The 252,488-nt window shown below is 39.2% G+C and overlaps 2 protein-coding genes across 2 annotated transcripts; one reads left to right on the top strand and one right to left on the bottom strand.

Annotated features, from left to right (window-relative positions):
• The first annotated feature begins 50,007 nt into the window (after window positions 1-50,007).
• kif19.S (kinesin family member 19 S homeolog) lies at window positions 50,008-145,325 on the top strand. Its single transcript, NM_001085724.1, is given in 20 exon segments — window positions 50,008-50,172; window positions 53,342-53,422; window positions 76,258-76,368; window positions 80,826-80,913; window positions 86,523-86,659; window positions 94,671-94,796; window positions 94,924-95,118; window positions 103,523-103,669; window positions 105,132-105,254; window positions 105,392-105,548; window positions 109,149-109,323; window positions 110,167-110,365; window positions 115,845-116,115; window positions 117,184-117,287; window positions 117,897-118,066; window positions 121,518-121,623; window positions 122,030-122,099; window positions 128,718-129,106; window positions 133,326-133,467; window positions 144,819-145,325. Coding segments are annotated over 20 exon segments (2,994 nt in total). The 5' UTR covers window positions 50,008-50,133; the 3' UTR covers window positions 144,983-145,325.
• A 1,859-nt stretch (window positions 145,326-147,184) lies between these two features.
• On the bottom strand, window positions 147,185-192,450 carry btbd17.S (BTB (POZ) domain containing 17 S homeolog). The gene is made up of 3 exons (XM_018237706.2): window positions 192,242-192,450; window positions 155,092-155,368; window positions 147,185-148,944 (listed from the first exon to the last, which is right to left on the bottom strand). Exons 1-3 carry the CDS (start codon window positions 192,294-192,296, stop codon window positions 147,864-147,866), a joined length of 1,413 nt encoding a protein of 470 aa, XP_018093195.2. The 5' UTR covers window positions 192,297-192,450; the 3' UTR covers window positions 147,185-147,863.
• Between the last annotated feature and the right edge of the window lie 60,038 nt (window positions 192,451-252,488).

The following is a 252,488-nucleotide window of genomic DNA, read 5'->3' as shown; positions in this document are numbered from 1 at the left end:
GGAAAAGGTACTTTATCCCCAGGGCACAAGTGCTTGCAGTACTGCCATTTTTACGGTTTTCAGGGATGTGGAAATTACAGAACTGTGATTAAAATTAAGTCATTTGCACATGTGATAGTTGGCCAGGAACATTCACAGTGCACATGCATCAGAGGCCATTTAAGATGGTATTATATGCAAATTATGCAATTTAAACCTTACCCCCCCCCACATACTTCTTTTCCAGCACTTCACAATCTCTTAGAACACTATAGCCTACTATCTAGTCATAAAGTAAACACTACCAAAACAGAGGTGTTACCTATTCACATGTCAAAAACAATGATTTAAACGTTTCAATTTACTTATAAGTAGAAATTGAAAACTGACTATATTACTTATCTGGGTACAAAAATTACTCCCAAATAGGAAGATCTTTTTAATCAGAATGTTATCCCATTGTTAAAATTGTTAAATCTAGTTTACATAAATGGGTCACAATGGCCAAGTCTTGGTTTGGCAAAATTGCTTCAATCACAATGTTATTCCCCATATCCCCCTATTCTACAAGTCGCTTTTTATGTTTTCATTTCGGGTGGCAAGTTCCATGGACTAAAAAAAATAGTCTTGAGCTACCAACCCAAGGAGGCCTTGGGCTACCTATACTTCAAAAGTATTAAAAGATCACACAAAAAGTACTGGCTTGGTCCGTTGGTTCCCTGATATGGCTTGGGTGAAAACACACAATTTCATCTATACCATCCCAAAATTTGGTTCTGGGCTTATTGAAATTTATCAAAACGTAAGATTCCCATGTTAAAAGACTACAGCATTTTCTATAGCAATCAAAAAGGGCTTCTATCTAGACTATATACCTTGATAAACAACCCATTTGTTAAACAGAGTATACCGGTAAACATTCCTATATGTAATAATGTTACTGTGTTACCCATACCAAGCAAAAAGAGAAAATCTACAAAACTCTCTGGTATCATACCCCTTTGAGATAACATCAGACATTCCCTGAATTTTTGTTGGAGGTGTGTTAAAGCACCAGAGACTAACACACATCTTTTAGTATTGCCCCCACATTCAGTCCTTTAGGGATGAGATACAAAACTTTTTATCAGGCCTTATGCACCAGGATATCCCGAAAGATATACTTAGTTTTCTGCTTACCAGGGTATGACAGAAGTTAAAGAATCATGTTTTAACTATAACATGGATTTCCATTGCAGCAAAATGAAAAACATCAACCTTTACTTTATTAAAGGGAATTTACCAAAAACATGACAGCAACAAGAAATTTGAATACGAGATTGCCCTCCTTCATAATTTGGTTTCTAATATAAGTTTCTAAGTTAATATAAGTTTGGAACTTTCCTTCCCACACACAGGGAAAATCTCTATGCATATCAATATTTTTATGTACTAAGCCCAGCATTCGTGGTTACAATGCTATGTTCATGTTTATGTTTCAATTAATATGTATACGTTTCACAATTCTTTAAATCCATTACTCTTGCCTTTACCTTCATTTTGTATTTGCTGGAATTGTAATGAGATAATTTCTCTCTTAATAATAATCATAAACTCAGGCAGAGCTTAAAACTCAAGGTAGACTTGATATTTCTCAAACAACGATGTTGATTGTATTATTGGGAAATTCAAATTTTGTACTACCTCTTGTTATTGGAATCATCGAAGAATATTTCATTGGTACACTGTTTGAAATGTGAATGATATGTTTTCATTTGATTTTTGTTGTTAAGTCAATTAAAAATATAGGTTACTAAATTGCAAAATATTGGCACCATGTGTATATTGGTAAGGATCTGTAACCTAAAGAAATGTATACCTTTATACCAAACCCACATTTTAACTCTTCCAAGAGTCACTTTGACCTCCACTCTAACCTTCCCTTTTCACTTTTTCCCTACCTTTTTTTTTGTTCTTCTTGTGCCTTCACTTGTCAAATAACATGTCCTTTCACATCAGCAAATAAATAGAAATTGCAGTCCTGTAACACTGCTGTTTACTCTCTACAGCAAAATAGATATAGAAAAGGATTCCAAATGTATCCATTTCATAAATTATTTTATTGTGCTTGACTTATGTGCTGACTTGGTTGCTCATCTTACCAATTAATTCATATTGTTTTCCTAAATCTAAAGTTCGTTGGAATAAACAACATATTTACAGTCTCACTTAAAGCATCCTACTGTCAACATAAAATTTGATACGGCTAGCAGGGTTTACAATCTGTACAGCCTCTTGACCTCATAGCACTGTGGAAAAACCTACAGGCTCTGCCTTTATATCTGTTAGTGGAACATCATCAGTAATGTTACCTATAAAAATGGTCGAAATGTCTAAGTTTAATAGCACTGGCAAAAGATAAAGAGAAAAGGAATAAGGTCTTGGGGAGGAAGATAAACTACTTCAAACCCAGTTTGTGTCAGGGGTATGATATGCGCTAATGAGACATGCTTTAAATGAAAGAACGATGGCACAACCAGAGGTTTACCTCTGGGAGCACCAGCCATCTGGTACATTTCAGTCGTTTATCTGCATCTGTCTACATCACTACAGAGAAACTAGGTTTTACAGTAGGACATCTATGGTCTAAAGCAACATTGATAAGTAAAAGGTGTTGGGGAGCAACACTAGCATGAAAAATGTTCCTGGCGTTCCAAATAAGGGCTGTGATTGGTCATTTAGTAGCCCCTATGTGGATTGTCAACCTACATTGAGGCTCTGTTTGGCAGTACACCTGGTTTTAATGCAAGAAAACTTGCCTCCAAGCCTGGAATTCAAAAATAATCACCTGCTTTGGAGAGGTTGGAGAGCAACATGTTGCTCGCGAGCTACTGGTTGTGGATCACTGGTCTAAAGCCACCATTTTGGATTCTGGTTGTTGCTATCACATTTGACAGTCAGCAAATCCACCAGCCATGATGTGAAATGTCAAATGTTTAATTGATATTGGTTCTCAAGTTTCCTCCATGACCCATCAATATTTTACCAAAAATTTACCTGAAACTATGGTTTCTGTGATACCCGACATAACACTAAGGGGCAGATTTACTAAGCTCGAGTAAAAAGTTAGAATTTCAAAAAGTTTGAATTTTGAAGTAAATTTTTGGGTACTTCGACCATCGAATAGGCTATATTCGACCATTCGACTTTGATATGAACTATTCAAAGTAAAAATCGTTCGACTATTCGATAATCGAAGTACTGTCTCTTCGACTTCATACTGTTAGCCTATGGGGACCTTCCAGAGCATTTTTCTAAGTTTTTTTGGTCGAATAGAAATCCTTAGATCAGTCACTAAAAATCGTTTGATTCTAATGATTTAATCAGTCGATCGAACGATTTTTATTCAACCGCAGGATTGCCAAATTTGTTGAAAAAACTTCGAATTCGATATTCGAATTCGAAGTTTTTGAATTTGATGGTCGAATTTTGACATTTTTTGTACTTCGAAATTCGACCCTTGATAAATCTGTGATAAATAGTGAATAGTGAAAATACAGGTAAATGGAGGGCACACCTAATTCAAACAATAAAGAAGCAAACATGCAGTGAGAGGTGCAACATAACCCATAAGTCGCCCCTACCGAGAAACTAAGTACAACATATACAAGAAAATAGGTCTGCACACTCAAACAGGAATCGTTAGACTCAGGTGGTAAGATTGAAATATACTTTACTAGTTAAAAAAACAGCCAGACAGTAACATAATGTTTACAGAAACAAAAAACATTTCACATGATTATAATATACATACCACCCTTAGGTACAAAAAAAGGCAGACAAGAAACTACAAGCAGCGGATACACCTGCAAAAATGAGAATAGCCCCAACGTTTCGGCAAATAGCCTTTGTCAAGGGGATTCTGATGTGTAAAGGAACTAGCAGTGGAATAAATACCCTCTTCAATTATGCGTTTATTTCTGATTCCGCGCGCTATCCGAACTTCCGGATCTGTGACGTCACACGTGCCTACGTCACTTCCGCCGATAATTTATTCAGCGTAGTGACGCGGCTCCCTCAACAACTATTACCTCGGGTAAAGATAACGCGAGAGCAGAGAGTGGAACGCATGGGTGCTTTAGAGCCTGCGTAGTGAGATATATCTTGGCAATCACGCCGTATCCTAGCAACCCCAGCGTTTTCACTACAAATAGGAAATCGGACATTAAGCCTATTATGGTAATCAAGTGTCAACCCCAATATAATAAGTTTAAAGTGACATTGCGATTAATAATCCAACACAGACAGTGTTTAAGCACTATTATGTATGTATAATTCAATTAAATATCGTGACAATCAATTGGCCATATTGTACCAATAAGACTACATTAAAGTGACAGTGCTAAAAATTCATATAGTGAAATAAAATACCAAATAAAGTGCAAGTTGCATAATACCATATAACAAAATTATAAAAAATTGTTTCATATAGAAAAAGTATATATTGCAGTTCATCCAGTGTTGATCCAGTATAAATATAATGTCCAGTGAAAATTGATCACATGCTCTCCAATTCTCACGGTTAGGGATCTAGTTGTCTCTCCCACATAAATCTTTCCACATGGACATTTTACCATGTAAATAACATGGTCTGTCTGACAATTGATATAGTCCCTCATTTCATAACTTTTACCACTCATTGGATGATAGAATTTGTCAGTACGGACTACAAAATTGCAGTTAACGCACCTCCCACATCAGTTGCGATTCATGGGAATAGAACAGGTCAAGAGACCCCCACGAGGTGGAAATAGGGAACTACTTCTCAAACAGAGGGAGCACACCCTGTGTTATTTAATCCTACCTATGAACGACATGATCGTTTTTTAATTAATATGATTGTCTTCACGTTAGTTTTTACGATGGATTTGATGAAGATATACCACGTTGGTGATCAATTTTCACTGGACATTATATTTATACTGGATCAACACTGGATGAACTGCAATATATACTTTTTCTATATGAAACAATTTTTTATAATTTTGTTATATGGTATTATGCAACTTGCACTTTATTTGGTATTTTATTTCACTATATGAATTTTTAGCACTGTCACTTTAATGTAGTCTTATTGGTACAATATGGCCAATTGATTGTCACGATATTTAATTGAATTATACATACATAATAGTGCTTAAACACTGTCTGTGTTGGATTATTAATCGCAATGTCACTTTAAACTTATTATATTGGGGTTGACACTTGATTACCATAATAGGCTTAATGTCCGATTTCCTATTTGTAGTGAAAACGCTGGGGTTGCTAGGATACGGCGTGATTGCCAAGATATATCTCACTACGCAGGCTCTAAAGCACCCATGCGTTCCACTCTCTGCTCTCGCGTTATCTTTACCCGAGGTAATAGTTGTTGAGGGAGCCGCGTCACTACGCTGAATAAATTATCGGCGGAAGTGACGTAGGCACGTGTGACGTCACAGATCCGGAAGTTCGGATAGCGCGCGGAATCAGAAATAGACGCATAATTGAAGAGGGTATTTATTCCACTGCTAGTTCCTTTACACATCAGAATCCCCTTGACAAAGGCTATTTGCCGAAACGTTGGGGCTATTCTCATTTTTGCAGGTGTATCCGCTGCTTGTAGTTTCTTGTCTGCCTTTTTTTGTACCTAAGGGTGGTATGTATATTATAATCATGTGAAATGTTTTTTGTTTCTGTAAACATTATGTTACAGTCTGGCTGTTTTTTTAACTAGTAAAGTATATTTCAATCTTACCACCTGAGTCTAACGATTCCTGTTTGAGTGTGCAGACCTATTTTCTTGTATAAATAGTGAATAGTGAACAGCCTGTATGACCCACTGGGGTTTGTAGCACCCATCACCATACAAGGTAAATCCTTGCTAAGACAGCTATTAGAGACTGTTAAATACTGGAACACTCCCTTACCAATTGATAAGCAATCAAAATGGGAGTCATGGAAGCATTCTTTAAAGGCCCTGGAAGAGCTTCACATACCTAGGTGCTATACTTCAAATTCTCTTGCTGCCAACCAGGAGAGAGAGAGCCATGTTTTCTCAGATGCATCTACTGAGGCCATAGCGGTTGTGGCCTACCTCAAGGATCACTCAGAATCTACAACTTCTGCAGATATCTTCGGTCTCTTGGATCCAGACAGAGACTTTGAGATTCATCCTGAAGTTTCAACCCTTGTCAAAAAAATTGCTAAGGATGGTGCCACAAAGACTTTCAATGGGCCCATCACTTAACTTGTTTTGATCTTACCCTTTGGGGATTGAACTCTGATTTGCTTCATCAATACTTAAAACAGAGACTCCCACGGATTCTAACAGGAGAACCTACTAAAGACATTGGGTTATTTTACAATGCCATGTTTATTGCATTGCATGCTTGTTTTTCAAATCTCAGGAAAGATCTTCAAGCAAAACTGCTCAATGTTTATTTTGCCTTTTCATACCTGCCGTTATGTTTATTATAATATTGTTTATTATAATATAGTGGTATCTAAAAATACCAGACGGGGAGTATGCTGCCCCAGCAGTTATCAGGGTTAGAATATATATGTTTAATTGCTTATGTTTGTATGCATACCCATTGTTATGCTGCCACCTAGTGACCAAAGCTATTCAGCAGGCTCTGTATTTTCTTGTTTGTAAACCCTCTTCCTATTCCTTCCTTATGTGTGACGTCATTTCCTCCCATCATCCTCTTGTGTTCCTGCATTCTATGAGTGAGGAGCTACTCTAAGGGTTAGGAAGGAAATACTCTTTTTGACCTGCAGCACTTATTCATCCACTGCTAAATTTGTCTATCCACCTCAAATAAAGCAGCTTTGTGGACTACAAGTGTTCAGCTATCTGGCAAAGATTGCCCTCAGTGGTTGTTACAGCTCCATACAGGCCCAGCAGGGAGGTCTCACTGGGATTCAGCCATTATTACAGCAATTGGAGTCAGAATAAAGTGGATGTTCTGTGGTTCAGGCTAGGCAATTCTATCATTTACTGCAGAAAAGAAACCCTTCCCATATTAATGGTGACATCTCCTTCTCTGTAGTACCTGTTAATATATTACTACTGTCAGCTGCAATGTCCCATGTAAGAAAAGGCCATTTATGCTGAAACTGTAAATGTATGTATATATTGTCCTGTGCCTTTTTTCAAAGATAGAGTGTGCATACCTTTAGTTAGTTTAGTGAGCCTTCTGAGTCTCTTTTCTATACATTCAGCATTTCAACATTTTAACATTTTGTTAGCTCCGGCAGCTTCAGACTGGCTCTGAGTGCTGTAAGCAAGTGTGTTAACTACTTTTATTCCCAAAATGTTTCCCAGTACTGATTTGCCTGATAGTGCTACCTTTCAAAATATCGATAGGCTGTATTGACTTTGGTTTACGTGTATGCAGACCAGGATTTGTGGCAAAGCCATAAAGGCCTTGGCCTAGATTGGCAAGATTTTAGGGGCAATGCAATTCCAATTTTGCGCGTACTTTATGGATCAAACCCTTTTTATTGAAATCCCCTAGCCTACATAGACCCCTCCCTACTCCCACCCAGCCTAGGTGCTACACCGGGCAAATGCCCCTAACCTTTTACTTAGCCCACGGTGCAGATTCACGTAATCGAAGTTGACTGCAGCTATCTTCTTTTCTTCGGTAATCTTCGTGAATTAAGTGCTGCATTGGCGCATGTGCAGTTGGAGTAGTCTGCTGGTCTTTTAACCTTGGCCGAAAGTCACGGAAATTGACAAAGTGCAGGAAGAAGACCCAAAGATTACTGTAAAGAAGAAAATGGCGTCCGTAAACTCCAATGCCCTGAATCTGCAACAAGGGGTAAGTAAAGAGTTAGGGGCATTTAACGAGGGTAACACCTAGGCTGGGGGGGAGCAGGGAGGGGGGTCTATGTAAGGTAGGGCAGTAGGGAATTTTAATATAAAGGGTTTTGTTCTCCTTTATAAGCAGCTTTATTTACCGAACCTCCTTACGAATCCTCCTTACGCGTTTTGTGTTTTCCCACACGTACTCATAGCCATGTTCTAGAAGTATTGTTCGGTAAATAAAGCTGCTTTTAAAATTCACTACTGTCTACTGATCTACTGAACCCACGCTGTGGGTTCGTGTCGCTGCACCCGGACCATAGACCTGGAGTGGTGAGTGACCTGTAAACATTGAATGCATTTGAACGCAAACTTCTAAGCGATAGGTCTGGGGCATTTGCACCCCGAGTCAACCCACTCAGTCATAGGGTGAGCTCTGCAGTAAATAAAGGCTGCATATTGAAAATGGGTATATAAAGGTGGCAGGGTTAAGATTTTAGGGGTGTCATGCCGCCCATCTGCATTCTAAGGAGCACTGGGGATGTATACTCCTGTACGCGTAATCCCCTAGTGGTAGCTGGCACTAGGACCCTGCAGTGTATTATTTTTAGATTTATTAACACAGATCCTCAACTCAAGATGAGAATCTAGCCTCAGGTGGTAGTACAGTATGTATATTTTTTATTTCTATAGCTCTGTTTATGTTCGCAGTCCCATACAGTAGAACAGACAATTAATAGAGAAAATGGGAACCATTAGGATAAAAATACAATGTACAATAATAATTACAAATAAATACAAAGTACAGTTACAATAAAGATTAAGAGCTTAGCGTCAGAGACAAGAGGATGCCATGCAGAGCTTAGATTTGACTCATCTAGCTAGGGGACGTCAACTAGAAGTTTCCTGTTTCTTAGCTCTCCTGCATGTATATTTCCATGCCTTATATCATTGTCCTACCTCTTTAAGGAAATTAAAAACACTATAGTTAGAAGCTATAGATTTACTGGGTATTTACTTTTCCCTAGTAAACAGGAAGTGGAAGCACTGGAGGCTGATTTACTAGATGATTATCGATTTGGGAAGCAGCAACTACTGGAGATCCTTGGACATAGCTGTGCAATGGCAGTCACAAAGATAAGATCTTGCTTATAATGCCTACATTATTGATCACATTATGCTACATGATGTCTTCTTACAGCTCTAGTTTTCTTTTTCAGTAAATAGCTCAGCTTGGCTAGCATTGGTATTCTGTGCTACTGCATAATAAGCAATGCATATATAGTACGGTGGTAACATTTTACCATGACGCTAGGCGGAGCGAGCATGTGACCCCTAAAGAATCTGTCTGGAAAATGCATGGTTCTGACTATGTCAAGCGTAAGTGGCTGCACATCTGTTATATCTTTCATTTGACTGTAAACATAGTTATCATCAGTCTGATATGAGCTCAGAAACATGTACATAAATAGATGCGGCACTAGGTAGATGTATAGAAGAAAAGCTTTATAGATAGACATGAGCAGATTCAACAGTCAGTGCCTTGCTTGATCTCTTACAGAGTGATCATTTCCATGCCTTCATGGAAAGGAATGATGCAATGAACACTACTTACAAAAACTTAATGCTTTAATCTTGCGATTCACTTTCATTGCCAGACTTCAGTGGTTATAATCATAGTGCTAATGTCCAGTACTTAGTGCGGGAAGCGAAAAGTCAGAATCCTTATGTAATATTAACACTAATTTCTGGCTGTCCCTTAAACTCTGTTGTCTTGTACAAGTAGATTCCAATACCTGTAAAACTGTTAAATAATAACACACTCTGATCCTTTACTCTCCCCAGAAAAAAAGATAAGCAGTGTAACCTGCCAAGCTCAGGATACTGTTCAAATTGCAGCAACACCTGCAACAATATTATTCTTGTACTTTTTAAAGTGATTTACACTGCATGCACATGTTAAATTACTATACACAACATACATTAGCTTATTTGTAGCCAAGGAAAACACGTTGAACTGTAGGACCATGGGATCCATAGTGATAACAGGTATGGGACCTGTTATCCAGAATGCTTGGGACCTGGGGGGCTCCAGATAAGGGGTCTTTACGTAATTTGGATCACCAATTCACCATACTTTAAATCTACTAAAAAATATAATTTAACCATTAAATAAACCTAATAGGATTCATCCAAATAAATTACTTATTTCTTCTTTTGGCTCAAGTTCAATGTACTGTTTTATTATTACATACATTTTTTGTTACTACACCAATAGTATCAATCTGTATTGATATATATATATATTATATATGGGTGCCTCCATGAATGTTGATCCTTTAATGCTTTACATACCAGAGATACATGTACACTAATCGTAGTGTGTTAGGAGTATCCTTTAGAAGGCTGGGGATTTTTGTGGATAACAGACTGTGCAACTATAGACATGGTCACTCAGTGACTACTAAAGCACCTCCTCTGATGAAGCACCCAATGGTGCAAAGTGCGTCAGGAGAGTGTGGCTTGCATGAGGTATGGAGACAATGATGAGACACTGCCATGTGGTATGTAAGAAACACTGTTTTGTAATGATTTTGGTGAATTTGCACAAATAAATGACTGAAGTGAGTAAACATTAATTTTTGCTCTGAAATAATTGCTTGCTACTAAAGCTACTAATAGTACCATCTTGCATAAAAATGGCATTGACTCAAAAGATGATATACATACATCTCTGGTAAGGCCTGACCTGGAGTATGCAGTGCAATTTTGGGCTCCAGTCCTTAAGATGGATATTAATGAGCTGAAGACTTGCAACTAAATAGTAAATGGAATGGAAATATTAAAATATGGGGTTAGAATGTCACGGTTGGGGTTGTTTTCTCTGGAAAAATGACACTTGATTGAGGACATGATTACCTTTTTCAAGTACATTAGAGGGCATTATAGACAGACAGCAGGGAATCATCTCTCTCTCTGAAGGGATAAAAGATTAAGAGGCCACCCCTTTATACTTGAATTGGTCCTTCATATGCCTCCAATAATGCTGGATTCTGGGGATGGAATTTCTGGAAGAAGCATCATCCAGAAATGACAGACCCTTTGTTTTTATTAATTGGAAAAGCTGTAAAATAATTCTTTCTTTCTTTAAAAATGTGTACAATTTTTAAAAGGAAAGTACATTTATTGCAGTCATTTATATTTATAGTGGAACTTGGTGCACTAAAAGTTGTGTGTTGACATTGCCAGCAACAATAATGTAAATGAGAAAAAGCATACATTCTAATTCTGAATAGGGAACTGATAAAAGCATTTTGTAGAGTTTTGTTGTCTTTTACTAAGGAACATGCCAGAAATGTGTTATTTCTGTAAACAAAGTATACGTAAATCCTCAATAGCTATAAGTAATGGATGCTTTTATGGAAGGCCTCCATAAGATCCTAACGGCTATGGTTTAAGCACATTTAGAAATAGTTATCCTCTCTTACATTTTAAGTATTCTGAACTTGCTGCAATTTCTATGAATATTTAATTTCCATAATTCTAACTGCTAACTATGCATTTGGCTTTATTACATTGATGATGTCTCTGTCTGAATAAATGCGTAAGGGATAGGGATGCACCGGTTCTACTATTTTGGGATTGGGGTGAATCGGAATCTTTCATGAGGGATTTGGCCTAATTCCAAACCAAGTCCAATCATATGCAAATTAGAGTATAAAATGAACCTTACACACATTGTGTGGAAAATAAATTGCTTGTCACATGATTTCAAAAATTTAGATTCAATTAGGCCAAATCAGAAGCAATTGTGCCAAGTTGGGACGTTGCAGTTAGCCAGTTTGCACAAATTTGAACTGATTTACAGGAAAGTCCTTAGGGATCAGATAAAGACAGGGACAATGAGTGCAGGAAAATTCAGAGGTCATTAATGACTACTAGGCAATAGGCACTTAAAGAAGGCATAGGCAGCTGCTACACTCCCATGCCCAACATATTCTGGGCCCTCACCTGAAAAGTAGCAAAGAAATGGAAAATTAACATTTTCCTGTGGGATTCATTGAAGAAAGACAAGCCAATCCCAAGTATGCGCCAAAAGCTGTTAAAAGCTATTATGGGATTTTGGAAGTTGTAGATTAACAGCAGTGGGAGATTTTGTATTGCAAATAAAAAGGACAGGACTGTCCTGGGTACACAATTTCTGTAGTTTTGTGGTTGCATGTAAGCTTGCAAAAGATATAAAGGCAGATTAATGGAACACAGGCTCTTTTCGGACTGTACTTTTCACCTAGCTGGAAAAGTTGGAAATACATTTTCCATAGGCCTGAAAGAAAAATAGCTGAGTGCACTGGTACTTGTACTTTTTAGCATGAAAATTATTTGCAGAGTTTCATGTTAATGGAAGATAGAGTTAAATATTTTGGGTGCTTTTCAATTGACTGGGATACACTAGCTGATAAGTGGATAAGTGCCCTATGCAGCATCGGTCCAGTAATGGTAGAGACAAAACAATACCACAAGAGCCACCGTGGACTAAACTAGGGGCCAGAGTAACCTCCTCCCACCTAAAATAAATAATGTACACAAATACTTTTGGGAAAAGGTGGACTCAGGGCAGCAGGCACAAATTTACATATTGATTAAATTCCAAATTTAAGATGACGAGAGACGAGGAGAGCCAATACTTTGTGCTACTGGTATTGACTCACCAAAGTTTGGCAACACCTATTGAAGCTCTGGCCGACTCTCCAAAAGAATACCAAATAAAACTGTTACATAGGACAAAAGAACAAACTATTATTGGGATACAATTAAAACATGGTATAACAAAGTAAAAACATAATCAATAAGAACATTAGCATAACAAGGGATAACGCCAACCCTATCACTGCCCTTATGCAACCGGCAGAAATTCCTGCTCAGTATCACCCTCTCCTAGGCTCCTTATAATTATCCATAGGAAGCCAATTTCCTCTAGGTTGAAAAAACGATACAGTGCAGTAGTGTAACTAGAAAAGACTAATGTAGCTCATTCTGGCTGGCAGATGCCTAATTTCCAATGCTTTAATACATAAAGGACCATACAATGATCTGGCATGTATAGCATGTCGAAAACCATTTTGGCCTCAACAATTTAAAAAACACACACTTTTCCAAGTTTGGAATGGCATTAGCATCAGCTGGGATGGTACTGTAAGGTCCTTTCAGACCCCATACAAGGTAGGGTCTGTGGGAGCCTTATTTATGCTACTGGTACATGGGACTCCAATTAATTATCCATGGCCTGCACCAGCCAGTGGGGCTTGTTCTCCACACTGCTTCTACTATGCAGCTTTACTTCACCGAGACAATGCCTTGTATGCGCTGTTCTTAAGAGTTTTGGAGTGGAGGAGAAAGCTAGAGTATCCATAGGAACCCCATACGAAGAACTAGGCCTGGATTTCCATGTTGGGTGCCCCTATGCTGTATGGTCTTGGCACCTGCCCAGGGCCGGATTTGAAGTTACGTTTGCCCAAGGCTGCATGTCCCACGCCTGACGATTTGCGAGCACGCGCACCCCACCCCCGTACCTGCATGGTCCTAGCGAAACTTTCCCCCTAAGCGCTCGCCATCTCGAGTAGTGGAGCACTGGGGAGTTTTGAGTTCCCAGTGCTCGTTAGGAATGCAGCTGGACGTTGCCCATTTGTAGCTTTACAGAAAGAGCTTGATGACTATTGGGTTTGAAACCTGAGGGGGAGGGCATAGAGACTTTGCAGTTTAGTACTAATAAAACAGGCCTTTGTGACTGCATTAAAATTTTAGACCACTAAAAAGTACTCAGTCAGTGACTCTCATTTGGTTTTCTACTGATTTTCTCTTCATTCTTTTTGTCATGTTAAAAATTTTTCCCTTTTCTTCTCTTCATCCTATTTTCCAGGGTTTCTTAACCTTTCTACTTGGGGACCCAGAATAAGGTTTTGACTCCCATTAATTTATTTAGAGTTAAAATCGTGCACCACATTTTATAATTTTCTATTGTTGAAGGAATATGAGTTTTTAAAGGGGCTCATGAAGACAGCGTAAAGATCCAATTTTGGATGCAGAATCACTGCCTTCATTATTATATTTTATTTAATTTTAGCTATATTTATACATAATCATAACCACTTTAAGAGTGAAACGTGACTCCATGATAAGAACATTCACCTTACTTCTCATTCCACCTTTTTTGCTGCTATCTAGAGCTAAATACTCTAAAAAATATAAAAAAAAAATGCTTTCCTCAAATCTTTGGGAAACTGGTGATGTTGGTGGAAATAACTTTATTACATTATTTAGTTAAAGGCTAAAAAGAGAGTAAAGACCCCCATACACAGGCCAATAAAAGCTGCCTGTGCTTATTGTCCCTTGTGCAGGGCCATTCGACGAGCTTCCCTGATCGTTATCTGACCAAAAGTCGGCCAGATCTCGATCGTGCAGGTTAAAAAACCCCATTGGATCGTGTACGCATCTGTGTATTTATGTGGTCCCGCGATCCGACCATTTGTATCGGATGCATTATGATCCGATCATTGGGCCCTAGGGCCCATGATCGGATCAGGCCGATAAGACCCACCTCAATGTGGGCATATCAGGGAGAGATCCGCTCGTTTGGTGACATCGCCAAACGAGCGGATCTCTACGTCTATGGCCACCTTAATACTTCTACTCTATCTTGCATCTTATCTGCACTGGTATTTCTCCATATTTCTGTTTCCAAATGAGCACAGCTGGAGCATGTACAGACTTCATAGGAGCTCAGCAGGGCTTACTTGAGGGGTACAATTCCTTGATTGCAATGTCACATATTCTAACCCAGGGCTGCCTAATGTTCATTTCAGAGGTATTGCTTGGAATTGTAGTTTGTAACAGCTGTAGACCCCCATGTACATCCCCCAAGTAACCTTAATAAATATTTTAAATCATAAAATATAAATTACTTTGCTTCTTTCCAAAGCACTTAGTGGGGAGCTGAGAAGAGAATTGTTTTCCTGTATTATGTAAAGGACAGTCTATGAATGCCTTTTTTAATTCACTAAGATGCAGATTTTACTGAACGTTACCTCATTCGCTAGACTTGCCTCAGACCAGGCGAAGTGCAATGGAGTGCATAGGACTTCCTCAATTTTTAGTGCAAAAAGTCCCAAAAACGCTGGTGTCTTTTCCTTTTTTCTGAGTGATAGCCTGCAAAGGTCCGTACATGTTTTTTTGGGTAACCGGGTTCCCCCCTTCATTTTCTAACATATGAAACATAATGCCCTACACATGTTTATAACAACCCTATTTTATTTATTAAGGTTCCCTGGACTTGTGTAATGTAATGCAGGGGTCCCCAACCATTTTTGGACGTGCCGGCGTCTAATTCGGTGCACTTCGTTTTTGTGCGCTGGGCTCGGCGGCCCAGTGCAGGAGTGTCCGCAGCCCGGTGGTTGGGGACCCCTGATGTAATGTATTTCCTGCAACATATACGGCCATGTAACTTTATCATTTTACGCAATATGCAAATTAGGCAACGCTAGCGCATCTTCGGTTTGATTGCTGGAGTAATGCTAGCAAAAATTCGCCCTGGACGCAACTTCGCACTTTAGGGAATTGGCATTGTCCTGCTGAATTTACGCCTGGTGAAGTGTTGCTTGCAAATTTCCGCTGGTTTGTGATTTTGCCCCCTTGACTCTAAGTGTATTACAATAAAAATTTATAACTGTATACTTAAAGGGAAGAGAAGGCTGCTCGTAAGCCACAGGTGGCCTGTTACAGACATATCTGTGTAATGTACTCTGAGGACTAGACTCCTTCAGGTCAGAAATATACCTCAAAATTAGGGATGCACCGAATCCACTTCTTTGGATTCTGCCGAATACCGAACCAAATCGTAACCCTAATTTGCATATGCAAATCAGTGAGGGGGAGGGTAAAATAGAGCCACACACAAAGTGCGCGGCTAAAAAATGTTTTACTTCCTTGTTTTGTGACAAAAAGTTACATGATTTTAAGGATTCGGTTCAGCCAGGCGCAAGGATTCGGCCGAATCCGAATCCTGCTGAAAATGGCCAAATCCTGGCCGAATACCAAACCGATTCCTGGATTTGGTGCATCCCTACTCAAAATTAATCAAATTCTAAGTTTGCAGTGAAAAGTTATAGCTAATTTTATTAGGCTTGTCCAAACAGCACTTAATATGAGCTAGGAGTGATGAAATAAGGTGCCCTTCTGCTGCCAAGCTACTGCTTTTTCCCCTCAATTGTGTCATTGTAATAAAAATATAATTGCCCGGGTCTTGTAACCAATAGCAACAAATTAGATGTTTGTTTTCACAGTTGACCTGTAAATGACTGTCTAGTTGCCATAGGTGACTAGACAGTTCAGCCATCGGTTCAGCCAGGCACAAGGATTCGGCCGAATCCGAATCCTGCTGAAAATGGCCAAATCCTGGCCGAATACCAAACCGATTCCTGGATTCGGTGCATCCCTACTCAAAATTAATCAAATTCTAAGTTTGCAGTGAAAAGTTATAGCTAATTTTATTAGGCTTGTCCAAACAGCACTTAATATGAGCTAGGAGTGATGAAATAAGGTGCCCTTCTGCTGCCAAGCTACTGCTTTTTCCCCTCAATTGTGTCATTGTAATAAAAATATATAAACGCCCGGGTCTTGTAACCAATAGCAACAAATTAGATGTTTGTTTTCACAGTTGACCTGTAAATGACTGTCTAGTTGCCATAGGTGACTAGACCTGTAGCAAACTTACCTTTCTTCTTCTGAATGATGGGTGATGTCGCTTAACATACGATGGAGAGTAATGGGTTTGACATGTGTACTAAAGGGTTGTAAACTCAAAGCTTTATTTTTTCTTACTCTTACAGGATTATGAGCCTACAATATTCTACCCCAAAAGATCCCTGGATGCCATTTACAAAGGCTTAACCAACCAGTGTGAAATGATGGACATCCCTTTTTTATCCTATCTTCCAACAGAAGTAAGATATTGCCTTGGGCCAAAGTCCAACATTATTAGTGTTTCAATAACATTGTAAACTGTTCACAAGCAAGGCAACATCTAAGAGGAAATAAATTATTAAATATTTGGGGTCATAAAATTGCTAGCAAAAAGTCAAATGTTTTCAATCTGGGAACGGCATCATCGCAATAAAATTCAGATACCCAAGTGTGTTAGCAATATTTTCCTTTTGCCCTGCAGGTACAACTAATAAATGATGCATATAATTTGGTGGTGGATGCAGTGCTCGGAATAGAAGCAGAGTTTGGAGCGGTGAAAGAGCCATTTGCTAGTATTCTGGCGACAATGAAACAGATAAACATTCCAATTATCAGTCTAGATATTCCATCTGGTGAGTATCTAAGATGATGTATTGTAATGAAATTGGAGTGGGTTGTCATTATTATTTTATTATTATTATTAACATGTATTTATATAGCGCCAACATATTGCGTAGCACTGTAAAGTAAATGTGATTATACAACTAACTCTTGCTAACAATGCGTTAAAAGCATCCTGTCACCTAATGTAAGGGGCATCCTTTTTAAACAGTAGTTCTATAGTATATTTTGAATTTGGGGTTCAGCAGTAATGGAGGGGTGTCATGTTATCTGTCCAACGCCTTTGTGATATGACCAGGTCAAGTCTAATGTATGGATAAATGTATTGGGTTTATGAAATCAAGATGTAAAAGAGAGGTAGATTGTAACGTTGAGTATTAGAAGAAGGAAGGAATAATAAAATTACATGTAATTGACATTTAACTAAACACGAAAGGACAATACACATAATAAACATAAAAAAACATAATTACTCCTGGCAACAGTTTTATGATTGAATGTAATACAGGTAATAAGAAAATTCATACTGTCACAATTATGATGTAACATAGCTTAGTTATGCATAGTGGTTTTGAAGTGGAGGTCTTTATGCCCCACATTTTAAGCTTTCTAGTAAGTAAAGAAGATTATATACCTGCATAAGAAACAATATTGCCATTTTCTCAATTTTCCTCAAATTCTATTGAGGTACTCTAATATGGATTATTTACCAAGTGAATTTAAATAGAGCCAGCTGTTTATCAATAGCCAAGCATGTTCGGACGCTCTAGGTATGCTAGCATGTAGGCTGCAATGCCTGTAATGTATAGCAGAAAGAAAAAGAAGAAAAATGATGCCTTCATATTAATTTCCCTTACGACCCCCAATCCTGACATAGAAGTAAAAATAGTATGACATCCATACATCTAGCAGGATGCCTTTTTGACTAGTACATCCTTTTTTATACCCATCTACACATCCTTTTCTTTAACAGGGGAAGCAGTTACCTTATACTGAAGAGTATCTACAAGCACTCTCCACTCATACGTGGAGACCTAACATACGAGAAGAATATATTTATAGAATAAATAAAATAAATAAAAAATAAAAGTAAACCGTACAAGTGTAATTAAGAGAAATTGAATACATCAATTGAAACAAATGTAATAAATGATAATAGATAATAATACAGAGCCGCAATTACATCTAAAGGCACTCATGTTAGTTACTGTAAACGAAACTCAGATCATTGTGTTTTCATTCAAATGTGTCAAGTCAAAGAAAGATCAATGCATCAAAACAAGAAGATGTAGCTAATAGAACAAAGGGGAAAAGGAAACGCAAGACACTATGTAGCGCAGTGTATCCATTCAAGAGAAAATACATCCAATCAATTGTACTTAGGAGGGGACTGGATTGAAGGTACGTAAAAAGACAGCGCAGCTGGGACGAAAATAGAAACAGTTCAAAGAGACATAGAGACCTACAAGGAACAGGATGCAGAACAAACAAATGAATTAAATGGTGAAGATTGAAAAGTGAGAAATAAAGAATACCAAATAATCCCAAAAAAAGGATACCAAATAATCCCAAAAAAATAAACTACATGAAAAGTGAAAAATAGGTCAGAGGAAGGCTGAAATTGAAGGAAAAATAAATATAAAAATAATAAATGGAAAATAAATATTATAAAAAATAAAATTGAGTGCAAAAATAAGAATATGTACTTCAACAAAAAGAGGACTTTAATCCTTATAATAATTATCAATAATGGAAAGTTGTCAATAAAGAAAGTTAAACCAAAAACAAAGCAGTAGAAAAATTATGGAACAAGGGCATAAGATTCTTTATAGAGCGGTCCTGGTGTTTAAGTCCCGTACTGTCCACACAAGCGATAGGGTAATCAGTTATTTACTGCTGAAATAACAAACATCACAGTAGGTACAATAGAAAACTGTACTGTAGATCTGTGTCCCGTGCTGTGGAGCTCAGAGTCCACACGGGCGATAGGGTATTCAGTTATTTACTGCTGTAATAACAAACTTCACAGTAGGTACAATAGAGAGGGATGTTCCACATTGACTGTGATTATGTCCCTTAACAGTGGCACCGCACGCAACGTCGTCCAACCCCAACTGTCCACGGAGGCTCATGGGACGCGTCAGTCATCACCACCGGTCAGAGAAGCCCATCACCAGCACGAGCGACATCAAATCCATGCAGGTTCAATAGGAAGCAGATAGCCCACAGACGCCAGGCTGGCGAATGGTGCATCGGGCCGTTGGGTCCATGACGGAGCGCCAAGTCGCAATCAACAGCTTGCACAGCTGAGGGGCAATCATCCACGAACACAATCCGCAGACGTCCATGGTGAGTGCAGTTCTTAGAGTATATGTTACAAGGGTAGTGCGCCCTTTGTTAGAATGAGACATAAAAGGTTAATAATGATCATAGGTGGTGACAGATAGAGGTTTTATTGTGACCACATGTTGTTGCTCAGGTTGTATTAAATGATGGGTCGGTCTTGTCTAGATACGTGGGCTATCAAGGTAAATCGCCACGATACTTGTCAAGACCGATTCACAACCGCTATGGTGTGGGTCGGGTGCCGGCACTGCACGTGTATCGGTATACGGTGCCTGGGTGCAAAGCACAAAGATACAATGGAAGCTCGCACTCACAGGTCTTAAAGTGGAAAAAAAGGATTTTATTTCAACAAAAATATGACTAATGATTCGGCTAGGTCCCTAGCCTTTCTCAAAAGTATTTTTGTTGAACTAAAATCCTTTTTTTCCACTTTAAGACCTGTGAGTGCGAGCTTCCATTGTACCGTTATATATATATATATATATATATATATATATATATATATATATATATATATATATATATATATATATATATATATATATATATATATATATATAAAATCTACAGTCTGGTGATTTCCCTTTGGGACCAGACTGTAAATTATATCCTTATAATCTACAGACCAGCTAATTCCCTATGGGCCAGACTGTAAATTATATCCTTATAAATGGCGCGTTCTTGCGTCAGAACGCGCCGTTTATATCTTAAAGAGACAGCAATCATTACTGGCATGCTGTCCCTGAAGCTTCTCCTCCAGCCTCGCATCACACTCCCCCCCCTTCTTTACTTCAAACAGTCGCTACTCCTTCTTCACTCCGGCTGTAACCTTCCCTCTCACTGCCTCCCAGGTCTTGTGCCCTCTACCGATGCTTCCTCAGAGTCTCTCTTCCGCTCCCCCCTCCATTTCCTGTCACGCTCCCTCTGTGTCTCTCTCCCTCTTCCGCCCCCCCCTTAATCTCCGGCTACACTGGCAGAGTCTCTCTCCGTCTTTCAACCCCACACCTCATCTACGGCATTGAAACTACAGTGCATGTCAAATCTGGAAAACAAATGGTCCGGTTCTAAGGAGAACACAATCCTTGTCTTTAAAAAACGGCTTTATTTAGGCACACACAGTGGTACAATCTTTGTGTGTGTTTGTACTGGACTTTGTATTAGTCTATTCTGAGCTAATTGCTGTGTGGTTGCTATTGTTGGCTATGTTTGCAAATGAGTTTGTGATAGTGCCATCAGCTCTTTTAAAACTACTCATGGCATAAGAATTTGCAAGATTTGATTACATGACAAATGGCATCACAGTTCTCAAATGATGTTTACTTTTCATTGTTACTTTTGCATTGCTACTGCCTTTGGCATACTGTATGTGCTATATTCTCTGCTATATTCTCTTGCAGTCATTTAGCCTGTTGTTTACTTTACAATGGAATCTGCCTGGCTCTCAGCCTAAGACTTAATACATTTCTGCAAATACTATATTCAAGTGGCCCATGAGTGAAAATGATGGTGTTCTAATTGTAGTTTTTTTTTTAGCTCATTATTATGGTTTTTAAAACATTAATGCTCATACCATGCATCTTAAAACATGCACTTGGCTAAATCTCGTCAATTACATTGTTTCATGTTTGACTTCAGCACCATTGATAGTGACTGCAATCCTGTATTACTTACAAATCCCATGGGTGCAGAGAATGCATTAATCACCAAGTGCAAAGTGTTGCACTGCTGTGGCAACATTATAGCAGGTGTTAAGCACAGGGTTCAGCTGCTTCTTGCACCCATTCATGCACCCTGGCTTGCACATGTGAATGCCATTAGTGATGAGTGAATCTTTCACTTAGATGAAAATTTGCAAAGAAACGAAAATTCACCAAAATGCATTGAAGTCTATGGGCGACATTTTTTTTTTGATGCAGGACAAATTGGCAGACAAATTTATTTAACACACTAGAGTATATGGGCATCATTTTTGTGGCGAAAAATGGCATGCAGCTTTGGAAGTGTCTAAGGTGATGCCCACATACAGCTGACAGCCTTACCCCCTTTAATACATCTCTGCAAAAGGCAGTCAGGGCTGTATTTATAGAGAGTTGCAGGTCTTCACACTTTAGACTTACCCCAGTGGGTGTGTAGGACAGTGTAGGAAAGGGTGGAGTGGCTGGTTTGCACCCCTTTCTATGCACCTACTTTAGATAACTGAAGACTGAAGTCTTTAACTGCTGCAGTCCTTATCCTCTGTCCGATATAGGCACATTAATGAGCAAATATTGGTCTAACATGCCTGTTGGACAGCAGATAAACTGGCAACTTGGTCTAGAGGGACAGTGTAGGCAGCTTTCACTGGCCCATGAATGGCCAACTTTTGTCTGTCAGCATTGACATTATCATCATACATCTTGCCAGTAACAAATCATAGTGCAGCCTTGGTCTTAGCTATACCATTACCCACATGTATCTGGCCAGAACCCTGACTATTGCTCTAGTGGAGCTGCTACTATGTCCTGTCAGACAGGGCCATGCTGAATGTCACATGTGGGGTTCCCACTCAAAATAAAGCATAAATAGCAGCTACAGCCCAGTGAAAAATTACCACAGCCTTACATCTTTCAATATGCATAAAATAAAATACCTGAAAGAACATCAGCATTGCGTATTGGCATTCCAGCGCCTGGACACATAACAAAAGAATATTTAAATAGTATGCTTTCTCCCCAAAGTCACAAAGCTGACTCCTTTGTTCTGGCAGTAGGGGTCAGAATGGATAGCACTTTGATTAAAAGCATTTGGCCCACACAGACTGTCACGTAAAAAAAGTTAGATTTGTGTAACTCAGCGGCTGATTTACACACAACCTTCTTGACTGAAAGACGCAAACCAAAAGTAATCCAGGGAAGCTTACAATCCATTATTATTTTGTTCTGTGATGTGTGCAAGCGGCCTCAGAATATTTTCATTGTAAACCTATTGGTGTGAGTTATGTGTACAGTTGGTGGATTATTTAGTCAGTTTATTTTTTTTTGTGAATCAGTCAATTAAAAGTACAATCAAGTACCTTCTTATTAAGCTTCATCCTTCTAGAATATGTCTCAGTTGTAGGATCCACAAAGAAAAACAATGCATGCATGTGGATAATGGGAGAACAATTGAGTAATACCCATATTCTAAAATGTAAAAACAAATGCAGCTGTGTAAGCATCATTATCTGTAAACAGGCCCAGATTTCTGGAAAGGCCACAAAGACCCGGGCCTGGGGTGGTAGAAATTTAGGGGTGCAGCATACCACTCAATCACACTCAAATTGGTTCTGATGCACTGGGGATTTACAATCATTTTTCAAATTTCCTGTGCAGCAATCCTCAGTACTCCAGAGCCAGGGCCCACTGGGTTTTTTTTCTTGGTGTCCCTCCAGCCCAGTCTGACCCTGCCTTCATATCAATGACATCCACACTTCCTATATTTTCTTTAACTAAAATATGTAATCCATATCATAACAATCTGTCCATATTTGCCTGAATTCTAGAGTTTTGGAACTTCCCGATTATCCTCTGCAGCTGTAGACAAGAAATTCTTCAGTCGTAACTTAAGTGCAACCCTCCATGTTTGTACCAGTTCTAATTACACTGGTACAAACGTGGAGGGTTGCACTTAAAGGGATACTGTCATGGGAAAAAAAAAAAATTTTTCAAAATGAATCCGTTAATAGTGCTGCTCCAGCAGAATTCTGCACTGAAATTAATTTCTCAAAAGAGCAAACAGATTTTTTTATATTCAATTTTGAAATCTCACATGGGGCTAGACATTTTGTCAATTTCCCAGCTGCCCCTGGTCATGTGACTTGTGCCAGCACGTTAGGAGAGAAATGCTCTTATGTAAAGACACAGAGGCTTACAGTCGGAATCTTTGGTGTGAACAATGCAGAAGCCAACTAATCTCAGTAATAATACTGTAATAACCTGCCTGGAATTGAACCCAGGACCTGGTGTTCCTTTACTGTCTGCATTAACACAGCTCTAAGTGAACAGACAACTAAGGCCCTGGTTCACTCATATGGCTATGCCCTGTAACTGTAAGTAAGCATGGCTTGTTTCACCTGTTGCCAATCTGGCCACAGGTGACGTGTAACCATTAGGCTGCCTATACAACCCCCTGCTCTGCACTGACTCATTGGCCAACGTTGGTCTATATCCTGATAGTTCCTGGGTGTGATTCTTGTCTGATTATCTGTTCCTGAACTTTGTTCCTAAACTTTGCCTGTAGTGAAGGGCTCCTCCCAAAGCCAAAGGCGGCTGCTATAGGCAGGAACATAAGCTGAGACCAGGACCTTGGAGTTTGTTCTGGGTTTTGGGATACCAAACGTTACAGATTCCTTGTGAGCTTACACAAGGTAAGTAGTCACAGTCACTTTAAAGGGATAATAATAATAATCCTGTCATCGGAAAACATATTTTTTCCAAAACGCATCAGTTAATAGTGCTACTCCAGCAGAATTCTGCACTGAAATCCTTTTGTCAAAAGAGCAAACAGTTTTTTTTATATTCAATTTTGAATCTGACATGGGGCTAGACATTTTGTCAATTTCCCAGCTGCCCCTGGTCATGTGACTTGTGCCTGCACGTTAGGAGAGAAATGCTTTCTGGCAGGTTGCTGTTTTTCCTTCTCAATGTAACTGAATGTGTCTCAGTGGGACATGGGTTTTTACTATTGAGTGTTGTTCTTAGATCTACCAGGCAGCTGTTATCTTGTGTTAGGGAGCTGCTATCTGGTTACCTTCCCATTGTTCTTTTGTTTGGCTGCTGGGGGAGAAAAGGGAGGGGGGTGATATCACTCCAACTTGCAGTACAGCAGTAATGAGTGATTGAAGTTTATCAGAGCACAAGTCACATGACTTGGGGCAGCTGGGAAATTGACAAAATGTCTAGCCCCATGTCAGATTTCAAAATTGAATATAAAAAAATCTGTTTGCTCTTTTGAGAAATGGATTTCAGTGCAGAATTCTGCTGGAGCAACACTATTAACTGATTCATCCAAATGAACGGAGCATGTGTTGCCATAATTAACCATCAATCAACCTCTGTCAAGCAAAAAGCTGCGCTCGCTGATCTCTATATACAGTAATTTAAATGACACTTGCACAGGCCCGTCGATCTGAAACTGTATGGACTGATTATTCCCCAAATAATCCATTCAACCAAGAAGCAATATGATCAGTTGTATCAGTGTCATTCAATTTCATGGGCTTGAAGCCACACCCTGCTAGTGGTCATTTAAATCAGGGGACGATATATTGATAATCCCACAGCTGGCCTATGTGTGCCTTTCCTTTTACTGCACTAGATTGCTGTGATTACAGTCCTGGGGCAAACATGCACCATACTTACTTAATGAGTTCTACTCTAATACAGGTATGGGACCTGTTATCCAGAATGCTTGGGACCTGGGTCTTTCCGATAACGGATCTTTCTGTAATTTGGATCTTCCTACATTATGTCTACTAGAAAATCTTGTAAATATTTAGGGGATTATTTACTAAAATCTTAAAATTTCTCATTATTTTATCAATTGTTCCATTCATCACCACTCTTTGTAATCTATCCTTCAGTTCTCTATCCAAGTACAGGTATGGATCTGTTATCTAGAATGCTCGGGACCTGGGGCTTTCTATAATTTGGATCATAATCTTTCCATAATTTGCATCTTCATACCTTAAGCCTACTAGAAAATCATTTAAATATGAAATAAATCAAATGGACTGTTTTTGCCTGCAATAAAGATTAATTTTAGTTTGGAGGTACTGTTCTATTATTACAGAAAAAAAGGAAATAATTTTTAAAAATTTGGATTATTTGGATAAAAAGGAGTCTATGGGAGACAAACTTTCCGTAATTCAGAGCTTTCTGGATAATGGTTCCCATACCTGTACAAATACTATCTTCCAGACCAATATTAAGCAAACGGCGAAAAACTTTTTCTTGCGCGGCAAAACTTTTTTGATGCACGTCTTTTTATTTTGACACACAAAGCCATACAAGTCTATGGGCGTAATTTTTTCGGTGAAGCAAGGTTGAAAAAATTCACCCATCCCTAAGTAAGAGTGGACTGTTGCTTTACAAGTGAAAGAAGGCTCAAACAATCTGAATATACCTTTGTTAAATTTTATTTTATTTATTTATTTATTTTAAAAAGTGACAATTTGAATGAATTAGATATTTCATGTATATTTTTCATACATTGGAGCCTCAAACTGACTTCCTTTTCTAGACTGTAGGCTTTTTTTTACCAAATGTATTGATTAAGACACACAGCCCAGACACCTACCTCCCAGAAACAAAAGTGAGAAGCCATTTTCAGACCCTGAAGGCAGCAATTGGGTGGTGGCATCTCTACTGGGACTGCACCTTAAGCATTTTAGGGGTTACCAGCATGCCATTCTTCAGATACAGTCAGAATCCCATGCACATGCAGGCACTCTCTTTATTCACGCCATTACTCACTCATGTTCAACATAATGGATCATGTCTTTATCACATCCATATTGAATAGAAACAAAATTACACACTTAGATTTTTATTAGAGTTTATTTTAGATGTTTACATTCTCCTATTGAGCTGGGGTTTCTATTGAGCCCCATAACATTTAGTTCATTCCTCTATGAAGCTCTATCCAATTTCCAGCTGAAAGTTTTCTCTCAGTATTCCGTCTGAAGTGTCCCTGGGAGAATATATTGATTGGCTGGTCATCACCATACATTCCTTATGTTTTCTCTCCTTTTATTATAGCTAATGTTCCGTGGCAAGCTATCTATTTTAGGGAATGCAGTTATTTCTCTCCTCTCAAAACAATGACTGAGGTGTTTTCTCATTTTCTTATTATTGTACTTGCAGGTGGGGTTTCCGTTGGCAAGGAACTCATATGCGTTGGCAATAGCATATACCCCACAGTCATGACCGTTTGGTTGTCGATCAACATCAAGTATTTTTGTCATTTGTACAGGATCACAAAAATGCTCCTCCATAACATTCTCTTATTTGTTTCTTCATTACATCAGTAAGGTAACGTCTTCCTAAACTGTCTGCAATCTCCACGTGGTGTTGTTTCAAGCAGCTTGTCAACCAATGGTTCATGTCGTAATGAATCTCTACCGACGGTCCATAAACAGGATAAAATCGTACTTGGGAAAGTAGGCTGCTTTGAAGTCCCTCACAATTAAACTGTTTTTTTAGCAGGTTCTGAGCTGCATCAATTATTTGATCATCTAGCAACTCAGTACCCTGCAGCTCCTTTTTATGCTGCTGCTTCAGATTGAGTTCAGGGATCCAGTCATCGTTCCTGTTCCAATTCTTTTCTTCCTTATGGTTCCAATTAATGTTGAGCTGGATTGGGATTTTTGTAACCACATAGGAATTTGTGGATATACCGTCCCTTTCCTTCTTGTTAAGCATATGATATAATACAGGGCTTTGTGAATTATCATGATTTTCGTCTATTCGTTTGGGGAATGCAGTAAACCTTCCCTTCTCAAAACAACAAATGAGGTGTCTCCTCATTTTCGTCTGATTGTATTTGCAGCTGGGGTTTCTATTGTTGTTGATCAACATCAAGTATTATTGTCATTTGTACAGGATCAGACATCACTGCTCCTCCATAGCATTCTCTTATTTGTTTCTTCATTGCATCAGTAAGGTAACGTCTTCCTAAACTGTCTGCAATCTCCACGTGATGTTGTTTTAAGCAGCTTGTCAACCAATGGTTCATGTCATAATGAATCTGTACAGACGGTCCATTAACAGGATAAAATTGCATTTGACAAAGTAGGCTGCTTTGAAGTCCGTCACAATTAAACTGCTTTCTTAGCAGGTTCTGAGCTGCATCAATTATTTCATCATCTAGCCATTCAGTACCCTGCAGCACCTTTTTATGCTGCTGCTTCAGATTGAGTTCAGGGATCCTGTCATCGTTCCTGTTCCAATTCTTTTCTTCCTTATGGTTCCAATTAATGTTGAGCTGGATTGGGATTTTTGTAACCACATGGGAACTTGTGGATATACCATCCCTTTCCTTCTTGTTAAGCATATTATCAACAGTGCAGGAAGTGAAGTCAGGTTTAACTTCCTGATCGTTTTTTGTATAAGTGGTGGGGGCAATGCTTTGTTCTGCTTTAAAAGAAGGGGATACCTCATGTGTTTTTTCCTCTATTGTATACTTGATTGAGGCATTGCATCCTTCTTCTTCATTGGTGCAGGGTTTTGACTTTTCTTTGGGTTCCACCTTTTTGGTCTGTTTTTTATTTTCTCTATACTCTTCATCCTTTGAGCAATCGTTTGAGCCGTTGCCTATTTCCTGCTCTGCTTAAAAAGGAATTGAGGTCTCATTTGTAGTGTCCTTGCTAATTTCCTGCTCTGGTATGCAAGTAACAGAGGGTTCATGTCTCTCTTCCTCTTTTATACAGGTGGTTGAGACTTTATTGATCTCTTCTTCTTTGCTGCAAACTTGTACGGTTACTTCAGAATTATCTGTGCTGGTCTGTTTTCTGTTTTTATTATGCTTTGATAAACAATTGAATATTTGTATGATACATGTATTTCTTAAAGGATTAAGAAGTCGCCTTAAAAAAGAAATGTTTCCAGTAGAGGCCATGGTATAACCTAAGCCTAAAGGGGGAAAAATAGATGTTTCAATGAGTTAATTATATTAATTTGAGAAAAAGTCCTACAAACGCTACTGATTCCTTTGCTTGCTAGTGTAATGAAGCATAACAACTACCAACACCTAAAAATATTATTCGAGTATGAATTATAAAGAATTTTGGTTCTTAATAGCAGTATTTCCCACTCTCTCCTTATCTCTGCCAGCCACCAAATCTGAATATAATGTCAAAGTTGGCTGCAAAGTATAAATAAACTGATACAAAAAGAGGTAGCCGGAGAGCACTTGTTTCTTTAGTTAAAAGGTCATTTCTTTATTTGCAGACATTTACTGCGCAACATGTTTCAGCTACACAGGCCTTCATCAGGTGCATAAAATCAACTGACACAGCAAGCTATTTGACCCCTCATCTCACCAACAACTGCCTTCCCGCTCCACAGTGTGGCCAGGTTAATATAGACATATTAGAAATAATAGTACTGCCATCTTGTGGCCTACTAGTAATTAGCACCAACAAAAGTTGCAATTGTTTTTTAGCGATGGTGATACATATTGACACAATATATGCAGAAGTTTGAAACAGTAACAAGGTATTGTCCTACCAGTGTCAAACCATTTTCAGTATTACAGTGTATGTTATTCCAAAGTATATCTGTAAGAAAAAATGGAATTTCAATTATACATAACCATTATAGAAAGCATTTATAGCTCATAGCTTCGTTCATTCCCCTTGGTTCAACTGTATTCATTCTATCTATCCATCTTGCCTCAGTTTGTAGTAGTAAGCGTTTTCTATCTCCCCCTCTTTGCGGTAACTGAACCTTCTCTAAAACCAGCCACCTTAATGTTGCAGGATTGTGCTTATGCAAACATAGACACCAATTTTTAGAGAGAAGAATGTCCCCTCCCTTATCACTCCTCTATGAATGAATGTGACATACAAGTCATAAAATACTTGAAGAAGAATATACGAGTTTTGAAAACTTCCATAGCCTTTACTAGACTGAATTAGTAGGCTGGCTGTGTTTTCATCATGAAACTGTACCAGGCAAAAAAAGCAGAAGTCATAAAGATATATAAGCAAATTTATTGCATTTATCATGTAAGTTTGCTCCTCTTCATAGCAATACGACAATTCATCATTTAGGGTCCACTTAATGTCAGGAGCCCAAGGCATATACCCTTTGGGACCACCTAGGATTGAATATCAGGTCTCTTCAATATTGGTAAGTCAATCGCGCATGATGTTCTTTTTTGACAGTATTAATACAAATGTGATGGAAATCTCAGAATTACATATTACAATGCTCTCAAACACTGCTCATTTTGAAAAACTCTACATTCTGTCTTTCTTGTTCTCATGATTACTACAGAGTTACATATGGCTGTTAGCCAGGGACTTCTCACAAGACAAAACAAAATCCTAAGCTGATCAGTAAGTGTGCCATTTGTTTTTTTATTTTTCCAGTAAAATGAATGGAAATGAACGTTGTTTATGTTTTTCATTAGACAGTTATATAATGAATACTTTCTTTTGAATTAGATAGTGACATATTTAACTGAACTAGACATTAGATTATTAGAATAATGGAACTTTGTAGAGCTTTTAAAACAGACGTTGATACTAAAATAAAGGACATTAGCAAAGAGAGTTTTTTTTAATAATGCCTGTTTTTAAATTTTCCTAATAAAGTTTTAAACATGGATAAGACTCTCTTCCAATTTACACGTCAGACTTTCTGCTGGAAAGTGATTCAGTAGCAGGCCTGTCTGAGCCTAAAAGGCTGATAATAGAGGGTCTGAGTCTATTGTTAAAGGGATACTGTACTATACTTAGAATATTTCGTTTTTACTTTTGCCTCTATTGTAAATATTAGGTCACTTTTAGGGTTGCCACCTGTCCAGTATGACAGCCTGGTTTTTGGAAACTTTTTCAGTTAGTCTTCATTATTTATTTTATATAGTTTTTTTTTATTTTCCTTCTTCTTCTGACTCTTTACAGCTGTTAAATGGGAGTTACTGACCCTATCTAAAAACATGATCTTGAAAAGCTACAAATGTATTGTTATTGCTAATTTTATTACTTTTACTCATCTTTTTTTCCAGGCCCTATCCTAGTTATATTCCAGTATATTTCTGAAATCAATGCAATGTTGCTAGGGTAAATCAAACCATAGCAATCCAGGTTAGCTGTGGATTTAAAAGCTAAATAACTCAAAAAATACAAAGAATAAAAAATGAAAACCAATTGCAAATCAGAATATCACTCTATACATCATACTAAAATTTACTAAAGGGCAAAGTGGCTTACACTGGCGTAATTTTGCCAAGGAGATAGACTCTGACGCAACTTCGCACTCTAACGCCAGGCAAATTTTTGCTCTGGCGAAAGAGCGTTACTATGCAAATTCACAAAGTTTTTGATTTTACTGACCGTTACCTCAATCGCCAGACTTGCCTTCGCCACCTCAGACCAGGCGAAGTTCCTCATTTTTCTAAGTCCCAAAAAATGCTGGCATCTTTTACTTTTTACAGGGTGATGGGCTGAAAAAGATTGAATTTTTTGTTTGGGGTACCCTCCTTCCCCCCTACATTGGATAACATGTGGCACCTAAACTGTGGGCACGTGTGTGGGGCAATATAACACCTCTATATAATTTTATTAAGGTTTTCTGGTCTTGTGTAGTGTAATGTATTTGCTGCAGCATATACGGCCATTGTATTTTAACTGCACGACGTATGCAAATTAGCCAACACTAGCATAACTTCGAACTGCTGAGTGTATTTTGCGCAACTTCGGATCTTCGTGAATTAGCGTTGTCCAGGCGAATTTACACCTGGCGAAGTGTTGCGATGTGCGTGAATTTTCGCCGGCTAGTAAATTTGCCCCTAAAAGTTAATTTAAAGGTGAATAACCTCTTTAAGATAAGACTAAACACCCCAGCTCAAAACCATTTATAAGGATATCATTTACAGGATATTCAAGGCTCATTTTATTGCGTACATTAGTACAAGAATGTTTTGCCTATTGTTTGAAAAAGTTACGGATGAAAGGTATTGACGGATGAATCTATTTCCTGATACTCGTGACAGTTTATATTTTTTTTCTGGCAAACCACAAAAGTCTTGTTTTAGCTATACTTTCCAGATCAGACCTACAAGGGCAAGCTGAATAAATTACCTTTATTTAAAAAGGTTAATTTAGCATGGACTACACTGTTTTCCAACTGTGATAGAAAAAAATAAAGAAGCACAGAATAAACACATGCCCTGAATATTATCATAACCATAAAGAAAAAAAGAATGACATATTTTAAAAGGACAGTAACATCAAAAAAAGGGTGTATGTATGCATTTAATTATAATGTAGTGTTTGCCTGCAATGGTACAGACTGTGTGTTTGCTTCAGAAACACTACTATAGTTTATATACTGCAAATAAAGTGTTGTGTAGCCATGGAGGCAGCCATTCTGCACCATTATCTAACTGTACTGCCAAGGATAATACAATTGGTTTTGCGGGTATCTTACACAGAAGAATAAACAGAAGCCAATGTCACAGATACTGTACAATGAAAACCTTTCTCTAAAAATGTGTGATGACAGTATCATTTAAATAAATTAAAAAACGTACGTATTTTCCACCTGTGTTTTGAGGGAAGCAATTATACAGTAGCGCATGTTTCAGCATGAATTTTTATATTAGATCAGCTTGTCTAGTAGACATTAAATGCAGCGGTGAGGTGTTGCTTAGACGCTGAATATGGAGCAATTCACCCAGACAGCAATTTGGTATGGAATGCAAATGGCTGTTCTTTTTCCAAAATGAGACATAAATTGGGTTATGTAATAAAAGGCACAAAGTTTGCCCAGGTGCAGTAACCCATAGCAACCAATCAGCAGGTAGCATTTACTGGTCACCTGTTTAAAAGCAAACATCTTATTGGTTGTTATGGGTTACTGCTCCTGGGCAATCTTAGTGCCTTGTATTACATATAGGGGAAAGTCTTTTAGCGCTTAATCCATGGAAAAGCAGCAAATGGCCAACATTATTACTGCAAATTAAAGTTATTTTATATAGTACAGGAAGGTTTTATATAACTGGAGAATTAATGATGGAAAAAATGCTTTTTGGGATACAAAAAAAAAAGAATAGTTGCCATGTGTTTAAGTTAATGTAAAATGTAAGTAAAACAGTAGCTCTGTTTCCCTATGATATTGGTCGCACAAGTATTGCCAGATTGAATCTAGTTTGTGTGGATAAATGACCACATATTAAAGGAAAAATGCTTTTTCATCTTAGAGCATAAAGTGAGCTACGATGCATTAGAAGATGGCAGATCAGAGAAAATGATGTGGAGAAAAGGACATGAAAGATATTATAAGGATAGCGAACATAGGGAAAAATGAGTAAAGAGAGAGATAGCAGAGCAAAACCCTTTTGGTAGCTCACAGAGAGCAAGAATATATTATCTACATATTCTTCTTTGTGTTCTTTTACATCTTGAGTTGCATCCAGCTTCTCGCACACCCTCTTGGGCTCCAATTTCATCTACAATCAGACCCCTTGTTTTGGTACTGGAGGAGGCTTTAAATTCAGCATCTCATGGATTTAATCATTACCTAACAGCTCAGCCACATACATAGAGAGACTGAGAGAGAAAGAGGGGGAAACCTGACCCTTGGGCACAGCCAAGCCATCACTCCTGTCTTCTCTTCTAATCTGTGTCTTCATGAAAATATCAGTCACCACTGGTAAGTAAAATCCCTTTTTTATTTCTTGGCTCCTCAGCACCTAACTCCAGGTCTGTTATCACTTCTGATACCAGTGCTCAGCAGCAATATGCTGTCCACTGATGTGAGAGTCTCCAGGGCATCACCTGCTTTGCTTGAGGCCTTTTCATTGATTTTATGGATTTTGCAAAAGAACAGTGCAGCTTGATATACTGGAATTTAAAAAATCCCTGAGATTTTGTTTTTATGGAGTTTTCCTTTATTTGGCACTTTTCCTTTAAAAAGCTATGTACACTGCAGAGAATAGATTACCCTAGGGTAATCAACAATAAGTAGCTAATAAAATATCCATCAGTACATAAAGTTTATTATTATTATAATTAAGGGGTAGTTTACCTTTATATTTGAACTTTTAGTATGCTGAAGACAGTGATAGTCTGAAATAGTGGTCTTCATTCTTTATTTGTTGTGTTTATTTTTTATTTAGCTTTTTGTTCAGCATCATCCCTGTTCAGAATTTCATCAGCAACCTTGTTGCTAAGGTACATTTTACCCCAGCAAACGTGGACAGTTTGAACAAGGTGTCTGGAATAGGAATAGCAATAGGAGAGAATCGAAAGATAAGTAATAAAAAGTTACAATAATAATAAAATGGCAGCAACACAGAGCAATAATTGTTTGGCTATTGGGGTCAGTGACCCCCATTTAAAAGCTAGAGAGAGATGCAGAAGTAGATGTGATTTTAGAGAAATTGAGAAATTACATAGAAAAAGTATTGCTTGGGACTTACATTTAAGGACATGCACATTGCCGAAAAGGAATTAGAGATGCGGAACAATTGCGCTGAGAAGGAGGTTTCCGAGGGACAGCATACCATGCAGGACTCGCTCACCAAGTTCCGTGCGGCACTGGAGGTGCGGAAGCGGGACAAATTCCGACGCGATGCGGAGGATTACAGCGCCGGACTGGTGTACCGATGGCGGAACCCGCAGGAACAGAGGCAGCGCCTGGGCTGGAACTGCGGCCGCATTAATAATAAAAATACTGGAGGAGACAGGCTGGGGGACGAAAACAGAAGGCCAAAGAAATCCATGGCGAATGCCCCTACGGCGGCTTTTTTATCCAGCTCCCAGACATCGCTCACTACAAGCGACACAAGCGGCGAGGAGGCAAGCAGGCACAATACAAAAGACAACAAGCTACGGAAGAAACTTTGCCCACAACGGTGGTAAATACAACTGATGTTATGCTGGACAAAGAGGAGCTAAAAGTACTGAGTAAAGGCTTTTCTTTTGCATTGGTTGCGTGCCCGGACTTTTTTGAACTGGACTTGGCTTTATTTTGGTTCTTTAGGAACCTAAGATTAAAAGCACAATTTGCTAAGAATATTGTGTGTGAGGAGAAAATGGCTATGGGCACTTTTTGTGCCAAAACATTGGGTTTGTCTAATCTTAGTAAGTATATGCCTGATAACAAAAATGCTCCAATTGAAACTTATGTGCACATGGTAACCACTGAGATAAAGGCATTAGAAAATGCATACAGGCATGGTGAGATACATACAGACAACCCCTATTTTAACTAAAGATGAATCTAATGCTTTAAATAAATTGGCAAATCGTAAGGATATAATTTTTAAGGCTGCGGACAAGGGGGGTGCAGTGGTTATCATGTCCAAGGAGTATTATATTGGAGAAATTAAACGGTTATTGTCTGACGACACTACATATATTAAGCTAAGTGGGGACCCGCTGAAGGACATAAAAAGAAAAATTGGGACATTGATACAAGACGCTAGAGATTTACAAGTCATAGATGAGGGGTTGGCGGCGTATTTAACACAGGGGAATCCCATGACCCCTGTTTTTTATATACTGCCTAAAATTCATAAAAATTCATAAAAATGTGAAACAGCCTCCAGGCCAATAGTGGCTGGAATCGATTCGGTCTTTACCCCATTAGCTAGATTTGTGGATACTATCATTAGACCCTTTGTCACTTCTCAGCGTTCTTATGTTCAAGACACAGGTGATTTTCTGAACAAAGTGGCGTCTATTGTCCTACCCAAGAAAGACATCTGGTTGGTTACAATGGATGTGGAGAGCCTCTACACCTCCACCCCACATGATGGGGGTGTAGAGGCAGTCCACCTCTGCCTGGAACAAGATGAAACCCTGGATGGGGCTCAAAAAAGATTTACACTAAGTTGTCTGGAAATGGTGTTAAGATGGAACTACTTTATGTTCAGGGATGAATTCTTTTTGCAATTGAAAGGGACGGCCATGGGATCAAACGTGGCTCCCTCCTATGTGAATATATTTATGGGTAAATTTGAAGAAAAGTTCATCTATGCCAATCAGCTGTTCAAGAAACACTGTATAAAATGGTTACGCTACATAGATGATGTATTCATAATATGGGAGGGGCCACGTTTGTCCTTAGAACAATTTCATAGGGAAATTAACTCAGCATGCTCGCATATCAAGTTTACTGTACATATTGATTCACAGGAGATTGCTTTCCTTGATACCAGAGTATATGTGGTCGATACCAAACTCCATACAGATTTATTCACTAAAGAAACGGATAAAAATACTCTGCTACATTTCTCTTCTTTCCATCCACCACAGATAAAAAGATCATTACCTAAGTCACAGTTTACACTTGTGAAACGGATAGTTTCTGATGACAAGCTATCAAAAGTAAGAATGGATGAAATGTCTGAGAAATTTCTTTCTAGGCATTATCCTAGGACTGTGGTGGATGGACAAAGATGGGAAGTGGAGAAGGTTGATAGGGAGCAGCTTTTAAAGAAAAGAGAGAGAGAAAATAATGCCAGAATACCCTTTATTTCAGTTTATAATACATTAAGTGACAATATTAGTAAAATCATTAGAAAACATTGGGGTATCTTAAAAACAAATTTGGGAGAAATCCCTGCTTTTCAAAATCCACCTGTCATGTCTTATAGAAAGGCCCGCACGATAGGCTCCATGTTGGTTAAGGCGAATATGGGTTCAGGAAAGGAGAGCAGACAGACAGTACTGCGTCTGGTGAAAAAGGGCACTTTTGCCTGTTGCTCATGTAATTGTTGTAGCAACATACAAAAGGGAGAGGTTATTTACCACCCGAGAAGTGGTATCCCTATTCCTATCTCTGGCCAATATTCTTGCACTACCACATTTGTGGTTTATGCTGTAAAATGCCCGTGTGGCTTACTTAATGTGGGACAGACCTCACGTGTGGCCAGAGATAGGATTAGGGAACATAAATCAGCCATAAAATGTAAAAGAATGGACCAGCCGGTAGCTAAACATTTTGTGGAATTAGGACATACTGTAATACAACTAAAATTCCATATTTTGGATGCTGTCCCGAAGTTGAGAAGAGGAGGCAATAGGGTTAAAAAACTACTATATAAAGAGGCATGGTGGATTAGAAAATTGGATATTTTAACACCAAATGTGCTTAATCTGGAATATGATTTATCTCCTGTTTTTAGATAATTTATATATGGTTTAGATTTGGTTTTAATGTTCTCCTTTTTTACAGCCTATCTGAGGATACATTTTGCTACTTTTTCTGAAATGGGACTACTAATTGACATAGTGTCAGATAAGTGAAACAATGTTTTGTATTTGGCTATTTTGTTGCAGCCCCACTAGAGGGTTCTATGATAATAGTGTATAAAAAGGAGAATGTGTATAATGTTATGCTAGCTTGAAAAAGAGCCTTGCGAGGCTCGAAACGTTGCTATGCTGCCCTGCTGTTGGTAAATAAAGGCAATTAACTTTATCCTGGAGTGCTGCCCATTTCGTCTCTGAGATGCAGAAGTTGAAACAGAATCACTAAAAAACTATAACAATGAAGATGAGTTGAAAAGTTGCTAAGAATAGGCCACTTAATAACATACTAAAAGATAACTTTAAGCTGAACTGCAATAGAAGGGTATACTTATAGGGGCTTATTTATCAAAGTGCTATTTTATTTCAACATTTTCTTCTACAAACTCCAATCAAATCCACTCGGGTTTTTTACGCTTATTTATTATTACATTTTCCCGAAAATTAGCTTTGCAGGAAAAAATTTGATTTTTCTTGATTTTTCACCCGAAAACTCAGATTTCTTATGCTTTTTTGCCTGAAAACTCTGAAAACTTTGGGGTATTGCACGAAACCCAGCGCACATCAAAAAAATCATTGGGACTTCTCTCATTCACTTATATGCAACCTCGACAGGTCTGAGATGCCGGATTTTCTAATTCAGACTTTTCCATCCTTTGGGTTTAATAAATTCGAAAAACGTTTGATTTTTTTAAAGTCTGATTTTATTAAATAAAATGACAAATTTTTCTGGATTTTTTCATTCGGAGTTTAGTAAATAACCCCCATCGGTCTTTTAGGTTGTAAATTCTTACGACTATGCTTTTGTCAGTATTTGTGCATAATCTCTATGTTTGATAGATACTTTTGTACTTATAAATTTAAAGTTCTTGGGTGCTTTAGCTAGTGTGTGTGCAAAATTGTATAAATACATTGAAATCTGTGCATAGTACTGTGGATTATGAGAAAAAAACACTTCATTTGTATTGACTTTTAATATAATTTGCATGCAGTAAAGCCATCATTTTTTACATTTACTATTGTCATAGCATGTGTACATGCCCAGCAGTGCACAACTTATAGGGATTTGATGTAAAGTTTGATTTTATGTTTAAAGGAGAACTAAACCCTAAAAATTAATAATTTCTCCCAACCTTTGTGTTTTCCTATTTTATAGGATGAACTTATTGCAGCAGCCTAAAGCTTCAGCTTCTCAATAGCAGCAATGATCCAGGACTTGTCACAGGGGGTCACCAACTTGGAAAGTGCCTGCGACACTCACAGGCTCAGTGGGCTCTGAGCAGCTGTTGAGAAGCTAAGATTAGGGATTGTCGCAAATTATCAAGCAGAAAATGAGGTTTGTCTGTAATATAAGATGACGCTACAGGGCTGATTATTCAATTCTGATGCTAGTTGCACTGATTTCTGTGCTGTCGTGTAGTAATTACCTGTGTATCATACCTGTATATCATACACCTCAGCAACTGCTCCTCCTCTGCCATGCCATTCTGTCAATCCCTGCACTGGCTTCCACTACCTCTCAGAATTAAATTCAAATTAATGACCCTGACATTCAAAGCACTATAACTCTGCCCCACCCTACATCTCTGAACTCATCTCTATATACTCAACCCAACCGCTTACTACGCTCTCTACTGACCTGCTACTCAACTCTTCTCTCATTACCTCCTCACATGCTCACATTCAAGACTTTGCAAGGGCTGCACCCCTCCTCTGGAACTCTCTCCCACGGTCTGTCCGACTTTCTCCCAACCTTTCTGCTTTCAAGAAATCTCTTAAAACGCACCTCTTTCAAGAAGCCTACCCTCACTCTGCTTGATTACCAAACGCAACACCACATACAGTACCACATATCTCACCCACTTAATTCAATCTTGCCCACTCCCACACCTTGTGTATAACTCCCTTCCCTTTAAAGTGTAAGCTCTTTCTGCATAGGGCCTTCCTCACCTTTTGTACCAATATTGATTGTGATGTATGTAACTCCATATGTTCTATGTATATAATTCATGTGATTTAGTTGTATAAATACACTTACTTTACAGTGCTACGCAATATGTTGGCGCTATATAAATACATACATACATAAATACATGTTAATAAATAATAATAATCAGCCTTATATTGTGACATTTATATTCTATATGTACGGTATATTGCATGGGCGGATTTTCATTAAGGCTAGGGGAGGCTTAAAGAAATTGTAAAAAAAAAAAAAAAGTAACTCTGATTGGATAGTTCCTCCTGCATCTTATCCAATCAGAATACAGCTGTCTTTACAGACAGTAAAATGTACCAATCAGGCAGAAACAGACGGGGCTGGGTAAACTGCAGACTGGGGCATCGGCACAAGGAATGCAAGCAAGAAGGAGCTGAAATATTTACTCCAAGCTATCAGAAAGTATTTGCAGCAAAATCCAATGCACTCTGGAGATGTACTACATGCATTCTGAGGTTAACTTACTAGAATACAAATAGTTTTTTTGCCAGTCAGCATTCGTCTCAGACTTTGTCACTACTGCACATTCTTTTCCGGATTTTTATGAATGAATTGTAGTTTTTTTTAACTTGTTAATGTTTTGTGGCAATGTAGGTGGAGCCTCATAAATGTGCATTATCCTGATATATGTGCTGAGAGTTTTATACATGACATTGGTTTTGTGTTTGACCTACCATTTTCCCTGAGGCTATTATATGTCAGATTAGGACTTCATTTATCATATAATGTATGTTCTGCTGGTATTAATAAAATTAGTACTGCATTTATCCTGTCTTTTTAAAGGGGTTATTATAATTGAAATTAGCAATTCAATTGGATACATCAAACCCTCATTTTCCACTGCCTTTTATTTCATATAATGTGCCTGATGTGTTTGTCCACTCTCCCACTATATAAGTTGTGGCACTGGCAATTATTTCATTTAATGGCACAATATGAGAATTTTTCCACCCTGAGCATTTTAAGTATGAAAAAACCACCCCAGCTAAAGTCTGCATGGTACCCAGTGGCGGAACTAACAAGGGTGCAACTAAGAGATGTTTGCACACATCATGCACTCAGAGGAGATTGTGCGCATGGCCCCAGTCAACGCAAGTTACACCATTGGTTATTCCTACTGAAGTCAGTAGGAGGTACAGTAGGCAGTCGGGGTTGTGGTCATTTTTTATACAAGTACCAAATTGTTTATGGCCATCCTTAGCCTCTACAAACACAAAAATTACCCTCCGCCTATGTTTCTATATTACTTGTGTTGCACATAGTATCAAAAATTGAGAATAAGGAAGTAGTAAAAGGCCATTAAGAGCAGCACAATGATACATAGGGGCAGATTTATCAAGGGTAGCATTTCGAGGGTTAAAGAACCCTCGAATTCGACCCTCGAAGTAAAATCCTTCGAATTCGAATATTCGAATATTCATGGCACTGTTACACCTTTATCACATGATATGGGTTTTGATAGGAATAAACACAATTAGGGTTAACACTATGTGGAATATATGTCTTTTTATAGAAACATATTAAGGATATTTTGGGACACCTTAGCGACCCTCAGAGTGGTGATTCACGGGCCAACATAAATATACATCACTTTTTAGTTTAGAACAACTTTTATGGACAGGCTGTGAAGGAGAGTGATAAAACAATCATTAGTAATTTGATTATACGGACCGCTTCTGAACTCTGCACACATATCATGCTCCAACGCAGTATGTATTGTATTTTATTTATCGTTATAGGGGGCGCACAAAGCCAGACCTTTCATCTATACTCATCATAGTTACTTTGTAACATTATCTACACACCTTAATAGAGTGGTGTGAAACATTTAAATAGTTACAAATGTAGGGACCTATAGGATATCCTATCCCTATAGAGTTAATCCCCTAACTTTCTATGTAGTTTCTCTTTTCCCTTGTTATTGGGCCAAGCCCTTCTAACTGGTTAAGTGTAACACCCTCACCTATTGGACAAAGAGTGTAATGACACTCCGCTGCCACACTGCTATATAGTGTTGTGCAGGGAGTGGCCTCTTCCTCTTGGGCTCCTGGTGCTGCTGCTGGGTGATTCCCATTGAGCCTGGGATCACCATAGGCCCCAGTAAGTCATTTACCCCAAAGGGACCTGACACCTTTAGTGCTTAAGTCGGGGACCAGGTAACCCCGTGAACGAGGAACAGCTAACATAGTAAGCTTCTGTAATAGACTCTCTAGGAGAGTAAGACAGAGAGGTGTAGCAGAAAGAGCAGTTGTCGCTCCAACAAGGATTGTAGGAGGAAGTAGCTTCCCACAAGGCATGTTTGCCTTTAGAGCAGGGAACTCAGTTGAAAGGCATCTAGGTTAGTATAGGACTACCTGTACCCTACCTGATCGATCCCGATCCCCTCACTGGCAACGTCGGTTAACTGGGAATTGATATACACCTATCTGCAATATCCTAAGGGAGTCGCTTCTGACTGACTGTGATCCTTACTATGTCCAAAATTATTCCATCTGCTGTATCCTGTATATGCTGTGAGTAAACCTGAGGTCATTTGCATCTGTGCATAATAAATCTGTTCACTTGTTTTACCATCTAAGAACCTCCTGGTGTCCATTTATCTCTTTTTACACTTATATGCCTGTGAGTTGTAGTTCTACAACATTTTAAAGGGGAAGCTTCCATTTGGCGAAGGCTCTGCCCTGGGTGTAGATTTGCAATGTAACCCATGCTCACTACCTAGCTGGACACCCTTAACTCCTAATTGGCAGGATAGCCAAGAATGCGTTACACAAATATGTTTAACAACTGTTACAAAGTTTGTTTTTAAGCATCTCCTTATCTAGCCGAATAGGGGAGTTTTTACATTGATTTTGTTACTTGTGTATCTTGTATCTTTTATTTTTTGGTGCATTAACATATTTTACGTATTTTGAGCTATACAATTGGACGGTTAGCAATTATGAAAATCAGCCATCATAAGTATTTAATGCATTGTCTTTTGTCTGTTAGTACTTTGAGAAAACATTATTTAATTTTAAAGTCCTGAGAGTGCGGACCTTCTTTATGGGATATATATATATATATATATATATATATATATATATATATATATATATATAACAAACAAGGGAAAGTTGTGCTCACCACTATTTTTTAAAAAACATTAGGCGGGGGTGCAATGAGGGTGTGACCACAAAATACATATAGTCAACTACAAAAGGTCCTCTGCACTCAACCCATTATCAATATATTTAAGACAGAGACATTTTGTGCATACTGCTACTTAAAAATGCCTTACCCTCTAAACAACACAGGGATTGTTTGTCCAAATATTGCAATATATTTAAGCTGGCCAACTACGTCCCAGCTATAGTCAGGTGATCCCACTGGTGTCTAATAAAAGGGCAGCCAAGTTTGGGAGTTTTACTTTGAAAGCAGCTAGTAAGTTGCAGGTAAAACTTAGTCCCTTTGTAAAATGTATAATTAAGCAATTGAATTCTTAATGAATCTTAATGTAGCTCCCACCCCTCCCAGCTATAGTCAGGTGATCCCACTGGTGTCTAATAAAAGGGCAGCCAAGTTTGGGAGTTTTACTTTGAAAGCAGCTAGTAAGTTGCAGGTAAAACTTAGTCCAATTGAATTCTTAATGAATCAGATGAAAATTAAGCGTAGGACTGGCCAGATATGGGATGACTTTGACGTAGTTGGCCAGCTTAAATATGTTGCAATATATGGACAAACAATCCCTGTGTTGTTTAGAGGGTAAGGCATTTTTTAGTAGCAGTATGCACAAAATGTCTCTGTCTTAAATATATTGATAATGGGTTGAGTGCAGAGGACCTTTTGTAGTTGACTATATGTATTTTGTGGTCACACCCTCATTGCACCCCCGCCTAATGTTTTTTAAAAAATAGTGGTGAGCACAACTTTCCCTTGTTTGTTATAGTTATACAGGAGCAGTGACCAGCTCCATGTTGTAGCTCCCACCCCTCCCAGCTATAGTCAGGTGATCCCACTGGTGTCTAATAAAAGGGCAGCCAAGTTTGGGAGTTTTACTTTGAAAGCAGCTAGTAAGTTGCAGGTAAAACTTAGTCCCTTTGTAAAATGTATAATTAAGCAATTGAATTCTTAATGAATCAGATGAAAATTAAGCGTAGGACTGGCCAGATATGGGATGACTTTGACGTAGCTGGCCAGCTTAAATATGTTGCAATATATGGACAAACAATCCCTGTGTTGTTTAGAGGGTAAGGCATTTTTTAGTAGCAGTATGCACAAAATATCTCTGTCTTAAATATATTGATAATGGGTTGAGTGCAGAGGACCTTTTGTAGTTGACTATATATATATATATATATATATATATATATATATATATATATATATATATATATATATATATATATATATATATATATAGATATCTCCCGAATGGTACCACCACCAGAGACCTTCTCTGAAGGCTTTCTCTGAAGAGTTACAATGTGCCATTGTGATTGGATTAGTGGAAGAGTTTATATGCCGAGGACTTCCCACACCAGTCAGCTGAGCTGAAGAAGCTGCTCGTTTGAGTAGCGAAACGTCTTCAATGATGACTCTTGTTTTAGAATTAGTTATACTAGATACATCAGAGTCCCTTTTCAAAATTTTACCATAAAGGAAATGGGTTTTGTCCACACATGGATTAAGTGTTAGTAAGTCATCTTTAGGGTTTTTTGTATTCCGCGAGACCTGTTTTTTTGTGCAATCAAGGGTCATATTTTTCATACAAGAGGGACAAAATAATTGATAATATTTGAGAAGACAATGGGTGAAATTACCCAAAGGTTTGCAGTGTTTAGTGTGCAAACAAGGGCCAGAATGGACAATGCTCAGAGATCCAACTCATGCAAATGAACCAAAAAATACATTTTCCCTGGTTGATTACAATACCTGTCACTGTCAGAGTCTTCAAGTGTGACCAAAAAACAAAGTTTTTGTGGACAATAGGACCATTAAATTAAAAATGTAAGTAATATTTCATTTATTTTGTACTCTTGATGGCCCCAGTGTTATTGTGAAAATAAGGTCCAGTCTTTCACAAAGTAGGGACAAAATATTGGCTACTTTATAGGAGAATTCAGTGGGTGAAGCTGACCAAAGGTAAAGCCAAATATTTAGGCTCTTTCTTTCATGGTGGCATCAGAGGGACCCCATTTTATTGTGTAAAGAAGGTTCCGATTTTTCGCAAATTAGGGAAAGAACAATGCCTCGTTTAGCAGAAGACCTGGTGAAATAGACCAAAAGTAATCTTTTAATCATTTATTCTGGTACTAACTTTGAAGTGTATAGGTTCCCCATCATTTCTGCATCAGAAAGATTCGGGGGCCCCAAAAGGGCGTCAGTGAAAACCAGTGCTGGTAAGGGTTTCCCCTGTTTCATGGAAGGGTTGGACCACACCAGCTGTCAATCATAAACAGATTATTTTAGATTTGGAACTCAGTGTTTTATGAGAAGATAAGGCCACAGTTTTCACAAGTCACAGACAAAAAAGGACTAAGACAATGGGTGAAATTTGCCAACAGTAATAATTAGTTTTTAGGCTTTTTTCTTTTTTTTTTACTATGTCCCCAGTGTATTGGTTGTTTTTTTTTGTGCAAACAAGATCTGTATTTGTTGCAAAAAGGGCTAGATTTTGGAAAAGGCCACCAAGGCCCGGACCTAGGGCGGCAAGATGTTTAGGGGTGGCAAGCAGATGCCCCTAACATCTATATGACTGACAGTATAAGCCAAACTCATTGGCATCCCTGCATAGCCACCCTGCCCTGGCCGCCCATAACTTATCTTGTCCGATTTAAGGCAGAGAACTAGTGTATTTTCCAGCTGCTGTCATCACACGACTGTGCAACATTGTGACGCCACTCTGGCACAATTTTTTTGATCAGGTGACATGCTTGCGATTTTGGTGTAAAAAGATGGCAGCCTGAAGCTCAGCACCCTAAGAAACCCATAGGTGCTGGTTTCATTCATTGGCACAATGCCCTTCAAGTATTTTTCCAACACTGTATAATAGCTTGATCTGATTGGTCATGTAACTTGGGGATAAACAGACTGGAACTTGGCACCTTTAAGTACTTATTTTGTTGCATTTGGTGGCACCCCATAAGATGCTGGCATCTGATTGGTCAGAGAGAATAGTCGGCTGTTTTGGGCAGGGGAGGGGGTGAAATTTTGAATTAAGAAAATAGTTGACCTTTATTCAAATAAAGAGGGGGGATCCCTGGAAGGTATGTTGCACTCCTGTCGCAATGCAACTTAATGAGATGGGGCTCCAATACATGAGGGGCCCAACTACCTGCTGACAACAGTTTGGGTAATGTTATGATTCTTATTGTAGAACTGATCTCCAATCCACTTACAAACAATTTGCTGGGGCCAGAAGTGGTTTGACGTACATATGGCCCCCCAACTGCGAATTTTTTTGCTGTAGAAAATTTTTTCTGCAACCAAAAAAACGTTGCGCATCAATATTGTTGCATGTCAAAATTATTCGGACGCCCATTGACTTTAATGTGTAGAAAAAGAGTAGTCAGCACATCGATTCTCAGTATTCTTTGGAGATGGTGCACGTTCTACAATGGCCACTTCCCATTGGCAAACTGTGTAGTAGAAGATTGAACAGCACCGCCAACTCTTCAAGTAATTAAAAAGCCTTTATTTGTGCTTTTGTGGGCATCACCGCAACGTTTCAGGCCATGCGGCCTTTTATCAAGCTTACTGACCAATTATGAGTACAACACTTTATACTCTTTAACACCATCTAGTGGTCAATATTGTGTATAAGTTATTTTTACAAAAAAACAAACAATCTGCAATAAATCATAATATAGTGTCAATTAACAATCAACAATACATCAAACAAGTGATACTTATAGGTTAATGCTTGGCACAATGTAAATCACATATGTGTTTTTCACCCCAGGAAAGGATATCCCATAAGGATTAAAGATCGATATTCCTGCAGTTCAACTTGTGCCATATATATAATTAAATGCCCTTGCGGGCTTGCGTATGTGGGCCAAACCAAGAGAACAGTTTGTGAACGCATGAGAGAGCACAAATCAGCAATTAATACAGGAAAAAGAGACCAAGCAGTAGCAGGCCATTTTATTGAGCATTCACATAGAGTGAACCAATTAAAATTCCAAGTATTAAAGACAGTTGAAATGAAACAACGGGGAGGTAATAGACAGAAGGCTCTACTATACCAAGAAGCATTCTGGATTAGAAAACTGGAAACTCTAGAGCCGTGGGGATTAAATAAAGAGTATGATTTATGTCCCATTAATATTAAATATACAGTTTTTTAATTATGATCCATGTCTTTATCTTTTACAGATGTGAGTTACATCGTGCCAACATTCACCTATAAGTATCACTTGTTTGATGTATTGTTCTAATCTTCTACTGCCCATTGACTTTAATGCATTTGCGAATATATCGGACTTTCACCAATTTTTCGGCGAAGGGAAATGGGACATTCGTCCATCACAAGTGACTAGTTGCCATGTAATTGGTCCATATGTTCTTTCGGACAGCAGTCGGACCATTCGGCAGCACTACACACTGGGTGGGGAGAGAGGGAGAGCTCTGACCCATAGTTTTGCCCAACCTCTGCACTTGTCATGGGTGCTTCCCAATTTACAAGATCAGAACCAGTGAGAGACAAATTGATTTTCAATTTTTTTGTTGTTTGAGGTTTTTTGAGTTATTTAGCTTTTTATTTAGCATCTCTCCAGTTTGCAATTTCAGTTGTCTGGTAGCTATGGTCCAAATTACCCTAGCAACCATGCACTGATTTGAATAGGGTACTGGAATATTAATATGAGAGGCCTGAATAGAAAGATGAGGAATAAAAAGTAGCAATAACAATACATTTGCAGCCTTACAGATCATTTGATTTTTTTAGATGGAAAACATTTGAAACCTGGAAAAAGTCAGACGTAATTAAAAAACTATAAAAAATAAATAAATAAATAAATGAAGGCCAATTGAAAGTTGCAAGGAATTCTAGAACATACTAAAAGTTAACTTAAGGTGAAGCACCCCGTTAAGCTGCACATACATGCTCACATCTGTTTAGACGAGTTTCGAGTTTTTAGTATAAAATCCGAATTAGTGGAAAAGAAAAAAACTCAAATTTTTCAAGATTTATTATACCCAGAGGATGGAAAAAGTCCAAAAACTTCAGACCTGCCAAGATTGTATATAAGTCACTGGGAGAGGTCCCTATCCTACTTGGAAGTTTCTGTGGTCTGCTCTAGAATTAGCCCAAAAATCCGACTATTTGGGACTTTTCGGGCAAAAATCTGAAATTTTTTGTTTGTCCCTGATCCGATTAAATCGTGCTTTTTTTTTATAACAAATAAGGTCCAATCGTGGATTCAGAATAATCATAAAAATTTGGATTTTGCTTAATAAATCCCCTAAATGTCCTGCTAGAACATTTTACACCATAAAAAAACAAAAAACAAACGTAAATTCTTTTTATTCTGCATCAAAATAAGAACGTTTCCTTGAAAATCAATCGCTGTTTATTAAACCATAACGGGTTACCGGGCAGAACTCCTTAACCTCAAACGATATATAGCGAATCCTCGTCTTCTCTGAAGTTCGATCGAATTCTCCTCATTTTAACCCTTTGCGGTCAGTAACGAAAGGGTTTCATACGAACCATTTTCTCCAATTTTATAAAAAAAAAAAAGGCAACACTGCTGAAAAGTGAATGGATGAGAGACGCTATACACTAGTAAAGGAGGAGCCGATTGGGCAATACACAGTGTACAGTGTCATTTTTAAAACAGCAGCAATTGGTGCAGGAATAAAATCAAAGGTGACGCAGGCACAGACATTGTGTCTCCAGTTTATCTGATGGAAAGCGGCTCTCTTAAAAGTGGTGGTTCACAACTCAATAGCCCCAAACCCCTACACAGTACCCTACAGACTCCCCCTCCCTGCCTACCTCATAGGTGATGACATCTATAAGTGCACCTAATCCTTTACTAGCCTATAGGTGCAGAGTAAGTGAAAAGGAGCTCATGGGCGGCATCTTCCAGCTATTCTGATTTCTTCTGAAGTGAGAGCCGTATTGGTGCATGTGCATTTGCAGCAACTGGGCATGCGTCAAAAGTGACAGAAATTGCAGAAGGGAAGGAAGAGGACCGGAAAACAATGTTCCCAATGTCAGAGACTGATATGATTCTTACAACGCTTCATGTGTTTTTGACATGGAAACTGTACCTTTTCTAGCACAGACTCAAACAGACCAATCCAAATATAGCATTGTATTGCATAACAGTTATCCCTTATGAAACAAAGAAGTTGATAAAGGGAACTTATGAACTTAAACTCCTTCAGGCAGAGCATAGACAAATAATGAACTGATCTTCCTGCCTCAACTGAAAATCTGGATTCTGTATTGGCAAGAGTGGGTCAAGCCAAGCAAATGATTGGCTATACCCATACAAAAACCACGGGTCATGTTACCCATAAGATTTCTTGACATGGAAATTGAGTAAGTGACCTCCAATATTGGTCCACAATAAAAACTAGGGACAAGTGAAAAGTCAAATCAATATATGTTATAACAGCAGAACCCCCATTTTATGTTCAGGGTACCTGGAAATACAATATTTACTCTCTGACACTCACGTGCACAACCTAAAGCAATAAGTGATTGGTATATGACTTTATGAGGTGCAGAATCATTGCTCATTGGAATTACTATTTACAGACAGACCATTGTAAAATATGCATCTGGTTAGTATTTTAAATATCTTAATTTAACTAATAATGCCATTCAAAAAGGACAAACGGCGATTTTTGGGACCATTAGGACAACATTTTTATGTAAATTCTGGGAAAACATTATGTAAAATCAGGGAAAAGACTGTACTGAAATACATTATAGAGGATAAATCAGGGTACTTGAATGCTAAAAGACAAGTGTACCAGGCCCAGCGTGACAATATGTATATTCTGCCAAACACCAGAGGGGCTGCTGTAAGATGCCATAAACAGTCACTATTTACTGGCTTGTGGGAGGCTGTTTGGGCCTCTGTGTATGCAAAATGCCAGGGCCTATTTTGATTACCTGTAGGAGTCTTACTTGGATTGAAGCTAAAATGTGCATTCATCTGTCACATGCTGTTGCCATGTGCTGCTGTCTCATGAAGAGGACTTGGAAAGAATATATAAGGAATTTCTCTCACCTGTCTTTTGTTAATGTGGAAAAATGTGAATCCAAGCTGAGAATATAAGGTAGGAACCTATACAGCGCTGATTCAGTTGGCTGCCCTGTTCTGCTAACTGCCCTGCTATGCTGACCCGTGGAGGACTTTGGAGAGTACCACAAGTATTTCCCCTCTTGTAAATGATGCCATCTGTTAACCAGGAAAATACAATTTCGGTAAGTATGAATTAATTTTTTTCTTATATTAAAGGGATACTGTCATGGGAAAACATGTTTTTTTTCAAATGCATCAGCTAATAGTGCTTCTCCAGCATTTTTTCAAAAGAGCAAACAGTTTTTTTTATATTTAATTTGGAAATCTGATATGGAGCTAGATATATTGTCGGTATCCCAGGTGCCCCAGTTATGTGCTTTGTGCTCTGATAAACTTCAGTCTCTCTTTACTGCTGCACTGCAAGTTAGAGTGATATCACACTCCTCTCTCCCTTACCAGCAGCCCATCAGCAGAACAATGGGAAGGTAACTAAATAACAGCTCCCTGGTAGATCAACAACACTCAATAGTGAAAATCCATGTCCCACTGCTTCAGCTACATTTCTAGCCTGCCAGAAAGCAGTTCTGTAGTGTAGTACTGGCTCTTTCTGAAAGCACATGACCAGGCAAAATGACCTGTGATGGAGCCTACACACCAATAAAACAACTCTACAGAAATACACTTGTGGTAGCTTAGGAATTACATTTTACATGGCAGAGTGAAGTGTAATTTAGAAATAAAAACTACACCATAAAAATCTTGAAAGAATCCCTTTAACGTTCCTTTAGCCTCAGCTGCCCTGCCTGACTACAACCTGAGTAAATAAAACAAAATATCTGCTACACCGTTTCTAATTGTGAGTGCCTGGGGTCTCTGATCAGCCACTTTCATGTGGATACTTTTATGCTAATTGCAGCGTAATAGATAAGGCCAGTGGTGACAGAATTGTGTTTCCCTGTTTACCATCTGCCTACACATTGGGTAACAAGCTGGAATGGCATTGAACTAAGTCAATTGATGACTACCACAACTGGCCACACGGGGGAGAGCAAGAGCTCTGGAAGAACCAGGTTGGTTTGTTGTGTTGCACTCACAAGTCTCCAGGGAATCGGAGAGCTTAGATGCAGGCGGGGAGTCTGAGCGGCTGTCTGTGCAACTCGCAGGGACCACTGGCAACCCCGTCACATGAGCCTCACACCTGCACAACCACCCGCCTGTTCCTACACTGCCCTATGATTTTGGATCTCTCTAAATACCGATTAGGACAAGCCAGTATAATGGGACTGTAATCAAGAACCGCGACGGCCGAGATTGCACTGCTCGCCCTTACACAACATCGCAACCTCCTGCCACTTCCGTGGAGCATCCAGTCGCCATGAAGGACGGGGGAGAATCCAAAGAGCAGCAGCTCACGGTTAGTCCCTGAATTTGTCCCTTCTGCCTGTAACCTACCGACTGCCTGTTGCTGCCCTTTTTGTGTCATTAGGCTGCCCCAACTCATTTTCCCATTGAGGCAGGTCCTTGAGCAATATACAAAAAGGGGGGTTGTGGGACCACTCAAAAGGCTAAGATAAAGGGGCAAATTTACTTACCTCCGAAGTTGCGATAGCATTGGCTTCTCCGCACTTCGCGAGGCGTGGACTGCGCAAATTCACGAAGATCCTAAGTTGCGCACAAGTTACCGATCGCTAGCGATATTACGATCAGCGGTTCAAAGTTCTGCTAGCGATGGCAAATTTGCATACGGCGTGCGGTTAAAGTACAATGGCCGTATATGCAGCAGCAAACACAAGACCAGGCAACCTTAATAAATGTATTCTAATGCAGTGCCGGGCCACGCTGGGCAGGCGCCCTAGGCAGGCCCGGCAGTCGCGGTGCCTGTGTAGTGTGCGCGCGCGAATTTGCGTGCACATGCGCACAAAGCGCGAAAAATGCATAGAGTCGGGCAGAGAAGGGAACCGTACTTGGGGTAGGCGAGGTACGTGCGTGGCGCCCTTCCAGCTTTGCGCCCTAGGCACGTGCCTACTCTGCCTACCCCTAGTTCCGGCTCTGTTCTAAAGCCCTACACATGTGCCCACAGTATAGTTTAGGTGCCATATGTTATCAAATGTAGGGGGGAAGGAAGGAACCCTAAAAAAATGTTTTCCATCTTTTTCAGCCTGTCACCCTATAAAAAGTAAAAGACGCCAGCGTTTTTTTGGGTCTTAGAAAAAATGTAAACTTTTTTTGGACCAATCCCTATCTACTCTATTGCACTTCGCCTGGTCTGAGGTGGCGAAGTAAAGTCTGGTGATAGAAGTAACGTTCATGAAAATCCACAACTTAGAGAAGTAGCGTAGTTACGTCCCTTCGCCAGAGCGAAACTTCGACTGGCGTATGGGTGCGAAGTAGCGCTAGAGTAGGTCCACTTCTCTAGCGAATTTATGCCTGCACCCGTTAGTAAATCGGCAAAGTGGCAAAATGACGTCAAGCTGGCGAATTTTCACTAGCGTTAGCCACTTTAGTAAATTTTCTGGCCTCTCCACAAATCCGGGCCTGGCAGGTCCTTGAGCAATCCCTGCGCTCCTTATCAGTGTGTATATACAAGTGGGTGCCTGGAATAATGAATCTCTACACGTCCTTCACTAAAATTATTTTAAAAAAAACTCACAAAAGTAAGCCCAAAAACCTTACAAATACATTTTTAACCTTTGGAAATAGCCCTGATTGTCAACACAGCTTAAACCCACCTTGATTCCCCCGTAAAGAAATGGGCGGAGCTGTTAACTCAAGAATGCTGTGTGTTCTGGCAAATGCCAGAGGGTCTGCTATCAGGTCCCATAGAAAGTCACTATTTAGTGGGCTGCTGGGACCTGTTTGGGCCTCTTTGTACTTGAAATGCTAGGGCGTATTTTGACTCCCAGTCCACACCTGACTGGAAGAGTTAAGGAATAGTTTGGCCGCTGCTTGTGAATTGCGTGTTTCCATATTGTGCTATGCTGTGTACATTGGTATCTCTCTATTGTTAGAGGTGTGTGAGCAATGATTTCTGTTGACGCTGCACTGCACAGTTATTGTCTGCTTGTACATGTTAATCCCTCACTGGTGGTCTGTTGCACAGAATAATAATACTGATAATTATCTTTAATTACACTAGATCACATAAACTGACTTTAAGTCAAACTACTAATACAATGCGGAAGCTGCGGTTTTTAATGTAGATCTACGGAGCTTGGGAAGTGAGCAGAACTGCTTCACTCAGACTGCAAAAGAAAGCAGGCTGAGAGCAGTGGAGTCAATGCTCCATGTGTCATGGCCATTAGAGTTGTATGGACAGAGGTCACAGCGATTTATCAAAATGAAATATTCTGATATTAACACTAAAGGTGGCCATACACGGGCAGATAAAGCTGCCGATATCGGTCGTTTTGACAGCTTATCTGCCCGTGTATGGGGGCTTCCGACGGGTCTTCCCAATCAATATCTGGCCACGATATCGATCGGGAAGGTTGGATTTTTACCCGACCGACCCGTCGGAGCCGCTTGGGGCATCGTAATTCGATCGTTCGGCCATACGGCCAAACGCTCGAATTACCCCCGATATAGCCACGCAGTTTAGTGGCATATCGGGGAAAGATCTGCTCGTTTGGCGATGTTGCCAAACGAGCGGATCTTTGAGTCTATGGCCACCTTTACTCTTTCTGGGGAACATAGGTGGTGGGTGATTTTTAGTGTTTCGGGAGGCTAATGAAAAACATTTTCTTCATAGATTCCTTCATAGTATCCAAAGGTCAATTCTATGTTTAATACCCCAGAACATATGGCAGAATAAATGGCACTGACAAATTCACGTAAAGTGTGATGTGCTGTGCTCTTCTATTACTAGCACTTGATGGCATTACAGAGAATTATGTTTCGCCGATTCTTTTTTTTACATACTGAAAAAAATAAAACCAATATGTACAGTATGATTTTACTCCTGGATCCAAATAATAAATGGGGCAGTTTCCTAAATTAAATGCAGCTTCAGACTGGGGCCTGCACGCCCACTTGGTCCCCCGACCCCCCTCCGCCACCCCTACAGCCCTGCCACTGCCATCCCCACAAGTCCCTTACTGCAAATCCCTCTCTTTCCCCCCCTTCAGCCTCCCTCCCAGTCAGCACGTATCTTCTTCACGCGTGTTATTTTGGAGGGGAAGTCATAATTGCCTGGTTGCCAGGCCTAGCAACTAGATACCTCATGAAATTCAAAATTGGAGAGCTGCTAATCAAAAAACTAAATCATTTAAAAACCAGAGAAAATAAAAAGTGAAGATCAGTATGCAAATTGCAATCTCTACATCATACTAAAATTTAATTTTATGGTGAACTGTTGAAATTGTCTATGGAGTCTCTGGTGGGAATAAAGCAAAAAATGAAATACTTAGTAAAAATTTGAATGATTTGGTTGTAATGGATTTTCCGAAATTTATGCTTTCCATATGACAGGTTTTCGGATAAGGAATCACATACCTGTATCTGTATTATGGCTCTGTGATTCTCCCAGGATCTGCACATAATATTATTGCCTCTAACATTATCCCTTTCTTTTTCCTCAAATACAGGTTGCTCTCCGAATCCGACCTATAAATGAGACAGAGTTGGCTGAAGGAGCCACCATCATTGCCCACAAAGTGGACAAGCAGGTAATGTCATATATAAAGAGCATGGATCATACTAAATTTAAGGTATGCTAATTTGGTGTGCACGAGTTTGTAGCATTAAGTTGCCCATGGTTAAAATGTGTGATTTAGAGTCAAACCAGTACAGGTTGTAAGCTCATCGGATCCCAGCATTCAAAATATAAAATGATAAAATAAATGATAAAAAAATAATTCCTACCCACTAGGCTCTACCTTCACACATTTGATGAGTTCCCCTGTAAAACTGGGCCCCTTGTGCACTACCAGTAAGAAAGCATCCTCAGTCACTTATATTGTCGGTCATTTGAATGCTTCCTATTCTCCTTGTAGTGGCAGACAGCACCCCCAGACCCAACACAGACAAGTACATACCTCCCAACATTTTGGAAATCGAAAGAGGGACAAAACGTTTTGCTGCACATAGTGTGGCAATTCTTTGACCGCACCCATTTTTTGTGGCCACACCCCCTAAGTTTGAAACATTTCTGTGGTTTTTATGTGTTGTTACAGTTTTGCTATTGAAGGTGAATTGTCATTTAAGCTGCAAGACTCAGTTTCCCCAAGAGTCCTGCTTATCTTTAATAGTTAGTGTTTCTTTGCTTATCTTAAATTGTTGCAAAAGTATCTAAGTGCGCCTGTCAATTTTAGAAACTTTGTATCTTTTTCTGGCTGTTTAGTGCAGAAGATCAAAGAGAAAGTTGGGACATTTCAGTAACAATCCGGGACTGCGGGTTGAGCTGCGGGACAGTTGGGAGGTATTCAAGTAGCCTTCCTGATCTGTGTCCTGTTTAATGTGGCTTCATAACCACAACACTACACTTAATTATCTTTCAACAGGATGACGTTGCTGTGGAAAGTGAGCTCCAGTATGCAAGTGTATTATCTGACTTGCCTGTATCTTTCAGGGCCAGCCAGCAAAATCCAGCAGAACTTCACATGCACTCAGTGCCAGCCATTTTTTGAACGTTTTGCACTCTCACATTTTAGGGGCATTTTCTGGGGTGATTTTTAGTTTTTTAGTTTACCTAGGAAAACTTTACATTAGTTTTTTTTTTTTGGGAGAACCTCGGCTTTTCTAAATGCCTGAGTTTTTGTGTATTTCCACTTCTGGAATTATATTTAGAGCTCTAAATGCAATCAAATAAATAAATAAATAAAAATTTCTGTATTTCAGGATATACAGATTTATATCAGAAAAATATTTCATTTTATACGCAAAATTTCAAGTGATTTAGAAAGCATTATGTCTCTCAAATGTGCCAATACCAGATATGTATAATTTTATGGAGACTTCTGACATCTATTGATCAAATACTCAAATTACCAAATTTTAAATCACCACAGCGGAATATGGCATACTTTAGATTCAAAAGCCAAAAAATCCTGGAACAGTAGGTTTACCCTAGGAAACCATATATTTTTGAAGAGTCTACGATCTGTGGCACTTAAAGGGTTCAACAGAGTGCACATTCTCTGTTTAGCAAAAACTCCCTTGAAGCTTACATCTCCCATTATGGAGAACATACAGGGAAAACACATTTTTACACATTTCTTTGATCACTCTACCACACTACTGTTTTTTGTTACTTTTTACACATTTTACCTGCACCCAGGCATGCTGTGTTAAAAAAAACCCTATGGGTGGCTTTGTTTTACTAAACCTCTCAAGGTCATTTATCAGAGGCCCATGGGTTTCAGGGTTCAATGTATTATGTTGGCTCTTCCTAGCAATGCACTCTTCTAGACAGAGTTCTTTAATATTGCTGAAGGTTATAGGGCATACTCTATGTCCATTGGCAGTTTATAGGTCACATTAGATGCCTATTGCCAGGTTAGAAAGACTAATTGTAGACTAATTGCAAGGTGAAAGATGATTTGTATGCTACTGTTTTCTTTTCATTCTCCCACCATGCAAAGTGTGTAAGCAATAGGTGCTTTAAGGAGAAGGTTACAGAGTTCACATTAATTCCAACTGGCTGGCCTGTGTTATTAGCAAAAGTGGCCAAGGCTATGGCTATTTGATGTTACATCTTACAATTACTTTTAGAAGGAACCCATTTCCAGGACAAAACAGAGAGATTTTGTCCTTGAAGTTATTATTTTTCTTTCATATAAGACTACATTTCTGTATTGTCCTGGGACCCGCTACCCTGCTCTAGGCCAGAATCAGATATCTAGATGGAGCATTAGAGTAACAGAAATGTTTGCAGTGACAAGATGGCAAGATGGCAGATCTTTGCAGTGGTTAAAAGCCAATTTGGTCTTTTGCCAACCATAATTTCTTTAAATACATACTTAGGCCCAATCAAATGACTGAATAAAGTAAATAACCTTACTAATATGTGTTATTATTATCATGATCATCACATTTCTGTGTGTATATTAATATGTAACTGACCTATCACTCTATCCCATGGGGGCATGTCTTGTTTGGCAAAAGGTTATGGAGTTCACATTAATACCAGCTGGCTGCTACCTGCTATTAGCACTAAGTGGATAATTCCTCTGTTTGATGCTCTTTCCCAAAGTGTTCTCTATTTACATTAAGAAGGGATTAAACATACAGTATACAAAGCACACAGGCCACTGTCTCTGTCTGATGCATTTATTCTGAATCATGTAGCCACAATAACAGTTATTATTTTCAACACCATTTAATCGCCCAATTTGTTCTTATGTCAAGAAGGCAAGGATAAGTCAATAATTTATCCTTGCTGGGTTTTTATTTGGAAGGTTGAACTTGATGGACTTTGTCTTTTTTCAACCCGATTTAACTATGTAACTATATTTTATATAGATGATGATGTTGTGATGATTCTGTTAATGCCTTTAAGAGTAGCTTGGATGATTTGTTGGACAAGCATAATATCATAGGCTATTGTGATAAAAAAATTTTACAATTCGTATAGATTTTGGTATGTGCAGTTTATGTGAGTGTATGGAGGGTCGGTATGATTGTGTGTTTATGGACGCTGGGTTTCATTTGAGGGGGGGTTGAACTTGATGAACTTTGGTCTTTTTTCAACCCAGCTTAACTATGTAACTATATTGGAACTGAATAGAGACAATGATTGTGCTTGTAGTTGTGGGTTAGCAATTGTTTGGGAAACATGGGTTGCAGACCCCTGACCTCTTTAATATAAAGTGGTAGAATGCACAAGAATACTGGTATACAGCTGTTCTGTACTTTTCATCCTAAAATAAGTTCAGAGACACTGCAGCCTTTTGTGCACATTACACTTTATCTTGAACCCCAGAATATTGTAGATGCCAAGTCAGTGAAAAACCAGTTGAGAACAATGGCAGTCAGTAAAATCAAAATGAAATTCAATGCTTGAATTTTAGCTGCATGGTCCAAAAGCATCTTATGCACCCACACAGAAATGCCAGGGGTCAGATGATAAAATGAGTGCTGTATATATATATATATATATATATATATATATATATATATATATATATATATATATATATATATATATATATATATATATATATATATATATATATATATATATATATATATATATATATATATATATATATATTAATAAATTAAAACAAGCAGTTTTAACTCATATCAGATGATGACTCTTTCAAGGGCAGATAAGATTGATGTTGTTCCAAGGTTGCCAGTTAACACTTGAACCAGAGCAACAAGCAGTTTTGGAAAAGCCTCAGATTAAAGAACTGCAAATTTGGAATGACAATGCTTCTGCTATGAATGAAGACCTTGTTCCTGTTTTCCACATGTTAACAAAAGCTTCACTACTTGTATTGGATAAAGTGTCTACCCTAAACCAGAGTGGCTCTTCCTGCTGTCACCATGGGTATGCTTGAATGCCTTCAACAAAAAGATGGAACATATGGCAGGTGCCTAATGTATAAGCTGCCTTAAGAACCACCCACCCCACTTGTAACTAAATCTTATAAGATCGTTACCGGTAACACTTTATATTGATTGCACAATTAATTGTCTAATAGCAGGAATAACATTCCTTTTTTGTTATATATTTGTTATTTGTCCCAGGCATATCTTGTCTGCTTTGTGTTTTCAAGCTGGAAACCCGTGGTTGCTTGGTGTTAATTATTTTCTCTCTTATCTGATTCAAATATTTATAGGTGCAACATAGACCCCATAGTGTTTGCTCCTCAAAATGTTGTAAATTCACAACTCAGACTCACTTCTCATAGGTATAGGAAAGGACTATCAAAGGACTAAGGGGAGCTAGGCCCAGACTGGGATACAAAATAGGCCCTGGCATTTGAAAGTTAACAGAGGTCCAAACAGCCCTCTACCAGCTCACTAAACAGAGACTGTTTATGGCTGTGCTGTCCAACATCTGCAGTACCAAGAGATGGAATTTATCTGGCTTACTTGATGGAGGGCCTATAATGGAAGCCAGTGTTGACCAATCCTCCTTTTAAACCACACCCATGTTATCAAAAGAAATGATAAGACAATACCCACAGTAATGGTGGTAGCACACCAGAAAACCAAATGGTTAGTGCTCATTGCAGAGATATCACCCATTACTCATATGTGGAAAAAAAGTTTATTAAGTCATAATACATACCTTTAAATCCATATGCCTCCTCCTCTATGGATAGCACAGCAACCCCCAGAACATAATTAAACACTTTAGGCTATGAACACAAAGGCTGTTTTCAGTGGCTGATCTGAGTAATTATGCAGGATGAGAGAAGCAGATCTGGTCAGTGCCCTTGCTCCATTGTTTTGAATCCGATCAGCCTGTGTTGGGTCACACACAGGCTGAGATCAACCCAATTAGGCAGGCTGAAAACAGCCTGTGTTTCCATAGCCTTAGGAACCCCTAACATGTATTTCCAAACTCTAACAAACCCCCAACAGGTTCACCTTGCACAGGCAGTGGATGGCACACACAGGCAGCATAGGGCAGGCAAAGTATTGTGCACATAGGCATGGTTTGGCACACACAAGCACAGTAGGGCAGGTATGGCACACACATGCAGAGTAGGGCACATGCAGGAAGGGTATGGCACACAGGCAGCATAGGGCAGGCAGATTATGGCACACACATGCAGAGTAGGGCAGGCAGAGTATGATGCACACATAGGTAGGGTAGAGCAGGGTAAGAGACAGGGAAACCTATCAGGACCTCACTAACATGAACAGTATGTACTGTACTATGTACTGTGACAAAATGCCACCACACAATGCCCCTATAGTCTGTCTGATACCCTTTGAAGCTTACATAAAGGTAAGCCATCAAAGCAGCCCAAGGGTGGGTTGTGGGACGAAGAATGTTTGATCTAAATACTACAGGACTTGTAAATTAAATTATTGCCATATTTTAGTTGCTTCTGATGCCCATTAGCTGCATCATTAATTGATGAACATGATAATTTAGGGCTCATATCATTGAGTATATAGAGTCAAGGTTATTTTTCTGGTGTGCTTATCCCCGCACACCTTTCATGTAGAAAGTAAGTCAGGCACACTCTTTTCTCTGCATAGGGCCCCTACATGTTTAATGTGCTGGCATCCCTTCTAAAAACACAGCTAGTAGCTATTGGCTCAAATGCGTATGAGTACATATGCCTGTTGTTACAGCTAGGCCAGATCACTTAACAGTAACTAGTCTAGAACCGAATGAACCAGAGATTTATTTTATGATTGTTACAATTTTGGCTGGATTTTTTTTCAAGAAACAGTCCAATACCTAGGCTCTTAATTAAAGCACTGATTTAACCCCTCCAACTAATTTAAAACCAGCTGTCTCAGTCGGCATCAGCCTAGGGCCCATCGGACCTGCAGCCTCAGGGCCCCCCCCACCTTCCCCCAGCCACAAAGTCCTCTCTGCCACAACCAACCCCCCCCTGCGCGCATGTCCCATCTCCCAGCATGTCATTGCCACAGGGGTCAAGGAGGGAGGTAAGGAGCGGGAGTGCAGGGAGAGGGTCTGGGCTGGTGGGGCCCAAAAGACCCAGGTTTTTTTTCCCAGTGTCCCACTGGCCGGTCCGACCCTGGTCTCAGTGATTAATATCAACCATAAAAACAGAATACATTTCACAATCAAGCTGTACTCCAACCTACTCTGCAGTGTGACATCTCTGCTTTATAATGGTTTGCTGTGTTCTTCAGTAGCCAGTGGTAACTTAATATGCAGTCAGTGAGAGAAAGTGGCCATTGTCATGTTTCTTTGGTGTAACGTTACAGAGCCTGGCATGGCTTCTGTTTAAACTGGCTTCAACTCTGGAAGGGTTCCAGATATCCTTATCAGATTTCCATGCATACAGGAGTTAGCTTGGAGCTAAGCTTGCTTTGTTTTCACACAAACATAGGCACTTCTGGTTCTGGAGTTTGTTTGTTCTTATTGCAGAACATGAGGTATTCTTAGCTGTAAGCATATCCCTGCCTGAGCCCAGGTAAATTAGCTTTACTGAGTGCCTAATTATTGTAGCTATGTTAAAACAGGGATATCCTAAATACAAAGTAAGGAGCTGAGGACTAGACAGTGCTCTGTTGACTTGGAAAAAAAAAAAAAAAAACTCATCCGCACTCACTAACATGTAACTCTGCTGCAGTTGTTGTAGGCTGTGGATAACTGACCCTATAGTCTCAGATTGTGATATCACTTACGTTATGTAGAACACCTATACATGGCTAATAGAAGTGTCTTGATTTGCTTAGAACTTTATGAATATACCATAATGCTCTTTACATATCTTTCCAGAAAAAGGGAACACATAGTTGAAGTTGGGATCAGTTTTTGGCTTCTAAGGGCAGACTGGAAAATTGGCTCTGGAGGAAACCTAAGGTGGCCATACACGTAGAGATCCACTTGTTTGGTGATTTCACCAAACGAGCGGATCTCTACCTGATGTGCCCACATAAAGGTGGGCAATATTGGGCTGATTCGATTATGGGCCCTAGGGCCCAACGCTTGGATCATAATGCAGCCAATATGGGCGGTCGGATCGCGGGACTGCATCAACGAACAGATGCGGCCAGCGATCTGACTGGATTTTTAACCCTGCCAATCGACATCTGCCCGACTTTTAGCCAGATATCGATCCGGGAAGCCTGTCGGAGGGCCCCACACATGGGCCAATAAGCTGCCAACTAGGTCTGTCGGCAGCTTTTATCGGCCAGTGTATGGCCAGCTTTAGTAGACTCCATTTTATTCAAATAATCCAATTTTTAAAAAACATTACCTTTTGCGCTGTAATAATAAATCAGTAACTTGTAATTGATCCAAACTAAGATATAATTAATCCTTATTGGTAGCAAAAGCAGCCTATTGGGTTGAGCAGTTGCTCATAAATAGTCGTGGGTGACAAATCTCCCTGTCTGCCACTGCTCTAAGCATGAGTATAGTTAGATGGATAAACAAAAGGAACACCAAGAGCCCCAATAGTGTAATATGTATTGGTAAGGGATAATGAAATAAGAGTAGATAACATATACTCACAAACCAAGGTTACCAATAGGCAACCACTGTAAAGGCAGGTGGGGAGATTGTCCTGACCCCACTCAGGATTAAGAAGTCGCTCTCTGTAGATAGAAAAAGGGTATCAACCCTCCACCCAGGGTGGACTTAGTATTGTATAAAAAGAACAGAGGCGCCAAAAGAATAAAAGGATATAAACGAGTTTAAAAACCAAAACTTGGTAATCAGAGGAGGCAGTAGTGGACTTACCTCCTCCAAGCAGACACAAAACGACTGTAATTAAGCAGTCAAAATTTATTAACGAACTCCAATCAGTGCAACGCGTTTCACGGGCTCAGACCCGCTTCTTCAGGCAATAAACATAGGAGTTACAGCATCTGGCAGTAGTATACAGACAGAGGCGCTAAGTGTGTATACTACTGCCAGATGCTGTAACTCCTATGTTTATTGCCTGAAGAAGCGGGTCTGAGCCCGTGAAACGCGTTGCACTGTTTGGAGTTCGTTAATAAATTTTGACTGCTTAATTACAGTCGTTTTGTGTCTGCTTGGAGGAGGTAAGTCCACTACTGCCTCCTCTGATTACCAAGTTTTGGTTTTTAAACTCGTTTATATCCTTTTATTCTTTCGGCGCCTCTGTTCTTTTTATACAATAGTTAGATGGATAGTGACGATCTAAGCACTAGATTATCCAATAATGATCAGCGCCCTAAGGCTGGCGAAGGAGTATAACAATATAAAAAATGGAAATGATATATTGTGTAGTAATTATGTTTAAACTCAATCACCACTTGTGCCACTTAGAAGTGAAGTGTGTGACCAGACCTTTTGGTTTAATTGCCCTTTAAACACACAGACCATGATTGGTGTATAAGGATTAGTTACAGTCGTGTCGCCACACCGTGCTTTTTCACCAGTTTGTATGGCAGGAATGCCTATTCACAGACTTTCTTCCAATGCCTTTAAAAGATTAGTCTTGCTTGCTGTAGTTTAAAACCTTATATTTGTTAAAAAGTATAAAAGTAATGCACTTATTATTGTGCTAAAAACTGATCACTTCACAGATAGATGCTGGGCAGTTCTTGCCTCTCCCATCAGCTTCCTGGAAAGGTAGAACCAGTGGCTGGTAAAAGGCTTTTGTTACAGCTTCCCACATAGCATGCCCTCAGTAGCAGACAGAGAGGTAGCTGGTGCCAGTGCTGTATTTATATTAAGTCACCCCAGGGTCTAGGGTGGCAGGTTTTAATTTTTTAAATTAGAAAAAACAAAGAAATCGCCCAGCCTCTTCCATGGATTTCCATTAGAAATCTAGTGAAAGAGCTGGGGGGGGGGATGGTGAGTGGTAGGGGGCCAGGCTGGTTTGCGGAAGTGACGTCTCGCGCACATGGCGATTCCCTCAGACAACGGTAATTTACTAAAATGCGAAGTTGCGCTAGTGTTACGTCGGCAATCAAAGTTATGCCTAGCGCAACTTCGTTAGAGGTCTTCGCTTAGGCTAATTTGTATACGGCAGGAAATTATAAAGTTTAATGGAAGTATATGTTGCAGCAAATACATTACATTACACATTGTAATGAGCCAACTGTATAGTTTGTGTTCCATGTGTTAGAAAATGAATCGGGGAACCCGGTTACCCAAAGAAGATTTTTAAGGACTTTTGCAGGCTATCACTCTGATAAAAGGAAAAGTCGCCAGCGTTTTTTGGGACTTAGAAAATGTTTCCATTAAAAATTGAGGACGTCCTATGCACTCCATTGCACTTCGCCTGGCATGAGCTGGCGAAGGCAAGTCTGGAGAAAGAGTTAACCTTCAGTAAATCTACATCATACTGAATTTGCGGAGTTATGTCCATTCGCCAGAGCGAAAATTTGCCTGTTCTTAGAGAACGCTACCGTCTATCTCCTTCGCTAGCAAAGTGATGCCTGCGCCCGTTAGTAAATCGACGAAGTAATGAAATGACGTCACTCTGGCGAATCATCGTGAGCATTAGTCACTTTAGTAAATGCTAATTATCACTATTATCTATTTTGTAGCCAAGTATCTGATACTATTAGCTCTTTGTGTCTTCCTAAGCTCCAAGGTCCTAAGGGTAAGTCCACACTGGGCCTTCCCTCACTCTGTGCCAACTGAATTGAAAAAACGCTTGGGCTAATCACACGCGGCAATTCGTTTTCCGAAGTCGCCCGAAGTTGCCTCAGGAGGAAACTTCAGGCGACTTCGGAAAACGATCCACCGCATGTGATTAGCGCCGGCGTTTTCTCATTTTAGCCAGCGCAGAGTGAGGGAAGGTGTTTGGGGAGATTGGTCGCCGCAAAGACGAGGTGATTAGTCACCAGGCGACCAAATCACCCCAAAACGCCCAGTGTGGACGCCCTTAAGTTCCTTAGCTCCAGTGGCTGAATCATTCTATTGGTTCGTCTATTTGTCTTAGATGATAACCCAAAAAAAGGACAGATTAATTTGTAAACACAGGGCTTTTCTAACTGGATTCCCATGTTAGACTAAATGTTTTCTGGCAGCCCATACAGATGTACCACCTCTTTGATAAAGACATTTGCTGTCTCCATAGATGAAGAGACTTGCAAAAGGGAATAACATAGGTGGAGTTTCATTAAGGGTAGGGGCACACAGGGAGATTAGTCACCCAAGATTTTTAAAAGCGAGTTCTGGCGATAAGTCGTTTGTTTTGTCTTTGCATGCAGCTACATGCAAATTGCCAGCTATTATGCACACAGTGCGATTTGAGATCGCCTGTAGCTCCAAAACACACAGAGACCATTTTTGGAGTGATTTGTCAAAAATAGCATGTACATACAGTAGTACTGAAATCTCCTACAAGCACAGACACACAGATTAGTAGCCGCAATAGTATGTAATTTCTTGCACTGCTGCCGTAATGACAACACGCTGAGGGAATGAACGCCGAGACAACTTCCGGCTCTTGAGTGGGAGGAGAACGTAGCGCGAAGCACTGTGGGATATAAATCGCTTGGAATCAAAAGTCACGCAAAATCTTTTCTGCACAAAGACAATCGTCTTGTTGCGGTGGTTTTTTATAAAAAATTATATATATATATATATATATATATATATATATATATATATATATATATATATATATATTGTGAGACACCAGCTGGAAAAGTTATAAATGGTGTCTATATTTCACCTAGGTTTCTTACCTATACATGGTGAGGGGCTCCAGGGAATAGATACAGGGAGAAAACCAGCTTATGGGTTTTCTCTGAGTTGTTTTGAATTTCTGGTCTGGGTCCTGGAGTCCGGAGGCTTTGTAGAGCATTGGGTGGGATGAAGCTTCCATTCCTAGGTCCATTACGGATTTTGTGCCAGGAGCATGTTCAGCTGACTGAATGGTAAAAGGAGTGTTACAATTCAGAACAGTGAGAAGGGGGAAGCACTGAGAGGAGAGATCAGGCTCCCTAAAACCAAGCCAGCCACACTCATTGAGAGAGGTACTGGGGCTTGTAAGGAGGCATTGAAAGTTCCTGACTGTTTGGATTTATGCCATGCTGAAGTAAGCTGTTTTCATTTTTACACTTGAATTGTGTTATTTTGCTGAATAAACGAGCAGGCCCAGTCCTGTTTACAAACTCCACTTGCTGATCACTTCATGTTATGCAAGCACTGCAGCCACCAATTGAGCAAATCCCCACATATGGTGTTTGGATGCGGGCAAGATTCTTAAAGAGACAGTACTCTTAAAAGGAATTTCTCAGCAATTATGGAGGAACTAGTAAAGCAGCTAGTACTGGCAAATGCTAACCAGCAGCAGGCAAACCAACTGCAGCAAGAGGCCAACCGACTAAATGTTGAACAAATGCGACAATTATCAGACTCTTATCAGGCCTCTGTGAAAGAACAGCAGCTGGTAAATCAGTCATTGCAGCAGCAGATTCAAGTTATGGCAGAGAGACAAGTGGGGTCAGTTTCCAGGTCGCGAAAGTTGATCCAGTCCTCCCTGCAAAAGCTTACACTTGATGATGATGATGTTGAAGCTTACCTGACCATCTTTGAAAGGGTCGCAGAGAGAGAGAAGCTCCCTGAGGATCAGTGGGCGGAAGTACTGGCTCCTTTTCTAACAGGTGAACCCCAAAAGGCATATTATGATCTTAGCTGGCAGGATGCCAAAGTCTATGCCAAGCTGAAGGGGGAAATCCTGGCCAGGATGGGTGTTACCCTCGCTGTCCGAGCCCGGAGGGTCCATGTCTGGGAGTATAACCCTACCAAACCGGTGAGATCCCAAATGTTTGATCTGTTCCATCTTACCAACAAGTGGTTACAGCCGGAGGCACTTCCAGTCAGATCGTGGAGAGAGTTGTTTGTGACCGTTTTATCAGAGCCCTGCCGCTAAAACTACAGCGTTGCATTGGACGTACGGATCCCAAAGATGTGGATGAGCTTATTTCCGTTGTGGAACGCAATACCACTACAGAGGAGTATGTCCAGGAGCTGTATTCTAAGAGGGTATTCTCTAAGTTCGGCAAGACCACAGACTCTGGTAAGACTGTTCCTTTTGGGCAAGCGGTGGCGCAGGCTCCTAAGGAAAGGGGAAAGACTCCTGTACAAGTCAGGCCCAAAAGGGCACCCAGCCCTAAAAGTGGTACTTTTTCCAGAGACATGGCACAAACTGTGTGTTGGCGGTGCCAAGGACTAGGACATATGGCCGCTGAGTGTCCTTTACTTCATGAGCCAATGGAGTGTGAACTAGGCAGACGCATGTCGATGTTTGCAAGCCCTGTGTGCACAGCCCACTTGGAATGTGAGATAGGCAGACAAATGTGCTCTATCAAAATAGAGGAGCATCCACTGAGGGCTCTATTAGACTCAGGAAGTTTGGTCACCCTGGTGCATGCCAGTCTGGTTGACACAGAAAAGCTTCAGCCAAGGCAGATTGGAGTCATCTGTATACATGGTGACACTAAAGATTATCCTACGGCTACACTAACTTTTGAGACTCCTTGTGGCACTGTAAAGCATGCAGTGGGTGTAGTTAAAAACCTGTTACACAGTGCCATTATTGGATGTGATTTTCCTATGTTTTGGGAATTGTGGGGTAAAACACAGGTAGTACCACCCATAAACACGTTGGAGGGAAATATTGGTAATGGCCCTATCCCAGAGGAGAATCTGGTAACAGGTGACTCGGTAGCACCCTTTACAAGTTTCCTTGATAACTTCCCTTTAGAGGTTATGGCTTGGGACCAGAGGAACCCCCTCCTGAAACAGAGTTGCCTGACTTGCCAGTCTCAAGGGACAACTTTGGAAGTGCCCATATAAAGGACCCCAATTTAGTTAATGCCTGGAGAAGTGTGAATAAATGGGGTGCCTCAGGAGCCAGAGACCAACATAGGGTATCCTCACTTTATGGTGCAAAATGATTTACTGTACAGAGTAGATAAGGTACAGGAGGAGGTGCTAGAACAGCTGGTGGTACCTCAGCCCTATGTAAGAATGGTGTTAGACCTGGCTCATTCGCACATTTTGGGGGGGCACCTAGGGGTAAGAAAAACTAAAGAGAGAATCATGCAAAGATTCTTTTGGCCAGGGATATATAAAGCTGTTGAAGAGTTTTGTGAGTCTTGTCCCGAGTGTCAAATGAATGCACCCCAACCACATTTTCGGAGCCCACTAATACCACTTCCTATTATTGAGGTTCCTTTTGAGCGGATTGCCATGGATCTAGTTGGCCCTCTACCTAAATCGGCCCGGGGCCACCAACATATTTTGGTAATCCTAGACTATGCCACCCGTTACCCAGAGGCAATCCCTCTCAGGAACTCATCATCAAAGCTCATTGCAAAGGAGCTTTTTCAAATGTTTACCAGGGTGGGAATACCACAGGAAATCTTAACTGTCCAGGGGACACCTTTCATGTCTAAAATAATGAAAGAGTTATGTAGGTTGTTCAGAATAACCCACATTCGTACGTCTGTGTATCACCCCCAAACGGATGGGTTAGTGGAGCGATTTAATAAAACTCTTAAAGCCATGCTTAAAAAAGTAGTAGACCGAGATGGAAAAGACTGGGATTATTTGTTACCCTATCTAATGTTTTCTATAAGGGAAGTACCACAGGCCTCCACAGGTTTCTCCCCATTCGAATTGCTATATGGTAGACATCCCCGAGGCCTATTAGATATTGCCAAAGAAACATGGGAACAAGAAACTACCCCCCATAAAAGTATAATTGAACATGTCACGCAGATGCAGGAGAGGATAAATGCAGTTATGCCGATTGTTCGAGAGCATATGCGTCAAGCTCAAGAAGGGCAGGCTAGAGTTTACAATAAATCGGCTAAGGTGCGTGCCTTTAACCCAGGGGACCGGGTGTTGGTCCTAGTACCCACTGTCGAGAGTAAATTCCTAGCCAAATGGCAGGGACCCTATGAGATTAGGGAAAAGGTGAATGAGGTAAACTACCGGGTATATCAGCCAGTGTCCCACTCCCAAGAGGAACCTGAGGTTAAAATTGCTGAAACTCTGTCTTCAGCTCAGTCTCAGGAAGTAAGGGAGTTTCTACAAAGACACAGAGATGTTTTTTCTCAATTGCCAGGTCGAACTAATGTCATAAAACACGACATTATTATTGACCCTCAGGTAAAAGTTAAGTTAAAGCCCTATCGGATACCTGAGGCTCAAAGACAGGCAATTTCAACAGAGGTTAAAAATATGTTGAGTCTTGGGGTAATAGAAGAGTCACACAGTGAGTGTTAAGCATTGTCTTAATTCCCAAACCTGACGGCAGCTTAAGGTTCTGCAATGATTTCAGAAAGTTAAACGAGATCTCCAAATTTGATGCTTACCCCATGCCAAAAGTAGATGAACTAATTGAAAGGTTGGGCCAAGCTAGATACATCTCTACTCTTGACCTTACCAAAGGCTATTGGCAAGTACCCTTGACAGACAGGGCAAAGGAAAAGACGGCTTTTTCTACCCCAGAAGGCCATTTTCAGTACACTGTTCTGCCATTTGGTTTACATGGGGCCCCCGCCACTTTTCAGAGAATGATGGACCGTATACTCAAGCCACATAGTAAATATGCCTCAGCATATTTAGATGATGTAGTGATCTTTAGCAGGGACTGGATTTCCCATCTTTCAAAGGTACAGGCTGTTCTAAATTCCATACGGGAAGCTGGGTTAACAGCCAATCCAAAAAAGTGCACAATAGGCATGGAAGAAGCCCGGTACCTAATATAGGACGGGGGAGTTATAAAACCCCAAATAGATAAGATTGAGGCAATTAAAACCTGGCCCCAGCCTATTTCAAAAAAAACAAGTTAGAGCCTTTCCGGGGATTGCAGGTTATTACAGAAGATTTGTGCCCAACTTTGCTTCTATAGCCGCCCCACTTTCAGACCTTACAAAAGGAAAAAAGTCTGCCATGGTCAAGTGGACAGAGGAAGCAGAAAAAGCATTTCAAAGTTTAAAAGAAATATTATGCAAAAGGCCAGTGTTAATTACACCAGACTTCAAGAAAGAGTTTCTGGTACAAGCAGATGCCTCTGATGTTGGGCTAGGAGCAGTCCTATCACAGGCAGTTAATTCAGAGGAGCATCCTGTAGTTTATCTTAGCAGGAAGTTAACTCCAGCAGAAAAAAACTACTCCATAGTAGAAAGGGAGTGTCTAGCCGTAAAATGGGCTTTGGACTCCTTGAGGTATTATTTGTTGGGTAGACAGTTTAAATTGATTTCTGACCATTCTCCCTTAAGATGGATGTCTAGAAATAAAGGGAATAATGCAAGGGTTATGAGATGGTTTCTGGCCTTGCAAGACTTTAAGTTCTCTGTAGAGCACAGACCAGGGTCTCAGCAAGGAAATGCTGACGCTTTATCCCGAGTCCACTGCTTGTTGGCCAAAAGTGCTCTACCCCACAGGTCTGAGCAGAGGGGGAGGGTATGTGAGACACCAGCTGGAAAAGTTATAAATGGTGTCTATATTTCACATAGGTTTCTTACCTATACATGGTGAGGGGCTCCAGGGAATAGATACAGGGAGAAAACCAGCTTATGGGTTTTCTCTGAGTTGTTTTGAATTTCTGGTCTGGGTCCTGGAGTCCGGAGGCTTTGTAGAGCATTGGGTGGGATGAAGCTTCCATTCCTAGGTCCATTACGGATTTTGTGCCAGGAGCATGTTCAGCTGACTGAATGGTAAAAGGAGTGTTACAATTCAGAACAGTGAGAAGGGGGAAGCACTGAGAGGAGAGATCAGGCTCCCTAAAACCAAGCCAGCCACACTCATTGAGAGAGGTACTGGGGCTTGTAAGGAGGCATTGAAAGTTCCTGACTGTTTGGATTTATGCCATGCTGAAGTAAGCTGTTTTCATTTTTACACTTGAACTGTGTTATTTTGCTGAATAAACGAGCAGGCCCAGTCCTGTTTACAAACTCCACTTGCTGATCACTTCATGTTATGCAAGCACTGCAGCCACCAATTGAGCAAATCCCCACAATATATATATATATATATATATATATATATATATATATATATATATATATATATATATATATATATAAAGTTCCAGCTGTGGTGCACTCCAGTCAAACGTTCTCTTCATGCCTGGGTGCTGTCAAATGTATTGTAGATAGTAGTTCTCCAGGACTTCATGATGCAGTATAGAAAAGAAAAGTTATTGTCAACGTTTCGGTCCCGTTCTGGGCCTTTCTCGAGACATTACAAAAACATGTGTATATATATATATATATATATATATATATATATATATATATATATATATATATATATAGTGATATATATATATATATATATCACTTAACAAACTCCGTTCATTCTGGTGCTGTGCTTAAATTGGAATGTATAAAAGAAATTGCAAGTAGCACGCACTCCAAGTTCATTTACTATTAAGATGCTGCATCTTGACAACGGTTCTAGACAGAGAACGAAACGTTGATGCCTTTATATAATAAATAGTAAATATATATATATATATATATATATATATATATATATATATATATATATATATATAGTGAATAAAGTACCCCCTCTTGTAAATTATAAGGATATTATAAGTTACCGAGGAGTTTCATGACCATATAAAAACACGAGGCCGAAGGCCGAGTGTTTTTATACAGGTCATGGAACTCCAAGGTAACTTCTAATATCCTCATATTTTACAACTGGGGGTACTTTATTTATTATAATACACAAGTTTCAGTGAGTCATGTGACAGAAATGACATCAGAACTCACCATTTATAACTGATGACATCAGAACTCACCGTTTATAAGGATATAATTTACAGGATATTCATGGCTTTTGTGTATTATATATATATATATATATCTCAAACAAGGGAAAATTGTGCTCACCACTATTTTTTTAAAACCATTAGGCGGGGGTGCAATGAGGGTGTGACCACAAAATACATATAGTCAACTACAAGAGATCCTCTGCACTCAACCCATTATCAATATATTTAAGACAGCGACATTTTGTGCATACTGCTACTAAAAAATGCCTTACCCTTTAAACAACACAGGGATTGTTTGTCCATATATTGCAATATATTTAAGCTGGCCAACTACGTCAAAGTCATCCCACATCTGGCCAGCCCTACGCTTAATTTTCATCTGATTCATTAAGAATTCAATTGCTTAATTATACATTTTACAAAGGGACTAAGTTTTACCTGCAATTTACTAGCTGCTTTCAAAGTAAACCTCCATACTTGGCTGCCCTTTTATTAGACACCAGTGGGATCACCTGACTATAGCTGGGAAGGGTGGGAGCTACAACATGGAGCTGGTCACTGCTCCTGTATAACTATAACAAACAAGGGAAAATTGTGCTCACCACTATTTTTTAAAAACCATTAGGCGGGGGTGCAATATATATATTTGTGCGTAGGGTGGCACACCGCTTCAACTGTTGAGTACCCAGGTGCACGGCAAAATCATGTAGCATTCAAAAAGACCAGCAACACTGGGAGTTTTGGTGAAACAAATCACACATATTAAGGCACAAATTGGGGAATTAAATAAAGTCGCAAAGAGAAAAACTATTTGCACCAATAAGAATAAAAATTCACATTTTGCAATGTAATATTCTTCCTTAAAGGAGAAGCAAACCCCCAAACTAATGAAAACCCCTTCTATCCATAGTCCCCCCTCTCTGTTCCCCTCTGCACAGGTGTTAATACCTGTAAATGCCCCTAAGTCTTTAATTACCCCTCGAGTCAGCACAGCGGAGCTCACGGGTGCCAACTTCCGGTGCTTCAAGAATCTTCAGGTCCCATCGGCAATTTCCATGGCTTTCGGCTGATGCACAGATGTTCGGGACCGGAATATTGCTACAACTGCGCATGTGCCTATACACAGCCTACCTACTGAAGACTCCCAAAGTGGTGATGATGGCCCCTGTAAGCTCCGCTGCGCTGACTGCATCGAGGGGTAATTAAAGAATTAGGGGCATTTACAGGTACAGTATTAAAACATGTGGAGGGGGGGGAACAGGGAGGGGGGACTGTAGGGGTAGGGGTTTTCATTAATTTGGTGGTTTGCTTCTTTAAACTGTTATTGCATTGCGAATTTGAATTTGTTCATTTGTAAATTTTAATTGCGCGCTTTTAAGAAGTGCTTGAAGGTGTTGTAATCTTTTGGATCAAACAACTTTTTCAGTAAGAAGTTTTATTGCATTCACTTCACATTGGCGCAAACTCTAAAATTTGCAAACCTTCTTTCACTCGGAAGAGGTCGCTAAACCGTTTCCGTGTTTGCAAAAGCTATATTAAATTTGCACAAAGTAAAATTTGTTCGCACAAAGGCATAACTTTTCGCATTGGGAATAGTTTTTCCGTTACCGACATTTATTACATTCCCCCTAAAAGACTGTCTTAAATATATTGATAATGGGTTTAGTGCAGAGGACCTCTTGTATTTGTCTTTATGAACTTTGTGGTCACAGCCTCATTGTACCCCCGATAGTGGTGAGCACAATTTTTCTTTGTTTGTTATATTTTATACTGGAGCAGTGGCCGACTCCATGTTATAGCTTCCACCCTTTCCAGTTGCAGGTAAAACTTAGTCCCTGTGTTATCGCACTAATATCCACCATAATGAAGTGCTTTGAGAGGCTGGTCATGAGACACATCAAAGGCCTACTCTCGCCATCTCTGGATCCACTGCAATTCGCCTACCGTTCCAATCGCTCTACGGACGATGCCATCGCCACTACCCTGCACTTGTCACTTAGCCACCTAGACAATAAAGACACATACATATGTACGTATGCTGTTCATAGACTTCAGCTCAGCATTAAATACAATCATTCCTCAGCATCCTCAGCACTTGAGTGTTAAGCTGAGCATGCTGGGCCTGAACATCTCTATCTGCAACTGGATCCTGGACTTCCTGACCAAGAGACTATGTGGCAAGTCATGGATCCAATCACATCATCAAGTTCGCTGATGATACAACCATAGTAGGTCTCATCAGCAAGAACAACGAGTGAGCATATAGACAAGAGGTGAAATGGCTAACGGACTGGTGCAAAGTCAATAATCTGTCTATGAATCCAAACAAAACAAAGGAAATAGTTGTTGACTTCAGGAGAACACGTGGGGATCATGCTCCACTGTACATTGACGGATCTCCGGTGGAAATTGTCAAGAGCACCAAATTCCTTGGGGTACATCTGGCAGAGAACCTCTCCTGGTCCCTTAACTCCAGCTCTATAGTGAAGAAAGCACAGCAGCGTCTCTACTTTCTGTGAAAGCTGAAAAAAGCCCACCTTCCACCACCCATTCTCACTATCTTCTACAGAGGGTCTATTGAAAGCATTTAATGCAGCTGCATCACTACCTGGTATGGAAACTGCTCTGTATCAGATCGCAAGATCCTGCAGCGGGTGGTGAGGACAGCGGAAAAGATCATTGGGATCTCGCTTCCTGCCATTATGGATATTTACCACACCCGCTGTCTCCAGAAGGCTACCAGCATTGTCAGGGATAGCACCCACCTTGCACATGATCTCTTTACCCTCTTGCCATCCTGTAAAAGATACCGCAGTATTCAAGCTCTGACTTCCAGAATGCGAAACAGTCTATTTCCACAAGCCATCAGGTATCTCAACTCCCAAGGACTGAACTGAATATATTTATAAGGTCCTGAAATGTCCACTTTGCCCGGCATGACCGTGTACTAGAGTTGTTTTAAAAAAAATTTAGCACTGGGGGGTTCTGGAGGAACGTCATTTCGTTTGTGAATTTCTGCAGTGTTTGCTGCTTCACTCTTTTGTAAATCGCCCCCAAAATTTCTTAAATATATTGATAATGGGTTGAGTACATATATATTTTATATATATATATAATATATAAGATTAGTGGCCCAGCGACAAATCTCCTCTACCTCTGGTGACTAATCTCCCCGAAATGTGGATGGCATTCAGATCACTTTGTTTTTCCGAAGTTGTGCCACAAGGAAACTGAAGCCACCAGCCTTAAATCCAGCTTTAAGAAGAGAAGGAGAAGAAGGTTGCTAGCTTGCAAGTGCCCCGAACCGGTGTTGATATTCTTATTCTAAAATGTCACTAGCTGCTGATATCATTTTAGAATGTGAACAAGTCTTTTAAATGTAAAAGAAACCCTCCCATTATCCCCCAGCAAACACCTCCTTGTGACACAAAATTAATTCTTAGAAAAATTCAAGCATTGCAACAATTATGGTGTTTAATTTTAAAGTCACCTGGCTGGAAGGGTTCAGATTCAGTTTATTTGAACATTAAGGGGCACATTTACTTAGGGTCGAATATCGAGGGTTAATTCGAATATCGAAGTTGAAGGATTTAGCGCTATTCATTCGATCGATGATTTTAATCCATCGATCGAACGATTTTCCTTGGCTAGAAAGAAGCCATGGCATTTTATCACCTGCACGAAATCTGCAGGTGGTGAAGCATCCGCTGCCCCTCTGGATATATTTGAATTTTTGCAAGTAATGGTAATCAACAAAAAATACGAAATAATGCATTTTTGTGCAATAAAGATATAACCTTAAGCTGGTTACTGTATCTTTAAATAGCAATTAACTTTTGGAAATCCAGGCCCTGAGTCCCTTGTGTGTATGAAAATACTGGAACTGGGATTAACAGTGCAGTGCCTCCACCTAGGGAACACTGAGGAGCACACCTCAGGGGGGTTTCCACTAAAATAAATAAAACACACAGTTTGCAGTAAAAACAAATATAAACTTTATGTAAAACTGTATGCAATAACTGTAAATGTAAATCACACAATATCACTTTGCTTTTGGGAACCTGTGTGGACTATCAACCCCTGGCACAGTCTCTCAATGCCACAGTCCCACACTCCACACCCGGTGGATAAATGTAGAATAAATCCGGTTAGTTCAATGTCCCTTCACCAAGAGCGCTTATGTTTCCAGGTAGCACTACCTGCCCCAAGGTACCTTTCCCTTTGGAAATAGTAGCTGCTCCAACATGGCTGGTACATGAGCAAGACCTGTCCTCACCCTGGGGAAACACAAAGTGGCCACAGTATCCACAGGCAGGAGATAGAAACTGGCTCTCCCTGATACTTTCTCAAAGCAGAGCAAAAGTAGCCTTTCCTTTTCCTTCACCCTGGAAAATCCTTTCAAGCAGCACTGTCACACTCCACAGATCTCTGTGGAATCTCTCTGGTTGCTGCAGCAGGGATCCCTTTATAAGCTCTGTCAGAAACCCTGTACATTTGGCTCCAAAGTCATGCACTCCCCCTCTCCCAAGGATGCACGGGGGCGCCCAGCCAATCGGATGGCTCTCCAGCCTGTAACTGGGCTGGATGATGTCACAGACAGAAAAACAGGGGAAGGATTTGTTTCATCCCCTATAAAGACATTAAGCAATTCCAATGAATAAGGAGAAGCAGGTCTTTTTGAATGCTTTGTTGATGAGGGGATAGGATTTTCACATATGTATAGGGCCCTGTCTGTAATCATTGTGTATAAAAGTGGGCTTTGGCCTAATGGTAAGGATCAAATTCTTTGTTTCTAAATGTTGTTCAGGAAGGTTTAAATATTCCATTGGGATAAGGACCACATTGGCTCTTTGATTCAGTCCTTATCCTGATGGCCTGCATCCTCTAATTTCAAATGATGGAAACAGCCTGATATCCACTTATTGTCCATTCTTTCCATGTATGGCCATCTTAAAAATCTTCTGTATTGATCTTTCCAGTTGGTGCTAAAATTAAATAAAATATAAAAACTGCACAGCACTGCATAAATCAACCCACATGTGGCCAATCACTTACTTTCACTGATGAAAAAACTCAGTGTACAGTATTTGCCAATATCATTTTTTAAAAGTTGCTTCATACCTGTTAGTCTCACATAATCTACTGAGGTCCACAAAATTACTTTCCTCCCCAAAAACAAAGGGTGCATTAAAAATAAAATGAAGAAGCCATAAGGCCCTAAAGTAAACTGTAAAACCTTTAATGCATCTCTTTTGTTTAAGAACTTCTAGATGTAATTGGTGGAAAGCTAATGCCATGCCATCTTATATTAGCAGAGTACCAAGTTAACAGGGGGTCTGGCAAATCCGAATAAATATAATGAGGATGCTAATCGAAACAGCGTCTCTGATCTCAGTACTTTTTGCAGTATTTGGAAATAACTAAGGGGCACATAATTTGAATTTCGAAATATTTTTTGGCTACTTCGACAATCGAATTGGCTACTTCCACCTTCGACTACGAATTTGAATCGAACGATTCGAACTAAAAATTGTTCGACTATTCGACCATTTGATAGTCGAAGTACTGTCTCTTTAAAAAAAACTTCGACCCCCTACTTCGCCACCTAAAACCTACCGAGTATCAATGCCTTAAAGGTAGTGTGCAATATGGTAAAGGAATACACATGTATTCTTTTGACAGAAATTCCAAAATCACTGCTGGCACAGTCCTATTTTTGTAGATATAAAAATGTTAGATAATAGAGTGAGATTAGCTCACCATCCCTGGCAACTTCACAGTGCTACAGTGCTAAAGATATGTATCTTACATGTTCACCAATTAGGGTTGCCACTTGTCCATTTTTGACCCGAACAGCCCGGTATTTTGAGGGGCTGCCCGGGTCTATACTTCCTGCCTGGTTTTCCAAATAAGGAAAACCGGACGGGATTCCCTTAATTGACACGGCGATCGGCCAATCGCTGCGTCATAGCCCCGCCCATTGACGTCACGGGTCCAGCCACTGACGTCATAGCCCCTGCCCACTGATGTCACTGACCCTCCCCCCGCCCGGTCTCAGCAAGGTGGCAACCCTGTCACCAATATTTTTTTTAAATTCATATTACAGTAAGTTTTAGTACCTTATTTTGATCTCCATTAGTTATATTGCAATTTCTTGTTTTGTTTAGATGGTGGTTCTAATGGACCCAATGGAAGACTCAGATGACATACTGAGGGCTAATCGCTCTCGTGAAAAGTCCTATATGTTTGATGTGGCCTTTGATTACACTGCAACTCAGGTATAGTAAGTACATATTTACCAACTGTCAGTGACAAATTAAGGGTATTCTATCTTCAATGTTACAGACCAACCCATAGAAAGGTGGTACAGTTGTGCAAAAATGCGGTGGATTTATTAGCTACTCTTTAAAATAACTTTGCATCATGTGTGCTTCTGTTAGATTGTAAACTCTGCTTGCGTAGCCCACTGTATAACTGTAAGTGGTTTGTGATATGTATGCAAAATGGAAAGTAATAAAACAGGAATTAAAGATATATAGCGACTTTTAGGCACACTGCTAGAAATCATTATTGAGGGGCACTGTTTCAAAAAACCTGACACCTGTGAAAAAGAAAGATTGACAATGGTTGGCATAATTCACTGGTTCAGAGAATAAAAAAATAAAGATGTGCTGTGAATGGAAGAAAAAGGCAAGAAAACTCTACTTGAGATGAGAAGGTGTAAACGAGAATAATACTTAAACTTTAATAAGAGAAGTAGCGATTGTGTTCGTCAGTTACAGTAAATGTATCACTTGTTTACTGTCAAAGGACAACCACTTAATAGACTTTTAGCATTTTGTTTTGTGTGCATTAATTGTTTTTTATTAGCCCACTCTCCCCCCCCCTTTGTCATTTAGCCTGGAACAAATGTACCAATAGCAGTGGTTTTTAGACTTTTTGTGATCCTTTTGGCAGTTTTCCCAAACTATAAAAATAAAGACCTGGAAAAATATACAGGAATTAGAAATTTAGGTACAAAGTACATGTTTATAGGCCCCACTAAGCCACTTAGCCTTAATTAAGCATTGCTAGTGTTAGAAAGTCACTTTCAGAAGAACAAAAGTATTTGGTGTTGTGAGAGAGCTTAGCTGGAACATTGTTGTCCTATGGGTCCTAGTACCCATAGATTCTGATGAGCTGTAGTTTGCTGGATTTACTGTCCCAGATGCACCATCCTTGTGTAATCAGTTTTATTATAATTAATAGTTTAGTGAGTTCTTGGAATGCCAATATGCTTTAATCTAATTTTTATATTTGCAAATACCTAAATATATGTAAATTAATGCATAACACAGGGTCATAGCTACATAAATTGAATCTAAATTTACAAATAAATAGACCAGTTAATAGTACAGAAAGAGGCAGTAGACAGTAGTATGAAGGGGACCATTTCACAATGCCAGATTTTAGAAATATGCCAGGAGTTGTTGAATTAAGAAACTGAGGGAGTTTTGTTCATTCATTTTGCTCCAGGGAGCATAACCTTCTCAGTATACCCCTGACCAGAAACCTTAAAACAGGTACATTGTAATTAAGCCCTCCTCTCACATTTTAGAAATAGTCATTAAAACCTTTACAGTGGTATAAATGTATAACAATTGTCAAGTTCTTTGTGCAGTTCCACCTTTTATTGAAGGTGTTATGGCTAGGGCACACAAAGGTAAGGATCCTAAGCTTCTCTAACTCTACTCAGTCTAAAAAATTGCCTACAAATATGCATGCTAAATTGATTGAATCCTAGAATTTGTGGGTTTAGGATTGTAAACTGATGGCATGATACCACCGTGATTGTTTAGGGGTAGCCCTAGAACACAACCCTTTTAATTTGTGGTAGACCCCTTGTCACAAAAAGCACATTCTTTTGAGTGAGCTGTAGAACTAATACATAGTAACATAGTAAGTTAGGTTGAAAAAAGACACATGTCCATCAAGTTCAACCTTTTAACTTTTATTAACCTGCCTAACTGCCAGTTGATCCAGAGGAAGGCAAAAAACCCCTTCTGAAGCCTCTCCAATTTGCCTCAGAGGGGGAAAATTTCCTTCCTGACTCCAAAATGGCAATCGGACTAGTCCCTGGATCAACTTGTACTATGAGCTATCTTCCATAACCCTGTATTCCCTCATTTGCTGAAAAGCCATCCAACCCATTCTTAAAGCTATCTAATGTATCAGCCAGTACTGATTCAGGGAGAGAATTCCACATCTTCACAGCTCTCACTGTAAAAAACCCCTTCCAAATATTTAGGCGGAACCTCTTTTCTTCTAAACGGAATGGGTGACCTTGTGTCAGCTGAAAAGACCTACTGGTAAATAAAGCATTAGAGAGATTATTATATGATCCCCTTATATATTTAAACATAGTTATATCACCCCTTAAACGCCTCTTCTGCAGCGTGAACATCCCCAATTTGGCCAGTCTTTCTTCATAGCTAAGATTTCCCATACCTTTTACCAGCTTAGTTGCCCTTCTCTGTACCTACTCTAATACAATAATGTACTGTTTGAGTGATGGAGATCAAAACTGTACGGCATATTCTTGATGGGGCCGTACCAGTGCACCATCAACAACCACCCCCTGTACCCGATCCTGTAGCCAGTTTACTATCCATGTGCAAACAACTTCATTAAACCCAACAGACCTTTTAGAAAGCAGTCATTTGTGGGGCACGGTATCAAATGCTTTGGCAAAATCCAAATAGATCACATCTACTGCCAATCAAATTTGTCTGACATGACCTATCCTTCATAAAGCCATGCTGATTGCTACTCAGAGGGGCAAATTTGCATAAAGGGCAAAGTGGCTAGCGCTAGTGAAAATTCGCCAGTGTGGCGTGGTTTCATTACTTTGCCAATTTACTAACGGGCGCTAGCAAAGTGGATCTACTCTAGCGCTACTTCGCACCCTTACTCCAGGCGAAGTTGCGCTATGGCGAAGGGACGTAAGTACGCTAATTCACTAACTTGCGCATTTTACATTACCTCTTGCTCCAGACTTGCCTTCGCCACCTCAAACCAGGCGAAGTGCAATAGAGTAGATAGGGCTTGCTTCAAAAAAAGTTGAATTTTTTTCTTAGTCCCAAAAAAAGCTGGCGTCTTTCACTTTTTTAAGGGTGATAGGCTGAAAAAGATCGTAATTTTTTTTGGGGTACCCTCCTTCCCCCTACATTTCCTAACATATGGCACCCAAACTATACAGTGGGCACATGTATAGGGCAAAATAACAACTCTATTTTATTTTATGAAGCTTTCTCAGGCTTGTGTAGTGTAATGTATTTGCTGCTACATATACGTCCATTGTACTTTAAATTGGCATCGTATGCAAATTAGGCATCGCTAGCGTAACTTTGCATTGCTTGATGAATTAATGCTAGCACAACTTCGCTACCTTTCGCCTCCCTGAACGCAACTTTGGATTTTAGTGAATTAGCAGCGCCATGGCGAAAATTCGTCTGGCGAAGTGCGGTGAAGCCAATGCTGGCGCAACTTCGAAGGTTAGTAAATTTGCCCCAGAATGTCATTCACTAGGACAACATTTTGAATGTGATCCCTTAACAAGCCTTCAAATAATTTGTCCACCACAGATGTCAAAGTTACTGGCCTATAATTGCCAGGCTGAGATTGTAATCCCTTTTTAAATATTGGAATCTTATCAGTTTTTCTCCATGCCCTCTCTTGCCAGGGAGACATGCTACCAATTTCCATACCCCACCAATCAATACCTTATGACAGGCTCTACTGAAAGGTGAATAATTCAACCCCTGCTCACGCTAGCCCTGACTCGCTCAATACTGGTCATTCATTGAATTTTTAATTACTAAGGGCTTTCTTCAGTTAGCTCTGCCTGATCTCCTCTTCACTCTTGCTTTCACTCTCCCTTCTCCCTTCTAAAAAAGAAGAGAGATGAAACACATGGTTGGTTAGCTATTAAGTTACTTTCTTGGAGATATCACATTGCCTCTAAGTGTTCTGGGTTGTCTTACTTTTTCCCTTGCATTATTCTCCTACCCCCTGCATTTCCTCATTCTGACGCTCAACTTTTGTCTCTATGTACTACTGTTGATAGGCTTAGAAAATAATAGCCTTGTTTCACCTAAGAAATATTAATGGCTGAGGCAGGGTGTTGGCAATGTTCTTGTGTCTCTCACTCTTTAAAATCCAATTTACAATGCCTCTTCCTCTGTGTTTTAAACTCTGTGTCTTTGAATTTGTTATATTCATAGCCATTGAAATACTGACAATAATGCTAATGTCATACAGAAAATACTTTCCTCTTGCATTTGAAAAGCAACATCCCAGGTATGCAAAGTCATAATCTGCTTTTAAATTCTTCACTATATTTATATTTTTTATAATTGTTTTTTTAATGAGCACATACACACCGAATATTGTAACCTAGTTGACTCCCATATTGTACTGTACTGTTGTGTTTGTGCCTACAGTTACTTACTTATAAGGGTAGGACTACACGGGCGTTTTGTGTGGGCTCCGAACGCTGCTCAATAATGCAGGCATCAAGTCAGATGTGACGGAAGTAAGGTAAGATATACAAATGCATGCAAACAGCATGGGGTATATCTTACCTTACTTCTGGTGCATCCAACTTGATGCCTGCGTTTTTGCGCAGTGCATCGGATCACACACAAAACGCCCAAGTAGTCCTACCCTTACTCTCTCTCCGTTTCCTAACCTCTAGGACACTGTGTACCGTTTCACAACCAAAGGCCTGATTGAAGGTGTCATCTCTGGGTATAATGCTACTGTATTTGCCTACGGTCCTACAGGTGAGTCCTGTTCACACTTGTGAAATGTAGTAGGCAATACTGACACACAGCCTTACCCCTGAATGGTGTGCTGTTTGTACTGTGTATGCCACTCATTAGTAATGCTGTATGCAGAGTGTGTGTGTGTGTGTGTATATATATATATATATATATATATATATATATATATATTTATTAATAAGTCGTTTTATTAATACATTTTTTCTAAATTTTTAAGACCTGTGAGTACTGATCTTATTTGAAGTGTATGGAGAATAATCGTTGATCTTGCACCCAGGCAAATAAACAATTCCTTATTGAGAGTTCCGGCTTCATGGGGATATATATATATATATATATATATATATATATATATATATCTATATATCTATATATCTATATATATATATTTATATATATAGATATAGATATAGATATATATATATATATATATATATATATAGATATATATATATATATTCATTAAGAATTCTATTGCTTCATTATACATTTTACAAAGGGACTAAGTTTTACCTGCAACTTAGTCCCTTTGTAAAATGTATAATGAAGCAATAGAATTCTTAATGAATTGGAAGAAAATTGAGCATAGGACTGGCCAGATATGGGATGACTTTGACGTAGTTGGCCAGCTTAAATATATTGCAATATATGGACAAACAATCTCTGTTTTTTTTAAAGTGTACACAGTTAAAAAAACTAAAAAAATATTGGTGGCTAGGGTTCCCACTTGTTAATAAAAAATAAAAAGATATTGGTGGTCAGGGCCCCCCATAAAAAAAATATTTGTGGCCAGGACCCCCCCATTAAAAAATATTGGTGGCTAGGACCCCACATTAGAAAAAAAAATGGTGGCCAGCCCCCCACCCCACATGATAAGAAAATTTGTGGCCAGGGCCCCTTAAACTTCCATGCCTTCCCGAAGTCAGCAGCTCTCAGAAAGATGGGGGGCCTGGCTAATCAAGTAAGTGTGGCGTGGCCGGGGGCCCCCTTACCCTCGGGCCCCCTACAACTCTCCCCCCTGTCCCCCCCTGATAGCTGCCCTGTATGTGTATGTGTATATATATATATATATATATATATATATATATATAGATAGATATTTATATATATATATATATATATGGATTCCAATGAAAGATACACTCCAGGACTTCATAATGTGGTGAAATTAAGGAAGGAATTTATTTTCAACGTTACGGTTGAATATACTCTCTATAGCAATCTGGTTTCATCTGTGTTTGCTTCAGTCACTTACACTTGACCATGAGTGTATACCACTCAGTAATGCTGTATGTATTTTGAATAAATTATATATATATATATATATATATATATATTTACTGTATATATGTATAGCAGTCTAGTTTGATCTGTTTGCCTCAGTCATATACACTTGACTAGTGCTTGCTAAATTTTCAACAATGTTAGTTACTTCCATATGTGATTTATGAGCAGTAACAAACAGGTATACTGTGCCCTGAAGCTTTGTTTGACAATGCGATGGACCAGTGTCACCTTGCAGAAGAATCATTAAAGGGATCCTGTCATCAGAAAACATGTTTTTTTCAAAACACATCAGTTAATAGTGCTACTCCAGCAGAATTCTGCAGTGAAATCCATTTCTCAAAAGAGCAAACAGATTTTTTTATAATCAATTTTGAAATCTGACATGGGGCTAGACATTTTGTCAATTTCCCAGCTGCCCCTGGTCATGTGACTTGTGCCTGCACTTTAGGAGAGAAATGCTTTTTGGCAGGCTGCTGTTTTTCCTTCTCAATGTAACTGAATGTGTCTCAGTGAGACATGGGCTTTTACTATTGAGTGTTGTTCTTAGATCTACCAGGCAGCTGTTATCTTGTGTTAGGGAGCTTCTATCTGGTTACCTTCCCATTGTTCTTTTGTTTGGCTGCTGGGAGGGAAAAGGGAGGGGGTGATATCACTCCAACTTGCAGTACAGCAGTAAAGAGTGATTGAAGTTTATCAGAGCACAAGTCACATGACCAGGGGCAGCTGGGAAATTGACAATATGTCTAGCCCCATGTCAGATTTCAAAATTGAATATAAAAAAATCTGTTTGCTCTTTTGAGAAATGGATTTCAGTGCAGAATTCTGCTGGAGCAGCACTATTAACTGATTCATTTTGAAAAAAATTTTTTTCCCATGACAGTATCCCTTTAATGTAAGAGAAAAAAGTCAGAGCATTAAATCATAAATCAGAGGCAAATCACAGTTTATACATTTATAATACTTAATAATACATTCTACATCCTTCTAAACAATAGTATGTCTTGGCTATATAGAATAAGAATGCGGCAATAGACATGCTATCTTGATCACACACATGTTCTTGTGCAATTTTAGAAGATTTGTTCAAGTATGAAGCATTTGAGAATTATGGAGATCTGTGCTATTAGTCCACAGCAATTTGAAACTTCACATATTTTCATTTCATTAATTTGTATGTATGTTATGCAAATATCTCTGTAGAAAGAAATAAATACCTCGGGACATTGTATTGACCAGTTCTGACCTTAGAAAACAATACGTTTGCAGGGTGAAACAATTCTATTGACAGCTTTGTTTGAAGATAATTTTGTAAAGCTAAGGCATAATTGCATCATTACCAGCAGCACAGCAGCTATTGTTTCTGAGCAGAGCCTGATTGATGAACTAAAAACTAAAATAGAATATTGCTAGAAATGCTATATTTTGTATACAAAACATGAACTTACTGCACCAGAAGCCTAATAAAACAAATCATTTATGCTTTCAAAGTTGGCCACAGGGGATGATCATCTTGTTACTATGTTAAACATCTTTGCAAGACCAAGACCATGCACATGCTCGATGTGGTCTGGGCTTCAGTTGGGAGGTTAAGCTTAGGGATCGTCATAAATTATCAAAACAAGTCAAATAATATCTGCCAGAAGTCGATATAGCAAGACTGATTAATAATCAGAATATGCAGACTGCACTGGGTCTGTGGGTATAAATCTCTACACGGTCGCCGGCTACTCTACAGGCTTTACTGCCGTTTGAAAGTATGATTGTTTCCCTGCAGAGCTGCTAGGGACCATCTGAAGTTTCCTATCTGCAGCAACAACGGAGGAATTTCACTGCATACAGCCATGTTTCTTATAAAAACACACATTTTTTAATTAAAGTATATTGGAGATAGATTTATTTTTCATTAAAGAAAGTAAACATGGGATTTAATTTTTTAACTTTACTTTAAAACTAAATGGGGCCCTTGGTTGTGTGCAAATAAATTCTTTATTGCCCACATTTTAAACTTGTTTTTAAGTAAAAAAAACTGTGTGCCCTGGTCACAATTGATACAAAATTGTGTGCTTTCACACAAAATTCTTTGTGCATACAATTTGTTGGGTGCAATTTTACAAATATACACCCTTTTCTGTGTTTGGAATGGCATCATTAGAAGCACCAAGTGCAACAGAAGACAGACACACTGGCTCCCACCATTTATGACATATTGACTCAAAACATTCCACGACACAATGTGGCGTATTTGAATCAAGAAAAGGAAGGTGGCAAGGGTGGGGTGGGTGGCAGTGAGACCCAGGGCCGGGCCCCTAAAACTAGGCAAGCTGGTTATTCAACCTTGTTTTTGAGCAACAATCTCCTGACCCATTGCCCAGATATAGGTGACATGCTTTCAAAATTTGCACTAATTTTGCAATACTTTGCTGAAAAAAAGGGCATTAACTCAAGGGATGAAAACATAATTTTGCTTTTTTTTTAGGTCCATGATAAGGCCTCATCTGGAGTATGCAGTGTAGTTTTGGGCTCCAGTCTTTAAGAAGGATATAAATGAGCTGGAGAGAGTGCAGAGACCTGCAACTAAACTGGTTAGAGGGATGGAAGGCTTAAATTATGAGGGCAGATTGTCAAGGTTAGGGTTAGGCAACATGATTATTCTTTACAAGTACATGAAAGGGTATTATAGACAGCTAGAGCGAGATCTACTTTTTCATAAAATGGATCTTTGGACCAGAGGCCACCCCTTCAGACTAGAGGAAAATAAATTTAATTTGAAGCAACATAGGTGGTTCTTCACAGTGAGGACAGTGAGGTGGAATGCCTTTCCGGATAATTTTGTGAGGACTGATTATGTTAAAGCCTTTAAGTGTGACTTTGATGTATTCTTGCACAAGAATAATATCCAAGGCTATAGTGATACTAAAATCTACAATTAATATAGATATTGATATACATAGTTTCAGTGGTTGTGTGTAAGTATGTGTGCTGGATTTCATTTGGAGGGGTTCAACTTGATGGACTTTGGTCTTTTTCCAATCCAACTTAATTATATAATCAGCCACTGTACAAAGCCACCATAGAAACATACTTCCTCTTTTAGAGTACAGTCCTCTGCACTCTATAAAGCCACTAACTGTTCAATCAAATGTCACGCACTAGGCCGCATTCTACTAATCTTTTTAGTATATTGTAGAATGGCAAATTCTAAGCAGCTTTTCAGTAGGTCTTCATTTTTTAAATTATTTTTTCAATTATTTGCTGTTTTCTAATGTTTCCTTCCAGCTTTCAAATGGGGGTTACTGACTCCATCTAAAAACAAATGCGCTGTAAGGCTACAAATTTACTGTTATTGATACTTTTTATTACTCATCTTTCTATTCAGTCCTTCTCCTAAGTAAACTAGGTTAATGTGGACTAGCACTGAAGAGCTGCTCAATAAAAAGCTAAATAACTCAAAAACTACAAATGATAAATAAATAAATTGCAAATTGTCGCAGAATATCACTCTCTACATCATAGGTTAACTCAAAGGTGCTTTAAAGAGTGACTGATTTCTATGACAAACATAATGTAGATAGGTTGGTATAATTATATATGTGTGTATGTATATATATATATATATATATATATATATGTACACTGGGGTTTGTTTGGAGGGGTTGAACTTGATGGAGTTTCAAAACAACTAAAGTATGTAACAAAATAGTTTTGGCACAATTTAGTATTGTTGTGTAGGTCCTTAAAAGGCTTGATACGCCAATATATTTGTAATAAAGAAGAAGGGAACTATTGTAATTATACCCTATTATTAAAAGTACACATAGCGTATGTGCATACATAGAGTTTGAGCTTATAAATAAATAGTTAAATGTTTTTTAAGATTCTGTGTATGCTTTACTGTCTTTTACGCACTATTTATCAGATGGGCACACTGTTTTCTGTTTCATTGGTTTAACTATTTTTACATATCTGTTTCCATGTTTTGGATGATAGCAGCTCTGTGCATACTTTCTTTTTAATAGTAGTACCAGTTCAGTGTTTCTTGTAATGATCTGTGCAGGCTGTGCTCTGCACTTTACATCAGATTACCAATCAAGTGTAAGGTGCTCAGGGTGCAACCAACGAGACAATGTACAAAATAAAAAGGGGTTTGTGCCAATTTTTTTACTTTGCACATTGCTCCATGTGTAGTAAATCAGCCTTCATACTGTATGTTCTCAGCATCAGTTAATGTACATGCCATCATTCTTTTTGAAGCTGAAAAATCTTATATACGCCATAGGAAAAAAGTACTGATATTGTCTTCTTTTTCATTCTTGATCATACAGGGTGCGGGAAAACATACACTATGCTGGGGACTGACTGGGAGCCTGGAATATATATTCGGACCCTTAATGATCTCTTTAAAGCTATTGAGGAAACCAGCGATGATATGGAATATGAGGTTTTAATGTCATATATGGAGGTAAAAGCGCAAATGCACTAATATCATCTTTATCACCATCTCCTAGGCATGTCACAGAATACTAACCATTTATTAAATTTATACTCTTTTATACTTTTCATAGCAATACTAGCAGTATTAGGATTTGCTAATGCAGATGCTTCTATTATATTTATCCCTTCTAGTCAGCCCAGTTTCCCCATGCAAGTGTGCTAGAGTCTGCACCAAGCACTTTACACTTTTTTTTACTTAGGAGGCAGAGCAAGCTTTTGCCCCCACTTCCCCAGCACTGCATGGGATGGTCATCAAAATGTGTGTTAAATAACATGGAATCTAAAAAAACGATTAGTAAGTCCACAGTGTATTAAATGGTATGTAACGGGGTCCAGGAAGCCAGCGTGCGCCTGGACCCATCTGTGTTGATTCGCTTTGGCATGTACATGCGCAATGGCATTGGTGCACTGACATCACTTTTGAAATTTTGAAAATAAATAGGTGTTCTTGCTTGATTTTAGTGCCCAAGCTGGCACTGTGTATTGAGATTTGTGAACAAGCCTTTGTGCATATTGTTCTACTATTATTTTGCCTGATCCCTATCTGTACCGTGAGTTCGGAACAACCTCTGCTATGTATAGGATCTCTGTCAGTCTCACAGTAGATTAAAACTGACCCTGGTTTCACAGCTGTTAAAACTAGGGTCGGTGGTACTCTCCTTCACTTAAGAGGTTGTGGTCTCCTTTCCTTGGGAACTCTTGCTGTCCCTGCACCCACACCATTGTTTCCAGTTATTTGCATCTCTTGGATATGGACTGTACTGTAGCTGCAATGATTGTTTTATGGCAGGATGTCTGTTGTCCATTTGCCATGTGGAAAGGCAGATATCCCTTAACCCACTATGCGTGTAATATCCAAAAGGCAGTACTAAAGACTGCATGAGTATCAGTGCAAGGCCAATGCCTTTTTGTGCTTTGGAACTGTATCATCTCAGGTCTGAGTTAAATCTTTGTTCTCCCCCAAATGGCATACAAAATGCAGACTATAATTTTAAGTTGCTATGCATCATAATATTTCACATTAAGTTTATGACAAAGTGTGGAGTGCTTTAGATAAAGAAAGCAAATGGGACATTTACTGTATCTGTCCATGGATCTGTTGCACCCACCTCATATAATGCATATTATACTTAGGGATGAAGAACAATGGGCAAACACCCCAATTATAGCAGCATGTAGTACCTCATTGTGTACTACTGTATATGATTTCCCTCTGTGGGATTGTATTTATATGTATAAGTAACCGAGTGTCTGAAATTCCCTTTTTCTTTTCTGTTAGATATAGCATGGGATCCACCTGTATGAACTGCAGGCCTCAGTCCCACAAATGCATAACAGAGAAATTGTCCTGTTTTCAGTTCAGTTGTTACAATGGCTTAGTAGCAGTGGCAGGTAGCGTGCAAGGTTTGTTTACATTGTGATAACACCGTTCACTGCTCTTTAGAAATGTGAGGAGAATGTATTAGTAAGTACTGGGAATCAGATTCACCTTAACAACAGATATATCTAGTTCAGCTCCCAGAACCCCTACCCTACTGGTATTGCGCCAGACCTAGATAAAATTTACTATTTGGCGGACTGCACCATCTCTGCATACAGGGAAGATAATCTCTATGGTGACTTAGAAGCACTGATTGGCTTTGCATGTCTGTCTCTGTGGATGGATTGAATAGTGATGTGTTTGTAGTTTTATGCAATATTTGCCCATTTCATGTGCTGTGCTAATTAGCCTGAAATAGGAGACTGGTGATTAATAAGCTGTTTATGAACCACATGCATGCCATAGTTTCCATTTGACATGTCACACTTCTATGGAGTCCTACAATCCAGGTGCATACAAACAAAGCAAACAAACCATACTTGTCAGGTCACATGAACCAATTAACGGGTAAAGTTCTGTCTTTTGCTTCCATACTTATTCCTGTTACCAGTATTTCTGGTCAGGTGATCTCCGAGGGAGCACAGAGAATATCATAAAATGGATGCTCAAGGGAAAAGATGTAAAAGGGCAAAATGTACTTAAATATAGATTTGTTTGGTAAATTAACATGATATTAGTCATTGTTGCTTATTTTTACATTTTGTAGGTATAGTTTTTTTTTAATATAGATATGAGATATGTGGCTCTCCCTCTGCTATAGAACTACAATGTCCACCATCCTTCTTACAAACTGCCAGTGAGTATAATAAGAATTGTAGTTTAGGAATAGTCATAGCATTGTCATCCCTAATGTAAGTTCTAGTGGATAGCTGCTCTTAAGTGAGTCTCTTGAAAAGGGGTAAGTGGAGTTACAAACACAGTAAGTTCAAACAAATGGAGGTTATAACAAGTTAATAAGTTTCTTATAAATTACTCTAATATTTTTTACCTGTTTTTGCTGGAGCTGAGCTCTAACTGAGCTTTAGCAAGATTGAAGGTCTGCCATATATATGTAGATTTGAAGCAAGAGTTCCAAATTGCTTAGCTCTGTGGTGGATGCATGTGAGCTGCTACTGTAAATCCTTATATTAGAACTCTTGAGCAACAAATTGTAACACTGCAGCTGATTGACAATCCTGAGAAGAGTCTCTTGCTCACTGAGCAGTAGCGATGTGCGGGTTGACTAATTCTCGGCCTGCACCCAACCCTAACCCAACTCTTCAGGATCCATCTGTGATTCCACATTTACTTACATACCCATGCCCAGCTAGGAGACCAGTTTCTTTAGTTGTGGTGGGGGCAGAGCATAACTGGGCCTAAACATAATGTGGTCAAAGGGTATTCAGTTATTAGGAAGGTGGATAGGGTAATCCATCGTCTGGATGTCTGCCTGGTGCCAGGGTTCGGGATGTGGTTGATTGGGTAGAAAGATTATTGGGTGGGGCTGGGCATGACAGCTGTCTTGGTATGTGTTGGTTTACATTTACAGGTATGTACAGCCTAATAACCATGGATGGCACTGGGCAGAGTGTAGAATCATTTTGGATAGAGATTTCGACTGGGCAAAAGGTTACAAAGAAAATTATCATTGGTGTATTCTACAAACCACCTGTAACATTCACAGCGGGAAACCGCTGCAACAGGAGTTAAATTCACATTTGGCAGTGCGTGTGGTGGAAGCCCAGGGAAAAAGCCACAAATACTTGAAGCAGGCATGGTGAAATATACATGATTTATTGGAACTGAAGCAAAACAGGAACAGGTCAAAAATAAAGTCTTTACCAGGCAGGCAATGAAAAGCTGGAACAAAAACACAGGAACAAGATTCAGGAACTTGGAACTTGGAATATCCAGGAACAGATTCAGGAACAAAAACAAATTACATCCAGATACAAAACCAAACACATTCAATGACTCAGCCCTGAGCAAGGCTCAGGGCGTGATTTATAAAGGGCAATTGATTAGGGAATAGGAGACACATGAGGGTATACGAGGTGGGTGGAAAACATACTGGAATAGGCAGATAAACAGAAACCCAAAACAGAAGAGCCCCCGGTGGCTCACGAGGTAAATGCACTGAACAGAAAGTCCAGCAACCCCAGTCCCAAGTGTTCAAGTCCCAGATGGTCCTTACACCACCTCATATAAGTGACAAGAATAAAGCTCAACTATTTTTACGAATGGAGGTGGCTTCACGACTAGGTCAAGCTACGAATATGGGTGACTTCAATTATTTAGACAATAACTGGGGTAATGAGGTTGTCAAGTCAGAAAAAGTAACAGATTTGTAAATATGCAAAATTGCAAATTTTTGTTACAAGAACCTCACTAAAATGATTCTCTTTTGGATGTGGTAATAACTAATGATAGCCCATAACTATCTGCCCTTGTGGGTACGAAAAGCATAGGGCGGATGGAGATGCAAGTATACTTTTTAACTTTGAGTAATAAAGTACTATTTTTTTAACTATAATATTTTAACTATAATTATTTTTTTAACTAAAATATTTTGGTCCTGTGGATCAATTTGAGTGCCGGCCAGCCCTGCTCTTTTTTTCGTATTTTCTAGTTTGCTGCTCCCTAAAGTTGGGGTCTGGGGCTGGTGCCCCTGGACCACATCTGCTACTCGGTGAGCGATTTACATTATATTCTGGGGCAACTTGTCTTTCTTACTATTGTGAATAACTAATAATACCAAACTCGTCTCTAGCATTTGCGTGGGTGCACATTTAGGGGGTAGTGATCATGGTGGTCTCCTTTAAGATTATTTTGCAGCGAAAACTCTATAAGGGGGTAACTAAAATGCTACATTTTAGACGTGCAAACTTTGCTAGTTTAAGGGCATTTCTGCAACATATTAACTGGGAAAGTTTTTAACAGGGTTAAACTCAAAAGGAAATTGGGATGTCTTTAAAATGCTGCTAATAAAATTATATGTCCGTATATTCCCTTTATAAACAAGGAACGTCATCCCAAAGCAACACCTTTGTGGTTTGATAGAAGAGCTGGTGTTGAGGTTGGTAAGAAAAAAGAAGTGTTTGCAGGAATCTATGGGGCAAACCTTTAACACCTGCTCTGGAGTTTCATTAAAAATTTTGTTGCAAAAAATGGTTTGCAATTGCGAAATTTTATTACATACACTGCGAACGTTCACAAAAGCAATTTGATCACAAACTTTGCAAGGGAAAAAAAAAATGGTGCAAATTTGCAATGAAACATATTACATTCCCCCATATGACCCGTGAACAACATAAGTCCTAGGGATAGGTTTGCTACCTAGCAACAGCTAATGCGTTTGGTGGCAGCCTCCCAAAGATACACTGGAAAAATTTAAATTACCACTACATCCACATTTCAGCATTCCCCTTCTGATGTGCTTGTGCAGTGATCCCCAACCAGTAGCTCGTGAGCAACATGTTGCTCTCCATCCCCTCCGTGGCCTCAAAGCAGATGCTTATTTTTGAATTCCAGGCTTGAAGACAAGTTTTGGTTGTATAAAAACCAGGTGAACTGCCAAACAGAGCCTCAATGTAGGTTGACAATCCACATAGGGGCTACCAAATGGCCAATCACAGTACTTATTTGGCACCCCAAGAACATTTTTCATGCTAGTGTTGCTCCCCATCTCCTTTTGCTTCTGAATGTTGCTCATAGGTTAAAAAGTTGGGGATCCCTGTGCTTGTGCCTTTAAATTGTGGGCGCAAGCACAGGTCCGCTCAGTGCTGATTGGACAATGTGTGACAGTAGCTGAACAGAGAATTTAGATTTTTTTTTACCAGGAGTCTGCTGGATGACAATCCTTTGAATAAAGGAATGCTCTTTGATAAGAGCAGAGAGAATATAGAAATATTTAGAGACAAATGTGTAGGTTAAGTTATAGTAGTCATATTATAGATGGACTATGAATGAAAGTTTTAAGAAATACATATTGATGAAAAATAGATATACTTTCTCAAGATAGAAGCAACAAGCAATTAAGTTATAGTCTCTAACACTTAGCTACCTGTAATGTACCATTCACTGTGAAATTAACCAAAGCAATTTGAAAGAAGATGAATTTGCTGGTACCTGTAGAATGATGAAAATAACATCCTTTCTAGTTCTTCAACTTTTTGCCAGGATTTTGGTTTAAGACGAGGGATAAGAAGAAGAATCAACTAAATAATTACAACTGCTAGGAATTCTGGAAGGCACTGTATGATGTAATTAAAGGGCGGGACACTGGTGGTGCTGTTGCTAGGTGGCAATCCTATCTCTAGAACAAATGTTTTAGTAGGTCATAGATTCTGCAAACACTTCTTTGTTCTATGGGAGATTGCCACCTAGCAACAGCTAATGGGAGAGTAGCAAACACCTAGTTGTTGCTTTTATGGATGTATCTTTATGTCCATGTTATGGATGTATCTTTAAACCACAATGCTACATTTATTATACAGTAATTGGAAGGTAGAGACCTCTCAGGGCAGCCTTGGTTGTTGTGGATCTTTCAAAAGAATGTTACCCGAGTACATTAAATAATATAGATATAATAAGATTAACTTGATATACAGGGTACAATTATATCCTTAGCTGAAAAAAGAGGAAGGAAAGAGACAGATGAAATATCTGACAACCACAATGAGTAGGTTAATTTCTGTAGAAACTCTAGGGCTTGAAGGCTTTCTGCTGTATACCTGAAGGAACTTTTAGACCATGATACATTAGTCGCAAGATATGATACCACATATTGGAAAGTTAACTGGAAATACTGTAACTATATCTGTTGCTCTCTCTCCCTCTATAAATCAGTGTTATGATAAGCACAAAGGCCTGACATGATTTGCCAAGAATTAAAACTTATTGTCTGTACATGTCACATGGTTTAATATGGCACATTTTCTGTCTTGGAATAATGTTGGAACAGCTAGATTTATTTCCCTTGAATGTGAATTAGTGTTTGCAAAATGAACAATTTTGCCTTTGTGAACACTTTGCCCCTCACACGATCGTAGGATAGTGATAGCAAATTTTATAGTTTGTGTATGTAAAACTTCTTAATGAAAAAGTTGTTACGTTTGCTCCAAAAGTTTAAACCACCTTCAAGCAGGTGTTAAAGGTTAACGATGTGCAATTATGATTTGCAATGCAATAAAAGCCTTACCAAGAATATTAAATTGTGGCAAGCAAATTTTTATTTGCAAATTTATTCTCTTTGTGAATGTTATTACATTTCTCCCTTTATGTCTATAGATAGTCTGTCTGCTGTTTCTTTTTGGATTACTGATATGTTTTTGGCTATGAGCAATAGGTTTCTTTCAACGGTCTGGCTCTGAAACAAAACTGCTTAATAGTACAGAAATTATATTATGTTACTGTTGTTCATCTGAAAGTACTGTGACTGGATATGCAGAAAGTGCAGGACATGAGTTTTATAAATGTATATGTTATTGTTCTTTATTGGAGACCAGGACCCTTTTATTGTTCTGATGTTGTAAAAATCTCCCCCAAACTGGCTAAAGCATTTTAGTAGAGAAGTGCAGAAGAAATCTCTGAACTGCAGTGGGTCTTTGTGGAAGACTGTAGCAGCTCCAGAAGAAAGGCAATGCTTACCATAAGTTATTTTAGACTGATTTTATTTGCTTCTAGAATCTTGCTACTTTGTAGAAAGATTAAGGGTTAAGGTTAAAGTGTTACAGCTGAGCTAGATAGATGTTGAATCATGGCTTGGTTATCAAGGACCATCTGGTATGGTCTAATACTAAAAGATAATCCAAGTAACACAGACAAGAAATACCCTTTGGTGAAGTTGATTCACTACTGCTTTAATAATCCTTCAGAAAGTGTAGGGCATTTGAGAGGTCCAATATAATGACATAATTTCTGTAAATATATGTATTCCAATAGAAGCTTAGTAGCTTTCTGTGGGGAGAGAATGAAAGTGTTTTAAAGGAAACACAATATAATGTAGTGTTGCCCTGCACTGGCAAAACTGGTGTGTTTTCTTCAGAAAAACAACAGCAAAACAACACAAGCAGCTGTGTAGCCATGGGGGCAGCCATTCAAGCACAGGACACAGAGGGGATAATTGACAAGTTCTGAAGAATCCAATTGTATTCTACAAAGCTTATCTGTTAACTGCTATATATCCTGTGCATTTTCTCCTTTTTTAGCTTTAAATGGCTGCCCCATGGATACACAGCAGCTTGTTTATATAAACTATAGTAGTGTTTCTGAAGCAAACACACTAGTTTTGCCAGTGCAGCACAACAGTACATACATTTTTATCAGTTTAGGACACTTTCATTTTTTGGTGTTACTGTTTCTTTAAAATACTGGCTTAAAGGGTAAGTATACCTTAAAATAAATATTTGTTTCACATAGAAAAAGATATATAATTTTCAAATGGCCTTTTAAAAAAATAATTTACTTTTGGTTCTGGAGATCTTGGGCTGTTTGCTATGGCTGCTGTTTCTGGCAACCAGACAATGTATGATGTCAGACTGTAAAATCCAAAGGCAATGGCTTGGTCTCAAAGATTTAAAAAAAGCTTTAAAAAAAAAAAGTCCTGTTTCCTATTTAGATCTACAATGAAATGATACGAGACTTATTGAACCCATCACTGGGCTACCTGGATCTGCGGGAGGACTCCAAAGGTGTAATCCAGGTAGCAGGTATTACAGAGGTGTCTACCATTAATGCCAAAGAGGTACAGTAATATTATTTGTCACACAGTTTAGGCCTATCCATATGAGAACATTAGTGGTAGAATTTTAACTTATGTGATTGTGAAGAGAAATACATTACTTAATATTGCCTTTCCCCTCCCCCGGCAGATAATGCAGCTTTTAATGAAGGGGAATAGACAAAGGACACAGGAGCCCACAGCAGCCAACAAAACATCTTCCAGGTCTCACGCCATTTTGCAGGTCACTGTTAGGCAGAAGAGCAGAGTGAAGAACATCACACAAGAAGTCAGAGTGGGACGGCTCTTTATGATAGACCTGGCTGGATCAGAGAGAGCATCCCAGGTACTACAGTGACCATCTGCACCATGTTTGTTGTTACCAGTTTGCTGTCCACCCAAGGGGAACTAAACACAATTCAGAACAAAGTGTCTGTACCTGATTTCTAGTTTCCCCAGATATGTGTAGCTCAATGTGGTTGTTTATTTTAGGTCACTATAGCTGTGGATAATGGTAAATAGTGAATTAAATATATTATATATATATATATATATATATATATATATATATATATATATATATATATATATATATATAATATATGTAATATATATAGAAATGTGTGTGTTCACAGTCTCTGAACACGCTAATCCCTTCTGAAATTCTGCTCCTGCATTGTCTTAATTGTAAGACCTCTATTGTTCACACCCCTAAAGCCCCGTACTGTTTACACATCTCAGACCCAGACTGAAAATGCCCACATTGTTCACACCTCACTGTATGTAGCACAGTATGAACTGTCCACCTTAGATAGGTTTCCATGTCTCTTGCTCTATTCTACCTTCCCTATGCTCCCTGCGTGTGCTATACTCTGCCTGCCCTATGCTCTATGTGTGTGCCATACTCTGCCTGCCCTATGCTTCCTGTGTGTGCCATACTCTGACTGCCCTATGCTCCCTGTGTGTTCCTACTCTTCCTTCCCTATGCTCCCTGTGTGTACCATACTGTGCCTGGGTTTGACATACTCTACCCGCCCTGGGTGTGCCATACTCTACCTGCCCTATGCTCCCCAACGTGCCATACTTCGCTTGCCGTATGCTCATGGGCATAAATACTCGCACTTACTGAAACCTGGCTTTCTCCTACCGACACTGCCTCACCTGCTGCCCTGTTCTATGGGGGCCTACACCTTACTCATACTCCCAGACCTGGTAACAGACCTGGAGGTGGGGTAGGTTACTTCTCTCCCCCCACTACTTTTAAAGTTCTTCTACCTGTTCCCTCCCTATCATTCTCCTCATTTGAGGCTCACTGCATTAGGCTCTTTTCTCCTGTTTCACTCAGCATTGCTGTTATGTATCGACCACCAGGCCCAACTGCACAATTTCTGGACAACTTTGCTGCCTGGCTTCCTTACTTTCTTTCATCTAACATCCCATCCATCATATTAGGTGACTTTAATATACCCGTTATCAACATTAACAACTCTTCTGCCTCTAAACTTCTTTCACTAACCTCCTCCCTAGGCTTATCTTTGTGCTCAGACTCCCCCTCTCACTCCAATGGTAACTCTCTGCATCTCATATTTACCAGACTCTGTACAACCACCAATTTTACTAACTATGCTCCCATTTCAGCTATCACTAACTCCCTCCTCACCCCCTGCTATCACCCAAACACGTACTTACCGTGACTTGCAAGCTGTAGACGTGTCACATCTCTCTTCTTCCTTTGACTCTCTTCACTCTAATATCTCAGCCATCTCATGTCCTAATATGGCTACCTCTGTCTACTATAGTACTCTCACCACTGCTCTAAATGAGCTTGCTCCTATAAAAACGAAACGTTCTAGACCCAAACCACTACAACCTTGGCATACTGCTCATACAAAAGCGCTCCAAAGACACTCACGTGCACTTGAGCGTCGCTGGCACAAATCCCGTTCAGAATCAGACTTTTGGAGCTACAAATCTGCCCTGCGCTCCTATAACACCAGCCTCTTCCAAGCCAAACAAACATACTTTACTTCACTCATTAACTCCCTTTCTAAAAAACCAGCACAACTTTTCTCAACCTTTAACACTCTCCTTTCCCCTTCTCCACCCCCTCCATGCACATCTGTCTCTGCTCAAGATATTGCTGAGCACTTCAAAAACAAAATTTACACTATCAGAAGGGACATTACACTACTCAACCCCCCTAGACTTCCACCTACCTCCCTCCGCACTCTCCAGTCTCTCCTGTGCTCCTTCACCCCTGTCACTGATGAGGAAGTCTCAAAGCTTTTGGCCTCTTCTCACCTTACCACCTGCCTGCTTGATCCAATTCCCTCAAAACTTCTCTGCAATACCAATCCTTGTCTAATCAAAGCCTTAACTCACCTATTTAATCTTTCGCTCTCAACTGGACTGTTTTGTTCTCAACTAAAACATGCTCTCGTTACCCCCATTCTGAAAAAAACCCTCTCTTGATCCCTCCAATCTTGAAAACCTCCGACCTATCTCTCTGCTAACTTTCATCTCTAAACTACTTGAGCGCCTAATCTAAAACCGACTAACCTCATTCCTCTCCTCATTCCAATAACCTGCTGGACCCCCTACAATCTGGTTTTAAGCCACAACACTCCACGGAAACTGCCCTGACTCGACTAACTAATGACCTTGTAACCGCTAAAGCCAACAATCATTTCTCACTACTGATACTGCTTTATCTCTCAGCCGCATTTGACACTGTAGATCACCCTCTCCTCCTCCTGTTCCTCCATTTGCTTGGCCTTTGTGACACAGCCCTGTCCTTGTTCTCTTCTTACATCACCAATCATTCCTTCAGTGTCTCCTACAATATAGTAGCATCTTCTCCCCTACCTTTTTCTGTTGGTGTTCCTCAAGGCTCTGTCCTGGGACCATTACTATTCTCCCTCTATACTTCCTCCCTCAGCAAATTAATCAACTCGTATGGTTTCCACTACCACCTCTATGCTGACGATACTCAGATCTATCTCTCATCTCCTGATCTCAACCCAGAACTCCTAACTCGCGTCTCCTCCTGCCTGTCCGCTATCTCTACCTGGATGTTGCAACGCTACCATAAATTAAACCTCTCTAAAACTGAAATTGTTATCTTTCCTTTTCTAACACTAGTAACATCCCGGAAGTATCCATCATAGTTAACAATTCCACTATCACCCCCTCTCCCCAGGCCCGGTGCCTTGGGGTTATCCTAGATTCTGCCCTGGCATTCACTCCTCATATGCAGTCACTTATTAAATCATGTCACTTCCACATAAGGAACATATCCAAAATACGATCATTTATCACCCAAGATGCTGCCAAAATTCTTATTCACTTTCTCATCATATCACGTCTAGATTACTGTAACTCTCTTTTAATTGGCCTTCCCCTCCAAAGACTGTCACCTCTCCAGTCCATAATGAACACTGCTGCGAGGCTCATACACCTCAGCAACGGCTCCTCCTCTGCCTCGCCATTCTGTCAATCCCTGCACTGGCTTCCGTTACCTTTCAGAATCAAATTCAAATTAATGACACTGACTTTCAAAGCACTTCATAACTCTGCCCCACCCTACATCTCTGAACTCATCTCCATATACTCACCCAACCGCTTACTACGCTCCTCTACTGACCTGCTACTCAACTCTTCTCTCATTATCTCCTCACATGCTCGCATTCAAGACTTTGCAAGGGCTGCACCCCTCCTCTGGAACTCTCTCCCACGGTCTGTCCGACTTTCTCTCAACCTTTCTGCTTTCAAGAAATCTCTTAAAACGCACTTCTTTCGAGAAGCCTACCCTCACTCTGCTTAGCTACCAAACGCAACACCACATTTCTCACCCACTTAATTCGATCTTGCCCACTCCCACACCTTGTGTATTACTTCCTTCCCTTTAGAGTGTATGCCTGTGCATAGGGCCTTCCTCACCTTTTTGTACCTGTATTGATTGTGATATATGTAACTCCATATGTTCTATGTATATAATTCATGTGATTTAGTTGTAGAATCACATTTACTTTACAGTGCTACGCAATATGTTGGCGCTATATAAATACATGTTAATAATAATAATAATAATAATATACTATACCCTGCTTGTCCTACTCTTTACCCTGTGGGACATGAGCCTGGTAAGGTTGTTCTGGTGGTGTGTTAGCATTTGGAAATAGTTGTTAGGGGCCCTAAGGTATTTAATCATGTGCTGGGGGGAGGGGTATAGTGTTATCCACAGGGGAGGAAGTGGCATATGAATTAAAAGGTATGTGTATGGTATATTTAAGGTATGTGTATGGTATATTTAAGGGTATGACTTACATTTTTCACATATGAGTGATGAGTGATATCCATGCAGTGAGCACCAACCATTTGTTTTTTGGTGTGTCACCACCATTAATATGTACATGGCCTTAAATGTTCATGAGATAACATAGGTGTGGTTTAAAAGGGGGGCGTAGTCAACACTGGCTTCCATTATCGGCCCTCTACCACGTAGGCCAGAAAAATTCCGGCCCTTAGTACCACAGAAGTTGGACAGCACTGCTCTAGCGGAACAAGCCAATGGGAAATCTTCCTTTTGTAAGGACCTGGCAGGCATATTTTTCCCTTCTTCCTTTTTTTAAAAAATCTTTTGTTGATTGCAGATGAAATTGTGAGCCTTTTCTTTATCTTTGATATGCTTGCCTAGAGGAAAAAGTATATAGTAATATATAGGCATAGTTGAATGGTTTAAAATTATGCTGTAAATGAGATAAGCAGGTCAACATTTGGTGAGTAGACAGGGTTTGGGGTATAGTGGGAGGGATCAGTGGAGGGGATTTGGGTGGATTGGAGGTGGGCTGGGGATGGAACAACTAGGGTTCACAAATTTACCAACTAGTACAATGTTGGTAAATTTGTAATACTAGTCCCGACTTTGGCTAGAATTTTACAGCTAGGGCAACCTTTAAAAAATATGCTTGTAGACAAAGACTTTCTGATTATGAATCTCATGGTTGCTCAGTGTTTAGAACTGCCATCTGAGATGCATTTGTTCCCCTCTTTGGGCCCACTGGGAGTCCTGTGAAAATGTTTCCACTGAGACTATATACCTTTCTTTATGCTACTGGATCCTGAGTTTGATTCCAACCTGAACTTTATCTACAACAGGTGTCTATGTTCGCAGTGTGGGTTTCTTTCCACACAAATAAAGTATGCAGGTGCATTAGATCCTGGTGAAAATGACCCAGGTGTATGTGACTCTCAGGGATTGTTGAAGACTTTCTGACGCACAAAGACCTATTTATCAACAACTTAATTTATTTATTAATTCCTTTATTAATGGTTTTAGAGGTTTTTGAGACCACAATTAAACTCACTTTCTTTCAAACCACAGATTTTATGACATTTATTAAAAAATCGAAATTCAAAAAACACAAATGAAAAATAAAACTGAATGATGCACTTAAAAACAAATACCTCTAAAACCTCTGAAAATTTGAGTTTTTTGGTCAATTACTATCAAAAAAAAAATCTAAAAGCCTCTGAAAGTCCAAATTGATTAAAACGGTTCAATAGGATCAGTGCAGCTCCCATTGACTTCTATAGGACAACTATATTTTTGTTTTTCGTGGCTTTTACGCTTAATGAGAGCTTTTAATAAATGTAGAAAAACTACAGAATTTTAGAGATTAATGGAAGAAATAGAAATTCAAATGTTAGTAAATAGGGTCCTTAATTTACTATATGTACTGTATATACAGGTATGGGGTCTGTTATCCAGAATGCTTGGGACCTGGGGTTTTCCAGATAACAGATCTTTCTGTAATTTGGATCTTCATACCTTAAGTCTACTAGAAAATAATTTAAACATTTAATAAAACCAATAGACTGGCTTTGCTTCCAATAAGGATTAATTATATCTTAGTTGGGATCAAGTTCAATGCACTGTTTTATTACTACAGAGAAAAAGGAAATAATTTTAAAACTTTGGATTATTTGTATAAAATGTTATCTATGGGAGACGGCTATTCCATAATTCAGAGCTTTCCAGATAACAGGTTTCTGTATAACAGATCCCATACCTGTATTTATATACTATTCATGCAGTTTCAGTTTAGTAAAGCAATAGGTTTATATGAAGAGTAAGAGTAACAAGATTTTTTGTAGTTTGGGCCACTGCTAGTGATGGGTGAATCTGTCCTGTTTCGCTTCGTCAAGAAAAATGTTTTTGTTGCTAATTTTCCCTGGCAAAAACAATAGTGGGAGGCGAAATGTGGAAATTCACTGCAAATCCATGCATACTGAATAAATTCGCCCATAGCAATAGCAACTGCTTCTTTTCCCTCACTATGCACTTGCTATTTTATTTGAAACCTGATACTCAGGGGCACATTTACTATGGGTTGAATATCGAGGGTTAATTAACTCTCGATATTCGACCATCGAGGTTAAATCTTTCGACTTCGAATATCGAAGTCGAAGGATTTAATGCAATTCATTCGATCGAACGATTAAATCCTTCGAATCGAACGATCAGAAATTGCTAGGAAAGCCTATGGGGACCTTCCCCATCGGCTAACATTAGTGCTCGGTAGGTTTTAGGTGGCGAAGTAGGTGGTCGAAGTTTTTTTTAAAGAGACAGTACTTCGACTATCCAACGGTCGAATAGTCGAACGATTTTTAGTTCGAATCGTTCGATTCGAAGTCGTAGGTCGAAGTAGCCAATTCGATGGTCGAAGTAGCCAAAAAATACCTTGAAATTCGAAGTATTTTTCATTCTAATCCTTCACTCGAGCTAAGTAAAATGTGCCCCTTAGTGCAGAACAAAAGCTGAATACTGTGCATTTCTCTGGCTATTGATCTGCTAACAACACCTCCTAGTGGTGAATGATTTTTGGGAACTGCAACATAACATAAACAGTTGTTCAACACTGTGGACATGTACTACAGTAGTTTCACGATGTACTGCTTGCTTAATCTATAACATGTATCCGTAATCATGTTCTACTAGAAAGTATATTATCCTTTAGCATGGGGTCTCATCAATTGATAATATGAAAATAATGGAAAGCAGCAGTCCAGTTGGAGTGAGCTTACGCCAGCTTATTTTTCTACTGCCAATTTAAGAAAATGTATCGCAACTGGGACAACTGCCTCCGTTTTACCTATCTAATGCTAATCAAACCAGAAGTTTCCATACAAATATTAACTTGGCAAATTTATAGTAATACTACTGTATGTAAAGAATGTAAAGATTTTAATTGTATGCAGCAATTAAAATGTTAACTTGCAACTGAAAAATATTGTTTTGGTGCAGAATAGGCATATGTCATTATATGTAATAAACTCAAATTTACATGCAGCATGTGAGAAAATTCTTTATAAGTATAGTTTAATAGGGTGTGAGCTCAAACTTAGAGACTTAGTTCCAGATCTTCATTTTTCCCTGTTCAAGTAGGTTTACTGACCTTAGTTTGTGTGTGTGAATGTGAAAGGGTCCTTAGATTGTAAGCTCCCCTGTGGCAGGTACTTGTCAGAATTATGTATTATCTCTGTTAGGTGCTATAGGGTAAAAATGGAGCTATACTAAGAAGAACACACAGGGGGTGAGTTTGGAGCGGCCTAATCACTTTTTTACCTGTCTGTCTTGAGATGAGGAAAGAATGCGCTTTATTAGTGACCTAATCCTAATGCTCTTGTAAATTTCCTGGGATGGGATCCTTACAAAGAGATTACGGGGCAGATTTACTAAGGGTCGAAGTGAATTTGAGGGAATTTTCAAGTAAAAAAAATTTACTTCGACTTCGATTCAAAGTAAAAATCGTTTGAATATTCGACCATTCGATAATCGAAGTACTGTCTCTTTAAAAAAAATTCGACTTCAATAATTCGCCAAGTTAAACCTGCCGAAGTGCTATGTTAGCCTATGGAGACCTTGTACAACCATTTTCTAAGTCTTTACACATCGAATAAAAATCGTTCGCTCGCTCGCTGAAATCCTTCGAATCGATCGATTTTTATTCAATCTCAGGATTGCCAAATTTGTTGAAAAAACTTCAAATTCAAAGTTTTTTAATTCGATGGTCGAATTTCGAAGTTTTTTGTACTTCGAAATTCGACCCTTAGTAAATCTGCCCCTTTGTGTTGTCAAATGGTTTTTGTGGCAGCACATTGTTGATTACAGAGTGAAATTTTTGGTCAATATGCTTCATAGTTAAGGATACTGGAAAATTGGGATCTAAAGTCTTGTTTGAGTTGATAGCATTTAAAAAGCAAACATTTTAGTTTTAGTTAAGTACCTGCTGACTCTGGAAGGGACAGGCCAGGGTTGCCAAGTCAACCAATACGGGTTATGCTGCAATTTCCACAAAATCACCCATCCCTACTACACTGGTGGTGCAGATCTCCTTTTTGACCAGCATAGGTCAATACAACAATAGAAACACATCTGAAGGAGCTGTACAACACACCATAATATATGTAGGCAGGGAGCTTACCCCTTTTAATGTGACCACCTGTGCATCAATGTTTGGGGGTGCAACCCTCCCAGGGAAGTTTGTTTCCAGGGTTGCCAGTTGTACTATTAAGTAGAGCAATAAGTAGCAGTTTTGTTGGTATTATTATTATTTAATAAGAAAACTTGTTATTTTAACAATGTCCATAAATGAAAATGTTGTTAATAACCAGTTTATTGTCTCTTTTAATAAATGCTGTAGATGACTTACTGAGCTGACTCATATCTTTTATCATTATAAATGCAGACTCAGAACAGAGGTCTGCGCATGAAGGAAGGCGCTCATATTAACAGATCACTTCTGGCATTAGGGAACTGTATCAACGCTCTGAGTGAACGAGGCAGTAATAAATATGTCAACTACCGAGACAGCAAACTGACCAGACTGCTAAAGGTAACAGCTTATTAATGTGCTGCCAGCAATTTTCTCATCTTGACTTTTAAACACATGGGGGGTTATCAAAATCCGAATTTTTCCGGTTTTTTTTTAAATAAAAAAGTCCAACCAAACTAGGGATGCACCAAATCCACTATTTTGGATTTGGCCGAACCCCCTAATCCTTCACAAAAGATTTGTCCGAATATCGAACCGAATCTGAATCCTAATTTGCATATGAAAATTAGTGGTGGGAAAGGGAAAACATTTTTTACTTCATTATTTTGTGACAAAAAGTCACGCAATTTCCTTCAAAATTCTCCGCAAATTAGGATTCGGATTGGCCGAGCAGAAGGATTAGGCCAAATCCGAATCCTGCAGAAAAAGGCTGAATCCTGGCCAAATCCCGAACCGAATCCCGGATTCGGTACATCCCTAAACCAAACTAGAATCCACAATTTACCCTTATTTATCAATAAAAAAAACATGAAAAAATTGGATAGACAAAAACCCCGCTTTTTCTGAATGTCGCAGGAATACCATGACTTTTTGGATTGTTGAGTAAAAAAGTGAAATAGTTCAGATTTTATGCCCGAAAAGTCGAATTTTTTTTCGTGAAATATGCGGAAAAGCTCGAAATCAGATTATTGTATGACACCCAGCTCAGACAATAATATCTTCAAATTCCAAATAAGACCTCTGTCTTGACTTCTACAGGACCTTGACAGGTTGAAGATTTTCTGATTCAGACTTTTTGCAGCTTCGGGGTATAATAAATCTTAAACCATTTGAGTTTTTTTCCCACTAATAATTCGGATTTTATAGTAAAAAAAAACTTGATTTTTTTAATTTTTAGCATTCAGACTTTAACAAATAACCCCTGCAGTGTCTCAGCTACATAAAGTATATGATGCAATCTGCTAGAAGTTGTATTTCTGCCTTATACTTATTCTCACAAGGAGTCATGAAAGCAGTGTGCACAGTGCATATAAAGGCCACAATCTTGTTTTTTTTACACTATGCACACTGTGTTCTGGTCTTTAGGAACTATTGCAGGTGTTAGTCGTCACTGTATTGGTGTGGGAAGGGGGAAGCAGCTTCCTAAAGTTTTGATCAAGGCAGTTATCCCTGAGAGGACCATGGTGTTAAATACCCAACCCCTGTGTGCCATTATTCTTAGTTCTATCATACAGATGCCAGAAGTTAGGAGCTTTAAAACCTTATGGGCTTCCTTATCTGACTGTTGGGTTCCTTTTATCCTATTACTGTGTTCTTAGGATCATCTATTAAACATGTTGTTAGATCCACCTTTACCAGTCATAAGTTTTGCATGTGGAATTATTGTTATGAATGGTTTTTCTATGTTTGTACAGAAATAATTGTGATCTCAAGATATTTTTCTTAGATAAATTTGACAGGTTGAGGTGCTTTTTATCTGTGTGGCAGAAAATACCCTTTTGTTGTCTGATTCTTTACTCAGGATTCATTGGGTGGAAACAGTCGAACAGTAATGATTGCTCACATCAGCCCAGCCAGCACATCTTTTGAAGAGTCCAGAAACACACTGACCTATGCCGATCGCGCCAAAAATATAAAGACACGGGTATGCATAAGTACAAATGGCAGTTGGACACCAGCTAAGCTTTGGTAAAATTAAATGTGGGGTATAATATTTAGCCCCACAACCACCTGTAATCATGCACATAGTCTTTATCTGCCTGTCTCTACATCTTCCACTAGGTCAAGAGGAATCTTCTTAATGTATCTTATCACATTGCTCAATACACCAGCATAATATCAGATCTACGCAAGGAAATTCAGAGGCTCAAGAAAAAGATTGACGAGCAAGGGCTGAAGCAGATAAGAAGTGAGAAGAGTGACATCCGCAACATCCAAGGTGACTGCCTGTACCTATCAAGGAAAGGCAATTTCTACTTGCTTTGTACAGTGTATCATTATGGACAATCTACATTTCATGTCTTAAATAGTTTGCAGCCAGATGTGTTAGGATTCCTACCATTGCAGTACAGATTCTGAGAACTAGAGCTAAACAAAGAAATAGGGTAGAAATGCAACACATTATGTTTTTCCAGATCTTTATCAGACCAAGACAGCCACGGCCCTTTAGCAGTAAAGATCTGTGCATCGGATGTTGTTCCCTAGTAGCTCCCCGTGTTCTTTTCTGCTAAATCACAACCCATGCTCTTTGTTCTGCTATGATTTAACTTAGGGCTTAGGGGCTCACTCATAATACACTATATATATATATATATATATAGAATATAAAAGTTCAAATTGCATTTATGGCATTTTAGCTCCGAAAAAAGTGCAATTAGCACATCAGTATTTAAAGAGGCGGTTCACCTTTCAGTTAACTTTTAGTATGTTATAGATTGGATAATTCAAAGCAATTTTTCAATTGGTCTTAATTTCGTCTTTTTTATAGTTTTTTAATTATTTGCCTTTTTCTTCTGACGCTTTCCAGCTTTTAAATGGGGGTCACTGACCCCATCTAAAAAAAACAAATGCTCTTTAAGGCAACAGATGTATTGTTATTGCTACTATTTGTTACTAATCTTTTTAATCAAGCCTCTCCTATTCATATTCCAGTCTCTTATTCAGATCATTGCATGGTTGCTAAGGTAATTTGGATCCTAGTAACCAGATTGCTGAAATGGCAAACTGGAGAGCTGCTGAATAAAAAGCTAAAAACCAATTGCAAATTGTCTCAGAATATTCATCTCAATATCATACTAAAAGTACTTAAAGCTGAACAAACTTTAATAATCAGCCCTGTGATATCATCTTATATGAAATGCAAACCTCATTTTGTGCTTGATGGTTTGCTAAAACCTTAAGCTTAACTTCCCAACACGTGCAAGATAGTGACACACCTAACAAAATCTAAGATAGTGAACTCCTGTGACAACTTTGAAGGCTTGAATCATTTATGTTAGAGATGTTGAACCTTTAGTGAAGTCCTTTAGTGAAGTGACAAGTAACATTCTTTATTCTTAAAGTATCTTTAGCTTAGGCATGCCTTTCATGCACAGCAGTGCCGGATTTGCACCGCTAGGCTGGCTTCCTCCTATGCCCCTCCCACAAAAGGGGCAGGTGCTTCTCACTGCTCATCTGGTCCCCACTTCTAATGTCCTGGTGTGTTTATACTAACTTCACTTATATCCTAACCTTCCTCAGTCTGGAAAAGACCTTATATTCCCCCACTGTCAAACTTCTTCTATTAAGATTTATGGAGACATACTGAAGGGATGTAACACATCTTTTGACTGTGCATAATACTGTTATTCCTGTGCTAACCTAGGATCAATTAGAGGAGGCCATAAATAACACTTAGGCTACAGGTAGTGGCCATCGGTGAGATTTTTGCAGCAATTTTCAAAAAGCGACAATTTGTTTCGTCTCTGGAGAGACAACAATGTGAATCACCAGCTGCAAACATACGGTCGACTTCGGATAACATGTTGCCCAAAAAAACGCACAGACTCTTTTCTGATTGAGTTCCCAGAGAAAGCATTGCTACGGAAATGTCCTAATGCAAAACCCACTGGGAGATAAGTAGTGTCAACAGAATGCAAATCTCATTTATATGTGGAAAATGTAATTTCCAGGGCAGGAATTTTAAATTGTTTCATCTTGGTGAAAACGTGTTGAGGAAAGCGTATGGACGAAAACACACTGAAGAAAGAACTGCAAAATGCCAGTTATTAAAATTCTTTTGATATAGATACACCGGATTTCCCAAACCCAGAATAAGAGCCAAGATTCGGGTCATGGCTCACACTTCCGCCTTTCGCTTTGGAAGGAGCTCTCTGCTACTCTGATGCCACCAAGTCTTATAGTGAGAGAGCCAAGGCTCAAATTCTGGGCAGGCAACGGAACCAGATTGTTATACAGATGGACTGGGAGCAAGCAATACATTGTTAGAGGACAGGCTAGGGTAAATACCATTAGAGCAGTGCAGTACCAAATCAGAATCGTAATCAGGGAAGGCAATAAGGTCAGGACAAGCAGCAATTATCAGAAGCAGGCAATAGGTTACACACTATAATCAGTACAAGAACGCACCCAGGAACTAACAACAAACAAAACCTACTTGGGCAGTGAGTAATTAGCCACGGGCCCTTTAAATATTTGGATTTTGCACCTTGTGTAATGACATAATTTCTCCAGAAAATCTTAGTACAGCAGTAGAGTGCTTAAAAGTATGAGTGCGTTGGATGTACACTCAAGAAGATTGCAGGCATCCTCGCAAACTAAGCAGCGGCCTCCCCCACTGCACCGCTACAGTTTTTACACAATCAAATCCTGGTTTGTGTACATCTCAACTGCCCCACCCTTACCCAATGTCTCCACCGCCACAAATTCTTGGAACCCCTATCAATATCCTTCCATGGGATCATTCCCAGAACAACTCATTAATGTTCTTTAATATACCTTATACATTGACTAAGCTAGTAATGGTACCTTTAATTTATCAATAGTTTTTTTAAATTGTTCTATTTGTTTGCACTTTATAATTTTTTGTGATCTTTGCACTAAATGTTTGCACCTTGCAGAAGCATTTGTATGATAAATAAAAAGTATAAAGCATAAAAGTCTGCATAACACTTATTCCTTGGCCAACCTAGGATCAATGGGAGAAGCAATAACTAGTCATTATTTTCCCATAATCTAAATGGGATAGAATTATATAATATAAAGATCTCTTCACCTGGAAGCCAGAATCATCCCTACATTCCATGCTAATGCATGTGCATGTACTTTGACAGAAAAAAAAGATAGGGTGCTGGGCTAACACTTGGGGCCAGATTCAATTAAAAAAAAATCAAAGTAATTCAAAACTGACAAAAGAGAAAAGGCACAGGAGACACAGCAGATAACAGATAATCTCTGTAGTAAACAATAGGATTCTTCAGAAAGTAGCTGTGCTTGAATGGCTGCCCCCATGGCTACACAGCAGCTTGTTTATATAAACTAGTTGCATTTCTGAAGCAAACACACCAGTTTTACCTATGCAGGGCAACAGTACATTATATTGTTATTACTTTAAAATACTTTATTTTTTTGTTGTTACTGTTTCTTTAAACCTCAAATTATTATATGCTCTTAAGCTGCAAAATATTTGAATACGAAAAATACTCTACATTTTTTGGTGTTACTGCTTGTTTAAAAAATAAGCCCCTACATATGAGGGTCCTAATTGTAAAGCTTTGTAGGACTACTGGCTGTGTACATTTGTACAGTAGTGCTGTACTTTATTACTATAATAACCGTTATTTACTCTTGTGTATTTAGTTAACTTTGATAAGAAGAGCTGAAATTCCACTTTAAAAATCACAATTTCGTCTCTTAAAGTTAACAGGAGTGCCTCTGTTAACCTGTGGGTTGCTGAGGCAACTGGTTAATACTTCTCTTAGAAGCAACCACTGAAGTAACATTTTGTCCCAACTGATGTGCCCTAGTTTGTATGTTTCAGCGGAGGTGCAGCTCCACAGTTCAACTTATGGCAGACATGAAATGGAGCAGCTAAAGGAGCAGCTCATTAGGGCATTCCGGGAACAAATGGACATTCGGCGACAGCTGATGGAGATTGAAAACAGTTCTATGGAAATGCAGATGGAGACCTCTCGGCACTTCCTCATTACTGCAGAGTAGGTGCAGAACTATACCTATAAACCCACCTTGTAAGGAATGAATTTCTTGAGAAAGGAGCACTGGTAAGGCCCCCATCTAGAAAATGCTGTACCGTTTTCATCTCCAGTGCTTCAAACAGGATATTATTGAATTAGAAATGGTACTAAGCTGGTAAAAGGTATGGAAAATCTTTTCTATGAGGAAAGACTGGCCAAGTTGGGGTTGATCATGCTGGAGAAGAGGTGCTTAAGGGGTGATATGATAACTATGTATAAATATCTAAGGGGATAATATAATAATCTCTCCTTTTTACCAGAAGTTCTTTCCAGCTAAATATTCAGAAGGGTTTTTTTTACAGTGAGAGCTGTGAAGACGTGGAATTCTCTCCCTGAATCAGTCGTACTGGCTGATACATTAGATAGCTTTAAAAAAGGGTTGGATGGCTTTTTAGCAAGGGGGGGGGTGGTACAGGGTTATGGAAGATAGCTCATAGTACAAGTTGATCAAGGGATTAGTCTGACTCCACCTTGGAGTCAGGAAGGAATTTTTCCCCCTCTGAGGTAAATTGGAGAGGCTTCAAATGTTTGTTTTTTTTTTGCCTTCCTCTGGGTCAACTAGCAGTAAGGCATGCTATATATATGTTACTATGTAGGTCACTTATTATGATATACATTATCTGCTGGTTAAGTATTGATTCAGAAGGTGTAGTTTCCTTTAATGAAATTAAAGATCCAGCAATATGATAAAGATCTTTTATATATTATACACATTATGAGATGACATTTTTCTTGCCCCATTTTTAAGGCAAAATGAAATAAACCGAATAAAACAAGATAAAAAATAATGCTGTTTTTTTAAAGATGGGAGCAGGAGAAGACCCGGCGAGCCAGAAAGTGGAGAGATGAACACAGGAAAGAAACCTATGGCAAAGATGACAGTGAGAAGGACTCAGATACAGGCGATGACCAGTCTGACTTTATTGAACCCCCTGAGGTGATTACAGCAAGAGAAACCATTCAAATATTGGAAGGAGATCAAAACAAACTGCGCAGACAGAAGGTAACCCATCATGCTTGTTTGGAAATGTGTCAGAGTCTTGTAAAGCAAGGCAAATTTCTGGAGTAACGCCAAACAAATATAGACAATATATACCACACAATTGAGACTTGGAACTTTCACTCCAAAATGACATAATTACACCACAAAAAGTTAAAAAAAAAAACCTATCTTACCAAATCAATAAGCATCAGATGAGAGGCCCCCTACATGATCATGTGAAAATATGCCATAATCTAAAGGTGATGTGAAAATTTAAAATATGATCCAGTTATTCCCTGAGGAAGTGAGGACAGAGCCTCACGAAATGCATTTGAAAGCCAGTAGTCAGTGTTTTTTTTCACTGATATTCTCACTGCTTATATTGTCTATACATTTGTGAGTAGACATCTGTTTTTAACTATCTATCCAACATTAAAATTATTAATTCACACTAGATTCTTTTATGCTTCTCTCCTTTGTACTACTTGAATGAAAGTAATTGTAGAATTGCTGTGTAAACAAGCTGGATGTTGATGAGTGATTTTTACCATTGTGTTTGTCAGTATATAGGTGAGAGGGGGTGATATACTGTACTATGGGAGTTTTTACCTGTGCACTCTATTTCTTTTTAAGATTTAAAAAATGTTCGGGCCTTGGTCTTGCAGGTTCTCTGATTCCATATAGTATATCAGTGCATGTGCATATATGTGTGTGTGTGTATATATATATATATATATATATATATATATATATATCATATTTATCCCCAAACAAATCCATAAGGTGAGGGTATAAACTCAAACTGAGCATACATTGTAATATATGAAGTCTGAGAAAACTCTAAAGGGAAGGTACATATCCCCCAGAATGCTCTATGAGACCCAGCATATGAGAAGGATAATAGAGGCTGGGTGCAATAAGTAGGTAATACTAGTGCAGTTTTTGTGAGAGAGATACCTGGGGAGGGGTGTTCTCTTTTGGGAAGCAGGAAATAGGAAGTGTGGGACTGTGTGGTACTTTCCTGAAGTAGAGAGATTTGAAATGCATCTGTTAGAAACCGATGTATGGACTAACCTCCTAGGCCAGCCCAGCTCTGAGCCCAACATACAGCCACAACAATCACAACTCAGTGAGCAAGAACCATAATTACACAATGTGATGGGATTGATACATGAGACTCGGGCAACACTCACAGTGCAGAACGAAATACTGTGCATAGACCTATTGTTATATCACTAGGATCTACAAAGTACAAGAGAGTGCACCAACTCATTTGAGAGGCGAGTCTCAGAGGCTGAGGATGCACTACAACAGCATATTCTAGATGGGGCTTTACCAGCTCTGTAAAGTGAAAGAATAACCCCCTCCTCCTGCAAATATTTGCCCCTTTTAATACAGCTCAAGACCTTGTTGCCCTTGAAGCTGCTACTGGCATTGCTTGCTACAGCCAAGTTTATTATCTACAAGGACTCCAAGATCATTTTACATTATGGATTTGCGTTGTGCAGTCCCATTAAGGGTATAAGTGGCTTGCATATTTTTACCTCCCAGGTGCATGACTTTAAATTTTATTGACATTGAATCTCATCTGCCACTTAGCTGGACATAATGCCAGTTTGTCAAGATCCTGCTGCAAGGATGCCACCACCTCAATTGAATTAATTGAGCTGCATAGTTTTGTGTCATCTGCAAACACTGATACATTACTTACAATACCCTCCCTTACATCATTAATGGACAGGTTAAATAAAAGTGGACTCAATATAGAACCTTTAGGGACCTCACTAAGAACCTTACTCCAAGTAGAGAATGTACCATTAACAACCACCCTCTGTGCCTAATCCTGTAGCCAGTTTCCTATCCATGTGCAAACGACTACATTAAGCCCAACAGCCCTTAGTTTACAAAGCAGTCGTTTGTGGGACACTGTATTGAACGATTTGGAAAAATCCAAATACAGTATATCACATCTACTGCTCACCCACTGTTCAGCATCTTACTAACCTCATTATAAAAAGCAATCAAATTTGTCTAATATGACCTATCCTTCATAAAGTCATGCTGATTATTACTCATAATACCATTCACCAGGACATAATTTTGAATGTGGTCTCTCAATAAGACTTTAAATTTGTCACATTTACTTTCCAGCCTGAGATCATAATCCCTTTTTAATTCTAGGAATTACATCAACTTTTCTCCAATCCATAGGATCCATACCAGGTGGAGGCAAGTCTGAGAAAATCAGAAATAGAGGTGGATCCAAACTGAACTATGCTCTCTTTGTACTAAATTTGAAGCCAAAGACCCAAAGCTTAGCCAGTTTAGGTATTATCAAATGAAGCAAGTCTTTCTGGCTCAATTTGGTTCATTAGGGATCACATGGACTCAACCCAGACTTGAGAAAGCACTGTGGTCAGCTCTTCTAACCAAATTAACATCAAAGCTATATAAACTGCTTATCATTTCTATAAAATATAAACTTTATGTGGCTCTATCAGTTGTACATCATACCAAATAAACTCAAAGTAATGGGTTTCAATCTAGAGGCTAGATGCCATAGATGCAGGGCAGAAGGAGCAGGCTTCCTACACATGGCCTAGCAATGCCCATTAGTAAAACAGTTTTGGGAAGGGATCTCCACACTACTATTGATCTTGATGAAGATTTCCTCCAGCTGTGCAACAATGAATATCACTGGTCAAACAGACACTGCCGCCCGACAAAATTTTTTTGACGCCCATAGACTTTAATGGGCGTCTGCGACATTTCGTCGGCGGCAAATTTTTGTCGAAATGAAACAGGTTTTTGACGCCCATAGACATTAATGGGCATCTGCGACATTTCGCCGGCGGCAAATTTTTGGGCGAAATGAAACGGGTTAAATTCGCCCATCCCTACTCCATACTTCTATTGGGCTGCCTGCATGCTGAGAGAGACGCTTCTTCCTATTCAGAGCTACCATTCCTGCTATTCCACATAGGATATGATAGTTTTCCACAGTCTCCGTCCAACATGCTAATATGGTACAGCAAGCACAAAAATCTGCTCTTGAGTTCTGGTGCATTAAGCAAAAATCTGGCACTGCATTTATACTGCTACATGTTTTAGTTGCATTAAAGGTGAAGTTGCAGCTGCTTTGTGTTCTGGTGTCAGAATCAAGCTCCAAACTGTGAGATTTATCTCTCCTGCATTGCTCTGTGCGCCAGTTTAGCACTCATGATGGCCAGTTTCCTGAACCGGCTCATAGTATTGTAACTGTGGTACTGTAGAAAAACAGGTTGTTTGTGACTGATGACTTTGCCCCCCGCCTCAGGAAAAAAATTTTGTGGACCCCTTTGTATTCCCTTTGGAATGGCCTGGGGGTTGCCTGGCTGTTGCTGCCTTTCTACTTTAAGAAGTTATTGCTAAAGCTGGCCATAGACGCAAAGATCTGAGTTTTGGGCCGTGTGTGGAGAGTCCTGACATTTTTCGTCTGGCGGAGATTGTCGTTTGGTTGATCGGACAGGTTTAAAGATCGAAAAGTCGGCTGCTGATAATATCTCTGTATGTATTGCTGATCGTACGATTTTCAGAGGGAGACTGTCACTAGCTTTGGTCGGACGTAACTTTCGTACGATTGCTGTCAGGGTCAGAACATCGGCTGATCTGTTCTTTTGTACTTTATTTGATCGGAATGGTTAGTGGCAGGTCGGGAGATGGGAAAGTCTGATTGTACGATGATTCATACGATCAGATCTTTGCGTCTATGGCCAGCTTAAGGCTAACAGCCACAGATATGCAAACAGCACTTAGTTTGAGCCTACTTCCAGGTTTGGGTATGCCTCACAGCCAAATATCCACCATCTCAAGTAGGCAGCGCTTGTGACTCTCAGTCTTGAATTTCTGGAATATAAATCTATAATGAAATATTTAGAAGTGGAAAGTTTAGATAAAAACACTGTAGATATATACATATATAATATATATATTATAATGATCCATAATCATTCTTAGCTCCAGTCCTCACAAAGTTCCACTGTGGCATTGTGTAGGTCCAGTATGTATGTATGTATAACTTTATTTGTAAAGCACTGTTAAGGAGCTGCAGCGCTGTACAGTGCATAAAAGTACAATATATAAATAAAAGTATACATGGGGAGACAAATCACATAATAAATATATACAGAATCATAAGACAAAGAGCTTAAGTGCTATGTGGTAAGACATAGTGGGAAGGAGGTCCCTGCCCCATAGGGCTTACAGTCTAGTAAGTGGATGGGAGGCTAACATACAGGTACAAATTGGAGATAAAAAAGTGCACAAGGTAAGGCATAGTAAGTAGGGACATGACTAGGCTAATGTTATAGTGGTAGACTCCGGTGGCCATACACGGAGAGATCCGCTCGTTTGGCGGTGTCGCCAAACAAGCGGATATCTCCCCGATATGCCCACCTTGAGGTGGGCAATATCGGGCTGATCCGATCGTGGGCCCTAGGGCCCAACGATCGGATCCTAACGAATATTAATGGGACTGCATCAACGAATAGATGCAGCTGCGATCCGACGGGATTTTTCGTCCCATCCAATCGAGATCTGGCTGACTTTCGGCCAGATCTCGATCGGGGAAGCCCGTCGGGGGCCCCATACACGGGCCAATAAGCTGCCGACACGGTCTGTCGGCAGCTTTTATCGGACCCTGTATGGCCACCTTTAGTTTTTTCTTGAAGAGATTAAGAGAGGATTCCTTACGGAGGAATTCAGGGATGGAATTCCAGAGGTAAGGAGCAGCAAGATAGAAGGGTTTGAGACGAGAGGTGGCAGTGGATGTGGATGGTGTGAAGAGAAGGTGACTGAGAAGAGTGAAGAAGACGACCAGGAACTTATAGTGAGACAAGAGAAGAAATGTAATGAGGAGCAGAGGAGTGAAGGGCTTTGAATGTTAGTAGAAGGGTTTTATATGCTATCCTTTGCTTAACAGGCAGCCACACTAAGGATTTTAGTTGGGGTTGTACTGTACCCAACAAAATAAATAAAATAAAGGATTGTGTACACAGTTAAACCGTATTGTACTGTAGCTTAGGTTTGAAAACTACAGGCTGGCTTTGTATTCACTTCACTCTTCTAACTATGCTTATATTGCTATACAAAATGAATAATGATACTGGTGATTGCAGAACAATTACTGGTGCAATACCAAAGAGATTTGAAAAAATGTACGTCATGCAATCTCCCAGTTTTATTTATTTATTTATGATTTCTTTAAATCATAATTAAAAATGTATTGCATCTTCCTTTGCATTGAGTGAATGTCCTATGGTGGTATGAAATGGTCTCAAGAAAGAAATTAATCACTATCTAGGGTATAACAGCAGACTTGTGTCTGGAAGAGCCAGGTGTGCAAATAGCCCAGTGAGCATCATGATTGAGGTGTTAATTCAGTATATGTTTGTGGGCTGGGGGTCTTTTTAGACAGATGAATTCTGTGACCCTTACATTATCTTATCTTGATATCATACAGTTGGAGCTGGAAAAGAGGTTCAGGGATGTCCGCCATCATGCACGGAGGCTGGAGGAGGCTCTACCAAAGCGCATCAGCTCAGATGATCAACGGGAAATACTAAGCCTCCTGTGTAAGGTGCACGAGCTGGAGATTGAGAATACAGAGATGCAGTCCCATGCTCTACTCAAGGACAACATGATCCGACAGAAGGACTACATGGTACAGAGGTTTGAGCAACACCGCTCTCTCTGTGATGAGATCATCCAACAACAGAGGAGAATTATATACGGTACTGAGAATGAAGGAAGGGGCAGTGACTTATAACAGAAAGTATAGAAATGATAGTAGATGTATGGGAAGTCGGAAAATGCTAGGGTGAAAAGGCAGTTTTGGGAAAAATATTGCCTTTTAGGTGGTTTTAGTGTCTTGAAGCTTATAAGTGCTGAGAAATAGAAATAATGCTTTCCTAGAATATCTATCTATGATTTATTAAACCCGATGCTGCTAAAAGTTCAAATAAAAAAGTACTCCTGGGTTGCAGGTCCTTCTTAAGCCCATGCTTGTTGTGAAACTCCTGCCTGGTTACTGATTCTGCCTGTCCTGACCTTGGTCTGTTCCTATTAACATCTCCACCTCCTCCTTGTTTCTTTAAAGGGAAACTTTAAAGAAACAAATGTTATTTTAACATAACAAAACATATGTTTTAAAATAACAAAATATATGTTATAATAATAAAATAGTACATTTTACTTAATCCCAACTAAAGTATAATTATTCCTTATTGGAAACAAAACCAGCCTATTGGGGTTATTTCATGTTAAATTGATTTTCTAGTAATTATGAAAAGATCTGTTATCTGGAAAACCCCAGGTCCTGAGCCTTCTGGATTACAGGTCTCATACCTGTAATTATATTTTTCAGAAATTAAAGAAAGTAACAGAGCATGCTTTAAAGGAACAGTAACGTCAAAAAATATAAGTGTTTTAAAGTAATGAAAATTTAATGCAGTGTTGCCCTGCACTGGTAAAACTGCTGTGTTTGCTTAAGAAACACTACTATAGTTTATATAAACAAGCTGCTGTGTAGCAATGGGGGCAGCCATTCAAAAGAGAAAAGTGCAGGGCAACAGTACATGATATTTTCATTACTTTAAAACACTTAAATGTTTTGGTGTTACTGTTCCTTTAACTGCAAGGGTTTTAGAGTGTTTTAGAGTGTTTCCAAGGGCTTCTTATTTTGTGTCTGGCTTACTGATGTTAATTCCTAGTTTTTACTCCAGTGATTAGGAATAACAAAGTATTATAAATATACATACTGAAATAATGTATGCTAATTGTCTCCATATGCAACTAAACAGATCACAATCTGACTGTTCCTCACCAATTAAATGATTTGTATGAGCTGTACTTTCGGGAGCTGGAAGAAGGGGTTCTTGACAAAGCAGCAGTCTTGGCCCTAAAGGTATGTAAAATGAAGTAATTTTAGTGTTTCTAGGCTAAAACATTGTGCATGTCACCTTTTCCAGCAAAAGCAGTGAAGCAGGCTTGTGGTACTCTAGCCCTTATATTACTAATAAGTAAATTAGTAATTTGGGGTTTTTGAAACCATGACTAAACTCACAAAAATCTTAAAATGACGCAAAAAAGCCAGCATCAAAAACTCCCAACAACTTCTAAAACCATGAATCAAAGAAGAACTTGATTTTGACATGATTTTGACAAGTTTTCTGTGGGGTATTTTGGATTCAGAATTGTCGCAGTTTAGTCACTGCTGTGAAATATGTTGGCATTGTAACAATACCTGTGCATAATAATAAATCCCGGAAAGGTTGTGCTATTTTTACTGCAACTTTTTTTGAGTTTTCGTTTCAAAAAGCCAGAAACAGAAAAGTCACAGTTTAATAAATCATCCCTGTAGTTTTTGTCTTCACTAAGGTCAATGGATAAGTAGGTCAAAATATACCCTGTGTCTGCTATAGGAAATGTAAGAATCTTGATGGAGCCTTATGCTTTTTGTATTGCTTTTCTTTTTGTATTTTATTCATGTTTTTTGTGAATCTGACATCTGCAGGATAGCCAGAGCTGCCTACCCAAAATCCCAAATCTCACAGCAGAAGAGAACCTACAGGAGCCTGACTCAGACCAGGAAAGTGTAAGGACATTTGGTTCTGACAATAGGAATCCAATTCACCGGGACTCCTACAAGAATCTTCTGCCACAAATTCTTTCTGAGACAGACAGGTAAGGAAGATTGGGGCAAATATAAAGGACTGCATCACTAAACCCCAGAGATCCATTTCAAACCAGGGAACGCACTGTATTTTTGTTGTATGTTATCTTTGGAATATATATATATATATATATATTATATTATATATACCCAACCATGTAAACGTGCTCTTGGCAGTGTGACAAAAAGGATACACTATCCTATGGGGGTTGAGGTAATTTCTCCTTTACAAAATGGGTATACTTTGTTTACAGAACTCTGAAAACAAATGTGGTTATTTCCCTTGATGCGCACAGTAGAGTGGTGAGAGTTACAGGTGTAAAAATATACAGGGCTCACTTCAAACAAGTTGTCAGCTGAAACATGATATGGTACTTAAAGGGGAACTATGGCAAAGATTTTAGATAAGCTTCATCATACTAAAATCTGTTTCTGAAAATAATCAAGTTAATTTGCTCTCTCCATTTCAGCATATATCTCCATTTTCTCTTCATGAAAAAGTTGGTGTTAGATCCAATGCAGCCTTTGGGGGGCTCTTTCTGCCTAGTATTAGAGCACACTCTTGCAAAATAACCAGAAATCCTCCCTTTCTACATGCAAGATTTGTGCCAAAGTTATTTATTTTGTTTGTGCAACAGTCAGTTATTTGAGCATGTTCTAACACATCTGCTAGAAAAGGTAGCCCCCCCCCAAAGACATTGGATTTAACTCAATCCAAATATGGCTCCCAATAAGACAGAATGAAAAGAAACAGATGCTGAGAGTGAAGATAAACTTGATTATTCCAGAAATGGTACAGAATTCTTAATTGATTTTATTCAGAAAGTTTTTCATTTCAGTATGATGAACTGAAACAGAGCTCAGAACTTAGTAGAGCCGGGCCACAAATTTTCTCAGACTCCCTTTTATTTGATATGGCACCTAGAGGAAAAATTAGAGGAAAGCTGATCCAGTATTTAAAAGGGGATTAAAATCTCAACCTGCCAATTATTGACCTGAAAGTTTGACATTTGTGGAGGACAAGTTATTTAGACATTTGTCAAGAGAGCACATTCAAGATTATATTCTGGAAAATGGCATTATCATTTCTGCATTATAATCAGCATGGCATTACGATGGACTGATCATGCCAGGAAAATAACTACTTTCTACCCAGGACTAGCTTACACTCAAATAGTGTAGAGCACTGTTTACATCAGAGCCTTAGGCCCTCAGTCTCAACTGGGCCCTCACATTAAAGGACCAGTTACATCAAAAAATTTAATTGATTTTAAAGTGGACCTGTCACCCAGACATAAAAAGCTGTATAATAAAAGTCCTTTTCAAATTAAACATGAAATCCAAATTCTTTTTTTTATTAAAGCATTCATAGCTTTTGTAAACTCGTTTAAAAATCTCAGCTGTCAATCAAATATTGCATGCCCCTCCTCTATGCCTAGGCATAGAGGCAAGGCAAGCAATTACTTTCACTTTCCATTCAGCACTTCCTAGATGTCACTGCTCTCCTCACATTCCCCCAGTTCTCTTAAACATTTGATTGTGTAGCCAGGGCATGGGGATGGACATCAGGTCCCCCATTCTGGTGCACAAACAAGATTCTGAGATGATACAAGGCTTGTCTTTGTAACAGTGTCCGCAAAATGGCTCCTGCCTGCTTGCTATAATTATGAGTTCCCACACTGATGGAAACAAGTTTTATATAATATATACAGTGTAATTAAAGTTGATTTTGCTTGACTAACATGATTAAATAGGATTTGGAATACTTTTTTTAATTAAAAATATAATGCATTGCAGTGTTGCCCTGCACTAGTAAGTTGCTACACTGCTGTGTTTGCTTCACTACTATTGTATATATAAATAAGCTGATGTGTAGTAATGGGGGCAGCCATTCAAAGGAGAAAAGGCTCAAGTTACATAGCTGATAGCAGATAAGCTCTGTAGAACATAATGTTATCTGTTATCCACTACTTATCCTGTGCCATATAGCCTTTTTTCAATTTTCGCCATTGCTACTTAGCAGCTTGTTAATATGAACTATAGTAGTGTTTCTGAAGCAAACAGATCAGTTTTACCAGTGCAGGGAAACACTACATGACATTTTCATTACTTTAAAACACTTTTATTTTTTGGTGTTACTGTTCCTTTAATCTGTGGAGGAAGGGAGAGGCCTTTCCCTTTCTGAGGCTTAAGTCCAAGGTTCCTAGCAACCTTATGCACCCTCTTAAAGTTAAAGTCCAAAGAAGAAGTGCAGGAAATAATGACACTTCCTGGCCAAATCTGGAACTGCCAGGGGAATGCTTTAACTTGGAAAATTAACACTCCCCCTCCCAAAAACAAATTAGGCCTAACTCTTAGCTGAGCCAAAGCCAGGAAATTTTCAGATATTAGGGGATTTCCAAGCATAGAGCAAGTTAACCACACGGACCCCTACAAAGGTAAGTAGGAACATGGCGAGTGAGGTTGCAGTAGAATTTACTTCTTACTTTTTGCCAAAGCATTTTATACAGAGCTGCATTTGCTTTTTAAACAAAGGCATGTTGGTCTTGGCAATGCTGTTGGTATATGGGTGGCTACTAGTGGAAAATTCTCTACTTGGTATAGGGTTCTTAGGTGCCATAGGTTCCATATTAGGTACAGCTAAGTGGCAGATGGCATTCAATATTGATAAGTGTAGAACTATGCATTTGGGATTCGAAAATATGCAAGCCATTTACACCTTTAATGGGAGTGGACCCTTTTGAGGAAAAAGCACTTGGGGTACTTGTGGATAAAAACGTAGCTTTACCAGGCAATGCAAGTCAGCAGCAGAAAGGGCCAAGAAGGTATTGTCTCTATTAAAAGTTGTATAGATTTACATGAGCAGAGGGCCATTCCACACATTTACATAAGGCCATTTTCTACAACTTTTAGTGATGTTTTGGTGTCCTTTTTTTTTCAAATAATATTACTGAAATGAAGAAAGTGTATAGCCGATAAAGGGTGTAAAGAAAGATCTGTATAAGGGTACAATACAATTAAATTTTTTTTTTCCTTACCGCCCTGAGGCGGCTTTTCTGATGCTGCCCCCCCCTCAAACCCAGCACATAAAATTTCAAGTGCCCGAGCGGGTGTAGGAGGGCCTCATGGCTAGTGCGGAGCGTGCAATCGGTTTAAATTTGAAATTTTCAGCTCTTAAAGTTACCAAGAACTGCTTTTTTGCCACCCCTGGTAACTTTCTCAACTTGCCTCATGGCAGTAGCGTCCCTGATCACTAGCATATAGTCATAACAACAGAACTTCTTTGTCACCTTCACCTGCAATATTAATTTCATCAAAATGAAAAGAAAAAAAGAAAATTGTACATTTAAGAAGTGCCCAGAAATGCATTCTAACCAGTTATATAAACTGCTTAGATAAGCCATTAATGCGTTATTGTATATTGATCATTCAAGCATCATATCTGTATGCTTTCATCTCCAGTGACACAAACAAAGTATTCAAAACCAGCCCACGTGCTCGACATCTTAAGAATGGTGCTGTGGTGACTCCTCCCCCAATCCATGTGAATGGAATAATCAGCAAAGAGGTTAGTTGTGTTGGATCAAGATTTTGTCCTGGATGGATATCAATTCCATCCATGCATGTCTCTGCAGCTGGTCCTGAAAACAATGTAAATTAGGGAGCCATGTAAAAAAGTTAAATGGAAATAATTGTATCTCTGTGAAGTTGTGATCATACAGCTTCAGAATCATAGCTCATCTGTAGCTGAGAGCCCATGCCTCAAACTCCATCTTTTCCAGTTAAGTCCATATAGGTACATAATTCTGTCTTGAGCCAAGTATTGAAACCAAGACCTGGTGGAATACTATAGCCATGCCTTTCTGCTTGGCAGATGTACGGAATGGTAAAATTGTTGCATTTTTAACAGCTACTGATTCTATTATTTTATAGTAGACGATGCTGATATATCTTGTGTTTCCTTTCTCCAATAGTACCTACCACGTAACCAAATAAACTATTTTCCTGACAGCACTGATAGCAAGGTTGTCCTGACACACCGAGGTAAGAGAACTCTCTGTTAGGCTCTTTAGAAAAGGAAAGAGTTTGAAGAAGTGTCTCTCAAGCCACGAGTTAAAAATTAAAAAAAAAATTTCACCAAGCTTTCATTAAAAACAGCTTACAGGTATCATTTATGAAACTTATTTTCTGGACTATGACATATATAATCACCTGACGTTTTTCTATGCCTCGTTCTGGCACATCAGAGGTGGATTCAGTAAGTGCTCTGTGCCTTATACATTCATTAAAAACATCAATTCATTATAATATCCCTTATATAACAACAAAGAGAAGTGAAAGAGCTGACCCATCCAAGTGCACCTTCCCATCCAATGAAATTTTGAGGAATATACAGAAGATATTTAAACACTGCATAGAAACGAAGGACGATACTTCCCAATCACCATTTAACCCCTAGGGAAAGCAAGTTTTTAAAGTAAATATCCAATATACTTCTCTCTGATCAGTGATTTTAAGTGCATCTCCCCCCCTTACTCCTAATTTAACATTTTCAATGCCTTGGAATTTTATTTGGCTAAAATCCCTATTATATTTTGGACCCTGTAGTAGTACAAATATTCACAGCAGCTGGAAGTAGAACAAACTTTACTCAGGAAGAAACGTGGCTGAACTGCCAAAAAGTTGGGAGGAATAAACAGATAGAGAGGCAGATGCTAGGGAAAACAATTACCAGCAGGATAGAATGACAGAAAGAGTCAGGGCCCATGGCTTCAACAATGACTACTGGTGTCCATTTTGATCCCACTGCATTATTTCTGGCATACACACTATTACCTGGTTAAAACATCCTCACTGTGGAGGCCTGTGCATTTTTATGGAATTGATCTTCCTGTTTATTTTGTAAATCAGAAGCCTCATCAAAAGTTCTGCAGGACTACAGCCAGTGCTAGCAAAAGGTGTTATGTGCTGCTGCCAGTCTATAATTCCAGTCACCATCAATTATCCTTTTTAATGCATACTTTGTAGTCTGGACCATTCACTCAGCTTGTCCATTTGAGGATGGATGGAATGGTGCTGTTGTAACATGACGAATAAGGTTACTTTCCATAAACTTTTAGCAAGGGCTTTCATATTTACAATGCCTGGTTGACTCTCATGTAGGGCTTTGCGAACATGGTTTTGCCCTGCTTTGGGAATTACAAATCTATTTCCCCACAATAGGCAACCTTTGTATGCAGAGAGTTCATGCTGGCTTTCTCAAAAGGTGTAAACTCTTATTTTAAACGTATTTTTGGCCTTCCCTTTCATACCCAGTTCAACACTCGAGATAAAACTGGGTCGGTAGCTGTCATGCACGCAATATCTGATGTCTGCAGAGGGGATTCTAGGTAAGGACTCTAGCATGAGGACCTCAGACAAGGCTGGTACTTCGAAAAAAAATCGAGAGTGCTTACAGGTAAACGGCTTAAAGGGGTGGTTCACCTTTAAGGTAACTTTTAGTATGTTATAGAGTGGCCAATTCTAACCAACTTTTATATTGGTTTTCATTATTTATTTTTTATACTTATTTGCCTTTTTCTTTTGACTCTTTGCAACTTTCAAATGGGTGTCGCTGACCCCATCTAAACAGCAAATGCTCTGTAAGGCTACACATGTATTGTTATTGCTACTTTTTATTGTTCATCTTTCTATTCAAGCCCTCTCATATTCATATTCCAGTCCAGTCTTATTCAAATCAATGCATGGTTGCTAGGATAATTTGGACCCTAGTTACCAGACTTCTTAAAAGGCAAATTGAAGATCTGCTGAATAAAAGGCCAAATATGTCAAAAACCTTCAACAATAAAAAATGAAAACCAATTACAAATTGTCTCAGAATATCACTCTCTAAATCATCCTAACAGTTTTCTCAAAGGTACCTCTGCATTACTTATCTCTTTTCCTGGGCGGTACTGCAACTCATAGTCATATGCATTTAGCAATAAACACCATCTCAACATGTGTGGAGAAAGTATCTGTGCAGTAGGCTCATTATTCTTTTAACAGACCCACTAATGGCTTGTGATCAGTAATATAAAAAAACACGAGTTGTTCACCTCCACACCCCTGTTAATATTCTCTCTTTCCAAATTGGTCACACCAGCAGACCAGATTCAATCCATAAGCAATGAAGTAGGAAGGAGCAGGCTCTGCTGCAAAATACTTTTATTCTCACGACATGTTTCGGATCACATGGATCCTTTTTCACACTTATGATCCGAAACATGTTATGAGAATAAAAGTTTGTTGCAGCAGAGCCTGCGTTTGGAGTGCTCCTTCCTACTTCATTGCTTGTGATCAGTAATAATAGCAAAACATCTGCCATACACGTACTCATAGAATTTCATTACCACTGCCTAAAGCTTCCTTATAAATCTGAGCATAATTCCTCTCTGTGGTACTCATGGTCCGTGTAGTATGACTTAAAACAGCCCCTATTCCATAAGGAGAAGCATCACATGTGAGGTTAAGAGGTTTATGCAAATCATAATGTACTAACACAGTGTCTGATGGTGAGTCTCTTGGCATCCTTGAATGCCTGCTCATGCAGGGCTGACCACTTTCAGGTAGCATTTTTGTCCAGTAGTCTGTGCAGTGGCTCAGCCACAGTAGCTTTGTCTTTCAAGAAGGAATGGTAGTAATTTAAGAGGCTGAGAAATGCTTGCAGCTCCTATTTTTTTGGGAACTGGAGCTTTATGAATGGCTTTTACTTTTGCATCTGTTAGATGTATCCCATTTGCATCAACTTTGTACACTTGGTACTCCTAAAACACATTTTTCTTTCTAAAATTTTAACCCAGCATCTGAAATCACTGTAATACTGCACTTACCCTTTCAGTTAATGATTCCATAGAGTCTGCTCCAATGAGGACATCATCAAATATAGCACCACCCCTGGCAGACTGGAAAGGAGGTCATTGATCAATTTCTGGAACACACTATGCAATGCAAACTCCAAATTGCAACAATTAGTTTTAAATGCTCCTTTGTGTGATAATTGTTTTATCAGCAGCTGCATCATCCACTTGTAACTACTGGTATGCTTGAGCTAAATCAAGTTTGGCAAATAACTTTTGCCAAGGTGCTGAGAATCTGATTGACAGCAGGAATTTGATATGGATGTTCCTGTAATGCCTTGTTGATTGTACATTTATAATCAGCACACATCCTCACATCTCCATTAGGCTTCAGCACAGGCATTATTATGGTGGACCAAGTTTGGCTGGTTACTGGAATTAACGCGCCTTGTTGCACCAATAATCTATTTTGGCATTTATTTTTGGCAGGAGAGCAAATGGTACAGGTCGTGGCTTTATGCGTATTGGGACAACTTTGGGATCCAGCAGGAATGATATTGGTGAGCCCTTAAATTTGCAGAGGCCTTCTTCAAGTGACTTTGAGGTCACTTTGCAAAGAGTCTGTTGTTGCGTAATTTACTCCTGTTAATTGAATGCCTAAGGGCTCAAACCACTCTACTCCTATTAAGCTTGCTTTTTGTGCTTCAGTAATAATGAGGCATAGTTTTCATCTTTTTGTTCCATAGTGGACTTTAACAAAGCATGCGCCCACAACATCCACAGGCTTTTTATTTTCATCAACAAGTCTAACTTCACATGGTAAAATAGGTGGGCAATTAGTGGGCCATAATACATGGAAAGTTTCCTCTGAAATTAAGGAATAGACACAGCCTGCATCTACTTTCAATCCAAAATGACACTACTGAGAAGGACGCCGAAACAGATATTTATGTCTCAGAAATAGTGTTGAAAATGAATTCACTGATCCTTGTAGTATTGCATCAGTGAATTCATTTTCAACACTATTTATAATTTCTGAGACATAAATATCTGTTTCGGTGTCCTTCTCAGTAGTGTCATTTTGGATTTTTATTATATGGTTTGCATCCCCAGATGGAGTTGCTCTGGCTTGCTTGTGTATCTGCGAATTGTCAACTTAGCGGCAAACTCTCTGTATGTCGCCAAGGCACTTGCATTTGTGACTTTGAGCCTATGACACTCAGCAGAACTGCACATTTCTGCACAAGGTCTGTCACTTTATTTGCTTCGAGAAAAAACTGCAGTCTCTCTGCATAGGAATCCCATGAGGATGGCCTGACAATTTCAAACTCTTCTATGTGGCCCAGGGACACCATTATGGGAATAATAAAGTCTCTTAAGTTCCTTTTTACTCACTGGGATCTTGCATACTGTCCTTCTTTTGACAGCTCAACCTGCAGTCCCGCGTTTGTACTGAAAGGTTCTGACTTTCTCTGCACTGAACAGCTAGAAAATGATACAAAGTTTCTAACTTAATTTGCTTTTGGCAGATAGCTAAGATACTTTGTAACAATTTTGAGATAAGCAAATAAGTAATTGTAACAATTTAGATAAGGAGGTCCCTTGGGAAAAGTTAGACTCACAGCTTAAAGGCAATTCACCTTCATTAACAAAACTGTAATAACTGGAAATAAAAACAGAAATATGCTCATACTTTCATAATCTGCCAAATTTTGTAAAAATAAACATGGCAATTTGTTTTTTTAATTTCCAAAATGGAAAATGGAACATGGCAATTTGGAGGTATGATCTTGTAGTTGTAGATTTTTTTTGTGTTACATCCCATCCTTGTCACCAGTATTATATTATGGACCCTGTAGTAGTACAGAAGATATTCACAGCAGCTGGAAGTAGAACAAACTTTACTCAGGAAGAAGCATAATTCATAATTGATATTTTTAATGAATGTCAGTATATAAGGCATAGAGCATTTACTGACTCCACCTCTGATGAAGTGCCAGAACGAGGGTGATTGTATACTTTGTAGTCCTAGAAACAAGTCTCATAAATGATACCTGTTAGTTGTTTTTAATGAAAGTTTAGTAACTAATGTTTTTTGAGTTTTTTAACTCGTGGCTTGAGAGACCAGGGTCGGACTGGCGCTGGGGGGGCCAGCCGGGTTACTAACCTCCGGGGCCCCCACGCACATGTGCGAACACCGGAATGCACGCCTGCGTGCAAGCGCTGCGTGTGTGCACACACCCTGGTGCGCATGTGCGAACTATGGTGTGCATGCGCTACCAGAGCTGAAAATTCTTTTATTTCTGGGGGCAAGGAGATCAGGGTTGGGGGGCTGGGGACTGGGTCGGCGTGGGCCGATGAGGGCCGGAGCCCACCCGGTTTTTTCCCGGTGTCCCACCAGCCCAGTCCTACACAGTGAGAGACACTTCTTCAACCTCTTTGTTTTGCTGATTGGAATATGAATTCAGCTGGAGCAGAGACCAGTTATTGAAGTGCCAACACGACTTAAAGCACGCCCGCTTGAGCATGGACATGTAAGTTCTCTCCGCTAATCTTTCGAAAAGGGCACAGGGTCGTACTGGGCCGGTGGGACACAGGGAATATACCCAGCGGGCCCCAACTCTCATGGGCCTTGGTGGTCCACACCCACTCCCTACTACAAGCAGTTCCTGGCCTCCTGCAGTCCTTTTCCGACCTCCCACCACGTGATCAAAATGATGCACAAGAAGGGACGTAACAGACAGTATGTGATGGTAGAGGTGGCAGAGGGCTTAAGGAGGACAGAGGGGGATTTGCTGGAGTGGGGGGCCTTTAGGGATTATTGGCTGGGGCAGGGGGCCTGTGGAGGGGAGCAGGGGACCATGTGGAAGGCACGGTGGGCCCGGTCCGACCCTCAAAGGGCATGGTATTACTTTTTTGTTCGAAAATATAGCGGTAGCAGGCAGTGCTAATAAGAGTGCTAGTGAGACCCCTTTTAGAATGTGCAGTGCAGTTTTGTTTTCCCATATTCAAAAGAAACGTTACTGAAATAGAGAAAGTCCAGAGAAGTGTGACAATGCTGGTAAAAACTATGAAATATTATAGTTATGGTAAAGGCTGCATAATTTATCAGTAGGTTTGGATTTAATTTACACTACAAAGTAAGTATAGGTTAGTCATTAGTCATTTTCTGCCAGACAGTCAGCTACCATCTTGGCTTCATGATGATGTAAATACATTTATCAGTGTAACTTTCTATAAAGACTTCAGAGAGGTAAGATCAAATGTGGACCAAAATGCCTTTGGTTTGTGACTGGGTTTATAGTGTTTAGATTGGAATAATTGAAATGTTTAAATATCTAAATTAATTTATTAATTTAATTATTGTTAATTTATTTAAGGGTGACCAGGCCCACTGGCAATACTTTACACATGTCTAAGAGGTCTGCATGTACCCAAGCAAACTTTTAATTCATATGTTTAATAGCACATTGCTCCTGAGGTCACTAGTTAGGTAAATATAGAACAATATCATGTTTAGGGCAATGCCACATGATGCATTTTGCCAGTGAAAGTCGTGCTCCCTGCAGGCAATAAAACACCTGAAAGAACTTGTTCCTTGCTAGCTAAAATGTGTAAGAAATACATTTCACACAGTTCACACATGGTTCAAGTGGTGAGGAACTGGCAATGGTAAGACTTTTTAGTTTATTTAGGTATTTTTTAGGCATTTTGTCACCCACTAGTGATGCTGCCTTTCTTGATGTTGGACACAGTACAAGTAGCATGTTTTTAGCAGTTGACTTTACATTGATTTCACAATATCTCTGCTTGGCCCTTCCAGAGAAAAAAGAGATTACGACCAGCATTCAAAGCATTGCTGTAAAGGCAGCAAGGCGGCGTTCAAGGGTTCTAGAAGGTGACCGCCTGCAGCCCATGAAAGAGAGGAGTAACCTGTCAGTTCACTCTATGAGTGAGAGCGAGGACACCGTATTCACTGACCAGAGGTTTCCTAGCTCATCCCTTCACCATGCAGCCAGTGAGGACAATCTGTCTAGCACCACAGGGGAAATAGTGGCAGTCCATGGAGGTGGCAGTAATCACAGAGATTCTCCAAATCTATGGCACCGGACACAAAAAAAACAAGCACAAAAGCTGGAGAAGAGGGAGGAGTCTCTTGAGGTGAAGCGCAGAAAGAAAAGGTCACGTTCATTTGAGGTCACAGGTCAAGGGGTATGTAATCTTAATATTGCATATTCTATAGATTTAGTTATATAAGCACTGGAAAGCTAATTTATTTAGTAATCGGAATTGCTTTATGAAGGATTGGTCATTTTAGACAAATTTGATTTATATAAACTAATAGTCTTTCTGAAGCAAACACCCCAGTTTTACTAGTGCAGGGCAATCCTACATTATCAATTCATTACTCAAAAACACATTCAATTTTTGATGTTACTGTTCATTTAAGGAAAGATATGATAACTATATACAGGCAATGTTGGACAAGCCCTCTGGGATGCCGGGAGAGATCCTGGTGGGCCCCAGTCCTAGTGGGTCTGCCTTGTCCATCTCCATGTACATAGCCCAGACTTCACTAGCACCGGGGAAAGATCCAGTTCACGCCCACTATCTCAGGGCCAGCTGAAGTGGAGGCAGGTCATTGATCCTTACTAAGCTGCATCAAGAAGAGCACAAAGGAGGTTCCATCTTAATATTTAAAAAGGGTTTTTTACAGTGAGAGTTTTGAAGCGTGTAATTGACTTCCTGGTGTAATAGCAGATATATTACATAGTTTCAAGAATGGATTGGATGGCTTTTTAGCAAATGGAAAAAACAGGTTTATAAAAACCAGCTATTAGTACACTAGATCCAGGGTCTGGTCCAGTTGCCATCTTGGAGTCAGGAAGCAAATTATCCACCTCTAATGGTTTTGTGACTTTTTCTGGATCAAAAGGTTGATCTTGATGGACACTGCACCTGTCTATGAATGTGTGTCTGCCATCGCTAAATACCGGAGGGTATTCTAAAATTTGAAATACTATCTGGGTCACGGCACCAAAATGTTGCGCGTATTATAGATATATATCCATATTCCATATACTGTGTGGGTTAGATATTCCACAATTTACCACAGCCAAGTAAATGTATAAAACCACTGTGTACTTTTCCATAGTTTGAAACGATTTATTAAGATTGTCCAGCCCAACAATGGGAGAGAGAGCTCTCCACCACTTTCACCTTGGAACAATGGCAGGAAATATGGGAAAATGCCAGGAGAAGTGTTACTTGTGTGAGACAGAAAGAGAGCATTTACAAGGCTATCTTCCATTGGTACTATACCCCAGTGAAATTAAGGAAAATGTACCCAACCACCTCAGCACTGTGCTGGAGGGCTTGTGGACAGGAGGGCTCTCTCTCCCATATAATGTGGTCCTGTCCAAGACTATCTGAATTTTGGAAAGCTGTTAGGGTTCTGGTGACGAAACTCTTTTTTTGTGAAATTCCAATACATGCCTCTAATGCAATACTAGGCCTACCACATGTAGGCATCTCCCCCCCAGAACAGAAACTTCTGAATTTCATATACACTGCGGCCAGACTATCTATTACTTCCAATTGGAAATCTTCTCGTGCCCCAACAATAGGCGAGCCAATTTCACGTATCCGTGATATGAAATTAATGGAAGAAATGACAGCCAAGCATCACGGATCCTTACCTAAACATGACAACGTTTGGTCGAAATGGGTCTATTATGTGTCTCAAACACGTGTGTAGGAAGGGGGGGAATAATGAATGTCTGTTGCTTCATTGACTCCTGCATAAAGCCTTCTGGTCGATCAATGTTTTCTAACCATTTCTGTAACTCTGTAAGTTTATTCTGGCATCCATGTAAACTCCCACTCCCCTTCTTTTTTACCAGCTGAGAACTATGTGACTACGTCATACATGACTTTTCTTTCTGTTATGTCTGTATCGTGTGATTTTATTATGCTTGGAAACTTAAATGCTAAACCAAATAAAATTTAAGTTACAAAAAAAAAAAAAAGATTGTCCAGCCCAGAGAAAGCAAATGATAAAAGGTCTTTCAAAATATGCCCACAGTGCTCTCTCTCTTTCTGTGTAAAAACTATAGTTAGATAGTTAAGTTGGGTTGAAAAAAGACAAAAGTCCATGAAGTTCAGCCCCTCCAAATGAAATCCTGCTCACATACTTACACACACCCACTGAAACTACAGTAAATACACTGTACCAATATCTATATTAATTGTAGATTTTAGTATATAGCCTTGGCTATTACTCTTGTCCAAGAAATCATCCAAGCCCCTTTTTAAAGGCATTAACAGAATCAGCCATCACAACATCATCCAGCAGGGCATTCCACAACCTCACTGCCCTCACTGTGAAGAACCACCTACACTGCTTCAAATAAAAGTTATTTTCCTCCAATCTAAAGGGGTGGCCTCTGGTCCGATGATCCATTTTATGGAAGAATAAATCTCCCCCTAGCTGTCTATAATTCCCTTTAATGTAGTTATAAAGATTCATCATGTCCCCTCACAAGCGTCTTTTCTCCAGAGAGAACAACTCTAATCTTAATAATCTACCCTCATAATTTAAATCTTCCACCCCTTAACCAGATTAATTGCACGTCTCTACACTTTCTCCAGCTCATTAATATCTTTCTTAAGGACCGGAGCCCCAAACTGCACTGCATACTCCAGATGAGGCCTTACCAGTGACCTATAAAGAAGCAACATTATGTTTTTAGTCCTTGAGTTAATGTCCTTCTTTTATGCAAGATAGAACTTTATTTGCTTTAGTAGCTACAGCATGACACTGCCTGGAATTAGACAATACCCCATAGATTAAGGAAACACACTGACACTGACATTGAGGGGCACATTTAGCTCGAGTGAGGGAATAGAAGAAAAAATACTTAGAATTTCGAATGTTTTTTTTTGGCTACTTCGACCATCAAATTGGCTTCTTCGACCTTCGACTACGATTTCGAATGGAACGATTCGAACTAAAAATCGTTCGACCATTCGATAGTCGAAGTACTGTCTCTTTAAAAAAAACTTCGACCAACTACTTTGCCACCTAAAACCTACAGAGGTACAATGTTAGCCTATGGGGAAGGTCCCCATAGGCTTTCTAGCAATTTTCTGATCGAAGGAATTTCATTCGATCAATGGATTAAAATCCTTTGAATCATTTAATCATTCGATCGAACAATTATTCGTTAGCGGTAAATCCTTCGACTACGATATTCAAAGTCGAAGGATTTAACTTCGATAGTCGAATATCGAGGGTTAATTAACCCTCGATATTCGACCATTAGTAAATGTGCCCCTTAGTGTATAACTTTTATTTGTATTATTTCAGCCAAAGTGCATAACCTTGCATTTATCAACATTGAACTTCATTTTCCAGTTTGCTGCCCAGTTTTCCAATTTAGTCAAAGTGTCAGCATTCTGCATGGAACTTATAGTTCTGCAAAATTTAGTATCATCAGCAAAAATAGAAACAGTACTTTCAGTGCCCACCTCTAGGTCATTAATAAACAAGTTGAAAAGCAAGGGACCAAGTACAGACAGACCCCTGCGGTACTTCATTAACAACACTGGTCCAATTAGAAAATGTTCCATTTATCACCACTCTTTGTAATATAATTCTTCAGCCAGTTCTCTATCCAGGTACAAATACTATGTTCCTTGCCAATATTCCTTAATTTAACCATTAAACTTCTGTGTGACACTGTATTAAAAGCTTTAGCAAAGTCTAAGTAGATCATATCCACTGCCATCGCAGAGTCGAGGTTCCTGCTCACCTCCTCATAAAAGACAATTAAATTAGTCTTAGCTATCTAAGTTATACATTGACAAAATTAGGGATGTGTTCTGATTGGCTAATAACAAGTTAATCACGTATCACAATCTTGTAATTTTAGTCAAAGCAGGTAATTTGTTTTGATAGTTTTACCAATAAACATCTGTACATCCAGTAGAAGAAAAATAACTAATTTTGCATTTGACTAGTATCTACTACCTGACTAGGTTGGGTCCAATATTTCACACACACATACCTGTTTACATACTATATACAAAGGCCTCATACATATGCCTACCGAGGGGAGGCATAATACACTGGGCACACTGTGTTGTACACTTTGCACCCAATTTTTAGTCGGTGCCATTCTGCCACAGTGATAAATGAGGGATAAGAGTAGTAGCGTGGAGGCAATAGGCAGATGGGAAAATGAGGCAGATGGGGATGAAGAAAGCCTGATAATCTGATACATAAAAATAAGGGACATGAAAGAGGGGCATACTTTGAAGGAAGAGACACAAATTAATTATAATAAATGAAAATAAACACTACCAACCCTTTTGTGTGTCCCATGGTAAATATAGTTAATATATGTAAATATTTATACTTTTCATACAGCTGGTTCGCCCGAAGAATCATATATCGCGCAATCGAGCTTTGGAAAGCAACTCTGACCACAAGATCCAGTCTAACACTCTCCAAACCAACCGCAAGATTATGCTGCCAATAGCACAGGTCAAACTCCCACAGAACCAGACTAGTAGGTGTAATATTCCACATTTATTTACTGTTTGCTCCTTTATAAACCTCCTGCTTTTATCAGAATTAAAATATGGTATATTATTTAATACACTTAAGGGCAGATTGACTAATGTTCGAATTTTGGAGTTGGGATTTTTTGGTAAAAAAAAAATTCACCAGCTCGAATTTGAATGTGATATTTTTTTTACAGTCAGACCCAAAAGCAAAGGCCTCATGCTTTCATACAGGTCATGGAACTTAGAGGTTACGTCTAACATCCTCATATTTTCCAACAAGGGGTACTTTATTTATTGTAATAAACAAGTTTTAGTGAGTCATGTGACAAAAATTACATCACTAAGCTCCATTTATAATTGATTACATCAATTATATAGTGAATAAAGTACCCCCTCTTGTAAGATATAAGGATATTATAAGTTACCGAGGAGTTTCATGACGATATAAAAACACGAGTCCGAATGTCATGGAATATCCTCATATTTTGCAACAGGGGGTACTTTATTTATTATAATAAAGTTTTAGAAAGTCATGTGACACATATGACATCACTACTCACCATTTATAACTGATGACAACACTACTCATCCGGTTATAATTTACAAGATATTCATGGCTTTTGTGTATTAAGAGGATATAATTTACAAGATATTCATGGCTTTTGTGTATTATATCCTTATAATACACAAAAGCTATGAATATCTTGTAAATGATATCCTTATAAACGGTGAGTTCTGATGTCATCAGTTATAAACGGTGAGTTGTGATGTCATTTCTGTCACATGACTCACTGAAATATTATAAATAAAGTACCCCTAGTTGCAAAATATAAGGATATTAGAAGTTACCTCGGAGTTCCATGACCTGTATAAAAACACTCGGCCTCGAGTTTTTATATGGTCATGAAACTCCTCGGTAACTTATAATATCCTTATATTTTACAATAGGGGGTACTTTATTCACTATAAAAACAGTTCTTAGTGATGTAATGTGTTATAATTTGTGTAAAGTGATGTAATTTATGTCATATGACTCTCAGAAACGTTTCTGCAGGAAACTCACTGTAAAACTAAAATTCCTTCCCCTTACTTGTACTACTATCCAGAGATATATCTTACAACTTATTAAAAAATAGAGATGGTTAACTTTTTTTCCCTTAGGGTGTTATCTTGGATAACAGGGGATAGTCATGAGTGAATATTTTCACCAGGTATTGATTTGCACCAAAACTCTGCATTTCCTCTATCCTGACACATATGATTGCTCCTTTTATTTAGTACCTCACAATTCATATTCTAGAATTTAGTATATTAATATTTCTCACTCCGTTCTTTCTAATCTTACTAATGCCAGTATGAATTCAATTTTAGGGGCAGATCATGCGTCTGTTCACATTTCAAAGTATGTCCCAGGCCAACTCCCAGGCAGGGATTCATGGCAACTGAATGAAACCATGCTAGCTGACCCAAAATTTGTTGCAAAATTGCAGATGCTATTGTTGAATTAACAAATTAGATGAATACATTTCATATGAAAATATTGGCTGCCCATAAAGCCACCTACAGAGGTACCCTTACTAGTATTTGTCTGATCTTGTTAAGGCCCAGCAACAGTTGACATAACATTTACAGTATATCAAAAAGTTGATAAATCTCTTTTGCACAGCTTATTTTATTTGTTTCCTAGCTAGAAAACTCTGTCAAGAACAGCAGATTGTAATTTGGTCAAAAATCAAATAGATGTAGCCCCGTTTCATAAATGTTACACTCCTTTACACGTATTCCTTTTCCCCACTGAAATCACACTTGGATGAAGAGATGTATTTTGCTGATATTTAAGTGCTCAGATTAATTTATGAGGAAAACTATAGCTTTAAACTGAACCTAACCATTACTATAGAGGAAGAAACATTTGGCAATTAAAAAGTAATTCCAGCCCAGGCCCTGATGCTGTTCCTCATTCCTGGTATAAGAAATGCCTTTTACTACACAAGTATTATTGATTCAAATTCTCCCACAGGAGATATTTGCCAATTTCTCTCTCTTACCCAAACTTAAAAAAGACCTGACATGCTCACAATTACTGCCTGTTTTAAATTCTCAGTGTTTATATCTGAATCTGATTTTAGCAGCCCATTTAAACTTTTTCCCCCCGATAGATGCTCCCTAACCATTCATGCGTTGTTCCTAGCAGACAGATCATGAATGCAATTCAAAGGACAATTAAAATTATGATGACAATATTTCCAAAACTCCTTGGTTAATGCTAATGTTAGACATTCATAGGGTTTTTGATTTTCTGTTTTGACCTTATTTATTTTGCATACCACCTAAATATAATATCACTGGACCCTTTTTTGTTCTACAGGTATTATATAGCAATCCAGTAGTTTCTTGGCTATCAATTATCTGTAATCTCCATTGCAAAGGGGACCTGGCAAGGTTGTCTCTTATCATCGTTATTGTTTACTCTCGCTATGGAACCATTTGCTTCAAATCAGCATTAACATTGATATTACAGGTTATTAAATGCTACATACCGTTTACAGATTGAATATTTATTCTTACTAGTTCCCCTAATCTATTTATATTTTAGATTTTGGATTTCAGTCAGTGTCTCCAAGTCCGAAGCTTTACCTAGCAACATTTCAATGAACTCAATTCAATTGAACTTATTAGAACAGGGGTCACCAACCTTTTTGAACCGTGAGCCACATTCAAATGTAAAAAGAGTTGGGGAGCAACACAAACATTAAAAAGTCCCTTTGGGTGCCAAATAAGGGCTGTGATTGGCCATTTCGTAGCCCCTATGTGGATTGGCAACCTACAATGAAGCTCTTTTTGGCAGTACACCTGGTTTTGATACAACCAAAACTTGCCTCCAAGCCTGGAATTCAAAAATAATCACCTGCTTTGAGGCCACTGGGAGCAACATCCAAGGGGTTGGGGAGCAACATGTTACTCACGAGCTACTGGTTGGGGATCACTGTATTAGAATTTAACTTTACCTGTCATTGGAGGACACTCTCAGTAGGTTATTTAGGGGTTAAGGTTACGAGGTGCCACTTTATAAATATTACCAATTACCCCCCTCTCATAAACAAGTTTTATATGTTTTTGGAAGAGTGGTCTATGTACTCCATTTCTTGACTGGGCCGTATTGCTGCAATCCATATGGTCCTTTCCCCTAAATTTTTATGCCTTTGAAGCCCTTCAGATCTTTCCCAATTGCAAAAGAAAATCTGGAATTTTATTTGAAATAATAAATATCATAGAATCAATAAAAAATACCGTATATACTCGAGTATAAACTGAGTTTTTCAGCATCCAAAATGTGCTGAAAAAGTCTACCTCGGCTTATACTTGGGTCAGCGGGCAGTAGCTGAGATTGCAGTCACTTTTAATCATTCCTATACCAACAGTTCACTTGGGGAGAGACTGCAATATCACACAGCGCCCACTGTTGGTTATATGAAAGAATAACAGTGCGCCCTCTGTTGGTTATATGAAAGAATAACAGTGACTGCAATATCACACAGCGCCATCTGTTGGTTATATGAAAGAATAACAGTGACTGCAATATCACACAGTGCCCTCTGTTGGTTATATGAAAGATTAACAGTGACTGCAATATCACACAGCGCCCTCTGTTGGTTATATGAAAGAATAACAGTGACTGCAAAATCACACAGCGCCCTCTGTTGGTTATATGAAGGATTAACAGTGATGGCAATATCACACAGCGCCCTCTGTTGGTTATAGGAAAGATTAACAGTGATGGCAATACCACACAGCACCCTCTGCACATGGTAGTGGGACAGTGGGAGAAATGCACACAGTAATCCCTTTAGCAATTCTCTGTCACCATCAACTTTGCAAAGAAGTCCGGTTGATCGATTTGTCTGCACATGTTTTCCTTTTTTTTTCTTCTTTGGCTACATGGCTAAGCACCTGTATGTTTACTTAAAGTGATTCGGATGCTAAAAAAACTACTCTTCACAATATGAATGCACATTTAGGGGGTTATTTATTTGTTAGAATACCAAAAACTTGAAAAATTCAAGTTTTATTTACTATAAAATCTGAATTTTTTGTGAAAAAAACCCTCAAATTTTTCTAGATTTATTATACTCCGTGGATGGAAAAAAATCTGAATCTGAAAATCCGGCTTTTCAGACCTACCGAGGTTGTATGTAAGTAAATGGGAGAGGTTCCTATCCTTATTCCTATTTAAAGTTTTTGTGGTCTGTGTTAGAAGCACTCACTGTGCATTGGATCAGTTTAACACAATACCGCACAGGCTTGCACATTACACACATTAAATAGGCAACATGGTTACAATCATTGAACCTGGTACCAGCAATGCACATTCCCCTAATCAATACTGGTCAGTGGCCTTTTGCCCTTTTACACGCAATTCAATATATTTTCACATTGCCCCCCTGAACATTGTGGCTAGTTTGTCACACAAAGCATTGTCTCTGCTTCTCTCTGCCTGTGTTTTGTAGGCAGGAGGAGAAATGCTGACCATTCTCTTCTGTAAGTCAGCAAAGCTGCATTGACACATAGCTTTGGCCTAGTTGCATTTTTCAGGATAAATTCACAGGGTGACTGAAAGATAAGGCTAAATAAAAAGCAGTTAACTAGTGCTCCAGACCACAACAGCCACACTGACCCATATTTCCCATGTCTTAAATCTGTTAAATGTAACCAGGATGAATGGAGCTTAATTATTAACAAATTTAAATTCTATCAGATGCAGTACACATTCACATTAAGCCAATTATTGGTCATCAGTAGCAATTTTGCCTCATACATATAAAATGAACATGTATATATGTATTTTCTGTATTGATGGCTAGTATCCATGATGAAGAAAGAAAGAACCTTACTCCAAGTAGAGAATGCACCATTAACAACCACCCTCTGTACCCAATCCTGTAGCCAGTTTCCTATCCATGTGCAAACGTCTTCATTAAGCCCAATAGACCTTAGTTTAGAAAGCAGTCGTTTGTGGGGCACAGTGCTGCTCAAAATGCCATTTACTATGACAGAATTTTGAATGTGATCCCTTAACAAGCCTTCAAATAATTTGCCCACCACAGATGTCAAATTTACTGGCCTATAATTGCCAGACTGAGACCGTAATTCACGGAAAACTCATGAAAATCTGAGCTTTGCCGCAAAGCAAATTTTCAAGAAAATTTAATAATAAATAAGCTTTAAAAACCCGAGCGGGTTAGGTCGGAGTTTGTAGCAGCCAATATTGAGATCAATTCGGACCTTGATCAATAATCCCCTTAGTCTCTGCCGCAATACACTGTAATATACTTAGACTTTGCTATAACATTCGATACAGTACCACAGTTATGCACTTTGGTATAAGTAATATAAATGCAATTTATACACTAAGAGGTGGTGTGTTGGGAGGAATCCTTCATTTAAAAGTATCTGGGGATTTTTGTAGATAACAAGTCTAATGTCTTATTCCAGGCAGTGTCATTATGTGGCTGCTAAAGCAAATAAAGTTATGCCTGGCATAAAAAAGAGCATTACATCAAAGGATGAAAAATAATTTTGCCCCTCTATAGGTCCCTGGTAAAGCCTCACCTGGAGTATGCAGTTCAGTTTTGTTCTCCAGTGCTTAAAGGAACAGTAACATCAAAAAATGAAAGTGTTTTAAAGTAATACAAATATAATGCAGTGTTGCCCTGCACTGGTACAACTGTTGTGTTTGCTTCAGAAACACTACTATTGTTATATAAATAAGATGCTGTATAGAAATGTGGTATGCTATTCAAAGGGGAAAAGGTTCATGTTACACAGAAGATAAGCTCTGTAGAACAGATCTGTTATCCACTATTTAACCTGTGCCATATAGCCTTTTTTCAATTTCTGCCATTGCTACACAGCAGCTTGTTTATATGAACCATAGTAGTGTTTCTGAAGCAAACAGGTCAGTTTTACCAGTGCAGGGCCACACTACTTGATATGTTTATTACTTTAAAATACTTAAATATTAAAAGTTACTGTTCCTTTAAGAAGATTTAAATTATGAGGGTAGACTATCAAGGTTGGGGTTGTTTTTTCCAGGAAAAAATGCTTGTCTGTTGGACTCAGGGACCATAGGGTATAGCATATAGAGAACCGTGCAAAACTTCCCCTAAAAGCAGGCTCTCCTTAGATGGTGGCTGCATCACTCCCACCTCTCCAAGGGCCAGCCACTGTTAGACCCACAATGGTAATATTCAAAGTACGCAACTGGCCTTGTCGAGTGTCCTTCTCCAAGCCAGTGTACCTGAACATGGACAATCCTTGGACCCTGCCTCTCCTGGCAATTCTCTCTCAATGTCGACTGTGGTTCTCCAAGCTGTTGACCCTGAGCATGGACAATCCTTGGACTTTGCCACTAATTCGGTACATTCTCTCTGAATTAGGATGGGCCCATTGCCCATCCTAATCCAGTGATGCTCAATTTAATGCAGGGCTCTTGCATCCCTAAAATCTAGGGGGGGTGATGGAAGCACTCTTAAGGCTAATACAAAATATATTTAAGTATAATGGAAGTGCTACTTACAATGCACTTCCCTGGGCCCCTGTCTCATAATTAATTCAATATAAATGCAAATGCATATGTTTACAAAACAGGGGTTTTTAGTTACAAAGTTATGATCATAAAGTTGAAAAGCCACCATACCACGTCAAGGTAAACCCCATATGGCGGTCCCTAACTTACTTAACTCAGGTCACAATATAAAAAGATACTTCTCTGCATAATAGCATTACCTGTACACAATGTGTGTTGTGCATTGGTTTCAATCTGAAGGCTGAATCCTCCCCCGCCAACAAGGGCTTTTAAGAGAGAGAGATTGCTCAAACCAACGCCCATATTTAAAAGCATAGGACCGCTATTAGTATAAAGGGGTGGGTATGGGGTGCTATTAAAAAACCACACTGAGCTGAGCCACAGCTTCAGACGAACATACAAAAATCTAGGGGGGGGTGGTGGAAGCACTCTTAAGGCTAATACAAAATATATTTAAGTATAATTGAAGTGCTACTTACAATGCACTTCCCTGGGCCCCTGTTTCATAAGTAATTCAATATAAATGCAAATGCATATGTTTACAAAACAGGGGTTTTTAGTTACAAAGTTATGATCATAAAGTTGAAAAGCCACCATACCACGTCAAGGTAAACCCCATATGGCGGTCCCTAACTTACTTAACTCAGGTCACAATATAAAAAGATACTTCTCTGCATAATAGCATTACCTGTACACAATGTGCTCTTGCATCCCTAGTTCTCAAACGCACTGATTTTTCATTGTGAGTTACATAGTTACATAGTTAAATCGGGTTGAAAAAAGACAAAGTCCATCAAGTTCAACCCCTCCAAATGAAAACCCAGCATACACACACCTCTCCATACTTTTGCATAAATTATATATACCCATGCCTATACTAACTATAGAGTTTAGTATCACAATAGCCTTTGATATTATGTCTGTCCAAAAAATCATCCAAGCCATTCTTAAAGGCATTAACTGAATCAGCCATCACAACATCACCCGGCAGTGCATTCCACAACCTCACTGTCCTGACTGTGAAGAACCCCCTACGTTGCTTCAAATTAAATTTATTTTTATCTAGTCTGAAGGGGTGGCCTCTGGTACGGTGATCCACTTTATGGGTAAATAGGTCCCCTGCTATTTGTCTATAATGTCTTCTAATGTACTTGTAAAGTGTAAACTTTTTTCCAGAGAAAACAACCTTGACAGTCTCCCCTCATAATTTATCTTTATTTAGTCTTCCATCCCTCTAACTAGTTTAGTTGCACGTCTCTGCACTCTTTCCAGCTCATTTATATCCCTCTTAAGGACTGGAGTCCAAAACTGCACTGCATTCTCCAGATGAGGCCTTACCAGGGGCCTATAAAGAAGCATAATTATGTTTTCATCCCTTGGATTAATGCCTTTTTTTATGCAAGACAGAACTTTATTTGCTTTAGTAGCCACAGAATGACACTGCCCAGAACTAGACAACTTGTTATCTACAAAAAACCCTCGATCCTTCTCATTTGAGGAAACTCCCAACACACTGCAATTGAGTGTACAACTTGCATTTATACATGTTATGATCACTATTCCCTAAATGCTCGCTGACACAAATGGTAGAAATGAGTTCAGATTTATTAGTTATGACAAGGTCCAAAAGAGGGTTATTCCTAGGAGATTCTTGAACGAGCTGGAATAAAAAGTTGTCATTCAGCATATTTACAAACCTACTAGCTTTTTCTGTCTTGGCAACCCCATTACCCCAGTCAAAGTCTGGATAATTGAAGTCACCCATAGCAACAACTTGACCCAGCTGTGAAGCCGCTTGTATCTGCAAGAGTAGCTGGGCTTCATACTCGTCACTTATACAAGGTGGTTTATAGCATACACCAATGATAATTCTCTTTGTAACCTTTTGCCCAGTCAAAATCTCTACCCAGAGGGATTCCACTCGCTCACCAGTGCCAGCAATTTCTTTAGTGCATGACTTTAATTCAGGCTTTACATACAAACACACTCCCTCTGTCCCTCCTAAAAAGGGTGTAACCATTTAAATTCACAGTCCAGTCACATGTTTCATCCCACCAGGTCTCAGTGATACCAATTATATCATAATTTATGTTATGTGCACCATGATTGAAGCCAGGAAACCTGAGCAGTATGAGCTGTAATCAGCATGGCTTTATAAATGTTACTGTAAGTAACGTTAGATAAACTTGATTGTTTTTTATGATGAGGTTAGTAAGTAACAGTGGGGTAGCTGTAGATGTGGTCTATTTGGATTTTGCCAAAGTGTTTGATACAGTGCCCCACAACAACTGCTTTCTAAGCTAAGGTCTATTGATCTTAGAAATGTTACATCAATAGAAAATGCCTATATAGTATTTGGTACAGAACATGGCTGTTAATGGTACATTCTCTACAGTAAAGTTTTTATTGTGGTCCCACAGGGTTCTGTATTGGGTAAACTTTTTTTTCAACTTGTTCATTAATGACTATGGGGAGGGTATTGTAATTAATGTATCAGTGTCTGCAGATAACATATAATTATACATCCCAATGAATCCCATCGAGGATTGGGTGGATATGGCATCCTTGCAGCAGAATCTTGACAATTTGGCTGGTTTGACAATCTGGGTGGCTAAGTGCCAGATGAGATTTAATGTGGATTAGCGATGGGAAAATCTGACTCTTTTGACTGAAAATTCGCAAAACAGTAAAAATATGCTCATACGGGTTATCATAAAAAAGGATGAAGGGCCCCCTGTTGGCAAACATTTTGCTTTATGCTCCCTGAATGGTGTCCAGTACCTGAAGGTTATTGAACAGGTTAAGATTACCCTCAGAGGAGGCGACCTGGTACGTTCTCTAAAACTAAGGGAGGCTTTCTGGATCCTAAAACTAGAAACTAGGGTACCAAATGGACTAAATACAAGACATGACAATGCCTACCTTTACAGTGTGGTGTTTGTTTCTGATAATTCTCACATGAAGATAGAAGAGAAGATTACACTGATAATATAGTGTTAGAATTGATAACATTGATTATTAGTCCAGTAGTCCAGATTAGGAAATGTTGGGAGCCAACTATTAACCATGTATTAGTCTTTGATATACTATGGAATATGATGTATTGAATAGGGTATTTTTTTTCCTCATGAAACATGTGGTTTATTAGTGAATCCTCCTATCTTATAAGTTATGTGCAAGCAATTTAAGCATATGGAGTTCCTTTTGATTATATATGTTTTAACTACATTGTAGTTTTAGCCTTGAAGGACATGTAAGGCATTTTTTTTGGTTTTGGTATGCCTGCATAGGGAGAGTGCCATCCAGCCGATTTTTTTTTTAAAACTTCTCTGAATTAGTCTGCACTATAGGCCAATTCATGCACATTGTTTTAAGTTCTATTATTCTCCATTCATTGTTAATAAAAATTGAAGCCATCTGGATTTCTGGTAGTATCGTGTCTCCTGGTGGGAAATGCTATACTCCTTGATCCCTGTGTCCAACAGACTAATGAAGAGACAATTATTTAAAGGAGAAGGAAAGGTTAAAACTAAGTAAGCCTTATCAGAAATGTCCACTTAAATATACCAGTAAATCCTCAAAGTAGTGCTGCTCTGTCAAAAGAAACTCTGCATTTCTTTCCTTCTATTGTGTACACATGGGCTTCTGTATCAGACTTCCTGTCGTCTCCTTGTCCCGGGAATGAACATGCTCAGTTTCCTCTTCCCCCACCCCCTTCTCTGCTGTAATCTGAGCCCAGAGCTGTAAGTGAGCAGGGAGAGGCTCAGGTAGGAAGTGATGTCACACCAAGCAAATACTGCAGCTGCTATCCTAAAAAAACAGAGAGCTTCTAGACTCTAGAGCTTTTTACTCAGGCATGGTAAAACATTCTACAGAATAAATATAACATTCTAGCTTGCACTATTATAGCTAATCTATTGGCAATAAAATGCCTCCGTCTTTCCTTCTCCTTTAATGCAGAGTATCACAAAATCCTGGGAGTACAGAATTCTTGGCAAATTAGATACAAAATGGAGACATGAAGGTCTTTAAGAAAGTTAGATTTTTTTATGACCCAGTCCACAAGCTTAGTGGTTTTCTAATATGATAAGCCTTGTTTCTAAACAGGATATAGAACAGGTTTAGGAATTTAATCAAAATATTTTTATGATCATGGTCTGCAAAAATTAGTAAGATTCATAGGACATTAACTTACTAACAAAGCTGCTCAGTTTGACAAATAAGCAGTTTGCTTTATTAGCCATGTGTGCATTATATAATGAATGAATAATTATAAAATGAAAGCACTTATCTGATACATACATACATACATACATGCATACCGAGTTGGCAACTTAATGGCCTGTGTATGATGACATCCAACAGGCCCACCTGTCCTGGAAATTGGCCAGATATCAATGGGACAGGGTCAATTTTCCTACCGGATTGAGTACTGAATATGTGCGTTTAGACGGTCTTTATACCGATTGCCTGCATACTGGTGTCCCAATAGCCTGTATACTGGCAGTTATGATCTGATTATTAGCCAAAGGGCCAAATGATCGGATCAGTTGATTTTGCCCAGCTGATATTACCCATGCCAAATGAGTGGAAAAGTCTACTCATTTGGCAACCTCGACAAACAAACATATTTTTACGTGTCACAAGTTTACAAGTTTATATTCAGGGAGTCCATCAGAATAAATAGATTTTACCTGTTGCAATAAAGGAATTAAGATGACTACATGGTATAGATAACAACATTTGTATCTTTGTGTTTGTGTACAGCAACTGTGTTTAAAATGGCAGAGCAGCAAGAAGGAAAACACCAGACCAACCAGCCTGGAAGTGTCAAGAAGCTAATATCTACCAATCAACCACCACGTTTCAACTATATAAATGCAAACGCAAGTGGTATTTATGTGAAGGATGTCCGTGTGCGTAAATATTAAAAGCTCTTGTGAACCTGGTAAAGACATTTCCTATGCACAAGGATTCGTGACTGGCATTGGGCAATGTGAAATAAACTGGATATTCATGGGGTCGTATTTTTTAGTCCATAAGGGGTAATAAACTCTAACTTTTACATACAAATAATATATATACTTTTTAAACATGGTATTGTTGCTGCTTTTGTTGTTAGTATTTACAGTCTTCAAATGAATTTGTTGGTTCAGTTTGCAAATACTTGCAGCATTGTCAGTGTATTCATATTAGGGTATCAAATGGTAATAATTATTTACCTTGTATTCTGAGTGGCTGCTTTAAAAGTATTGGCGAAATTAAAAAAAAAAACAAAAGGATTCACCATCAGTATATCAAGAAAGTAGCCTTCTAAGTAACTCGACAATTTCTTTTATTATTGATATTTATTATATGTGATTCTGTTCTGTCACCCTCCAAACCGGCATTTAAATTGTTTCCTAGTTGCTAGGGTTTGTAAAATGTATCTTTCATTATTCTTTGTTTATGAATAATGTTATTGTTATCACTCTGTGGTTGGTTATATGATTCAAAATTATTGAATTAAAGGATATACAGTATATCTGCATTATTGAATTAGAGGATATACAGTATATCTGCAGTTACTTAGACCTCTACTTTCTAAAATTTACCTTAAGGTTACCTTGAGTTCATTTGAGGTATTTTGGACCTGAAATATCTATGGCATGTACTGCCTCACTGTCAGTTCTGAAATGCCTGAAACGCCTTTGTGCGCTTTTTATAAGGTGATTTCATAGAGAATGTTGTAACTCTTGGTCAAATGCCACAAATTGCCCTATTTGCCATTACACTCAGAAGTTCCTTTTTAGCCTACTATCCTAAGTAGAGTGTCTGTCTATGCTGAGGACTAGTGTACTGTGTGTGGGTAAGGCCAAACACAGGCAGAGTGAACAAGAACAGTTTCTACAGCATTTTGGTGTCCATTCCATCATGCCGCTTTGTTGTAAATTCTGAAATAACCATATGCACTATAGAAATTCAGCTCTTAAATTTACCAGTGGCGGCTGAACTTGTGCATAAATATTATAACTATGCAGTATCGTTTTCTTTTATGTAAAGGAGGTAGGTCTTGGTCATTATATTATCTTTATTAAATTTTCCAAAAAACATAGCAGATTTCAAGTCCTCTCTAATCCTTTTTTAGATTAGATCCACATTTCAGAATAGAGTTGTTACCCTTGATAGTGAGAACCTACCTGTTGTGTTCAGCCTTTCAGTGTTCTTAATATGCTATGAAGGCTACAGAAACAGGCAGCAAATTATCAGCACATTTCTGTAAGTTTATTCAGCCAGGAAATCTTGTATTCACCTGCTGGAAGTATTGTGCAGTTTTATCATAACCTTTGTGTGTCAGCTTTATATTTTTATGATGAATATAGATAGAGGTGGAGACCTCCTAATAAGGGCTGTAGATGTCTACTGGAGGTCACATGGCTAAAACGTTGATAAACTCTGTTTTGGCCAACTTGTTTGGACCCTATCTATGTTGCGTAATTACATCATTCTATGGGATCTCTTGATAGCTACAAGAGCAGACTCCTATGACTAGAAGTTATAAACTTTATTGTGTAATGGTTTTCAGGCCATATTTCTCTACATGCATGGATCTGAAAAAACACATAATGGATAGCAGAGGAGAGAGTACTGTCCCATAAATCCAGCCTTGCAAGAAGCAACCAAATGTGAAAAAGTGTATAACTGGCCCTTGGCATGGAAAATTATTGAAAATACTGATCTAAGTGATTGGCTCAAACAATTAACCATGACTTTCCATTTAGTTGTGACTCCCCAATTAGTGTATTTGCGGATATGTATGTAGTTAATTCACCCCTGACAGTCGGGCAGGTGTATACAACAGATATTTAAGTTGCTATTTTCTCAAAAAGTTTAGGGAATCCCTTTGTTTAGGTGCAATCTGCATTCCAGTGCTTATGCCTTAGTAACTGGCCTAATATTCCAGTACTTAATATTTAAGATTGGTAAATTTGCATTTAGTGACAGAATTCAACTAGTATAGAAAAAGACAAATAAGCATAGCTATACAAAGTTCTTTGTTTCAAAAAGTTTATGAATCACAATTTCAGACTACATTAGACCCCTTCAAAGGAAGTTAATGAAAGAAAACACTTTTACAGCCTCTTAGAGGCAGGTAGAGGGAAAATGGTTTATTTACCAGACTTCTGCATCATGGGTACAGCTCTGTGCCTTCATCTGACTTTGTATTCTTTGTACTGGTTTTCCTGTCTTCTGTCTTTTCATATAAATAAATTGTGATAAAATGATCCTGCCTGATATTTTTGGATGGGATTTAAAACAAATGACTCTGTATGGCATAGTACACAGGTAAGTGCAGACAGTGTCCTGTACATCATATGTCCCTTAGTATCATCAAGGTAAAGGATAGCATTTCTTGGTAAAGCCAGAGAGGATGATTGGCTCAGTACTACTTAATACATCAGATAATCTGCTGGAGATGATTGCTGAGCCTAGTTAATTTTTTGCTTCTTAAAGTGATACTGACACTAAAAAGCTATTCTTCAAAATATTAATGTACATTTAACAAATAGTGGGGCCCCCTCATAGTGGAACATAGGCAATGAAAAAGCATTGGAAAAATTTTAATGGCAAAATTTTAATAGCATGTTAAGACAATGTTATGATAGATTTTAAAAAAAAGTTTGATTTCTGGTGTCAGTATCTCTTTAAGTATCACATATGTATTCTCTAGGTGGTCAGATTAGCATGAAAGTGATTATTCCAAACACATTGGGTTTTTGCCAGTGGCCTGGGTCTCATAATTAGAATGTACTAGCTATCTTTTTTCCCATTTCACTTTGCTTTAATCAAAGAGTGGTAAATAGGCTTTATGATAATGTGGAGGTGCAGAGAGTTGTCAATCAGATATTCCGAGGTTCTTTTCTGCAAGTCAGCATTTAGCAAAAAGTCAAAGACTTCATCTGTGCTCTGATGGACATTGTAGACATGTTTTATAAACACCTTGCCCTGTTGTCTTTTAACTCCAACCAGCACAGTCTTCTGGAATGTAACTCCTGCAAAATCCATTCCACTCATTGCTGACGTCATAACCAAACGAGGCTTCCCTTCCTCTAAGCGGTTTGATTGAGAGCTGCTTGATACTGACTCAGAGTAGACAGGTCGAAGGCTGACTGGAATCCAGCGGGGAGAGAATAGGGCATTCCATGTAATTTTCTTGCTGGTATCATGGTTGCTTGGACCGAGTTGAGTTTGAAACGTTAGACTTCTGTCATCTCTGGCTGGGTTGTTAATTATCCACTGAGAACCCCAAGAAGGGGAGAGATAGTTGCGGGGGACAAACATGCTGCAGTTGACTTCAAAATACTTTGCAAAGTGCAGTGGGGAGGCAGAGTGAAACTGAAAAGCCTGGAACATGAGGTCTTGAACTGAATTGTGGTAGGAGGCCAGAACAACTGATTTTTTTTGAATCTGGAAGAGCTGGCTTGGTGTGATCATTGGATACCTGATAGCCCGAAGGACCTTTTCAATTACAGGCACATCTGGGTTTTTCTTGCTAACCCATTCCTCTACAGCATTAAACAGCTCTAGCTCACTCTGCAAAACCAAATCAGAGCGCTGGAGAAGGGATACCATCAAGTTGTCACTCACTGTCACCCACTCATTGCTGCTCATAACAGTAGAAAGATTCCATGCCAGAAACTTCAGACAGCTTTCCTGTAGTGTTATGTCACCCATCCTCAGAGCATAATGGTACCAGCTCACAACATGGCCTTGAGATGACTCACTGGCAAAGTGAGTTTTCATGTATTCAGTTATCCCTCTTTGTAGAGCTGTTACATGGTACTTGCTGGCCAAACGATGCAGTGGGATTGCCTGATTCAAATTCACTGAAATCTCTCCACAATAGAAATACCTATACAAAAAAATTATTGATATATAAAACAGAGACAATTCTTTGTTTCCCTAAGGGGGAAGGACACAGAGCTGAATTATTAAGGTTAATTTGTTTAAGGGGTTGCACTGTGACTAGGGAAAACAAATTCAAAGTCATGTGTAAAACAAAATATTGTTCATCAACATTTATTATAGTTTTTGTAGCCCAAATCATCTGGTTATGTGCTAAATCATTATTATAAAATTCAACAAATACAGAACAAAATACCATACATTGTTGTATGTACCCACCTATCTATTAATGGAAACTGCTTCATGCATCTAAAAATAACTAATTGGGCATGCAGCATGATTAATACATTAATATAATAATATAACCACAAGACATAATGGGAGAAATCCGCTCAAGGCTTTAATGAGAAAGGCATTAGGCAGCTTGCTGTTTTCGATTAATTAGACTTTCTATAGTGAGAAGTGAAGATAAGACAAGGCAGCAATGCAATGAAATGGCATCCAAAAACACAGCTATGATCATGCCATGTGTTGCCAGCATATAGGTACATGGTGTAGATCAGAAGGAAACCCAGAAACATACAATCTATAGTGCTAACACCCACATCCACACCCCGTACATGGTGTGGTTGTATTATAAACTGTGTTTGTCTTACATGCTCCCTTCTGCTTAAGGCCAGCCAGCCTTATATTTTTATCTTTCTTCCCTGTTAATAACATTGGCATCAAGCATCATTTTTCCAACCAGGCCAGTAAATACCAGCAAGGTGGAAACCCTTAATTCGACCACAGGCATGGCCCATTCCACCCAGTCCATGCCCCTAATCATTGAAAATGGAGAAAACAGGCCCAGATCAAAAGCACATTCAGCCTAGGGTGTGAATATATAAAACTGCCCAAACCTGGCTTTACTACCAGTGGTGGTTAACCACTCAAAATTCCCCCATAGTACGGCAATCACAGTTCACCACATCATAACCATGATACACATAACATTAAAAATATCACATTGAGTGTAGCTGATTTAGCTGTAGACTATGGCTGCATGGGCGGATTTTAATGAAGGCTTACATTTTGGGGAAATATATTTTCTGAGGTGAAGACTTCCACTAGGTTCCCAAAATGTATTTCTGACATTCTATGTTATTATACTTGATGTTTACTCTGCATTTATTTTGCTGTGTTTGTCAGGGATGTTATACACTATATATGACACTATTTTATCTCTGCTCTTACTGGATTGTATAAAAGTTGAAATACAAAACACACACATATATAATTGTTCAAGAGGGTATTCAAGAATATTTATTGCAGCATCACTGTGCTTTTGTGGAAGCACAGTGATGTTGCAATAAATATTTGGCGAATTTAAAGAAATTGGTGGCGAATTTAAAGAAATTGGTGTGCTGGTCCCTCTTCAACAATCATATACATTTACTTGGCCAAGCACCCGTAAAGTGGAAGTCAGAGTGCGGGTACCTTCCGTATTAATATATATATATATATATATATATATATATATATATATATATATATATATATATATATATATATGGGCCGGAACTAGGGGTAGGCAGTGTAGGCGCCTGCCTAGGGCGCAATCATTGGGGGCGCACTTAGGAGAAAAAAATTTTATCTTTTTTTACTATATGGTGCTCTGTTTTGGCCATTATTAATGCATGTGTTTAATAACCGCCCACCTCAACCACCTTAGTCCACTAGCAATGTCAGTTTCGCATTTCTGCTCCCTGTTCATCCTGTACAGCTGGCCTGTATCTTTCTTCTGTTGGACACATGCGCAGTGGGCGGCAGTGGCTGCACGTGATGTCACTTTATCAGTTATTACTTGCGCTAGTGTCGCTTTTGCTGGCTCACCTCACAAGATAGGAAACTTTGGAAACTGGATATTGGAGACATTTTTGGCAATTGTTTTTTGGTACACTGGCTGGCTGCTGGCACAGGTACACAGGGGGAAGGTTGTGAGGCAGTGATCCCCAACCAGTAGCTCGCGAGCAACATGTTGCTCACCAACCCCTCGATGTTGCTCCCAGTGGCCTCAAAGCAGGTGCTTATTTTTCAATTCCTGGCTTGAAGGCAAGTTTTAGTTGCATAAAAACCAGAGCCTCCTGTAGGCAAGTCCCGATAAAGGCTACCAAACAGCCAATCACAGCCCTTATTTGATATCCCCATGGAATTTTTCATGCTTGTGTTGCTCTCCAAGTCTTTTTACATTTAAATGTAGCTCACAAGTAAATATAGGTTGGGGACCCCTGTTGTGAGGGCTAATAAAATATATGGTGTATTTGCTTGGGCACTGATTTACTGAAGCTGGCCTGGCACTGTTAAGAGACCTGGTGACATTTTTACTGGCTGGCTGCTGGCACAGGTACACAGGGGAAAGGTAGTGGGGACTAATAATTAAATATGTAATGGCTAATAATGCCTGTATTTGGGCACTGATTTACTGAAGTTGGCCTGGCACTAAGGGGACCTGGTGACATTTTTATTGGCTGGCTGTTGGCACATGTAAATAGGGGGCGGGTAGTGGGGGTTAATTTAATATTGTTGCACTGATTCAGGGGATCCTGGTGTGGCTCTGGTTCTCTCACACTGGAGCAAGGTTGAAGAAGGATTAGAGAAATTTTGGAGACAGTTGTTGGACCAATTCCATGTGGCACCGACTGGCTGCTGGCACAGGTATATGGGGGCAAGTATTGGGGGCTAATTAAATATTTAATATGTCTGCACTAGTGCACCGATTCACTGTTTCACACTGTCCGGAACCCTGATGTGGCTCTTGCTTGCTTGCACTGAAGAAAAATTGGAGAAGAATTGGAGAAAGTTTCGACACAGTTGTTGGACAAATTTTATGTGGCACTGGCTGGTGCTGGCACAGGTACACGTGGACAGGTAGTGGGGACTAAATAAAATATAAATATTTTATGTGGCTGCACTGATGCTGACACAGGTTCAGGGGGCCCTGGTTACATTTTTATGGGCTGGCTGCTGGCACAGGTGCACGGGGCTTTACATGGAGGCTAAATACATGTTTGGGAAGGGAGCCCTGGCCTGGTAAAATATTCTCATGCTGGATGCTAGCACAGGTTTGAGGTATTATATTGTGTGTTAAATTTACTGTTAGTATGATGCAGAGTGTGATATTCTGACAATTTGCAGTTGGTCTTTTTCTATGCACTTTTTCCAGTTATTTAGATTTTTGTTCAGCAGCTTTCTGGTTTCGACTTTCAGCAGCTATATGGTTGTTAGTTAACCTGGCAACCAGGTAGTGTTTTGAGTAAGAGACTGTAAGATGAATATAATAAAAAAGTTACACATTTTTAGTCTCATAAGGCTCCAATGCTTTCTGACCCTTTTATGTGTTCACTGATAGTCAGGTGGTTTGGGTGGTCATGCTATATTATGCAGAGAATACAACCTGTGTGCCATTATCCTAAAAGATTTCTTTATTATAAAACAAAATGGTAAAATGGCAAGGTGAAAAAGGTAATTTGAGGCTACTTTTTGGGGGGGGGGGCACCAACTTAAGCTCTTGCCTAGGATGCCAAAATACCTTGGCCCAGCCCTGATATATATATATAGAGAGAGAGAGAATGATACTATTGACCATAGCTTTGGTGGGATGGCTATAATCTAAAACGTGTTTCACTAACTAAAGGTACATTCCAGATGGGGCACACGATAATATTTGTTTTAAAGGAGAACTAAAGCTTAACTAAAGAAGTTGGGCAGAAATGTTGTACATTATGTTTTGGGCTTGTGTACCAGCCGAAGGCAACCACAGGCCTTTAGTGGGAAAAATCTGTGCCTTCAAAGATGTCCCGGTTCCCCGTCATCTTTGTTTATTCACTGCACATGCTTTGGGCTTAGGGAAAGACACACAATATACTATAAATATATGTAATATATATATATATATATATATATATATATATATATATATATATATATATATATATATAAGGCTGATTAGTACGTATTTCGGATTATTGGTACATAGCAGCACAGAAACCAGCACAATTAGCATCATAATTAATTCCTGTGACAAGTTTGAAGTCCTGGATTATTACTGCTATAGAGATGCTGAACCTTTAGGCTGGTTCAATAAGTTCAGCATATAAAATATGGCATTTTTAGCCATATTTAGTGTTAGAGTTCAGTTCTCTTTTAAGAAAATACCCCTATCAAGCACTGTGGCTTGTTCATTGGGAGGGACCTCCTGGTATGGAAGGCCTCATTGGGGCACACACATTTTCTTAATGAGTGAGGTGACTATAGCACTCTATAGGGGACTTTTCTTAAAAAAATGCTGTTTTTCCCCCATCTGCACTGAAGGCACTGTTAGCCTGCACCTCCGGTAGGTGAAACAATTTTTTGGTGATCTTTGATTAGCCTTCCCAAACTCAAAATCACCCTCCGCCTATGACTACAGGCATATGATATCTCAGAAAACAGGCCTCTCGGTATCATTGCCCAGCTGGCAGTGTGCATAGTCAGTATGGTGCTGTCCCAGCATGACAATTTATATGGCAACTCACTTTAACACCTGTTCCTACATAACAGGTATGCAGTTCAGCAGCATATTGTTATGGAACTAACTGGTCCTTGGGTACATTGCTTCCCTGGACTAAATAATAGTGTCAGTCTGTTAAAATCCTTAGCTCTATTATATGCCCTGCATATGAAACTTCTAAGGAACCCCTCTCCTGAACTAGCAATTGCTCAGTCTTATAAGAGGGTTGATGCATTGCTTGAGTTAAGTCACTTGTTAAGAAATATTACTTTTCACTGTTACCCGTAAACATGCAGGATTTAACATAGGATAAGTTTAGCCGACCTCAGATATTTTTTACGCTCATCTGGCGGGTTAATGAGAGGCTGGAGTGATCCCTCACATTCAGGAGCATGTCCAAAGTGAGGTGTTTTGTTGGTATGCAATGTGCCCTTTCGACTGCAAATGCAGAGGAGAACTTAGTGCTGTGAAAGGTTTCTGTCAGTCAGTATCCGTCTCTGATATCTCTGGGAACCCCATAAAAAGTGGATTATTATTTGAATGTTATGTGTATCATTGTCATGGTGTCACTGGGATTGTCTTGCTCTGGGAACTGTTTTAAGTGCTTACTTACCAGTTGTAATAAAGCCAGGTTTGGCAAGGTTCATATGGTCATACCCTAGTCTAAGTGTGCTTTTGATCTGGATTCATTCTTACATTTTTTGTTTCAAAGGTTTTTGGGGTGCGCACCAATACCACAGAGGTACCACAACTTAATTGTTTATGATTTGTGGCACCTAGGATAGGTATGTATGTAGTTCAATAAGGTGTGCAATCCTGTTCCAGTTATAATAAATATATAAATAGCAGCAGGTAAGAATCCTGGTGTAAACTCTGAAAGCAGGCGATTAGGCTGTGACTGAGGGTGACCAGTTGAGAAGTTAGAAAATCAGGGTTGCTACCAAAAAAATTCTCTGATTTTGTTTGCAATCACACAGCTTTGGGCGCACAATTAAATATAATTTTTTATAAGGTAAGATGCATTTTCATCTATTTTGCAAAGAAAAAACAAAGACAAATATTACATGTTTAGACAAAAAAAAGCTAAGGGCCTTTACACAACAATGTGGTTCTGTACTGAATGAAATTGAACAAAGCCAACTGAAACACAGGGTTTACTCTGAGCAGCCTGACCATTGTTGCTGCATAGGACACTAAGAGCATTGTAATTTGCTGGTGCTATATAAATAAAGGATAATGTCACTATGCACATTGGGTAGAGCTCATCATGGAAAAACTCACACACTTTCTATTCATTCCTATTTCATTTTTAGAATCAAATATATGTATGAAAGTAAAAGTTCACCACTTGATTATTAATAATAATAATAATAGAAGTGTGTTTTTCCATGGTGAGCTCTAATCTAACATTTTGAAAAATCAGCCCCATAGTATAGAAAAGGCTTGTGCTATAACTCAGCATTCTCACAGGTCAGTATGAATTCTTGCCCTGTGCATAATCAGCTGAAGGGACTTACTATGGGTTTTGTACGTTGCAACTGCCCTACATGTATTAAATGACCCCTAATGTACTGTAGAATGTAGGATTCCTGTCTACACCATAACTTTGTATTCTGTACTTACCTGATGAATTTTTCAAACACAGCAGCACATTCAGCTGGTTCCTGCAGAGTCACTTCACTTTGGTTTAGAAGAAGTCCCTCAAAGATGTCACTCTGAAGTGTTAAGAGAAGCTGATGAGTGTGAATGACTTTCACTTCATTTGAGTTGGCAGTACGGATCCTCAGGGTGGTATCACTGGAGTTACTATTCTGAAGAAGGTCTTGTAGGCGATGAATGAGCATCGGAGAATGGTTGATAAGGGCGGCAGAGGCATCACCTCCTAGATCTGATTTCTGAGCTGTGAGAGGTGGAATTTATGAGAAATATATGATTGAAGAGTTGATATAAATTATTACTATAGTTTGGCTGAAATATCAGTCAGTCTGCATGAAGACAGACAAATCCCACTTCCCAATGATGAAATGTATATCTGCCATACTCCATGAAACCCAGCACTTTGCTTTGCAATACTGCCTACTTCTTGAGTGCTACTCCACACAGGAGGTGGACTGCCACCTCTGCTTACTATTCATAGTAAGTTAGGTTGAAAAAAGACACATCAAGTTCAACCTTTTAAGTCTTTATATAACCTGACTAACTGTTACGTGATCCAGAGGAAGGCAAAAAAATCCAACTTGAAGTCTCTCCAATTTGCCTCAGAGCAGAAAAAAGTCCTTCCTGACTCCAAGATGGAAATCAGACCAGTCACTGGATCAACTTGTACTATGAGCTATCTTCCATAACCCTGTATTCTCTCACTAATATAAAATTCCATTTTTATCTAGTGTATTAGCCAGAAAGAATGATTACATAGTAACATAGTAACATAGTAAGTAAGGTTGAAAAAAGACACCATCGAGTTCAACCTTTTTATTTATTTATTTATTTTAACTACCTATCTGCCAGTTGATCCAGAGGAAGGCAAAAAACCCATCTGAAGCCTCTCCAATTTGCCTTAGAGGGGGAAAAATTACTTCCTGACTCCAAAATGGCAATCGGACTAGTTCCTGGATCAACTTGGACCATGAGCTATTTCCCATAACCCTGTATTCCCTTACTTGCGAAAAAGCTATCCAACTCCTTCTTAAAGCGATCTAATGTATCAGCCTGTACAACTGATTCAGGGAGAGAATTCCACATCTTCACAGCTCTCACTGTAAAAAACTCCTTCCGAATATTTAGGCAGAACCTCTTTTCTTCTAATCGGAATGGGTGATTCAGGGAGAGAATTCCACAACTTCAAGGTAAAACTGGAGAATTGGTGATCCAACCCCTTCCTAGGACATAATCTAAAGTGACTCTTTATAGTGCAGAGAATTCCTAGAATTGTGTTTGAAATTCTAGGAATTCTCTGCATTATAAGGAGTCATAGTTGTCTATGGATTTACTTGTGGACTATTTCCATTGACATTTTCATAAAGGACACTAAGGGGCAATGTTACTTGATGTATATAACTTGGTGATCTGTTTTGGTAATTTACACCAGAGGAAAGGATTGGGTTACACCCTTCCCTGAAACGTTGAGTATGATGTGAAGTGGTGTCAAGCTGAACTACATGGATAAACACAAAATGTATTTTTCAAGTGGTTATACGCTTTCTTATTTTTAGATGATATACTGAATATGCCAAATATGCCGTTCAGTTTTGGTCTCCATCACTCAAACATGACATTATTGTATTAGAGAGGGTAGAGAGAAGGGCAACTAAGCTGGTGAAAGGTATGGAAAATCTTAGCTATGAGGAAAGACTGGCCAAATTGGGGCTGGAGAAGAGGCGCTTAAGGGGTGATATGATAACTATGTATAAATATATAAGGGGCTCATATAATAATCTCTGTAATGCTTTATTTACCAGTAGGTCTTTCCAGCTGACACGAGGTCACCCATTCCGATTAGAAGAAAAGAGGTTCCGCCTAAATATTCGGAAGGGGTTTTTTTACAGTGAGAGCTGTGAAGATGTGGAATTCTCCCCCTGAATCAGTTGTGCAGGCTGATACATTAGATAGCTTTAAAGGAATTGTTCAGTATAAAAATAAAAACTGGGTAAAGAAATAGGCTGTGCAAAATAAAAAATTTATCTAATATAGTAAGTTAGCCAAAAATGTAATGTATAAAGGCTGGAGTGATTTGATGTCAAACATATCAGTCAGAACACTACTTCCTGCTTTTCAGCTCTCTTGGTTTACACTGACTGGTTACCGTGGTTACCATGCAGTAACCAATCAGTGACTTGAGGGGGGGCCATATGGGTCATATCTGTTGCTTTTGGATCTGAGCTGAATGCTGAGGATCAATTGCAAACTCACTGAACAGAAATGTACCATGTGGCCCCCCTTCAAGTCGCTGACTAGCTCAGAGTTATAGAGCTGAAAAGCAGGAAGTTTGATTCTGGCTGTTTTATTAGACATCTGTTCACTCCAGCCTTTATAGATTACATTTTTGGCTAACTAACTAGATTAGAAACATTTTTTATTTTGCACAGTCTATCTATTTACCCAGTTTTTATTTTCACACTGAACTGTTCCTTTAAGAAGGGGTTGGATAGCTTTTTAGCAAGTGAGGGAATACAGGGTTATGGGAGATAGCTCATAGTACAAGTTGATCTAGGGACTAGTCCGATTGCCATTTTGGAGTCAGGAAGGAATTTTTTCACCCTCTGAGGCAAATTATTGAGGCTTCAGATGGGGTTTTTTTTGCCTTCCTCTGGATCAACTGGCAGTTAGGCAGATAAAAAAAAAAAAAAGGTTGAACTTGATGGACCTGTGTCTTTTTTCAACCTTACTTACTATGTTACTATGTTACTAGTTGGAAGGTGCACCGAGTCTACCTTTATTGCTATAAAATAGGTTTTATAACAAATTTCAGTCAACAATGACAGGATGACAATGATATCGAGAGTATCCTAATGGAGGAAAGGGATCTCTTATATATAGATCTGATTTTGAGTGCAGTGTTAAAAGATAGACCCTCCATGATAACTTGATGCGCAAGGAATTTGAGAGACACTTAAAAAAAAAAACACACTTTGATAAATTCTCCATTTCTTTTACACAGCTTTTTACACAGTTTTTTGTTAATTTTGTTTTCCACAGCAAAATAAATAGGCCCCTTTGTAGCAGCCACTATAGAAAGATACAAAGAACCAACCCATAGACAGGGCTGGGGCCAGGTAGGTGGGTTCATTTTAAGCCCTGTGGTAAATGTAAGGCATGCAGATCGGTGAAGAAATCAAAGGAAATACATTTAAAAAATGGTAAAAATATGAAATCAAGCAAAATATAATGTGTAATAGAAAGGGGTGAAGGGCTGACCTGTGGTTGCAACAACAATATAGAATCTTTGGAACTAGGATTCAAGAACTTGTTAGGAGGAGCATAAAAAAGAGAGATGTGGTATAACTAGATGGGGGCGTGGCCTAACCACCAATGTAGTGAGACACGCTTCTCTAGTGCTCCGGGGACAATCGATCCGAATCCTGTGCAACCTGCTGACCCAAACCAGCTTCAAAAGGTGCCCTTCAACATATGATGGGGGGCCACAAGAAAGCGAGCGAGCCGGCTGCCAGCAAGCTCGACAAATTTGTGCGGCTGCAAAACCAAGATGGCGCCCGAACAAGCAGATCCGACACGCCGCCATCGCAGTCTCTGGATCCCGCGCCACCAGCATCCCAATCTGAGCTGGAACCTACGCTCTATGAAGTGCTCAATGCAATCCGGGACACGAGAGTGGCGGTGGAGGTAAAAATAGATACGAGAGTGGAGGAGGTAAAAGTCAACCTTGCACTTCTCCGACAAGACCTACAGAGACTGCGGGAACGTACAGTGGAATCAGAGCGCAGGATCTCTGACCTAGAGGACAATACAAGAAGCATCCCGCAAACCATCACTGATCTCCGTGAACAGCTGAAACTGTGCAAAGCACATGCTGATGACCTAGAAGGGAGACAAAGACGGAACAACATCCGGATTGTGGGGGTCCCGGAGGGGCAGGAAGGTAATGCGCCAGAACTGTTCCTTGAGAATATTATTAGGAATCACTTGGGTGCTACACATCTCTCTCAAATGTTCCTGATTGAGCGCACACAGAGTACCGATGCGGCAGCCTCCCCCCGGTGCCCCCCCCGCACAATGATAGCGAAGATACTGAACTACAGAGATCGGGATGTTATCCTGCGTCAGATGCGCTCTAAAGGGGACCTAAGTCCTCTTCTTCCCCGACTACACCATGGAGGTGCAGAAGCAAAGAGCTAAATACGCCAACGTCAGGAAAAGCTGCGAGATAAAGGAATTGCCTACTCGACAGTCTTCCCTGCTAGGTTGAGAGTGGTCGATGGTGGGTCTGCCAAGTTCTTCACGACACCTCAAGATGCACTGGACTGGCTGGAGAGACGCTAACTCTATATCCGGACCCTACTCCAAGTGTTGCTGACTGGCTCCGTCATGCAGAAATCCTTTTCAATTATCTGAAGGGACTGTGAGTATGATTCTCCACAATACCATCTATCTGGACTGATGGGTCATTTGTTTCCTATTATTTACATGGGTGCACCTTCATATGACTGAGAACTTATGGGGGTTGTATCTACACCCGGATTCCAGAGGGGCTCATTGAACCCTAATTATAGTATATAACGTTTGAATGCTTTACAGTTGGGTTGCCATGTCCCAAGCGGACGATGCAAAAGTTTTGTTACGGGTAAAGGCCCACCCAAGGTTTCAGGGTGGACAGGGCGGGTTAGGGAGTTTTGGGTTCCCCCACTTTTTCCCCATATCCCTGCCCCAGGTTCCCCCCCACCTATGCAGCAGTGAGACAACCAAACAGTCATGGTATCTCATACAGGATAATGTCTAACGTAACCTTAATGGAACATCAGGGGTCTCAATGACAAATTCAAAAGAGCCCTAATGTTCAAGGCCCTTAAGCAATGGTCCCCAGCAATAGTGTGCCTCCAAGAGACCCACCTTACTGGTCAGAAAGTCTTAGTGCTTAGGAGAGGGTGGGTGGCGCAGGCCTATCATGCCACTTTCTCCACTCATGCAAGAGGGGTTTCGATCCTAGTGAAAAAAAGCCTCCGCTTTACCCTGCACCAAATCCATACTGACCACTACGGTAGATATCTCATTTTGTACTGTACTCTTATCACGTTTGAATTTGTGTTAATCAATGTATACCTGCCCCCTCCTTTTTCAACCGAGTTCCTGAGTACTATCTTAGCCAAAGTAGCTGTACTACCCCCTCTCCCGCAGTGCTGGGTGGGAGACTTCAATTGTGGAATGAACCCAGTGCTTGACAAATTTAAGTCCACGGACAACAAAGCTAGCAAACTGAAACTTTGGGCAGAGTCTATGGGCCTACATGACCTCTGGCGAGCTCGATACCCCACGACCCAAACCTACTCCTGTCATTCTGCAACCCACAGACACTTTCTAGAATTGATCTAGCCCTGGTAACCCATGAGACGGCTGCTAAGATCAGCCATATTAAATACAGGCCTCCCTACAGACCTGTGATTATTCAGCTCCCAGGAGATGGAGGCTTAGTCCCCTATGGCTTGCTCAAGAGGAAATCTCTGACAAAGTCCAACTGACCGCAGAGCAATACTGGGCTGAAAACCAGGGCACTGTATCCTATCCGATACGGTGGGACGCCTTTAAAGCAGTCTCTAGGGGTGCTCTGATACAGGCTATTAATACAGTGAGAGCAAGGACCCAATCTGAAATTAAACTAGCAATAGAGGAGGCTGAGGAGACAGAGAGGGCCCATGTAGAGACACCTTCGGATGAAACATATGATCAAATGGTCCAAGCGCAGATCAAGTTGAAATGTAAACTAACAGAAGCCACACAAAAAAAGCTATTGTATGCCTCCCAGAGAGGGTTTGAACAAGGGGAAAAATCCGGGAAATTGCTGGCATACCTATCTAAAGCCTCAATATCACAAACAATCATACATAGACTTACCTCAGACTCAAGGGGACTCAATAACAGATTCGAAACAGATGGCGGACTTATTTGCAGACTATTACACCACTCTATACCGCTCTAAGGTAGAATATACCCACACTCAACTAACAGACTACCTTGGAGATATTCCCCTTCCTAAGCTGCATGCCTTGCATGCCACTCTACTAGATAGCCCCATCACAGCTGCGGAGATAAGTGAGGCAATAGTGACCATGGCCCCTTCTAAATCTCCAGGCCCTGACAGTCTCCCCATAGAGTGGTACCGAACACTGGGGGCTACAACGGCAGGTACGATGAGTGACATTCTGTCGTAGTCAAACCAGGAAGGTAGACTCCCTCCATCCTTTGCCAATGCCGTTATTGTACTGATTCATAAAGAAGGAAAGGACCCTGCTCTCTGTGGGTCTTACCGTCCTATCTCCCTGATAAATGTGGATGCAAAAATTCTAGCCATGGTGTTGGCAGTTACACTACAACAAATAATCACACATCTGATCCATCCTGACCAGACAGGGTTCATGCCTAAGAGGTCCACAGATGTCAATTTAAGGAGATTATACTATAACATGCAAGTACCACATGACAACTCGGGGTCCAGGGTGGTGGTCTCCCTGGACTCCAAAAAAGCATTTGACTCGATAGAGTGACCTTACTTGTGGGCGGTATTGGAACAATTCATTAAGTGGATCCAGTTGCTTTATAGCAATCCCACAGCACAAGTTTGGGTAAATGACACTATCTCCTCCACCTTTCCGCTGAGTAGGGGGACTCGCCAAGGCTGCCCACTATCACCGCTCCTCTTTGCCTTGGCAATAGAACCACTGGCCACCAAAATCAGCCTGTCTCCACATCTATCAGGCTTAAAATATGGCCCTGTGGAGGAGAGGATATCCCTCTACGTGGATGATGTCCTCCTTTATTTGGCGGACCCAGGCCCCTCCTTGGCAGAAGTGCTAAATATTTTTTCAACTTTACGATATATGCTGGCCTTCGCATAAATTGGTCTAAATTGGTAATTTTTCCCTTAGAACCCTCCCTTGAGCAGAACCAGACAGCGGACCCCCGCTTAAAGTGGGTTACAACCTTTAGGTATCTTGGGATTAATATCCACCTTGACCCGGAACAGTTTATACCCTTAAACGTAATCCCAATTAATCGGCAACTGTCTAAATCCATACAGTCGTGGGGGCACCTCCCGCTAACGCTGTGGAATAGAATAAATATAATAAAAATGGTATTCCTACCAAAATATTTGTACCTGTTCCATAACTCACCGACCCCACTATCCAAGCAAACCTGTACTGCCATTCAAGCAATGATAACACCCTTCCTGTGGAACAACAAAGGAGCTAGAATCTCTTCCGCTAGATTGATGGCCCTGTATGCCAGGGGGGGCCTGAGTCTCCCCAATTTTTACCTCTACTATATTGCTGCCCAGCTTAGCTATGTTAATTGGTGGCTAACTCAGGACTTAGATAACCCCAATGTTATATTGCAAGCCAGGCTCTTGGGCTCACTAGAGGCCCTAAGGAACTATGTGCATAGAAAGCCTAGGGATTATCCAATATTACCTCCTTGTATGAAAGCCCCTTATACAGCCTGGGTACATATGGCACATTTATTGACATTACCATGATGATATTGTATGTTTTGAGAAATGCAATGTTGTATGTTCTGCAAATAAATATGTTGTTTTCACTGCTGATGTACTATTCTTCCCCCCCCCCTTTCCCTTCCCTCTTTCTTTCTGTACCCTATCCCAGTTACATTTAAAACAATAAAAAGAACACCTTTAAAAAAAAAAAAAAAAACACAATGGAAGAACAAAATCATTGTTCACAGTTTACAACACATCAGCCTTGGGAGTCAAAGAGGTGATTTTAATAATGCTCTACTGAGCTCAGAAACAAGGTAGATTTACAATTCTTGAAACTTTAACCCTGCTTGGGATTAATGAGGAGCAAAGTTTTTTGACCTTGTGATTCCCTTCATTTTTTTATTTGATATATTTGACTTGGTATAGGAATAGTCCTAAACTCCATGTGACTGTGACCATAATATATTATTGAATGTATCTGGGATTAATGAATGGTAAAGTGTAGTGGTGTGGAGTCAAAGCATATAGTTGGGATTTTAAAAACAAGAAAAAGCAGTAAAACCCCACACTACCTTACTAAAATTAATTGAGATCTAATTATACTATTATAATAATATGCTTAGTTCTCAATCAATTTAGCACCAACATACAATTAATGGTATTTCAATCGATTGTGTTATATACAAATAATTAAAATGATTAAAATGCTTAAGTGCTATAAATTAGGTGCTGTGACTTTCAATAAAATTTATCTACACACAATTGATGAATAATCTAAAAGTTCATGGTTCTTATATGAATTAAATAAGGTGCTAGTGCTGTAATTATAGTATGTTATAATTTTAAAGTGAGTTCATGGTATCAATAATCAGTAATTCATAAATAAAAGTTTAGAAATTAGAAAATAGTATAGAGGTGGAGTAAATTTCTCTGGATCCGAGATTCAATTAAAGTTTAAAAAAGGTAAGATTTGAATAATAAGCTATTATGGTGTTTTTTTAAAATGCCAAGCAACTGTAGATAGAGTTAAAAAAAATAAAATAAAAAAAATATGAATCCAGCAGACTTTTAGTTCTGGGCCAAAGAAAAAAAATCAATCTAGGCATCAGAAAGGGTGATCTGGAACAAGCACTTCTAAGAAGGGACACTTCTGGACATTATATTGGTTGCCATGGTAAATCTCGTTGGTAACCCTTTTCCCCATAGATCTGTGGTAAAAACCCTGACATCCTCCCCTTATGGGAGGAGATTACCTAATCATTGAGCCTGGTTGTATTCCTGAGACAAACTGGAATGATTGACATGTTAGGAAAGCTGTGAGAATCATGCTGAAAGAGGCTCCACAGTGTGAGAATCTCGCGAGATCTCAACGAGATCTCTATTATGTCAGACGCTGAAGTTTTAAAAAGCCATGGGACAGATGAAACGTCCATTTGCCTGGATAAAGCATATGAGAAACGTGCGTCGGCGAGCCTTCAAACCCCCCTTTTTTTTTTAAAAAAAAAGCTTGTTATTGAAATCTTACCTTTAAACTTTAATTGAATCTCGGATCCAGAGAAATTTAATGGAATTGTAGCGCTATTAGCGCAACATTCATTCCTTTTATCCTCTTTTATCTCTAAGGCACTGAGGATTTGTTGATTTTATAGCAAAGTTAGCTCTCCTTACAAGACAGTTAAACGTAGTAAGGAGACCACAGTCCTCCGTGTTCTGCCTTTCTCCCACGTGTGGTGTCCCAGGGCGTAGAACAACGCAGCCAGTTTCTTCAGGACAACTCCACCTCTATTTTATTTTCTAATTTCTAACTTTTATTCATGAATTTCTGAAGCTTTATTTTTAATTGTTTGATACCATGAACTCACTTTAAAATTATAACTACAGCACTAGCACCTTATTTAATATATTTAAATATTTAATATGGTTTAATACATAGAACCATGAACTTTTAGATTATTCATCAATTGTGTTTAGATACATTTTATATTTGTATATAACACAATCAATTGAAATACCAGTATGTTGGTGCTAAATTGATTGAGAAAAGCATATGATTATTATAGCACTAAGCACTTATATAATTAGATCTCAATTAATTTTAGTAAGGTAGTGTGGGGTTTTACTGCTTTTTCTTGTTTTTAATATCCCTATTCTGGTTTATTTACCTCTGCACAGCCTAAAATTGGGTAATACAAGTGAGTGAACATTAATTACAAGTGAACTATATTTTTGGTTGTGATATAGTTGGGATTTGGCTCAGCTGACTTTCAGAGCAAAGTATTGTCTAAAGCTTAAACCTCTTAGAGAAGAGCCAGAAGGATTACACTAGGCTATCATCTTCTTGACTATGCTTGCATAAGTGAAGCCCTGGATGGTAGGGGAATTGTGTATCTACTGATACACAATTCCCCCACCATCCAGGGCTTCACTTATTCAAGCATAGTCAAGAAGATGAAATCCTAGTGTAATCCTTCTGGCTCTAGTCAAGAAGATGATATCCTAGTGTAATCCTTCTGGCTCTTTGGCCAGAGATTCTATGGCAAGGTGTAAGGGTTTTCTAAAGGGGAATGTGTGATTCCATCAGAGGATGACTGATATTGTGCCAATGGGTAATGAAAGGTAGAGACTGAAGGCCAGGAACAGGATTAACAGGATAGGGACAGTAGGGGCAAAGAGTTAGGATATGGCAGTTGCAGAATGGAGCTGGCGAAGAACTGGACAGGAAGGAGTAGGATGGGGCAGGTTTAGAGAACAGGACTAATACAGGAACAAGGATAGGAGCAAGAACAGAAGCAAGAGCATGACTAGGAACAAGGCTAGTGACATATCAAAACCAGAGCATGGAAACCAAGAGTCAGGCATATGCCACAGGAATCTAGTAGCAATGCTCAAGCACAGGAAATGAGGAGATAGGGATTATATAGGGCAGAGTCAGCCCTGATTGGCTGCTTCTAGCAAAAGGTCAGGCTATAGATCACAAGAAAGTCTGCTAGTTGCCCACCTGGCCTAGTGGATAGGCCATGGAGCCAGATACCCAAAGGATCTCAAATCCCAGCAGAGCCTTACATTATCCCCCTCCTCACAAGGCGAATTCCAGGTGCCTCAACCCAGTATATGGCCAGGTGTCTAATTTGAGGGTAGGGCCTGTATGGCTAGTTCTACTTCTTCAGGCTCTCTCTGGGGGGGGGGGGAGAATGTGGTTTAGAATTGGGAGATTGTGGTTTACAGTTGGGAGATTGTGTATGAGATTGTGGCGTCATAGACCTTTTGGTAGAACATAGTAGAGAAATGAAATTTCCCGGGGGTCACTGGTATGCTGGTGTTTAGCTAGAAAGGCCAGTAATTTTCTGTTCTTCTGCTCCTGCTATGAGGCAAGGTGAGAACCTTGCCTCAGACAGCACAGAGCTGGCAGTTACCAGGGGCGGCAAAAAGCACCTAATCTTAACTAGATACATGTTGAAACGACTGTTTCCTTAACATGGCGTCAGCACAACACGGAGACGGCTATAATTTCATGCATGCAAGGTATTAAATAGTGCTGGAGTGGAAACATATGGGATTAATGACATTACAAATATTGTTTGTAACTACATGGATGCATTCATTATTTTAACAAACATTGACTTATATAGGGTCTCTCAAACTGAATCTGCAGTGCCATTATTTTTATGGTTTTAGACATGTCTTAAGTAGACACTTTCAGTGCTAAACATGGGTATGTCTTACCCCATATAAATTGTTAATACGCTTTTTATAATTTAGACAGGGGTGGGCAGAGACGGATTCTGAATGCATAGTAACATAGTAAGTAAGGAATGTCCATAAAGTTCAACCTTTTTTTTCTATATATAACCTGCCTAACTGCTAGTTTATTCGGAGGATGGCAAAAAAAATCCTTATGAAGCCTCTACAATTTGCCTCAGACGAGGAAAAATTCCTTCCTGACTTCAAGATGGTCATTTCCTGGATCAACTTGTACTTTTACCTATTTTCCATAACACTTCAATAATGCTTCACTTGCTAAAAAGTAATACAAACCTTATTTAAAGCTATCTACTGTTGACTTAGTATGACTGATTCAGGGAGAGAATTTCATAACTTCACATCTCTCGCTGTAAAAACCCTGTCTGTATATTTAGAACTTCTTTCTTCTAAGTGAATGGACGTTTCATGTATGGGACTTGGAGCCTAACTGGTCACTAGATGGCAACACCACAAGTTTATATTAATTCTGTGTACACCTCTGTAGAAATTATCACTTGAGGAAGGGCTGAACTAGTCCTGAAGCTTTGAGACTTACCAGAATTCTGTACATCGGAAGAATAACATCTCCTCCTGCGAATCTAAGCCACTTTTAATACAGCTCAAGACCTTGCTTGTGCTTGCCCTTGCATGTGCTGACTGACATTGCATGCTACAGCCAAGTTTGTCATCTACAAAGACTCGAAGGTCCTTTTCCATTATGAATTTGCCTAGTGCAGTCCCATTAAGGGTATAAGTGGCTTGGAAATTTTTATATCCCAGCTGCATGACCTTAAATTTACCAATCTTAATTATTTAAAATTTTTCTATTTAATTAATCTTATCTGCTATCCGTCCAGATTGCCCGGATCCTGCTGCAAGGATGCCACATCCTGGATGGAATTGGTCAACAAACTATTTGGCAAAATCCAAATAGATCAAATCTACTGCTCCCCCATTTCTGTTCAGCATATTACTAACCTCATCATAAAAAGCATCAAATATGCATACATCCCAACATTTGAAACATCGGGACAAAAAGATCTGCAGTAAGTACCCTCTGCGAATTTGTCAGGTTATGGAAAGTTTGAACATAATTCTTGGGGTTTAGGGCCATGTTTTATTAGTTTTGCATGAAGGTGAAATTGCGTTTTAAGCTGCAAGTCATAGTCCCCCCAAGGGACTGACTTATTTTATTAGTTATAATTATCTAATCTAAGTGAAGGTGCTGAGTATTCAATAGGTAAAACCAAGATGCCTTTTCATTTCCATACCAGCCGTCAGTTTCTCCAGTATTATAGGGTGGAGCACTTGCATACAGGGGCTAATACATAAAGTAATCAAGAACTTCTACCTGCAATCCTTGAATCCCTTTATTTTTAATTAACCAGGCAGGCCAATATGTCACCAGCATTCTTTGTTAATCTAAGTAGCCATGCTGAAAAGTGGTACAAAACTGCTGGTGCCAGGACTGATTTCTTTCTTTCCCTGCAGTTTCAAAACACACACCATCTACAGTGTGATAGTAATTCCAGAACAAGATGTAGAAACAAAGCAGAATACAGCAGTATTCTGCAATTCACCTTTTATTGGTGCTTATCATATGGGGGCACATTTACTTAGGGTCGAATATCGAGGGTTAATTAACCCTCGATATTCGACCGTCGAAGTAAAATCCTTCGACTTCGAATATCGAAGTCGAAGGATTTACCACATTTCCTTCGTTCGTACGATCGAAGGAAAAATCATTCGATCGAACGATTAAATCCTTCAATCGAACGATTCGAAGGATTGTAATCCATCGATCAAACGATTTTCCTTCGATCAAAAAAAGCTAGGAAAGCCTATGGGGACCTTCCCCATAGGCTAACATTGATGCTCAGTAGGTTTTAGGTGGCGAAGTAGGTGGTCGAAGTTTTTTTTTAAAGAGACAGTACTTAGACTATCGAATGGTTGAATAGTCGAACGATTTTTAGTTCGAATCGTTCGATCGAAGTCGTAGTCGAAGGGCGAAGTAGCCAAAAAAATACTTCGAAATTCAAAGTATTTTTTATTCTATTCCTTCACTTGAGCTAAGTAAATGTGCCCCTACATGTTTCTAGAGCCAGTCTATTTTTTGTCTAAAGTTTTATTTATTTGTTTGAACAACCAAATATGTGTTCAGTATAATAAAGCATTCCTTCTTTAAACATGTGTTTGAACCATCTTTTATACATTTTCCCCAGCAAGCAGACACACTACAAATAAGGAGGGGGAGGGAAGGGGGGTTTAGGCAGTGGAGGTTACTCAGTTTACTAAAACCTTCCTGTCTTAGGTGCCATTTTATCGGTTGTCTTGTGCTGTAGCTGAGTCCAGTGCATAGTCTGTTTTTAAAGTGTTACCAAACAAACCATGTTACAAACACAAAAAAGTAATTACATGCCATCAGTAGAAAATGTCTCTGTGGATATATTTTTTAGATCGGTTAAAGATGAAGTTATAAAGTTGTGGTAATCTCCCAAGAAAAAAACCTAAACATGCGAGGAGAAAAGAATGGGAAGGTTGTCCACCAATACAATTATCAAGAAGGCAAATAAGGGAGGCACGATAGTGGTCATGGATTATAATGCCTATATAGCAGAAGCTATGAGTCAATTACACATAAAAAAACCCAAACACACCAGTGAGTCCCTTGTATAATAATACAGATTTTTATCCCTGGATTAATGCAGAGGTCTGACCTAATCAGTACTTGTTAAGTTGCAAATTAGAAAGAAGGAGAAAAAGTACCCTACTTAATCACTCAAATAACATGCTTAATCACTCAAATAGCAGTCACAAATTAGGCTACACTGTAGCCTTATTCAATTACCTTATAAATAAAGATTAAATTATAAAGATAAAGTGCAGTGCTATAATTGCATTTAATCCAATTAATATACAATTACTGAAGTTTAATAAAGTGCAGTGCAATATAGTTCATTCAGTGATTCGATTTTAAAAAAATTGATTTTTATGCCCAAGCTTGACCCAATTATAAACCACCAGGTTCCCTTAGCCGGGATATAAATCCACTACAATATTATAAATAGCAACGTTGCTTAAAAATATGAATAATTCTATTCCCCCATCAAATTAGGCTTGAGGAATTAATTAATTGGATTTTAAAGTGCATAGTAGTGCAGAGTAAATAGTTACATAGTTACATACAGATGCAGCCACTTTGGTTTGTCTGTTTGACACAGAATAACTAAACACAGATATCCCATTTATCTCATTTAACACAGAAAACTGCGTCACAACATCCCATCTAATTAAGGCATTCACCATTGTTCACAATGGTGCTTTGGTATGCTAATGGAAAGGTTAAATGCATTAAATGAGTTAAGATGACTTTAGATAACGCAGTTTCTTCAATTAACCATGAGTCATGACGCATTTATCTCACAAATCCAAGTGGCTTCATCTGTAGTTGAATTGGGTTGAAAAAAGACAAACTCCATCAAGTTCAACCCCTCCAAAACCAAAAACCCCCAGCATCCATACACAAACCCCTCTCTACTTTTAATTAAATTCTATATACCCATACCCATACTAAATATAGAGTTTAGGGGTCCGTTTACTAAAGTGCGGTAAATCTGACTTTAAGTTTCCGCATGTTATCGCTGAGAATATTTTTACGCCAGAATATTCGCAGCGACTAAGTTTACTAAACAGCGATGCGCTCAGAAGTCATTGCGATCACTTGCGGTAACTACGTTAAGGAACCAGCTTACGTTAGCGGTAATTTTAGCTAGTTGCGAATTTACTGGCGAAAAATTAAGTTTTTGCGAATATTTATGCTATAAAATAGTCTTGTTTTATGGCGGTTATTATGGCAATTTTTACTGTGACATTTATGGCCAGAAATGCACCTTCAAAACTCATAAACTTTATTGACGGATGATTATACCATCCAACAACATTACCAGAGTAACACCAATCAAACATGTATGCATATAAACCCTTCTGCCAATAGAATCATAGGAACAAGAAATCATACCAGTCAATCTCTTTGTTTCATATACAGTTTAATGTAGCCAATCACAATGAAACCAAAAAAGTGTAGAGGCTGACAAATCCTTGGACTGTGATGCCGCTGACAATAATACGACTCTGAGCTGAAACTGCTGCTGTTGCAACAGATAGAAGCAGAAGTCAAAACATCCTGTCAGCAATAGCTACAGATCTGTCTCCTGTCAGCAAAGAATGATGGGTAAAAAAAAATTGTATTATGGGATATTTCCTGTCCCTTGAGAATTTTCTGGCGAAAAAAATACTTTTACGCCACTACATAGGTGGCGGTAAAAGTTTGTGAATATTCTTTAGCACATTTCGCTGTTTAGTAAACCATGCGTTAATGCGTTATTTTCAGTGAATGCGATAACTGGCGAACAATTATTCTTGTGCAAGAAAATTTGCAAATTTATATTTACCGCAGGTTAGTAAACTGGCGATAACATATTTGGCGAAAATTCTGTCTATATATTGTGCGAATATTTTTAACGCACTTTAGTAAACGGACCCCTTAGTATCACAATAGCCTTTTATATTATGTCTGTCCAAAAAACCATCCAAGCCATTCTTAAAGGGATTAACTTAATCTGCCATCACAGCATCACCCGGCAGTGCATTCCACAACCTCACTGTCCTGACTGTGAAGAACCCCCTACGTTGCTTCAAATTAAAGTTCTTTTCTTCTAGTCTAAAGGGGTGGCCTCTGGTACAGTGATCCACTTTATGGGGAAAAAGGTCCCCTGCTATTTGTCTATAATGTCCTCTAATGTCCTTGTAAAGTGAAATCATGTCCTCTCGCAAGCGCCTTTTTTCCAGAGAAAACAACCCCAACCTTGACAGTCTACCCTCAGTATTTAAGTCTTCCATCCCTCTAACCAATTTAGTTCCATGTCTCTGCACTCTCTCCAGCTCATTTATATCCCTCTTAAGGACTGGAGTCCAAAACTGCACTTTAATTTAACCAGTAACCTTTTGTGTGGCACTGTATCAAATGCTTTAGCAAAGTCTAAGTAAATCACATCCACTGCCATCCCAGAATCGAGGCCTCTACTTACCTTCTCATAAAAAGAAATTAAGTTAGTCTGGCAAGATCTATTACGCATAAAACCATGCTGGCACAAACTCATAGTATTATGATTTGCTATGAAGTCCAGTATCTTATCCTTTATTAACCCTTCGAAAAGCTTTCCTACCACTGACGTCAGACTAACTGGCCTATAGTTTTGAGGCTGAGAACGGGATCCTTTTTTGAATAGAGGCACCACATTAGCAATTCGCCAGATCTCAATGAATCCTTAAAAATTAAGTAAAGAGGTTTGGCAATCACAGAGCTAAGCTCACTAATTACCCTGGGATGAATACCATCTGGCCCCGGACCTTTGTTAATCTTAACATGTTCTAGTCTCTTTTGAATTTCTTCATGTGTGAACCATGCATCATTAGTTGTATTACTAGAATAGGGACTATTAAGAAGGAAACCTTCACTTACTGGTTCCTCATTTGTGTAGACAGATGAAAAATACGAGTTCAGAATCTGCGCTTTTATTTTGTTTTCATCAACCAGCTGACCCCCCTCTGATAGTAAGGGTCCCACCCCTTCCTGCTTCATTTTTTTACTATTAACATAGTTAAAAAAATAATTTTGGATTTTTTTTTACTGCTTGCTGCAATATCCTTTTCTATAGCAATTTTAGCTTGCCTTATAGCTTCTTTGCATGATTTATTGGCCTCCTTGTACCTTATAAATGATTCAGCTGTCCGAGCTAACTTGAAAGCCTTAAAAGCACATCTTTTCTTACCCACCTCAGCACCAACGCTTCTATTGAACCAAAAAGGTTTTGCTTTGCAACAATGTTCCTTGCTTACAAGTGGAATATACTAACAAGTATATTTATTAAGCAGCATTTTAAAGACTTCCCATTTTTGTTCTGTGTTTAACCCTGTGAAAAGCATTTCCCACTTAATATGTTGCAGAGATGCCCTTATACTGTCAAAGTTTGCACGCCTGAAATTTAGTGTTTTAGTTACTCCCTTATAGAATTGCTTCTGCAACAGAATCTCAAAGGAGACCATGTTATGATCACTATTCCCTAAATGCTCACCCACACAAATGTTAGAAATGAGTTCAGTATTATTAGTTATTACAAGGTCCAAAAGAGAGTTATTCCTAGTAGGTTCTTGAACGAGCTGGAATAAAAAGTTGTCATTCAGCATATTTACTGTACAAACCTACTAGCTTTTTCTGTCTTAGCAACCCAATTACCCCAGTCAATGTCTGGATAATTGAAGTCACCCATAGCAACAACTTGACCCAGCTGTAAAGCCGCTTGTATCTGCAAGAGAAGCTGGGCTTCATACTCAACACACGAGGTGGTTTATAGCATACACCAATGATAATTCTTTTTGTTACCTTTTGCCCAGTCAAAATCTCTACCCAGAGTGATTCTACACCCTCACCAGTGCCAGCTATTGTTATTTCTTTAGCACATGGCTTTAATTCAGGCTTTACATACAAACACACTCCTCCACCCTTTTTAATCCCTCTGTCCCTCCTAAAAAGGGTGTAACCATTTAAATTCACAATCCAGTCACATGTTTCATCCCACCAGGTCTCAGTGATACCAATTATATCATAATTTTTAGAGCATGCAATTAATTCTAGGTCTCCCATTTTACCTGACAAACTCAGTGCATTTGCCAGCATACAGCGTAGGTTACTACTTTTACTTTTGAAATTTGCATTACTTAGTGGAGAATTATATGTTAAGTTAGTATTATTCTGTTTTCCTTGTAACAGAGGGACCTCCTTAGCTGGTAAACTGTATGCCCCCCTCACTCCTCCCCCATGACCTTACGAACCCCACTGCCCCGTATACCCTAGCTTCCCCATAATTCTTTATCACACCCACCCCCCCCTTGCCTAGTTTAAACACTCCTCCAACCTCTTAGCCATTCTTTCCCCTAGCACCGTGGACCCCCTTCCATTGAGGTGCAAACCATCACGACTGTATAGGTTGTACCCCAAGGAAAAATCAGCCCAGTTCTCTAGGAACCCAAACCCTTCCTTCCTACACCAAGACTTGAGCCACGCATTTAGCTCCCTAAACTCCCGCTGTTTTCCTAAACTTGCACGTGGCACGGGCAAAATTTCAGAAAAGATGACATTGGAACACCTTTCCTTGATCTTAGAGCCTAGATCCCTGAAATCACTCTTTAAGGTCTTCCATCTACCATTTATTTTGTCATTAGCACTGATATGCACTAGGACAGTTGGGTCATGCCCAGCCCCACCCAATAATTTGTCTATCCGATCAACCACATGCCGAACCCTGGCACCAGGTAGACAGCAAACTGTTCGGTTGTAGCGATCTGGACGACAAATTACCCTATCCACTTTCCTAATAATTGAGTCCCCTACAACCACAATCTGCTTAGGCCTGACTCTACTCTCCTCCCCACCACTACTAGAGAAACTGGTCTCTTGGCTGTTATAGAGTTCAGCCCCATCTAGAATTGCCAATCCAGAGTTCATACTCCCATCATCTTCACACAATCTGGCAAATTTATACAGCTCCGGATCAGCCTTGACAGTCTACCCTCATAATTTAAGTCTTCCATCCCTCTAACCAATTTAGTTGCACGTCTCTGCACTCTCTCCAGCTCATTTATATCCCTCTTAAGGACTGGAGTCCAAAACTGCACTGCATACTCCAGATGAGGCCTTACCAGGGGACCTATAAAGAGGCATAATTATGTTTTCATCCCTTGAGTTAATGCCCTTTTTTATGCAAGACAGAACTTTAACTGCTTTAGTAGCCACATAATGACACTGCCCAGAATTAGACAACTTGTTATCTACAAAAACCCTTCTCCTTTTCCTTCTCATTTAAGGAAACTTCCAACACACTGCCATTTAGTGTATAACTTGCATTTATATTATTTTTGCCAAAGTGCAGAGCCTTGCATTTATCAACATTGAACCTCATTTTCCAGTTCGCTGCCCAGTTTGCCAACTGCAAAGTGGCAGCATCCTGCATGGAAATACATAAAGTAAAGGTAAATTAATTGGAATGACCACAATTAATGGGATAAAAATTATAATTAATGCTCGAGTTCATGAAAAAAAGAGAGAAATTGGAAGGAAAAGAAGGTGGAGTTGTCCCAAATCTACTACTTAATATTTTCTATCCCTGGTACACCACAAACACTGAGAAGGCAGAGCAACCGGGACTGTGGTCTCAAATTTTAGCTAAGCTCTAATGCTGTTGAGGGCTAAGATATCCTACAAAACCACAAATCCACGGCCTCCTGGGAAATTAGGTGTACATAGAGAGATATATACACCTAATTTCCCAGGAGGCCATGGATTTGTGGTTTTATAGGATATCTTAGCCTTCAACAGCATGAGGGCTTAGCTAAAATTTGAGACCAGTCCCGGTTGCTCTGCCTTCTCAGTCTTTGTATAGATACTATACCCTCCTACTGCGTACTTTTTGTTGGATTGTCTTTAACTAGTGTTCAGTAAAAAATATTTCTGGTTTGGTGATCAGTATTACTAGCAAAAACATGATATGTTGATGTGTGGAACATTGACTGGGAAAACATTAGAGGTAAATTACATATCTCCCAAAATGTTCTATAAGGCCAAGCAGATGAGAAGAATAATAGAAAAAAATAGAGGCTGGGGAATCAGCATGTAATATAATAATTGCAGGTGTTGAGGGATTTCACCACCTGAGATAGGGGAGCTCTGCCCAGGGGGAAGCAGGAATTGTGAGGCTTTCTGGAGCAAGGGGTTTTATGTGTGAAAAACTCTGGAGAAAACCAAGGCTGTGTAAATGGACATATGGACTAATTACCTTAAGTGGGTCTAAAAATGTTGCTGTAAATAGCAGGACCTGTGGAGTCAGTCAAGTGGAACAGGCTGTTTTATGAACAACCACTGTAAGTTGCTACTTTTGTTGCACACTTTTACAAGTTACTTCTCTCTTGAAAACTCTGTTGTGAATAAAGTTAAGTTGCCTTTTTTTATAAGATTTTAGGAACTCCCTAACAATCACCCATAACAAACCCCCATTGGCTCAACTCCCACATGCAGCGTGGGGCAGGCAGAGTTGGGCACACACAGGTAGTGTAGGGCATGTAGAGTATGGCACACACAGGCGGCAGGGCACGCACAGGCTGAGCAGGGCAGAAGAAAGGGAAACTGATCAGAACCACTCTAAGATGAAAATAATGTACTGTACTACATGCAGTGACATAATGACAGAACCTGTTATACAGTATGTTATGTGAATAAGTGAACAATATGAGCACTTACCATCTGAGTCTGAGATGTGCACAGTACATGGATAACAGGGATAAGATAAAAATCCTCATGGAATATAGTCACAGGTAGTTAAGTGAAGACAGGGGCATCCCCCACCCACAGAAAATGTCTCAGCATTTTATAATACTGGCTCTAGATAAATCTCCCAGAATGTATTTAACAGGGAATATAGAGAATGCCTTTTACACTCAATATGGTGCATAACCAGAGAGTTTTTTGAGTGAAGACTTCTCCCAGAGGGTTGTCAGAGGACTTCTTTTTTCTGTTGTCTTTGATGATACGCGTAGTGTATGCAGCAGAGCTAGGCCTTCCTCAAGGGGTTTTACAGCATGCTGACTTATTGTAAGTAAAAAAAACGTTTAAATGGGAAGGCCAACCAATATGCTATTTTGTTTGCTCATCCGCTGTGGAGGCCTATGAGTCAAAGAAGTCCATAAAAGGATTTTGATTCACTTTAACTTTACATTTGTTGTTTCTGATCAAATGCATAAAGGCAGAAACATCAGGTGATTTGTATTAATTCATCATTGCTTTGGATCAATGCATTATGTGACATGCTCTGCACATTTTTAAACCCTTTCATAAAAATATCTGTTATGTCCTTTCTCACCAGTTGCATACTAGCATTATTTTGTAGGTCACAACACTGTCTATGTCTAACATCTGCTCTAAAATCAATCATTCCAATGCCTGCAGCTCTCATGCCTTCATTCTGTTCAGCTTCCTTATTTGTGCCTTATTTACAGGAATTGGACAACAGACCTGGCACCCTCGGCAACCCGGCTGGCCATCTCGCTCACCCATGTGTGTGCACATGTGCCGTGATGTCACGTGAGGGGTCGTGGGGACAAAGGGGAGAGTGGCAGAGGAGAGAATGGCAAGGGGAGGGGAGAGGGGCAGAGGGAAGCGAACACAGACTAAGGGTAGGCGAAGACCCTTTAACAGGTACCTGCGCAACCCCCCCCTTCACATCTTTGCGCCCTAGGCAGTTGGCCATCTAAATACCACTCAGTAAGACCCTGATTTTTTACTAGTCATGTACACAGAGTCCTAAGGAAACACCTCTGGCAGACAGTTAGATGTGACTTTTAACTGTGCTGGGTAGACATAAGTTATTGTGGGAGAATGTGCTAAAACCTCTCTTGTCCTAAAGTCTGCTGTTTATGTGCAATTGTTGGCAGGTTTTGCCACCCATAAAGATTTGTGCCAACATTCCCCTTCTTCATTTATTTGTCATTCTTTTTAACTGAAGAAGCCACTTAGATGAATGGTGAAATGTTTTCAAGAAAAACTTTAAATGTCCAGTTGCCTTTGACTTTATTCTACTCCATACTGCATATCATGACCTGGATAAATGAGAATCTTCATAGACATACTGTACATAAAGCTGTGGGAATTACCCAGAGATTTGTAGTATGAAATTTCTTTCCTAGCTTTTCACCTTGGCTTACTGAACAGAATAGAATGATTTTCTCTGCTCAGGCCTGGAGAATATTCATTTCTAAATGAGCCACACTGAGTCGCAGGAAGCCATTATGAATACAAGTCTAAACTCGTACCATGATAAAGTAGTAACTAGTTACTTGCTAAAAATAGTCAATTGTTGCTATGTGTTTGTGTTGCCACAGACACTAATGAAGAGCATTTTGTCGCCTGCTGCAACAAGCCGGCTCTGACTTGTCCTGAGGATCTCCCAGTTTGACCTTGCATAGGAAAAGTCTCATCAGTACATACTTTTACTATGGGCCTATAAAGAAGCCTACATAATTCGGCACTGAGATGAGAGAATGAGCCCAAGGTGTCAGGTTCTCTGTTGGGCTTTGAAGCCCACTCCAACCATGGCAACAATCGAAAACCCTAAGAAATGCCCAATAGCAAATTATAAATATAAAACAAACGATAAAAATCACGATTATAGCACTTCCAGCTGCATGCGACTTTAGGTGTGGCTAACAGGGATCACTAAATCAGTCTTTCACACACCTTGCACACCCCAAACATCAATCAGCACCCACAAAACTTGCTTCCACCAATCTCAGGAGAGATATCTTCATTTGTTATACAACAAACACACTTGATTCACAGCGACTAAAGGGTTAGCATACAAACAGGCTAGTATTTCTCTTCAGAATGCAGAGGGCTAAGGCTTACAGGTACCCACTTCTGGGCTAGGGTTGTTTAGAGCATCAAAGATAAACATATTTAATTGTATTTTAATATTATAAAAGGTATAAGTGCAAATTAACAAAAAGATGTTACAAAATGAAACATTAAAAATGCAAATTGCTTATAACATAAAAAAGGAAACACATAGAAAACCTATACTTAGCTCTAAATATAGAATTACCTTGTCCTGGAGGCAAGGAGAAACATATGGGATAAACCCCCACAGAAATGGATCCTCCTATGTAAATCCAAGTTTAAGAAGAGCTCACTATTTAAAAATGATTTCAGGGGTATCAGGTAACCTGACACGTCCCCCTCCCTCAGGAATGCAAGGGGGTATGGCCTAGCAGGACACAGATTTTTATGACCTCCTGTCAGTAGGGACTGGACCAAGAATATAATAACCATAACTCCTAACAGGAATATAGTGGATAAATTATATTATATGTATTGGTTATTGCTCCTCCCACTGATTTCACAGATACTAAACATCAATAATGTGTGATCTGTCCCTACCCAGATATTTCCATCTGATAAACCAGCACCAAACTTAGTCATTTTTGGACTTGTTTGAAAGCTAATATTGCACTGAATCCATAAACAGTTTTAATAGCATTGGTACAACAGGTATGAGGGGTCATAATTTGAACTCTAAATCCCTCTTCCTTGGGCTTTCACCCCTTCACATAGCTCTTATCAGTCATGGCTTGGAGCAGGGCATCACAGGCTGTGACCCCTGACACATTGGCCTGTATAATTGGCCTGTATAATGACAAATATAAATATGCATTTGCTCCATATTACAAAGGCATTAGCCTTAATAATGACTGAAACTTTAATTCTTATACATGTTTATGTACAGTGGTTTCTTGTTACTTGGTCTGAATATGTTCCCAGGCCATTTACTTAGAATATTTTGCTTTGTTTTGATCTGGGAACATTCTCTCAGACAACAAAATATCATTCTTAGGCACAATTCTGTAGAGGTTCATTTACATCTGGTAAGTGACAGCATAAAAGAAGTTTCCAGCCTGGAAACCTTTTATACACACAATGATTCTTGCATAGCAGAGTAGCATGAATGGGTCCCCTGCCTGCCTTGTTCCACTAAATCACATTTTGGCTTTAGGAGTCAATTGGACAACACACAATGAGTTATTTACCATCTTTTTCACAGGAGATAGAATAAAAACAAAAACTCTTTAATAACACAGAGAAACAGTTTTCAGTCTTGGTTCTAAGCCTTTTGAGAATGCTAAGAATGTTAGATGCATGGTACTGCGTATTGATATTCTTAATCCTTTCTGGGTAGCCCTTAACAGCGCACAGGCTGGTTAATCCTTTCTGTGTGGTGGCAATGGGGTGAGAACATTTGTTTAGATTGTATACCATTCGTGCAGTTTTGTTAAAAGGACAAGTACAACCTATAGTAAATAAAGCATTCTTCTATTATTATTATCATAGTGTAGGGCTACAGTGATACAACCTCATTTATCCAACTTGCGTCCAATATTGCATAGCTATTCCTATTATTCTGGGACAGTGATCTATGTTATACTCCTGAAAAAATAGAAAGCAGACTCTCTCCATTCATTTTTATGGGATTTTTAAAGGCATATTTATAGAAGTGTGAACTTTCACTTTCACCCTTTGATAAATACGCCTTTAAAAACCCCATCGAAATGAATGGTGAGAGGCAATATTTCTCTCTGGTGGACTGTGGTTATCTCTAACTTCACTCTTTGATAAATATACCCCTTTGACTTAAGTTTCATACAGCTGGCGGGCCATGGGAAATAACACTAACAAAGTTAGTATTTTTTGTGGCCTTTACTTGTTCAGCTAAACTGACGCCTGTGTACTTTTAAGTCATTTTGAGTCTTGGGATTTAAAAATTATATTCTGTGACAGATGTGTAAGGAGGTAAAATAAAGAATTAAGAAGAAAGAGGATACAGTGTCAAGAAAGTTCACTCAGGGGGGGTATATTTATCAAAGAGGGAACTTAGAAAGCCAGGCCCGGACTGATAACCTGCCTATTCGGGCAAATGCCCGAGGGGCCGCTCTGTCCTGTGTTTAAATGGGCTGCCTGATGCAGCACTGCAATCATTAAACACTGCGCCCGTTTTTTTAGGCTGCAGGCATTTTATTTTTTTGGACTGCCCTGCTGCTCAGACTGAGGGGGAAGCACAGGGCCGGCAGACCACTCACCACTAGGACCCAGGAGCAGCTTTTCCTTCGTGCACACTGTTACAGAAGTTTGCCGGATCGTCTTCCATCTGAGGCCCGCCTCCTGCTGGTGATCTTCCTTTGTCAGGGGAGAGCAAACGAGCGCCAGAAAAGCAGAACAGCCAAAGAGCTGCAGGCACCCTCACATTGATCTGACCTGCCCACTGTTCCACTGTCTATTTAACTCTGGGCTCTGGAAAAACTGGGTAAGTTAGTGGCTGGTTTATGGTTTTACCTATTGTATGTATATGACATGTTTGTGTGAAAAAAATAAAAAACACTTTGGAAAAAAAAAAGTTTGTGGCTGACTGCTTTCCAGATTCCCCCTCTGCCCTCAACCCCCCCCCCACACCAAAACTGTATGCAGGGAGAATAGTGGTTAGAACTATAGCATTTTTACTCAAACTACTGTATCTGCCAGTGTTAATTTACTCTGCCTTTCTGTATGTGTGTGTGTGTGTGTATATATATATATATATATATATATATATATATATATATATATATATATATATATATATATATATATATATATATATATATATATATATATATATATAATATAGTTCAAAAGGACCCGCACTCCTTGGTTAGTGAACCATCAATATTTTATTTCTCAAACTTGTGCATCCAACGTTTTGGGCCACAGTGACATTAGGGCCTTTATCAAGGACCTTGATCTTCCATTGAGTGCAGGTCCTTTTTAACTATACATAATGCTTTGACCCTGCACCCTCACTAATGGAAGACTGGTTTGGAGTGCAAGCGTTTAATTTGTGATATATATACACCAATTATTCTCAGACCAGCACTCCCTGTTATAAAAGTCAATCGTTTGAATATCATTGAAAAAGGTCCCAACAGGGACCGAAACGTCGGGCATTGATACAATGTAACAATAAAACGATTGACTTTTATAACAGGGAGTGCTGGTCTGAGAATAATTGGTGTATACATAATTACCGTGCACCCCTCCCTTTACTGAAATTATTTGCCTTGGAGTGCGGATACTCATCTGGAAGTGTGTGTATATATATATATATATATATATATATATATATATATATATATATATATATATATATATATATATATATATAATATGTGTGTGTGTGTATAAGTAAAAGGCCAGCACAAATTTATGCGTGGGCTGCTTAGATTTTTTTTGCCAGGGCTGATTTTTACTCCCAGTCCGGCCCTGTAGAAAGCTCCACGGTCCGCTGAGTGAAATTCCACCATTCTCCATTCATTCCTATGGCATTTTGAAAGGCATATTTATCAACAGGTGAACTTTTACCCTTTTTTATGTCATAAAAATGAATGGAGAGTGGCGGAATTCCACTTTAGCGGACTATGGAAATCTCTAACTTCACTTTTTGATAAATATACCCCCTAGGAGGGGTTAGTGAGCATGGATAGCCTGTTATGCTGACAAGAGGTGACTAGGTGGAGATATAGCCCCTGAGGTGATTGTGCACCAGTGTTAGGGAACTGAACATTTATGTGTAGGTGTAGGTTTAGATAGAGGGGATCTACAGTGGAAGCTTATGTGTGGTCACAGCAGAGAAAGAATGAAGGAGGACTCCCTAGAATAGTTAATAGCACTCTGTGTGTGCATTCTGGTAGGCCAGGGGCCTTGGAGGCTTCAGTGAGACTCACTCTAGTAGATAATCTGTAGAAGTAATAAGTATTATATAATTATCATTCTTTGTCAGCAACCAGAGCCCCTATTTTAAGAAGCTGTTCACCAATAAAGTGTGTTTGAGTTCATCTCACTTGTGTGAAAATATGTCTGTGAAGGTTTTCACTTGTGTGAATGGGCCTAATCCTTTCAGCAATGGCCCTGTATGTGCATTTGATAACAGTGGGTGTCTGCCAGCCATGGATAGGTACTTTACAAGCAGCCAGAGAAGAAGCCCCCCTGGAATTCCAAATTTGTAAACAGGGACGCTCCGGCTATGAGGCAAGGTGAGAATCTTGCCTCAGGCTGCACGGAGCGGCAAGTTATTAAGGGCGGCAAAAGGCCGCCTCTGGTAACTTTAAGAGCCGAGTTTCCGGAAATTCGGCTCTTCTAGTGCAGTGAGCGCAATAGCGCTTGCTGCACTAGCGATGTCCTCTGTGAAAAGAACCACCATGTTCCTTTCCTCCAATTCTTTACACATGGGTTTGGTATCAGATTTCCTTCTCAAAACTCAAATCCTCTGACAGTGGCAGTGTGCCTTTGCAATTTACTCAATTCTCCTTCTTGCTCCCCATCCCTGGCTGTAATCTGAGTCTAGTGTGAAGCTGGCTGCCAGAGACACAGATAGACAAAGCAGGGAAGTCATGTCCCATAGAACTGATATGGCAGCTGCAATCTTAATCAAACAGAGAGTTCTATGGCTGGTTAAGAATTCTGCAGAATAAATATAGTGTTCTAGCTTGCACTGTTGAGTCTAATCTATTGTTAATAAAATGCAGCACTAGCTTTCATTCTACCCACAACACCCTACAATTTGGGGCCAGATTTATCAAAATGTGAGATTAGAGCTCACCCTGTAAAAATTAAATTTTATTCATTTCTTATGGTATTTTCAGAAGAGTATTTATCAAATGGTAATATCTAACTTTTAACCATTGATAAATATGCTTCTATCCACTAGGAATGAATAGGAAGCTGGTGGATTTTCCTATGGAAAGATCTAATCTCACATTTTGATAAATCTGCCCCTTAGTGTATTACTACCACAAAGGAGGAGCAGTGGTACTTTTGGAGAAATCTTGATATGGCACAGAATTATCGCAACTATCAGGTACATCTACTAATATATGTCTACAGAAAATTCCAACCAGTGAAAATTAATATTTATTCGTACAAACTCTACAGACTATTAGACTGCTATTAAACGGGCAGATTTATTGAAGGGGAAACTAAAGTCTAAAATAGAATAATGCTAGAAATGCTGTATTTTGTATACTAAACATGAACTTACTGTACCAGAAGCCTAATTAAACAAATGATTTATGCTTTCAAAGATGGCCACATGGGTCACCATCTTGTAACTTTGTTAAACATCTTTGCAACACCTAGACCATGCACATGCTAAGTGTGGTGTCAGCAGCTGTAAAGCAGAGACAGTATTCCTAATTCAGCAGCTTTAATGTTTGTGTAAAAGTCAATGAGAATTGTCCTTTGCAAATTTTTTTTCAAGTTTTTACATTTTTTTTAAATTATTTTGAGTGTTGGTTGAGCTATTGTAAATTATGAATATGATACATTTTTTCACAATTTATTAGATTCAGATTTTTAGTAAATAAGTAAACATTTGTGTTTGGTAAAATTCTGAGTTTATTCAAAATACTCTAAAATTCACAATTTTGAATCTGATCAATAGGCCTTCCCAACTTGAGAAGAAGTAAATATATAAAGTTGACACAATATCAACCAGGTATAAAAATTAAACATTACCATTATCAGTTTGTGACCTGTTAATTATGAATACTGTTGCATCTCTGCTTTACAAATATGTTCAGTACATTATATTCACCTTTTATGTTTTGTTTTGGATGTTTTATATGTACAGTCCATGTGCATGACTTTTGATTTTCATTTGCTACTATTATCTAATAAGTTGCTTTTTTATAATGTGGTTGAACCCTTGATAGAAACCTTATATCCATAGGTGTTGCTCTTCCAATAATCTTTTTAGTGCTAATTCTGTTTTGTTATGTTGTGATTTTTATATACACGTTGACTATGGGCTCAATAACAGTGGCTTTATTTAAACATTCCCTTAACTCCACTTTAATATATCACTTGACAGACCACTGGGCCTGCAAAATTACATGTCTATTACAAACACTACTAATACTGTAGGTAAAATAGCCTGTGATTTGTTTACATTATTAGTATTATTGTCAATTTTATGATTATATGTGGCCATAAACAGGCAAATTGAAGCTGCTGCACATTTATGGGACCCTTTTTTCAGGCAGGTTTAAAAATCCCATTGTTTATGTGCTTCTCACTCTGATGGCCTGTGTTCCTGTCGTTATGAACTGGTCATTTGGCCCTCCTCAAGGTGGACATATATCTGCTCATTTGTCTTTTAGTGTATAGCTTAAGACACAATGTATAGTGAGTCTCTTTATTACCTTTGGGCCACTGTACCTACTCAAACCTGGTGACAATTGACACCGAAAGATAGACACTTGGGTGTTTTCTGGCAACCTTACATGGATTTTTGTGGCCTTTTCCTGTTGGTGGGGTGTAAAGTTTGGGTTTTGATTTTTGACTGTAACCTTTATTAAGTTCTTAAAGGAGACCAAAATATTGGTTAATAAATAAAATGATGCTTATACTTTTAATAATATCTGTATTGTATGTATATATATATGGATAGATAGTCAGCTAGTTGTTGCAGGATGCAACCATCCAGGTGGGTAAAACTGTACTTGTTGGATGGGTGTGGGTTCCTCTGATCAGAAAACCCCATATACACACTTGGATACTTTATATACTTATATTTCCCAACACTGTTTGCATGTATACAATATAAAATACTGTGGATTTCCTTTTTTGTAAAAAAGAAGTAAAGGCAGAAGCACTAAAAACACCTGATGTGGCTTAATACAGAAGTAAAGAAGTTAATATGAATGATGAGAAAGGCATTTAAAAACTATTAGCCTGTGAAGACATGAGCTTTGTTTAATTAATTTAAACGCTAAAATAAATGTTGTAAATCAGCAATCCAGAAGGCAAAGATAGAAAATGAAGAGCACATTGTGGCAGAGGCAAAGATTAACCACAAAACATTTTTTAAGTATATTAATAGTAAAAAGATGCCAGTTGAGAGTGTGGCTCCTATAAATAATGGTATCAGTATGGTAACAGATACTGAAAAGGCAAATGTGCTAAATCAGTTTTATTTCAGTGTATACAATAGAGGAATCAGAGTTCCCAGGCTCACATCATAGCTGCACTGTTGGTTTACCTAAAAATAGCCAGTGACTGACTAGGTGCCAGGATCAGATGCAATAAACTTTTGGATACTAAGAGAGCTTAGTTTGATTTTAGACCTGCCTCTGTTTCTGATTTTCTCAGACTCACTTTCATCTGGTATGGTTCCTATGAATTGGAGGAAAGCTCATGTAATTCCTATATTTAAAAGGGATTATGATCTTAGCCTAGCAATTATAGGCCAGTAAATTTGACATTCATGATGGGCAAATTACTTAAAGACTTGTTAAGGGATCACATTCAAAATTTTGTGCTGGTGAATGGCATAATGAGCAGTAATCAGCATGGCTTTATGATAGGTCATGTCATACAAATTTGATTGCTTTTTATGATGTGGTAAGTAAACTGCTGTACATCAGGGGAACAGTAGATGTGATCTATTTGGATTTTTCCAAAGCCTTTGATACAGTGTCCCACAATGACAAATTTGCCCATGGATAGGAAACTGGTACAGAGGGTGGTTGTTAATGGTACATTCTCTACTTGGAGTAATGTTCTTAGTGGGGTTCCTCAGAGCTTGGTATTGGGTCCGCTTTTATTTAACTTATTCAGTGACTTAAGAGAAGGCATTGTAAGTAGTGCACCAGTGTTTGCAGAAGACGCAAAGCTATGCAGCCCAATTAATTTCATCCAGGATGCAGCATTCTTGCAGCAGGATCTTGACAAACTGGCAATCTGAGCTGCCACGTACTGCCATGCAGGCCCAGACTGGCAATCTGTGGGTTCTGGCAAATGCCAGAGGGGCTGCTATAAGGTGCAATAGAAAGTCACTTTTTAGTGGGCTGGGAGGGGGGGCTGTTTGGGCCTCTGTTTGGGCTGATTGGGCCTCTGTGTACCTATAATGCCAGGGCCTATTTTAATTCTCAGTCCGGTCCTGCTGCCATGTACAGCTCTATTTTACCATTAAACAGTTTTGTGACATATATTATATATATAGTGAATAAAGTACCCCCTCTTGTAAAATATAAGGATATCATAAGTTACCTCGGAGTTTCATGACCATATACAGGTCATGGAACTACGAGGTAACTTCTAATATCCTCATATTTTGCAACTGGGGGTTCTTTATTTATTATAATACACAAGTTTCAGTGAATCTTGTGACAGAAATGACATCAGAACTCACTGTTTATAACTGATGACATCAGAACTCACCATTTATAATGATATAATTTACAAGATATTCATGGCTTTTGTGTATTATATATATATGTGTCAGTCCCTAAGCTCAATAACTGACAGCAGTATAGAGCATATGCAGTGGATCAGCAGAAAATGAAATTGGATGCTACTGGAGCATCTTTGGAGGTATAGAATCACTGCTAAAAGACTGTCATTACTTTGGGCTGGTATAGAAGCCAAGTTAAGCTTTAGTTCTTCTTTAAATGAGCTTGGGCTCAGATAATTTGGTGTTTCTTAATCATGTTAATATATGGTTTCTTCTTTCCATGGTAGAGTTGTAACATGCATTTGTTGATGCAACAAACTGTGTTCACAGACAATGGTTTTCTGAAGTATTTCTGAGACCATGCAGTGATTTCTATTATAGAATTGTGTCTGTTTTTAATGCAGTGCTGCCTGAGGGCCTGAGGATCTCAGCTATCTAATAATGAATTGTCTCTTGAGTGCAGAGTTTTCACCAGATTCTCTGAATCTTTTAATTATATGTTGCATTCAACTTGTGTTCGGTGCTTACTTACATTATTTGGCATGTATATTATGTAAGTGCATGGAAGGGTCTGTGTGAGTGGGTACATACTCTATATGTGCAGTTTTCATTTGGAGAAGTTGAACTTGATGGACTTTGGTCTTTTTTTAAAAACAGTGTAACTATGTAACTAAGTACTATATAAACTATAACTCTCTACTGCCTATAAACTATTGCTCAACTATCTCTCAACCCACAATACATGGGATTTTTCCTAAGATAATTTTTATGGGTCCCGGCATTTACTGATGCAATGATTGTAGTTGATTCTAGTAGTGTAATGATTAGCCCAGATCTTGCCATTCTGATTCCTGTTCCTGGGACCCTCTTAAGTTCCATGAAACGCAGAAATTGACAATCTCTCAGTCAGCTTACTGAGGAGCCAGAAGATGGATGCGTGCAACTCCGCTGGAAGAATCTGCGGTGATGGGTAAGTATGGAGTATGGGTCATTTCCCCGGGGGGTAGTTAGCCTGGTGGGTTCGGTCTAGGGGTAGGCAGAAGAGGTAGCTGCCCAGCGCCCCCCAATCATTGTGCCCTAGGCAGCTGCCTCTTCTGCCTACCCCTAGTTCCGGCCCTGCAAGGGACCAAGTACAGAGCCCTGTGACACTCCACTAACAACACTTGTCGAATTAGAAAATGTTCCTTTTATCACCACTCTTTGTAGTTTAGCTAGTTCACTATCCAGGTACAAATACTATGTTCCAGACCAACATTCGTTAATTTAACCAGTAACCTTCTGTGTGGCACTGTATCAATTATAAGCGGTGATACTTTGTTTCGGAGGGACAGAGGCAATAGAAAATGAGGAGGGGCATGTCTGTTTGTTAGGGAGGATTTAAAAGCTTATATAAAGAAGGCGTTTATGTTAAAAAATGAGGGGGCAGAAATCTTATGGGTGGAGTTCATCAATTTTCCAAGAGTCCAGCAAATTAGAAAAGGCTGCTAGTTTAGGTAAACAAATGATAATAGGGGATTTTAATTACCCAGATATTGACTGGAGCAACAGTACTGCCAGATCAGTTAATGGGAACAAGTTTATAAACTTGTTGCATGACAATTTTATGGCACAGGTTGTTGAGGAGCCAAACAGAAAAAATGCAATTCTAGAACTTGTGACACAGAACTAATAGCAAATGTGCAAGTCATTGAACCCCTGGGTAATAGTGACAATAATGATATATAATTTAATGTCTGGTGCAAAAAACAGACATTAAATGAAAATATACAAATATACACTGGTGCAACAAAAACCATGAATTTCAGAAAAGCTAATTTTACTGCCTTGAGGACTGCCCTTCAGAGCATTGATTGGGGCATTATGTTTTCAGCTAAAACCACAGAACAGAAATGGTTGTCATTTAAAATGATATTAAATTGTAACTGTTCTCAATTTATTCCCTTAAGGAGTAAATGTAGAAACACAAAGAATCACCCTATGTGGCGTAATATAGAAGTAAAGAAGTTAATAGGAAATAAAAGAAAGGCATTTAAAAACTACAAGTCTTTGGGGACAGAAGCTGCATTTAATGAATATAAACACTATAATAAATGTTGGAAAACAGCAATTTGGAAGGCACAGAAAGGATATGAAAAGTGTATAGTGGCGGAGGCTAAAACTAACCGGAAAAAGTTTTTTAAGTATATTAATAATAAAAAGATTTTTTTCAAAATGAATCAGTTAATAGTGCTGCTCCAGCAGAATTCTGTACTGAAATCAATTTCTCAAAAGAGCAACAGATTTTTTTTATATTCAATTTTGAAATCTGACATGGGGCTAAACATATTGTCAATGTCCCAGCTGCCCCAAGTCATGTGACTTGTGCTCTGATAAACTTCAATCACTCTTTACTGCTGTACTGCAGTTTGGAGTGATATCACCCCCCTCCCTTTTCCCTCCAGCAGCCAAACAAAAGAACAATGGGAAGGTAACCAGATAGCAGCTCCCTAACACAAGATTACAGAAAAGGGACATTTATTCATGGAAGCGGTCATTCTTACACTTTATACAGCACTGGCAAGGCCCCATCTAGAATATGCTGTACAGTTATAGTCTCCAGTGCTCAAAAAGGACATTATTGAATTAGAAGGTCCAGAGAAGGGCAAATGCGGTTGTTTACGCTGGAGAAGAGGCGCTTAAGGGGTGATATGATAACTATGTATAAATATATAAAGGGATCATATAATAATAATCTCTCTAATGCTTTATTTACCAGTAGGTCTTTCCAGCCCATTCTGATTCGAAGAAAAGAGGTTCCGTCTAAATATTCAGAAGGGATTTTTTACAGTGAGAGATGTGAAGATGTGGAATTCTCTCCCTGAATCGGTTGTGCAGGCTAATACATTAGATTAGCTTTAAAAAGGGGTTGGATGGCTTTTTAGCAAGTGAGGAAATACAGGGTTATGGAAGATAGCTCATAATACAAGTTGATCCAGGGACTAATCAGATTTTGGAGTCAGGAAGGAATTTTCCCCCTCTGAGGCAAATTGAAGAGGCTTCAGATGTTTTTTTTTTGCCTTGATCAACTAGCAGTTAGGCAAGTTGAAATAGAGTTCAAAGTTTGGACTTGATGGACGTGTGTCTTTTTTCAACCTAATTTACTATGTTACTATGTGTTCCTCATCTCCTAATCTAGACCCTTTAGAAACCTGTCCCTGCCCATTGCTCCTAGATTGGTCATTGTGCTTCATAGCCCCAATCTTGCTGTTCTGATTGCTGTTCCTGAGATTCATGTTCCTGAGCTTTCTGTTCCTGAGATTCCTGTTCCCGAGATTTCTGCTCCTGAGATTCCTATTCCTGAGACCCTCCCTCGTTCCGTGATTCTCATACTTGTTCCTGATCTTCTGTCCTCTCCAAGCCTGCTCCGACTCTGTTTGCCTGCTGCCTGACCCGACCTTTTGACCTGATCACTGGACTAGCATTTATGCCTGCCAATTCCTTCCGTCTCTGGCTTGTATTTTTCTTTATATTTTCATTGTGCATCTGTTTAGTTACTTTTTTTCATTAAATCCTGCATTTACTTTACCATGACTCTAAGGGGCAGATGTATGAAGGGTCGAATATCGAGGGTTAATTAACCCTCGATATTCGACTAGGAACTAAAATCGTTCGCCTTCGAATATCGAAGTCGAACGATTTAGCGTAAATCCTGTGATCGAACGATTGAAGGATTATTCGTTCGATCGAACGATTAAATCCTTCGAATCGAACGATTCGAAGGATTTTAATACAACGGTCGAAGGAATATCCTTCGATCAAAAAATCTCAGGCAAGCCTATGGGGACCTTCCCCATAGGCTAACATTGACTTCGGTAGCTTTTAGCTGCCGAAGTAGGGGGTCGAAGTTTTTCTTAAAGAGACAGTACTTCGACTATCGAATGGTCGAATAGTCGAACGATTTTTAGTTCGAATCGTTCGATTCGTAGTCGAAGTCGTAGTCGAAGGTCGAAGTAGCCCATTCGATGGTCAAAGTAGCCCAAAAAACACTTCGAAATTCGAAGTTTTTTTAATTCGAATCCTTCACTCGAGCTTTGTAAATGTGCCCCTAAGACTTGGTTCTGCCATGTACTGTATGTGTATACCCCGGGTTCCCCACCATACAGCCTCTGATCTGATTGTTTCTCACTACTATATTTAATTATTTATGAATTTAATTACATAATGAATGAACATAGTAACATAGTAAGTTTATATCTGGTAGTGATTATCCTTGGGTCTTTTGTGCTTTTAGTGGCATCTGAGGATAGGACATGATTCTAGTCGAGTTTTTAAAGAAGAAAAACTAAAATTTTTAGAGAGGGGAAAAAAACCCAATTTTTTCTAGATTTATTATGCTCTGAAGCTGCTAAAAATTTGAATACGAAAATACTCCAGCTAAAAACTCTTGTAATGTAGAAGTCAATGGCAGATGGTCCCTGTAACAATTGGAACATGTTTTTTACCTTCAGGATTCTCAATAGTTTTGATCTGGTTTTCGTTTGATAATCCGATAAATTCAAGTTTTTCAGGCATCAACTCGAAAATGTGTAGGATTTGAATTGTCTCACTATTTTGTCGCAACTTTTTGTCACACCGATTTTTTTTCAGAATAAATATTGGGAAATTAAGGAGATTTGGGTTTGGGAGTTTGGTCAATTTTGGTCAAGTAAGAAAGTTGTTTTAGTAGATAGGCCGCTCCGTCAATGAATTACTGTTTAACTACGACTTTCTGTTTATTGAGTCTTTATACAGTCTTCATTTGCCTTTTATACATGATAGTAATCTATTCCCACTCATAACCTCATAAGGGGTTTACAATATTTATCTGCTAATGCAGACAGAATAATGTCTTCAAACATTGTTTTGTTCTGCACACCGAAAAGTTTTAATGAATCTTATCTTTAGCCTTACTATGCATTGTTCTGTACTTCCCACTTTGTGCCTAACAAAAATGATTTATCATTGCTCCTTACTGTGAGCTTACTGCCCTTATGATGTGGGTACCAAACCTCTTAATACTAACCAGATGTGTATTTTGCCATGGTTCTGCCTGTAAATGGTAAATTCCAATTAGTGTATATAATGACAATAACTGACAATATGTAACAAAATAGTATGCCTTCTTCAATTGAAGTTGAACTTTGTCCCGCAATAATTTGCACCTTTCCGTGCTGGTTGTTTTGGACAAAACCGATGTCTGTTTTACCTTAAAAACGATGCAAGCATGGTTCTAACTTTAAGGATCATACATTTTTGTGCTGTGCTTGAGGTGGGGTGCATCCCTGTTTGTTCTATGCATTATTTCTCCCAACAAGCCATCAAACAGCGTACATGACCCATACTGTTTACAAAAACATTATCATGTCCAATGGTAAACACTACTGGTAATAACCATTGTACCAATGACCATTAACATGGCCAATTACAAATTTAAGGGAACATTGACCTGAACATAGCAATCTTTCATGCCCACAGTTCTATACCCATGGGTTCAAACGCTCTTCACACAAAAAAATAGGTTTAAGGTGAAGACACACAGAACTACTAGTAGCAGCTAGTTATTACAGCTACAAAATAGGCAATAGTGATAACTGGCTTTGCTAAGACACTACATGTGTTTAAGCAGAGGCAATTCTCAGTACTGTCTATGACAGGGTATTTTTTGGGCATTTTGTAGCCACAACAAGTAGCTGCTACCAGTAGCTCCATGTGTCTTCTTCTTACATTGCTCTCCTAAGAAGAAGTACATTGAAACGACTCTATACAAAGTATAGTCAACAAGGGCTGACTGAAATGGGCTTTAATAATCAAATTACAAAGCAGCACAGTTATAAGGAAAATGTGCTTGTTTTTCAGTTGTAAAATTAACCCATTGTGGAATTTGCAAAGCAGAATTACCTTGGAATGAGACCTTATTTCTAAGTCTTACCTGACTCCACCAGAGCTAGAAGCAAAGGTACCACATACAGCCCCTTCATCCTCATGCTATGCCAAGGTTCACTTCTCCTGTCCGTGTTCTCTGCCTTTCCCTTCCTAGTGCCCAGGCAAAAGCTCACTAATAAAGATTTTCTTTTTTGCCTTTTATAAGAAACCCCGGTCTTCTTGGGCTGTCGCTACTTGCGGATTGGTACAACTGGAATAGTTGCTGTGGGGAACAATTTGTTTTGTGATGCTTCAATGTTTTTTTTCACACACTCTGTTGGATTTCAGTGGAGACAAGCCAGCTAATGCTTTTCACTCCTTCTAAAGAGATGCCCGAGGACTACATCCTTTGCATTAAACCACAATGCAACGTGACAAAAGGTTTTGATAGGACTCCCTAGAAGTAAAATAGGGCAATATAAAAAAAATAATGTCTGGAGGGGGAAACTGTTCATAAAACACTCTGCTCTCGAATTATAGATCGACATCTAATGGACAAGTGTGCAGGGGATGTACATGCTTTTTTCTTTCACATTTGCTATTGATCTATTTAGACACGAGAATGCTTTTGCAGGGCGCATGTGACTCACCATATTTATTCCACTTGGGTTGCTCTTAAAGTGATAAATTAATTCTTTTTGACAAATGCATAAGTATTGTTTAAAACATGGCTTGCACTGATTTTTTTTTTCCTTCTCTTTTCTCTAGCCCCTAGTACATTTTGTCTACAAGAATGCACTTTGTATACAAAAATATCCCTAGTACACAGAATAAATGTTTTTCACGTTGCATACAGTACATGTCAAGTTACCAGCAGCACAACAAGTCAGTTGTAATAATGCAAAAAAGTGGTTTATTTAGTCCAAAAACACATACCAAACTGGCAAAGCTTCGGGCCCTCAAGAGCCTTTATCGAGGCTTAATAAAGGGTCTTGTGGGCCCAAAACATTGCCCATTTGGTATGTTTTTTTGGGCTAAATAAATCACTTTTTTGCATTATTACAACTGACTTGGGGTGCTGCTGGTACCTTGACTTAACACATTTATGACCCCGTAGCAGGTGTGGATATTCCAGCACCAGAAACCATTACCATGTCAATTTCTGGGAGTTTGAGCTCTCCGTTACTGTTGCATACAGTACAAGTACAGTCCTGTTTGACAACTGCATAAGTATGGTTTAAAACTTTGCTTGCATTGATTTTTTTCTTTTATACTCTAACTCCTTCCCTTCTATCTTGCTACTAGTACATTTTGTCTACAAGAATACACTTTGTATACAAAAATATCCCTAGTACACAGAATGAATCTTTTTCACGTTACATATAGTATGTAATTGTAGCCATATATACTGGTAAAAAATATAAGACACATTTTAAGTGAACAATGAGAACAAAATCAAATTTGTGTAAAAAAATATATAATTATATTACAAAATACATTCTGTAAATTTTAACAAGCATTTAACATTTTAACAAGTATTTTAACAACCTCCATATAAAACAGAACCAGTGATAAATAAAGTCAGGAGAGTGAAAAGAGACTAGAGGTAGGCAAAAGACTCTTTACCAGATACCTTCCCAGTGCCCCCCCCATGCAGGCTCCCCTTCTGCCTACCCCTAGTTCTAGCCCTGCTGCATAGCAATAACATGAACAAACATTTCCTAAAACAGCTGGCGTTAAACACTAAATGTCTTCTTTACTTCAGATGAAAAATATATTGCTTAACTGATGTGGCACAAAACTGATCCAATGATGCTTATGGCCTATGTAGCTGAATATGGAACATGGACTCAGAGATTGTGTGCCCAGGAACTTTCTCACTCACCATGCAGTGTTTTATGGACTGTTTCAGGACACCCATAAAGAAGGGGCAATTCTGGAAACCTGATACCTTATGAACTGTGTTAAAGATTTTTTTTGGTTCCAAGAATCACCGTATTCTAAGGAAAGAGGATGACAATCCAGGACTCTCACAGGTTTATTCACAGTCTGACCGAATAGGTTCATTTTTGACTGAATATGTCCATATTCGGCCAAATTAGAATCAAACGAATCAAAGTATTTGCATTTGATCAAATTCGATTCAAAGTTTTTCCCAAAAAAAACTTTAATCGTTCAAAGTCCACCAATTGAATCCAAATAGGTTCTAGGAGGTCCCCCATAGGCTGAAACAGCAATTCGACGGCGAATGGGCAAAGTCGAATTTTTAAAGACACAGTACATAGCAATGGAATAGAGGTCAGCTTCATTATGGCTCCCCTCTGGTCTTCAGTCCTCACATGATGTATTGTCCCAGGCTCCTCTGTCTCATCTCCAGGCCCCCTCTGGTCTGTCCAGGGTTCTTTCATCCTGGTTTGTGACACCTATTTTCACAGCAAACCTCCTAACTGATAAGATGAGGGATAAAATCCCCAAATGTCCCTGTCAAGGATTAGGTAGGGGTGCTTTGGAGGCAGATGAGGGAATTGTGAGTCCTTGAGGCAGGAGCTGTATGTGCCTAAGGGAACATGGCAAGGGAAGAACAGTACCAGGGTGACGAGGGTGTAGTCTGTCAGAGTGGAACAGGACAGTGTGGGCGAAGATCAGGACAGGACGGAGAGGGTGAAGATCAGGATTGAACTGGACAGGATGAAGAGGGTGATGAGCCGGGACAGGAGCAGACTGGGTAGGAGCAGGATGGAGCAGGTGTAGAACAGGAACAGACTGGATATGACAGGACAGTGCAGGCGAAGATTTGGACAGGACGGAGCAGGTGTCGAATCAGATCAGACTGGGGATAGGGTAGCAGGAGGACTGGAGCAGAAGGACTGGATAGCAGAAAAGGGAAGAAAAGACAGAACAAGATACAGAGTAAGGGAAGTTAAAAGACAAGGTTCAAGGTATAAGGCAGCCCAGGGCTGGAAGCAGGAAAGGACTGGAAAGCAGGAACAGGCAAGGCAAGGTAAGGACAAGGCAGAATAAGGATAAGGCAAGACAGGATTAGAACAAGGCAAGGCAACAAGGGTAGGATCGCTGCAGGACAAGGCAGGACTAGGCAGGGAAAGGAACAATGCTGGGTACAAGGAAAGGAACAAGAATACATGACAGGTTCAGGGGAAAAGGTTAAAGCATGAAAACAGAGCTAGGGGCAAGCCACAGTGCTCTGGAAGGCAAGGTAGAATTATTACCGTATTATTAACATGTATTTCTATAGCGCCAACATATTGCGTAGCACTGTAAAGTAAATGTGATTATACAACTAAATCACATGAATTATATACATAGAACATATGGAGTTACATACAATCAATACCGGTACAAAAAGGTGAGGATGGCCCTATGCATAGGCATACACTCTAAAGGGAAGGGAGTAAAACACAAGGTGTGGGAGTGGGCAAGATCGAATTAAGTGGGCGAGAAATGTGAGTGAGGGTAGGCTTCTCTAAAGAAGTGCATTTTAAGAGATTTCTTGAAAGCAGAAAGGTTGGGAGAAAGTCAGACAGACCGTGGGAGGGAGTTCCAGAGGAGAGGTGCAGCCCTTGCAAAGTCTTGAATGCGAGCATGTGAGGAGGTAATGAGAGAAGAGTTGAGTAGCAGGTCAGTAGAGGAGCATAGTAAGCGGTTGGGTGAGTATATAGAGATGAGTTCAGAGATGTAGGGTGGGGCAGAGATATGAAGTTATGAAGAATCAAGGGAAAGGGCTTAAAGCTGGAAACCTAGATAGGGTCGCTGCCACAGTACTATGAAGGCCAATGCTCAGGCAAGGAGGGTGAGGAGGGCTGGCCTTAAATAGGGTAGAGTCAGCCCTTATTGACTGACTGCAAACCTGCTGCTGGGCTAGGGCCGCACAGTCCTGTTAACATATAGTGAGAAACCTTGCAGGCTCATTTGGCCCAATGGTTAAGGTGCAGAGCCGAAAAAAGCAAAAGGTCCCTGTCTCGAATCTCAGCAAAGCCTGACAGTCCCCAATTTCTGTTTTTTTGCATACAGTAATTAGATTAATGGTCCTCACAGCAGACATAGGACTTACTAGTCACAGGAAACTCTTTGTTCTGTTAATGTACGTTTTCTGGACAACTGCTTTCACATTAACACCTACTGTCAAAGCCAAGATGGCAATAAGGAAAGAGGATGAGAATCAAGGAATGTCGCAGGTTTATTCACAGCCTGCTTCAGGATTACAACCTCTGGGACAGCCTTGAAGAAGAAGAGGACTTAAACCCCTCTCCTTCTCCCATTCTACCGAGTGCTGCACGGCAAAGCTTTATCACTTGTTGTCAGGTGCATAGTGATTTCCCACGGCCAATGATAAAATCCAATATAAAGATTCCAGCCCAGCAGCACACTCCGTGTTTTATTGTGCCACAAAATAGCATTTTGGAAATTACACCAGCCCTTTATCAAGCATCAGTTCTCTCCCATCCTCCATGCCCCACACTGTAAAATAAATCTGAGGACCCATGAACTCCACTACCCTTTCCTTATCTACCGTTCCCTCATCCACTTCCCTGTCCCTCCACAGCTTTATTATTATATAGAAATAAGACTCTGCAAGCACAGATTAATATATCGTTACATAGTTAAATCGGGTTGAAAAAAGACCAAAGTTCATCAAGTTCAACCCCTCCAAATGAAACCTAGCATCCATACATACACACACTGACACTGACCCCTCCATACGCTTACATAAACTATATATACTCATACACTAACTATATAATTTATTATCACAATAGCCTTGAATATTATGGTTGTCCAAGTAATCATCCAAGCCACTCTTAAAGGCATTAACAAATTCAGCCATCACAACATCATCCGGCAGTGCTGTCACGGTCGGCACCCAACACCAGAACAAATGCCAAGCACCCTGGTCTCGGCTCGTGCTCGGGAGGAGCCCTCAGCTACTTGGATGCCACCAGGACTTAAACGAGAGGTGCAAGGCTAGATGTTCTGGAGGGGCATGACTGTTAGTGAGAGTCTTTGGGCAGAAGGTCGTAGTACAAGGCGTTAGGCAATAGAGTAGTCAGATCGGGTCGGGGCAGGCAGAGAATAATCGTAGTCAGGCAGGCAAGGGTCAAACCAGGAAGTCAATCAGAAGGGTTAAGCAGAAGAGGTAGTCGGTATTCAGGCAGGGGTCAGGATCCAGAAGTCAGAATAGTCAAAAGCCAGGCAGAGGTCACAACAGGAATCAAAACAGGTTCAAAAACAGGATAGCAAACGCTCAGAAGCACCAGGAACAAACTCCTATCACGGGCAGCGTGTAAAATGAAAATGTACCTTTAAGTACTTTTTAAATTTTGCGCCATTGCGCACTGACGACATATGTCAGTGCACCTGTGCCTTTAATTCCCAAGGAGGCGCGTCATGCGCTCCCTAAGATGCCGGTGCCTGAGGCGCAGAAGCCTTATGCGGCGGGCGTCCCCGCCGAGGGGGCGGCAGGCGTACCTGCCGTCAACTCACTAGACCACCAGGGTGAGTTTTTATCACAAGTGCATTCCACAATCTCATTGCCCTCACTGCGAAGAACCACCTACGCTGCTTCAAATTAAAGTTCTTTTCCTCTAGTCTGAAGGACCACTGGTGCTGTGATTCTCTTTATGGGTAAAACCTTACCACCACTCTTTGTAATCTGTGTTAGTGTTTGCTTTTTACATATTATATTAATAATATATAATAAAATATAATTTTTTAATTAAAAAGATCAGTACAGCATTATATTTTTTCATATAGATGTAGGGAACCATAGGGTTTAAATCCCTACAGGTTCAGTTCCCTTAGTTGCTGGGCAGAAGGGAATGTATCTAAGTTCATTTGTATACGAATGCTATTGACTAGCAGGTAAGGTCACTACTTCCTGCCTTACTTTGTTATAGTGATGAGAAAGGAGTGGTACTTCCTCTTTGCCTTCTACCTTTGGAACAGGGTGGATGTCTGCTTTGGGCCTGGGCCCAGCTGAAGTCGGGGTACAGGGCACCGGGTATGAGGCATTAGATAGTGGCAGGGTTAGCTCCCGTACTAGTACACAAGAGTGTAAGTCAGGGGTAAGCTAAAAGGAACAGTTCTGAGCTACACCATAGGAGTGGCAGTTTTGGAAATATCTTTCCCAGACCATATTTCCTGTAGTGTAGGTATCCCAGTGGAGAGGGAAACATCGCCGAGGTGAAGTGAAATTCCTGCCAAGTGGGGAGTGTCAGTCTGTGTTAAGCTCTGAAAGTGATGTTGCCTGTACCACTTGCCTCTGAAAAACTGTGCTGAGTAAACCCTGTGGATGTTCAATAAACATTTTTTGTTTTGTTGTTTGCAAGAACCTCTGGTGCCCTCTGTCTTTATTTTTCTGCATGGCAACAAGAGAGGTGTAGTTACAAAAGACCTTTACCTTCCTCTTCCACTTTCAGAAGGCCTACTTTGGGTGAGAGTGGTGTAACTCATGTTCTACTAGTGCTAGTAGACAGTTATTAAGCCAAAATAGAGGTTACATATATAGCCATTTGTAAGAACTTCTGGTTAAGAACCTCCATTAGAACCTACATGTTTATGTTCATACTGATGACATTAGAAGGCACCCTACAGTAAGCCATAAAATGTCTTATGCACTAGGCATTATGTAGCCATGTGGAGTAGAGCAGTCAGTTTTTTCTATATGTACTGTAATAATACTTGTGTGGCACAAATCTTCTTTGATGCTCTCACTTCACTTCTGGTTTTTCACGTGAGTGCCACATCTGATGTCATTGCGCTTGGAGCAAAATTGAAATATTTAAAGGTGCCGTAGCTCTATTTACATTGCCCAATGTAGGTCTATTTTCAATAGTTCTTGGGTGCAATTCTAAGTCTGTTTAACTTGTTCTTGACCCTGCCTGTTCCGGGCCTTCACTAATTTCCTGACCCTAGCATGTCTCAGACCATTCTCTTGGATCACTTTTCTGTACTGTGCTATTGGTGTGTTTGACCCAGCCTACGCCATTGATTATGCTCTTGTCTCCTGATTTTGTACTGCTTTGCTTGATTGGCAACTCCCTTGACCATGCTCCTTGTTCCCTGTTCTTCCTGTAAATGTTTAGTTTCCTTACCTGCCCAGAATTCTCTCCCTGGTCCTCTCACTATAAGATCTGGTGGCATCGGAGTAAGAGGGCTCCTCTAGGTGAAAGCGTGAGCTGAGGCCAGGATATTGTTTGGGTTTGTTCTGGGTTTAGAAAAGCATTCATAACAGTATACAACAATAATTACATATGTACCTTGAGATTCATTAATTGTCTGCACTGAGGATATTTTTGTATACAGACTATTTTTGTAGACAAAATTTATTGGAGACAAATGGTACCCATAGCACTCAGCCATGTGATTTGTGCTTTGATAAACTTCAGTCTCTATTTACTACTGTACTGCAAGTGGAATAATATCACCTCTCCGTCCCCCCCAGCAGCCTATCAACAGAAAAATGGGAAATAACAAGATAACAGCTCCTGACACCTGCATTGCTAAAAATGCACCCAAGCCAACTCATAGTAGATAAGAGATAAAATCCAAATTCAGCTAACCCAAGTCATGACTATTCAAGTTTGAGAAACAATAGCTTATCTTAGTGATGTCCAACTTCTGTGGTACCAAGGGCCAGAATTTTTATGGCCTATGTGGTGGAAGACTGATAATGGAAGCCAGTGTTGACCACTCCCACCTTTTTACACTGACTTTAAACCACACCCATGTTAGTACAAGAAATGATTACAAGAAATGTTAAAATAATACCCACATTAATGGTGGCACCAAACCAAAACACCAAATGGTTGGTGCTCGATTCACTCATGTGTGAAAAAAGTTTATGTCACATTAAGGCATATCCTCAAATCCATATGCATCCTCCACGGTGGATAGCGCAGAAACCCCCAGCACATAATTAAATACATTGGGGACCCCCTAACAAGTATTTCCACTAACAACCCCCACCAGGTTCACCTTCCATAGGCAGAATATGGCACACAGAGGCAGAGTAAGACAGGCAGTGTATGGCACACACTGGCAGGGTAGGGCAGGAAGTGTATGGCACAAACAGGCAAAGTAGGGCAAGCTGACTATGGCACACATACGCAGGGTATGGCAGGCAGAGTATGGCACACACAGGTAGAGCAGAGTAGGATACAGGGAAACCTATCAAGGCCACTCTAATATGAATAGCAAGTACTGTACTATGTACAATGACACAAGCCAGTGCTACACCTACAGTCTGAGGTATAAACAGGTGAACAATGTGGGCACTGACAGTCTGAGTTGTGATTAATACAGTGTCTTATAGGTGGGAACAGTATAGGGTGTTACAGGGATAAACAATACAGGACCTTACTGGTGTGAACAATAAAGGGTCTAAACCCTTTAAGTGCCAGCAGAATTTCGCATTTCATTTGCACTCAGTGCCAGACTTTTTTTTTACTTTTTGTGTTCTCTCATTTTAGGGGCCTTTTCCTAGGTGGGAGGTTAGGTTTACCTAGGAAAAACTGTACATTGTTTTTTAAATCTTCCGGAGTTTTTGCATATTTCCACTTCTGGATGAAAATGTAAAGCTCTGCATACAAAAAAATGCTATTTTCATGATATAGGGATTCATACCAGAAAAATATTTTATTTTATGCACACAAATTCAACTAATTTGGAAAGCCTACAAAGTTTTGAACGTACCAATACCATATATGTATAGTTTTATGGAGATTTCTGAAAAATTTCAAAAACTCCCAGCAGTAAATTACTGAATTTCAAAGCACTACAGTAGAATATGGCATTCTTTAGATTCCAAAGTCATAAAATGCTGGAACAGTAGGTTAATCCCAGGAAACCATATTTATTTTTGCCCAAAGCAAAATGGGTAACCATGTCTTTGTACTCAAAAAGTACCAAACATCAAAGTCTTTCTGAACGTAGCAGATTCTATAAATATTTATGAAAAGTCTGAAAAATAACGTTCAAGATTGTATTTCCCACACAGCATTAGGTACAAAGAAAAAACATTTCTTTCTTTTTTTCAACTTTTTTTCTTTCTACTCCAAACTACTGAGTTGCAATGCTTTCCCAAAATTGTCTGTTTTGATGAAATACCTGAAAATTGCCTCAAAGCTTCAAATTTCTAGCATCTTATCTCCTAAATAGCATTAGGTACCAAGAGAAAACATCCTAAATATGAAGGCCAGAGGTCCACTGAACAGTTTGATGCCCATTGTGCATAGGATTACCAAAGCATCTGATGCTTAAGTCACTACTAGTGACACATTTCGTGCCACATGGCACTTCCTTAGATACTCTGAGGAAGTGCCATGTGGCACGAAACACGTCAGTAGTAGTGACTTAAGTCAAAGCTGACATGTCATTTATATTTGCCAACAAATAAAGAAGTTTTTATTCATCACGATTCAACGTGTCTAAGAAGTCTGTATTTGTGATTTGTTGAAGAGGTTACGTTGCCAGGGAAAAGGATGTTGGACACATGATTGTCGGGAACCAATCAGGGAGCTCTGCACTGGTGAGAGATTTGTTACCCAATTATAAGCCCCACATTTATAAGCCCCACATTTCATAACGTATCAGCATAAAACATCCAGGGGTCTACTGAACTGTATGATGCACAATATGCATAGATAACCCAAACTATGTTGCGCACAGAGACCCCCAAATGGATATATAGCAGACAAAATTTTTCATGGGCAAAACGATGTAACAAAGAACAGAGAGAAATGCAATAAAATCATTAAATCCAACAAAACCACAAAAATCAATGCTTTTTTTTTCACCTAGTGTAATCAGCAGTCAGAATCATGGCTTGAATATTTTAGCATGGCCAAATAGGTTTTACGGACAGGAATAAATGAACAACACCTAAGCAAAAAAAACAGACAATGCAATAAGAGAAAAAAAGACAAAATAGTGTGGTGGCACTAACCTGGGGTGGCAGGCTGAAGATCATCCAGAAGGGCTGGATGCATCTGTTCATATCAGTTATGATACCTTTTAAAGCTTAGACAATGGTAAGTAATCAAAGCAGCCAGGCTTTAATGGAAAGTCAAAACTGTGTTGCTACCATGCAGGGAGTAGCAGAGGTCCCAAAATTTACTTTATTTGTAGTATACTGTAGCATGGGTAGATAATAGTATTGGATAATAGTAGATGATGGTCATAGATATTCAAATTAGGATTTACCATCATGGAGTTTCAGTGTAGTCTACTAGTTTTCCTAATGTAGTTAGTTTTGCCTGCATCCAGGGTTTAAAAAATATTTCTGGTACACTCTTTGTTCGTAAAAAAGTTTAGCTTTTGAATTCGCCCTCTGGTCCGCAGAGTCCCACAACTACAGCAAACTGTGGGAGACTCTCTATATTATACAGTGGAGGATAGTATACAGTGACATCTCTGAGATCTCTGAGATCAGTCAGCAGATTAGTCCCAATACGCCCAGAGTTTTGAATGTTTTATTCATAGAACAGGAGACTATGGAAAACTCAACACTGGAACTTGGAGAAATGGCAAGACTGATGCTGTTCAGTAGACACTAACCACTAGACGCCCAAAAAATTAGGGATAAAAACCTTATGCATAGCCAGACAGGCCAAGGAACATACGGCATTTGTGCTGGCAGGCAGGGGCTTTAACTGCCAAGGATGTATGATCTACAGTACGTCCTTGCAGAAACCCACTATTCTCTCTGCATCAGCAGGTTTAGCCACTGAGAGTGGGCAGCATTGACAGCCCCCTGGGCAACGAGGCTGGGGGGCTGTCATGTCGGTCCTGAGACAGGACTGTCGCAAGGCCGACTTAGAAGCAGCAGATCGCGCATCTTCAGTGTCGGACTGGGATGCCAGGGGCCCACCAGAAAACCTTAGAGCGTGGGCCCATTAGAAAACCTAAGACTATGGGCCCACTTTCCAAACTATTCTTCCTACTCTCCTAACTCAACCTCTTTATTCGCCTAGTCTTTTATATCTAGTTACTATAATCTATATACTGTATCTTCCATTATTAAAGGGATACTGTCATGGGAAAAAACATTTTTTCCAAAATGAATCAGTTAATAGTGCTGCTCCAGCAGAATTCTGCACTGAAATCCATTTCTCAAAAGAGCAAACAGATTATTTTATATTCAATTTTGAAATCTGACATGGGGCTAGACATTTTGTCAATTTCCCAGCTGCCCCTGGTCATGTGACTTGTGCCTGCACTTCAGGAGAGAAATGCTTTCTGGCAGGCTGCTGTTTTTCCTTCTCAATGTAACTGAATGTGTCTCAGTGGGACATGGGTTTTTACTATTGAGTGCTGTTCTTAGATCACCAGGCAGCTGTTATCTTGTGTTAGGGAGCTGCTATCTGGTTACCTTCCCATTGTTCATTTGTTTGGCTGCTGGGGGGGAAAAGGGAGGGGGTGACATCACTCCAACTTGCAGTACAGCAGTAAAGAGTGATTGAAGTTTATCAGAGCACAAGTCACATGACTGGGGCAGCTGGGAAACAGACAAAATGTCTAGCCCCATGTCAGATTTCAAAATTGAATATAAAAAAATCTGTTTGCTCTTTTGAGAAATGGATTTCAGTGCAGAATTCTGCTGGAGCAGCACTATTAACTGATTCATTTTGAAAAAATTTTTTTTTCCCATGACAGTATCCCTTTAAGTATTTTTTTCCCATAAAGAAATAGGGAATGACCATGAAATAGGCCAAATGCTTAGAAGCAAGGGGGCCCACTGACACCTGGGTCCACCGGGAGTTTTCCTGGTATCCCGGTGGGCCAGTCCGACACTGTATGTATGTATGTAAACATGCGTATGTAAGTATGTCTATATAGGTATCGAGCAAAGACACTCCTTCCCCCACCAGAGCATGGGCACTTTCTACCAAAATTAGAAATCATAACACAGTTTTCACAAGATAAAGAGTCTTGGTTTCTCATAATAATAAAGACACTGGTTCCCGAAAAAATTTATAAGCAACCCCCCCTTGTTTTTCCCTTCACATGAAGACATGCATGTGTTCACTTGAAAAAAATGGGAGCACTTTATTGGAATAAGATAGGTACCTGTCCCTTAAAATAGCACTTTGAATTGGTTTTCATAATAATATTGGCACTCTTTTTTTGTCTACAAAAAAGCACCATCACTCCCGTTATAGAATCAGAATAACATGGACACCAGCTCCTCACCGTCACTGACACTTGTCCTACACAACAACATTGACACTTTCTCTCTAGAAGAGTATAGGCACATGCCCCCCCATCTGAAAGAAAACTAATAATTAATATATGTATTACAATTTCTTATCTGTCTATTAAGCAATGTGTATAACAATGTGGATATTATATTATCTATTTGTAATTTGGAAAAGTTAATAAAAATAATAGATACAAAAAAGAATCCTTTACATGTGTGAGATTGCTCTGTTAACAGAAGAATCTCAGCCATAAAGTAAGAGTAGGGATGGGCGAATTTTACCCATTTCGCTTCACCAAAAATTCGCCACCGGCGAAATGTCGCCAACGCCCATTAAAGTCTATGGGCGTCAAAAAAGTTTTTGTCGCGAAGCGAAATATTTTTGACGCGCGTCTTTTTATTTTGCCACACAAAGCCATACAAGTCTATGGGCGTAATTTTTCCGGCGAAGCAAGGTTGAAAAAATTCACCCATCCCTAAGTAAGAGTGGACTGTTGCTTTACAAGTGAAAGAAGGCTCAAACAATCTGAATATACCTTTGTTAAATTTTATTTATTTATTTATTTTTTTAAAGTGACAATTTGAATGAATTTGGTATTTCATGTATATATTTCATACATTGGAGCCTCAAACTGACTTCCTTTTCTAGACTGTAGGCTTTTTTTTACCAAATGTATTGATTAAGACACACAGCCCAGACACCTACCTCCCAGAAACAAAAGTGAGAAGGCTTAAGGCAACAATTGGGTGGTGGCATCTCTACTGGGGACTGCACCTTAAGCATTTTAGGTGTTACCAGCATGTCATTCTTCAGATACAGTCAGAATCCCATGCACATGCAGGCACTCTCTTGATTCACGCCATTACTCACTCATCTTCAACATAATGGATAATGTCTATATCACATGCATATTGAATAGAAACAAAATTACACACTTAGATTTTTATTAAGAGTTTATTTTAGATTTTTACATTCTTCTATTGAGCCCCATAACATTTAGTTCATTCCTCTATGAAGCTCTTTCCAATTTCCAGCTGAAAGTTTTCTCTCAGTATTCCATCTGAAGTGTCCCTGGGAGAATATATTGATTGGCTGGTCTTCACCATACATTCCTTATGTTTTATCCTTTTATTATAGCTAAATTTCCATGGCAAGCTATCTTTTTTAGGGAATGCAGTTATTTCTCTCCTCTCAAAACAATGACTGAGGTGTTTTCTCATTTTCTTATTATTATACTTGCAGGTGGGGTTTCCGTTGGCAAGGAACTCATATGCGTTGGCAATAGCATATACCCCACAGTCATGACAGTTTGGTTGTCGATCAACATCAAGTATTTTTGTCATTTGTACAGGATCAGACGTCACTGCTCCTCCATAACATTCTCTTATTTGTTTCTTCATTACATCAGTAAGGTAACGTCTTCCTAAACTATCTGCAATCTCCACGTGGTGTTGTTTCAAGCAGCTTGTCAACCAATGGTTCATGTCGTAATGAATCTGTACCGACGGTCCATAAACAGGATAAAATTGTACTTGGGAAAGTAGGCTGCTTTGAAGTCCCTCACAATTAAACTGTTTTTTTAGCAGGTTCTGAGCTGCATCAATTATTTGATCATCTAGCAACTCAGTACCCTGCAGCTCCTTTTTATGCTGCTGCTTCAGATTTAGTTCAGGGATCCAGTCATCGTCCCTTTCCTTCTTGTTAAGCATATTATATAATACAGGGATTTCTGAATTATCATGATTGTCGTCTATTCGTTTGGGGAATGCAGTAAACCTTCCCTTCTCAAAACAACAAATGAGGTGTCTCCTCATTTTCGTCTGATTGTATTTGCAGCTGGGGTTTCTATTGGACAGGAACTCAAATGCGTTGGCAATAGCATACACCCCACAATCAAAAGAGTTTGGTTGTTGATCAACATCAAGTATTATTGTCTTTTGTACAGGATCAGACATCACTGCTCCTCCATAGCATTCTCTTATTTGTTTCTTCATTGCATCAGTAAGGTAACGTCTTCCTAAACTGTCTGCAATCTCCACGTGATGTTGTTTTAAGCAGCTTGTCAACCAATGGTTCATGTCATAATGAATCTGTACGGACGGTCCATTAACAGGATAAAATTGCATTTGACAAAGTAGGCTGCTTTGAAGTCCGTCACAATTAAACTGCTTTCTTAGCAGGTTCTGAGCTGCATCAATTATTTCATCATCTAGCCATTCAGTACCCTGCAGCACCTTTTTATGCTGCTGCTTCAGATTGAGTTCAGGGATCCAGTCATCGTTCCTGTTCCAAATCTTTTCTTCCTTATGGTTCCAATTAATGTTGAGCTGGATTAGGATTTTTGTAACCACATCGGAATTTGTGGATATACCATCCCTTTCCTTCTTGTTAAGCATATTTTCAACAGTGCAGGAAGTGAAGTTAGGTTTAACTTCCTGTTCGTTCTTTGTATAAGTGGTGGAGGCAATGCTTTGTTCTGCTTTAAAAGAAGTGGATACCTCATGTGTTTCTTCCTCTATTGTACACTTGATTGAGGCATTGCATCCTTCTTCTTCATTGGTGCAGGGTTTTGACTTTTCTTTTGGTTCCACCTTTTTGGTCTGTTTTTTATTTTTCTTACATCTCATTTTTTTGGTCTTTTCCTTTTTTTCGTTTGAGCCGTTGCCTATTTCCTGCTCTGCTTGACAAGGAATTGAGGTCTCATTTATAGTGTCCTTGCTAATTTCCTTCTCTGGTATGCAAGTAACAGAGGGTTCATGTCTCTCTTCCTCTTTTATACAGGTGGTTGAGACTTTATTGATCTCTTCTTCTTTGCTGCAAACTTGTACAGTTACTTCAGAATTATCTGTGCTGGTCTGTTTTCTGTTTTTAATATGCTTTGGAAAACAATTGAATATTTGTATGATACATGTATTTCTTAAAGGATTAAGAAGTCGCCTAAAAAAAGAAATGTTTCCAGTAGAGGCCATGGTATAACCTAAGCCTAAAGGGGGAAAAATAGATGTTTCAATGAGTTAATTATATTAATGTGAGAAAAAGTCCTACAAAAGCTTCTGATTCCTTTGCTTGCTAGTGTAATGAAGCATAACTACTATAACCAATGGTTTGCTTCATCCCTATAAACCAACACCTAAAAATATTATTCGAGTATGAATTATAAAGAATTTTGGTTCTAAATAGCAGTATTTCCCACTCTCTCCTCATCTCTGCCAGCCACCAAATCTGAATATAATGTCAAAGTTGGCTGCAAAGTATGAATAAACTGATTATACTATCATATGAATAATGTTCATACTTGTCACTGATTTTCTATACATTATTTCTATATAATGTTTCATTATTCCAAAAAGCCTTTCTGCAGAAATAAGTTTGGGTAATGGAAAGATGTAACATCAGTATGAATTAGGCGCAACATTAAAGGAAAACTATACCCCAAAATGAATACTTAAGCAACAGATAGTTTATATCATATTAAGTGGCATATTAAATAATCTTATCAAACTGGAATATATATTTAAGTAAATATTGCCCTTTTACATCTCTTGCCTTGAACCCCGATTTTGCGATGGTCTGTGTGCTGCCTTAGAGATCACCTGACCAGAAATACTACAGCTGTAACTGTAACAGGAAGAAGTGTTGAAGCAAAAGACACAACTCTGTCTGTTAATTGGCTCATGTGACCTAACAAGTATGGTTTGTTTGTTTGTGTGCACAGTGAATCGTACGATCCCAGGGGGCGGCCCTTATTTTTTAAAATGGCAATTTTCTATTTATGATTACCCAATGGCACATACTACTAAAAAAGTATATTATTATGAAAATGGTTTATTTATATGAAGCAGGGTTTTACATATGAGCTGTTTTATGCAATATCTTTCTATAGAAACCGACATTGTTTGGGGTATAGATAGGTATCGTTTCCTTTAAATGATTTTGCAAAACCAACCATAGAATAAATGCTAGAAAAGCACTAAATCCATCATTTTTTATATATATATATATAGAATATTGTACCACAGATTTTTCTGAATACAGGTATGGAACCTGCTATCCTGAATGCTCAGGGCCTGGGGATTTCTGGGTAATGGATCTTTCTGTAATTTGGAACTTCATACCTTATGTCTATTAAAAGAGCATATAAACATTAAATAAACCCAATAGCCTGTATTTGCCTCCAATGAAAATTAATTCTATCTTATTTGGGATCAAGTACAAGCTACTTATTACTACAGAGAAAAGGGAAATCATTTAAATAATTTGGAGTATTTGGATAAAATGCAGTCTATGGGAGACGACCTTTCCATAAATCAGAACTTTCAGAATTACGGGTTTCTGGATAACGGATCAGAATGAATGCAATCCTAATTTTCATATTTAAACTTGAATAAAATCCAAAAAAACCAAAGCTCGCATCATCTGATGCATCATCAAAATTATTTCAACATTTATAATATTACTTATGTATTTAGGAATATACCAGCACTGTGTTTTTTTTTTATTCAGCAACTGTATGCTGTTGTGTGCTGTATGAGGCTTTTGTGTTTGGTGGCAATAAAAGGCTTCATGGCGTCAACTTTGTATTTTCAATTGTCTTAAACTTAATCACATAGAGAAAGTATATATATATTTGGCAAATCCCAATACAGTACCTCATATACCCTGTGTATTGTAATAGCATCATGTTATTGTATATCACATAAAACATTAACAAATTAAATGCTAATGTATTGAAATGTCATAATATTTAATATTTTTTGCAAAAATTCCCTATAAATCACACTTCCTAATCAATAAATACAGGTAAAAATCTATTTAAAATTGCTCTAAAATACACTCACCTCTGCCAGTCACAAGTCTTAATGTAGACTGACACAAACGCAGCTGTGACGTTTATATACCCTTCTTTGTCATTGTGATGTCATAATGACATGTCATGTGACTAAACAGGGACAGAAAACTGGATTTCCCTAACAACAGCTCTGTGCTGTATTGTGAGGTCATCACGACAGGTCATGTGACAAAAACTGTTTGGTGTAAGGTATATGGAACCATTAACAGTACCAATGTATTAGGCCATAATAAAATGTATTGGATCATAATACAGTGTATTAATCATAACATAGGTCGTTATTTTCAAGCAGTTATTTGTTTTATAATGATTTATGATGATGTTAAATATTAAGCAAAACCTGTCTTTTTGGCTTCCATCATCTGAAAATGATTTCAACATTTATAATATTACTAATGTTTATAGGAATATACCAGCACTGTGGTTTTTTTGATTCAGCAACTGTATGCTGTTGTGTGCTGTATGAGGCTTCTATGTTTGGTGGCACTGAAAGGCTTCACGGCCTCAACTTTGGATTTTCAATTGTCTTAAACTTCATCACATAGAGAAATTATAGATATATTTGGCAAATCCAAATACAGTGGATTCAGTACCTCATATACCCTGTGTATTGTGATAGCATCATGTTATTGTATATCACATAAAACATTAACAAATTAAATGCTAATGTATTGAAATGTCATAATATTTAATATGTTTTGCAAAAATTCCCTATAAATCACACTTCCTAACCAATAAATACAGGTATAAATCTATTTAAAATTGCTCTAAAATACACTCACCTCTGCCAGTCACAAGTCTTAATGTAGACTGACACAAATGCAGCTGTGACGTTTATATACCCTTCTTTGTCATTGTGATGTCATAATGACATGTCATGTGACTAAACAGGGACAGAAAACTGGATTTCCCTAACAACAGCTCTGTGCTGTATTGTGAGGTCATCACGACAGGTCATGTGACACAAACTGTTTGGTGTAAGGTATATGGAACCATTAACAGTACCAATGTACTAGGCCATAATAAAATGTATTGGATCATAATACAGTGTATTAATCATAACATAGGTCATGTTATTTTCAAGCAGTTATTGGTTTTATAATGATTTATGATGATGTTAAACATTAAGCAAAACCTGTCTTTTTGGCTTGCATCATCTGAAAATGATCTCAACATTTATAATATTACTAATGTTTATAGGAATATACCAGCACTGTGTTTTTTTTGATTCAGCAACTGTATGCTGTTGTGTTCTGTATGAGGCTTCTATGTTTGGTGGCACTGAAAGGCTTCACGGCCTCAACTTTGGATTTTCAATTGTCTTAAACTTCATCACATAGAGAAATTATAGATATATTTGGCAAATCCAAATACAGTGGATTCAGTACCTCATATACCCTGTGTATTGTGATAGCATCATGCTATTGTATATCACATAAAACATTAACAAATCAAATGCTAATGTATTGAAATGTCATAATATTTAATATTTTTTGCAAAAATTCCCTATAAATCACACTTCCTAACCAATAAATACAGGTAAAAATCTATTTAAAATTGCTCTAAAATACACTCACCTCTGCCAGTCACAAGTCTTAATGTAGACTGACACAAATGCAGCTGTGACGTTTATATACCCTTCTTTGGCATTGTGATGTCATAATGACATGTCATGTGACTAAACAGGGACAGAAAGCTGGATTTCCCTAACAACAGCTCTGTGCTGTATTGTGAGGTCATCACGACAGGTCATGTGACACAAACTGGTGTAAGGTATATGGAACCATTAACAGTACCAATGTGCTGTATTGTGAGGTCATCACGACATAAACTGTTTGGTGTAAGGTATATGGAACCAGTAACAGTACAAATGTAAAAGGCCATAATAAAATGCATTGGATCATTATACAGTGTATTAATCATAACATATGTCATATTATTTTCAAGCAGTTATTGGGTTTTTAATGATTTATCATGATGTTAAACATTATGCAAAACCTTTTTTGTCTTTTTGCCAAGAATGCCTGGGTTCTAGTTCTGCCAGACCCAGTATCTCATATATGTGTGTTTAGGATGGGGAACCGTTATATTAAAACCCGACAGGACAATGAAGTCCCATGATCTACAGAGTCAGAATCTTGGCTTTAATTCTTAACTCGTGGGGGATTTATCAGAGGTCGGAATTTATTGGTTTTAGAAGTTGAAACCCCATTTAAATATATGAGAAAAACACTAAATTTTAGAGATTCATGGGAAAAAAATCATAATTCGATTGTTAGTTAGCAAGGATCCAAACAGCTTTTCTATATGTTTTCCCAGCTAAACATTTTGTCAGGGGCAACACCTGTACAGTATATGTTGCTCATTTCAAAGTGTCAGAATAAGAAGGCAAATAATTAAAAAACTATAAAAAATTAATAATAATGACCAATTGAAAAGTTGCTTAGAATTGACCATTTTACAACATACTAAAAGTTAGCTGGAAAAACCCTTTAAGCACTATACATGCTAGCAAATGCCATAGACTATCCACCACAAAATAAATAAATTATGATTGACAGAGGTTACTTGAGATTTGTTAATTAAAACATAGAAATTTGACTCCAACTAAATGCCATTGTATTGCCTCTCTCTCTGATCACATTCCCATGATCATTGCCATTGATCCTGACCCAAGCAACAAACCCTGAAATAGTTACACTGCCATTATTGGTTAAATTATGGCCTGTCTTATGTTGCAATAATATGAACTGTGGGTTAATAACCATATGGGGAAATGAATGGGAAATAGTTTGTTACCTATAATAGGCCCTTGTTACTCAAATATTTACTCAAAAAAGCTACAGAATTAAAGACAAACACAGTTGAAGTTTTTCTTTATTGACAATGTTTTCATCATATATATAGATATTTTTTTTCACTTGCTTTGAGTCCTCAGTCCCCTTTTTTTCAGTCCCGTGAGTGCAGTTTTTATATGCTGCTATATATATATATATATATATATATATATATATATATATATATATATATATATATATATATATATATATATATATATATTTATTTATGGGTAACGGGCTATGGTGTCCATTCAGAAGATCGGGAGATATTTGGGGGAATACTTATTTTCTGCTATCATCCCAATGTTTCTATTTATCTGTAACTGCGGCTAAGTGGGTCCACTCAACCCAATCAACCACATGCTGAACCTTGGCACCAGGAAGACAGCAAACTGTTTAGTTTTAGCGATCCGGATGACATATTACCCTATCCACTTTCCTAATAATTGAATCTAAAACTGCCAATCTATAGGCTGTTTTTGCTTCCAAAAGGAGTAATTCGATGTAGTTGAAAATTGTATCAAGTACAAGGCACTGTTTTATTATTATTACAGAGAAAAGAGAAATCCATTTTTTAAAAATTTGCATTATTTTGATAAAATGGAGTCAATGGAGTCATTCTGTAGCAGCATGAGGGCCCATTGACACCTGGGCCCACCGGGAGTTTTCCTGGTATCCCGGTGGGCCAGTCCAACACTGCGCATCTTGCTGCACTGGCAGACTTCCTGCTTCCTCTGTGCCTGCCCACGCTCTTCCTTCTTACCGAGGCTTGCAGACACTCTGCTCCAGGACCCCTCCAGCCATCAGTTCATCCCACCTTCTCCAGGAACGGTAAGTGGCCTTTATTTACACACTTAAACAGACTTGCATACACTTACATATAATTATACATTATAAAGATTTTTTTTGCATTTTTTATTTTTCACACTTATATACACTTATATACACACATACAAACTATCACACAACATTTAGAAGTGTACACAAATGTATACACAAAAACTCAAAAAGAGTGTTTTTTTTAACTTTTTCATTTTTCTATTTTGTGTTTTTTTTACCCCTAAAACTGTTTATTTTGGCAGTGTGACTATTAGATAATTGATTTTGGCCACTAATTACTCTGTTGGATCAGTTATTTTGTTATTACATTGATTTACACAATTTTTGTTACATAGTTACATATTTAAATCGGGTTGAAAAAAGATAAAGTCCATCAAGTTCAACCCCTCCAAATGAAAACCCAGTTTTATTGCAATTTTATTCCTGCATTCTTTTTCCTTATGTATCCTTAGTATAGTTTTACTGTTTGGTGCTTTGGTATAAAAAGATGTATTTTACTTTGTTTTGTCAGAACATGTTCTTTTATAAAATATTTGGTTTTCTGTGGGTCTTTTTACAGTTTAGGGGTCTTACGGCACATAACGCACAGTGGGGGTTCTGTTTTCAGCACCTTAGTTGGCCAGAGTGAAAATTCATATGCACATTTTTCATTTGGGGTCCATACATACCACATACTTTGGTAAATCTATGCATATTGGGCATCAAACTATTCAGTAGACCTCATTTTTAGGTGATTTTCAGAAATGTAATAAAAACCTCTACATTTATAAAAGCTTTGCAGTTTGGTAGTTTGGTACAGAAAGATGTCTTTATCTTTGTTAGATTCATCAGAATGTGTACGTTCCAAAAATATATGGTTTTGGGGGGTTTTTGTGCTGTTAGGAGGGTCTTGTGGCACATAATACGCAGTCAGGGTTTTTGTTAACAGAAGGCGAATCAGCAGCAGAGAAAATTCATATGCACTATTTTTATTTGGGGTCCGCACATGCCAGCTGCTTTGGTATATCTATGCATATTGGGCATCAAACTGTTCCGTAGACCCGTGGGATCAATATTTAGGGCTTTTACCATTGTATGTATGAAATTGGGTGAGATAAATGTGGCCAATTGCAATATTTTTAGGCGATTTTCAGAAAAAACGCTGCCTTAAGCATAGCTTTGCAGTATGGTACTTTGGAGTAGAAAAACATAATTACATATTTTGTATTCATCAGAATGTGTACGTTCCAAAAATATATGGTTTTGGGGGGTCTTTGTGCTGTTAGGAGGGTCTTGTGGCACATAATACGCAGTCGGGTTTTTGTTCACAGAAGGCGCATCGGCAGCGGAGAAAATCCATATGCACTATTTTTATTTGGGGTCCGCACATGCCATCTGCTTTGGTATATCTATGCATATTGGGCATCAAACTGTTCCATAGACCTATGGGCCATTGCTCGCACTGCTCTAATGAGTGCAGGTGCATTGGGGAGCTGTGTGTCCCCAGTGCTCCTCAGCAAGCGACTTGCTGCCCTTGGCCCAGGCCTTTGTGGCCTTGCCACAAATCTGAGCCTGCACACATGCCCCTGCTGTGGTATATCTATGCATATTGGACATCAAACTGTTCAGTAGACACTTGGGGGCCGATTCACTAAGGGTCGAATTTCGAAGTTAAAAATACTTCGAAATTCGACCCTCGGATTGAAATCCTTCGACTTCGAATATCGAAGTCGAAGGATTTAGCGCTAATCCTTCGATCGATCGATCGAAGGATTTTTCGTTCGATCGAACGATTAAATCCTTCGAATCGAACGATTCGAAGGATTTGAATCCAACGATCGAACGAAAATCCTTCGATCAAAAAAAGGTTAGCAAGCCTATGGGGACCTTCCCCATAGGCTAACATTGACTTCGGTAGGTTTTACCTGCCGAAGTAGGGGGTCGAAGTTTTTTTTAAAGGGCAAGTACTTCGACTATCGAATGGTCGAATAGTCGAACGATTTTTCGTTCGATTCGTTCGATTTCGTTCGAATTCGAACGAATTTAACCAATTCGATGGTCGAAGTACCAAAAAAATACTTCGAAATTCGAAGTATTTTTCATTCGAATCCTTCACTCGAGCTTAGTGAATCTGCCCCTTGGCGTCAATATTTAGGGTGTTTTACAATTGTATGTAAGAAATTGGGTGAGATAAATGTGGCCAATTGTATATTTTATAGGCAATTTTCAGAAATGTCATAAAAACCACTGCCTTTAGCGTAGATTTTCAGTTGAATAGTATGGGATAGAAAGACATAATTAAACATTTGGATTTATCAGAATGTGTTCTTTCCAAAGATATATGGTTTGCAGGGGTCACCATCATTTTTTGTACATTTTATCCCGCATAAAACTGGCAAATTATTGTAAATGTAAGCCATCAAATAAGTGTGCACAAAATAGATTCTGGGGTCTTTACATGCCATGTACTTCGATAAACCTATGTACAATGGGCATCAAACTCTTCAGCGGACTTGGATTTGGGGGACTGTGTACTTTCCGAAAATATACGGCTTTGTGGGGTGAACATACTTTTTCTACCTTTGCTCCCCTCCCCCCACAACTACCCAATTTGACTATATTTTGTTTTTGCAGTACCCATTTGACTAATAGCTCAAATGGGGTATCTAAATTTTGGGGCCCATATATGACACATGCTTAGATAAACCTATACACAATGGGCATCAACCTGTTCAGTAGACTGGCAATCATATTTAGGGATGTAGCGAACGGCGGAAAAAATGTTCGCGAACATATTCGCGAACTTGCGACAAAACATGCGAATAGTTCGCGAACGTCGCGAACCCCATAGACTTCAATGGGAAGGCGAATTTTAAAAGCTAGAAAAGACATTTCTGGCCAGAAAAATGATTTTAAAGTTGTTTAAAGGGTGCAACGACCTGGACAGTGGCATGCCAGAGGGGGATCAAGGGCAAAAATGTATCTGAAAAATCCATTGTTGACACAGCGCTGCGTTTTGTGCTGTAAAGGGCAGAAATCACACTACGTCACTCAGGTGATGTTTCTGGACACGGAATGTGAAAAAGCTCACACAGCTAGGTGGCACTTGGTTAAAGACTGGGCAAATAATGCCTGCAAGGGCAACGTATACACTACAGCCGTTGGATACGGAATATATTATTGCTGCTTGAAAAACGTCACTCGGGTGGTGTTTCTGGAGACGGTATTATTATTGATATTTAGACAGCTAGGTGGCAGTTGTTTGAAGAACAGATGCAGATGAGAGATCAGCAGCAGGACAGACAGCTGCCCACAGCAGCTACATACAGAGCACTGCAGTAGAAGGTAGATTACTAGCCAGCAAAGCTACCTAACCTAAAATGTCCCTCAAATCCCTGCAGAGTTCTGTCCCTACAATACAGAGCAGTATCAAGTAGATTACTAGCCAGCAAAGTTACTATCAACTGTCCCTCAAATCACTAACAGCTCTCTCCCTACACTAGCTCTTCCAAGCACACACAGGCAGAATGAAAAAACGCTGCAGGGCTTCAGTTTATATATGGAAGGGGAGTGGTCCAGGGGGTGTGGGGGTGGTCCAGGAGGGAGAGCTTCCTGATTGGCTGCCATGTATCTGCTGGTCTGGGGTGAGAGGGCAAAAATAAGCGCCAGCTAAGGCGAACCCAAATTGGCGAACGTCGCGCGACGTTCGCGAACATTCGCCGAACGCGAATAGTCGATGTTCGCGCGAATTAGTTCGCGGGCGAACAGTCCGCGACATCCCTAATCATATTTAGGGTGTTTTACATTGGTACCTAATGAAGTGTGGGAGATATGATGCTGTAGATGAGAAGATTTGAGGTAATTTTTCATAAAATTCACCAATTTCTATAAAAATTATAACTTTTGGGAAAATTTGCAACTTGGTAGTTTGGCATACTGAACATAGATATATTTAACCATTTTTGATTTGCAAGATTTGCTCTTTCTGAAAATGCATAGTTTTCTAGGGTACACCTACTGTTAGTGGAGTGTTTGGCCTTGAAATCAAAAGCTTTGGAAATTTGGTTGTGGTCTGCTTGGAGGTTTTGATCTATACAAGTGAGAAATCTCCATAAAACAATATATATTTGGTATTTGCACATTCAGGAGACATAGAACTTTCCAAATCTGTTGTGTTCTCATATATTCAAAAAAAATATGTTTCTGATATATTTGATTTTACTATGTGATGTGTAATTTTATTAGACACTTACCTTTTTACAGAAGTAGACACTAGGTGTCACTATAGAGCAAGTGAAAAGAACGTGGTAGTCCATTCAAAGTGAAGTCCAATAGTTCAAGAAAATGTGTTCATTGTTTCAAGAAAAGACAGGTACAAATAGAATACCTAAAATATAAAATGAAACAAATATAAGTGTTCATCTTAATACACACATCCACCTATACAGAAGAACTACAAGTTTTATGTCAAAAAGCAACTCAAACCAGCTGTCCATTTAACCCCCTAGGTGCCACACAGTACAGTTCATGGATCCAAAAGGCTTCCCTTTTTAACATCACCTTGTTCAAGTCACCATCTCTTGCTCTGACAAGCACATGTTCTATGGGAATGCATCTAAAGCTAGCTGGATTGTGTCTCTGCCCAATGTTTGTTCTGTAGCTCTGTGCAATGTAGCTCTGTGCATGTTAATTCTTATCATGCCTTATCATCAATATACTAAACCACATGGACATTTAATGATATATATCCCTCTGAATGTGTCACATGTCATCCTCTCTCTTATGGTGTATCTTTTACCTGAATGTAAGTAATTAAAATAGGTGCCCTGGATCAAACTACTACACATTACACAGCCTGAGCATTTAAAGGCCCCTAGCTGTTGTTTTAAGAAATGTTGCCCCTGCATTTTCTTATATTTGTCAACTGGGTTAAAGGAACTTATATATTCCTTAATGTTTCTTGCCCTTCTGTATCCATAGCCTGGGTTGTATGAGTAATTGTTTAGAGAATTTTTTAATAAGAGAGAGGATGACATGTGAGAGGTATGGGATCCATCTTCCAGAAAGTTCTGAATTACAGAAAGGCCATCTCACATAGACTCCATTTTATTGAAATAATTATAGAGTTATTTAACTTTTCTCTATAATAATAAAACAGTACCTTGTACTGTTGTACCTACAAACTAAGAAATAATTAATCTTTTTGTAGTAGACTTAAGGTATAAAGATCCAAATTACAGAAAGATCTGTTATCTGGAAAGCCCCAGATCCCGAGCTTTCTGGATATTGGACGTTTTATCCAGAATGCACCTGGGGTGCAAATTGAAAGATACTGGCTATAAGCAACCCCTACACCATCTTAAAACAATAAAGTGACGTTGCATGTTCTTATATACTCAAGTGAAACTATTGCTTTGGCTGTAAAAAGCAATACAATCTGGAAGCAACAATTTGATAAATTAAATGTCACATTTGCAATTCATCTTTTAGCTATTTACTGCACTTTAGAGTATGTACCTAGGCATGTTAGATATTATTGTGTTTGTATAGTGACATTTTGCTGTAGTTTTTGTAGTCACATAGAAGGCTTAATACAAATATTGTATTACACAAATACTGAGAGGGGTGTTAACACCCGTCTCAGTATTTGTGGACAAAATAATGAATCCATATGTCACACAACACAAGTCATACATTAAGGACACAGGGGATTTTGTGTCAAAATTAAAGGAAATAGATATTTTGCCTGCATTGTTGGTCACTCTGGATGTGGAGAGCCTCTACACCTCCATTCCAAATGATGGGGATGTGGAGGCTGTTCACGTGGAGTTGGAAAAAGACAATACTTTGGATGGGTCCCAAAAAGAGTTTGAAATAAACTGTCTTGAACTGTTGTTGCGAAATAACTATTTCCTTTTTCAAGATAAATTTTACATACAGATCAGAGGCACTGCTATGAGGTCTAACGTGGCCCCCGCATATGCGAATATTTACATGAATGGGTTTGAACAAAAGTACCTTTACGATAATACCGAATATCGCGACCATTGTTTTCGATGGTTTCGTTACATTGACAATGTATTTATGATATGGGTTGGACCCTGGAGGAATTTGTTTGACATATTAATTCAGTGTCAGCTTATATTAAAGGGATACTGTCATGGGAAAACATGTTTTTTTTTTAAAACGCATCCGTAAATAGTGCTACTCCAGCAGAATTCTGCACTGAAATCCACTTCTCAAAAGAGCAAACAGATTTTTTTATATTCAATTTTGAAATCTGACATGGGGCTAGACATTTTGAAAATTCCCTGCTGCCCCTGGTCATGTGACTTATGCCTGCACTTTAGGAGAGAAATGCTTTCGATGGTTTCGTTACATTGACAATGTATTTATGATATGGGTTGGACCCTGGATGAATTTGTTTGACATATTAATTCAGTTGTCATCTTATATTAGAGGGATCCTGTCATGGGAAAACATGTTTTTTTTTTAAAACGCATCGGTAAATAGTGCTACTCCAGCAGAATTCTGCACTGAAATACAATTCTCAAAAGAGCAAACAGATTTTTTTATATTCAATTTTGAAATCTGACATGGGGCTAGACATTTTGCAAATTCCCTGCTGCCCCTGGTCATGTGACTTGTGCCTGCACTTTAGGAGAGAAATGCTTTCTGGCAGGCTGCTGTTTTTCCTTCTCAATGAGGAGTCTCAGTGGGACATGGGTTTTTACTATTGAGTGTTGTTCTTAGATCTACCAGGCAGCTGTTATCTTGTGTTAGGGAGCTGTTATCTGGTTGCCTTCCTATTGTTCTTTTGTTTGGCTGCTGGGGGGGGGGAAGGGAGGGGGTGATATCACTTGCAGTACAGCAGTAAAGAGTGATTGAAGTTTATCAGAGCACATGACTTGGGGCAGCTGAGAAATTGACAATATGTCTAGCCCCATGTCAGATTTCAAAATTGAATATAAAAAAATCTGTTTGCTCTTTTGAGAAATTGATTTCAGTGCAGAATTCTGCTGGAGCAGCACTATTAATTGATTAATTTTGAAAAAAATTTTTTTTCCCATGACAGTATCCCTTCAAGTGCACATACACATATCGGAAATTTCTTTTCTGGACACACAAGTATATAGGTCTGGTGGAAAGCTACTCACAGACCTCTATACCAAACCTACAGACAGAAACACCTTATTGCACTTTGACTCGGCCCATCCGGTTCAAGTGAAAAAGGCTTTGCCTAAGTCCCAATTCACCCGCATTAAGCGGATAGTCAGTGAACCGACTGTTCTGGGATAAAGACTTAATGAAATGCAGGATAGATTTAGGAATAGAGGATACCCTTAATTACCCTGAATTGCTTACACAACAACGCCTAGAGGTGGAACAGTTAGACAGAGATAAAGTCTTATTGGGTGGTCCCTCTAAAGTTAGAACATATTCCTTTTGTCTCTACCTTTACTTCAATAAGTCCCCAAATTGCGAATATACTGAGAAAACATTGAAGCCTTTTGAAGGATGGGATTCCCAATGTGCAAGCCTTTAAATCGCCTCCCGTAATGTCCTACAAGAAGGGACATACTATTGGCTCCATGTTAGTTAAATCTGATCTTGGAGGTGTGGATGATAGAAAGAAGACCTTACAACCTAGAAAAAATTGAATTTTTCCATGTCTAAATTGCAATTGCTGCACAAATTGTTTGAAGGGTCCGAATGTCTATCATCCCCATAAAGGAACACCAATTAAGATTAAAGGATATCACACTTGCTTAACCACATTTGCAGTTTATGTGATAAAATGCCCATGTGGACTCCTTTACGTAGGACAAACTACCCACCAAGTGCGGGAAAGGATACAGGAATATAAGTCGGCCATTAAAACAAACAACTAAAACTACGGTTCCAGGTGCTAGAAATCATACCCGGGAAGCATACTGGATCCGCCGCTTAGAAACTTTAGCCCTTAATGGCCTTAATAAGGAATATGATCTACAGACAATTTTCTAAAGTGTTGTTTTTAATCATGATTTTAATATTTATTTTTTACAGATTAAATTATACACACTTATGCGAACAGTGTGAAAGACAGGAACAGATAAGTGCCAGTGGCAATAAGATACAATGTCTAAACATGAATTGCTACACTGTATAAAATTGTATAAATTGTATTTGTATTGTTTTAAATATACTGTGACCTATTGAGAGTGTTGCTCCATTAAATAACGGTACCAGTATGGTTGTAACAGATACAGAAAAGGCAAATGTGCTAAATCAGTTCTTTTCATCAGTGTATGCAATAGAGGAGTCTGAGTTCCCAGGCTCACTTTATAGCTGCACTAATGGCTCAGCTCAATCTAGTCAGTGGCTGACTCAGGATATGATTCATAAAGCTTTAATAAAAAATAATGTAAACAAGGCTCCAGGGCCTGATGCATACACCCCTGGGTTCTAAGAGCTTAGTTCAGTTTTAGACCAGCCCCTATTTCTGATTTTCTCAGATTCACTTTCATCTGGTATGGTGCCTATGGATTGGAGAAAAGCTGATCTTATTCCAATATTTAAAAAGGGATTACGATCTCAGACTGGCAATTATAGGCCAGTAAGTTTGACATCTGTGGTGGGCAAATTATTTGAAGGCTTGTTAAGGGATCACATTCAAAATTTTGTCCTAGTCAATGGCATTATGAGCAGCAATCAGCATGGCTTTATGAAGGATAGGTTGTGTCAGAGGTAAGTAAGATGCTGAACAGTGGGGGGCAGTAGATGTGATCTATTTGGATTTTGCCAAAGCGTTTGATACTGTGCCCCACAAACGACTGCTTTCTAAACTAAGGTCTGTTGGGCCTAATGAAGTCGTTTGCACATTGATAGGAAACTGGCTACAGGATTGGGTACAGAGGGTGGTTGTTAATGGTACATTCTCTTCTTGGAGTAAGGTTCTTAGTGGGGTCCCTCAGGGCTCGGTATTGGTTCCACTTTTATTTAACTTGTTCATTAATGACTTAGGGGAGGGTATTGTAAGTAATGAATCAGTGTTTGCAGATGACACACAACTATCCAGCCCAATTAATTCCATCCAGGATGTGGCATCCTTGCAACACGATCTTGACAAACTGGCCATCTGGGCAGCTAAGTGGCAAATGAGATTCAATGTTGATAAAGGGCAAATAAGTTCTTGAGCTGTATTAAAAGGGGCATAGAGTCACGGGAGGAGGGGGTCATTCTTCCACTGTATAGAGCACTTGTAAGGCCCCATCTAGCATATGCCGTACAGTTTTGGTCTCCATCACGTAAACAGGACATTACTGTACTAGAGAGGGTACAGAGAAGGGCAACTAAGCTGGTAAAAGGTATGGAAAATCTTAGCTATGAGGAAAGACTGGCCAAATTGGGGGTGTTCACGCTGGAGAAAAGGGGCTCAAGGGGTGATATGATAACTATTTATAAATATATAAGGGGATCATATAATTATCTATCTAATGCTTTATTTACCAGTAGGTCTTTCCAGCTGACACAAGGTCACCCATTCCGATTAGAAGAAAAGAGGTTCCGCCTAAATATTCGGAAGGGTTTTTTTTACAGTGAGAGCCGTGAAGATGTGGAATTCTCTCCCTGAATCAGTTGTACAGGCTGATACATTAGTACAAGTTGATCCAGGGACTAGTCCGATTTCCATTTTGGAGTCAGGAAGGAATTTTTCCCCATCTGAGGCAAATTGTAGAGGCTTCAGATGGTTTTGCTTTCCTCTGGATCAAGTAGTAGTTAGGCAGATAAAAAAAAAATCTAAAAGGTTGAACTTGATGGACGTGTGTCTTTTTTCAACCTTACTAACTATGTTAGCTATATCAGCCAAAGAACACTAGAGGGCGCTTTACAGAGTGCCTTAAGAGGAAGTCGGCACACATTCAGTAAATGTCCTACGTTGTGACAAAGTATTGAGCATGTTTTTATTGAGCTAACCTGTTTATTCACTGTTAGGCTATGCTGTAGCTCATCTGCATGGGAAAGAGGAGCCGTATTGCACCTAAGCTCATGGCCACCTTCCAGGCTCAGGGCTGTGGTTCATTCCCACCAGCTCCAAGCAGGAAATGTGGCATGAAACAATGGGTGTAACCTGCTGCCCTCCCTCAACCTAGGCTGACTTGACCCATGTACCTTGCTTTGCACATGTTTTCAAACTTGTGGTGCAGACCATTCTGATGTGCTACCCAGGGCCAGGTCAGGGCCAGGTGATGTGCTGGAGAAGGCATATATGGTATGCGGCTACTTTCACAGGTCTCCCACAGCATGGCATTGGCACCGATGCAGTGGCAACATCATCCCACTGGCTGATCTGTGACCTGTTGGCATGCTGAAATGCATGGTTACACATGGTGAAGTGCTTTATAGAGTAGTGCTGGGTCAGCAGCTCCCTGCTGGAGCACAGTGTCAGGGGTATTCAGAGGGCAAATTTAGGGTTTTTAAGTGTAGAGCAGCAGCAGCAGATGAGGCAGCTCTGCCTAGTACTTGCCCCATCTAAGCAAGCCAAATGTTTTTTAAACAGGGAGAAGGTGTGTGTGGTTGATGTTTTGCCTAACAAAACACCTTATTTGTTAAAACTCTTTAATCAATATCTACAAGGCACTCCTATCCCTATTTCAACCTTGACTTCCTATCTATCCCTGACACCCAAAGAGGGGAAAGACCCCACACTTTGTATGAATTATGGGTCAATAGCATTTTTAAACTCAGGCTTAAAGTTGTTTTAAAAAAATTTGGCAAACCGTCTAGCCCCATCATCTCCAAAGATGAGGGAACAGTGAGTAATTTTAAGCCCTGATGCTGAAAGGCATTTGATATACTGAACTGGACCTACTTGTTCTCCGTTGGAGCACCTCAATCTTTCAGGCCCATATTTATCAGCTTTGTATGATCTATGTAGCACACCCATCTTGAGCTCGCTGGCCAAACGCTCAAGCCTATCTCAATATTTAATGGGACAAGACAGGGCTGCCCTCTTTCCCCCTTCTCTACGCTCTTAGCATAGAGCCATTGACTGCAGCTATATGACTCCATCCAGATATTACGGGAGTCACAGTAAGCCCTTCTCAGTACAAGATAGCTCTATTTGCAGATGATGTCATACTCATGATATCCAACCCACTCATGTCTCTCCCAAACCTTCATCAATTAATAGACAAATATAGCACTATATCCGGATATAAGCTAAATGTTGGCAAGACTGAGGCCCTCCATTTGAATACCCCACATATAGCATTAGAAGCCTGGAAAACTGTTTTTAATTACAGCTGGATGATGGACTTATTAACTTATCCCAGAAAGAACTCATTACAAGAATTTACAACTTAATTACATTTCTCCCCCCTCAATCCTTCACTACAGAGACACAAATATATGGACAATGGGACCAGTAACCTTTGGAGACTGGCTCAAAATAGGGAGCAATGCTGCCCGCATGGTTTCCTGTGTACGGCAAAGAGAATAATTCTACAAAATCTTAACCCAGACAGACTGCACTAACTGCTCACACACTATTCTCCTTTCTGCTGGAGGAATTGTGGAGCTCAAGGCACCTTCCCATACATTTTCTGGGATTGCCCACTTATCCAACCCCTATGGGAGAGGTCACAGACATCCTAAGTCAACTGACATCCCATCCAGTGCCAATGGACCCCATTATATGTACTTTTATCACGTAAACCAATACTTATGTGATAATAATAGTTATGTTATGTAATAAAAGTATATATACTACACAAAATCGGGCAAGCTTTGGTCAACAAAGTCCTGATAGCTACTAGCCTAGCAATTGCTACCAAATGGAATAACCAAGCACCACCTACACTAGCCGAAATAATTAACAGAATAAAAAGCAATAGAATTTTCGAGGTGGGTATTGCCCACATACAAAACAAGACAGAATGTTACCTTAATATTTGGTCCATATGGGAGTTACGAGGTCTGGCAATGACCCTGACCCTATAAGCCTATCTGAGACCAGACTCTAAGTTCGACTTATAATGATGTATTATACCTAGAGTAACACTGGGACCCACTTGCACCCAAGTTTCAGTTACAATATTTCAGCAATATTTTAAACAATGCTTGTAATGCCTTAAAAATGTCAATAAAAAATAAGTTACAAAGAAACCCCAGCTATGATTATCTCAATATCAGTCATTCCATTACATATAATTTCAGATTCAATACACTTATACCTTAATAATCATTTATTTTAATGCAGGATAAACAGCACATAGATATTATCTGATGGTGGTAATTTTTATTATTTTTTGTTCCTGTAATATAATCTATAGATGGTACGTTTTGGTTAAACAGCACCATAGTTACGTCAACTGGGGTAATCTCAAAAAGAGTGTCAACATGGAAGTCTTTTTTTTCAGTGAAAAAGCAGTTGTAGCAATGTGGATAGGACGTCCTCTAACAATGTAGTGCATGTTTGTAGTTGTAAAAAGTACAGTATTTTAACCTTTCCATTAACTTCAATGCAGTTTGGGAATTTTTTTATGTGGATTTGTGAATTCTGACACTGCAGATTTGTCATTAAAAGTTTTGCTAGCTCAAAAGCAGAAAAAAGGTGCCACAAAAAATGCAGAAAAACAGAAAGCGGGACAAAAATCTAAAAATATTTTACCATGCCTATTTATGGCCACACCCCCTAATTACTTTGTCCATTTTACAAAATATGGCAGGTTATGAAAGTTTGAACACATTTCTGGGAATTTTACTGCAATGTTATATGTGTTATACAGTAACAGTTTTGCTAATGAAGTTGAAATTACCCTTTAAGCTGTGAGTCAGTTTCCCCAAGAGACTTACTTATCTTAAATAGTTACAATTGTATCTTTTCTCATCTTAAAGTGTTACAAATGTATCTAAGAGCAGGCTTTTAGTGTTCTGGGTTCTCTGCCAAAAAAGCTTATTTCAATTAAGTTTTATAAACTTGGTATCTTTTTCTGCCATTAGTGCAGGAGATCAAAGAGAAACTCAGGACTTTTCTGTAAAAAACCTGGGACTGTGGGCTGAGCTGTCAAAATGAGAACTGTTGGGAGGTATGCCCATAGACTCATTTAAAAAGGATTCATGATAAAAACATCCATAAACTTCAATGGGTTCATAAAATGTTCAGATTTTTCACAAATGCCATGTATTTGCAAGTTTGAATTCCACTGAAATCTGGGGTTGTAAAATTGGGTTTTCTGAAGTGGGTTATCCGTTTGCTCTGGAGAGGTGTAATGTTTACATATAAAACATTTTTTGTTTGTTTGCAGGTGCAGAATTGCTGACCATGAACATTATTACATTTTAAGATCTTTACACTCCACATAATGTATTGGCTAAGCACCTGCGCTCTGCACTGATTAGGTCCCCCTGCCTGCTGCTTTCTGCACTCAGTTTCACTAAGGAGCCTTAGGATGTTTTATCTTTGTACCCAAAATCACATAGGCAATAAGGTACTGTAAAGTGGATGTTTCAAGTAAATGTTTTGAAATTTTACAATACTTTAGATAAATGATGTTAATATAGTTTCAGCCTCAGTTTTTAAAGTTAATAGGGGCAGCAGTGCCACCTGATGAAATTTTCCTTGTCTCGTGCCCCCATCCCCTCTGTTTTATTTGCTCAAATTTTCATCATTGGGACCGGAGCAATGGGGATTGGTGCACTGGACATTTATAAAACTACCATATCTCATGCCACCTCCTAAAATCCTGCTGCCCTAGGCCCGGCCTTTGGTGGCATCTCCACAAATCCGGGCCTGAGGATAACTGTTTGTTGGGGGTAAGAGAACCATTTCCATTTTAGAGAGGTTTAAGGTAGCATTGTGATATCCAAGTAGAGATAGCAGACAGGCAGGAAGAGACCCATGTTAGCGCTGGGTGGAGGTCAGGAGAGGAGAGATAGATCTGAGTATGATCAGTTGAGTTTATTGGTTTACTGACGGAGGAAGTATAGAGAGAGAAAATAATAAGGGGCCAGGGACAGAGCTCTGAGGAACCCCAACAGAAAGAGGTAGGGGAGAAGAGGTTACTCCATTGAAAGAGACACTGAAGGAACGATTAGTGGGGTAAAAACAGAATAAGGACAGGGCTGTGTCATGAAAACCAAGTGAATGGAGGGTCTGGAGAAAGAGAGAATGATCCACAGTGTCAAATGCAGCTGAGAGAACAAGCAGTATTAGTAGTGAGAAGTGGTTGTTAGCTTTAGCTGTTAAAAGGTCATTAGTGAGTCAGGTTATGGCGCATATTGTTGCCTTAAACCAGATTGTAAGGGGTCCATTGGTAAGAGAGGAATAGCATGAGTTGGTTATAGACTAGGCACTCAAGCAGTTTAGAGATGAAAGGTAGCAGAGAGATAAGACAACGGTTATCTAGATTGGCGGGATCAATAGAGGGATAACAGGTCCCATACCTGTACTTTGAACTTGTTAAATAATATAATAAAAGATGATATATGTTATTTCCTAAATGCTGGGTTTTCCACAAAATGGGGTATAGTTTTTCTTAAAGAGTAGGGGCAGATGGACAGATTCGGGGAGATTTAGTCGCCTGGCGACTAATCGCCTTTTCTGCGGGGTGTCAATCTCCTCGAACTGCCTTCTTCCTGCCTTACGCCTGCTTGAATGAGAAAACGCCAGCGCAATGCACTCGCGGTGCTTTGATTTCCGAAATCGCCCCGCAGAAGAGGCGATTATAAATCTCCCCGAACCTGCCCGTCTGCCCCTACCCTTAATGACAAACTATACCCTGAACAATGTAGGTCTCTATTAAAATATATTGCATAAAACAGCTCATATATGAATAAAACATTTTCATAATAATATACTTTTTAGTAATATGTGCCATTGGGTAATCATAAATAGAAAATTGCTATTTTAAAAAATAAGGGCCTCCCCTGGGATTCTAGGATTCATGGTGCACACAAACAAACCATACGTTAGGTCACATGAGACAATTAACAGACAGAGTTCTATCTTTTGCTTCCACACTTCTCCCTTTTACAGTTAAAGTTGTAGTATTTCTGGTCACGTGATCTCTGATGCAGCACAGAAAATATTATGAAATGGTGGTTCAAGGCAAGAGATAAAAGGGCAATATATTCTTAAATATACAGTATATATACAAGTTTGGTAAGATCCTTTAATAAGCCACTTAATTTGAAATAAACTGTTGCTGGGGGCATAGTTTTCCCTTAAAGGAAAACTATACCCCCAAAATGAACACTTAAGCAACAGATAGTTCATATCATATTAAGTGGCATATTAAAGAATCTCACCAAACTGGAATATATATTTGAGTAAATGTTGCCCTTTTACATCTCTTGCCTTGAGCCACCATTTCGTGATGGTCTGTGTGCTGCCTCAGAGATCACCTGACCAGAAATACTACAACTCTAACTGTAACAGGAAGACGTGAGGAAGCAAAAGACAGAACTCTGTCTGTTAATTGGCTCATGTGACCTAACATGTATGGTTTGTTGGTATGTTTGTGAGTACAGTGAATCCTACGATCCCAGGGGGCGGCCCTTATTTTTTAAAATGGCAATTTTCTATTTATGATTACCCAATGGCACATACTACTAGAAAAGTATATTATTAGGAAAATGGTTTATTTACATGAAGCAGGATTTTACATATGAGCTGTTTTATGCAATATCTTTTTATAGAGACCTACATTGTTTGGGGGTATAGTTTTCCTTTAAGCAAAAAGACTACAAATGCCTGGCATCTACTTTATAAAGTGCTACTATACAGTACAAGAGTGTCTGCAGAAGGGGGGCGAGATGGGGCAGTTCCCTGACCCTGGCTTCTTCAGCTAGTTGCAGGATATTGTTTGTAAATTTGATTCTCAACAACACAAAATGTTTTTTAAACTTCCCACCCCACGGCAAGCCTTAATAATCTTTTACTCGCACAGTGATATCGGAAGGTACTAAGGATTTGAAGGGAAGCCTGCAGTGTCAGTTATAAAATTAATTGGTAGGCAGTAGCTCACCTGTAGCATTTGCAGGGGACTGGCTGAGCTAGGAACATGCACTCAGTAGGGAGTGTTTTTTGGTTGTTACTACATTAGTGGGAGAGCTTAAGAAGGAGGAATTGTGTTTCTATTAACTGAAGTTTATGAAAAGCACATTTTAATTAAAATTGAGTCTACTACCTGTGCTGAGTAGAGCAGAGTAGCATTAAATAACAATAACATTTGTAATTGTTTTCATAAAGAATGGGGGGGATAGGTGATTTTAATTGACTGGAGCAACAATACTGGCAGAACAGTTATTGGCAACAAGTTTATAAACTTGTTGCATGAACATTTACTTAGCTCGAGTGAAGGAATAGAATAAAAAATACTTTGAATTTCGAATGTTTTTTTTGGCTACTTCGACCATCGAATTGGCTACTTCGACCTTCGACTACGACTTTGACTTCGAATCGAACTAAAAATCGTTCGACTATTCGACCATTCGATAGTCTAAGTACTGTCTCTTTAAAAAAAACTTCGACCTCCTACTTCGCCACCTAAAAACCTACCGAGCATCAATGTTAGCCTATGGGGAAGGTCCCCATAGGCTTTCTAGCAAATTTCTGATCAACGGAATTTCATTCAATCGATGGATCAAAATCCTTCGAATCGTTCAATTCGAAGGATTTAATCGTTCGATCGAACGATTATTCCTTGGATTGTTCGATCAAACGAATAGCGCTAAATCCTTCGACTTCGATATTCGAAGGATTTAACTTCGACAGTCGAATATCGAGGGTTAATTATCCCTCGATATTCGACCCTATGTAAATCTGCCCCTTTATGTCACAGAACGTATAGCAAATGTTTAAGTAGTCAAACCCTTGGATAATAGTGATTTCATAATGTAATATCATTATATGTTTTGTGCAAAAAAAAAAACTAATATAAACTGGGGCAATAAAGACCCTGAATTTCAGAAAAGAAAAAAAAGAAGAAAAATTGATCAATGCACATTCCCTGGTCCCGTCATATCAGTAATCTATGCAGATGCATGTATTTACAAAGACAGGGGTTTTTTAGTTACAAAATTATGATCATAAGATTGATAAGCCACCATTCCATGTTAAGGTAAAACCCATATGGCGGTCCCTAACTATTTACCTCTGGTCATAATTTCAAATGCTAAAGAGAGAGAGAGAGAGAGAGAGAGAGAGAGAAACTGCCCAGACCAACACCCATTTCCAAAGGCATTGTTCCACCATTTAAAGGGACAGGTGTGGGGCTGCTACAACCACATGGCAGCCTGGCCTGCAGCATAGCTGCTGAACTTCCGAACAGAATAAATCTGCTACAATACAAAATGCAAAAAGGAAAGGTTGTGGGAGCACTCCATGGCTTAATAAAAATGTACTAAAATACAATGGAAGTGCTACTGATCTGGCCAAATTAACAACAGACATTTTGAAAAATTGATCAATGCACATTCCCTGGTCCCCTGTCATATCAGTAATCTATGCAGATGCATGTATTTATGTATTTATAAAGACAGGAGTTTTTTAGTTACAAAATTATGATCATAAGATTGATAAGCCACCATACCACGTCAAGGTAAAACCCATATGGCGGTCCCTAACTATTTACCTCTTGTCATAATTTCAAATGCTAAAGCCTCCCACAACCTTTCCTTTTTGAATTTCAGAAAAGCTAATTTTATGGCTATCCTTCAGAGCATAGATTGGGGCATAATGTTTTATGCTATAAAAAAAACGGAACAGAAATGTTTTTTATTTACCTAATGGTACCAATAGGCTTGTAACAGATACGGAAAGGCAAAATGTGCTCAATCAGTTCTTTTCTTCAGTGTATACAACAGAGGAGTTCCAAGACCCATCTCATAGCTGCACTGTTGGCTCAGTTCAAGTCAGATGCTCACTTGGGATATGGTACATAAAGCTGTATTCAAAATGTATGTGAATAAGCACCAGGGCCAGATGGAATACACCAGAGAGCTTAGTTCAGTTTTAGTCTGGTCTCACTTTCATCTGGTATGGTACCTATGAATTGGAGGAAAGCTGATGTCATTCCAATATTTAAAAAGGGATTACAATCTCTGCCTGGCAATTATAGGCCATATAGTTTGACATCTGTTGTGGGCAAATCATTTGAAGGCTTGTTAAGGGATGACATTCAAAATTGTGTCCTGGTGAATGGCATTATGAGTAGTAATGAGCATGGCTTTATGAAGGATAGCTCATGTCAGACTAATTTGATGCTTTTTATGATGAGGTAAGTAAGATGCTGGACAGTGGAGGGGGGCAGTAGATGTAATCTATTTGGATTTTACCAAAGCTTTAAATACAGTGCCCCACAAACGACTGCTTTCTAAACTAAGGTCTGTTGGGCTTAATTTAGTTGTTTGTACATGGATAGGTAACTGGCTACAGCATCAGGAACAGAGGGTGGTTGTTAATGGTACATTCTCTACTTAGAGTAAGGTTCTTAGTGGGGTTCCTCAGAACTTTGGTCCACTTTAAGTTAACTTGTTCATTAATGATTTTAGAGAGGGCTTTGTAAGTAAGGTATTGTATCTGTGTTTGCAGATGACACAAAATTATGCACTATAAATAAAATCATTTTTTAACTAATTTTCTCTGGTCCTGTGGATCCGTTTGAGTGCTGGTAGGCCCTGCTTCTTCTTCACAAAACTATACAGCCCAGTTAATTCCATCCAGGATGTGACGTCCTTGCAGAAGGATCTCGACAAACTGGCAATCTGGGCAGCTAAGTGGCAGATGAGATTCAATATTGATAAATGTAAGGTCATGCACCTGGGAAGTAAAAATATGCAAGCCACTTACAGTATATCTTTGGGGACTGTACTAGGCAAATCCATAGTCCTTGTAGATAATAAGCTTGGCTGTAGTGAGCAATGCCAGTCAGCAACTATTATTGGGCTGTATTAAAAGGGCCATAGATTTGCAGGAGGAGGGGGTTATTCTTCCACTGTACAGAGTGCAGAAAGAGTTTTTTACAGTAAGAGCTTGGGAATTTGTGGAATTCTCTGAATCATTTGTATATTAGTCAGCTTTAAGAAGTGGTTGGATGGCTTTTAGTAAGTGAGGGAATACATGGTTATGCTCATGGTACAAGCTGATCCAGGGACTGGTCTGATTGCCATCTTAGAGTCAGGAAGAATTTTTTCACCACCATTGAGGCAAATTAGAGAGGCTTCAGGGGTGTTTTTTCTGCCTCCCTCTTGATCAACTACCAGTAAGGCGTGTCATATATATAGCCATAAAAGATAGAACATGATGGACATATGCCTTTTTTCAACCTAACTTACTAGGTATTAGTGGCTTCTAGAGACCCAAAAAAAACAAAAATTATAATTTTATGCAGCAAAAAGTATATAGTGACCCTGAAAATGTTCCATTTCAGTTATTAATTAATTTGCAAATCTTGGCACTTCCTACAGCAATTACATGAATGGTGAATACAGAAATAGATAAATAGATTAAACATATTGTATGATAGTAAGAGAGGAATCATTAGCTATAACTTTTGACGTGCAACATTTATCTTACATAATTTCCCATTGTGCGCACTGTCTTAACTCTCTTATTGGGTAATCTGTTTATTCTATTACACAATCCCCATAGGCAAGGTGCTGGGAGGGGAGAACAATCTGTTATATTACCATAATGTCAGGGGCCTTGTGGCTCTGGGTTAAAGTCCAATTAATGGTAGCCAAAGGATCAAGAAGTAGCGTAGTCAGGATTCAGGCAGAAGTTCAGTAGGCAGGCAGCAAGGATCAATGTCAGGGTCAAAGCAAGGGGTCAGAAGTCCAAGAATTAATATATCAGGAATTTACCCAGGAACACTAATGAGCAAGACCTATAATCGGACATTGAACCCGTGAACTTGATGTGGCACCGATGAGGACGGGAGCACCAATGGGGCGCTCCTGACACTTAAATATTGGTATTTTAAAAATATAAGATCTAAGGTGTATGGCACATGGGGCATATTCTCTGCTGGTATTTACTGATTGGGAAACACCCAAAACCGTCCACTACCTTCCATTTACAGAAAAAGCCTAGCAGTTCTGGTATTGATGGGAAAAAGTCCAAATATGCTCAAGTGTTTTGGGGCTTAAAAGCCCCAGTAACAGCACTGGCACAAGTTTCCAAGTCAATTAAATCGTTGTTGGATGGTTGTTTTGGGCACTTCGCCAGCTAATTTACACCACAGCAGAATTCAATGTGTTTGCCATATCCCCAAGATTTGCGTGACCATTTCTAGAGAAATCAGCAGTATATGAATGTGCTAAATGTCAGCAAGAGAGCAATATGGAGGTAAAGCAGCTGCTGTTTATGTATTAACTAAAACATTGTTACTGATACTTGCACCTACCTGAACTCTCTTCCCCCCTTAAAGTGCCCAAAATGACTTAGAGTCTGTCCACTTTTCAATTTCAATGTTATCAATACATGCATTTTGCTTAGACTAATGCATTACATCATGCATATGTATGGTTTTATCCATACATATATACATGTGTGTCAGAAAGCCTATCTCCATGGCTCTCTGGCACACAGTTAACACCTCTCTCAGTATGATCAAGCTGTGTGCTGCAGTAATTCTCTCTTCTCAGCATGCCCGGCAATGCACTGTATATGATGTACAAGTAGCCTGCCTTATAGGACAGACAGGAGCCAAAGGGACATACACAACACAGAATAAGAACAAGAATACTCCCAAAAGAAAATCATTAAGGTAAGATAATAGCTTTATACTAATTGATTGTATATAGTTATAGGTCAGTAGTTAATGTGCTCTAAGATGATAACAGAAGGAAAAATGTACTAAAGAGATGTAACCTGATGTGTTTCCCTGCAACAATAGGAGACAATTCCTGGAGTGAATTGTATGTTATATTATCTTCATTTCTATCCAAAATATATGGGCATATATGGGCAAAAATGGCTGTTTGTGAAGGTATAATCCCTTAATGCATATGTCTATATATTGTGTAGAGAAGCAGTGAGACATACTGTAGATACATACAGACAAAGCTACATAATAAATCAAGAAAAATAGATGATAGATATAGATGATAGGTACAAAGAGATGGATACAAGGATATATTTTTCTCTTTTTAAAAAAACTTACAGTGCTAATGCTTCTAATAGTGTACATTTTCCTGAATGTAAGCTTTGCTACAGGCTGCAGCGTAACCCATTAATAATTGTTAATGCAGTGAGGATTCACTGCTACATATTACATATTGAATATTTTATGACAAACAACAGGTACATAACCAAGCCATTGTCGTATAGACACTGTACATGCTGATAAGATACTGTTGGAGGTATAGGTTAGTATAACTGACTGTGAATTCTGGACAGTGGTGCCTGTGAAACTTGCACTTTGATGCAACTCAAATTTAAGTGAACAGGAAAATTTGCTTTGAGTGTAGAGCTTGGCAACTTGGTAATAGTAGAACCCTTTAGTCAAAAAAGTGCTGTGTTTGCAGAAGCTGAATTGGCAGCCAAGAAAATTCATATGCACAATTTTTATTTTGGGGTCCCTACAGATCACATTCTTAGGTAAATCTATGCATACTGGGCATCAACCTGTGCATTAGCAGGAAATAGCAAAATGGAAACAGCAAAATGGAAATAGCAAAATGGTTTTGCTTTAAAGCGGGTGAAACCAGAAAGTATTAGTGCGTGAAGCTTAATATAGCAATGGGCATGGCTTATGGTTGTGGGAGGGGCTTGTTTTAGCATGCCGTGCTATGCTCACCACACAGAGCATCCCTCCACTTTTTTCACTCCAATTCAAGCACTGCATAAAACCATTATTTGTTTTAAACCCAAGACAGATGGAGTTAAGGTAAGTGCAGAATATAATAAAATGGTCATTTCAATTAACACTTTTCCCTCCATAATAATGTGTCCATGAAATAGTTAATCCATTTATAATTTGTATTACCATATTCTTTGTTTTCATTTTGTAAGTTAAAAACCGTGCCTAAAATCTTGACAAAATTCCTTTGCTGAAGTCCCAGTCCCTAACTATCAACATGCACCTTTTCTTTAAAAAAATGCAAAATTATTTTAATGTTCTGTCTTTAGAACCACCCTTTTTATGGACAATGCATCAAAATATCGCAATATTGTCCAAGTGCCCTGCCACTTTTCCTTTCAGCCTTCCACCACCCGGTACATGGATTCTGCAAACAGGGTCAGAAGCTAGGGGTAGGCAGAAGAGGCACATGCCTAGAGTGCAATGCTTGGGGGGTGCCAGGCACATGCACCTTCCCTGTTGCTTACCTCTAGTCTGGCTGAGCAAGTTCAGATCTCCAACTTCAAAGCATGATCAGATGTGCGCCTGTTATTGGTCATTTACATGCATGCATGCTCTTGCCTGTGAATGTACAGTCATGGTGCGCGTGGGGCCCTGGCCCTGTCTGCAAATCATCTTGACACGGCTTATAGAATGAAAAAATGGGGATAAAAATCAGTGGGGATAAGGACAACCTTGTTTGAAACCACAAATTAAGTTAAAACATTCAGTTGTAAAACCATTTACTAAAATCGGACTAGTGCAGTTATCATAAAAGGAGCATAAGGATCATTAAAAAAAATCTTAAGGGATACCCATTTTCTTTAAAAAGTTAAAAAGATACATATGGGAAATGCAGTCAAAAGTGTAGGTAAAGTTAGCTATTTTCCCTGTTGATCTGTAACAGTCTCTCTGTTGTCCATCAACAACTTTATCAGAAAGATGATCAGAGAAAAGAAAAATACTGTAAATGAAGAATCATATAGTGTAGTACTTCTGGACAAAGACAATTTTTGAGTTGAAGTTCTCCTTTAAATCCTTAGACACCAATTCTGAAAAAAAGGATCACTTAAACTACAATAAACAATAGTGCTAGATGTCTCTCATAAGAGTGATGGTTTCTGCCAACCAATCCTTTAAAAGATAGATTGACTACTCACAGACCAACTGCTGGCAAGTTGCATATATAAATAAAAATGTTGCCAGAAAAACTTGCCATAAAAATGTTCAAAGTCTCAAACAGTTCAACACATTATTTTTGGATATGGTGAAACATACACATTTAAGAAAAATCCACAAAACACCATCGATAAAAACAGATGCAAATAAAGACCTTCCTGGTAAAATTTCTTGTACACTTTGTATTTGCCCTTTGCCCAGTATGGCAACTCCTGCACACCTGTTTTCATTTGATCCAGACCACACAGATGGGCCGTAAGTCCAGTCTTTGGCATATATCTCATAATTACATTAAATGAGGTCTCAAAAGTATTAACTCATCAAGTAATAAAAGAGGTCCAGGTGCATTGCCTTGAACCTTCAGCTAAGGGAGCACACCAAAACTGTATTGCAGTAGAGCAGGCACTCAAAGATCAGTCCTCCAGGCTGACATATAAAAAGGGAGAAAAGGTTAGTACCCTGCATTGATCAGACCAGCAGTGTAGATCTTAAGTGACTGAGGTCAGGAACATGTGGAGGCTTATTTATTAAAAGTAAAATTTTATTGGTTTTAGAGGTTTTTGAAACCACAACTAAACGAACAAACTCTAAAACCACAATTGTCATTGAATTTATGAAAAGATCCAAATATTACAGCACAAACGAAAAAAGTGTTGAGTGGAGTGCTAAAAAATCTTAATACCTTGAAAAACGGGTGGTTTTATTGAATTTTAGTGATTTTATCGCATTCTGCTTTGTTGCTTGTTTTTGTCAAGTAAACCCTATGCCTGCTTATTTAGGATGTTTTATGTTGGTACCTTATAAAATCTGGGGTATATTGTAAGCTTTGTGACATTCTTCAGAAATTTATTAAAAACTGCTACATTCAGAAAAGCTTTACTGTTTGGTAGTTTGCAGTAGAAAGATGTATTCATCCATTTTGGATTTGTCAGAATGTGTTCTTTCTGAAAATATATGGTTTTCTAGGGTCTCTATATTGTTAGGTGATCTTATGGCACATAATACACATACTGCGTAAGCACATTGCAGCAGCCAGTGTAACATGTGAAATTTCATATGCACTGTTATTGTTTGGGTGCCTCTGTACACCATATAGTTTTATAAATCTATACATATTGGGCAATACATTGTTCAATTGACCCCTGGCTTTCATATTTAGGATGTTCTATGTTGGTACCTTATGAATTGTAGGGTATATAATGGGGTAAAATGTAAGCTTTATAATGATTTGCAGAGATTTCATAAAAAACGTCTTGTTTAACATAGCTTTGCAGTTTGGTAGTTTGCCGTAGAAAGGTGTGTTTGCCCATTTTGTATTTGTCAGAATGTGTACTTTCACAAAATATATGTCTTTCTAGGGTCTCCATACTGTCTGTTAGTGGATGTCACATAATACACATATTGGGTGCAGCAGCGAGTGTCAGACGTGAACTTTTATATGCATATTTTCATTTGGGTGTCTCTGTACCACATATAATTTGGTAAATCTATGTATGTTGTGCATCAAAGTGTTCAGTAGACCCCTGGCATTCATATTTAGGATGTTTTATGCTGCTACATTATGAAATGTGGGATACATATAGGGGCAAAATGCAAGCTCTAGAGCATTTTCAGAAATTGAAAAATGCTATGTTTAGAGTAGCTTTGCTGTTTGGTGCCCCAAACAACATATTTACCCATTTAAGATTAAGCAGAATGTTTCTGAAAATATGAGATTTTCTGGGGTTGACTAATTTTACCCCACATGGGGTTGCTACTTTTACCCCACATAGATCAAGCACTATTTATTTTGGTAGTAGAAATACTGTACAGTATATGCTATGAAATGTGTATACACTAACTTCATTAGTGTAATCCTATGCACAGTGGGGATCAAACTGTTTAGTTCCCCACTGGCTTTCATATTATTTAGGACACCGGACATTCATATTTATGAAGGGTTTTCTTGGTACCTTATGCTATGTGGGAAATAAGATGCTAATAAGTGGAAGCTTTGAGGCAATTTACATCAAACCTACTTTTTGGGAATGCATTGTGAGTAAAAAAGCATTTTTACCCATTTTGTATTTGGCGCAATGTGTACAGAATTTTTGGCATGTGTTCTTAACCCCCCAAAATGCAGTAATTGAAGCTGAAGTGACCTCTGGGTCAATTTTGTATGCTCTAATGTCATTTTGGGTGCCAGATAGTTTGATAATCCTAAACACAATTGTCATCAAACTGTTCAATGAACCCTTGGCATTCATATTTAGGATGTTTTTTTGGTACCTCATGTTTTGTGGGAGATAACATGCTTGAAAGTGTAAGCTTTGAGGTGAAGGTATGGGATCTGTATCCGAAAGCCTTTATCCAGAATGCTCTGAATTATGGAATGGTCATCTCCATTTTATCCAAATAATTTATAATCTGAATTTTTAGAAATTATTTCCTTTTACTCTGTAACAAAAAAACAGTACCTTTTGCTTGAACCCAACTAACATATAATTACAGTAATCCTTAATGGAAGCAAAATGAGCCTGTTGGGTTTATTTAATGTTTATATAATAGACTTTAGGTATGAAGATTTTTTGTGTTTTTACCCCCCAAAAAATGCAATAAAAGTGGTTATTTTTCAGTAGCTGATATACAGTATTATTCAAATTACACAGTGATTTCTCATCAAACTTAATTATACCTTAAAAGAGTTGATTAACTGACTAATTTAAACTTAAATATGGAGTGTGAGGGTTGTCTGAGCAGAAACCGAGTCTGAGGAAACTAAGCAAAGAACCCCATCAAATCATCAGTTAACACTGAATCGGTTGTACTCCGCTAGGATGCGGAAAAACGCACCAGCACCAGGAACAAGACTTCTGCTGGCAGAGGATTCCCACCTTCCAGATACTGCTTACTAGACTTTTAAATGGCTAGTTCAGCTAAAGCCAGGAGCAAGTTGGTGAGAAGGTCTTTATCTCAATTGTCTTGGGATAAGTGGCATCCAAAAATAAAAACATGAGGGCAAAAGTGTAACTAAAATTGCAGGTGAAGTTTCCTCAAAAGAGCTAAAAAAAGGTTGCAGTCTGGCACATGAAAATAAGAATGAAACATGGACTCCTCTTTGCCACAAGCAGCTGAGGAGTCTATTAATGGGCCAAGTACTCTCTTGTGCTCAATGCACCATGGAGCACTCTCAAATTCAGATCTCCAGTGGGACTGGGCACCAAGCTGGAATAAAGGGCTTGCCACAGGGGTCTCTTGCCATCATTAAGCACCGCCTCTAGATGGTATTGTAGCGGGAGATGATACCCTATGTTATGTACTTGGTGATAAAAGCAGGATGCTAGGGTAAACCTGTGTGGAGAAGGATCTCCACACAGGTATCTTTGTATGTGCTGAAGACGGAAGGTGTAAACTGTGTATGCACGATGCCCTGCCCTCCCTCTCTGAAGAGAAGCTTGAAACACCTGCAGATACCCAGTGCTTTCCCGTCAAGAGAACGTCCAGTAGCCTTATCTGGATCTTACCAATTAATTTTTGGGTTTGGTTAAGACATATGAGTCGGTACCAGAGCTGAGAGGCCACCAGCTGCTTGATAACCAAAGCCCTACCCATAATAGAAAGCACTTTAACAAGACCCTTCCGTTTCCCCAAGGGGGTTAGAAAGCACTTCTCTAGTTCGAAGAAATTCTGTGAGATGGGATGCAGATGAGGCAGCAATGTTTTTTTTAAAGGTAACGTTTTTATTGTTTTAAAACACATAGAATACCATAAAACATAGAACAAACACATTAAGCAGTAAGGTTTTGGTTACAAAACATTTATGTAATATGCATTGTAGTAGTATTTTGCTCCATACTATTGGTTGGTTTATCAGTCAACTTAATCCCTGGGCGGGTGCCTATTCATGTGTGAAGGGTCCTGCATATCCCCATACTTACTGATGAGGTTTTACCACTTTGAGTATTCCAGTTCATATTAAGGAACTGTTATCACCTAGCCCTGTCTCCCACCATGGACTCCAGATCTTGTCAAATCTTTTTTGTGAGCCTCTGGCTAATAGGGTGAGCTTAATTACGGGTATAGTCTTGTTCACTAGTGTGATCCAGTTTTTCACCACAGGGGTGGCCCCATCCATGCCATTAATGGGGCAGCAATGTTGATCTCTTAGCACTCTTGTGCACACTAAAGATCAGCTAGGTCCTGGGCTACAAGGATAAACATCATCAGCAAATGCGGATAGAACCACCCTCATGTTGGGTTCTCTGAGCACCAGCCCCATGAGCCTTTTCCTTAGGAGACACAGGAAGGGCACAAGGGACATAGTTACCGAACTCCTCATCCTCAGCCAAAAGTGCAGTCAAAGACCAATTGATTGTAACCAGACACTCTGCAAAGGCATACAGTGTTTGCAGGTAGCCTATAAACTGTGGGCCAAAGCTTGCAGGGTGCCCCTAAGATATTGGTGATCCACCCTGTTAGATTCCTTCAATTAATCCAAGGAGAGAAATGTAAGACATAGACCAGCCCTCTGGGCAAACTGTAGTAAATCTATAATGGGAAAGACATTATCAAAAATTGTCTGGCCTGGGACTGTATAGGACTGGTCAGGATGAATCACCTCTGCTAGCACAGACTTAAGCATGAGTGATATAGCTTTTGCTAAAATCATATAGTCATATAGTACTGCACGAAAGTGGCATAACACCTGTCTTGAGGGCCTCAGTTAGCACCTTATAGAAATCAGGAGTATCCCAGAAGAACTAAAATAACTCCTATCTGTCACTTCATCTAGCCTTGCGGGACATTTAGTGCTTGAGAGAATTCCCCTAGAGTGACTGGTATCTCTTTCTTCCCCCCTTGCTGAGCATTGCTCATCCTATAGCTCCTTGCAGGCATCTGGAGAGATGGGATCTGGAGAAAAAAAGTATTGATAGAAGGACTGGGCCTTGTCCCGGGTAGCCTCCGGGATACTCAAGGGGGGTGCCGTCCTCTGCAAGAAAGCATGTGATTTGTTTTCATGTTCCCCTTCTTTCCAGAGCATAGATGAATCACAAGCCACAATCTATATCACAAAGTAACTGCATGCAACTTTGCACATAGGCGCCACAAGCCTGTCATTGTTCCATGTTACACAAAGCCTCTTTCTTTTCTACCATTCACACTGCAAGACTTGGTCTTCAGAGCCTAACAGCCTTTGCTCAAGATCAAGTACCTCCCTATTCAGTACCTCAATCTCTGCATTGAGCTGCCTATTCACTCATTTGGTATACTCTTGACATAAAATATTTACTTGAACCTTGCGTACATCCCACCAATGAATCAATGTGATAAATTCCCCCTGAAAACCCCTCCAGTCTGTCCATGTTTCCCAAACCAACTTTGCAAACCCCTTATCATCTAATAAACTGTTAAAGTTCCAATAAAAAAAAATGCAGCACCCCTTCAAACAGAACCCTGAAGGGCTCCTCAATAATATCTTGACCTTGAGGTAAAAGTAGTTGCACCAGCCTTTTAAAGGAGATGATGTGCCTCAGTCTGCCTCTCCTTTAATCCCAAGGGAATTTTAGATATATTTGATTTTATTTCCCTATGGGCTTGCAGGTTGGGCGCAATAAGGGGTCTTGCAGGAAGCGGGAGCACATAAGATAAAACTACCTTGTGCCCAATTCTTCTAGGGTTCTACAGGGACATAACTCAAACTCCCCCAACAGCTGTGATACCCCTCTGCACTAAAGTATGCACTGCAGTTGGTATATGGGCAACGATTATCGCTTTCCCATACATTTTATTTGCTGCCGCCCACCACTTCAGCTACAGCTTTTATGTAAGTCTCTATGCCATGAGTGCATCTGACCCCATACTTCCTTGTAAGCTGCTCCCTCCAAGCAGTGGCTTGGGTGGCTGCCGGCAGCTACCTATTGCGCAAATTTTTAGAAGGGGTCACATTGGCTTGGGCAGTAGAAATAGAAGCAGCTGAGCTTTTTGATATGGGATGTAACTGGTGCTTCTTCCAGAGTGCATTGCCAGGTCTTCAGTCAAGTCCTTTACTTTTAGGACCCTGGGGCATTTCTTTATAATTTTCGTTTTTATTTCCTTATTCCTTTTTATTTCCTTTTTATTTTTATTTTCTTTTACAAAACAACCACAAAAAAGAAGCTTAATTCTATTGATAACTAAAAGTAAAATATTAAGGTGAGAGGTGTGGATGACGGCGTTTCCAGGTGTGGGGCCGGCTAGCACATCTCTATGAAAAACCTAGCGTATGAGCATTCTGGATAATAGGTACCATACCTGTGCTATAGTGGGCAGTTATGTATAATGTCAGGGACACTTGATTCATGCATCAAATGGCCAAGGCAAAAATTGTTTTGTGTGCCTGATTTTTTCCCTCTTACTCATACCCAGAATTCTGGCTAAAACATTATCATGCTAGAAAAACATAAGCAATAACATCTTCACTTCTGTGTATCTAGCACACCTGTAAATAAATTTATATCATATCTGCAAGCATAAGTGCCTTGTAAAGTATTTTAGCCATTAAAGTGTTAATATAATTTCTGTCCAGATTGCTCACACAGTACATACATTATATTTAATTTATGTTCCCCTTGGGGGAGTATCTGGAAGCAGAGGAAGACAATAATCAATATTAATGGTTTCATTTATTGCTAATGCCTTTATTTACTGCAAGAGATCAATAATAATTTGTGTTTATGATTTTAATGAGATTAGCCAAGTGTTAATCTGCTCAAACGCCATTTTACAATCACACATGTACATTATGAGAGCACATGAACCATACAATATGCTTATTTTACTCATTATCAGGATAGGGGCACAGGCTCACCATCCATTCTTACCTTTCAAATCTTTTCATACCTCTCAACTGTCATACCTCGCAACTGTCATACCTCACAACTTCATAACTCGCAACTGTCATATCTCGCAACTGTCCTGTTACTAATCAGAAAGACTGCAGTTAAATATCTGCTGGGAGCAGATAAAATTACAATTTTATATTACTCTTTTACACATCTCCACCATGCCTAAAACAACAAATAAACAGCTGATATTATAGTGTGACCACTAATGACTACCAAATGTGAATTATTATATTGACTGCTTAAGCATCTCCATAAAAACATATACAATATTTATGTTCTGTCCTCACTACGTGTTACCCTGGGGTAGTGTGTAGCTTGACATGCAGCTAAACTCCTTCCTTCATTAACCCACTGAAACAGGTTATTGAGCTTCAGTAAAACTAGGGGAGATAGAAAATGACAGTGCTTAGTAATAATAACATAGCATATAAATACATAAACACTGTGTAGCATATATTAAACTAAAGGGGTGAGAGGTAACTGTATATAATACAGGGCCTGGATACCTGGGCAGGGGTACATACAGTATTACAGTGCCATGAGGTAGCTGCATATATAACAGATATAAACTTGAATATAAATGTACAAACAAGTAAATAAGTATTTGCCTTTATAGATAGGCTTGGGCTATAAACAATACCTACCAACGATGCTACCACAAGGCTGGATGGGGTAGGATAGTGACGTGCTAGTGACGTCCTGTATTATACAGGATCACATGGTAGGGGTATGGTGGCCTAAGAAGGACATTTCTATAGAAAAGGCATAACCATACAAATGAATAACAAGCTGATGCAATTAGGGTTGCCACCCGGCCAGTATTTTACTGGCCTAGCCGGTAAAACACCCGCCAAGGCGGGGGCTGGTATTACAAATTTACCAACAATGTAGCCGTAGTAATAACCCTAACTAAAGCCCTTGGCCCAAGCCCAATCTGCTCAAAACATCCCTTTTTTTCGCCGCCTGGCCAATCGCACACTGTGGCCCCGCCCCCTTTGACATCATGCCCACCCCTTTTGACATCACATCCCGCCTCTTTCCCATCAAGCCCCACCCTTTTTTACCTCCCCAAGCACCGGCCGGTGCAAATTTTATTGAAAGGTGGCAACCCTAGATGCAATACAAATAATAAAACAATGCTGGGGGCATAACAATATATAGTGAATAAAGTACCCCCTCTTGTAAAATATAAGGATATTATAAGTTACCGAGGAGTTTCATGACCATATAAAAACACGAGGCCGAAGGCATGGAACTCCGAGGTAACTTCTTATATCCTCATATTTTACAACTGGGGGTACTTTATTAATTATAATACACAAATTTTAGTGAGTCATGTGACAGAAATTACATCACTACTCACCGTTTATAACTGATGACATCACTACTCACCATTTATAAGGATATAATTTACAAGATATTCATGGCTTTTGTGTATTATAGATAGATATTAAGGGACTTAGGCTGCTTTTGCAGAATTATGCAGGTCACTCACTGACATTCAATATATGCTAATTAGAAAAAGGCAGTTGCTCTCTTCAGCGGAAGCGTGGGAAAGGGCAACACAGGAGATAATTCTTAAAATTGTACTACTATCAATTTTTAACCATATTTCACTAAGTGAAAACTACATGTTCCCTTTAATTAAAAAAAATTGCTGGTTTAAAGTGAGTAGTAAATTTAATTCCAATTCAGTAAAAGTTGTCACTTTTTACCCTGCTGGTTCTTTCTCAGCGTATTTATGGTACTCAGCTCCTCCACCCAAGAAAGATATTGCCAATGTGCCTTGTATGTTTATTTGCATGACTGTTAATGATGTAGATTTTGGTTTTCTTGTTTGCTGTACCAGCCAGGATATTTTTGTTGTTGTTGTGATAGTAGGAGCTCCTTTGCGATTGTGGTTTTCTTCTGCTTCTTTCTTTTTTTCTATGGGCCCAGATAAATGTAATTTTTAGCAAACAGGCTATGGAGTAGTACTGGCTATGGCGTTTTGCCTTCTTTTTTATTTATGAAGTTTCTTCATAGAGATCACCACAGAGTTAAGGAATAAAGAGTTTTGCCTATTGCATTTTTGAGTGAGATTAAACAGTGATAATACTGTATTACAGTGATTTATTACTGTATTGTAGTGATTTATTATCAGGCCTGGATTTGTGGCGAGGCTGCAATGGCCCGGAACGAGGGTGGCGCAATTCCAGGGGCGGCATACCACCTAGCCTCATAACTTTCCTAATGCACTGAGGACTATGCGCAATACAAACTTTAAATACCCACACGCGCATACGCACATGAGGGGGTGGGGAAGCAGACAGACTGCGGACGGCCTAGGGGCTTCAGAAATAGAAATCCGGCCCTGTTTATTATAACAGTCTCACTAGCCAAACAAACCATTCTATGTTAGACTTTTTTCTACAACAAACCTCCAGACAAAAAATTATCGATCATCACTTGACTGATGGGTAATTAATCATCAATGTAATATTTAAGAAGGAGTTCAACTGAGCTGCTTCAGCAGTGATTTTAAGATTTGCTTAAGAATCTGTCTTTCTCTTTGGGTTGAGACCTGTGGTACTGAAATTTCAAAGCATTTAAAATTTTGAATAGTTTTCCGATTTGAATAAAGCATGCTCTGGAACCTGATTAAGCTTGACCACTGGCAGTGCATATGCACACAGACAAGATGAGCATCTAATGAATGCAGGGATTTAACAAAATATGTTGTGATACCTATTGGAAACATGGCTGATGTTAGGACTTCCATTACTGAACAGAAGTGGACAACAGGCTGCAGACATAAGCAAGGGTAATGTAACAGCACTCGTGGTCTTGTGGGGTGGCGGGGACGCCCGCCACTCTCCTCACAGGGAAGTCCCTACATCAGACCACTCCACTAGGCCACCAGGTACCATTACAGGTAGCAGCAGGGATTCTGGGAACTAGAACAGGCTACAGGGAGGCTTTAGTCACCCAACAGTGTAGAAGTGGCCTACTATGATGCTAAGAGAAATCCTAGTGGGCACCAGTCCTAGTGCCACGTTTCATCTATCTACATAGGGTAGAATTCCAATCCATCCCTTAGCACAGTGGAAGGACCCAGTTTGCAGCTAATGTATTTTGGCTGGCTAAAGAAAAAGGCTTTGTAAATCATCAGGGCCCAGAGATTCATAGTAACATTGTTACATATTAACATAGTTAGTTAGGCTGAAAAAAGACACAAATCAAGTTCAACCTTTTAACTCTATATATAACCTGCCTAACTGCTAGTTGATTTAGAGGAAGGGAAAAAAAACATTTAAAGCCTGTCCAATTTACCTCAGAGGGGGAAAAAATTATTTCCTGACTCCAAGATGGCAATCGGACTAGTCTTCCCTTCATCAACTTGTACTATAAGCTATCTTCCAAACCCTATATTCCCTCACTTGCTAAAAAGCCATCCAATCTCTTCTTAAAGGGCACCAATCATAACTAAAATCATTTCCTAAGTAAATACACTATGTGAAAGTTCAAGAAATACGATTTTTAAAACAGTTAGAATTGTATGTATAATGTAAATCATCAGCTCACTATACCTTCTGCAAGATCTCCCCTATCTCCACTGCAGTTCTAGCTGAGGCAGGCATCTTGGATTTCACTGGCTCCTCCAACCTATATCTTCCCAGCCAACTGCAGCTCTGAAATCTCGCACATGCTCAGTTGAAATTCCTTGTTGCTTATCAACCCTTCTAAGTTATTTTCAAATCAGCCAAACCTGTGTGTTAACAGCTGTACAGTAGTGCTGCCACCTGCTGGAAGTTAGTGTGTGCCATTAATTTGCATAATAACATCACCAGTAGGGGGGACAAGATAGGGAAATCTCCTGATACTTCTAGTGAAGAAGTTTACTAAAACAAGGCATTCTGGGTAGAATACTCAAAGCAGTGTTACAATCTGAGCATGCTCCTGAAATTTGCATATTATAGTCTCTGTTATAGTCTCAGTATGGCCTCCCTCAGTGAAAGAACCCATTTGACAAAGTAAGGGATTTTTTAAAACCTGCAGTTTTTTTCAAAAAACTATAGATGAAGTTTGATTAAACGTGTTTATGTTGTACTGGTCAGATTGTTAATATGTGTTTGAGTTTGGCTGTGATAGGTGCCCTTTAAAGCTATCTATATATGTATCAGCTGATATGTATCAGCTTGTACGACTGATTCAGGGAACAAATTCCACATCCTTACAGCTCTAATAGGAATGGGTGACCTTGTGCTTACTTACAAATTAGAGAGATTATTATATGATCCTCTTATATATTCATACATAATTATAATATCCCCCCCTTAAGTGCCTCTTCTCCAGCTTGAACTACCCCAACTTGGCCAGCCTTTCCTCATAGCGAAGATTTTCCATACCTTTTACCAGCTTAGTTGCCCTTCTCTGTACCCTCTCTCATACAATAATGTCCTGTTTGAGCACTGGAGACCAAAACTGTACAACATATTCTAGATGGGGCCTTACCAGTTCTCTGTGCAGTGGATGAATAACTCGTTCTCACATGATGCTATGCCCCTTTTAATACAGCTCATGACTTTACATTAATCAACATTGAATTTGATTTGACACTTAGCTGCCCAGATTGCCAGTTTGTTGCAAAGATGCCACATCCTAGATGGATGTAATTGGGCTGCATAGTTTTGTGTCATCTGCAAATACTGATACATTACTTACAATACCCTCCCCAAGTCATTAATGAACAAGTTAAATTAAAGTGGACCCAATACTATGCCCATTAAAAACCTTACTCCAAGTGGAGAATGTACCATTAACAATCACCCTCTGTAACTGATCCTGTAGCCAGTTGCAATGTGCAAATGACTTCATTAAGCCCAACAGACCTTAGTTTAGAAAGTAGACGTTTGTGGGGTACTGTATCTACTGCCCCCTCCCTGCTGTCCAGCATCTTACTTACAGGTAGCTGTAGAGAAAATCGCACACCCACGACAGACGTCCAATATAGTGGTACCTGGTGCCCGGTGATAAAGGAATCGGCAAACCTCTCAAAAGGATACGAAAAAGCACACCGGCACACAGGATTTGAAGCTGCAGGGCAAGCCCTTGCAATTTTTTAATGCAGTGCAGGTGCAACGTTTCGGGGTCACGCCCCTTTGTCAAGCATAGTGCAGAGGTGAAACAGACAGGTATATATAGGCATCAAGATAAATACCATTTGCAAAAAGTGACATAGTGCAATCAATAATTCTTTTCAAATAAGGGTAACACTGATATATCAGATAGTAAGATCATTACTGTGAAACAGAAATTGGGAGCTAGGAGTAGATTTGTCCCGCCTGGCAGCTTCAATTGTATAGAGGCCTTTGATACGATTGTTACGCTGGAAACCAACAAATTGCTTTCCAATAAATCTAAACGTGTGTATAGCAACATGTCTGCAGGGGAAAGAGCTGCTTTAAGGTCTTTACAGTCAAATGATAAAATAGTGATCACCCAAGCTGATAAAGGGGGAGGCGTAGTAGTTCTTAACACCACGGAATATGACCTTGAAGCCCAGCGCCAATTAAGCAACTCAGCTCATTACAAATTGTTGATGGGGGACCCCACATGGAAGTTTAAAAATGAGCTCAAGGTGCTTTTAAATTCAGCGGTCATGGAGGGCCACATTTCCGATGAAATGGCTCAATTACTTAACACCGAGTTTCCTAAAGCTCCGCATATTTATTTCTTGCCCAAAATACACAAAAAGCTGGTTAACCCCCCGGGTCGTCCCATAGTCTCCAATGTGGGTTCAGTGTGGCAACCATTAGCTATTTACATAGATACCTTTTTGCAAGAAATTTTGCCTAGCCTTAACCCCTGCCTCACGGACACTACCGATTTTTTACAAAGGTTGGCTGCTTTACCTATCCCCACAGGGGAGTTTTTGCTGTGTTCCCTTGATGTTAAGGATTTATTTACATCTATCCCACACGAGGAGGGAATAGAATGCATTCGGGCCTATTTGGCCCAGGGCACTTTACCCAATCACACCATTAATTTCATTTGCATGTTATTGGAGCAAGTTCTGCTTAAAAATTATTTTTCTTTTAAGAAGGATTTCTTTTTACAGCTTCAGGGCTGCGCGATGGGCGCTAACATGGCGCCCGCGTATGCGAATATTTTTATGGATTATTTTGAAAATAAATTTATTTTTTCCAATGCTGAATTTGCTCCACATATCAAACATTACATGCGCTACATGGATGACCCGTTCTTTTTGTGGTTGGGGACCCCCGACAGATTAAATGAGTTTTTGGTTTATTTAAATGAAGTACATTCAACCATAAAATTCACCTTGGAGATGAGCCATAGTGAGCTGCATTTCCTGGATGTAAACATCAAATACACAGGGCAGGATTTTACCACTTCAGTTTATGTTAAACCAACAGACAGAAATAACTTACTTAGACCCTCTTCCTACCATCCACCGGGTCTATTTAAGGGTTTGCCCCGAAGCCAGATGTTACGGGTTAGGCGTATAGCGTCAACTGATGATCTTTATGATACTGCCTCCACTCAGATGATGGCAAGGTTTTGTGAGAAGGGATATGAGGAAAGTACATTGCAAACACACAGGGAGGAGGTTCGAAAAATTCCAAGGGCTAAACTGCTGGAAAAAAGAGTTAGCAGCCGTAATAAAATAGCCAGGATCCCTTTTATTTCCTCATTTGATTCGAATTCCCAGGCATGCCGTAGGATAGTCCTTAAATATTGGGGACTCTTGAGTACAGATCCCACTTATGGACATTTATTTCACAGCCCACCACTCTTCTCTTACAGAAGAGGAAGAAGCGTTGGGGATCTGGTTAAATCCAGACCCGGTAGGGCAGGTGAACTAACACAGTCACTTTCTGTGAAAGGCACGTTTCCTTGCAGGAACTGCGGCCATTGTAATGGCATTATCAAGGGGGATTATGTTACACATCCCTTACAAGGATCCAAGCACCCCATTAAAGGCTTTTTTTCCTGCGACAGTAAAAATGTTGTTTACTGTTTAAAATGTCCCTGCGGGCTGGCCTATGTGGGCCAGACCTCCAGATTGGTTAAAACAAGATTAAATGAACACAAATCAATCATTAGGAACTACCAACCACCTGATCCAAGCCTGATATCAGGGATCGATAAGGGAACCCTAAAAAACAAAGAAACAAAATATAATAAGGAAACCCTACTGGCTAAACATTTCTACACACATAAGCACAAGGTAGCGCAGTTACGCTGGCAGGCCCTGGAAGGAGTGACTATTAAGCAGGGTCAGGACACAAAAAGGCAGCTATTACAGAAAGAATGCTACTGGATCTGGCTGTTGCAAACCAGGGCGCCTAAGGGACTGAATGAGGAATATAATTTGGCTTGTTTTCTTTAGGTTGGCTTTTTAAATCAACTGTTACTTTTTTTCTTTCAGATAATTTGAGTATGTTCAGGCATCTACAGGGACAGGTAAAACATTTTCCACTTCCCTTCCCTAATAGAATATAGGGTTAATTTTTCTTGCTCTGACTTCAGGGACCGATACATTGTAAATATAACCTTTTAATCTGATACTTAAAGATGTTTGTATTTTAACCTTTTTTAGGAAGTTACTTCTTTCACAAAGTTACAATTTTTAAACAACCACTTCAAGGACACTTATTTTGGACTGTTTTTTGGAATTCAAATATGGATTATGGATTTATACACAGTTTTTTTGTCGGATTTCTTTACTGGGTTATTATCTTTTAAGATATGGTATTTTTCTCTTAAATTTTAAAGAAAAAATTTTTCTATACATAATAATATTTTTGTAATACAATTCTATATTTTTAATCATGAATTATTGATTGCACTATGTCACTTTTTGCAAATGGTATTTATCTTGATGCCTATATATACCTGTCTGTTTCACCTCTGCACTATGCTTGACAAAGGGGCGTGACCCCGAAACGTTGCACCTGCACTGCATTAAAAAATTGCAAGGGCTTGCCCTGCAGCTTCAAATCCTGTGTGCCGGTGTGCTTTTTCGTATCCTTTTCAGCATCTTACTTACCCCATCATAAAAAGCAATCAGATTTGTCTGACATAACCTATCCTTCATAAAGCCATGTTGATTACTGCTCAAAATGCCATTCACTAGGACAGCATTTTGAATGTGATCCCTTAAGGAATAAATTGAGTACAGTAACAATTTAGTATCATTTAAAATGACAACAAAATTTTGTTTTGTGTTTTTAGCTGAAAACATAATGCCCCAATCTATACTCTGAAGGGCAGCCCTCAAGGCACTATAATTAGCTTCACTGAAATTCATGGTTTTTGTGGCCCCAGTGTATATTTGTTTTTTGCACCAGACAATAAATGAGATCACATTTATGGTCACTATTACCCAGGGGTTCAAATGTAATTGCACATTTGCTATACATTCTGGGTCATTAGAGATCACTTGTATAGAATTAGTATAGAATTTCTTCTGGTTGGCTCAACAACTTTTGCCATAAAATTGTCATGCAACGAGTTTATAAACTTGTTCCCATTAACTGTCCTGGCAGTACTGTTGCTCCAGTCAGTATCTGAGTATTTAAAATCCCCCATTATCATTACTTTCCCCAAACTAGCAGCCTTTTTTAATTACATCAGTAGCTTAGCCTTCTCTGACTCAATTACATTAGGGGGTCTATTGCATACTCCTACAGTTAATTTACTGGACTCATTACAATCGATAAAGAGCTCCATCCATAAGACTTCAGCCCCCTTATTTTCTAATATCACCTCCTCCTTTACATTAGATTTTAAATCCTACCGAACAGACATACCCTCCTCCTTTTGGCTGTGCTGCACTTTTTGAATTAGACGGGCCCCCTTGACAGGGACGAATACATGTGGAAAACCGCTGAAGAGCAGAAGTCACAAACTGCCGAATAGCCAAACCAGCTGAATAGCCGAAGAGCTGAATAGTCAAAGTCTCAAAGAGCCGAAGTCAAGAAGAACTGAAGTCCCGAAGTCACGAAAAGATCCAAAGCCGCGAAAAGACCTGAAGATGAAGTCCTGAAGCCACGAAAGAAGCAGAAGCTGAAGCCCCGAAACTGCCAAAAGACCCGAAGCCACAGAAGGAGCCTATGGTAAATTCCACTAAATGCCAATGTGCTGTATTTTATTAAACCCCTGGCCACCAATGCATTATTTTACTACTGCATAGGCCCCTGGCCACCAATGTTTTTTAAAAAAGATTCTATGGGGCACCTGACCACCAAAGTTTTTTTAAAACTTTTATGGGGGGCCCTGGCGCCAATGTTTTTTTTTTAATTTATAGGGGGAACCATGGCCACCAATGGGTTTTTTTAACTTTTAGGGGGACCCTAACCACCCATGTTTTTTTTAAAAACTATTATGGGGGCCATAGTCCCAATGTTTTTTTTTAACTTATAGGGGCCCTGACCCCCAACGTTTTTTTTTAAAACTTTTATGTGTGACCCTGACTGACAATGGTTTATTTTTTACTTGTGTGGGGGGTGGGTTTTTATTTTTAGTGCTGATGTCTGTGTGGTCTTTGTACTATGGTGTGGGAAGATGGAATCTGGGGTGAGGGGGGCCCACAAAATTATGTTGTAAAGGCCCTGTAATTTCTGATGGCGGCCCTGCCCCCAACTCTCCCATTTTACAATTCAACCAACAAAATTGCAATCAAGGAGGTCTCCCAAATCACCGTTTCCTGA

This window comes from Xenopus laevis, chromosome 9_10S, assembly GCF_017654675.1.
Source record: "Xenopus laevis strain J_2021 chromosome 9_10S, Xenopus_laevis_v10.1, whole genome shotgun sequence".
In the NCBI taxonomy this organism is placed as follows: Eukaryota; Metazoa; Chordata; class Amphibia; order Anura; family Pipidae; genus Xenopus; species Xenopus laevis.
This window is presented reverse-complemented; position numbering and strand designations above follow the sequence as displayed.

Coding starts and splice junctions, on each gene's coding strand:
- btbd17.S (XM_018237706.2), bottom strand. CDS start 192,296: ATGAGGATGAAGGGGCTGTATGTGGTACCTTTGCTTCTAGCTCTGGTG. Junction 155,369..192,241: donor TCTAGCTCTGGTGGAGTCAG/GTAAGACTTAGA, acceptor CACCTCTCACAG/CTCAGAAATCAGATCTAGGA. Junction 148,945..155,091: donor GTGTTTGAAAAATTCATCAG/GTAAGTACAGAA, acceptor TTTTTTGTATAG/GTATTTCTATTGTGGAGAGA.